The following is a 288,358-nucleotide window of genomic DNA, read 5'->3' on the forward strand; positions in this document are numbered from 1 at the left end:
GATGTGTTGGTATTCTTATACTGAGTAGATGAATACCGTTAGTGGCATGTGAATTTGCTCCTCCAGAACTCAAAGGGATTTGAAAAAACTGATATTCACTTTCTCTAAGGCACCTATGATTTTATCATACTCTGTCATATCCCCACTTATCACCTTTACTGCAGGACTGAGCATCCCAACGTGTTTATCTTCTTCCTATGAACCAATCTTAACTTTGATCATCCTCGTCATCCTTTCCTGTAACATTTATACTCTTTGGAAACAGAGGAGACACAGAGGTTAGCACAGAGAAGGAGCAGCATGTGCTTATACAGTGACATAAATGATGTTCTTTGGGGTTTGTTCTCTATTTCTTTTCATTGTCCCTAAAATAATTCCTGATATAACTGGCTTTCTTTGACTGTCATTGAGCATTCAAGTGATGTTTTTAAAGAACTTTGCGTAAAAATCTATTCTAAGTCATTATCCATTCCTGAACCAGTAATACTTAATGTAGACCTTGCCATGTATGTAAAGTTAAAGGATTTTGTCTCTGACAAATAACTTAAGCCAGGATGGAACATACCATTGGATCATGTATCTCTGTCTAACTGTAGCTGATATTCTTATTAAATGTTTCTTAATTTTCATTTGGGATGATTTCAAATCTAAAGTTGCCTTGAAACGGCATCATTCAGCTCATTTCTTAGCAACATAGCTATGAAAAAAAATTCACGGAGCTCTGGGAATTTCACTGCAGCATTTCAATGCAGTAATCATTTGTTGCCACCAAGCTGAGTGGTGCGGTTGACATGCCCAAGGGACAGGATGCCATTCAGAGGGACCTGGACAAACTTGAGAAATAGGCCAGTATGAACTTCATGAGGTTCAACAAGGCCAAGTGCAAGGTCCTGCACCTGGGTCGGTGCAACCCCCAGAATCTATACAGGCTGGGGGATGGAGATGCGAATGTCTTTTATGAAGCTAAAGTACAGAGCCCAGAAGGGCCATTGTTGTAGGACTATCTAGTTTGTATAACCGCACTACGCAAAAAGAGAAGAATCTTTCCCTTTCTTTCATCACGCTTGGGCAAGCGGCAGAAGCACCACTACAAAGCCCTTAGGCTTACGCAATTCCCCTTCAGCAAATCTTTACTCCGTGGTAGAGCTGATCCCTCTGTGGTCAGGTCTCAGCGTAACTATATCAGCTGCACAGGAGCACGAAGGATAACAGAGATGAGACGTAGCAGGCAGTAGAGCCCTCTGACACCCTGTGCTGTTCATGATAGCCACATTCACTCTGTTGTGCCAAAGAAAATGGGGGCTGCATGGGAAGGTTCCTGTCTGCACATAGAAAGAAAAATACCTGTCCTGTACAGTGGCAAATAATAGGAATTTTATGAAATTTTATTCCTGCTGTTGAAGATTAATAGGCCTTTTTTTCCCATTGTTACGTAGTGGTATTCAAGGAGCAGTGGAGTGGGAGAGAATTTAAGATAAATTGACCTCTAATTAACAGTAAAAGACACATATTACAGATTTGAAAGGGGAAAAAAAGAGCTTCTTTCACTCACTTTCTTATAATAACTGAAACCTAAATACGGCCAGAGAACAGTTAAGCAGGCAGCTAGTGCTTATGGTATAAGTCAGATCTGTGAATCATAGGAGTGAACTGTAAATCGGGGGATCTACTCATTACCTATTTGGCCTTAAGACATACCTTGTGCCACCACTGACATTTCTTTTATCTTTACAAAACTGAGACAGGAAATTTACTGAGATAGCAATGGTTTTTCTACCCGTATTGCTGATTCAAAGAGAAGTTACTATGCAGCGAGCTAAAATAATGCAGTTTCTACTACATAAAAATCAAGCTGTCTTAATGGACAAGACAGACAACTTTTCAATCGCATTATTCCACTTTTACATCAGAATCTAAGTAAATTACCATTTATATAAGCAACAACTCTGGACAATTCCTTGCACTCAGTCAGGCAATGTAATGGATGTCAGTTTGTAATGGATTTACTAAATTACGTCTGGGCAAACACCCCCTATAAACTACTTCTACTGAGGAACTCCTTAATGTGCCAATAACACGTCCTCAGCTTCTAGGCTGGTCAATGGTGCAATTCCTACAGATGCTTTGGGCCACGATGCCACTATGGGAGCTGAACTCGCCTCAGCACTCACGTGTAATTTCTAATTGAGATGATATGCTATAAAGCTACATAGCCTAATAAAAACATGTGGGTGGGGAAATTAGGAGGGGAAAAGCGGCGTGAGCAATGAACTTCGAATCCTCACACTTTTTTAGTCAGTGATAGGATCAATCAGGTACTTAAATCCATAGATGCTGGCACAACACTGTCTCATTCTAATTTTCCTCCTGCCTTCCTTTCCTTTGAACTTGCCTTACTTACAGCATTACGACTATTTTTTTTTTTTTAACTAATAACATTGTCTTCCCATGAGCAAAGATTATATTCAGGTACATTTTCAAGGCACAAACTAAAACTGTTTGTAGGCTTCCTTTAAAAAATTATTGAGTAATCAGTCTTATTTAAACCATGCATTTTAAGCTGCTGTGCCTTCAAAGGAGCCTCCTTACTACATTCTGGCAGGAGTTCTAGGGACAGATCCTAGAGCTCCTACTGCTGAAGCAAGCAGCCCTACTCAGCATTTGATTTCCTCCTTTCATTGGAAACTAGTCTATGTTTCCGAGCATATGGGGGAATTGAGGGAAGCAAGTTCACTTGCACATTAAGAAACATGGACTGGTATCATCATCTTGTGCTGTTACTGTGTCATCTCACGTTGTGTATCCTCTCATTTGAGTTACACTAACAAATAAACTTGTGACATCTGTTTCGTCACAATTAAATACGATGAAGACACATTAGCTTTGCACGAATCTCTTCATCACACTGAGCAAATACGAAAACTTTCCAACACAAAATAAAGGCATAAACTTCCATATAGATACAGCTGTACTTTTCAGGTAGCTGCCACAGTTGTTAGAGCACTAAGAATTCTTAAGACAGTTCTTAACTATTCCAACCTCAATTTTAAAATGTATGCCTCACATGAACCAAGCATGTTTTTATACTAATTTTTTACTTTGCGATTTGGCTTGGATTTATACTGGTGACATCTTTAAAATCATCTCTAGATTTTGTTCTCTTGAAGAATGAATGTTTACACTAGAAAACAGGTAAACAACTTCACACAACAGATTTTGAACCACAGCATGTTTCGGTTCATTAACACTAATGCAGCACAGTGGACTATACAGAAGCATAGTGAAACTGAGCAAGCGCCGAAGATTTGCGTAATGCTCAAAACCAATTGATTTTGAATTACAGTATGTGTTAAAATAGCTGCATTATTCTTGAGAAATAAGGAAAAAGAATCACAGCATTGTAGCTGCAAAATTCGACTCTTACTACAGATTACTATGGAGTTTTTTTGAAAGAAGAGAAAACCTCAGTAGTCTTTGCTAGCTTTCAAACAAAATCAACGAAGTATTTTGTTAATCACTACTCTGTTCTGACACCCCAAACTTGGTAAAATTTGGTGTAGCCCTCCAGCCCCCTCAGGCACATGGAAATCAATCAATTAATCAATCAATCAATCAGATGCATTACAGTTACAGTAGAAGAGATCCAATCGCCTCTTCTTCACAGGGACTAAAGTCCAGCAGACCACTTAATCTCACCAAAACATGTCGAACACCTCACCAAAGCTTGTGAGCTAACTAAGCTATGAAAAGGGAAAGGAATTTGAGTCTTCCTAAAAAGGGGTATCTGATGTTAATGGCAAGACCTACAGAGCACACCCTCAGTGCCTTGTGTTAGTCATAGCCAGCTCTCTTAAAACTGCACTTGCCCGATGAGCAGTACAACAACCCGAGTTGGAGGGATGCGTATCCACAATTTTTTTTTAAATTCAGCTGACTGCAGAATGTTCTGTGAGTTTACAAAGCAGCTGCGAATGCTACGAGCAGACAGGGACAACAGGTGATGTCTCTGTCCATCTTGATTTTAACGGATAAACTTCAACCCTCTTGGCAAAAAAGGGTGACGGGCATGAGCACGAGTTTTGTGGATACCCTTGTCTGAAGTTCTAATCACATTTTTCCGTGGGGTCATGTGGAAAGCTAGTGAAGAGATGTAAAATGCTCCGTGTTATTACTAACGTTACAGCATGGAGATTCTCTTTAGAAATAGGCACGCACATTTCACTTGTAAAACTCACCTTCAAGAGGACAGACGGACATCGTGCAGTAGTCTCTTCTCAGGATTCGGTTCAAGTAGCATCTGAAACACAACAAAAAATTCAAGTGGAGGTGTCATCTTTTAGGCTAGGCGATTCCTGTTTCCCATTCTTGCTCTGGTTCCTTAACTTCAAAGAGTCAATTCTATTGCCATTTCACTGGACAAGCTAGCGAACTGCACCCACCCTGTGCAGCGAGTACGATGACGCTGTGTTAGAGATCTACTCGTGACAGCAGGTCACCCTATTACTTCAGCATGTCCAATATGGTACTTGCCTTCAGGAATGGGTTGGGTTTTTAAAAAAACTTTTGATATTTTAATTTTAATTACTTGCCCAGTGATAACTGGTTGAGTTAGAAATTCTTCCAATCCATTACATTGTTCTTCATGTTTATCCTAATCTGTTTCTTCAGAGACCTGGTGACAAACTACTTAGTGTCTACTGAACTAGCTGAAATAAAATTGTGGATGATTTGCTACTAATATATTTAGATTAGTGGAAAAATAGTGAAAAGGATTACTGTATATCAACTACATTTGTGCTGCCACAGCTCTATTTAAATTCAATTTTTAAAAGCTTTTAGTAATTGGAAATATATACACTGTTCTAATGAAAAACCCTATAAATACAGATAATTTTTAATTTCCTATGAAACATAAAATTAATCCATGTTCTGATAAACTTTTATTATTCCACCCAGGCACTGAATCCTTTAATAATAAAATAACCCCCTTTTTGTACAAGCAAACTAATGACGCTAATTCATTTGCTTTTAAACTAAGCATATCTATGTGGCTTGACCCGAAATATTCCCTTCAAAGGCTGTATAATAATTGATTTCACTGAACTCCGTATTCCTTACTTTTCAATGAATCTGAGAATTGTAATTCCACACATTCCCAGAAGAGCACAAAGATTAATCACCGTGTCTGAAAATGTCCAAATTTCTATCAGTATCTTTGCATATTTATAAGTACATATATATGCACACAATTATACGATCAACAAAAAACAAGTGACAGTGACACTAAAAATAATGAAGTTTTAAAATCAAGGGCTCCCTACTGCTTTCTACCTGACTGCACTCATGAGGACATGCCTCTCTGCAAGTTTTGGATATGACAGAAAGAAGGGAAAAGCTTCTGAATGGCTTAGTTATTTAGTGATCTTATATTACCAGCCTTTGCCTTTATTTGTTCTACCTGCTCCTGATTTCATGCATTTCTTCAATGCTGCTGTGACTGGTATGACTGGATTAGTTTTGTATCATGAAAGCGAATCAACACCATAATATTAATCCATAGCCAAATTTACCTGTTGTTTTTAAAAAGGATGTTTTCAAAGGAAGGCTTACACTATCAAGTCTCTTACCTGGCTTTTCCTCATGAATGAGAAACGGTTCAAGTGTTTGTTGTTGCTGTTTCAGTTTTGGACCACAAAAAATTCTTGAAAATGACCCTGAATCTCCACTGTCACTGTTCTTTAGTAAATTTAGCCATATTGACTTATTTCTGACTTTATGATAGGTAACTCTGATACTCAGGGACTAAAATCCATGCATATTTCCTCCTCCTCCAGTTCAGAGGGGAATTTTCAGGGAAGAAAGAATATAAACGTCTTTCATGCTTTTCTGCATGACAGTTCATTTTAGAATGGTATTCGTTCTGTAACCCCATTAGGCTAAACACTTTATGAATTCTCTTTCAATACTTTAATTCTCCTAATATCACAAGTTTTAATGAAATCCATTTTTAGTTTGTCAACCAAGGACCATTTGTCACATCAGGAAAAAAAACCCACAACAGTACTTGCTACATCAAGCCAATAATGACAACATTTTTTCTTTAGCTTCTTTATTTAAAATCAATTTATATATCAGTTAATTTCAGCCATAAGAAATTGTTCTCTGATAAAATCCCACTATATTGGAATGGTAAACTCTTAACTACTTTTATTTAAGAAAATAATACAACTATGCCCCACAAATTATGACAGAGTTTGAAAAGAAATATCTCTTTCTTTACTATGAAGACAATGAAGACAATGTCATAAAAGTACATAACAAAGTTATAGAAAATTCAGGAAAAAATACAGAAAAATAAAAGCTCCCTATGGGTTTTGCCTTAGTCAAAAATTCTTTACTGGAAATAAAACATTAATAAATGGCTTTATACAAATAAATACATATTTTAATTGGTGAAACATATCTGAAACAAGAATTCTTTCTGTTTCAAGATTTCAAACTATGCAAAAAGTCAAAATGATGGGCTATGCTGGCCAAAGGTTGGTTACAAGAGTCTTTATTTTGCAAACTATACAGAAACAGTAAAAAAAGAAAATGCGTTATACTTTTCAATATTACATAGGATAAACATTAAATTTAGTATTTAATGTGTAGAAATTAATTCAGATAAGAAACTGATTTTCCTTTTAATTAACAATGGGAAACCAGTGATCCATTTTTGAAATTACACAGCCTGTAGTATTACAATATACAGGCCACATCAATTTTATTGTTGGCAGAAAGCAACAGATATGATATGAACAAAGATGGTGGAGTCCCAAAATGTCTACACAATTAATTAACATGCTAACATAAATACAGTGATTAAAGTAATTTTCTCTACAGTCAAATCTTAAGTGCTACTCTACACAATAATTATAATCTAGTCCACATGGTAATTACATAACAATAGGAAAAAAATTAAAATAACCCATTTTCTTCATTCCAGCAGCAGTACCTATACTGGTATTAATTTGGTAATTGGGTGTGCTTAGCTATTGCCTAACATCCTATACTGGTATGCATGCTAAAACCTCTCTATTTCTATTTTGCAAGGCACCTTTACAATACGTTCTCTAAGTTTCTGCACTAGTAACAGAAAACAACATGAATTAAGATAAAGATGCAAAACTATTTCCTGAATTAAGAAAATAAAAAATATTATACATTTATTAAAAACTACCTTGGGGCAAGTGCCAATACTCTGAAACACAGTCATGTATAAAGGTAATATAATTTTAAGCAAATTTTTTTCCCCCATGTAAAATATTTTCACTAATCTGGTTAGAGAGAAATACAGAGAAACAACAAAGGTTGAAGGAATGTTTGAGTAAATAATGATAAAGCCTATACGACCTTGACATGAAAGAAAAAAAAAATCAACGAAGGACAAGAAAACTTTAGAATTACAGAATTGGTGCTTGTCCATGCTTTTGAAAAATCCTTTCAATAACCTAGCCATTTCCTAAAAAAATCATAAGTACAAACGCAAACACAGAGGATGACTTTGCTTTATTTTTCCCTTCTTATAATTTTTCTCCATACCTTTGGTTAATTAAAGGCTGGTGAGCTGGTACTTGTGCACCAATGTTTTTCTACTGTGATACATTTTTAGGCCCCCGCAGGGCCTAAAAAACTGACAGAACTGAAATTAAGCTACAGTATGTGTTCCGAAGAGGACATGCACAGTTCTAATAAGGGCAAATATCTTTTCACCAGAATTTTAAAGAGACTAGTCGTCTTTATAGTGTGTTTTGCACGTTTATAGTTTCAGTAGCACATAACATTTCTTTCTTCAGGCTAGATCTCCAATGTGTTTTCTTCAGCACAAAGGCATTTAAAAACTCAAAAACACATAATATAATTATTCTTATTTAAACAAAAAAAAGTCTATGACTCCAGCTGCAACGTTTGAAATAATCATACAAAATATACATGTTAGAATCCTTTTGATCTTGGAGAGCAAAGGGATTTTATGAAATGTCATCTTGTGAATTTTAGAAAGGTACAATTTATGGACCCCCTAATATCATCAGATATATCCATCATGATCATCATCATCATCAACATCATCATCTCCTTCGTCTTCATCATCATCTTCAATTTCGTCTTCATCATTCATTATTTCATCTTCATCATCTTCATCATCTGTCCATTCATGGAAATCGCCAGAGGCAAAATCTCCTGAAGTCTCTAAATCAATAGCTAAAAAGGTATGATAGTTATAGAAAAGACACACAAGATACACTGTGTATTTATAGTATAATATACATAAGCATACAAAAGGCACACAGGAATACCTAATTTCAGGACAATTACCTTGTTTAAACTACACAGTGTGACATAGAAATATAACATAAATCATATGAAAATTAAGAAAACCATAGAATCATAGAATAGTTTGGGTTGAAAGGGACCTTTAAAGGCCATCTAGTCCAATCCCCCTACAATGAGCAGGGACATCTTCACCTAGATCAGGTTGCTTGGAGCCCCGTCCAACCTGACCTTGAACGTTTCCAGGGATGGGGCATCTACAACCTCTCTGGGCAACCAGTTCCAGTGTTTCACCGCCCTCATTGTGAAAAATGTCTTCCTTAGATCTAGCCTAAATCTACCCTTTTTAGTTTAAAACTGTTACCCCTTGACCACTTAAACAGGGATGCATTTCTCAACGTTAACAAAAGGAGACAATTTGTATGGATTTGTATAACTCTAATGAGTCCCAGAGAGTTATAAAACTGAAAGAGATTTAAGTCCAACTTACGGATGACAATAAGGACTATTGATAATATACACCGTCTATTGTTCAGTTCTTACATATTATCTTGAACTATCTAGAACTGCCCCTTTATCTAGAAAGGATCCTGGATTAGATGGACAATATGCCTCAGCTTGTACGTCAAATTTGTGTTACATTTACCCTTTGTCTCAGGCTATGTTCTTTTGTTGCAGAAGAAGTGGGAAGGAGTAATCTAAGACTTTTTTTTTTAAAAAGGAAAATATTTTATTGCCATTTTTAATATCTGGGACATCAAATAAAGGTGACATGGGAATTCTTGGAAGAAGTTGCACAGTGCTGCAGGGAAGGGAAAAATAAGGGAAGATTTAGTGTGGTAGGAACTTTTGGCACTTCACTCAAACATAAACTGAAAAAAAAAGTCAAATTGAATTCACTAGTACGCTGATTACCCAAAGGGATTTCATCAAGCATCTTGGGGCTTGTCTAATGCTGCTCTAGATAATTAATTTTCCCTAGATTTATATATACTATGCTGAAAACATATATGAGGTCTATTAATAGCTGACACAGTGATAGGAGTTGCAAAAATTAATGAAGCCATAACAATAACAAGTTATAATTTATTAATTTTTGTTTCAAAATCCATGTAGTTGGGTCCCACATCTGTTCTTACTGAAGAAATTTAATCTGGTTGGTAATCAAGGGGAATAACACCTCTAAACCAAATGCCACAACGGGTTCTTAACTTACCACATTCTGCTGCGCTGTTCGTTCTGGATCCCGTTACCTCATTACCGTATCTGTCAACACACCAGCACTGCCCTATGCTTCCATGGCACTGACTTGGTTTGTAATACCCATCTTCATCACATAAGGGGATGTACTGCCCTGTGATATATAAATATTAAATAAGAATATCAAAAACTGCTTCTCGGCCAGCGTAACGATTACAGCAGAAAGTAACTATCTTTTGCTGTTTCCTCATTCCAGACCCGACACTGACTGGTTTACTATTACTAAATTTGGTTAAGCAGAAAGTGACTGAATACATGAAAAGTGTGAGCGAAAATAACACATATCAGTCTTGGACTGATTTAAAGAAATAAAGTGACCAATCTTCTTTTAAATTTTGCATTGATCCTGTGATACATATTCCTTACTCCCTGAACATCTCAGTCAAGATCTTTGCTGTATTCTGGGGAAAACTCTCAAATGTAGCACCCAACCCTGAATGGGATGTTCTATAATCTGTGTAGTACAAACAAGTCTGAATAATAAGGGCCAGGCTTCCTGGACTAACAAACTATCTGCTACAAGGCTCAGGAGCTGTTTTTTTTAACATATATTTTACAATCCACTTAGTTACCTACTAATATTTAACTACCCCACCAGAGAAGACAAATGCAGGGTAACACACCAATTTTACCAACAACAAATGTAAAAAAAGAATGTTACATTTACATTTATATGCAAAATACTGCAGCAAATTAGGCTCTCAGCCAAAAGAGTTCCCCACCAAGAGAACAAGAGACACAATCAGGGACTGATTTTGTGAGGCAGTGACTTGCCTAAGGCTGAATAATCCACTGTTTTTCATTTGGAACAAATGGAGGCTTTTTGAAAGAAACATAAAATGCAGACAAACCACAATGAACAAAACATTCATATGAAAGCATTTTAAAGTGTACAATTGTTGTTAGAAACCATCCTTAGCAGAAATACAGTTTTGACTACTTTGGGCCAAGCCTTTTATTGCAGCTTTAATACAGTGGCTAACGGTAAAATGAAGATTTTACATTTCAGTAATATTGATATGGTATAAATTGACTCACAACAAAGATTTAATTTATTTAAAGAATATTACAGGTAAAGGATCAGCAGAGATACTAGTTTAGGAGTGTCTTAAGACTGTCCCCTCTATAACTGTAAAAACATACCTTCTATTAGGGTAATAAAACAGATGTAATATCTTCTGGTAGGTACGGTAATAAAACTAAGTTTAATAGCTTTCAAAAATTCCATAAATTTTGTTGCTGGAATTTACTGCAGTCTATCTTTGTTGGATTAATATTGATTTTATGTTGCTGTTTCACTAGGGTTATTTATGTAAGCAATAAAACCTTCAAAAGAATGATCTATAGCTCACCTAGGAGCTTCTTTCCTCCTTGCTGCTTCTGAATGTTGCTGAGTTCTGTCTGGCAAGGTGGGTCTAAAATGACACAAAAAATGTTAAACATATTACACTGTATGTAGGAAAGAAAGCATATGACTAAGTTTTCACAGTTTGCTATGTTCTAAAGTCACTCTAACTGCTGATTTTAAGCAACACACACATCATGCATTAGTAGTCGTGTTCTAAGCTCTGAGCTGAAAGAATTACTGCACCTTGCTAAAGCTCCAGAATTATGAATTAGAGCACCATCATGGATTTGTGCAGAAGGCCACTGCCACTTAAGCCAGCTGTAAGTGAGCATCTAGTCACTAGTCTGGAGGATCGAGGAATGCTAGACCAAAATAGTAACTCTATTTTATCAGTCTACAGAAATCAGTGTGACTGTGAAGCTTGCCTCATGTATTGGTTAGAAACAGGATGGCTCTTTTAATTCTTTCCCATTTGTCCTTGTTAGAAGTAATGTTCAAGTTTTGTATTTCACATACTACAGTAAGAAAATAAGAATTTTCTCCACTGAAGTCTGCAAGACTGTGATTCTATTGCAACAATTTAAGACTGAATGCTACGGTACAAAGTCCCATATTCAGCAAACTAAGTTAAAAACATTGGCCAAACTTCAGATAGCTGTAGGAGGCAGAATAGGTATTAAAATTCAGTTTTCCATTCTTCAGAGTTATAGCTTAGTCCAGCTCTGAATCACTTTTCTACTGTCTATAAAAGCAAGTCACAGTATGCCCCATGAATGGGAAGGAAATAAGACATGAATGTGCATACCTTACTGTTGAATAAGTGGAAAGAATCAACGACAGCAAAGTACTAATCTCTGAACACTGATACTGCATACTACATCAGACCATTAGCACAAAGGCATTCTGAATCAGCAGCAGTATTTCTGAGTTTACTCACATGTGTCTTTAGCTTATACCATTCCCAGACAATATTCTGATAACATCTCACTAAAATCTCACATTCTATGAATATTAAATGCATTTTCCATTTTTAGCAGACTCTGATTACTTAGCATACATCTTTGCCATGCAATTAACTCAAGGCTCCTTTCTGAAATATAGTGAGACTACTTTTTTCCCATGCAAACAGAAAAAAACCTTCTGAGTTGATTTAAAGACGAGTAAGCCTGGCCTAGCTTATTGATGAAGACACACACCAGAACCCAGTCACTGTGTAGAGCAATGGGTAGGCAAAAATCACTTGATTGGTAATAGTCCAAAGCAGCCTTTCCTGAATTCCTCTTAAAGGAAGACAAGGGTGCTCACCTTTTAGCCGGCTGAGAGCAGCACCAGATGCACAAAGGAGTGCAGGAACGAGAAGAATACATTACAGCACATGGAGGTGCCTTGCTTGCGGAAATGCTCAAATTCTGGTGACTAATGCCTAGATGAACTGGGGATCACAAATGTATTTCTGGTGAACCTCTTGGCTGGCATAGACTAGATATACCAACAGACCTTTGGTATCATTAATGAACTCTTATCTAACAGAGCAAATAGAAACTGGAAGACAATAATAACCCCTCACTGACAGCAGGCTGTTAATTTCTCCTGGCTTTACATTTTGAACCCTACTTACATATCCCATACATTTAAAGAAGCTTATAAAAATTTAGTGTGGCCTCAACTCTGGTGGGCTAGGTTTTCAGGCTAAATCTATAATGATTCTTTTTAGAGTGAAGGCCTTAAAAGTACCCTCTACTTTTAAAATACTGTTCACAGGAGTCAGTGCCAGAACAAATTTTCAAGAGACATCTTTCCAGGCAGCCAAGCAATTTTCTGTGTATGTGCTCTGGAAAACCACTGGAACTTGACATCGTTGGGTGGGTATTGGGTTTTAAGTATTTAATCTTCAAGTATTTGCTAAGGCTATATAAAGTTTTAAATTTCTTATTGTAAGAAGTGCTTTGATGATGTTCATGCTCACTATTATGCAAAAGATGCTCATTACCTTTCAAAACTAAGGTTGCTGTCTTTCCTGATATTTAAAGAGTTAAGTTATTAATTGTACAACATTATGAGGATCAATTATTTCTTAAACCAAAGGTATTTCAAATTAATCGGTAATCTAAAAAATGATAGTCATTTATGCACACAAGTACCACAGCCTAGAAGGATCTAGGATTGTGGTGGACTTGGCAGTGTTAGGTTAACAGTTGGACTCGATGATCTTAAAGGTCCTTTCCAGCCTAAATGATTCTATTCTATTCTATTCTATCTTTCAAAGAAGATGGGAAATATGTGCTGAAGAAGAAGAACTAGTAAAATTAGAAAAAAATACATGTATTTTTTTCTACGGAAAAAAAATTGTAAATTAGAGTTGCACACATAAACACTAACGTGGAAATGTAAAAATGATGGGTTATCCCTAAAGAAAAAAAAATCTTTATTTACAGCTTAGTGGTATACCACCATCCTTGGTGGTGTAATTACAAAAAGGAATACCACTAACCAAAAGGTAACAAGGCAATATGAGAAAGTTACTTACCCAAAACTCTCTTCTTCTCAGAAGCTAGGTCTTCAAGATTCACACTTAAGCTTTGCTTCTCAGGATAAAAGCAGCAAAAACTCTTAACAATACTAAATCACTCTGGTGCTTAAAACTGTCAAAGAGAATGGCAGGCTAGAAGTTCAACCAATTCCTTTTGGTTCATAGCATAACCTTTTTCCTCTCTCCCCAAATCATAATGCTTCCTTCTTTATTTTCCAGTTAGTTCGTGAGTTTGAAAAACCTTTCTTTCAGATTTCTGAACTTATTTCAATAAAAAAGCAGTGTCACTGGACAACTGTTGGGAGTCTTGAGCCAAGGAGAAAAAATTCTTTTACAAAAATCAGTGCGGTGGCTTCCATTGAAACAGAAACGGATCTGACATCAGCCTTTCTGATAATTTGAATATAAATAAGAGTCCTAATCATCTTCATCCTTAATCTACTTCCACAGATATGGCAGGAATTGTCTTTCTGACAATATCAATGCATTGTTACGAGTGATTCATGAACCACTTAGCAGCAGCCATCCACAGTTCTTCAGTGCTTGAAGTACTCATGTACACCAGAGTATCCTATGTTATTAATACTGGCCCTTGAGACATCAATATTCAGTTGTGTCAAGAGCTGCTGCAAGGCTAGTACGAGTAAGCTTTGATTTACCAAAAGGAGGCACATTAACAGAGCAATGGGAGTAAAACTTGTAGATTTGACAAAGACTACCTAGGAATTTTAACAGATATGTTTCAAGGAGCTCCTACCCACACAGTGAGCGTCCAGCTTTCATGGATTCTCTGTCTTACTCAATTACAAAACAGTGATTTTCCATCTCTCGAGTAGGTAATATCTGGCAGAGCCCCTAGCTTCTGGCATATGGTCCCCTGCAGATTAGGCTGCCATGTTGTGCCTTGTCTGTGCATGGGGTTAAGTATTATAATTGTTCTTGGACAACTGAGGCTTGAACTTTAGGGATTTAAAGCACCAACACTGCACTTCAAGAAATCTTTCAGGGGACTTCAACTATGTGTTAGGGCATGTTGCACCTTCTTTTAGAACCATTTATAAGCATATCTGAAGCCCTGCAAGCTGAAAAAACTGATGTAAGAAATATGAATCATGAAAATTATCATTCTTATGTAAGACAGACTAGTTTTAAAGTCATAAAGATGTCTTCCAGCCTTGACAGACAGAACATTCTGCAAGAAAAAGGGAATCTAGAGAAGTGCTGGACTAACAGCTCCATTCAGAGGCCTGCAGTAAAGAAATACTTAGGTATATAAGCATTAATATTCCCAGCAAAATTGGGTACTCTGAAGCAGTGATGCAACAAAAACAAGGCTGTAATAATGATGAAGTACTGGCAGAAAGAAATTCAACCTATAAAAAGGCCAACACTGAAAATGCCCCAGCACTTAGGTAAGGACTAAAGTGTTAAGATAGCACTAAACAACTAAGAAAATCAGTTCTGAAGATGGGCACTGAAGCACTTGCATGAATGGTAGTTGAAACTAGAGGGCAATAGCCACCAAACCATACAGGAAGACTTGCAAAGGGCACTGGCAAAGTGCAGATTTTGAAGCATTGCAGAATGCATTATAGTGTGTTGAATGTATCTCAGAAATACTGAACTATACTTAAAGCAGAATAAGGCCAGGAAAAAAGGCAATAAGCACCACTGAGCCATACATAAGTGTTAAAGTTTTAGTCAAGGCGGGACAGCTATTACAGGAAGATCTTTTTCCGAGAAAGAAAGATCTGACTTAAGTATTCATAAAAAATTGCTTATATTGACTAGAAGTTGTAAGTAATGTGCAGTAATGTGTCTAGTCTACTGCAATGCATCATGACAGACCTCAAGCAGAAAGAATGAGGAAGAGTTGCAAGTACTTGTCTGATCCTGACAGTCTTGAACTATGAAGCTAAGATCAAAGAGCAAGAGGGCTTCTCAGCTAATGACTTAAGCAAATACTATGTATTTTAAAAAAGCACAATGGAATTTCTATCCCAGTATAATACAGTTGACTAACTTTTATATTCACTTTGAACATTGTTAATCAACAGCAGTGCTGTAAAACTGTAGATCTGCACAGAAAGCACCTACTAAGCTCAATGAACACCGAGCGCTGTCTACATGGCTCGAAGCATTCTGTTGACATCAACTTCTTTTAGTAAACATCAGAAAGAAGCCACTAAATTTCTCTACCTAGCCATCTCTCTGCTATTAATAGTAAAGGTCTAGTTAAAGGTCTTATTTAGACTGTTCAATCAAGTAAAACATAACCAAACATGAACATTACTACAAGGTTTAGCATAACACTGCAAATTAGGAACAGACAATTCAGTTAGGACTCTAGACAGTTGTACATAATAAGATGTGACAAAAGAAGACTAAGTTTTTTTTCTTCTTACATCTTCAAAAAAGGAGAATACAGATTTTGTTGACAGTGTTAATTTGGAGGCATGGAGTGCATATTTAACGTGCAAGGATTGCCAAAACTAAGATTTCACCTCATTTACAATTTTGAGGATGCATCTTTTATACTATATGCTCAAACACACTATGGTACCAACACCTATCTAATTTGTTTTAAATCAGCACCTTCTCACTTCACATGGTCAAGATAGTGAGGAAACTGGTAAAAAGGGAAGAAAAGCTTAATAATGTTGGATTCTGCAATGGAGAAAATCAGTGTCACTGAAAGCTGGATCACAGATTTTTAGCCTTCGGGGGACCATTAATATAATTCAGTAGTGTTTAGATCACTCTTTATGACACAGTCCTTGGGTTCTAGCAGTACACTGAGCAAGTATGTTAGACAAACAGTATTTAGAGGCTATAGAATGCAAAACTACTTGAAACAAATCTGTGGAAGTGCTTTCTTAACGTCCTGGTTATGCTGTACATGCATTACATGAAATTAGTAGAAGAACCTTGGACCATACTAGGCCACACATTAAGTGCTGTACTTTCTCTGACAATTGAAAAGCATTATGCTGCCCTCCAAAGAGTAAGGGTGTTTATATATTAAGCTGAAATTACTGTGGTGGTGTTCTTTTATTTTAAAGACAACCAAAAAAACCATGGTATGTTCTTTACTTTAAGAACTACTTTACTTCTGGGATGTGTTATTTTTCATTTACTAATTTTGTTAGCAGTACATACATGCTTATAAAAATAAAAGCCAAAATATTGCTCTACTATAAAACAAACAAGGTGTTTTTAAAGATTAAATGTTAACTTTTTAACTACAAAGTTACCAAAGAAAAGAAGTCTGCTATTTAGTGTGTATCTATAGAACTACAGCTTTATTTTTGTTCAGATTTACAGCTGGCAATTGTGGCATGATAAAAATATTTATTTCTACAGAAATCAGAGTCAAACCATAGATGTTGAGTGCTACCGGGAATTTATCACGGGAGTTTTAAAGGCACAAGTGAGATTTAAAATCTGATATTAAAATTTTCAAAAAGGGTGAACTGACTTTGCAAACTTTCCACTAAATCAGTCTTATATCCTCTACTGGCAGTAGAAATTTGGACCCTGCTTGCTATTTTTCCCTTTGAAAATCTCCCTCATGTTAGTAAGAAAAATGAAGGGACAATTCTGTCCAGTTTCAGCCAATATTTAATGAGTAAATTATTTGATTCATTACAATTAGTTTGATTATATAGTTTATGCAATGTCTCACCTAGATCTAAAATTGTTATATGATTCTCAGGAAAATAATTCTTAGATGTTGTGTTTATTTATTTAACCAAATCACATCAGGATATTAACAAGAGATTCATCTAGGCAGTAAAAACCAATTGGTTTTAGGTCCAAATGACTGGAAATAACTTTATCCATAATGTTCATTCAATTATTTTAATAGGCTCACAAAATAGAACATTAAGATGCCCTACCTTAGCAATAAAAAAGTTTATTTTATAATGTAGGCAAAGTGGATTGGGAAAGAAATAATTTAGGTAATTTTGTTCCCTATTTTGGTCTCTTTCCTCCGCATACGTACTGGAAGTTGGCATGAGAAACAATATTGCTGTAAAAGCATTAGCTGCTGATTTGCACTTTATTTACAATCCTTGAACCTCTAGCAAGCCTTTCCATTTAACTTGAGTTGCCTGGTTGGTTGCTTGGGGCTTTTTTGGGGTTTTTTTTTTTACTTCATTTTAGGTATTCACAACAGGTCAAAAACCTTAGCATAAATTCACGGTACGGCATTTAAGAGCTTGTAGTTCACTGTAATCTTCCTAATATGGTAGAAAAAAGATAAAGCACTACATAAAGGTCAGTTGTACATATGCAGGTTGTTCTCATCTTTTACCTTGCTGTCTTTGGAAGCAGTAGCACCATTCATTGTTAGATATCAAACTGTCCTTGTATGTGTCACAAGAATTGAAGAACGCCCTGGTGCATGGCTCATTCTTGTCAAGGTAAATGCTTCCAAGTTCTGACTGGTCCAACAACAGGTCATAGTTTGTATCAAGCCTGTTAAACATCCAGCCAAGAGAGTCTTTGCAAATTGGCAAAATGCTGGTATCAAATCCTAAGAGGCAAAAATAAAATAAATAAATAAATCATATAGCCAGAAAGATACAGCAGCTGCTGAGCTCAGCCACCACAAAAGAATGCTGCATCAGTGAAATTGCTCCAGTGGTACAAAGATACAGTACACAAACAGTGTATGCTATTGAAATACTACGTATAAATGTCAGCTTCATTTAAAAAAATGATTAAATTAACCTGCTAAAAATATTAATCCCACCGTCAGTCTCAAAGCATTTAGAAATATGAGTTTTCTCGTCAAACATTATACCTATAGCACACACATTATGTACAGTAATAAATGATCTACAGTGATTTCCTGGAAAATAATTCTGTTGAGGAATTTTAGTGATATTACAACTCAGGAAAGTGAGGCTTAAGTGGTTTGCAATGTTTACAGAACTAAGACGACCATAAATTCCAGGTAACTTCTTGGGGTCCATTTTTTTCTTCCTATAACATATATTCAATTCTATGAAAAAGCAACATGATACTCAGCCTCAGCAATTCCTTGAAAGTTATGATGTTTTACCTTTACCTGATGTCCTTTACATCTTGGAGCAGGCCATGTAAAAGATGATTGCTAAGAGCAGCCGGCTGCCAGCATCAGACCTACTAATACTGCTTGCATCTTCCTAAATCGTTGCTTGGAAAAAGGGCCATCAGGAACAGGCTGAGTAAATTATTCCCGTAGCCAGAGCTCAGACCTCATGTTTGTGTTTCCTGCATCAACTGTAAAGTACACGCAGACTTGCATATGGACATGGATGGGAAATTCAGAAACCGCCAGACCTGGTGCCTATGTAGAAGATGTGAGCTGCATTTGATATACACACACGTTTCTTCCTGTTCATGCGCTATGGGTCGCACCGCGGGCTTATGATGCGTGTGGCCAGGCAGTTGAGTATACTTCCTAATACAGAAGGAGATTCAGTGCTATTAAATACTATTCTTCTAAAAACCTTAAGCTAAAACTGAGCACTGAAAAAATGAGATTGGTGAATACGGCTATAGAAAAGTTGACACAAGGGCACACAGGAATTCCCAGCTCCTGCCGCTGTTACAGTCAAGCCTGCCTGCCTTAATGTTTGTTCTGAAAACAATAGAGAGATCTGAAAAATGTTTCTATACTGCTAAAACAGGTCAACTTGGATAATTCAGTAATCAGATTTAGAAATCAGTAGTTTTTCCTTTACATACATATGTATGTGGAAGTGTCCATGCTATGGTAGAACGACCATGTTGGAAAGGAAAAGAAGAAAGCTGATAGCAACAAAAACTCCCTGTGGAAGTCAGACAACCACATAAACTCCCCTTCCCCAGAAATCCTAAATTAACTATGATGACTATCAGGACAGTCTCATTTTTTCTTGTGCCCTGTTGATCTGTTCCATTCATTATTATTTCTGCTTGGCAGAAAGAAAAGCAAAAAAGCAAAAAAAAAAAAAAAAGCTATTTGATATTTATGATATTTTTAATGAGTTTAACACAATTTAAAAACATATCCAAGCATTCAACCAACAGACTCTCTCTCCTTTCCTCTCCAGCCCCTGATAAAACGTCAAGACTAAACAACTTATTTTTTTGTGAATTAGGAAGAGAAACCGAATGAATAAGGTTATATAGTGCATGTGTTATCCAACTTTATCTGTAAAAGATATCAACATTATTTGACGGGTGTTTCTGATTTGAAAAATTCTGCAAGGTTCCTCCACCTTAAAACATTTGTCTAAGGATGAATGTTCAGTATAACATTATTTACCTCTAAGGCTCTGTTCCTGAAGGCCTGTTAACACTTCCCAGATATTTCTCTTTTCTCTGCTAGTCCTCCTTTTAGCTAGAGATCCTCCTCAAGACCTTGGATTCAGAAAGGGGTCAATGTGAAACATACTGTTTCCTATCCTGCCTTTTGTGTACCTGCATGACGAGAGGAATTATTCTTGTGCTTTCAAAATTTTTTCTGAATTTGGCATTCTGTCCAGCTCACCCAATTCTAAGACAAGTTGCAGAAAAGGAGCAACCATGAGGGGACAGATTTAAATGAATAAGATGCCAGCTAGTAGGGAATATAAGACAAAAGCCACTTTAAAGGTGTACTCAGGGATGGATCTTGTGGGCCAAAGTAGATAATTGTAGGTAATAAACCTGCATGTGGAATTTTAAGCATCAGTTTATTGAGAGAGGCATCACTTTCAAGCTTGGGACAAAGTATTTTTAAATTAGCATTTGTGGTCCATGCTGGAAAAGCTTACACCATTAAGTACTCCGTATTTTATGACACTAGAAGCTAGTGTTATGTATATAATAAACTCCACTGAGGAAAAAGGGAAAAAACCCAAGACACGTGTTTATTTTATTTTTCTCAGTCAGTTTCAAATTTTAATCTAAAAAGAAATAAATTTATCTGAAGAACAGTGAAAGACCACTGAACATTTCAAAGGCTTTATGCTAAGTTAAGTTTGGAACAATATTATATATCTGCAGAAAATTTTATCCCTATTTTTTTCTTGATTCCCTTAATTAGCATTAGGCTGTGAATTGAGTTCATCCTCTATTCCCATTCCTCAATTTTTTCTCACGTCTTTCTATATAGCTTTTAGATTTTTTTTTTTAAATTGTGTCTAATAGTGGTGCCCCACTGGATTTTTATGTATTACATTTGTCATAGTTAAGGACAGAGCTTGAAATTAAAACATTTGCACTGGAGTCAGCAGTATCATTAAAACCCAGATGATTGTACTACAGATCACTGATATCAACAGGAAAGCACCACAAACGTCATTATGTTTCAATACTTTCTACAAATCCAGTTAAAGTTGAACACAGCTATAGTTTAATATTTAAATATAGAGTTTGAAGTCTGATATTTATGATATACACTTCCTAGAAAACAGGAATATAACTGGCACATCAGAATTAATAAATCTACTTCAAACAATAACATTTCATATAAGAAACTTCTTTTGTTATTTCCAAGCCTGAAAAATAAAGTTTACTTATATTAAAGCTGTCATCTATTAAATAGCATCATATACTGGAGAAAAAGCACTGTGGGTCATGGGGTCTAGCTTTCTACTAAATAACTCTTTGATGAAAGAATTTGAAAAACTAATCATGCTTTACCTTGAAAGTAACTTATGTTTCTTTTTTCAGAGTTTTCTTCTGAAGTAGTTTGTATTTTTATTTCCAGCCCAGCTATATTTGTTATTGTTTTTACTATTTCTTTAGTTATTTCTCTTCTCTGGTATTCACAATTTTAGTGTTTTAAATAGAGAAAATTACATATCATCTTAGCTTTCATTTGACTTGTTTCACCAAGCCAAACTCTTTCATAACCATCAGTCACTGCAGTACAGTGTAGAAATGCCTGAAATCTAGGTCAAATATTAGTTTAGGTGAAATAAATAAAAATGGCTGAAGTATTTCAGAGGTAAGCCAGGCACATGTTGACAGAGAGAGAAGCAGCTTTGATCTAAAATCAAGCAGTCTACCTCTTCCAGATCTACCACGCCACATAAAGATCATCAATTCCATGTTCACATTATAAACCCTTAAGAGATTACTGTGGTAAAGTAAAATTCTCAGTTTAATTTTAAAAAACCTTTAAGGAACTGTCCAAACTTAAGATTATCAGAAGTGCTTTCTGTCTGCAATGACTTTCTTCCTCTACTATAATATTGATAAAATAATACAGGTGTCACTCTTGAAGGTGATATACTTGAGAAAGAGAGTTGGGAAAACACTTAAGTACAACCTAGAGTGTAACAACTGCTAACATGGTTTGACACATGAGGGGGTCAGGAGATACAGCACTAAGAATCACCAAATCACCAGGTGACCTAGAACTAGGAAATTAATTGCCCAAATAACAGACTACATATATTTTCACTTTGAGTGCCAACCGGAATGCTGTTCTTACACATTTTTCAGTTGTGACACAAAACAAAGAGTGGAAACTAAAGGGGGAAAATCAGTATAGTTGAAGGACAGTAATTTATTCTTGATGATTAAGTACCAGGACATTATACTGAAGAGATCAAAAACTGCTGCTCAGATGTCTAAATTACAAAAGAAGATTTTATCTTTCTGTCATTTTAACCACTTATTTGAAATCTATTTCCTTGTACTGAAATGAGGTTTTATGCAGCTATTTCTGAACACTGTCTAGAAAAATGTGAAGTACCAGCTTAAGCTCTTTTCCTCAGCCAAATCAATGCCAAGGGAAGTATTATTGAGAAATATACCCCTCCTCCATGGCGTCCACACTAGCATTCAAAACTTTTCCTCAAAAGGAACCAACAGAAATGCTCCTGTGTTTCTGATTATTTCTCAGGGGAGGATTTCAACTCTTAGTAAATATAATCTGCTTTTCAAGGTAAAACTACTGTTTGCCTGCTTATTAAGCTCATAAGTAATAAATCCTTCGATTTGAGGAAGATTGCTTTCGACGTTATGTGGAAATCAAAACAGCATACATACCTATGGCTCATATATAGCATTATATAAATATTGTTTATCTAATATGCCAAGAGAAGTAAACTGCATGATTCCTTTCAATACCAGTACACTGTCCACTACAATGAAAGACACCGGCAAAGCATACATGTGAATAAACACACACGCACTCCGCTAGAGTCCCGACTGCCACCTACACCCTGGCTTTTACTTGTTCAGCGTGCAAGCTGCAGAGCAAGAAGGTTTCCAGTTGTGATGGACTTGTCTAATATTTTGGCTACCAGAAAATCTTCAGTTAACAGCATCTCCCAGCTGAGGCCTACCGTGCAGAAGCTGGGAACAGGTTTGCCTTCCTAATGTAGTTTTATCAGGACAGACCTGAGCAGGAAGGACTAAACTAAAGAGAAGACGAAGCAGACATGAATGTTTTTGTCATATTTGCTGTTCACAAAAGTGCTGATCTCGGTGACACTCATCTGGCTTCATGCTGACCAAGAAGGAGATAGCATTAGGGATAACATTCTCTGCCACCTGTCTAAACTTGTAATGTATTCCTGCTCACTGTGGTTACGCAGCTCAAACAGATAGGACTGGAGCCTGGCTTAGGGCAAGACACCCTGAAGTGTCTCCTTTTCGAGAAAGTGCTTTAGAGAATTTTATATGGAGGTGGGGGAAAAAAAATTAATCCCATTGCTGAAAGGCCACCAATTTGCTGATAGATTGACAGTTCAGATGAAATGTATTCTGTGGAACACCAGACTACCCATTTTATTAATAGGAGTTAATAAACTTCACTGTTAAGGAAGAGCAGAAGATACCTGAGGTGGAAGAAATAAAATAAAATGCTACAATCATTGTGTATAAGAATAATTCTGTACAAAAGATTGAGTCAAAACAAACTTCAGTCAACAATACTGATTTAGTTAAAGGAAAGTTTATTTTAAGTAAAGATGGATTAATTTAAAATTCCTGCTCAGAATCACTTCTAGGCTGGATTTCTTCTTCTAGATCCTTGCTTTAAGGATGCCTGGGCTTACGCTAACCTGACACATGCAGAAAGTGAACAGATGAACCTTTTCCTTCTAGCAAACTAGAACCATGGTTCAGGCTGCCAGCCTGTACAACTTTGCAGTACAGCTTACAGGACATTTTCAGAGATAATCTCAGGAAGTAGCCAAATTCTCAGGCAGTCAGCAATTTCAAGACATCAAAAATTATGTTTAAAACTGTAATCCTTTGTATCTCTTATAACTATACAATGACTGTATGGGAGAGTACTGACAGGAGTAAGCAAAAACTTACTGTTCTGCTTACAAGTTATGTCTGTACATCAGGGTTTCCAAATATGCTTCAGCAGTGAAGATCAGGGAAATTTAATTTATCTCTGCATAATGTCAGCTGTGTCTCTTCATCAATAAGGAAGCTAGAACGAAGTAAAAACCTCCGAGCAAAAATCTGAAATCGTTAATTTTATTTACACTTTTCTATGCAAAATCGGTCTTTTCCTGCTGCAAGTTTGTAAGGGTATTTGGCAATTTTAGTGTAATAATATCTGAGCATGCTAGTTCTAGACAAGCCAATTATAAGAAATTTTCTTTCAGACTTCTTGTATTTTTCTGTTATTTTCAAAATTATTACTGTATTAGACTCCAAATAATCGTATTATTCCCAAGCCATAAGAAGATTCTCTATCAGTTTTGGCCTCTGGTCTTTCATCTTTTAACATGACAAGGCACACAAGTATTCTCAGAAATAGACTGCCTGTTAGCAGAAATATTTGTGGGACTACGGTATTTTTTCTGCTTTGCATTTGATGCATTATTCCCCTAGAATTTTATCACAAAAAATTAATACAGAAATAGAAAAATTATTTTAAAAGACTTTAAACAGGTACGTAAAATCTCACTTAATTTTTCAACTCCTTATTTCCCCATCCACAAGGGAATAATAATGAGGGTATTATTGTACTACGGGGGGGTGAAGTCATCTATTTCCCCTGTGTCATCTATTTACACCATAAATGGTCTGAGAGCAAGATTTAAGTGTTTATATAGCATTTATAGTAATGATGCTTCTAGATATATGCAATATGAATACATCTGGACACAAAAGGGATTTTGGAAATAAAACCCTATGAATTATTTGAAATATTCTCGTCTACATTACTAATAAGATTCAGCTTTGGAAAAAAATAAGTGTCAGTTAAATGAAATTATGTAACTCTCGTAAAAACAGAATAATGTAGGCACTTTACATTTTTAACTTGTTAACAGCATATTGATGGCTCTAGCAGAGCAACTTGAACACTATTGTTTGGTTTGTTTCGAAATTATATTAATGATTGTACGACTCAATGTGGACTATTTAATAGCCGGAACAATTCTGAAAAGCACCAGCAAGGCAGCATAAACTTGCATCACATCTACCTTGGTCAGAAGGATTATACCCAAGCCTTTTAATAAATCCTGTCCCAAGTGCCACCAGAGAGGCTGAAATATGAAAAATCCTAAATGCAAACAGACAACCAGAAAGGATGTCACAAATTGTTTTTTTTAAATGCAGAATGTTTTTTCACTGAGGAAGGAACTCTATGACCAGAATAAAGGACAGCCTGGGGGAAAGGGTGCCAAAACAGGTTTTTAACTCCAAAGGTAATGAACAATTCTGGAGATCTTCTAGAATAATTAGAACTCTGAAAGCAGAAGTTGCATTCAGGTGGCTTTTTGTTGTAGCTGTTCTGAACAGATCACTAAGTCTCACGTGCTAAGTATAAGGTTCTTATACCTGACTAAGAAGTTCTTTGCAAGACTTATTTCTAGGTGTAGCTCTCGGACATCCCCAAAATAGGGGCTTATTGGTATACTTAAAAATCAATGCACCTGTTGTCTTGAACTATGGCTTTGGAGACTGACTTTGAGGGATTTCATTAGGGATACTACTTGAGACCGTAGCTCTTAAAGAACAGTTTTAAGAATTTCTTAGTTATATTAGAAAGGACATTTACCATGTTGAATGATTATCATTATTTTTGTTTCTTTGTGTGTTTACAGTGACATAGTGACCTAATATTTTCTTCTAAACCACAGACATGTTAATTTCTCATAAGATGCAGTGTCTTTTGCTGCCTCAAATGAGAAATTCTGAAGTTCTGACATGTACATACCAGAAAAAGCATATAGTTACATTAATGAAACCAGTTTTTAAACTGGTTTTTGCATCCCCAAATAGACAAATGAAGGAAAGTACTGCTGATCGTATATTCATTAGATCACTTTCTGTCTATAGGTGGTCTGCCTTTTTGCAGTAGCCTGTCAAACTAATTCAGTTGAGAAAATATTTGCTATTTATAAAATAAAGTAAATATTACACAAATAGGGTCTTTCATACTTGAAAGCAATTTTTTTTCACAATTATATGTAATTTGAGTAATTGACCACAGTGCTAAAACACTAGACTCTAACCAGCTATCGTTCCAATGTTTTTGTGAAACACTGTGGGTTTTGTTGAAAAACTCTTTTTTAAAGAGAAAAAGAGAAGGAGAAAAGATAGGACAAACTGAATGTTTCACATGTAACCATTTTCTACAATTTTATTTGCTTTGTTTTAGTAAGAAGAAAATAAATTTGCCAAAGCCTATCATCAAACTTCCATTTTTACATCCTACCGTTCCTATAAGAAACAGCAACCTTTTCAACATACTCGTAACAACACTGCCTCTATTTTAAGGTTGATGAGATATAACTCCTTGAAAGAGAAAATCGAATTTAAAACTAGCATAGTAATCAATTAATATTTTGTACAACATTCTAGTTGTTTAGGATTCATTTCTGGTACCATGTTACAGGTGTAAGTCAAACACTTCTGACAGCACCATGTTCACGGGGAATTTAAAGTCAGTAGTACAATGAAGGCAGATTTTTCCACACAGATTATATTTCCTTACCTGTTGATGAAAGAGATCCCTGAAAAGACTATTCTTAACCACCCAAATCAACTCTTGGTTCTGTCTCTCAAAAAACTGTTAGAGTAGGATCCAGTCCAACTTGTGACTAAAATTTCAGATACCTCCTAAAGTCTGTGTGAATTCTTTATACTGTCAAAGAACAGAACTTCATGACTTTGAAGGTTTCCAAAAGGAAATTCTGTAAACTGGGCCAGAAACCTGTTTTTTTTCCCCCTGACTTGGAACAACTGTATTTGTAGAGAAGATTCTCATCTGAAGGCTTTTAAAGGCGAATACATCTCTCTACCAGCCTTAGAAATATTCCTTTACTAGCTCAGGTTAGGTGGGAAAGGTCCCACAGACCCTAAAACTTTGGAGGAAGCTAAGCAGAATGAGACCATAACGTTTTCTGCAGAATAGCTCCTCATGCTCACAGACTTCACAGACCAAAGTGCTTCATGCAACTGAGGAATCTGTTCTAAAAATACCCACATATCACAGAATCACTAAGATTGGAAAGGACCTTCAAGATCATCAAGTCCAACCATTAATCCAGCACCACCATGTTCCCTAAACCATGTCCCGAAGCGCCACATCCACACGTTTTTTGAACACTTCCAGAGATGGCGACTCCACCACCTCCCTGGGCAGCCTGTTCCAATGCCTGACCACCCTCTCGGTGAAGAAATTTTTCCTAATATCCAATTTAAACCTCCCCTGGTGTAACTTGAGGCCATTTCCTCTTGCCCTATCGCTGGTTACTTGGGAGAAGAGACCAAGACCCTCGTCGCCACAACCCCCTTTCAGGTAGTTGTAGAGAGTGATAAGGTCTCCCTTCGGCCTCCTCTTACAAGCAAGAGTCCTGCCAAATAACATTGAAAGTTTAAAGTGAACATTTTATCACAGAATCACAGAATCACTAGGTTGGAAAGGACCTTCAAGATCATCAAGTCCAACCATTAATGCAGCGCCACCATGTCCCCTAAACCATGTCCTGAAGCGCCACATCCACACTTTCTTTGAACACTTCCAGAGATGGCGACTCCACCACCTCCCTGGGCAGCCTGTTCCAATGCCTGACCACCCTCTCAGTGAAGAAATTTTTCCTAATATCCAATCTAAACCTCCCCTGGCGCAACTTGAGGCCATTTCCTCTTGCCCTATCGCTGGTTACTTGGGAGAAGAGACCAAGACCCTCGTCGCCACAACTCCCTTTCAGGTAGTTGTAGAGAGCGATAAGGTCTCCTCTCAGCCTCCTCTTCTCCAGACTAAACAACCCCAGTTCCCTCAGCCGCTCCTCATAAGACTTGTGCTCCAGACCCCTCACCAGCTTCGTTGCCCTTCTCTGGACAGTATGTCAGTACTAAGCCATAAATAAGAAATTAACTTTAGAAAAGCACAAAGTTATGGTTTTGTACACATGCCTATATAAACCACATGAGCATAAGGCAAGTCTTAGCAATGGAAATACGAAAGTACAGAAAAGTATCAAAGAGAACATCAAATAAGACAAGTAGAAATCTCTTACTGGTTCTTTCAGGCCTTTGAACAATCCTAGTCTTCTTATTCTGAATTCCACTTTCGTGAAGTGCCTTAAACCAGTCCCTCAATCTGTTTGCAACCTCCCTGAATTCCAGGTCACGGCACACTGTAAAATAAAATGCAGAGCTGTTCAATGTTTTTCTCCTGGGTGCTAAATAGAACTTTTTTTAGCATAGTTTGAAAAGGTAAAACACATAAAATAGTACAAACATGTATGTTCCACAGCTTGCTTCGATTCATGAAGTCAGTTTCATTACTTAGGCATGCCTTCAAAAACCAATTAAGGTCCTCAGAAAAAAAATGCCTGATGTATAAAGCAATTATGAAATTATATATATCTAGAAATTAAAAACATCCTTTGCAAACTACTATGAACAGTTCTGGCACAGATATTTTCACATCTTACTGTAGATGAGATTGTAAGGCAGAGACACCCATGACAGTCTTTTGCAGTTTCATTTCTATGTTCATTAAGGCAATAGTAACAAAAGCCCTACCAGAACAGGCTGGAGATGTGATTTAGGCATATAATGCAGGAACACTCAACTTGCTTTCCTGTGCTGAAGCATGAGAAGAGAAAATAAGGTTGACAGAAAACGTGCTTCAGGAGTGTCCCAAAAGGTTATTTGATTGAATGTAGTTTTACAAGACAATATTCGTTGACACCTAACCGCAAACAGGCAACCGTACAGGCACTTGGTGATGGAAGGATGGCAAAGGTAGAAAAAACACGCAAGACCAAAGAGAGCATCTGTAGCATCAAGAGCAGCAGATTAGCAGCAGACTGGCTGAAGTGTTGTACGGTACTGGTAGTTAGTACTGAAGGCAGAAGCAGATAATAGAGATATGCAGTGAGAAGGCCTATTCACCTTCAGTATTAACCTGCTGGAGAAAAGGTGTGCTTGGAGCAAGCAGATATCCCTACCAGAACTCTGTTTTCCGATTTCATGTGTTTGAGAGAAACTGGGAGAAGACAAGAGAAATAATAGGACCTGGAAGATGACAAAAGCAGGACGGGCACTGCATGTATGCCTCCCTAGGTAACAAAACACCTGCCACTGCCCTTGTCAACAGTTACCGCTTCCAAATCAGGATTGCTTCCCAGGCCTACCAGTAACTGACTAAGCTACAATCTGAAGAGCTCATACCTAAGTTAGAAGAGCTTCACAGTGTTGCTCTTGAACATAAATCTCAAGTTCAGCTTACTTACCCTTTATTATGTAGCAATCCATAATATTTGGTGACACAGCCTTCAGCACACTTTTTTAAACTGAACACTGTGAAACACCCATTTGTTTTTTAGAGTAAGACTGAAACACGTCATTATGTCAACAACTATCAACACCTGTACAACAGCAGCAGGCATCTAAGCATTTGTTTATTAATTTTTTGCTGAATTCTCTCTTCAGACTTTGATTCTCTCCATGAAAGACTTAGGTGCAATCTATACACACATTTGCATATATTATGAACTGACATTTTTATGAAACTGATATTGTGCTTTTCTTGTGTGTAATGGAACAATTTTTTTTTTCTGATAACTCTATCAGGAACTGGGGGACAAATTTTTTTAATGATACATGGGCACGTATGCTCAAAAATGTCATATCACAGCAACTAGATGAAAATGGTCTCCTGAGTCAAGATTACACATCATAATTCAAACTTGTGGGATTTCTACATTTGCTACACCACCACCGTCCTTTACCAATCCTTGCACCAGCTGACAGGTCAGCATAAAGAATCAGATATAACTTGGGACACCCTGCTCCTCTTTAATTTCCCTTCCCATTATGGGTGAAATAGAATAATATTGTTCCCTTCTCTGACTACCCTTCCTTGGTTTAAGAGAAAGACTTACAGAATTGAATCAAAGGTATGGAGCACAGCACAATCACTAAGGGTACATGACCTTCCATCTAACAGCTCTGATTTATCTACCCTGCACAATACTGTGTAATACTACCACAGGTCCCAGAAATAACACAGCTACATTAATGTGGTGCACCGACCTGGCAATTTTCATCTACTTCTAATGTGTCTATATACAGTGCTACTCTGATTAAACTCTGATGCTGAGGTGACCTACCCAGCATATAAACTCAGTTACAGACACACAGACACACACACACATATGAATATATTCATATGTGTGTGTATATAAAAAAGGGAGAGCATGACGAACTGCCAGTTACAAGTAAAAGCTTAGCCTGAATAACATTAACAGAAAGATGCACACGGCAGCCGCATGATGGAGAAAATGTATGAATTCCTCCTTTCTGCAGAAGCAGAAATAGACACACTGAAGCTGATCATCTCCTAAACTCATTAAGGTGCAAAAACAAAGCACCAAGAAAAGGAGATGGTGCCTCTTTGGCTATTAGGTATAAGAATAAAATAGTTTGCTGTTTCAGCATCTGGTACTAGCCACTGTAATGTACAATACGACATAAAAATGACATTTTCTGTGCTCCTGTGAATTGCACTCCTTTCGAAATGAACGGTACATATGGCACATTTTGGGCATCAGACATCCCATATCAGGTCTGAGATCAGGGGCATTCTTCCAACTTCAACTTCTTATAACCCTTTTCCCAATCTTTGCCTGACAATTTAAATTATGGTTTTTATCTCAAAACAAAGAATGAGAAAATTGTAATAATTTTTTAGTTCATTTTAATGATTTTGATAACATTACCACGGGAATAGATCACCTTCAAAAATCAAGGCAATGCAAAACAAACTGATTAAAACTGTCACTTGCCTATTTTACACCCCATAGTAAGCTGGAGTCAGCTCTCAAACATAACAGGTAATTAAATTTACTATATTATTAATTTAAACGCACAGTGAAGTTTTGGTTCATGACATTTCTAAGATGTCAAATAATAGCAGATGTCTTCTATATGTGAAATATACATGAGAGATGCAGCAGAACTATACTAATCCACACACTTAATAATTTACATGGACAAACTATTCTCAGCAAGAATCTAAAGCACGGGTTTATAACAATGGTCCATATTTCAATATTTGACTATCATAGTTTTTTTCTCAAAGAACACTTCATTCATTTACTAGCATCTTAGAAAAAGATTTAAATGGTAGAACCAGCCAGCAAATTAGAATTCTTGCCATGAAACTTTCTATCAGGATGTTTAAAATATGTTAAAATTTTGAGTTGGTTATATAATAACTAATCAATCATGTGATTTAATTTTGACTACTGAAAAGTAAAATACACTGGATATTTTTTCTGGTTCCTGCCCTCTCACCCCCACCTTTTTTTTTTCCCCTATTTCAGAATTTCCCACTGAGAAATTTAAGTTTCAGATTTCAGTATACTTACTATTTCCCAGAATGCTTTTCAAGATCTAGCTATCATAACATTAAAATAGCAGAATAAGAGTGAAAAAAAAAGAATGTATTTTTCATTTTATGGTTCCTTTTAAGTGGTTTTGGTTGGGGCTACTTAATTCCCTATCATCTGATGCCAGGATTCATTCACTTCCATGGTTACACTTGCATATGGTCCTCTCTAAACATTCTGTTACATTATGTTGTTTGAAGCATTTCAGAAACATAAAACAATCTGTTGAAAATAATTCAGGTTTTTATATTGTGATTACTGGGAAAAAAAGACAGTACTATCCTAACATGAGAATTAAAAAATATATGTGTAAAAAAGAGACTTTATTTAAATGTGGTTGTTTTATATTGGAAAATGACAAAGCAGAAAACAATTTTACGTAAGTGTGTGAGAACAGAGGGTATTAGTAGTGGCAAACACATCCTTAAAGTAGTATAGCTATTTCTATAGTTAGAGACTAGCATTTGAGCACCTTTGGGCCAAGACCTCCTATTTCCTAAGTTATTAGGTACAAGGTGCTTGGACTATTTAAGCCATGACAGTGGGAGGAAAGCTGCACTCATTACCCATCAGGTAACTCAGAGAAGCATATGAGCACTGCCTTGACAGAGAAATGTTCTCAGCAGAAAAGACCATCTTTTGACAGTTCCCAAAAGGTAAATCAGGTAGCAAACGCCCAGTTTGGTCCCATCTCAACACAGACACACGAGCCAAAACTTGACAGAAAAGAACAACCAGATACACTTCTTTCTTCACACACAATGGTGCTTACAATATATTCTATATAAGTAGCAATTCGTGTGGCATCTACAAAGTCAACTTCTTAACATTAAATTTGCGTAATATTTTCTTCATTAAAATTATATATTTAAGTGAATTAGAAAAGCTCTAAAATTATAGTATTTTCAGGTTTGGGGCTAAACAATATTTACTGCTTCAAATAGTGTACTTATAAATATCCTATGATTCCAAATAAATTTAATTATTATTAACATAGTACATGAAACAGTGCACCTTTCATGAACCTGCTTCCATGTTGTTATAAACACATAAAACCAGAAATTGTGTATTAGCTTTTTTGCATGTTCTTATATTAGGAAAATAATCTGGAAGCTGCTCTAGAGCTGTCATACGTATGCATAGCAAATTACAAAACTGAATACAACTCTAACGTCATATAGTAGAAGCCATATTTTACAAATTTCCAATAAAGCGTTTTTGTATAGTATGCATGAATAGTGAATAGCTAAAAGCAAATTCCAGGACAATTCAAGACATTATTCTTTAACAGCTTTTTGTACAATTGTGCTTTACATCTATGGTTCAAACTTATTCATAAGAATAGGGGCTACCATAACCTAATACATCATGAATAGTGCATTGTTTTAATGTTGATTCAAACCTTAACTTGTTTTAATTTGGATCAATCTGATCAGACTACTCACCATCCTGCAACAAGTAAAGCAGCACACTGAGCAGTTAATTCTCAAGTTAGGAAAACAGCATAATTTCTGGCTTACAGGGCAAGTACCATAGTCAGGTACAGTCTAGGGTAAAATTTTGTTTAAGAACTTATACGCTGCCCAGGGAGGTGGTGGAGTCACCAGCACTGGAAGTGTTCAAAAAAACATGTAGACGTGGCACTTTGGGACATGGTTTAGGGGGCATGGTGGTGTTGCATTGACGGTTGGACTTGATGATCTTAAAGGCCTTTTCCAACCTTAATGATTCTATTCTATATGTAGTGCAAACTTTAAATAGACTGTTGAATAATACATATGGCCTAAAATTATCTCTGTTTCTCTATCAATCTACTGAACAGAGCTGTCTCAAGTCTTATCATCTTGCAAAAAGTCCAATTTGTAAAAAAATCTCTTTTCAGAAAGAAAATATTTTTGGTGATAAAAAAACAAAAATTGGGGGAAGTAACTCTGGGAAGTAGCACAAGAACTTTTGGGAGGTGGTGATGGGCCTGTCAGCTTTGACGTTATGCAAGCTTAAATTAGACATGGGGAGGATTCACTGTTTTGAGACTTTTCGATAAACTCTTCTTTCATTTTCTCTCCCTTTCTAAAAAATCCCCTTGTGCTTTCTGCTTGTCCTCTCAATTTCCTATGCTTCCTGCCCTGGAAAGGGACAGGGTCAATGTCTGGATAACATGCAGCCACTGCAAGAAGTAGGTGTGGGACAGGATGTAGCAGCTTTCTGTTCTCGCTCCTGTCCCTGGCTCAGGTACACACAGATGACTGTTTGAGGAAAGTAGCTGTCACTGGCACTGCTCCTCGTTCGCTACCTTATCTCTTCCACGGGAGCTGCAGAGGCGTCTCCAGAGAAACTGTGGGATGGGCTATTCGGGCTAGGATCCTGCTCCCGCTGCAGCCTGCCGCCCCAGCCTTCCTTCTTTCACCAATACCTGGAACTGGGCTTGTACAGCAGTAGACTGATCACGGCACAATGGTGTTAAACTGTGTATCGGTTTAGGGCAAGATTACTTACTATATAAAACATCTTACAATTTCGGTGAGCCAGATAGCAGGCAATACAATTCATGTCTGAAATTATTTGAAAATTATTGGAAATTAAAATATTCTTTGCTTAAAATTTTTAAAGCAGGAAGCGTCCAACTTTCATAGCACAAAAGAAAGTCAATAAAATATATGTAGCTCAGATTACTTAACAGCCAATTCATCATCAAAAGAGTACATGTGATAAATATGTTACTGTCTTATTTAAGAAGCATAAAGCAAGCAGAGTTGATAATAAGTTAGAGGAACCTACCTCCATTTTTTCATAGTTTTTTAGTTAGTAAGTCAATTTATGAAAAAATACATAGTTAGGGGTTAGCCAGCAATAACTTCATTATACCTGAGTCACTATGGACAGGCAGTTTTTTTGGTAGCAAGAGATATTTCTGCCCACACAAAACATGAGTATAGATTAATTGCTTACACATTCAGTCCATCAAAAAAAGAATGCTACATAGACAGAAGTAATTCTAAAAAGTGCATTGATTTTTGCCACATGTATTAGTGCCCATGAACATATATGATTAAAATCGCTGGAAAATAACAGAATTTGTTGGGTCATTCAAAAAATAAAAAATGGTGGTGCTTAGATATTAGCTTTATTTGGTATCAGCTCTCTGAGCATTTCTATATCAAATTAGTACACAGATTCTGTATTACTTAATATACTATTATATTATTATAGAATTTCCCCTTCCTTTTTGTTTCATAATAAAGCCATATTTCTATACTGTGGCCAAAATGACTACGGCATTCTGAGTAAACTGAGGGCCTCAGACTAAAGAATCACATTTCATGTTCCATGTATCGGGTCTGCCATATATAAACAGACAAACTGAAGATTCTTATCACATGCGTTATTAAAAAAGTATAAAATCCTTCCTAATATCTTCCACATGTTAAAGATATGACTTTGAATGTCAAATACCTTTGACTATATAACAGTTTTTTTCTAAAAGGACTTATCACACTTCAGATTTTTGTTCCTGTTTTGACATGTAAAAAGGAAAGAAGTAGCAGAATAACCTTTAAAACAGTAAAATAAACAATTTAATTCCCATTCACACAGAAACTTATCAGTAAATTTTGGTCAACTTTCCAAGAACATTCAGCTGAACACAGAACAGATGTAAAAGACTAATCTAAAAAGTCTAAAAAGTTGCTTTCGGAAAGTAGTAAGAAGCAGAGAACAATATTCAGACATTATCACAGTTACAAACACAATTTTTTTTTGCAAAGGAGCCAGGCTGCACAACGTAACCGCAAGTTATGCTTAAGTAATATCTTTACATCACAAAAAAAAATCAGGTATATTTACTAAAAATGTTTACATTTGGCTTTGTTTCTGTTCTGTATCCAGTCGCAGTACAGTACCTGCCTCAGCACTCCACCTTAATTCACATGGATTTATGTGAATAAACCTTGTATTCTGTAACAGAGAGGATCAGCCTAACACTCCGTTCACTAGAACACTATTTGCCATTGAAACATGCTTGCTTACTGTTATGCTATATTATGAAAAATTAATTAATGAGTTAATGCATTCTAGAGTAAGTTTAGGGACTTTTTGTCCCAGTGATTGGCTTCTAAAGATACGTGCTGCTGAAATTATTGTACACGTTGATCTGTACTGATTTAAAATAGGTCGAGATGAAGTAATTCAGATCTATTCAGACTGTTATTTCACCCGATAGACTGGGAGATGAATCTTTAATGGCAAAAGACAGACAATAAAGGTTGTAGAAGGTTATACAGTAATAAAAAAATGCATACTTCTTTTTTTGTCTAATGCCAATGCAACACATTCTTGCTATTACAATCAATTCTAGTAGCCATTAAGAGAATTAGTATGGGGTAAAATGAAGTCACTAGCTCAAAGGTTACTGGAGTCTCTTGTCATTTAAAGTAATAAAAACTGACTGTCTTTTAAAACCAACATATGCAAAAAATGAAGGGATCTGAAAACTTACAGGCACCCAATCCAGAAATATCTTTATAATAAATATTATTTAAATGTTAGGTGGAACCAACTGTTCAATTTGTTTTCACATACAGTAAATGTTACAATTAGTGTTGGTATTTGAATATAATTTACTGATTGGAGGTAGAATATTTGAAAATGTTAATCAGTATGCGTTCTTTCAGTGCCTTTCAACTCAAGCTAATTGATGAAGAAGTAAAAATAGTGCTACTGAAAGCTATAAAGACATGCAGAACATATTTTGGGACTAGCATAATGGATTGAATCCCCTACATATTTAAACCAGTCTTAGCTTCCTGACATAACAGAAAATAAGTTATTTTAAAAGTGTATACTTTTTATATAAACACACTGAGACATATATATATATAAAAAATTATGTGTAGTTTAACCAGAGTGAATCATTACCATATTGTCATAATAAGCATACTGTATTAAGGAGTAGCTTTTGTTAGGTGAAGGGTCAAAAAGTGATTTAGGAAAAAAAAAAAAAAAGGCAATAAACACACCCCACACTATGCAGCATCATTGACATTAACATATGGGACCACAAGGCTGCAGACAGAACCTGTGTCCTTGTATGCGTACGGAAGAGACGCCTTCACCGACTTTTTCAGCAGCAGACCTCAGTTCAATAGTCAATTCTAAGAGCAGGAGGCCTGGGAAGTGTGAAGGAAGCTATATAAACCTAAAGGAATTATTCACACACAGTTCAAGAGTAATTTAACTGTAGAACTCACCCACTGATCTGTCATCTTTTGTGCCCCTGTGTTGGGTTTGCATGGCAAGGTTTTGGTAGCAGGGGGGCTGCAGGGGTGGCTTCTGTGAGAAGATGCCAGAAGCTTCCCCTGTGTCCAACAGAGCCCATGCCAGCTGGCTCCAAGATGGACCCGCCACTGGCCAAGGCCAAGCCCATCAGCGATGGTGGCAGTGCCTCTGGGAGAACACAGCTAGGAAGGGAAGAAAAACCTGTGCAACTGCAGCCAGAGAGAGGAGTGAGAACATGTGAGAGGAACAGCCCTGCAGACCCCCAGGTCAGAGCAGCAGGAGGGGCAGGAAGGGCTCCAGGCACCGGAGCAGAGGTTCCCCAGCAGCCCCTGGTGAAGCCCACGGTGAGGCCGGCTGTGCCCCTGCAGCCCATGGAGCTCCACGGGGGAGCAGATCTCCACCTGCAGCCCGGGGAGGACCCCAGGCTGGAGTAGGGGGGGGGGGTGCCCGAAGGAGGCTGTGACCCCGTAGGACACACACGCTGGAGCCGGCTGGCTCCTGGCAGGACCTGTGGCTTTGAGGACAGAGAGGAGCCCACGCTGGGGAGGGTTTGCCAGCAGGAATTGTGACCCTGTGGAAGGGACCCAGGCTGGAGCAGTTTGTGAAGAACTGCAGCCCGTGGGAAGGATCCACATTGGAGAAGTTTGTGGAGGACTGTCTCCCGTGGGAGTGACCCCAGGCTGGAGCAGGGGAAGAGCATGGGAAGTCCTCCCCCTGAGGAGGAAGGAGCAGCAGAGACAGTGTGGATGAACTGACCACAACCCCCATTCCCCGTCCCCCTGCGTCACGTCGGGGGAGGAGGGAGAGAATTCGAGAGTGAAGTTGAACCGGTAAGAAGGGAGGGGTGGGGGGAAGGTGTTTTAAGATTTGATTTTATTTCTTATTACCTCACTCTGATTTGATTGGCAATAAATTAAACTAATTTCCTCAAGTCGAGTCTGTTTTGCCCCTGATGGAAATTGCTGAATGATCTCTCCCTGTCCTTATCTCAACCCATGAGCCTCTCATATTTTCTCCCCCTGTCCAGCTGAGGAGGAGTGATAGAGTTGCTTTGGTGGGCACCTGGCACCACAGCTCTGCAGCCAGAATGTTAGAATATAACATGACATGGTTTGTTACAGACCACTCAACCAAGACGGAGAGACAGATGAGACATTCTATAAGCGACTGGCAGAAGTCTCACATTCGCTGGCCCTTCTTCTTGTGGGGGACTTCAACCTACCAGACATCTGCTGGAAGTATAACATGGCAGAGAGGAAACAATCTGGGAGGTTCCTGGAGTGTGTGGACAAGAACTTCCTGACACAGCTGGTGAGTGAGCCCACCAGGGGAGGTGCCTTGCTTGACCTGCTGTTTACAAACAGAGAAGGACTGGTGGGAGATGTGGTGGTCGGAGGCCGCCTTGGGCTTAGCAACCACGACATGATAGAATTCTCAGTTGTGAGCGAAGTAAGGAGAGGGGTCAGCAAAACTGCTACCATGGACTTCCGGAGGGCAGACTTTGGCCTGTTCAGGTCACTGGTTGAGAGTCCCTTGGGAGACAGTCCTGAAGCACAAAGGGGTCCAGGAAGGCTGGACAGTCTTCAAGAAGGAAATCTTAAAGGCGCAGGAGAAGGCAGTTCCCGTGTGCCATAAGAAACGCTGGTGGGGAAGGCGACCGGCCTGGCTGAACAGGGAGATTTTGCTGGGACTCAGGGAAAAGAGGAGAGTTTATCACCTCTGGAAGAAGGGGCAGGCAACTCACGAAGAGTACAGGGATCTCGTTGGGTCAAGCAGGGACAAAATCAGAAAGGCAAAAGCCCAGCTAGAGCTCAGTCTGGCCACAGTTGCAAAGGATAATAAAAAATGCTTCGACAAATATATTAACAACAAAAAGAGAGGCAAGGAGAATCTCCATCCCTTACTGGATATGGCGTCCTCCAAGGATGAGGACAAGGCTGAGGTACTTAATGCCTTATTTGCCTCAGTGTTTAATAGCCAGTCCAGGTATCCACAGGGTATTCAGCCCCCTGAGCTGGAAGATGGGGATGGAGAGCACAATAACCCACTCATAAACCAGGAGGAAGCAGTTAAGGACATGTTAAATCACCTGGACACCCACAAGTCTATGGGACCTGATGGGATCCACCCAAGAGTACTGAGGGAGCTGGCGGAGGAGCTTGCCAAGCCACTCTCCATCATTTATCAGCAGTCCTGGTTAACAGCGGAGGTCCCAGAAAACTGGAGGCTTGCCAACGTGACAGGTGTACTCTTCGCTGGGTAAAGAACTGGCTGGACAGCCGAGCCCAGAGAGTTGTGGTGAACGGCGTTAAATCCAGCTGGTGGCCGGTCACAAGCGGTGTTCCCCAAGGCTCAGTTCTGGGGCTGGTCTTATTGAATATCTTTATTGATGATCTGGATGAGGGGATCGAGTGCTCCCTCAGTAAGTTTGCAGACGACACCAAGTTGAGTGGGAGTGTTGATCTGCTGGAGGGTAGGAGGGCTCTGCAGAGGGATCTGGACAGGCTGGATCGATGGGCAGAGGCCAACTGTATGAGGTTTAATAAGGCCAAGTGCAGGGTCCTGCACTTTGGTCACAACAACCCCATGCAACGCTACAGGCTTGGGGAGGAGTGGCTGGAGAGCTGCCCAGCGGAAAGGGACCTGGGGGTGCTGGTTGACAGCCAGCTGAACATGAGCCGGCAGTGTGCCCAGGTGGCCAAGAAAGCCAGCAGCGTCCTGGCCTGAGTGTGGCCAGCAGGAGTAGGGAAGTGATCGTGCCCCTGTACTCGGCGCTGGTGAGGCCCCACCTTGAATCCTGTGTTCAGTTTTGGGCCCCTCACTACAAGAAGGATGCTGAGTAGCTGGAGCGTGTCGAGAGAAAGGCACTGAAGCTGGTGAGGGGTCTGAAGCACAAGTCTTATGAGGAGCGGCTGAGGGAACTGGGGTTGTTTAGTCTGGAGAAGAGGCGGCTGAGGGGAGACCTCATCGCTCTCTACAACTACCTGAAAGGGGGTTGCAGCGACGAGGGTGTTGGTCTCTTCTCGCAAGTAACTAGTGATAGGACGAGAGAAAACGGCCTCAAGTTGCACCAGGGGAGGTTTAGATTGGACATTTGGAAAAATTTCTTCACTGAGAGAGTGGTCAGGCATTGGAACAGGCTGCCCAGGGAGGTGGTGGAGTTACCATCTCTGGAAGTGTTCAAAGAAAGTGTGGATGTGGCGCTTCAGGACATGGTTTAGGGAACATGGTGGTGCTGGATTAATGGTTGGACTTGATGATCTTGAAGGTCCTTTCCAACCTTAGTGATTCTGTGATTCTGTGACATAGTATGACACTTCCATTTCCGAATCCACTAATGGCCAGTTAGCCTGAAAGCTATGGTTTACTGATGATATGGGCACTGGGATTATGTTGTAGGAGAAAGATTAAAGCTTTGTTTTAGAGTGAGATATGAAGTACCTCACCCTGCCATAAGGCACACTTCCAAGACACAATGTGGTACTGCACTATCACATCGTGTGGCTGTGCTTGCCACACAACTCTATCATGTCTTTCAAGATACACACCATCTACAACCAGAACCGCAGATCATCTCCAGAACATACAATCTTATGCAATGCAGCAGAATTATATTCATAAATTCATGTATATAATAAAATAACCAAAATGTAAATATACAGAGACCACATGGACTATTTGAAGAACATAGTACACATCAACCACCTCCTACAGCAAACTAGGAATTAGTCTATGTGAGATGGGTAACTTAACAATTAGTGTGTGCTAAAGCAAGACTTCTGATCATCCCAACTTCTTCTATGTGTTGGAATCACTGCATATGATCACAGAATAATTTGTGTTGGAAGGGAACTCCAGAAGTCATTCAGTCTCACTCTCTGCTAAAAGCAGGTCTAATTACATCAGGTTGTTCAGAGCAGTGTCCAGTCATTCGTGTAACTGTGATCATCGTGCCATTTGCATGAAGATTCCTCACTATATGAAAGACTGCCCCACTTTAAAAGGAACAATATACAATATACTACTATCTACTATCTTGTAACTCTGTACTGTTTTCCCTGAAAAGTACAAGAGTGCTTTCTCATGCTCTAACTTGAGGATTGCACCCATCTGTCCAGGATTCCTAAACATCCAAAAACCTGGTTGCAGCAGCAATTCTGACGCAACTGTGAGAAGGATTATTTAGTGCAGTCCACAGCTGATGCTTGTGTAGTCCAATGCCCTTTCAATGCTCTACCTACCATTCATGTACTACTGGGTGTCTGTGCAGTAAGTCTTACGCATCTGAGATGCACTCATTAACCGCACATTCAGTATGTGCATTTAAATGTATTTCTTTTCCAGAGCAACCTGTGTGAAAATATGGTAAGCCTAATACTGCCATTAGAATGCAGTGCTGCCTTTAAAGACAGTATCTGTTAAGGTGAACCAGAGCATTATATAAAGCTTACCTACTCAGCACCAGTACTCTGCAAGGCTGTCATTCTGCATCGGTTTATGAATTTAGCCCTGAGGAACCGATTGCTCGAAGTAAAAATTCCTGGCTCCAGACCAAGGGCTAGTGCCCATTTGTCTAACTCTAGATGTCTAAGAACACCAGAATTAAAATTGTATGCAAATGACCTTACAATTCCTGCAATATACGGCAGCATTTCTAGTTCTGTATCATCTCTGTCACAAATGGGAAGAATAACATATGGCAAAAAGAGATGTGGTCACAAAAATCCAATAAATTCAGCAGAAGGACAAAAAGCCCTTCAAACTTGTAACTAAAGGATAGGACAGTCATTTCAGTCATCTTTTTACAGTCCCGTATGTATAATCCAAACTTTTTTTTTTTAAAGGCTGTAAATTGAAAAACTTCATGTATATTTCCATTTTTATAAGCTCATGAAATTTATTACCCATCTGCTACCTCTAGGGCCAATGATTTTAGGAAGATACCTTGAAATTAACAAATAAGAGCATTCTGATTTCCTTACTATTTAACTAAACATAATGAATTTTCTACTTCAGTTAGTCTATGCTATGAGATAATTAATATAAATGCTGCAGATACCATATCAGGGAACTGCAGCTGCTTATTCTTACTGCCTCAAATTAATGTTCCATACAGACATTCTGCTCATGATTAATGTTTCATAAAATTTAAAATGATTTCAATTAAATTACATTTTCATAAAATAAATCTGATCTTTGTGTGTCCTCACAGTTTTAAAGACTTCACATTTAAATATAATGACCATTTCTAAGTGCAGGAAAAATACTAGTAACCACAACATACAGAATTTATGTGCTAAGATACTATTTTCAACTTAAAATATTTAAACTTACTAAAACATTGCAATTAAATAGGACAACTGTACTTCTTTAATCTGTCAGAATTATCACAGACCTATTATGGAATTTGTTATTTTCTATAGGACAGTCAATATATATGGCTTCCTTTGCTAACCGCTGTTAACCTTTATTTCTCATCGTGCTCTGTTATTCTGAACTACCAATTTCTGAGGATGAAAATGATGTTATTAATCTGTAAATTTCATACTTATGAAGCTAGACAGTCAGCAAAAACAGTCAGGTACCAAGGACATGGTCCACTGTAACGTGCTATATTCAAAGATCTTCTCATTCCCAAATATTTGTATATATGCAGTTGAATCCAGTATTTCACATAATATGAAAGTATCAAATAGGGATAGAACAGCAATTTTCTTAGTGGTGAAAGCTTTCCAGCCAAGCATACCCCAAAGGTGAGGTAGTTTTCTGAATTCAGTTTCAAGGATTCCTGATACAGCTCTGGTACAGAGTCAGGACATTTTCTTCCTTTCAAGGACAAGATTGACAGGGTCCCACAAAGACTTTTTTGCATCTGACATAAAACCCCTTGAAACCTAGTAGACAAAGATGAAAAGATCACTGAACAATGCTCTTTTTATAAAGAAAACTTAAAAAAATATGATTTCAATATTTCAACTTAGACATTTGCTGAAATCGGAAATGTTCTGTGCTGATAAGAGGCTCCAAATGTCTACCACACCAGAACGTGCAAGCGACGGATGAACCTTTCTCTCTATTGTGCGAGAAAATTACCGTTGTGCCTTGGTAGGACTGTCTGTTGGTTTGCCCCTTTTCTCTTGCAGGGAAGGACAGCAGAACTGAACATTGCGCGGAACAATCACCGACTAACAGAAATTAACTGAACTCTGTTCTGCAAGTGTCTAGCATAAAGGAATTTTATATTACACTGGATCCCACGAAAGTCTGACAGATTTAAGGAAGGCATTGCAGTAGTTTTCTTCTTTTCATATTTAGATTGTGATATGATGCTTTAAACCACTTTGTACTTACCCCGACCATTTGCTTGTGCGTCCTTCTTGAATGCTTAATCCCTAACATTGCTCTTAATCACTTCAAATTGTGGATTAAAGAGCACAGTTGCCTGTAGACCTGTCAGTGAGGACTGAGAGGGTGGAATCACTCCAATTTAGCTAATTATTTGTGTATTTGTGTATTTCCTAAAGTGAGGCCATCAGAGGTAGATAAGCTCTCTCTTTACTACTAAAGAAAACTATGTTAGTCAATGCATTATATCAGTAATACAACAGCAGGACCCACTCCCCCAGCACAGGAATCACATGCACCAAGATGCAAACTCCACTACACTGTACCACCACCTCACTGAAATCAGAACTCTAGTTAAGTAAATGTAATCTGCAGCTGTGTCTCCACATAAATTCACTAATCAAAAGTTGAAGGAGAAATGAAGAAACTAATTAGGATACAAATATCTGAAATGTTTGCAAGTGCATACATGAAATCTGTTAGCAACGTGCAGTTATGTTTTGCTAGTCTGTGCACTAAACACCAAATGATCGTTCATAAATGTCTGATGCAGATCAGAGAATTTTTATGAGATGTGTATGAATATTCATAGTTCTAAGAATTTACTTAGCCTTGGTAATATCTAATGTGATTATTCCCACACATCTTTAAAATCCAAAAAATCCTGCATTAAACACAGTGACCCTACTGAATTACAATTATTTTTGGAGAGGAAGGGAAAACTTGTTCAAAGTGCTGTTTTATAAATAAGTAAGAACGATATGGGAAGCATGCATTGGTGAGGCATGTAGGTGCGTGAAAATGTTGGAGGGTACAGTGTCTGAGAGGATACCATTTGCAAGTCAAAGGACTATAAATCTGTGGTTTTTTCATTCATATAGCCTGCAGGAAGAAGTCCATGGCGAAAACTATTCCCGAAGGTACATCTGAAAGGGGAACAGCTGCTTTACCTCAGCAGAGAGTCTGGCAGTGAACTAATGGTGTGAACAACCAAGGACAAGAGCCAAGGAGCAAACCAACGAGCCACATTATTTGGCAGTGCAAGTATACCATTATGTGCTCTCTCATATTCCTTCACCCCAAGCTGGCGGCCCAGAAAGGGAGACCATGTCATGTTCGGTACAAGAAGGAATGGCTCCAGAGCAAGGTAGTGGTCACTGAACTATTTCACAAGGCATGACAACATTCAGAAAAAGAAATACATTTTGGGTTCTCTCTTCGTTTAAGGGACAGATTTAACACCCTTCTTCAAGGGAGATATTGAACTGCAGTGCTGAAGATGAACTGACTATCTTAATAAACTGCTTCATCATAAAGCAATTATTAAATAAATGTGTAAGTTTACCCTTAGTAAAGCTTTCAGCTTTCTACAGGAGAAAACAAAATAAGACTTCCAGAGGTTGGCACCCTTCATTCAAAATAAAATTGTCAAGATAGAATTAATGAAAAAGGGAAAAATTTCCACCAGAAAGCTTTCCTTTTTTTCATCAAAATATTCAGTTTTTCCAACTTGTTCTACTGACTGATATACTGAGATAACTCAGGTTTTGTCTGCACGGACTGCATTCTAACCCCAGGATTGCTCTTTTCTTATTACAGATCAGGGTCCATGCATGTAGACACAATACAGATATCCAGTTGAACCTAGCAAGAGCATGTGATTTTTGGAAAGCTTAAACTATGCTCTTCTGCTGTAACATATCGTGTCAGTGAGTGACAAAATAAAAAGTTCCTCATCTATACAGTCTTTCCATTTGAATTGAGGGAAGAAATTCCATTGAATACAAGGGAAGAAATAGAAGACATTTGCCATTTAACCAGCTGCATTGAATAACTCTCCTGAACTTTTTTTTTTAGAAAAAGACCTCTTCTTAAACACAGTGATAAAAAATTGTGACCTGAGACACCAAAAATAAGTTATCTGAATTGGCAATAGAAGACCCTGTATAAGTTTAACAAAATCAAAGCACTCAGTGAAGTTAATGTGCAAGGCCATCAGAGACTTTGTACCTTGTGTCACTTACAATACCACCAAATACAACATTGAGGGAATCCACAGTTATAACACTGCCACTTGAGATTTCAGAAATCTGTAAACTTTCTCCAGAAGAATAGATGGCATTTCTTTCATTAAGATGAATGTTTGGTCTCCAAAATGGCTCAGTGCATTCTTCTGAATACGTATATACAATACAATCTATACACCTCCTGTAGCATCTAGGAAATGCAGAGTGTTCCTTGGGAACACTGTAGTAGCTGAACAAGAACTACAGAATGTATTACAATTTGAGCCCATCAGAGAGGAAAATCAAGCTTCAATCAGAAAATCTGCAAAAGGAAGAAAAACTAATTAAGAGACTGTAAAACTGCAAGTGAATGTACTCCATTAACCTCCTTTGCAGGGAGCACAAGCTTACCAGACGAGAAAAGGAGATAGAAGAATCTATTTGTTATCCCATACGGGTAAACTCATGAAGCACAAGTTGCAAACCCTATTAAGAAATCGCTCTGTAGCCAACACAACAGGATAGTGAAGATAAAATTTTGTATCATTTTGTTTATGAGACTCTCCTGTTTACTTGAGCCAGCTAAACAGGCAGTGTCTCCAGCAATTTTCTTTTTGTAAAATCTATATGGCCTATCAATACTGGAACCAACTTCTCAAAACTTAGCCCTTAACAAGACGTGGTCTGTGTGGCTCATAGAAGAAAGTAAGAGTGACAACAATACGTCATACCAAAGGCTCATCTAGCCCAGTGCTCAGTCTCCAAGAATGGGTAAAAGTGGATGCCTAGTGAAACCAAGCATTTGCCTGGTCTCCAACCACTTGTGCACAGAGGGTTTCTTAAAGCCAGATAGGAATCTATAAAATTAACCTGGTTTTTCTCTTGGTGGCCTCAACCCGAGGCATGTGTAATAAAAAAAATCCACAAATTTTAAAACAAAATTTCAGGTCATGCTTTTAGATACAAAACTAGAAACAAGAGTACAAATACACTGAATACAAACCACAATGTTAGTTTAGCATTAACCAGCTGTTCTTACGTCTGGAAAACATGTCCAAGTCTTCACTGAGAACCCCAACTTTCTGACTGTTTCTCTCAGCAGTGAGAGATATCAATGTTATCTGCACAGCCATCAACTCATCTGGTACAAATCACAGATAAGAAATTGTCATTCTCAGAGGGACTCAGCTCCAAGAATATGTTTGCAATCCTCATATAAGACGGGTGTATTACAGAGAATGTTTAATACACAAAGTAAACCAAGGTGCTCTGTGACATTAAACGACTCCAGACCCAAGCACCATGAGGGAACAGTCTCGGTATCATGTCATATTTTAGACAATACTTCTTTTCAAGCTGCAGACTATCTGCATGGGACTGCAGTCCACCTGCATGCAATCTATCTGCATGGCTATTTTGCAAGTACAAAAGTTTTTGAAAGGAGCTGCTTACACCGGCACAAATCAGCACCATTTGTACGCAGACCAGAACAAAGCAAATATTGCTAACAAAGCCCACTATCTCTCTAAGCAAACTTCTTATGATATTACAGTATGTTGCGGAACCTGGCATATTTTCTGACATTTAGAGAAATTCTCGTCATACTGAATTCAGTAGTAGAATTCTTGCCGACTTCAGTACCGCCAGTATTTCATCCCCACCTTGGTGCTGTCTAGACCAAATACTTGGTTCTTTGAAGAGGAAGGCAATGCTAACACTGATCAAAAGACATCTTGGTGGTTGTTTAAACAATTTTGTTGACCTTTTTTGCAATGAAAATTCAAAATTCGTAAGTTATAATCCACTGAAAGAATATAAAAAATATAAATTTTTTGCTTAAAGAAATCTGACACTGTTTTTTGAAAACCAAATCTATACAATAAAATGTATTGTCTTGTAGACAAAATCTATACAATAAGAATGTACATTGCTTTTCCATATGATGATTAATGAGCTTTTAAGACAAAAAGAGTACGGACAATTAGAGATACCAGGCAGTAATCTATTCAGTTATAACTTTGCTTGTTAATCATAAAGCATGAAAGGTATTTGAACTAACTGGATGTGTTGATTATCAGCACCATTGCCTACAGCTGAAAAGAACTGTCAAATGTCATCAACTGGGAACCTCTTCACCGCTGCATCTGAGACTTCGAAACAACTATCACCCCTAATAATGGCATCACTGTTCTGTAGCCTTTGCAAAATTCATGAAACTGTTTAAACTGTCAGTGACATCAGCACTTGGTCAGAGTCGGAAAATAATGCATCATTAGCTGAGACCTAAAAAGTAAAAAACAAAACCAGTATTTAATTATTTTAAGAAATAATCAAATGTCTACTGAGCATGGTTTTGTAGATATCCTAGTAAGAACAGTAAGAAATATTTATCGTATGAATTTATGTCAATTTTCCATAGACTTTCTGTTCTCTGTCAAAAGATTTTAAACATAATTTTCTAGTTACTATTCATAGTGCTATATTTTATGTTATTGAACTTCAATTTTTCTTCTGCCCTTTGTGGCCTGTGCTCTTAAAAGTATCTCTGAAAACACATCATTAACTACAGAGAAACATGCAGAAGTATATCAGTGATATCTGAATTTCGGTGGTCACAAAAAAGTAGTAAAAATGATACTCAGGTCTTCCTTCAACAATGATCACCATTAAGATCAACATGGCACTACAGATTCCTGAGAAACTATTATATTCTATTGGGCCAGCTGGATCGTTAGGCTATTCAGGTAGTTCTTAGATTCAGGCACTGGCAGTCACATGTAAACGAAATGCAGTCAAAAAACCATGTGGTTTTGTTATCACTGCGCTGAGCTCAGAATGACATTGTTTTCCTGTTTGCATGGCTCATTGCCTCAGTTTCAAGATGCTGATATTGCACCTCAGTGACTTGCAGACTACAGCAGAGTCCTGTTTAGCAAGGTGAAGCTGAGGCACAGAAAATGTGTGCAAAGATTACTGGATTCAATAGTAGGTACCACCATCAGGAAAATTTCCTTGCAGAGTAGCAGGTCCAAGTTTGAGAATTTCTCCATAGCTCTTATTTCATTAAAGACAAACTCTGTTTCCGTTTAATGGGAGTTTTGTCACTGATTTCAGGAAGACCACTTTTCCCTTCAGTGAGTATGAAAAAAAATCTCATTATTCTATTGCACAAAGCCTACCCTTCCTCCTGGTTTGACAGTTGTCATTTGAAGGCTATAGTAGGCTTATTGCTTGAATACCTGTGTGGACATGGCATTTTATTCAGTTGTTGCTGTCTGTATGTGTTACAAATCGACATTAACAACATATGTTTCTACTTTAAGAGCCAAAAGTGCTATTATTTCTTAATATGCAAGCTACTTTACGTTGAAAAATGCTGGTTTAGTCTCATTTTATATTGAATTCCTGTTTTAGAAACAAAAATTTTCTATGATTAATAACAGTTGGTAACTATGAGGAAGAATAAATTTAACATAATCCTACAACATACTGTACACAACACAGAGTACCTTTGTTATAATTTAAAGTCAATCCTGAAAGATTAATTTATGGATTTATTGTTTTAAGTAGAACCGGATGTAATAAGTACTTTGGAAAGGTCATCAGGTATAGAGAATAATTTTATTTAAAATAATACTATACAGTAATTACTGAATTACAGTATTAGATCAGCAGGAAATTGCTTTAAGTAACATTTGACAACTATAATGTGACCACTGTGGAGCTTTTTTGATTTAATTTGATTTAACATCTATGCAAGCTTGACTTATAAGCTTGCTGGTTTCCTATAATGTTAAGACACTTGCAGGTTTGTTTTTTTGGTGTTGTGGTGGGATTTCTTTAACAGTTCCTACGGTAGCCCCTAGAATACAAATCCAAAATGGATTAAGGATTTGATTTTAATCACAGACAGGGACAGAGAACAGCAGGCCCTATATGTGCTCTTTTGCCACAGTGCCACAGACCAGCACCTCAGCACACGTGGCAGAACAGGCTATGAGTGTTCCTGGTCCTCTTCAATGGAAAAACTAATTAGTTTACAGGTATTGATACTTGGTGTTTAAATCTTAAAGTAGAGGTATCTGTGCAGAACCAGTTGAAGAGCACAGCATTCATTCTGTTGGCTCAGCCCTGACAGCAGCAGCAGAGAACAGACACATTCAAAGCATCACCACTAATTCTGCAGTGATTATAGGACTGCAGTGTGTGCAAAAAGGTTATAGCCACTTTTTAGCTTTTGCCACAGTTGACTAAAGACCTTTTAGAAAGTCAAAGACAACCGAAAGTGTTGTCTACTGATAATCGTACATGAGTAAGTGAAAAATGAGACTCTAAGAAGACTAAATAAATTTCTTGCAGGACATGATGTAGCATGGACAGCAGTTGCCATTATGTTAATCCAGTTTAACTTTCTGTGTAAAAAAATTCAGTAAAACTTCAACTTGTAATTTCTGAAATTAGCCTGTAACTTGAGCTGTGGAAAGGTTTCTTTTTAAAAAAATTACACCGAACCCTATCATTTCCAAGTTGATATGAGGAGTTACAGTGAGAACAGACAGCCAACCGAAACCAAAGGCAGTTCCATTTGCAATTTAAAATGCTATCATAACATAACTCTTTAAGCCTCAGAACATAAAAATAAAACAGAAAAGCTCATTAAAGCTTTAAACTTTACAAAAACCTGATTTTCCTGTACAGGCTGGGAAAAAAAAAATGTTTAAAACCATGGAACAGAATTTATTTTTATTATCTTCCAGGTACTAGAAAGTAAACTTGTGAATTTTGCTGTTGATGCCTCAAGACATGTTATACCATATTTTGGGCAAATCTATTAAACAAGAAAGTGGACAGTCTCATAAATAGAATCATAACTTAGCAATCAGATTAAAATAATACCTACCGACTTAGAATAGTTGGAAGGGGCCTACAACAATCATCTAGTCCAAGTGCCCGACCAAAAGCTAAAGCATGTTGTTAAGGGCATTGTCCAAATGCCTCACACACTGACAGGCTTGGGGCATCGTCCACCTCTCTAGGAGGCCTATTCCAGTGTTTGACCACACTCTCGGTAAACAAATGCTTCCTAAAGTCCAGCCTAAACCTCCCCTGACATAGCTTTGAACCATTCCCACCCATCCTATCACTGGATACCAGGGAGAAGAGATCAGCACCTCCCTCTCCACCTCCCCTCCTCAGGAAGCTGTAGGGAGCAATGAGGTCCTCCCTCAGCCTCCTTCTCTCCCAGCTAGACAAGCCCAAAGTCCTTAGCTGCTCATAGGACAGACATTCCTCCCAGGCCTTTCACCAGCTTTGTTGCCCTCCTCTGGAGACATTCAAGGACCTTCACATCCTTCTTGACTTGTGGGGCCCAGAACTGCACGCAGTACTCGAGGTGAGCCCGCACCAACGCTGGATACAGTGGGATGATCAGCCCCGCTGACCGGCTGGTTACACTGTGTTAGGTGCACCCCAGGACGGGGTTTGCCCTCCTGGCTGCTGGGGCACACGGGTGCCTCGCACCAAGCCTGCTGTCACCAGCACCCCAGGTCCCTCCCTGCAGGGCTGCCCTCCAGCCACCCCTCTCCCAGTGTATACTGGTGCTCAGCCTTACTTAGTAATACTGTTTCTTTCAATACGAGTCAGCACGGGGGATCTGTGTCCAAATAATAGCACTGTACAATGCCTGGTCCATTAAACTCAAAGATGCTCCCCTTAGCACCATGACATTGCTGTGTCAAATATCTGACGTAAGTAAGTAGCTTACCAAAATGAAATAAATGAATACTGAGTGTCTAGTCACTGCTTTCATCCCAAATACGTTAGAGTTAGATAGGTATCTTGCTAGGAATTATTCAAGAAGGGAACAGAAACCATGACATTTTCAAAAGACATTGGCATCGATCAGCTGTGAAGAAGATGTAGGCAACAGCTCCTCTGATTACACAGTCACTCAACAGTGATGACAATCAGAAATTTCCTGAGGATACAGGCAGTGATAGGAGTCCACGGGGGAGCAATTCACACAAACTCTCCAAAACCTCTCTGAAAGGTGGTAAACTAGGTACCTTAGGTATCTAGATTTTATTTGTTTCTCATTTACCACACACCAAAAAAATTAGGTAGGCTCTTCAGCAAAAGTTAGGAACGCAAATATATGGTTGAACCTAGACATAAAACCGAGGAAGTTCCTCTCTTCTCTTTTCCTTCTACATGAGGCAGCCAAGTACCTACCTGGTGGGCACAAAACTGCACTCCCAAGCCAAAAGCATAAATCACTATCTCCTTGCTATTCACATTTTCTTTTTTTAACCTTTCTCCCCCTCCTAAGCTGTTTCTTTCTTTAGTCCCTCACATTTTGAAGTATCAAGAGATAATGAGCCACACTTTTTTTTATATTTTCTTGTACATCGTATAATACAGGTGTCCCATTTAATCACTTTGGTCTTGGAAATTTTTCTGTGAAATGAAATATTTGTCACTCTGCACATATTTCTCTATCAAAATACCTTGCAAAATTATTATACTGTTACTGAGTGACTTTTGGAGCAAAAAATATTCTTTTTTGAAAAAAAATATTAAAACGTAAAACTTTTTTTTACAGAAAGTTAAGATGCTACGCATTTTTATCTAAATTAATTGATTGACATTTATGCAATTACTACAAAGAAAGCAAATGTAGATATGCAAATTTTTTGAGTCCATGTCTTACCATTTTCCCTTATAGCATTGAAAGCAACAAGGAAATAGTCTTTAGGAAAACGTCCATTTTTGCACAACCTGATATTTCATGGGTTAAACATATTCAAAGTTCAAAAAAAAAAAAAGGCAGTTTAATACTGACAGACCAATAGCAAAATATAAGATAATCACTATTACCAAAAATAAAGACATTAAACTCTTTACTTTGGATTCTCTTTTGTCTTAGAGTATTCATTTATATGTTAGTTCCTTGTAAAGCTTACACTCAGTATTTTCTGTTTATTATACTACAAAGATCACAATGGGCAGATGCACTTTGTTTTCCTGGTTACTCTTTGGCTTTCACTGCAAAAGGAACTTCTCATCGTTCAGAATAATGTTGAAGAGCATTTGTAATGTGTGGTAAAAATTTTTAATTCACTTTTTATTTTATGTAACAGAATGACTCGTGTCTGCCTTCACATGACATACTGAAACAAACTGCTCAACTATATAGGACAAGGGTTACCATATTTCAATTTTTTAGAGTTCTGCTCAGAGTTCTCTCTCTCCCAGAACTCTGGGAATAAAAAAGGAATTTCAGACCATATGAGAGCAAGATCAGTAGCTCTGACCAGGCTGTTTCATGTTCAGTTGTCCCAGAAGAGTGTATAATTCAAGTCTTAAGTCATTAATCTGCAAGCATCTGGGATACACCAGACCCACTGCATACACTGCGTCAACTGATCTGCACATAAGCGTGGGCTATCTGCTTACTGCTTAAAAAATGCATGCCAACACCACCATTCTCTTTGCCTTCTTAATGGATATATGCATTTCTGTTTCCATTATGGAAGTCCTAAATGGCAAAAGGGGCATTCTTCCAGTCCGAAGAAATTTTGTTTAGAGGTAGAGCAAAAGTAACAAGGAATAGCAGATTCAGCGATTATCCGATGACCTCTGCAGTAATGAAGTTCAGTATAATTTTATCCTTACACTGTGCTTAGTCAATATTCTTCTACATATAAATGTAATACATCCAGGAATTGAAAAATTACTTCCAAAGCTCCTCGTGTGCTTTGTCCGAATGTCAAGAATAAATCATTACCCTATTAAAAAGCTTGTGTCAGATTAAATCAAGTATTACATCACTGTGGCTAAAACAGATGGAAAGCAAAGGCTGTTTTGCAGGCTTTATTATTTGCAAACACTTTTTATGAGCTCATGTCCTAGAAAATATGTTAGGTTTCTAGACTACTATTAATGATTTTACTTTTCTATGTATCTTGTGTGTGGTTACATTACCCTCCAAAGTAAATCACAGTCCTCAGTTCCATAGAACAGTTTCAATGTTCTAGTTGCTACTGGAAAAAGACCTACTTGTGTTTGGCATATAAAGCTGATATTTTTATATATGTGTGTGTGTGTATATATGTGAAGCATTATAGACTTTTTTTGCAGTGTGTGTGCATGTAAGCAAACAGTATTTTTTCTTCCCAAGACATTACTCATAATTAGGAACTCTAACATAAGTTAACACAAAAACCCAGAAGCACTGTAAATTGTATCAAGCCTTCTAGAAAAGTTATGGATTTACATCACCATTTTAAAATGACAACGAATTTTTTGTGATAAATATGTTTTGAGCTATAAATCACACTGTCACAATTACATTTCATGTTAGATGCTAAGCCATACATTTCTCAATTTGTTTCTCTAAAACTGTTAGATCAGACTCTATTTCTTTCTCTATGTTTTGGCTTAATGACGAATGTATGTATTTGCACACAGAAGCACAATGAGTTAGGTTTAGTATTCATTAAGTACAGATACATACTTTATAGTTCTCAGACCATTTTTTTTTAAAGCCTTTTCTCTGTCACAAGTCTTCACAGCTTACCAAAATTGTCTCAGTAATCACTGAATATGACAAAAGCAATCACGAGATTCTATTCTGATAGTGAGACAACTTTGGTTAGCTAATGATAATGTGGATTTCTTGTTTTACTTTTTGTGGATCAATACAATCTCTCATAAGAGTAAACGTTGAGAGTTACGGGATCATTCACCCTGCCGAAAAAACCTCAAGGGAACCTTATCAACGTATAAAAATACCTGAAGGACATAACAAAAACAGAGCCAGGCTCTTTTCAGTGGTGCCCTGTGACAGGACTAGAGACAATGGGCACAAACTGAAACACGGGAAGTTCCCTCTGGACATTAGGAAACAGTTTTTTGCTGCGAGAGTGACTGAGCACTTGCACAGGTTGCCCACAGAGGTTTTAGAGGCTCCATCCTCACGAGATACTCAACAGCCATCTGGACATGGTCCTGGGCAACCTGCTCTAGGTGGCCCTGATTGAGCAGGGTGGTTGGACCCGACCACCTCCAGAGGTCCCTTCCAACATCAGCCATTCTGTGACACTGTGATTCTCTAACATTGGTGTGTAGCCTGATGAAAGTATGGTAGCAAAAGCATTTTACTGGCAATTTCAAACATCTCAACAAAGATAAACTCAAGTGATGGTGTAGTTTAATTCCTCACTTACTAGATCTTTGTGCATATTCTCTGTGTTGGATGCACAGGTTATTTATTGAAAAAAGGGGTGTTCATGTCTCCTTGGTCCCCTCCCACTAAGCAAAGTTTTCCATCTCCTACCCACTTCCCTCACCCCCCAGCTTGATTTTGTACTTGTTTCTAGTTTTGAGAAGTACAGCAAATCAGAAGCCTGGACCTGATGGCAGATCAAAGTCTGTTGTTACAAAACATAACTAATTTTAAACCTCTCCCAATACTTTGGAGAAACAGAGAAATAGCTTAAATTGAAAAAAAAGAAAAAAGAAAGAAAAAAAAAGGAAACTACTTTACTTTCAATCTTTACAACACTAGGCATCACTCATTACAAATCTTTACATGAAAGACTGAAGTAACTTCAAATAACATAAACGAACTAAAATATCAGACCAAACAATTCAAGATAACTGATTAACTTAACGCTTATCATTCACCCTAACTCTCTCACCCTAACCTACAAGGACTAGTATCTTACACTTCTCACTTGCAGAGTGAAGTGTTACACAGTATGTGCAAAAATAGTAGTAAATGGCCTACAAAAAGGAAGAAGACAAGGAAAGTAGTAATGTATAGTTCTTCAACATAAGAAAATTAGGATGTTCTGAGGAAAGTGGATATACTTCAGCTAAATGTGAAGATGTACATTTTTCCTTTACTATATTTACTCAATATTGACTGTTAAATTCCTGACAATGTTGAGAACCTTTTCACCCAGCTAAAGACATCAGCCCCATACGTCAGTGAACTTCTAACAACCCCCCATGCTATACGTTAAGAACATCCTGACAATCTGGTTGAATAGGGAGGAGTGATCACTGCACCTTACACGGCAAGATTCTTGTTGCCCACAAATGAACACTACAGAGGTGCTTGCTGTATCAGGTCCAGACTGCTAATCCTTACAGTCAGTGACAGCTCTCACTAAATTAAATTACTATTTGGATCAGACATGGACATGGTAAATCAATGCTTGCATTACAAAATCTACCCTTAACCTTAGAGAATGAAATTTTAGAGACGTGAAGCAATAAACACATGTATACAATAATCTTGTGAACAACTGAATTGGTTTCTGGCTTTCTTTTTCTAAATAGCAAACTTTCACAGATGCTGGTCTCTGATAACTGCCTGCATCGTTTAGCCTTGACACACTTTATACTTTTGGCTATTTTCAGCTTTTGACTCAGAAAAAAATATTTCTATGCTATCTCTCAGTAAACTTTAGAGCTGGTGGACAATTCTTCCTGGATTCAAGGAAGCCAAATGATTACAATCTGTAGTCATTTTCTTTTTAACTTGCTCTCCTAATGTCATGTATCCTTTTTTCTATAAAGTTGAGTTCTGATCCAACAACAAATTAAGCTGTCAGAAACATCCCAACTGACTTGGATATACTTGCACCAACTCTGGTTTTTCCTCTTGGATAGATTCAAACAGGGTGCAACACAATAACTAAGATCCTGATTTTGTTACTACCCTTTTTCCCTATTACTTCATTTGACAAGTGGCAAGAGCAAGGCCTGTTGGTCTTTCTTGAATTTGCCAGTGACAAAAGTGTTAGCAGCAAGTTGTCGCTGTTTCATATTATTGAAACTTTACTCTGTTTCTTTTTTTCCTTGCTTTATCTGTTTGAAAACAAAAGAGCTGAAAGAGTAATTGTATTTTGTTTTCCTGAGTTGCAGCAGTACTCTGTTCACCTTCTTAAAACTATATACTCTTTTTCTACACCTGCTTCTTAAGTTAAACCTTTAGAAAGAAGGTAACTAAATAATGCAGCGTATTAGTGGCCTCTGACGTATCTTTTAATCCTCTTAAACTATGCATACAGAAATACTACAGAGGGTGATCACCTTCAAATACTGACCTTTAAAGAAATCTAGACAAAAAAAATCAGATTCCTATGAGACACAGTAAACTGCGTTATAAACACGCTTAAAACCTTCAGCTACACCTAAATTCAGATAAGGAGACAATCCTGCTGAAAAGACAAAACGGAACAAAAACATACTAATTACTTAGTTTCCCCTAAAGCTGGGTTTACAACTTTCTTTTTAAATGTTTCTCCTGTTATTAAGAATCTCAGGAATTTATAACAGAGCTCTATTATAAACAGGATAAGTAATGCAAACAGTTTTGACAAGAATTATTATTCAATACGTATCAATCCCGGATTACTTCTGACATGCCTTGCACTCTTATCAATGGTAAATATAAGATTGTTTTGGGGTTTTTTCCCCTATAAAACACATTTCAGTACCAGTAAATCACAATTACAAACCTGTTTTTCAGAGCCATTTAATTTTAGGGGGTAGTTATGTTTTAAAGCTGAATGCTTTTCATTTAGCATTCAGATGATTATAAAGGTGCCGCCACGCTAATGAGCCAAAGCTTACAATTCCATGCAACTGCACAACTGCTAATGCTTGCATGCAAGGTGGCTATAGCACTTGATCTTGCAGCATCAGCAGGAACAGTTAAACAGTTAAAACAGATGCCACAGTTAATTTCATGGATCTCGGTGCCTTCAGGGAAGACGTTGGGTTTTTCCATGAAGACTTTAACGTTTTATGTAGAGGATTTCTGGCATGTCAGGTAGTCTGCATCTGGGATATAAAATTAAGATATCTAGAAAAAAAATAATTGTGTTTCATGGAGCAAATAAAAAGCAACAGTTGGGTAATTATGATAATTGGAGCCACAGAGTACCTATCTAATAATTTTATTAATATATGTTTTTATAATGCCGATTCATCAAGAGTATACAAAAAAATTTGTTTTTTTAATTGACAAATAGAAAATCTGCCTTCTTGGTAGTAGTGGAGATATAAATATGTATCACCTGAAATAGATTTAGATCATGCTGATACTAGTGCATATTTATTTAACTTTTCTTACCAAGACTCTGAGTAAAGTTGTAGTAACCTATGTGAAGAGTCAAAGCTAGCAGGACTTGGAGAAAATTGTAAAATGACAATTAGTCATGAACAATAAGGCTGTTTTTTTGTTTTTTGTTTTTTTTTTTTAAGTAAGAGGAAGCTGTATTTTCAAAGACAAACTCAGAAGCATGTAAGGATTGTCTCGGAGAGGAGGCACATTGTTAAATCTCTTTTTAGCACTGCATCATCTTTCCAAACGTTTAGAAATTATCACAGCTTGAAAGCAGTAGGATAATTAGATGATGTGAACATGGCCTAAGTGTCATCATACTTTCACTGCACAAACATTTTCAGTGCATCAGTGAATACGCACTAGCCACATAAACCCTTCCACTAGTGCCTCAAAACATTACACGAACTCAACGAACAATGGTTCTCAACTGTGAAAGAAAGTTCAAATATTTACGCAAAGAACGTAAAAGTGAAATTGTGAATCATTACAGTTTCTCTATCTGTATGCTCAGGAAAGGTGAGCAAGATTTTAGTGAAAATTTTTACTTTTATGTCTATGAACTTATTATATTTTAATTACTGGAAGAAAGAAGAAATTGTGTAACCAGGCAAGAACATGCTGATACTAAGTGAAATTCTTTTCTTGCATGATAGGTTAATGGCATATTTGCTTAAAGTTAGCTTAAGTATTTTTGACAGAGGTCAGTTTCAAAAAATAAATGTTTAAATTTTTGCCTGAGATCCAACATGTACCTTAAAAAAAAGTAACAAAAACAATTTAGAAAGTGACATTATATCACCAGGATATTAACTCTGTAATTAGTATATTTTATTTCTGTCAATCTCAGTATAGCAACTACAGAAACATTAACAATAGCTGCCAAAGACAGACTTTAATCCCTGGTTTTTGAAGGACTTTCATATTTTAAAGAAAATATCAAAATTCCACCAGCTATTAAAACAGTCACTTCAGAAAAGTGATACTGCAACTATTTAACAGGGAGCATAGATCACACAGTTGAAGTTGTGAAGTAAACAGGAAATTAAACTACTAAAGATTCAATTACTGTAATTGAGAACTAGTTGCACAAAGGGCATCACATGTTCTTTAAATACCACTGGGTTTACATCCTACTTGAAGACAACTCAGTGAAGCTCACTGATCCAACACTCCTTCAGAACACTGCTGAACCGTCATCAGTTCACTCATGAATTTCCTAAGGATCTCAAGTAACTTCACTCGCCAATAATCTCTGACACAATTACAGGACGAAGTAACTCAGCAGTAGGTTATACAATTGGCACCACATGTTTTACCTTCCAAAAATAAGCAAGAGGAGCAAATAAACTAGTTTAAAATAATTACCTAATAAAATAAGTATTTTTCTAGCAGTTATCTCCCCTTGATGAGCAATGAAACACTTTTAAATATAACTCCATATTGATGGTATAAAAATAGCATCAGTAAAAAATATTGCCATCACATCAGCAATTGAGACACAAACATAGCAGCACCCTGTTAGCTTATTTGTACATTGCATGAACAGAAAGATAAGCTGATCCAGATACTTAGCATATGATCTGCATCTCTTTGTTTTTTTATTCTGAATAGAACTACCGTGACACACTTTTAAAGCCTTGAATGTATCATAAGATTGGCACGGCCCCTTCATTTACATAATTAAGGCAATAATAGCCATTATAATTGAATGCAACACTATTTTAACAGTCTGGACTGTATTTAAGCTTCCAGCTTTATAATTCATAAAAGCTGGTTGGCAAAGAGCAAAAGATGATAATGAATATATCCTAAAAAAAGCGTGCTCTCATGACTCTCTAAAATAGTTTAATAGAGTTTGTTGTGCTACACAGGCTAAACTCTCCCAACAATTCAGATATTTTGAGGACTCCAGGATTCAAATTGTTCGTGAATTGTTTCATGACCTAGGTTAAAATTAGTGATTATCAAACATAAAATTAAACAGCATTAATTACCTTCTTTCATCATAATGGCTTGTCTAACTCTCTTAAAATTGCAGCAGCACACACAAAACAACAGGATCATACACTGAAGGTAACATTTTCACCTCTAAACACACATTTGCCATGCGATTTTCTATGATTTTGGAGTTGGGTTTTTTCCCCCCTACTAAAAAACAAGAGGAAAGGAAATAAAGAAATCAAGCAAGATAATCAGAAGTTTCATAATAAATCCATTTAAAGCAATATGCTATAGAGAAGCCTTTTCCTTTGCGAAAAGTATATGGAATACTTTGTAGTAGTAAAAAACCAACTCTGAACGGCTAATTACTCATCTTGTCTATATTGATTCTTTACCTAAGAAGAACCCGAGTGCCTAAATGCCCCCAAGTGTCTGAACAGTCCCACAGAAATCAACAATTAAAAAAAAGGCAACGCATCCTAAGTCTTAAGTGTCCATCGCATGTGTGTAAGCTCACTCTCACATACCGACTTACAGCAAACCAGCTATTTTTGCTTGAGATGAACTTTGGGAAGTTCACCCTGGAATTGCTCCCTATGCACAGGATGGACAAGGCCACCGAGGAATCCCATCTGTGCTCGTGTCCTCAAACACGCACACTCGTTTTCGAAGCCGCAACATGCCCTCGGTGTCCTGTGACAAAAATACTCACACAGTGAGCAGAGATGCAGCACTCACATTATTTTAAACACTTAGAAATTTAAAACTGTATTATTCAAATACTTTTAACACAGGGCCAGATCTGCCAGTTAAATGTCCATTTAACAGAAGAAACATGAGAAGCAACTTCTCAAAGTGCAGCCCACCACAGCAAGCTAAAACTGCTTTCCTCAGCCTCCACATGCGAGGAATTTTCCATTTAATGTAAATTTGGCTACGGGATATACCTGGGTTTGACAAAGCTGTGCAGATTTAAGTATCCAAGGCTGCCAAAAGCAGCCATAGAAAGTGGAAGGACTTGGAAATAACAAAGCAACCCAAAGGAAAAGCAAAGAGGAGGAGGTTCTGGAGAAGACTGCTGTTGCAAAGACACTTGGAAGTGTGAGCAAAGAGCTGTTTCCAGCGATAGGTGTGTAATATTCCAGCTTTCCCTTTAGTGTTATAGCTTTTTGTAATACTGACAACAAGCACTTAGCTAGCAATCCTTTCTAAAGATATCATTTAATCCTGGCAACAATAAAATGTTCTTTTTCACAGCCTTCTTGAATATGTTCTGCAGTGTTATGGGGGTTACTTTTCATAAACACAGCATAAACATTTTCTTGCATTCTAGCCTTTTTTCATATAAACTACAGTATTATGGTATGGACAGCTGCCTCTTAATCCTTCACTTCTTCCTTCTAACAGTCAAGTTCAATGGAATTTTAAATTTGTTCTGCAATTATGAATTCATTGCCAAGAATTAAAAAAAATAAATCACTGTTCAAACACATACTACTTTCTTTGTTTGGTGTTTTTTTGTTTGTGGTTTGTTTTCTTTTTTTTTACACTATCAGCTCCACTCTGATTCCAATTCATAGTATACTTTTTTACTAGAATGTCTCTGCTTCATTGCTCTACTTGCATTTGTGGTATCACTTCTTTTCTGCAAAACATATTCTTTTCAGCCAAAAAAACACATTTCTTTTTAGCCAAAAGATCATCTATCGATGACTAACCAATTCTAGTCATCTTTTTTGAACTACAAAGGTGTTTCAAAATGAACACACCCTGTTTCATGCAAGAGAAGTTTGAAACTCATGCATTTGAAGCAAAAATTATGAATGGAGTCACCTCTAAAGCCTAACAGTAGGTTACAGAGGTACATCTCCATTTCCCCAGTCCTTCAAACATGGCCACAGGCCCTTCATATTTCTCATACATTTTACCAGCCATCTGACTAAAGTGTGGGGTCTTCAAAGCTTCTTATCTGCCAAGTTCAGGTGTGCTTTTCCACATCGCACATGGACAAGACCTGGCAAGTAGTCTGTAGCCCTCATCTCCACCCTTTCCCTGGGTTCCAGGGGAAGGAAGCCTGGGGATGTGGTGTCCTCTGGCTAAGCCCCAGGCTAGATGGCAAGGGGACCGGGGGACTGTGGGCATGCAGATCAGATACACCTTTTCATTCCAAACACATTCTCTGTCATTCTACACCACATTAGATCGCTACTAATCACACTACATTAGGTGACTGCTAATTATGATGGAGAACTCTCTTTTTAGAAAGTCTTAATATGGAGTTTGATTAATGAAAGAAGATGCTGCTGACAATTTTACTTGGCTCAGCATCACTCAAGCAAAAAAACAACACAACTGTTTAAAAAAATCTAAAAAAGATGCATGCAGGAAATTTATCTTAACAGTGAAGGTATAAACAATAAAATTGGCTCCATGAAGTTTCTGTTATTACACAAACACCGTAATAAATATTAAATAAATGTCTTTTACGAGTACAGTAACACAGTATTTTTGTGTTAGCAAACTTCCTTTCTATCATATCATATATATAGAAATCATTTACAGATACAAATGAATTCTTGATAAGTTTATTAGTCTGCTACCTTAGAAAAAACCTAACATTTATAAAATATAAAGATACTAAAGCAATAAAATCTGATTAAACAATAGTACCTCCTATGAAATATCAAGTAAAAAAATGGTCTATAATTCACCTTATATACAACAGAAGGAAAAGAAGACACTCTTAATGAATTAGTCTGACAATTTCAAACCATAAAAATCTACAATGCATTAATTTTCACTTTACCTTCAAAGACCTTCTATTTATATATAATGTATACTTACAGCTCAACATTACTGTAAATATATAATAAATTAAAGTGAAAATCAATATTTTAGCTTGCATACCTGGACAAATATAGGTCGAAGATGAACATCTTTGAGATTAAAAAGTGCCTACTATGTATTATGGTATAAAAAGCAATAAAAGCAAAATGAACATTTACTGGTAAGTCAATAGCCTCTAAAGAACTAAAATGGATATGCAATAATACATTTCAGTTTTGCAGCATCTTTAAAATCACAAAAGGTTTCAGAACATTAGTAAAGTAGATTTCAGAAACATTACTAGAGCAAGAAAGCTTACCTATAGATAATACCTTTTCCTCTAACAAGGAAACTGAGTCACAGTACTAGAGTCTATTTGCATTTAAAACAATGGCAAGATTAACATTGATGTCAATAGCAAAGGCAGAAGCAGAAATGCTAGCCCAGATATCCAATTTTTGTGGTCAGTCCACAGTGACATCAATCTCAAACAGTACACGCCAAAACAGATAAGACAAATTCCTCGTTTTGAATGCTTTCACTGATAGTTGTGCTTTTGTATTTCAGGGCTCATCTAAAGACTATTTTGAGAAAAATCACCAAAATTTTCTAATGAAAATTAAGCAACTGAAAAACCTAGAGGTTTTCATTTAATGTTGCATTCTATAGAATTGCAGTAGCAATTACATAACAAAATATTTTTCTGAATAATAGATATATGGCTAAGAAAAACAGTAGACTAGAAAGCTGACAATTACCTAATGCAAATTTAACTCATATGTGTAAAATATTGTTACTGTCTATACTGCCAAACTACTGAGACCACCTTCTTCCATTTACTGTACGTATTCTTCACAGAAAGTTAACAACTGAGAGTAGTTTCTCCATGGTGAAAACTAGCATGCTTCTCTTTGTATTTACCTTTATATGCAAGTCACTTATTTTCTGTAACAAGCATGGCAGCATAAAATTAGATGCTATAATTAGATCTTTTGGGAAGTGTTTTAAAACATACCAATATATCTGTAAATAAACCCTGAACAGCACTATAACATAACTCTCATTTTCTTTGGTGAGTTATTTTTGTGTTATTTGAGGTTTGAAAGTTAAATTTTATCCTTGACCAGACAGCATGAACTTCTTCATCTCATAGATGGGAGTTTTGCTCATTGTTTCATATAAATGGCTTCTCCTGGCTACCCCATAACTGATCACTGATAATATCAGGTCTAATTGGTCTAGTATATGTTGTTTTGGATACAGATTTTATTCTACTGATGTCCTGGAGTTTATCTTGCAGAACAGAAAAAGGGAATGTCAAAATTTTACTGTCTGTCCTTGAAAGGTAATAATACAAAGCAGAGATTAAGGAGTTAACATAAACGTTATTTTGGGCCCTAAATCTCTTTATTTGTGAAGTCTAGAAACCATTCAGTGTTCTCTTTGAATGCAAACACAACAAAAGCTCTTTTTTGGCGTCTATACCTGTACAATATGAACAGTGGCTGAGGTCATGCATTGAGGAGATGCTGCTATGTAAATAAAATAAGAGGATTTGGGAGACTGCTGTTTTGCTATTTGTTTAAAAGGAGTCCCTATATTTGTTTTTCAAGCACTGATGCACACAGAATGAAACAGAATCCACAGTATCTTTAATCCTACTGTTACTTATCCTCATCTCTCCATAGCAATTAACAATTTGGCAGTATTCAGTACAAAATAGGATGCAGCTGAGAAAGCAGCTATGTTCTGTGATTAAAGTCTTTCAGATATTCTAACTGAAAATACTTGCAGTATGCAGTGTTGCCTTTTCACTTCCTTCTGGAGCAAGCTTACACTCAAAGAGTATGACATTTATAGCAGCTTCCTTTGTTACCTACACAGTTGTCCTCCGATGATCAGATAAAGAGGAAGCCCTTTTTTTTTCCCATTAATATAAGTCTACTTCTGTTATTTTAGTAAAAATATCAAGTGAGCTCTTACCACAAGATTTATTAGAAATTAACTCAAAAATTGTTGAGAGAAAATTTCTTCTATTTCAGTAGCTAATGAAAATGAATATTTACTACTCTACCCACAACGTTATAGCTTTTTCCATCTAAACTACAGGACCTTCAACTGATCCTGGGCTTTCGGGTATGACTGCATGTCCCAGCTGCACCTCGACTCTATGTCAGGGCAGAATCGCAACCTTTTTTCCATGAAGAAGATATCCAAAGGCATAACCCAGGAGGATGCTGTAGCACACATCAGCCAAATCTTTGAAACAGACTATTTGGGAGACCAGGATCCTGGGCACGTCATGGCACACATTTACCACAGTGTTAGCATAGCTCGACAGGGACATAAAGCACACACACTCTGTCAAGCTTTTTGGATTTAAGGATAATTAAACTTTCCCAATGTATGTACTCTAGGGTAGAGCAAATTCAAACCAACTGACAATCGATGCTTTTCTTAGATACCTTTGGAAGGTCTTTGACCACAGTTAAGAGTGGTCAGACATACTCATCTGCTGCCCTGGCATTCAAAACATGTTTAGTGAGGATCCTCCTGTAAATGCAGAAATGCCATGTACGTCTTCATTGAGCATATTCCTTTAGACTGACATACCCAGTGGGATTTTGTTATCTGCATTGACAAATGCCTCATATTAGGTTGCTGTGACAATGAAAAGAGATGTACCTTAGGTATTTGGTCCAGGCAAAAAAAAAAACCCCAAAACAAACAAAAAAAACCCAACACCCCACCAAAAACAGTCCAGCACCACAATCTGGTCGTCTTGAAGGTTTTGTTTGCTATTAATATCTTATAATTTTTTTTTTAATTTAATGGATAAGCCTCTATATAATCTATATAACAAGTAAAGGAGAAACACAAGGAAATGTCTGCCATGATGCACTCTGCCATGAGTACAGTATCATTTGAGGCAGAGTGAATAATTTCTTTCTAGCTCAGTTTCTGAATGTATGTGAAATAATTTTATTTCAGAGACTGACATATTTCTTCCTCTGCATCATTCTGCAGCTTTTGAGAGATGTTAAATGCTACAGCTGGTCACAGAGAAGGCTGTTGTCTGGGACCTCCCCTTTTATTTTCTGAAAGTTGGGGTATAAATCTCTTCAGTCCACCAACCTCTACTTTCGTAAGAAATACTTATCAATCTAATATAATTAATTTTCGGTATCTCAACTAGCAACAGAAGTACAATGCTAGTAAAAAAGAAATCCCAAGGAAATACTAAGACTGTAAACAAGGTAAATTTCATACAGAAAGAGATTATAGATGAATCCAAATCCTGGCTCATGACAGTCCAACCCTGACTCCTCAACCAGTACGCAATATAAGCCAGAGCTGCTCTTTCAGTCAGCTATAAAATGTAATGTATTATACTGTGAAAAAAAACCAAAAAGCACCTCATATATACTACATTAAACTATATCCTTATTTCTACAGACTGCCTTATTTATTTGTGTAGAAAAAACAGACATGGGTCTTGACCTATACCATGACAATGAAATAACAGTACAAAATGACTTTCACTTGTCCATCTTTTTTTTCTTGTAATGTCTTGAACTAATATTTTTTAGCTACTAAAAACTCTGAGGATTTTGCTATCGGCATTCATTCCTCTGTCTGAATTAAAAAAACCCTCTTAATAAACCTGGCTTTCTAGACCCTGAAAAATACAAACGAAGAAGTACATATACTTTGTTACTAAAGCAAATAAATTTTTAATGGTTGCCAGGCCTAAACATGAAAACATACAAATAAGTGAATACATTTAATTCATTTAATGTAAAAATAAATTGCTTGGTAATTATGTAATATATGGATTTTCCCCCAACTATAACTTGAGCCATGCACATCAAAAATCAAATTCTGACTTTATTTGGTGAAGCATGTACTCAAGTGTTCATACCAAGCTTTTCATTAAGCTTACTGGTACATAATTTTCTCTCTAGTAGATCCTAAAGGATATTCAGGATTATTTTTCCACCTTTGCATAATAAGCTAATTATTAAACGTTTGTAGAAATTAACAGATGACTACAGTTAGTAGGTGAGGTTAATACGGTGTAAGTCTATACAGTGGATCAGACACATTTTCAGAGTAATTTCATTGTAATTGGAACAGCCAAAGTCACTGAACAAAGTTTAACTATCCCCAAAGTAGAAAGGTTTGTGTAACTTTTACAATAGCTTTTTTTTTTCCTGCTTTTTTCAATCATGCTGGAAGAGAGAGAAGAAAAACGGAACTTTCCATTATACTTCTAGAGTTTTTTGTTAAAAACATAATGCTAAGCATATTTTTATTCATTAAAGGTTTTCACCACAGCTTTTGAATTGCTTCACGTATTATGCAAGGAATGACGAAACATCTCCTATCTCCTGAATGAGGACCCTTTCAATATATACTCAAAAATATAAAAAGTAACAGGTTTCATTATGTCATGTTCAGTAAATGGACTGTAAACACTGATTTGAGAATATGAGTACACTGCTGTAGAGAGATACATTTTACATTTTGTTAAAAATTCAAAATAGCAAAAGCAACACTAAATAAACTGAAAAGCAAGAGAATGCTTCTGGGATCATGACAAGGTACTACTGAGTCTGTTAGGCAATTCCAATGTTCATTAAAGATGTTCAATAACGTCAAAAGATGCTCATGCACCTGAGTATTTTGAATATACTAGCCTAAATATTGTTGCGAAGCAGAAAGTTGAGTTGTGACTACAGTTCATTCAACGTTTGTTCTTGCTGTTTTCCACCCATTATTAACTATTAAGATTACAAAATGAAATACTTCTTTTTTCTAACAGCATAGTAAAATTCCTGTACCAAAGCCCTGAAATCAGTTTCAATCAGATTTTAAAACATAAATTTTTATTTTCTTTAAGAAATTTTGGCAATATACACTTACGTTACACAAATTTGAGTGTTTATTCATAGGTTTCAAATAAATTCAGTAGAAATCAAACATGAATCAGTAGTGGACTAGAAAACTGGAAACTAAACTGAAATAAAATTTACTGTTACTTTAATACTGACTGGGAAAAGACACAGCTGAAAAAAGAGTAAGTTAAAATTAGCAAAAAAGTGCCAAATGACAGAAGAGCACTCAATCAAACTATTTTTGTTCTAAAAACCACATTCCTTTTTTAAGGAACCAAATCACATCAAGCAAAATAAAAATTTGTTAATGTCTAAAACTGAACTTTTGAACCCTCACAAGGCTGCTACTTGCTAGCTGCAATTGGTACGGACCGGTGCAAATTTTGGTAAAATAGAAGCGGCATTTCCTGAATCCTCCATTAAATAAAGAGAAGTGGGACAGAACGAACAATTAAGAAGCTGATCACATACTGTGCCTCTGCACATATGACTATTTAATCGGGAAAATTGGGGCATGGGTGGTGTGGTGGTAGGTACTGAAAGGATGGGTCCTGGAAGCAGAATAGTTTCCCAGAAAGAAGAAGGGATCCCTGAGAGAAGACAGTTAAGATCCTGGCTGGTAGAAAGATGCTGGAAGTGAGAAGAGATCTTGGAGATGAGCAAGATGCATTGAGATGAACGCTGGGGGACTCCCAGGGACCGTGGCCACCCGACAGGAAACTGCATATAGCTGCAGAGCTGGAACCAACACGGTTTTCTGCCTGACTGCCCCAGGTCAGCAGCGACCTCCCTGCTTGGGAGGTAAGCTGAGATCTAGCGTAGGTAGCGCTGGGTGGGAGGGTGAGAGGAAATCAAAGTTGAGTAAAAGCTCTAATCTCACCAGTTCTTAGACAAATCCCAGCGTTCAGATGCACTACAGCTTGTTGTTTACTCTGTCTTGCCTGTGATAGTTACAGAACAGGCTAAACTTCACTGCAGATGGTAGGTCCACAAGTTCCTATTCACTTTAGATAGCTGAATATGGGAAGCTAAGCATGCTTCACACCCAAAAGAGAAGCAGAAAAAGGACTGATCTGGTGCTTTTTTTCTGGGCAGTTGGGGATGGGTGGGTGGGTGATCTGAATTGCCAGAAGATAAAGCAGATGAGGTGTGCAGAGGTTAAGTGTTAAAGGTTAACAAGACTTTGTACATCCTTAAAAATGAGTGCAACTTCTGCATTTGCCCCACTGACTAGTCTCATCTCCCTACCCCAGTGACGCAAGCTGGTAAGCCTATGCTTTGCATCATGCATTTTTGTCCTTATCCATCAGACTGAAGAACAGGACTAGCAAAAACACTGTCCTCTACAACAGGCGAGGGACAGGGCTCAGTACGTCTCAGAGCAAAAGGATCCTAACTACTACTTGGAGCAAAAAATGGTGCCCAGATACTGACAAGGAGACAGAAGTCTCCCCAGACTTGTCAAATGTGCAGTGTGTAGGAGCCTTCCTAGTTTCTGGTTCCATGTAAGCACTGGAAAAAGATTCGGAAGAGCTTAGGAAAAAAAAATCTGCAGATTCCAGCTCAAGGAAATCCCTACATTCACAATTGTGCAAGGCAGTATGACCGGGATGCCTCAAGTCCTGGCACATACTTGAAAAGGAGATTAGGGCTAAAATAGGACATGAGGCAAAGGCTATGCTGGAAAATAAGATGGGGTCCTATAAGTGCTTCCGCACTTGTCTCTTAATTAACACCTCTGTCTCTAGTGGTGGTGCCTCCCGTTCATTCTGGTTAACCTTTCTATCTCATTCTGCTTCTATGCAACTCCCTAAGCCATCTCTCTCTTCCCTACTGCCCATCTTCATTTATTTTTAACTTTGTGTGATCCTTCCCTCTAACACTGCTCAAGTGCTCTTCAGATTTTCCCTCTCTTTTATGGCAGTCCACTAAGTTCACTTTTCTTTTCTTTCTCCAGTTAAAAATTACTGTAGCACCTGCTGTAGTTTCTAGTTTATGTGATACCCATTGCTTTCTCTAAACTAAAACCAAACCAAAAATACTACGAAGGAAGATCTTTATTTTGTTTTGTCCTTTTCTGCTTGTTTGTTTTGTTTTGTTACCAACTTATAAATCTAGTTCTAGATGAAGTTCTTAGCCCTTTCATTTCTGGATTCAAGCTAACAGCATCGGCACATCAGTCAGGTTCAATGTTACTGAACGTATCACTAAAATGAGTCACCTTTCACAAAACCAGGATGCCCGCACCTGCCTCATGCATTCATCAGGGAGATGGATTAGATAAACTTCAGAGTTCACTTCCAGGTAAGAGTTTCCTATGATTTTGTGATGAGGTTCATATATATTTTAAGAGGCAAATCTGTTTTTCTGAATGCTGGTTTGATTTTGGCTTCCAAAGGATTATGGAGTTCCATACCCAGACTATTTTGGGAAAGTTCATAGACATGCTTTGCTCCCTAGATACACTGAAACTTCAGTAGAATTTGTCAATCTGAAACAATGAAAAATTATCTTAGATAGAGGAGGTGTTTTAGGAAACCCTCACTTAAGTTACCCCTGAAACTGGAGCACTAAACTTACTTTGCCTCTTTGGCTTCATCAACTTTCTAAGCAACTGACATGTGCATATATAGCTTAGAACAGTTAATGGAGTTCCATTTAAAGAAAATAACTGTATTCTTACAACAGAAGTTCTCATAATAAAAGTTATAATGAATTTTGTATTCTGTTACAATAATGGCTGAAGTTTCAGTAATGATACTCAGCTCACTTTCGTATTTCTCATGTCTCCTGGCCTTTGGCCTTGTAAAGAAATTATATTCAAATTTCAATGTTGCAATAAAATGTAGCAGTTGAAACAGCCCTGTATTTTGCTTGCCCTGACAATCTGTCAGGACAGGATTAGTGTTAATTCCCACACTCATACAGGATCTTTTTTCTTTCTCTTTTACATAACTAAGCACAAGTAATCTTGATCCCTTGGCAGTATAAATCTTCAAGAAGAGTTAATTCCTAGGAGTTCATTCCTAATTAAAAACAAATCCATTCTGCAAATGAAATTTGTCTATAGATTGTTTTCACTGTTTAAGTACAGGAGCACCAAAACCAGAACGCACTTGGAAGAACACACACAAAGACAAAAATAACTGCATCAGGTGAAACAGTTTCCAGCAGATAAAATGCTAATTTTATTTTGGTAAAAACTGAGGGCAATGATACCATATTAAAAAATTAACACTGGAGAATGGTAGGCCTACTACTCACAGAGAGATGATTCTCAGCTTATTACCTTAATTTCACTTCATACCTCCTGTTAAACAAATATCCCCACATGTATGCTGGAGATGCAGAAATTGTTGCTAGTGAAAACTGCAACTGCACTACTGCTATATTAATGCATATTAATGCTATGTCTTATCAAAGGGGACACATTAACCATATAAGGCTGGGTCTTCCAATGCTTTTCATTCAGGCTGGCAGTGTGAGCAGATGACAGATTTATCTATTTATTTACAGTTACTACATAAAATTGTAAATTAATGCTTTAAAAAAACCTCAAGGGTGTATCGTTTTGCAGAGGGGTTATAGCAGAGGGAATATTTAATTACACATATTCAATTAATACTTAATTACACAATCAATGACACTGCCAAAGACCAAAAAAGTGACCTAAAGGAGTGTTTCAGAGCAGTATTTTAATTGACTTGTATGCCTGTGCACAGCTTGATGTTTGCAGTGGTCATCTCTATTCATTGTTAAAAGAACATTGACTCATTTTTTAAACTAGGAAAAAAAAATAGTTTTGGCAGTAGCTACAACTTATCATGGAAACGATAAGATTCTCTTGCATAATAAATTTAGAATAGTGCATCAAACCATAAGGAAATACCAATGTTAACGTAATCCAGGAATGTACTGCTGGTTTCTTTTATCTTTATAAGGTTGTTACAGGGGGAAAAAAAAAAAAATCTTCAAAAACTAATTTAGTGTATTTCCAATGAGGATCAGGGGTATTTGTGCATAGAGATTTTCACTTACTCATTAAAAGTGTGACTATACACATAAAGAAGAAAAAAATACATGTAGCAGAGATCAGTCTAAAGAAATACAGAAAAACACAGACCCGCCAGTCATGCCATTCTTGGCAAATTCAGGTCCATGGTGGCCTAAAACCTCATCATGGGTGTCTCTCTATTCAAGAGCACCAAAGATGGTACCCCCTTTTTTTAACAACCACTTTCTAAAGTCACCTGGGAGTCACAGAAATACAAATTCACTTAGCCACAAATTTTTTTTCCAGTTGCACCAATGACTAAGAAGCACTACAAAGCAACTGCATTTTCCAGCGGCCTGATCTCATGCATGGTCCAAAAGGAAGTTGATTTATCAAACACTTTTCAAACAAAGAACTCACTTTATATAACAGCCTTTACTAACAGTTCCATAGTTTAAAGTGCAACTGCTTGCACCTACGAGCAGTAACAAGGACTTCTAAGTTTCTTTTCTCTTTTTTTTTTTCTATCATACTTCATTTTCTTGAATATTCAGCTGAAAACACTGAGGAGCAAGGAATGAATTTTTCTGTCTTAAGTACAGCCACAAGCATCTCAAGGAGTATTAAAGAGTAAAAAGCAATAAAAATAACTCATACACTACAATAGCTGCATTTGAAAAATACAGTGGTATTTTACTGTAGGCACAATTTCAAAACCCACGGCAAAGAAAACAGTCTTAAATAAAATAAAGCTGGTTTTGTTCAAGAATAATCAGTGTTTGTGATCACTGTAGTCTTCTGTGAGCAAAATCTTATTTCCTTCTAGGAATGAGCTGTTAAAGATATCATACAAATTACCATTACTCACCTCTCCTATCATTTCTGCCTGCATCTGTGGATTTGTCAGAAGGGCAAGGGCAACGTCCTTCGCATTTCACTGAGATTTGTTTTCCTGAGACACAGGCTTGATAGTCTAATTTGCACTGTAAGGAGAAAGAATGATTATCATCAACACGAACATTTTTAATAATAAAAATTATAGCTCTAAGTATTTCAAAGCAACCTTTCATGAAGTGCTTAAGTCTTTTCAGATACAGGTGCTAGGAAAAATTTTCTGCCGTATATGCTACTTTTGTACTAAGAAGTAGATTAGACAAACTTACAAATTTTTTTTTTTCCCTAACCTGGCTACAGTTTCAGGTTCAATTCAAGCATGAATGCACTTGCGGTACTGCGCTGATTTGAATATCCATACTTTTAAATGCAAGTAGACCGTATTGGTTTTATTTGTATTATATGAGCAAATAAACAAGGCAATCATATTCATTATTGATAGGAAGCAATTAACAGTGAATTATTATAGAATTTATTACTTAATTTTTACCTTTAAGATGACAGTATCCTAGTAAAATGCAGTAATAAATAAAAGGGAAAGCTGTGCCTGATGCAATTCTGCACAGTGACAGTCTCTTCCAATATAGAAACATAGTAATTTGTGTGGTTCCGATCTGTATATTTACAGCTCCGATTCAGAAACCATAGAAAAATTAACTAAATATAACCAGGAAATTAAATTGTTGTTTCAAGCGTATATAAATAACATAGTTAAATACCACATACATAGAACATAACGTTGCAAACATTGTAATTCTTACTGAAAAGCTGAACTTTTATTCCAAAAGAAAAGTCCTTGCCATACAGATCTTTCTGCAGGACATTTTGCCAATGTAATATCAGGAAAATATAAACCAAAACAAAGAAAAAAAGAAAAAGTTAAGTATCTAAAATGAACTTTTTTCAGAAAAGGAAAGGAGGAAGATGGTTATGGAGAACACTTCATCCTTGAATAAAGTATGGAAGATGTTTTATCAGTCAAGTAAGTGACATATAATTTATAAGTGTAAGAGTCAGAAAACCAGTTCAAGTAACAAAGAAAAATATGAAGTGTTTTCTATGCATCACAACACTTCAGAAGAACAACCTCACCAGAATTTGTGCCTTGTATCCCCTGACTCATCTTCTGTTTGGGTATCTAACTTCAGTTTAATGCAATTCCATTATACAATTATCAGGATTTCTGGCAAACCTTAAATTTGAAGTTTCTCTCTCTCTTCTAAAAATGAGTAAGGGGTGGGAGCACTGCAGCTGTGTAAGAATAAAGGAGCCTCCTGAAAGAGTGCACTTGAGGTTTCCACTAGGATGCAAATATAAGCGCTGTGAATTTATAGAACTTTACAACCTTGCATGCAGTCAGACTTCCGACCCTGTTACACTGTCATGCAGCAATCTCTCTTACGTAGCAGAAGCTGAACTGCATCACTGCATTGAAATAATACCTTTTTGCACCACTGCCAGTAGCAAGACGACGACACATTAGAAGAGAGAAAGGAATACCTCAAATTTTGTGTATTTACATAAAATCATCATTATAGTTCAGTTCTGCATGTGCTACCATTTGCCAAAAAGGCACGATTAAAGGACAATGAGGCTAAAAGAATCTTTTAATTCTAACAAAAAAACCCAACAGATCTGCTCCAACCGAAAGCTACACCAATAGCACTAGTGTTTCATAAAGGACCAGAAAATTGAAGCAAAGCAAACGGCTCTGCCTGTACTGACCATGAAACACCCGAATGCCTTTTGTGTCCCTGCACAATTATGCTGGCTGTACAGGAGAGTGCTTGCATTAGCCACGATGCCTGCCAGACCTCTTTCCAGACAGCGCGTGACCTAATTCGTATTTTAATACTTGAAACAATCTTCAGAGTTAGTAGAACGGATCACAGCCCAAATTTAATACATGTTTCTGTTGAAAAGAGGTATCTTCCCTTTCTTAAAATATGAGAATTTTTATTATTCTATTTTAGCAGCTTAAGGAGTCAAACCTATAAATACCTGTGCTTTAGGCTTTGATTACTCCTGTCCGCGACTGAACTTAATGAGACACCATTTAAAACTGCACATATAAACCTGTTTCAGATTAGTTTTACTGAGAATCAGAATACGAAGAGTGCATAAAAAGGAATGTTTTTTTTAAGATTTCTTTAATCCTTTCCTTGAGAGATTATTTTTTACAGATTACAGTGCTTGTATTTTGTTTCACTCCAATGTCGAAGAAACTAGTAAATACTTCAAAGCTGCTCCAGCTAGCATAATGAGTTGTGAGTTTAGTCCTTTTGATTTCTTTTTCTTTAAATTTATCTACTCGGTCTTATTTGCAAATAACATTGCCCTTTTAAATGTTAAGAAAATGCCCAACACCTGCCACAGGCACTGATACCTGAGTTAGCGAGTGCCAGGTCAGCACATAACAATTCCGAATCAGTACTCCCATTCACAGGTATGCTAGAATTTTACACTCACTGAATTCACTTTATGGACAGGCAGGCAGCAGAGAGAGATTCCTTGTCGCCAGAAACAAAGCAAAATCATGGTGCTTGCATTAAGTCAGAACCGAATCAATAGGCTGTTCTAACAATCTCATATCAGCAGCTAATGACACCAGGAATATATAACTCTGGTTCAAACGTCTCGTCCTTGTTCCCCAAATAAATAATGCTTAGGGATTATTGCAAAGGCAGCTCAGGAAAATAAAGGCAGGCCAGACTTCCCTCAACATTACTCCCAAACCCGATAGAAGAGCAAGCAACATGCCTGAAAAAGTCCATAGAAAAAGAAATCTGTGGCATACAGAATATGAGAACACAATGAGAAGCAGTGGTATAAAGGAGAGGTGGTATTGGGAACAGTGATCAAATCGTTTGCTTTGTGGGGAAAATATCTGAATAGTTTAAACAGCATAAAAATACATGAACTATTATGTTAAGTACAGCAATAAAATAATTCCAATTTATTTGGCTTTACCAGTGACTTTTGTATATGTGGAAAATAGTAATGAAATTTTCAAGAAAATCTTCTGTTGGATTTCACAATATACCTTATTTATACTGGGTTGTATTAACAATGTATATAATACATATACAATAACGTATATAATAAATACATATATTTATAAATTGATAATACATATACAATAACATAGATAATAAATACATATATTTATAAATTGATAATACATATACAATAACATATATAATAAATACATATATTTATAAACTGATAACTGCTTGTGCTACTTTCATCACCATCCCTCATATGCTTGAAAAAATACCATTTTACTTCCGAATATATCTAGCTTTTTATCTTCTGATCTTGATTCCCCTTTCCTCTTAGCATATCAGTTTTCTGCACTGGAGTTTCACCATGTCTCATTTGTATGCTTGATTCTAAGAATGCTCCAACTGTTTGAATTTTTCCACATTTTGTTTCAAGATCGAAGAATAGGTTTTTTGACTTGATAGCAATATGCTACACAGTGCTTAAAAAAATAATAATTTCAATACAGATAAAGAACATGTACCATGTCAGGGTCTCCTGGCAATATATTTCAGGATAAAAAATTCCTCATTTCTGTACTGTCAAATGTTCCATAGAAATATGCAATTTGCTTATTCATATTCTCCCTGTTTGAAAACCTGTTCAGTCTTAAACGGACCCAACACACTTCAACATTTGCCCAAAGTAGTTGTTCAGTGAACTAAAGACAAGCAATTAAAATATATGGGAAGAACATCGAAGAATACGTGTCACCTTTAGACAGGATTCATGCAGTTACTACAGTAAAGATAGGAATAGTTATATTTCTTGAACCACTGCTACAGTGTATGTTATTTTGATATACATGAGCTCTGCTCTTAGAACTACTGTTATAGAGTTGGAAAGAATAAATGACAGTAACATATTTCATTAAGCTCTGCCACCTTCCATTCCAAAGTAGCTACTTGCCAAAGGCTGCCAAACAGATGTCTGTATATAAAACTACAGACCGTGGTTTTGCCACAAAACAGAAACTACTCCACTTACTTTTCCATGGCAAAATAATTAAAAAATGAAAATACAACAAAAAAACCCCTAGAATTTCTGTGTGCATTTGATTGGCATGAATACAAGGACAAGATACACTTTATTTATTGAATTAAGTTCCAAACAATCCCAACTTCCCTTGTATTTGTAAACCAAGTTTCAGGTAAATATCATACATGTATACATATATACATGTTTACCTTTAGAAAAGAGCCAAATAATCCTCCTGTGAACAACTAACCTAATTTTTCAAGTGTCAATATCAGTATGCATGTCAGTAGTATATGGGGAGGACACTGATAAAACCTGTGACTTGGGAAAACTTTTTTTATGACTTCAAATTCACAGGAAACCTTTATAGAAAGGAGTAATGTGTCAGCACTAGTGTCATGTATACCGAGATAAAATCTCCATGTTGAGCGAAAAAGAATATTTGGAGAATATTTATACAGTCTACAAGTTTTCAAATTAGACTAATTTGATATTTACATCCTTGAACACTTGAACTCGCTGTGCAAACTTACAGCTATTGAGAAATTGTGAAGGACAGAAAATGTACTATTAGACTGGAAATGAATGAAAGATGAAGAAAATACCTAAGGAAGGAAAAGATGATCTCAGAAGTTATAGAAAAAACAGCTTTTAAGTTTGATTTCTGGGCACCTAGAAGAAGAAAGGAGATGGACCGTGCTATAGGGTTTTAACAGGCAAATCATGATAGTTCTAGTTTCACTCTAGGGAAGAGCATCTAGAAAACAGAGATACATTAGATGGCAAGTACCTCGATTTTACCAAGGCTTGTTACACTCTGTTACATTGCAACCTGGTAAGCCATACTGGGAAGTATGCTATTTATATGCTCATATTGTAAGATGAGTACAAAACTAGTTGAAAGCGATCCTCAGCGAGGCTCGCTTTAAACTTCCATTAAAATGGAACGCCGCACTGAGTGGACTTTTGCCAGGGTAAGGCACAGTATTCTGTCTTTTCATTAATGGCTTGGAAGAGAAAATAAAAGATATCCTATCAAACACGTAAGAGGCTGGAATAAGTTATAGAAATGTAATAAAAATATTAATATTATTGAAATAGGCTAAAAGTATAATGTAATTCAATATAGAAAACCGCTACGTTCTACTCTTAGGTAGACATAATAATAACGTTTAAAATACAAGCTATGGAACAACTGGCTAGACATCCATTCCAAAGGAAAAATAAAAATCTAGTAATCATTATGAACAACTGAATAGTGTTTAAAAAGATTACCATACTAGGATATATGCAACCTACAAAACATGTAAAGTAATTCCACATAGCTCTGGCAGTGCTTAAAATAGAGCACTCTGTCCAGCTTTGTGACAATGGTACAAAGACGACAGGAATTCATTGCAAAAAGTCCAAAAAAAGAATAATTGGAACGATCAGAGGCCTAGAAAATAGCCACTGAGAACAGGGCTCAAGGAGTGGAGATGGTTAGTCTTGAGAAAAGAGGATTCACATAACAGCTGTCAAATAGGTAAAAGGCATGTGAAAGATACCTGAAAAGAATACCATGATGAATGTTAATAATTAGCTTAAATTACTGCAGAAAAGTTTCAGATTAGATACCAGGAAGATTTTCTAATAATAAGGGTAGTGAAGTATTAAAATAAATTGCTGGAGAAGTTTATTGAATCTCAATGATTGTCTTTACAACCAGGATTAGATAAAATCTGTCAGGAACGACACCTGTGTGGTTTATCTTGCTTTGAGAAAATGGGTGGACCAGATGGCATCAAGCTCATTCAGTGAGGAAGTACGGGATTTACTTGCTCTGGGAATGAACCAGTGTCAAGAGACTACTGCTTGCATAAATCTTGTTCATTTGCTGGAGAGATTGAAAGATGTGTAATGAATTAACTAGGTAGACTGCATGAAAGAAAAGGAGAATAATGCCGGTGCATGGGTTTTAAGACAACTTACTTCAGCAAAATTCTGTTTGGTACCGAGTGTATTTGTGCCCTCCTGAGCTCTTGAAAACCTGACATCTCGTTTTGGGAACACGCTAAATATTTTTAGATAAACTAAAACAAAAGTGAGTTGAACATAGGGGGTGAGGGGTCTGGAGCACAAGTCTTATGGGGAGCGGCTGAGGGAACTGGGGTTGTTCAGTCTGGAGAAGAGGAGGCTGAGGGGAGACCTTATCGCTCTCTACAACTACCTGAAAGGGGCTTGTGGCGAGGTGGGTGTTGGTCTCTTCTCCCAAGTAACTAGTGAGAGGATGAGAGGAAATGGCCTCAAGTTGTGCCAGGGGAGGTTTAGATTGGATATTAGGAAAAATTTCTTCACTGAGAGAGTGGTCAAGCGTTGGAACAGGCTGCCCAGGGATGCAGTGGAGTCACCATGTCTGGAAGTGTTCAAAAAATGTGTGGATGTGGCGCTTCGGGACATGGTTTAGGGGACATGGTGGTGTTGGGTTAACGGTTGGACTTGATGATCTCGAAGATCCCTTCCAACCTTAATGATTCTGTGATTTCTGTGAACATATAAACGCTTTGCAATGTGAAATATGAGAAAAAACAATCCTTTAATTGGACATCCAAATCTCACAAATTATTTTTTTGCTTCCACCTATCTGCAGAACCATCTTCTATCTGTAAAACAACACTCTAATATCACACAGAGGGACTATGTGTGAGACAGTGTAAATTAGTTACTATTTGCAGACTTCTCAAAACCTACAGGGAATAAAGACATATTAAAGCAGATGAGGAATTCAGTTTAACTGCGTGGCTACTATATGATAAAAGACATAAGACTGTACTGAACAGTGCAGCGAAAAGAAATTACTGATTAGATACAAGAGAGGTATGTCCATTCTGTGTGTTAAGTGAGTGAAGAGCCCTGTGGAAGAAACAGCAACAGAATTAAGACTGCTTTATATGTCTACCCCAAAAGAAAGACAAACAAGTGCTTGTACAACATTAACTTTGGCATTTTGTAGCATTCTATCAATTTGCTTTTTCTCACCGACTTAATTCTGTTCCTTTTTGAGAATGCTACTACCTTAGCAGCAAGATAACATATCTTTCCACAATAGTACTGTCTTGCCAGAATACCTAGCAGCTTTCAAACAAACTAACTAAAAGCTAAGTAATGAGGATACATGCGATTTCTCTGGTAAGTAGGGAACTGGAGCTCATGCACTGCCTTCAGGCGCAGTCTGCAGGTACTCCCTCCAGTTCCTGCTTTCCTTCACCTTATACATGCTGGACAGCTGGAAGCAGATCTGATACAGCCCTACAGCACACAAGTGGGCAGATCGTGGCTGCCAGGGCATTCACCTGCATCTCCAATGTGTGTTGTGTCCTTCAAGCCCTTGATACTGAAAAACTGAAGTTAGGCCAGATACATCAACACACCCTTTTCTACCATATAAACAACTTCGCAGTATCACATGAAGTGTGAATTGAATGTGAATTTAAGTCTTTTATAAATTTTCATGGGCTGAGGTATATGACACTTACAGAAATGCCTTCTAGAACACCATCATGTTTAATGCTGAGAATTTAGTAAATTATTTATTTAAACAACGAATAACTAATACTTATGCAACTGTAAAAAGTGTTTCATCTTTGAAAGGTAACTGTCACCTTTAATTGTACCTTATCTCCATAATAAGAGCTCTGTAGAAGTCCATGAATTTTTTGTGCATTTAAAATTAAACAGGGCATGCTATCTAATGCTAAGAAAAAAATACACTGATGAATAATTAAATTCAGATTCACCTGATAATTATTAGTTCACATGCTACAAATACTTAATTTGAACATATACTCCCATATAGGGAAAAAGTTAATAGGGTTTTTTTTTTTATTATTACCACCAACTGTGGCCATGGATAAAGATTTGGACATTAACCAGTGAGAGAATAAGAGGCCCTACTTCTGATTCCTCAACTCTTCCACACCCTTGTTCACTCAGCTCTAACGAACCTTCCATTGTACGGAAGAGAATAAGTGATCTAGCGCAGATGAAGCTGGGGTTATCAGTAGGCATTGGAGAATTACAAAATCTTACCACCACAGTCTACAAGTTGTACACCACAGCCTTCTGCACTGCTACCTACCAACTGAACGTTCACAGGTCAAAGCAGAGAAACCTAGCTGGTATAGTACAAATAAATAGAATGGCTGAGAGAATTTGGAATATCCTCTCAAAATTACATGTTCCTACCAAAAAAGCTCACAGTTCTTCCTCCTCTATTTTCTAGATAACCAACAACAGGTGGTTAGGGGATTTTTGTATGATGCAATCAACAGGATCTCTGAGAAAAGAGCACTTTGCTAGAGAACCCAGAAGACGGATGCTGAAGAGAATGAAGTGTTTAATATTTCTTCCAGTATCACCACGTGTCTTACTGGTAGAAATCTCTCCTGTAGCGTTCCACATTCATTCATCAATACAGACCTCTTTTCTCTCCGTTTTTAGAACCTGGTATCTCTAGCAGTTGAACAGATAACCTCTGACTGCCAGTACTCGGTACTGTGTGCTTTCAACTTCATTTCATGCTATTTTGCTTACCCATGTTCCCCATTTCTCAATTGATCCCTGTTTCACAAAGCTTACATACATTCCCCTGCTCAAAAGTCGCCTTTACTGTATTTTGTGCAAATTGCTATGTGACGTTATGGCCTGAGATGTGAGTCTCCTGAAGTAAATTATGTAAAAAAACTACAGTATTGTTTAACTGGGTTGCTGATTCCTGTCACCAGTCATGGGGGCAGGGTGGGCAGAGTGAGCGTTGACCAGATTATGTTCCAGGTCCAGTTCAACAGTGAGCATTACTTGATACGGAACATGGAAGAGAGGTAAAGGACTGTGTGATGCAGGGCTGATTCCGGGCAACGACTGGTACTACTTCTTTGTGCAGTGGTGTCACTTCGGGTTGGCTTAAAATGGAGGTGAAAATACATCAGAGTAAGTGACAGTAATGTGGCAAACCTAATTTTGAAATTATTATGCCCTTTTATAATTCTTTACAAAAATGAGCCAAGAAGGCACAAGCAGCTGCAATATAGAATTTCAAACTAAAACCAGCTAGACATAATGCTAAGATACTACCTTTTTAACTAATTCAAGCTTTAGAAATGAAAAATTAACGTGCAAATTTATCTATGAAGTGTCATCCAGACCTATAGATACCTTTTTGTCCTGCCAGTAATCTGTTAATCATGTCTATTACTTACCTAAACAATAGGAGTTTGGGAAAAAAGTTTTTCAGCAAACAAGTACTACTATTTAAAATTAAAATAATGTTTAAAAAATATTGACCATAAAGACATGCAACTAGCATTTTGACCAGAGCACAAAAGGCAATGTGCCCATTGAACCAAGACCCTGAGCAAAGAAAATATTTTGTGGTCGAAAGAGAACTGATGATACATTGTTATAAAGCTATGAACTAGAGAAAGCAATTCACATGACAAAATGAAAATCTGTATGCACACTTTTCTTCCTGTTCACCATTATACCTCTTGCCTTGTTTTCTTCAGCACTCTGCAGTGCAATGGCATAAGAAGAAAAGCATGAGATCAGGTCAACTAGCTAGTCAAACTTTTTCAGACACCCTAGAAAACATATTAAGTCACAGGAACATGCAGATAGATGCCTACCGGGATTATTTAAATTAGGCACCTACCTGTCTTTGCTTTCATACCTAGAGGCTTTTAGAGACACATGATGCTTAGGAGCTTCTGAAAATCCTTCTAAGGACCTATCTGCTTTTTAATTCAGCTATCTGAATTTTTTAGGCACCTACTCAGTTTGGTAAATATATACCTCACCATCTTATTCTATACAGTTTGCAAACAGGGAAACTAATATTTTATAACATCAAATGAGAATGTAAAGCTTAATGAATGCTAAGTGACAAAACCCTGTGATATCCCTACTTGAAACATACTATTTCCAGTAAATTAAAAACTATTAATAATAATGCTTCTAGTAATTTTTTGTGTAAAAAAGTTATTTATTACCTCATATCCAAATTAATATTTCAATATTGCTTGAAGACAATAAATTATGTGAAAAACCAAGATATTTCAAATATAAAATAATATTTTAAAAGATTTAGAAAATGTTTTTAAAAAAACAATTAACAAAAGGGGTAAAAATATATAACCATGTTACTCCTACCTGCATTCCTCCTTCTGATCTTGGCTTATTCCAAAATCATGAAAACTGATGCAGTTTGAAAATACACTAAGAGCTTCTTGTAAGCATGCTTACTATAAAAAAAAAAAAAAAAAAATCTTTCCCACACATACTGAAGTCTATACATTCTTGCTCTTATTCAGAGCTCTTGCCCATATAGTCCAAATTTCAGCACTTCATCAGGCTCCTTGTTTCAAGCTACTTCTTCATTTTTAGCAGACTGGAGCTACCGATGCACAGAATGTCACTCAATGCTCTATGTACATGAGATCCTTGGTGTGCCTCATTTGCTGGCATTCAGAGTTTTGTAATTTGGAGAAAATTTCTTGAAAGATAGGAAAAGGAATATTGCTCAGGCAAAACTAACTTTACATTTTTCAAGTTCTCACTTCAAATTTGAAAATTAATATTCAAAGAAAGATTCAAAATTTGAGCAAAAACATTTAATTCTCCTAAACCATTAGCTTAAAAACAGAACAAACTGTTTTGGCTCAAAATCAGCCAAGAAAGATCTTCACCGATTTTCAACTGACATGCAAATTTCTGAGTAATGGCAATGGTAAATAAAAGTAATGGCAAAGCTATCAAGCCTTATAATAAGACACAAATGGCTTGTAAAAGCATGGAATTTTCTGTTAAAAGAATCTGCTTACTGCTTATTAACATGCATTATCACTGTATTTTTAATGTGACATGGCTTCCTAAACCATGCTGGCTGATTGCATTACTAATTAAACGAGTTCAATTTGTCTAATTAAATCTAAATTGAAATATTTATAAAGTTATATGTGAGCTAAAATAGTATCTAAAAAGGGCGTGCTCATTAGTCTTCAATTACAGGAAAAATAATGAAAGTAATAAAAGTAATGCACACGAACCTAGCTAGTCCATGCTGGATTATCTTGTCCAAGTTTCTAAGACATTTAAACTATACTATGTCAACTGGGGAAAAAAAAAAGAGAAAGCAAAAAAAGAAATTCTGGAAAGTTACTTACATTTAGGCGAAACGTTCATTAATGCATTATTCTTATCCCTTTGGATCAGAAGTTAGACACACCTAAATACTCTCAGTTTTCTTACCATCACATTGCCTCTACAGCTCTCTACTCTGTTTATTTGCCCACCTAAAAATGTCTGCTAAAATTCATTTGAAGTTAAATTACTAGATTTCATTTATTAAAGAGTCCAAAAGAGAAGTATACATGTGCTATCAGTGAAGGAAATGTTTATGAAATTCCATGTTCATAATGGTTTTCACACTGTCAGGGAAGAAACATGCTGTTGTGCAAGTGGGAGTTAATATTCCAAAGCATGGCTGTTGTTCACCTCTTCTTGAACCTGAGGAGATATATTTTGTGTAGAAGCACACAGAACTGTGCCTAAATCTTTCTACTTTTTGCTATTAGTACTCGATTTCTAAAATATACAAAAGAATTCCCTGTTCTATGTCAAACACACGCAGATTAAAATACGGACCACACAAAGCCAAGTCTTCATATGTACTGTTCTGAATTAAGAGCTAGAGTGGCAAATCTTGCTACACAAACTCTTATTTTTCTCTTCCAATAAGTCCACCTTGGCCTACGATGTTCTTTTTTTTCCTGAACCTTTGCTATGATGAAGAGGACCTACCTCTGATACTCAGTCATATTTTTCAGATCCCTGTCTCTCTCTCAGTTCTCATCAATGTCCAGATCTGTTCTTTCGGGACGTAAGTTATTTTACTTTCATACTGTTTTTCTCATTTACTCAAGATCTCATCCAAGAGTACATCTGTTTGTTAAGAAATACTTAGTTTCACTTTGATCTCAAGATTCATGTAGAAAAACAAGCAAGCAAAGCAAGCAGCAACATCTTAACTTATGAAAGAAATGTCTATTATTATTTGCTTCTTGTAAATTTAGCAGAAAGCAGACAGCTTAAAAGTCATTGGACATGTAAATAAACAGGTTGGAGAGTTCTCTTTGCTAGAAATGACTGAAGTTGGGATAGATCACAACCATACCCCTGAAGAAAACTGATGAAGGTAGAAAGAAGGCAGGTCTCCTGAAGGACTCCATATTCTCAGGAGCACCTTAAGGATTTTGCTTGAGAGCTGGCTAAAACATTTTGACCATTTCTGAATAACAACTATTCATTTCTTCAAGGTTTCTTCTTCTTTGGGTTTGCTTGGATTTTTGTTCCTCCCCAGAGGGAGGGTGGCAGGTGTGTGTTAATGCTTCAAAGAGTTCTGAAGCGAACAGGAACTTCACAGCAACACCCAGTGTAGTGAAATTCACACAACCCAGAAACTTACAGATGTGTCCTTCCATATGTGGCTTCGGGTATGTAAAGTGACATGAATTGGGGAGGGAAGTGAACATTGTTACCAGGCAGCCAATTAGAAAACCTGAATCCCAGACAGATTTCTGTGGTTCGATTGCAGAACTCTATTATTTTACAGCCGTAAACTTAATACGCCTGAGCTGCGATAACATGTATTTCTTTTAGTATCACAATGTTGAATGCTAAATGTGTCTTATTAAAGCCCATTAAATAAGGTTAGTATGCATATAACGGAAGACTACACAAACATCATCCCCCTTTCAATAATGATTTTAAAATTCTAAATTACAGATGTATTCTAAGCAGAGAATCTTAAGTGTAGAAAAATATAGTATACTAGTAATAGAGCATCAGAAATACTGAACACTTGAAGGAATATTCAAACAATCCTGATATAACTGAATTTGTTTTCAGTGAAATATCTACACTGGAGTAAATTGGCTCATGTTTACAGTATTTCACTGTGAGCTTTTAAAAATTTAAATAAGTAAAAGGAGTGAGACTTTGAAGACGATTCTTTAGTGTTACAGATATTTTACTTCATTGCCATCTGCTAAATTATTAGGACTGAAGCTTTTCTTTTTCTCTGGGACAGCATAATTAGTTTATAGCACTGCTGTTCTAAACTTCTGTTATGGTGTCTGATGTTACTACTTGAAACCTTACAGTGTTTATGTTTCTTGCTAAGCGCAAGTGTGACGTACATCAACAGTGTGTAAGAATAGCTTTTCAGAAGCTAAACGCTTTGTTCTGGTTCCTTACTAAATTTAATTGCAAGTTCTAAAAAATTTTAATTTGAATAATTACATTTTTTCCAGTAATTTCATTTGCAGTTGTGTAGCTTTTCAAATGCTTACTGTTCTGTTAACTGCTAAAGAAAACCAAAATGGCTAAGTAACATTAAGTACATCATCTTTTGTGCCTGCTACATGTTTATTGTCCTAAAACCCTTCTTAAAAGGAAAAACAGAATTAATTTTGAAGAAAATTAAAGATACAGAAAAAGGGAAAAAAATGAGAAGCAATATACATTTATTATCACTCACCATAATACTAACATGGAACACACTCTGTTTTAAAGCAACAAAATGATCCATGGGTTCACTACTACATGATAAGCATGTATTCAAATTTCACTATGACTAAGAGGAGGCAAGTAGAAACATTCAAGAAAAAACAAAACAAAAAACAAAAACCCAACATCCCATGGTTCTATGCACTGTGGAGTGATGTCTGGTTTAAATATGAATGTAGAAACAAATGGTGCATCAGAATTAAGAGAAAACAACAGAGACAAGAAAAGATAGCAGGCATTATTAGATTTTTTGCTGGTTTTGGGTTTTTTTTGTTTGTTTTGTTTTTAAAGGTACCATTGTGTAGCTAAATATTTTATCCTACAGGATACATTCAGGAGAATTATCCCTTTTAAGGGCCTAAACTCACTGACTTCTATGGCACACTGACATTGGGAGAAATACAGAAACTGCTTTCTGAAAAAAAAGGATAATCATCCCCTTCATATATCTACAGCAAAATGAGAAATGTCTTTTTTGTTATATTTTCTTCCATTTGCTTACATATCTGGAGTGTTGCCTTGTGTACAATGACAATTTAGGTGGCCAGGGCTCTCCCTCACCCCTGGGACACAGGAAGCAATGTTCCAAGGAGAAAGGAATGACAGAGAGGAGAAAGGCCAGGGTGGGATGTAAAGCTGTCAGAGACACAAGAACAGAAATACACCACCCACCACTAAACTTCTTCCTTTCTACTAAGTGCTCACATGCATTTTCCATACCATCTCCTACACTGGCACATTCTTCGGTGTCTTCTTTCAGAGAATTATTACTATAATATTAGAATGTCTTCACTGGGACAAGACCTGAGCCAGTTTTCTTGTTTGCCTCTTGCAACTTTCAATCTGATCTTCTTTAATCCCATTCTTATCACAGATTGTCTGCTACCAACTCTCAAAATTTGTTCCCTAGGTCAACATCATCTTGTTTCATGCCCACTGTCTCTAACCATTCTCTCTCTTCCTTTATATAAAGGTTATTTTACATTTGTTTAAAAAAAAAAAAAAAATGCCCAAACAAAAGCCTCCCAAGATCATAAAAACCCTCTCACTCCATCTAACTACCTCTTCAATTACTATCCTCTTTATCCTCCACCCCACTGAAACCACACTCACTAATGAGCTTCCGCTTGGTAGATCTTCTCTTTTGATCCCCTTCTTGCAACCGACACAGCTCATCACTATCTTCTCCACTGTTTTATCAGATGCCTTAATGTTTCAAACAGCTGCAGAAACTTAAGAACATTATTTATTGTCTCTTAATGCTCCAGACTCATCCTTCTATTGTTTTTTTTAGAACTGTTTTCTGCTCCCCACTATCACTCCATAAGCATAACCATGCCAGTGGCAGCTCCTTTGTTCAGCTCCTATAAATTTCTGCCTGCATATGATGTGTATACGTTCTCCTGGAAAAGAATTCTTCTGCCAAAGTGATGCTGATTATTTTAGCTGTAATTTTAGTGGCCACATTTTGAACACTATTTTCAAAAGATTATCTTCTGGTGGTTAAAACTACCATTCAGAGAAAGACTGTTCTCCACATAAGTATGGATGTCTCTCATGTAACATAACAGTTTAAAAAATCTGAACCTTTAATGATCTTCTCAACGTCACTTTAAGCAATTTGTTTTTTCTTGTTTTATTGGCTGTCCTGTTTGACAGTTAACATAGAAATTTAGATTTTCATGAATAGGTTCTGAATTCCAGTTATTTCTATATTGATTATTTTGTATCAGTATACTGCTGCTGTGATATGAGAGTTATTTAATAAAGACTGACATTTGTTTCACTTTCTCCTGTTTGTCCTATTCTTTTATTGGTTTGTCCTTCCAGCCTAGATTGTTTATATTCTACAGAAAACTTAATAATGTTTTAAAAAAACAATGTAAAGGCATTACATAGATGAAGGCTTAAGAAAGTATTTTCCAGTCCATAAAGTAGCAATTTTTATTTTTACTGAAGTATTAAAGTTTATGTATATTTTAATGTAAACCCAATATATAATTTTATGTTAAACAAATGTAGTATTCTGTAAATGAAAAAAGGAAACCAAATTCAATTCTTGCTAGTATAAATTTGTTATTCTTGCCTAAGAAATACTTAGCTGTTCAGATTTTCAAAATATTGAAGGTTCTATAAAGTAATTTGTCATCTAAGCTACCATCTCCATTCTCTACAGCTTTAGCAGCTATTTATTTTGAATGCAGTTGATAAAAAGAGATCAGTTATATATAATTTGGAATTTTTAGTACATCAGACTATTTGGAAAACTGGATTAAGGGAAGTGAGTCACTCTTCTGACATTTCTCTGCCTTTTTTTGCATACCACATCCTACCGAATTAAAGGTTCCAGATAAAATTTCAGGCTTTACTGGCAAAAGCCGTTGATGGAAGCTGAAAACCAGACAATCTAATTTCCTGATTTTTTATTATTAGCCTTTTTAAAGCATTTAAACAATAAACAAGGAGTTTCCAGTATTTCTGTAAAGATCACTTTATCCTGATAAAGTATACTTCATGGATCAAGCAAGCAAGCTACATTTTATTTGACTACTGGTCAGTCTCATTCAAGGAAGGTTTGTTACGGGTTTTTTGTTTGGGGCGCGGGGGAGAGCAGGCAGTGGAAGGAAGGCTGGTCATGGTTTGTGGTTTGTTGGCTGGCTCTTTTTTTTTTTTTTTTTTTCATTTGCCAACACCTTTGTTTTATTTGCCAGTGTACCTCAGCCACAAGCCCTTCATTGTAACAGTGCAATGAAGATTTGGTCTGTAGAAGGCTTTAAAGTTATCCACTTGAACAAGGTGATTTTGGTTGGGTCTTGACAGGGCGTTGCTGGTTGCTGTACTTTAGATCAGTTAGGGACTCTGTGCCTCAAACACCCTCAAACCTGCATCACAGTGGTTGTATTGTAAGCAGAGAACAATCCGTGACAGCTAAGGAGCATCCTACAAATATCTGTCCAGCTCTTACCAGCTCTGAATAATCTCCTCAATACAAAGAACAAAATATAAAACCAAAACTTGGTCATAGCATTGCCTCTACACACAGTCTGTGCCTGCAGGTGACACAGCCTACAGTCTCTGTAAACACAGAAGCTAACAACTTGCTTGGGAACTGGATAGAGACACAAATCTTAATTTTGAGAGGCCCCTTTTGACAAAACTTACTTTTATTAGAATAACAAATTGGTGCTGGCAGAGCACCTAGAAGAAGCTAGTTCTTCCAGCTGCAAAAATATGGACCAGCATGCTGTCAAATCATTTATTTCAGAGCGATTACATTCTTTTACTACTGAAGATGGCAGGCAATGATTTAACATTATTTTTGGCTACATTTGAACTGACAGTTAAGTCTACAGCAGGTAGTTTAGTAAAAATGCAGATAAAAACTGAAAGACACTAGTGGATTATCCCAATTTAAAAAGTAAGACTGACATACATTGAATCAGGTTTGTGAAAGTCACTTTAATTTAGATATCTATTTTGTAATAGTAAATCTATATTCTAACAATCTTTTCTGAATTAGAAAAGAACCGTGAACAGCTCAGGCTTGTTGAAAACTCACAATAAGCTAATAAATTTAAATCAGTTTAACTTTATAATAGGACAATGTTTAAAATAACATCAAAGATTTAAAAAGTTGATAATCTATTTTTATGTTTCCTTCAAACAAGCTGTTTTACAGCAAACACATGGCTAAAAGATACAGATTATTAAGTAAAAGTCTTGAAAACACCCGAAATGAATAAAGGCAGCAATGATTTTAGAGAGAAAAATGTTAAATATGGGATACATAAACTAAATTCCTAGACTTTTATTCTCAGGGTAAGATTATAAACATGTGGATAGACTAAGCAATCAGTACCAAACTGCCCGATCCACACGCACTGTGATTTCATACACTGGCTGTCTTTCACCCTTCTAGTGAGAAAGAAATCATAATTTCGGAGACTGAAGAAGGTATTTGAGTATTTTAAAAATCTAGATCCACATACCTATCTTTCTGTAAAGTACATCAAGAATTTATATCCTTTTTTCTGACTGTTTCATTTCCTATACCTTTTCCATCTTAGTCTGAGAAGCTAGCTTAGACCCATTATTTTTGCAAAATATCCTTTTCATTGCTATTTATACATACAGGGATGTCATCAATCACATGAAATTTTCATAGCTAGGAGAAAAAATATTTCATAAAAATTCACTGTCAATATAAAACCAACTTGAGCAAATTGTTGCTAACAATAAAACTGATCCAGGACTTACTGCCAATGCAATTCTGGAATAAAATCATGGGGCAATGGGCATATTCTAAAGATTAATTTATTTCTGTGGTGTTTTCCTTTCAAAATTCTCAAAGCATTGCTCATTGATCTTATTTAAGGCTAGATTTTGTTATGGCAGGACTACTTGTCAATCACTTTCAAGCTAAGAGAGAAAACTCCAGCCTATTATATCAAACACCAGAGCTGTAATTAAAATGTGCAAAAACCACTCAAAAGACAATTAACCTGATGTGTGACCACATTTTTTTTTTGCTTGTGGACACTTTTCAGAAGGCCCAGCTATAATATAGTACAATATGGTAGAATTGTTCCAACAGAAGCATCCAAGCCTGAGAACCATCATCTCATCCACAGTCACACCAGCTTTACTGTATGCATGCTGGACAGCAGCGAGTTGCATCCCTGGGTAAAATAACAGCAGGAGGTGAGCTGCTGCCTCAAAACACCCCATCTGAGCCGCATTCCATGTCATTTTTATTTCCTTATTAATCCCAGAAAAGATGAAGCTAGAAACAGGCTGCAAAAGCTGTCCTGGCAGCAGTGACGGTGTTTTTCCTGGAGATTGGATGGGGTGCCAAATATATAGGGGTAGCAGCGCCCTATGCTACAGCACTGCTTGAGAACTTCTAGAGTTAAAATGAATAACGCACTTTCTAATGCCAAAGCTTAGAGAAATGCACAAGGTAAAACGAGACTGATGAAGTGTAAAACACATGCAGTATTATTTAGAGGCTATTAACTAAAATTTGTAACACCACCCTAGTAAGGAAACAGCAAGATCTCTTTATACTGAATTTCTTCTCACGTAATAATTACTGTTCACTGATTACTCAATGTTTTGGCATGTAATTTTTTTTATTTCAACACTTTTGTAATGCTAATAATGAATATCTTACACCTGCTACTTCTCTTTTACACTGATTGCATGTGATTAATTGTGGGCTGAGAACACAGTAAACCTAACCTGACCTGCTAAAATGAATGGGAAACAAAACATCCTTAACTGACTCTGGATAAGCTCAATTTAGAACTTAGCATTTCTTTCTACATTGTCTACCTATTATATCATCTTCTTTTTTTTTTTCCCCAAAGCAAAAAACATGATGGAATACCTATAGTCACATAGTTTAATACAAACATTTACATGGGCTTGCCCACTACTCCCGAAGTAGTGTCCCTCTGATAACTGCCAGCTGCCTGGCTGTGTTCTACAATACTGTTACTATTTACTGACTTATTTTCACAAAATGTATTCTACGATTTGTCACAGTCGCTCTAAATCCATGCCAAACGCATTCTCAATACAAGAAAATTGCTATATAGACTTTTACTGGAGCTTGATGACACAACAAAACTAAACATTGCCTAGAGTAAAGGAACACACAAATATTCATCTTTATGTCAATTTTTAAAATGACTGCTCCTGAAATAAACTTGCAGGGACCTCTATTTGATGCAACTGCACCATAGAATATGAAATCATAACATCAATTAAAAGAAATAAAAATACATATTTATAGGCTAATACAGATCTTCTGTGGTCATTACTTTTTTTTAGCCTTTTGCTGCCATAAACTTAGATTTGTAATCATGAAGTAGTGGAAGGCAAAAGGAAAACTGTGCAAAAGATCTTTGATGCTACATTACTTCTGAATTATATGCATGTTAGGGACACGGAGGTTGGATAATATGTACTATTGCACTGACTGCAGCTCTGATAATTCACTGGAATGGAAGCAGATCGCACCTGTTTAACCTACTCATTTCTCACCATTCTGTTTGAAAAGCACACCCTCACTTTTAACACATGAACTGATGCAAAAATACCTGCATCTCATCATTATTTATGGACTTCTGTACATCTACTTCAGACCAGACCATAAGAGGCCATAACGGTCACTTCTGCCTATTGGATTATTTAGAATACAGCATTCCTATACCATGAAATAGGAAATAAGCAATAAGGTTAAAATTGGCTGTAATGCGTATATTAAATGAGGAAGAATGTAGGAAGAGATTGTAATAGATAAAGTATACAGTATTAAAAAAAATGCTCATTCAGTATTACTTATATCAAATTATCTACCTTGTCTACTTAAATTGCAAAATCGTAGAGACTACTGACTGTTTTATATCTATGTGCAGGCTAGGCTTGGGACTTAAAGACTGACTAAACCTTCACATGGCACAGCAAAAGAAATGCTAAATGACAGTATCATCTAACGTCTAGCAAGATGCAAGTCCGTCTCAGGCTCTTGATAAAACATAGACAGGAGACTACTGTGTATGAAAATAAGAATATTTTCAAATCCCTAAATTAAAACTTTAAGTCATATCGTCACTGGGAATTATTTTTCTGCTAAACCAGAGAGTCAAAAATGCATGTGTAGGGCCTCAGACACTCTGCTGTAAGAGTTAGAATTTTTAAATTTTCTTTCTAAAAAGGAAAATTAAGATTCTTAACCAGTTCCCTATAACTACATATTCAGTTTGTAAGAAAAACATTTTCAAATGTAAGATTTAGGACAATAGCATAAGAATTGTCAAGGTTGAGGTAGCACTAGTTATATTCTGAAGTTTTTATTTTATCAAGAAGAAAATATCTTTGGAGAGGATACTTAGAGTTCAATCCAATAGACAGGCACTCCTGGAAACTCTAATCCTTTTTTGTAAAATTCAGACATAGTTTGTGATTGCAGTAAAAAACAAAAGAAAATTCAATTCAGCAAATACTAACTGTAAAATCTTTAAATGCTGGGAAATATCCTAAAAATATTTTGCTTAAAATGCTATAGGGAAATTTTTTCTTTATAGTAACAAACACAGAGTTTCTCCATCCCTATGTCAATTTAATCTAGAACATTCAGTATTATTATTATTACTACTGTATTTCTCTTGAAGCACTGGACATTATCTACTATTCAAAGCATTTTGTTAGTGGAAGGACAGGGTGTCAGAACCACAGAATACAGTAACTCCTCTTGCACAACTGAATTGCATGCTGTTTCTGACAAAAAAGGGTTCGTCAAGAGCACACATTTGTCTCTCCTAGAGAGGATTCAGTTGTTAATTTTGACCAAACATTCTTCTACTCTAAGTTTTAAGAGAGAATGCTAAACAAAATGATTTGTTTTCAGCATTATGAAGCCCGTCCATCTCACAAGTTTCACCTGAGCAGTGTGCTAATGCAGTCCCACAGTTTCTGGACTTCAACATGACCAGCACAAAAATCTTTTCTTGAAAAAATTGGGTAAACTGACAGTAATGTTTTTTAATTGCTATTCTGTCTCCAAACAAGTACGACAGAAAAGAAAGGAGGGTTCAGAAATACAGAAGGAAGATCTGATTATGGTCTTAAAATACATAAAAAGCTGTTGCAGAAGGAAAGTTATGCAACAATTATTTACATTATAACTTTTTTTTTATCTGGGTACGTTACATCTATGCCTAGGTGACGGAATCCCTCAGTGGTCAAGTGGAAAATGGTCAAATGGAAAATGACTTATGATGTTTATTCCTACCTGAAACTGGGGACAAGAAACACTTTTTTCCTTACTCAAAACCCTGCCTTAGTGTCTGTGACAGATAGACTTAACCTGTGGAGCACTCTTACACTGCACTTCTTTGAATACTACTTGTTTCACGCTGCTCAGGAATTACTACCATTTTGCCTTTTTGTCTTACAATATACTAGAATCGCTGTAGGTTGCAGTCTGTAATACATGTTTTAGTCAGAACAAATGTCGATTTGTGTTACAATACAGTATTTTATTTTCCAAGAGATGGAATTGACTGAAACAATAAAAGAATAATTTAGTTCTTTATTTAAATCTTACCTGAGAAGAATATGTGTGACCATCTGATCCACAAACAGGATTGGTATAAACTACTGGACACTGCTTGCAGTTTGATGAAATGGGACCACCCCTCCACTGTTTATGGCCTAAACCAGCCTCTTTCATACTGTAAGTAAACAAAAAGTATGTAATTCTGATAAGCAGTAGTAAAAATAGAACATATTCAGGGTATTTTAATGAGCCTTTACAAACAGTAAGCCATACATAATTTCAGCCATAAAGTTTTCTCTAAGTAAAGAGCTGCCACAGTCTTTGGTATATACTCACCTTTGTACGTTACTCATTGTAATGATACTAAATATCCGCATATTATTTCACTCTCTAATACATCCTAGTAGAAAAAGATGTTTAAGATGACGATTTGGTGACTGTTACACTTATTGATCAGTGAAAGATGTCTGACTTGTGTGGTATTTACTTTTTTTTGTTGTTATTAAACAGTATGAATGGAGCTGTTGTATTAATACTGGCATTTAAGGAGGTAACATTTAAGTATTAGAGAATTATATTGTAAATACTTCTACAGAAACAGGTAGGCAGTCCTTCAGAGTACTGTTTGCCCCACTTTGACCACTGTCCTTCACAGTTTACATTTCATGAAATTCAGACTCTAGCATCCAATGTAAAGTTCAAAGGGGGGGAAAAAAAAAAAGGGTAATCCACTGGAGTACAGAATTGATCTGCATAAGCATACATGTGTGTGCTTATACAAACAGATAGATACAGCTAGCTGGATCATTTTAACCCAGAAAAAAGCTACACTGGTTCAGACTAAAAGTCTAAAATAAGTAATCGACAATTCTTCAAAATACTCTTCCAGCCTTCAGTAATTTCTGGCGTATGGCCATCCTTAGACAAATAAGTTTTCTCTCTGTAGCTTTGAATTAATTTTTATTCATTAATTTTTCCAATTGCTTTTTGAAACTATGAAAGCATTTAGCAGCCATTGTATCCTGAAACAGCTGTTTTATGAGAGCTGCCCAATTCATAGACTGACCTACAATATGCTTTATATATTAATGGCTTCCATATAAATAAGAAAATAGAACAATAATACATGATTTTTATATTGTGTTTTCTGCTTGGAGTCTTAAGAAGGAATCTAAAAATGATTATTCTTAGAATACAGCAATGGCTTATCAGGACACACTAGAGTAATAAATGTTCAAACTTATATAAAACTCAAATCAAGTCACCTTTAATGGAGCAGAACTCTTACAGCTTGGTTCACCTACAGATAAATCAAGAACTATTTTGCTAACTAGTCATGAATCACTGTTTGAGAACAATCTGTCTAAATGAGAGAAAATAAACTCCTCAATCCTCTGGTTTTATGACATGGAGAGTAAAAGTCTAAAAGCACACATCTAACAGTAAACTGGTGATGATCAAAATCAAAACCCCATTTCTCAGCTGTGCTACCTTTTTTATGCTCTTCATGATTTTGGCTGTAAATGCAGTCTTTAAGAAGAAAAAAAAGCAAACATGTAAGTTATAGAAGTTTACATTCAGATTATGCTGCATGGCAAAATTTTGAACTGCACAGATTTTTTACAGTGTAAACAGGAACCTGAAACGTTTTACGCAGAAGTTATCAGTTACTGCTGAAAAAGCCAGTAATAGCTTCAATTACATGTAGCATAATGAGTGGTAAAATATCCATACAGGAAGTTTTTATGTCCATTATGAAGTATAAAAAAGGAAACAATTCAAACACGCCACCCTAATTAATAATAAATAACAATCCTTTCTACTGAGCTGCATCATTTGAAGATTAAGTACAAACCATTTAATTTCTATACAGTTGAACTGTATTTTTTATGATGTATAATATATAGTAATAATCTGACTATCGTTGCTTTTCTCACTTGACTGAGAGTTTTTCAATCCTCCGCATGAGCTCCAGTGTAATTAGATTATTTAGATGACTGCATCTTTCTCTTACTTCTTGTTACTTTTATAGTTCACAATCTTCCAGAAGTGCCCCAGTAGCCTGAGGTTACTGTCAGGACCAGAGTCCCAACTATCAACCTGATACAATTTCTGTTTATCTGAGATACAGTAACTCTAAAACACTGCATAAATCAATTGCAAAAGTTCCAGACATCAACAGGGAGAACCTCACTGATGGCAGCAAAAAACAGAAACAGGAGAAAGGATTTGTAAGACACAGAGGGGATGTTGGGATTAGAAGCTTAAAACATATCAAAAAAAGGACTAGCAATGATTACAGGGTTTTAGCATATCTGCACCCTTTACATGCCTTCAATGAAGCTGAAAGACAAGAAAAGATGGGGGGTCTGGGGGGAAGGAAACCCTTTTAGATGGAGGAAAACGTCTAAGTAAAACCACCTAAAGGAAGGAAAAGAGAATGATGTGTGTCATCATGTTGGAAGAACCACAAAGCGGGTGGACACGAAAGCAAGCTCAGGACATGGAAATCGCAGGTCTGTGACAACCAGTGGAGAGCTATGAAGAAAATAGAAAATATTTTATGTGGTCAGATAGATCATCTTCTCCCAACTAACCTTGGCTTTGTTAGGCTTTCAAATGAAGGCTGTCCCAGAGGACTCATACAGGGTGAAGAGAATCAAGTTTCTTGTTATACATAGTACTCACCTAAGACCTTCAGTAGATCACTCTTCTCAAAATCTTGGTTTCTATATAACTAATAATAATTTTCTACAAAACAGAAATATCTGTGTTTTTCCAGACTTAGAATGGAAGGTATAATGATAAGTGAATTCCAAATAATGATACTTGGAAGGTATCAACCCAGAGATACCTGGTCATGGAAGTGCCTGGGATAGACATCTGTTCAGAAGCTTTAGTACAGTGATGCAGAAACAAAATTCTGCATTATCAGAGCTGCTGAACAGCTATTTTTTCATTGTCAGTCACTGAGATCAATATGAAAAGTCAATTAAAAACATGTTAATACTAGTTATGGTAGATACGTGCATTTCATAAAATATATTAATAACACCTTTTACTTATGTACTCATACATTTCCTTTCATCATTATTTAATTGCATCAGATTTGCCCCTGTTAACTATTTCTTTGTTATCAGGCGTTGTGTTAGTTTTTTTCACAGCTAGGCAATGAGCGTACATACAAACTATTGACATGGAAATAACTGGGAAACTACTGTGATGATATAAATCATCTTGAATTAAGATCATTGGTGTTTGTCCACAACATCATGAAGTAAGATACAGAAAGACTGCTTAACTAAAATGTAAACAATTATAATTTACTTGAGATATGCAGATAAAGCAATATATTTTTACATTTTAAAATCTTAGAGAGGAAAACAAATAGTAAACAAGGAAACCAGTTACTTCACTTTTCTTTTTCTCTTCCTTGTATTTATTATTTTTTTATTTGATATGCAGGAAGAAAACCCAGATTACTGCAACTTGCAGTTACTAAAATTCTGCCATGTAATTCTGTGATTCCACTGCAATCACTGTAAATATTCTTGCACTTGTTAGTATTTTGCCACAATAAATATATGATGCCAAGGAAAAGTTAACCTCTGCCACTGTCAAATTTTATACTTCCAAATTTCCTGAAAAGGTATTTGGGATCTGTCTAGTAATAAAATAACTATTACTGAATACACAAGCTCTGCCTTATCTGACATTGTTGACACCTAAAGGGTAAAACTAAATATATGGGTTTCATTTACCAGCAACGCTTGTGATTGCATTAATTTACATACACCAAATTGAGCATATGCTTTTAGACTGCATATGCAACTGCATGCCTAGAAACTTAATTAGCCAATCTGCCCAATTACTCTAGCCTATGTACCTGTTTGCATACATAAACTAACCTTCCTGTATACACAGTGATCGTGCCTGAAAATACTTCAGGAACGTTTAATGTAGCCAGTTGAAAATTTAGCTGCAAGCAATTCTTTGGCAACATGACTTATTTAATGATAGATACAAAAAGTATGAGTTCCTAATTCACTTGAATAAATGATATTTTATAGCTAGATTTGATAATCTTGAAACACAGGTCTTCAAATACAGACTGACAGAAACAAATCTGAGTTACTAAAAACCTAATCTTTCAAATAAACCTAACTCTTCTCTGATAACAACGTTTGCATTTTTTAAGAGATTTTAAAATTATTCCAATTTAAAGACTGTCTGGTTATGTTTTGCAATGGCCTTTGGGGGACACAATCAGGCTGTGGCAAATTAACATAATCAGAAAAAACACTTCTACTGCAAAATCTAATTTGCTTTCATCAGAGTTGACTGGATTTCCTTCAAAGTTCCCTTTTCACGTGGAAGCATCCTGAAAAACAACTATAGCTGTCAATATATTGTTGAGATGTTTCTTTCAAATGTCAAAAGAAACAAAGACATTATTGACAGTCTCTGTGTGAGTTTCTATATTATTTTAACTCGTTTCATTATTTTGCACAATTCCTAAAAAATACAAGAAAAATCTGTCTTAAAAAAATAATAATAATAATATAACAATTCTGAGACAAATAAAGCAAAGGTTAATAAAGTTAAGTATGGGAATCAAAATACAATACATTTTAGCAACTTTAACAGTGTTGGCAAGATGTTTGTATTTATTGATAGACCATCATAACGTTTAGCAGGTACATGTGATATTATGTAAATTCAGCTATTATTTTTCCCCCAGCATCTGTACCCAAGATATTAGATTAGAAAATTATGTATGATCTATCATTTTTGTCAGGATGATTAAGCATACATTCTCAGTATTATTTCAGAATTTAGAATAATATTTCTTTCTACACATTGAAAAAGAAAATGCTATTTACTCATTTGCACTGGAGAAGGAAAACAAGTAGATATCTTAAAGATACAAATTCTTACTACCTCCTTCCACCTACATGTATTATTAAAAAGATAAGTTCACACTTTAAGGTAGTTTCTTGCCTTGTTGTCATACAGCTCCATTATTTTCAGTACCATTCTGCCTACTTTTGCCAAGCAAAGAAACCACTATTTTATTTTAAATGTCTCTATAATAAAGTAAAATCTAAACAGTACAGCCTTATGTATTTTTAAAAAACAGTTTTAAGTAATGCTGCTGAAATTTCCTAGAATAGTACTTGCTTCACTGTGATTGAGTGAAGTTAGCTAGTATAGCATTTTAATAAGAATGCACCGCAACACAGAAATGAGTTTTCTCATTATTTAACTTACCTGGAGTTGCTTGAGAGATGAAAGGGACCTAATGTACAAACAGCTGAATGCAGTGCTCACGCCAACCTTCTTTTCCATTAGGTTGGCAAATGATACAGGCATTTCAAGAAGTAATTTGTTAGAAATTACTATGTAAATCACCAGGGGAGGGGAGTGGTAAAGATTTGAGATGTTAAAGTATAAAAAGTGCCTATTAGAGATACCAATACTGTATGATTTATTTTTCTAAAAGGTTATCAGTACAAAGTAGACTGAAGGTTTTTCTTAGGACCTCTCAAATTGCTACAATTGTAATTTACATAGTTAGGCACCGATTAGGACATTTTTTTAACACACTTAAAATATAACTTGCAAAGAAAGAACAACATTAAAAAAAGCTTGAGTCAAAATCATTACATGTTATCATAGTTTTCTGATCAGAACTGTTATATGGCTGGTCACATCTTTAGGAGACATACAGCTACAAAAAAATTATAAAAGACATCCAAATTACCTAAATGAAGGGGGAAAAAGAAAAAAGAAACAGAGTTGGTAATTGGCAGATAATGTGCAAATAAAGGGAAAGAAAACCTGGCTTAGTGACTTAGACTTAAAAAAAAAAAAAAAGACATTCTTATCAAAGCCCCTAACTTCCAGATGGTAGTCAATTATGTATATGTGATGTTAAAAAATCTAGTCCACGGTAAGAGAACTCTATTGAAGTCTGAAGGAAAAGCTGACTTCTGTAGAAAAGGTTCTAAATATTCTTTCAAAATTGTAAGAGACAGTAGCTCTTTGAGCTCAACAACTGAGTCCCCCCAGCCCAGCTATAGCTATTCCTTAAAAAGTTCTGATTAAAAGCTTTTGGTTTAGTTAAAGATCAAAGGCAGAAATAGGATGTTCAAATATTGCCTAGAGACAATGACAAAATATAGACTTTTTAAAGGATTAAGAAGATGGTTGCACTAGAAAAGACAGCAAGTAACTGCATCAGAATCCTTCTCTCTTCCGTCCACAAATACAAATTCCTTTCCTTCACAGCTGACACTACTCCTAAACACCCTAGGAAAATTAGTAAAAACTAAATGGCAAAAATGAGCACATTCTTCAGGCTCCTCCTGTCTTTCATTTCTCCTTCTAGCACAGATCCCAGACTACAGAGATAGCACACTCTGGAATCCCAATTCTAAAGAGCATGATTTGTCCATCATTATCTAACACAGCCATTTATAAACATTGTAAAGTCAGAAACGTAATAAATTTCCACTATTATTTATGGATATGCCTACTGCATTCCTATGAAATGATCTGATATAGTTCCATGTGTTTCCTGGATATTTAACTAGAAATGATCACATACACATATGTGAAGTGGATTTTGCTTGGCAAATACTGAAGATGGGGAAAGCATTCATGCATATCACAAACTATTTTCTGTCACAAAAAGCACTGCACTCAAACTTTTCTGAAGATAGAGACATAAATTGACCCTTAATAAGAATATCTGTAATAACTCTATTACATTCTCTGTTTAAACTAGCAGACACATAACATCAATAAAAACAAGTGAGGCATATGAGCACAAACAATATCTCAATTATGAGACTATTAAATAAATATTTACCATTTTGCACACTTCATGCTTTGAGTATAATATATATTTTTTTTTAAGAATTGGCATAAAGCATTGTTGAAAATAAGGAACAAGACCACGCCTTCCCATAGAATATCAGTAATATACAATATTTCAACACCAGAAATGTTGAATTCCTTGAAATATGCATAAGATCAAAGCCATATTCTCACCTAGTGATACTGCAGACATCCTTCATCCTTATATTTATCACTTCAGAATACATACTGAACTACTTAGTGGATAATCAGGTCAGAGGACAGCAGAGTCCAGGGAGTTTTGTTTGTTTTAATAAGAAAGCCACAGATTTAAGTCGTTTTCTGTACGACTTCTGTGAATTTTTTGATACCTTTTTGCCTTTTATTCCTGCCTATTCCACAAATCCCACTTAGAAGTCCTGAGCCACAGAAGCTGTCAAAACCTTATATTCACCCACTAAGGGTGAGAGTTGAGCATAAACCATCGTCTCACTGTCTCTGAGAAGGAAATCTGGACATGCAGGTCAATGGAGCACCAAAGCAAACTCTATCACTCCATCAGTATCTGCAGTTAGGACCATGTCCTGGTTTCAGCCAGGGTAGAGTTAGTTTTCTTCATAGAAGCTAGTGTCAGGCTATATTTTGGATTTGGGATGAGAAAATGGTCATAACGTGCTGATGTTCTGAGTTGTTGCTAAGTAAAGGACAGCCCAGCTTCTTGTGCTGGCCTGCTAGCAAGAAGGCTGGGGGTGCACGGGAAGCTGGGAGGGGACACAGCCAGGACAGCTGACCCAGGATGGCCAAAGAGATATTCCATACCATACAACGTCATGCTCAGCTGGGACAAAGAAGGAAGGAAGGGGTGGAGGAACGTTCGGAGTGATGGCATCTGTCTTCCCAAGACACCATTACGCGTGATGCAGCCCTGCTTCCCTGGAGATGGCTGAACATCTGCCTGCCCATGGGCAGTGGTGAATGGACTCCTTGTTTTGCTTTGCTTGCGTGCGCGGCTTTATTAAACTGTCTTTATCTCAACCCGTGAGTTTCCTCACTTTTACTCTTCTGATTCTCTCCCCGGTCCCACCATGGGGAAGTGAGGGAGCGGCTGCATGGTTCTTAGTTGCTGGCTGGGGGCTAAACCACGACAGACCATCAGAATAAGGAAGAATAGCACATATTTCACAGAGTTAAATAGCTAACTGTCTAGCCTTCCTCCTAAGGACAGAGGTTTTGATATGGCATAGCTGAATAACCTTGGCTCAAACTTCTGAGGAAATTACCAAATTGTAAGAAAGAACTATGAGAAATTATACAGAGTGGAACCATGCAATATGAGAGAGGTAAAACTGCACACAGAACTGAGACTGTTTAAACAAGGTCAGTCAGCGGTAGGGGGAAAACAAGCCAAGAAAAAACAAGTAAGAAAAGTTATAAGATCATAAAAGGAAAATCAGAGTCAGAAGTTTAAACAGATCCTCAGTTTAAACAACACTGAGGATCAGCCCATTTCAAAAAGCAATGAAATTCAACACCGTTATACTTGATTGAACTGTCTGGCTAGCAAGAACTCATTGGGTATGCTGCAAGGGGAGGAGAGCATCTTCACGTTTTGTCTAACACAAAATTAGTCCTAGCTACATACTGTGTCTATTTGATGATAATTTTGTACTTTTTACATAGCATGTATCCTGTTTACAGAGCCTTTATGCACTGTAAAAACTGCTTGAAGAAAGTGGTCCAGAGCAGGAAGATTATATCTATAGGTTCAGAAGTAAAGAACGCAGAGCAAGAAAAACTTGGATGAAGTTTGCACATGGCAGAGCAACTGACCTATCACAGAAATTCTGATTTGGCTCTTCAGCATAGTTATCATGAGATATCATGACTTCTTCTATAATGTATAAAACAACACTACCTCTAGAAGACAGTTAAATATGCATTGGTTGATGTCTAGTATATTCATATATTTTTCAGTTCTTCTAATGTTGACAGTTTTGTTACATCTGTAATTTGTTTCCACAAAACAATAGGAAACACCAGGTTTTTATTTTAATTTTTCTTACAGTAAAGGATCTCATTTCTCTAGAGGTTATTTTCTATGCAGGCATCCATTTGACATCACATGAATGTACGGGACATCCAAATCACTGAGAAATCCTCTTATCACTGATCCATATTTAGTAAAGATCATTACTTAATAGATATATGCAATATAAGGTGGTAAAACCCCGATATATCCTGGGAGACAAGCTAATTTCCTACATCCTTCAAAGCTGACATCATCAAATACAAACCTCATGTTTTATAACTTCTACCGTACAATGATCAGTGAATTCTCACCAAGCAAAAGTTAAGATGTAACATTTTTAATTTACCTCAGTTGTGTGTAGATTAGGATTTAAAGATTGCAGACAAAATCTTGGTCCTGTTGAATTCAGTAAGAAAACTCCTATTCACTTCCAGTGAGCAATAGCTTTAGTCTGTTGCATTAGGTTTCACGTATCACAACTACAGTTCAAGATGCTATGTTTCTATAGCAACAAGAGAATGATTTGTAAAGATTATAAAGGTCTTTAGGGCTAATTCAGCAGTATTAGACAGAGACCTTGGACCACAGAATAACACAGAACTCTGCCAATGAACACAACCGGTGTATCTACATTAGCAAACAGGTACCACATGATTACACATAAGAGTAAAAAACCTGGTGCTGAGAACCTAATGCCCATGCTGTTGGGGGAGAGGGAGGTGCTGAGGTGTTTCTCTGTTTAATTTTTTTACTTTGAACTCGCTCTAGTCTGGCATGCTGGCACACATTTGGTAGGATCCTGGAGCACATCTCAGGTTTTCTTCATTGAAAATTAATCCATTTCATACCCCCTGAGAGTCAATCCATTATTAAAACCAAAGCAAGTGAGATGATCAGATTTTCACACAGTAGTACACTCCCATTTGAACAAAACACTAATGTAGACATAATGTAGACATCTCCTCCTCCTTTTTGAAGCATAAGTTTTTTGAGGGAAAATAATAGCTAATAACCAATACTTAAATCTTTCACAAGCACAGCAGAAATTGCCAGTAATGAAGTTGAGCAGGTCTGAATAGCTCCAGTGACTGCACAGGATGCTCACGATTTTAACTGATTCCAGAATTGAGGCCTCAAACAATTTCATACATATTTTAGTTCATATAATGTATAGGCAATATTAAAAAACAAAATTGAGAGTCATACACCACCACCCCCCTTTGGTAAAGTAATAATGTATTATTTTAGAAATATTTTTAATTGTGGATGTTAGCTTATGAACTCATACTTCACCTTTTGATCACTTGCCAAGATATGCAAATGTCTTTCCTAAGTGCTTTCTATGCTAATCTAAGTGTTTGACCTTGTCATAATGTAATTTTTTTAATCATTTCTCTTAGAGTTATCATTTTTCTCAAAACTGTTTTCATTTTATAAAGCTGAAAGATTTATTAAACAGCTCTCAAACCCATCACTGTCTATTTTGCAAAGGCAGAACATTACATAGATTTTGTGTCAGCCTTGCAGTTTCCCTCTTTGAATATAAATATATTCACTATTAGTGTTAATGAAACAAACTTAGCAGACACCAATTTGTGTTCCAAAAGAAAGCAAAAAGATTCTTCAACATGTTTTCTGATACAGAAAATACAGAAGTGAAAATGATTTCTTTCTTTCAAACATTATTTAATGAGGCAGAACACTTTTTTTTTTAAAAGACAGAAACTAGTTCTCTTCAGTCAATGAAAATAATTTTAAGAACTAGATAAATAGTGTGTCTGTGTCACTTTGCAGAAAAAATAGTCTGATAAAGACTGTGTCAAGTCTTACATTCTTATAGTTTGTTGTACAGATAAAAAGTCCCTAATGATAAGTGAAGTGCAATAATCAGATTTGGTTAGTGTCATTTAAGTGTGGGTCCTATGTATCAGCATGTTTCGTATTTGCAAAAGCGCAGGGTTGAGTATTGGTTTAATTTTTCAATGATTATGTATCTATTATTGAGAGAAGTCAAAGTCATTAATTCAGAGCATGTTTTGCATAACATGATGCTTTTTGTTACCTGCCTTCAGTAGTCCAATCACAGATATAGCTCTCACCAGAAAGCACCTTAATGCTTATGATTCATAAAAAAATAACTGAGTGAAGAAAAATAACTGAAAAATAAAAAATAAATGAAAATAAATGAAACATGATCAAATAATTAATAATCATTTCTACAGCCCAAAGAAGACAAATAGTGACAATATTTTGATTAATATTACTATTAGAATGGCCACTCCTACAAGGTTTACTATTTTATGTTGAGTATAATTATAGAATAGTTTTCACTAGAAGATACCTAATTTTCCTATTGGCTTAAAACACTGGCTGCCTCAAAAATGTCTTTTCACCATCATAAAAGCAGATTGATATTCCACTCATCACATTCAGAACCCTGCAGACACAGTGATTCTCAGGGAATCTATCTTTCTCATTGCCTTGCAAGTGCAAGTTGTACTCTTGCTGACCATGCTCCCAGCTCTTTCTTTCCTCACATGGGATCAGTCACAGTGTCTGTTTGAAAATGAAGACAGAAAAGAAAACTCCATTTATAAGCATCACAGTAATCAATATCTGAAAGGATTTCCATTTTCTCCCTTTAATATTATCATCATACATATCTGCTATGTCAATCACTTGAATTTGAGAGCCAGCAGGTAGCCTAAAACTTTTATTTTTTTGAGTACTTAAAGTTATTTGCATTCTTCAAGAGTTTATATTCAACTCTTTAGGTAGGCTTATAGGTAGAAAATATCAGTTAATGATCAGTTTCAAAAGAAGATGCCTTTTTTCCTTTTGAATAGTAAGTACAGAATATAAGTAAAGAAACATGTTTTCTGCAAAGTGACTGATGTAGTGTAGGAGTTAAAAATAACATACAGCTTGACCATTTAACCTTTTCATTCATTCTGTACTTGGTCATTTTTTTCCCAAAACTCACCCAGCTGTTTACTTTTTTAAAAAGATCCATTTCATGTAGTAAACTAATCTCTTATCTACTCGAAGGCATTCTCATATTCATACACCAATGTTAAAATTACTTTAAGATGATGGTATATTCTCATGAACAGCATTTGTAACATTCTGGAAAACACATCACCCTCCCAGCAGTGACATAACAAACGCTGAGATGATGCAACTTCCCTCAAAACAAAACCAAACCAAAACAACACACCAACCAAAAAAAACCCCTTTCACACTTTCTTATATATTCATATACTGTATGTGAAAAAAATCTTCTGACTCTCTAAAAATCCAGTAGTATCCTCTATTCATTTTCCTCCAAAGAATTTAGCACTGCTTGGCAGATCTAATACCTTCTTCTTTCTTCTTATGGGTTAAATAAAGGGATTTTGTTTTTTGGGGTTTTTTCTTCACAGAAAGGTTACTTTCTTTTTCCCCCCCCCACGAACACTTCTTTGGATTTGTGTCCACTTATGTTGTTACCCTAAAGCACATGTTTCAGAATCCGTTTCCTCTGTTCTGTGAGAACTCAGAACACAAAACACAGCTAGAAGGTTCAGCTTTACATTTAAATAAAGTGACAATCAGTGATAAAATTTGTAGAAGTTCTTCTACATGATTGAAGATGCCTTTTGTCAGTGCTTTATGTACACTACACATGAACTGTATATTCAAAAAACAATAAAACATATTCTTATGAGTCTTTTCCTACGAATTTTTATGAAATTGTTATCAACACAGATTACTCTGTGGGTTTTTTTTCTTTTTATCCCACATATACCAATGACTGAAAAGCTCTCAACTAACTTTAAAGTTGTTATGAATATTGATGTGCTTTCATCATATATTATGTATTAAAACATTAATCATATCTAACTTTAGTTTAAAAATTAGATTGTATAGTCAGGGCAAGCAATATTTGGAACTGCCTACTGACAGCAACATGATCTTAGATCTGCTTTATATCCAGGTCCTGGAATAAGGAAGAGTCTAAGAACATCTTATTTAAACTCTGTAGTAAAATTCAACTTTTTACAAGAAGAAACAGAGTTCTAACTGTTGAAGGTTATGCATTATTCTGACCAAGTAATCAGTGAAAGAATAAAATGGCAAACACAAAGCAGTAATAAACACCTGGGGAAAGAATGTTTTAGACTTCTCTTAGGATTCCTATTTCACATTTGTTAATTTTCTCAGACAAATATATTGGCCATTCTTGGCTTTATGAGGCAAGACCACTCTGTTTAAAAAACTCCAATTTCATTAAAAACAGCTTCACGTGTCAGCACTGGAAGAAGTCAAATGAGTTCTGATATGACCCAGGACACTTATCAGTGAAGATATGTGTCGTGGTTTAGCCCCAGCTGGCAACTAAGCACCACGCAGCCGCTCACTCACTCCCCCTCCCGCAGTGGGACGGGGGAGAGAATTAGGAAAAAAACCTCGTGGGTTGAGATAAAAACAGCTTAATAGGACAGCAAGAGAGAAGGAAACAACAGTGATAATACCAACAAAGGAATGTACAAGAACAAGTGATGCCCAATACAGCCATTGCTCACCACCCGGCGAGCGACAGCCCGTCCCCGAGCAGCGATTTCCGCCCCACAGCCAACTCCAGTTTATGTACTGGGCATGACGTCGTATGGTAGGGAATATCTCTTTGGCCAGTCTGGGTCAGCTGTCCCGGCTGTGTCCCCTCCCAGCTCCCCGTGCACCCCCAGCCTGCTCGCTGGCAGGCCAGCACGAGAAGCTGGACTGTCCTTGACGGCTCAGCAACAACCCAAAACATCAGCACATTATCAACAGTTCCTCATCCCAAATCCAAAACACAGTCTCACACTGGCTTCTGTGAAGAAAACCAGCTCTATCCTGCCTGAAACCACGACATATGTTAAAGACATAAGGGTCTACAAAATCAAACTGATATTTTTCAGCCTGAAGTGGACCAGGGTAGGGAGAAGCTATGAACAAGCAATTTTTTTTTTTTTTAAACTTAAAATGAGCAAATATAGTTCAGAAATAGTGCCATTATGTGTCAGAATGGTTACTCATACTTTCCTACAGTACTGTGATATCAAGGCAGACAAATGAGACAGCAATGTCATAAACTTTAATAAGATCATCTTTTGTTATTTTGAATAACATTGATAATCTCTGTATCCTCACTGTTCGTCAGGAATGTGAAATGTATGTACTAATATTGTCTGAGTCCTGCAATGCCTCTTCCCACACGGCCCCATTTGTAAGAATAAGGCTGCCAGTATATTTTCCATTTACACAGAACTTATATAAAACTGTCTTCACATATTGTAATTTATATTCAGTAATGAAACTACCACCCCACCCATTTCCAAATTGTATGTTTAAAAATGCTTCTACAGCTTTTGTAACAGCTGGCCTGCAATAGCTACCAAACCAAACAACACTTTTTCCCACCTTTGTATTCATACAAACATTAGTAAATGCACTTTCTGCAAACAAGATTTATAATTCTTAACTTGGTTATTCTGGATTTGCTAAAGGAATTGAAATTATTTTCTTGAATTTTTTACCCTTAAGGAAGACTTAAAAGAACAACAGAGGCCTATGGTCTGATCAGCATTGCTGCTAAATTCATGTATATGTTACTGAACTTATTTTTACTAGCCAAGTTTGTTGTGAAAAGAACATCAACAGTACCAAAGACATATGAATCACCACCACACTCAGGGGCAAATCCTAGCTGTGAATGAAAGATACTACAGTTAATTATAATTAAATAAATCACAGCAACGTATCATCACAAGGAGCTTGCTGACCACATTCAAGGAGTTTAGCTACCATCCTCCTGTACGGTGGACCTTGCGGTCATGAATTTATTGTAAACTTCAAAGCACACTTGGACACTTCTTAAACATATCTGGACTTGAGATATCACCATCAATGTAAATCAGGTATAAACAGCTGAATACAATATACAAATATATCAGCACATCTAGTGATAAAGAATGAGGCCCTTATAAATATTTTTTGATCTTGACTTCCAGTTTACAGGGTTCTTTCCAGAAAAACTTCATTATGGTCACAGACAATAGTTTTTAAATTTTTTTCTGTTTGCAAGGCTCTTCAGAAGAGTTTGGCATCATTTGAAGTTGTGTTCAGTTCTATTAAAAAAAAAAAAAAAGCAAAACCAAACACTGTATGTCTTGCTCAGCAAAGCCTACGTAAGCAGGTATAATTACATGTTTCTTCTGATTTTACTGTTATCAAGGTGGGCTGTACATATGGTATTTGAACTACCTGTATATACACCTGCCTGAAAGAAAGCTTAAACTGAATACATACTGAATTGCCAGATGGACAAACAATCATATGGCAATATTTATTTTAGATTTCATGATTAATGTATGCATGCCTCATATCATGTATAAAAACCTGTTGATCAGTCTGGCAACATGCCCTGTTCAAAGCAAGTACAGGAAAAAATGGTATGACACCATTTACAGAAAACTACTTCATGTTTGACAATTGATACCATTTCTACTATCTTCACTTGCTTTATAAGAAGAACAGGCTTCACATAACACATTACAAAACTTGTATATTATGAAATTAGAAGAAGGTACCCTTAGACTTTCTAATTGGGATTCCTCTGTGAAATCTTAACACATCTTTGTTACTTTGGGGAGCCTGTTAAAAAATTTCTGTCTCCCAATAAGTATTCAAACAGTAACTGCACAGCATTCTTCCTCTTTTCCATTGCAAAAAAATACATATGACGTTCCTGTTGTCTTTCATGATAAGGGATGTTTTCAGCTATTCTTGTGGTTCTTTTCTGAATACTCTCTAACTCTGAATACTCTTCCTTAATTACAGGCACTGAAATGGGACAGGATTGTGGTAGCAGTTCCACTACAATAGCTACAGATATTACAACTGCTCTGTACCTAATTCAAGATTATATTGGTCTTATCTATGTGTGTGCTACACAGAGGCTGCAAGATTGCTTAGAGGACCTCTGGACATTACATTCCAAACACCTTCAGGATCCAGCCTGCTTCCTGCTCCATTCTATTAATATTACTGCCATGCTGTGTACTGGCTGTGAGGCATGGAGGAATAGAAAGCACAAAGCTTGTATGTGCCTCCTATACCACACTTTGTCATCTGGGGCTGGAGGCCGACTATTGCATCCTCCCGCTATCTAGCAATCTTTAAACTCATAGTCAACTCAACGCTGTCTGCAGCACTTTAAGCACTGTTTAGAATATAACTAGGTTATTATGCCAGTCCCAGGATTCCTCACATTCTCCACTGAGGGGAAAAAATAATAAAAATGCACAACTGCTTTCTCTCGAGCAGGAGCTCTAAAACACCCAGGTAACTGCATCACTACACGACTGCATTAAGTGTAAGAACTCTTAAAATTATTACTATAGATTTTTACAAGTACTCACAAATCCCTCTCTCATTCCAATTATGTATTTGACATTATCATTTCAGATCCAAATATCATACTACAGGTTTATTTAAGTAGTTTTTCAACACTTTTAAATGTGGTGGTTTGTCACTCATGCTTCTTTCTTATCTTCACAGTCTAATACATTTATACCAAAATGTATATTAGTATGTATTGAGATAGACGCATATGGACTCACATATATTGCAAATCCACTCAAGTTCTGTGGTCTTGATTCCTTAGTGCACAGGTCATGATAATTTTTGCAATTATCAGCAGAACATACACTCTCTCTGTTCATATACCTTGCTTAAATTATAAGTCACTGATTTGTAGTGAGCAAAGCAAAAGTTGACTCTTCTCCATCACATCTCAGGTTTAACTGACAAAAGCATGAGACTAAAAGGGAAAACAAACACAGTACGGTTGATATTAATGGATGCAGCTTGTATCAGCTTTCTCTTTCTGTTCCCTTTCCAGAAACTACCAAAAAAATTCCTCAGTTGCCTTTTTTCCCCCCCCTCCTCCATAAAGTGAAAATGAAGCATATTTTAATAATTGTTCAACTGGCTAACTGATTTGCTGTACTAGCTATCTTTGAATGTTTCACTGTATTGATACTTTTTCATATGTTTTATTTTGTTTTAAATTATATCGGCTTTAGTTTTAGCACTTCAACAGAAAAAAGGTCTGGCACAATATAACTTCTGGAAGTATCCCAATATCAACACGTTCCACTTGAGTCGCTTAGCTCTGAATTTATAACAAATTTCCACTGCATTCACTTCAGTTGCTCTTTATCTCTCCTTTTCCAACTTGTTTATATTGATGACATTTCCACCATCACCCTGTCTTTTCTCACACCAGCTGAGACATGGGGAGAAGAACAGAGAATAATCCATTCTTTAGAGGGCAAAATTTACCCAAGATTGTTTTCTAACACCACATACAGCAGCATATTTCAAGCTTTGTAGCTTATTTTCTCATAATGTATACCTAACATAGAAGTACTTTGAGCCAAAATTGTAAAATTCAAGGAGAGGCATAAGGAAGTATCTGCCTCTCAAGATTGTATTCATCAGTTCCAAGCTCCTCGTCACACCTAAAATAAGCAACTTTTACAAAGAATACATCCAAAGTATTCATGTTCAGGGCTCTGAGTATCCCTTAATTGCCAAAGTGAATCAGGGTTCCTTTGGAGTCTCCTTAGGGCACACAACCTTCAGCCATCCATTTTAACAACCGTTCTTTGCTCTGTATCACAGCTGTACAGTAAGCGTCATGGTTTTTTTCCCCTCCCCTGCCCCTTGGCTTTCATTCTACAGTACTTAACTCCATTCATCAGGGTGTTCCTCTGCGTGGCTGATGCTGCTCCCACCACCTGACAGCTCAACCTCTTAAACCTGCCAGTTTTAATTTATTATTCTCCTCACCTCCAAAAGTACCACACCTGCTTTGCTTGAACAGTAAAAAATAGGTTTTTCACATTAATCTCCTATATTACAGGTACTGTGTAATATAATTCTACCTACCCTGGACAACTGTTTTAATTACACAACTTTGAACTGTGCTCATATCAAGAATAGTTCTGCTAAACAAGATAACCACAGAATCAAGCCTCTTTACATACTATCTACTGCCTGGTGCTGTGGAGCAATAAGGCTTGAAATGGGCCAGCTGTCTTGATAATTCTAGTGCTAGTATTACTTGCCCTTTATTCTACAGCCAAAACACATTACCTTCCTAAAAATCATTTCAAAAGCATCACAATATCATGCCTGTAGTTATAGATTCTAAGGCACACACACTTGGTCAGGAAATTGTCTTATGCAATGGAGCTCAGGATTACATGTAATCTCTATACAGTATTTAAATTAAAAATGAAGCAGTATTAACTTGAACTGGTTTTGCTGTCGTGATTACATTAACACACTTGTGACAAAGGCTGTGATGCTTTTAGATGGTATTGTTAATCGGGTGTTAGAAGAGCACTTGTAAGCTGCAAATAACACTGCTTTACAGCTCATGAGTTTTTAAGAGAATGAGGTATGCCTGCATATCAGTGCGTCACAAAACTAAACTCCTGTATTCTGGCACTTGTTAATAGCTACGGCATTTCTACGAGAAACGCAATTCCTTTAGATCATCTAGCCAACTGTCAATCTATTGTACTGTCATCTTCCACGTGCTCTTTAGATAGATGGAAGAGCATGTATCAGCACCACTTTTCTCACACCCCCAGAGACAAAAAGAAGAGACAGAAAGGCTTCCAACTTGATATTATCTTTTCTGTCGGTATGTTATCTTCTGAATTTATGAATGGTGTCTGATAACATCAGAAAATGGCAAGATAAAACTGACAAGCTGACATAAAGGTCTGGTCAGAAAAAATATATAGCAACAAGTGTATAGTAAGATGATAGCTGAGCAAAAATTGGTGGTCAAACTATTCACGAAGGATCATCTGCTAGATTGTACCAAATTATTCTATTGATATTTACATTTAAAAACCCTCAAGATTTTCCTCCTTTTTTTTTTTTTTCTTTTGTGCTTACTACTGAAGACAGGATAAGTTTCTCATAGGTCAGGAGTGTTTCACCTTAAATCTCTGATAGCTACCTCATCTCAGAGTCTGCCTATGCAATGAAATTCACACATACAGATGGCAAGCCTATTTTGCAACAATACTGATGTCCTCCAAAAGCTAAATTTAATTTATAATACTCTTTTTCCTCTCTTGACCAAATCCATGGATTGTCAACAGTGAGGCTCAAACTCAGGGGGGATATGTTCCCTTCATAAGTAGGAAATAATTTGGCATTTTTAATGTACAGTATGCATGCAATTTTATAGCTTTAAAAAGTTCCATTTTAGATCAATTCATAGATGGTTTTACTTATTAGACTGCTTTTATCATAAATATTTTAAACCCACAGAAATAGATAGGGATATTGCTGTATTGGAAAAAAAAAAATCGTTTAAAACAAAACCTTGCTATTTTCATTGGCATCTACAAATGAAGCTGTTTTTAAAACATAAAGTATTATTTGTGCCATTTCTTGAGGCACAAAAATCAAATAGATAAAAAGTTTGAGGTTTTCTTGTCTGCTAAGTCACACACATAAACAAAATAGATCTTTTTAAAGATAAAATTCTAATGTAAAACAGAGCTATACATGATGAAATATCTGTGCCAAGATATGAGAGAGAAAAAAATTGTCAATAAGACTGTCAAAATAAGTATCACTAACTACTGTAATGTTGTCTCACCTTATTTAGTCTAGCATGATAGAAGTTCTCTTTTATGTATGTCGGCATTATATTCCCCATTATGTCTTTTAAAAAAAAAACTCAACTTGATGCCACAAAATAACTTGGTAGCCAAAAAGCTAGATATAAGTTGGTTTTCTGTCATTAAGAAAGTCAGTAAGATTCCTATTTTAATTTTTTTTTCCTATTAACATATGTAAGCATCCTCAGTCTAGCCTTTTCCTCCCTTTTTCTTTCTTCCTTCCTTAATTATTCTAACATGGGTTCCATAAAATGGTATCTACAGGACAATACATAATCTATCCCTTCTTCATTCGAGCCCCCATAAAGCATCTCTTACCAGGGCTTACTGGAGGTTTGCAGGCATGACTGCATGAACATTAAGCCATGCTGAGTGAAAACATGAAGTACTGTGAAAGATCAAAGTAGTACATAAAAATGGAGAAGAGTTATTTGAAGGGAGAGAAGAACAATAAAGAAAACTACAAGGAAAAAAGTCAAAGGAACAAATCCTAAAAAAACAAAAACATGTTACAGAAGGCAAAATAGCAATAATAAGTATTTATAAGATGGTAACACCAAGAGAACTGTGGTTCAGCTTTTAGGGTTTTCTTTAAACTACAACTTCTTCATTCTGCATCATGCAGAGTTTGGAAAATTCCCTAAATATTTTTAAAATTGTTTCAAACTGTTCAGAAAAAAAAAAACAAAAAATAAGATACTTCAAGCCTCAGCTTTTGCTCTGCTCAGTTGCTCCTAGAGGGACTCCATCTACATACAACTAGGGACCTTGTTGGTGCCCCAGCTGGGCACACCTGGTATTTTGCATACCAAAACACAAAATTTATCCTAATTTATCTGCCTAATTTCATCTTCAAAGTCATGACTTTACAAAACAACAAACTCAGCCTCAGAGCTGAACATGTTTCCAAATACTTTGCTTTAATCTTTTAAAGCTACACAAATCCAGCGTTAAAGTCCCAAAATTGCAAGGTAGTAAGAGTGACAAAAAGGCCGTAGCTACATGGGGGAAGGAAAAAAAAAAAAAAAAATCTACTGAGAGATGACATAAATGGAAACAGATATTTTCTGCCCCCACCATGGGGCACAAAAAGCACTTCATAATTTGCTTGGGAAAGCATCTGTTTGCACAAAAGCATGATTTTTTTGCTTTTAAAAATCCTGAGAGCAGAATGCGCTACTTTTTCCAGTGGTATTTTTCCCTCTGTAGTTCACAGTTTAGTTCAATTTTTATTTTTATTGCAGTCTTTATAGGTTCAAGTGTATATAAATAACTATTTTTTGGTATCTGAATAGCTTAGGAAAGAAAGTAAAATGTAGTATCTAATTGGACTAGTGTCCAGTGTGCTGATCAAATACAGCAACTCCTTTTAGACAGCAGCTGTACTAAAAACTTAACAGGAAAACAACCACAGGCAAAACTTACACCTCTATTGCCAAGAACAGGTTTGCCACGTCAGAAAAATTAGTTGTCTTACCCGTATGCTAGCTTAGAGGACTGTTCTAGCTCTCCACACACATTTCTAAAGCTTCCTTTCAACCACAATGCTGACCAAGAGCTCACTGCAGTAGTGTCATGTCAAAATTAAACAGGTTCCTAAAATTTGTTTTGAATCTGCTGCCTCATGTATTGTCCCTGTTCCTTCATTATGAGAGGGTAAATGAAACTAACTGAGCAACGATTCCAGAAATAAAATCCTGTCATAGTCCTTCTTACTAAGTTAGTTTTAATCTAAGTGCCCATTTTTCAGTCTTTTCACGCAGAAGTCTGTCTAGGTCTTTGATCATATTTTTAGCAGGTCTGCAGTGTTTCTGTTTCTGCTACGTGTCATTTATCAATGTGACTAGAGGTAACAGGGCTATTAACACAAATAAATTGTGAGACCTCACTCATAAAATGATTTATTAACAATTACAGACTATTTTCTTTACTGTTCTTTACAAATCTCAATGCTTTGTTTGCTTTTATAACTATTGCATCTGCAGAAGATCTTCATAATGGCACTTTGTGCTTGCATCTCGGTAGATTATACAGACAATATTCATTCTAACATAAATTACCTTGTTTCACAATTTGAAGATAGGAAAGGTGAGTTAGAGTGTGACAAAAGTCTTGCAGTGTAGGTAGAAAACCTCCAGCATTTGTACTTTGAAATATAAGGTTGTATGATGTCAGTTTACTTCTAGAACATGAAAGGAAGCTCAGTTTTCCAGAAGGCTCAAATCTGGGAAATACAGGGCTGAAGTCACCCTAGAAGTGTTGCTATTGGTTCCCTATGAAAGAGATTTTTATGGGTAGAAGGGTCAAAAGGGTCTCCAGCTTTGTCTATAATAATGACTAAGGGGACAGCAAGCCCTCACATTCTACCTCATAACATGCAAGTTTGTTTTATGATATCCAAGTGCAAGGGATTTAATTCTGATCCAGATCATCTTGGCTGTGCATTCGTACCTTTTATAGACTCCCACAGCATGCCCCAAAGATGAAAAATCAATCATTCATATCCTCAGGAAATCAGATTCCTGTAGTCATATGTTTATGGCTCTACTCCCCAGCTTACATCACCTCTCAGATAATCTTACCTCTTACTTGCCTCTTCTCGGCTCCAATGAGTTTGGGGTTGGAGACGAGATGATGTTTGGGGTTTTCTTTAAAAAGAAGGCCCAAAAGCAAAAACTTAGAACATGACTAGTGTTGAATTTAGGGATCAAAATTAACTTTCACAAGTACACAAATCTTGATAATACAAACATTCACTGGAAATTAACACGCAAGTGGCGAAGGCAAAGTCAAGCAGAATTCATTCTTCAAAACATGCAAATGTTTTCAGAAATATTTATATGCTCAGATCATCATCTGATCAAGAAATGAAGTAATCCCTGAATTATAATAAAGTTAACTATTTTGAATTTTTACATATATGGAACTCTGACAAGAAAAAGCCTATATAGATATATTCATTTGTGAAACAACTTTTCCAGAGGTGTTATTTCCAAGATTCAAGTGGTTTTAACAACAGTTTTTACTTTAGTCTCTACATTAAAATAATCCATGGTTAAGGTAGAAAGAAGAATAATTAGAAAGCAGAATAATAATTAGAAAGCAGAATAGATAAATGATGTCACCATGCATAGTCATGTTTGAAAACATGAAGAATTCAATCATCTTAAACCACAGTGAAAAAATTAAGTGTTGATTACTGCATATTCTCTAAGATGATAACTTTGGATGGTTTGCTCCATAGGTGCTATGAACACTAGTTCCTAGTGGCCAGTTACTCTCTCTATTCCTTTAGTTAGTAGAGAAATATTGTCCTGAAGAGAGGAGAGAATTGAGAATTTTACTTTTTTTTTTTTTTTTAATGTTTCACAGAACAGACTAGGAATTGCAAGTCTGTGTCTATTGGTAAAGTGTTTATATTATAAGTATTAACCTACTGCTATTATAACTTCATCTTCAGGTAACAGCCTATAAAATTATGACAGATCCTGAATTCAGTGCACTTTTGCAATCCTATAAAAAACAACGCTTTACTACTATAAAATGCTTATATAAATTTTACCCCCAAAGTTACCTGCCCTTGGATGTCCAAATGTCTCATTGGAAGTCTGTATAAGGAGTGTCCCTCAAAGGGATGGAACCAGAGCACACTGGAATCATGACTACTGTGAGTGCAGGTTTCCTCAGGTATAACCTCTTCTTTTCCTTACCCAGAAGTTTTGTCTAGACAGAATTTGAGCATTTATCTGAGATTTCCAGACACTAAAACTACAGTGCCATGCATCATGCAGATAGTCTGCACATGTGCAATAAACCCAAAGCATCCCTGAAACAACTGTACAGATACTGCCTGAATTAAGGTAGTGGACCCCACAGATTCAGGAAGCTTTAAATACAGCCTTAACTGTACTGTAACTATAAGAATTTTTTATTATTATTACTACTACTAATACAGAAGATGCATAAGGGTTTTAGGAAAAGAATTTGTATGGTATAAATGTTCTAATATTTAGGTTAAACCACAAAACGACAAAAAGATATTTTTTTAGGCAATAAGGATCCGATATAGAATATATAGTAGCCTGTGAAAGAAGCCATACCTGTAAGTATAGTGTTACTGTTCTCTCGTAGCAGACCACAGCATTTTATAAAGTGAACTTACTTTTGACAATCTAGACACATGAAAAGGATTTTGGTGTTTGATTTTAAATTAAAGGGAAATATAAAAATACTACCAAACAGACACAAAAACCCCTTATACAACTGACCATGTAACAAAGATGAACATTTAGTGACTCCTGAAATGCCTTTAGTGGCATAAGTACACTATTTGATTTCCAAAAGCCATAATACATTTTGCTGTTAAAGTACCAATACATCCACATACTTCACTCTATGAAAACAAACATCTCCAGCTGCTACAATTAATGTATTTTTCACCACTGGAAATCTTACTTGTACTGTTTTAGACAAACGGAAATTAGTAGAATCATTTCTGTTCCCTGAACACTACTCCTACTCAATTTCACACACTTAACAGTTTTCTCACCACTGGTACATAAGCAAAACAACAGATGTATTCTGAGCCTATAAACACAACTTATGAAGCAAGACCTTCACATAAAATGAAATGCATTAGACCCGATGCTAGATAGTAATAAAAGCACCTCATTATAAACAGATACAGAGCCACATGACAATTTTAAAACCTGTGAAAAACCGCTCACGTACAAGCATTCTGAAGTTTTATTCTGTTCCATTACCCAGTGTATTCACTGAAAGACAAAAAAAACCCCAAACCAAACACACAACCAACCAACAAATTCCAAATTAAGCACTAAGTGATTAAAATGTTTGCATCAGCTATTTTACAATTGGTAACGCATTCTAATAAAGTACATTGAAAACTGATACTGACAGCTAATTTTTAAAGCAGTACAAAAACAAATGGCACGCTTTGCTTTAGATAAAGAAGGGGTATTGAACTGTTCCTGAATTCATTTTGCAATTTTTTTCCCCATAAAGGAATATTCAAAGATTTTACTCTTACTATTTTGTATTATTTCAATGTTTATGTAATAGCCCACAAAGAATTTTATTGCTATGGATGACAATCACAACTTTATAGTTAAGGACAGAGAAATAATTCATAAGCAACATCTTCATCATTCTTCTTAATTTTGTTAACAAAAAGGCAATCTTTTTAAGTAGTAGATTCTCAGGAATACTGGGAGTGAAAAGACCATTTTAAAAAAACAGCAACAAAATAAAAGCTCACAAACCATTTTTTAACAGGATAGCACATTAACATCCCCCAGGGTTAGTCAAATGTTAAACAGCAATGCTTTCCTAGATCAGATGTCACATTTCCTAATTCTTTCCTGCGTTCTAGTTTTCGAACAGAAGTACTCTAACTTACTGCCTTTTAGGAGGATGGTACAACTGAGTGTGCCTTCAACCACTGTCAGCAAGACAGAAAGAAATACAGCAAGATGTATTTCCATTTTCCTGCCAAAAAAAACCAATCCTAATTTATAATCTCACTGCAGAAGTGGAAAGTAGGACACTTATGATCACTGAAAAACTCATCATGCCAACTGATTATCCAGTGCCCCCTCTCGCTCCTACAGGCCACTGAGAATCTGAACAGGATTGCTGGAGCAGGTAAAACATCAGTAGGCCTAGGACTTACTAAATTAACTGAAGTCCTTCTGCATTAGTCTAGAATAGGAATCCACCTTTTCCCTAAAAGTAGGTGTATCGTGGATATTGAATGGGAAAAGTGTAGTGGAAAACACCTGTTCTGCGAATAAATAGAATAGGGAAGTTCTGGTTATGCCTCCTTTACTTCAAGTTTGCCTTGATCTCCTACAAAACTTATATTATATACAGAGGAAAAAAAATCAACAAAAAACAATAAAAACAAAAAAATTTCTATTTTAGATTTTTACAGACACAGGTTGGGGGAATGGATAGTATTTTTTTTCCTCAAGGACAGCAATTTTTCAGTTTTGAAGTTTGGCTGCAAAAGGTATAAATACTGTGTGGCTAAGTTAATAAATAGCAAGGCTGATACGAACAACACTGGTTCTGCAATATACATTCTTGCAATCTACATATGTATCTTCTGCCAGTGTTAGCATAAATTACTTATAGAGAGAGAATTAATTCCACTAGAGGATCTTGTTTTCCTCTGGCTCTGTATCCTTAACTCCCACTAAAATTTATAGAACAAACATATGTATACCAAGGAAAGAATAGGCCCTCATACCATAAGAAAAACTTATGATGCACATATGATGCATAGTGTTAGTCACCTTTTTTCCTTCCTGATGCAATGAAACAGCTAGTAAAAAAGAAGCTTCACTTTTTCGCTTTAATAAATTAAATTCCGTAGCATATAAAAATCTCCAAAACATTCACATTTTCACCTCTCTTTTTAAGCACATTAAAGTCCAAATTATTTTCTCAACAAGTTCAGTTAAGCCATGGCTAAGCAAATTTCCTTTTCAGTACTTTGTAGAGTGTTAGCATGATCACAATGGCACAGTTACACAATAATTGGACTAATCAAAGCTATGTAATGTTAGTATTGTGAATGAAGTAGTGTTGCTCATTAGCCTATTACAAAAGCATTACTGTAAATTCAGCCTACGTGCAGCATCACTTCCTGTGCAAACACACACAGATAATGCAACAAGCTTGAAACACTGCCAAACTGGCAGACTGGCAGCACAAATTATGCAAAGAACCAGAAAGCCTTCAGTAGATTCAATAGAGCTTAGAGCATAAGAATGATTAAGTGTTTCTGTGTACAACTATAAATCACGGTAATGAATCAGACTAAAATTTCCAATAAGGGACTTAACTGCACCAGCTGGCCTTCTTCAGTAGCATTATAATGTGAAATGATGACATCCTAAATAGTGGTGTTTGCAACTTTCACACAATCTGCCCAAAGCAAATCCTTTGTTTTTCTTCAGTTTTTTGGAAGTCTTTTTTTGAAATCATAATGAAATGCTGCAGCACCTAAAGATACAGAAAAACTATAAAGTTATACTGCTCATTATTGTCTGTTTCTTTTCCTTTTTTCTAATTAAATGAGAGCAAGGCTCTATTGATTCTAACTAAATAGAGCACCTTCCATATCAGTTCGAATGGACTCGTTCAAACCTGCTCAGACTACTTAATACAACTACAGATTTGTAACTACAGCTTTTGGGTTTTTTTTGTTTTGCTTTGTTTTTAAATCAAAAACTTGGTGGTAGCAAGTCTAAATTGAAAACCCTCTTTCTTTTATGGTAAAATGAGAGTGATAATAAAATAACTCAAATGCCAAAGTATGATGTTTTGGAAATCCAGGATACATGTGTCCATACAGTATGAACAGAAAAAACACATACAGACATGTACATATTTAGTTGTACATATGTGCATGTATGTATGTACATGTGCACATGTATGTACATGTGAACATGTACGTACATGTGTGCATTTTTTCTTACTGAATGGGCCTCTTGCATACTTGGACTCGGTCACTTTTTATGCCTGCGGATATAATCTCAGCCATGCAGTACCCCAGCATGGAAACAGAAGAGGTTTTGGTTTGCTTTTGCAGTGCAATCACTGTTACAGTTCTGCAGCACCTGAAATTTACCCTCAGCTTCTGTCATATCATCCATAATAGGAAAAGGTTAACCCATCTCATGCTTCAGGCCCCAACACTCATCCCTTCAAAGCTGAGACGGAACATTTTCCTCATGTTGCAATACTAAGGTAAACACACCCAGGGAAGAACTTCTGATAATCCAGCTCCTAAAAAAGTATTTAGACTGGTTTTCCACATCCTTTGAAAACACTGTAAGAGGGCAGGAGTCCAAGGCAAGATAAGGGACTACAGGACCAATGACTTGAACCAAATCAGCACTTGGAAATGTCATTTCACTCAAAAGTCTAAAGGAAGTTGTAGTAAGATTTAAGTTCTAGCACAAAATCTATCAAACTATCCAACTACCTTACCTTAGTAAATTAGATTGTTATACATCTTTACCACTATCAGATTCTGTGAGTCTATAATAAAGTAACACTCTTCAAGTTACCACGATTTCAATACTAAAGCATGTTGAAGACCACATCCACAGGCAGAAATATTAGAAATTTTTTTTCAACTCTAAATTCAGGTCCTACTCCACACAAGCTTAGGGGCAGGGAACAATTCTCACTAAACTTAACCTCAATTCATAGAAGTCTTAAGAAACAGCAGAGGAAACATTTTACCCAGATAGTACCCACCACTCTTTCCTCAATTCTTAAAATAGTGAATTCTGTATCATTAGACCCTCTACACTGCTCGTATCTTTCCCTGACTGTCTCTTGAGGATTGTATTGGGTTTGCATGGCAAGGTTTTGGTTGTGGGAGGACTACAGGGGTGGCTTCTGTAAGAAGCTGCTAGAAGCTTCCCCTGTGTCCAACAGAGCCCATGCCAGCCGGTTCAAAGACGGACCCACCACTGGCCAAGGCCGAGCCCATCAGCGATGGTGGCAGCGCCTCTGGGAGAACAGAGTTAAGGAGAGGGGGAAAAAACACAACAGCAACTGCAACTGGAGAGAGGAGAGAGAACATGTGAGAGGAGCAGCCCTGCAGACCCCCAGGTCAGAGCAGCAGGAGGGGCAGGAGGGGCTCCAGGCACCAGAGCAGAGGTTCCCCGGCAGCCTCTGGTGAAGCCCACGGTGAGGCCGGCTGTGCCCCTGCAGCCATGGAGCTCCATGCTGGAGCAGATCTCCACCTGCAGCCCGGGAAGGACCCCACACCGGAGCCGGGGGATGTGCCCAAAGGAGGCTGTGACCCCGTGGGAAGCCCATGCTGGAGCAGGTTTGCTGGCAGGACCTGTGGGGGTCCCAGGCTGGAGCAGTCTGTTCCTGAAAGACTGCACCCCATGGAAGGGACCCAGGCTGGAGCCATTCATAAAGAACTGCAGCCTATGGAAAAGTATCATGCTGGAGAAGTTCGTGGAGGACTGTCTCCGTAACAGGGACCCCACGCTGGAGCAGGGGCAGAGCGTGAGGAGTCCTCCTCCTGAGGAGGAAGGAGCAGCAGAGACAACGTGTGATGAACTGACCACAACCTCCATTCCCCATCTCCCTGCATCACTTGGGGGGAGGAGTGAGAGAAAATTGGGAGTAGAGTTGAGCCAGGAAAGAAAGGTGGAGTGGCCGGAAGGTGTTTTAAGGTTTGGTTTTTTTCCTCATTAAACTCATTTCCCCAAGTCAAGTCTGTTTTGCCCATGATGGTAATTGCTGAATGATCTCTCCACATCCTTATCTTTTCGATAGACCTTTCTCTCCCCTGTCCAGCTGAGGAGTGGTAGAGCGGCTTTGGCGGGCACCTGATGTCAACAGTATTTGCCACTGTATCAGTTTACATGGTTAAAACTACTTTTCCTGTACAAGAGTCTTGGGAATAATCTCTGGAACATCTATGGATCTATACAGCAGATATGTCCAAATGGAAATCTGTGGGCAAGTTCTTTATGAAGAGTTCCCAATAATTCATAAAAAGATGCTTTTCCTTTAAAAATAAATAAATAAATAAATAAATAAATAATTACTCAAATTATCCAATCTTATTAAAAAAATTACTCAGTTATCCAGTTGAGTAATCTTATCCAATCCAATGTCCAGCACATACGCACACACACAGAGACAAAGTGGAACGGGAAAATTACTGTGATGAAATTTTGTAAAGATTTATTCCCAGCAGATTTAATACACACAACTGATATATCAGAAATGGATACCAGTAGATAATATAACTTGACAGTTGATAATAAAAGTTTCTCATCTAATTTTTACCAAGACTTATCAATGAGTAGACTAGCCCTTTGGGAACTTGGAAAAAACAGATGGCTCCACTGAAAATCAATACGCAAATTCTAGGTATCAGTGAAGGAGTAAAATCTTGGGCTAAAGAGCGGTAAAAAGACCAGCAGACAGGACTGCTTGGGAATATGCTATTCGTAATCTTATCCCACCATACTACAGAAAGGTCAGAGACCGCATGAAGAAAGCCTCTTTTAGAAAGAACGCACAAAGCAATTGATTTCTCCTTGAACCTGGGAAACAAGGAGATCTAGACTTGGGAAATCCCTGTCCTGGCTCAGGACAGGTAGGTAGGGAATTGGTTTATCTAGCTTACAAGACTAGACTTGCAGTGCTTATTACAATCACCAAGTTGCTGCTATCCTGAAATTTCCCATTATGAGATTGCATTTTATTCAGACAAGCTTTGCCTCTTAAAATATTACCTTTCTAAGGAGTGCCAGGGACCATGGGAGGAATAATACAGGTATGTAGGCACATGTCAATACGTTTACTAATTCAACCACTGTACGCAGCTTCATCTAGTCCACAAAAGTTTTCTGTCCTTACCTGCTGCATGTATACTTAACTTGGAGATGTCATTTTTCCACTGTTTTCAATAATGTATGTAATATCTCTCAGAAATTTCAAATGATTGTGTTGTTTTTTCACAGCTGACACTGACATGTTCCCCGACAGTTCACATGCAGTTGAAATCAGACTACCTAGCTTTGTCTGGTAATAATTCTTGCACCTTATATAATACTTCATCAAACCAAAATGTCTAGCTTTACACTGAGATTGTTTGATATAAACAGTTTAGCTCTATAAATAATGTAGAGCTTTTTTGTTAATTAACTGCAGCTGCAGATCAAGAATAGTTTAAACTTTTCCTTTCACTATGTACTATCTAGCTTGTTTGAAAAGCCTCAGATGGGTGTATTTAACATAACTAGACATTCGGAAGAACATTCTTTATATCATTCACAAAACTGTACTGGCTCTCTAAATAACTTGAAATGATCCTCTCATATCAGAGCAGTCTCTTATTTTCCTTAGCTCTTTTCAGCCCCTACCGAGTAAAGCACTTTCACACACACTTACTTCAATCAAGTTATTCAAGTTTAGCCTTTATACCATGCTCTGTTTCCCACAATGAACTGCAAAAATGAACAGTCCCAAATCAAAAATACAACTTGACTCCATCTCCTCAGCAAACAAGCTCATGACGCAACTAAGCATATGGTTCAGGCCCCTACATATTCACATTCTGCCCCAGGTAAAGCCACAGAAGTAGATTAATACTTTGCCACTCTAAAATTTTTCTCCCAAAAAAAAGGTAAGAATAAAAGTAATCTACATTTGGTTTCTGGCGTAACTTTATCATATATTTGTTCATTATATTTAACCAATGCATAGAAGAAGAGGAAAAAAAGAAGGGAAAAAAAACCAACAAAACAAAACAACTTACACTATTACAGGCCATCACCTATACTTTAACAGGCAGTTTGGAGTTCTCTAGCTTCATACAAGAAGCAATGGTCAACATAATGTACAGTAGCAGGACATTATCATATATATTCATTTGGTACCAGCACAGTAGGTATTTCCTTAAATGTATTTGTATCAGCAGCTTGCGATATTTAAATATGTACACCCTCTAGTTTACCAGCCTATCAAAAAATTAAAATATTAAACATTCTAATCAAATTATGCATACATAATTACTTATAAAATCCACGCCTACTCTGCTCATCAGCTTTTAAATAACTAAATTATCGTGTATTTATGGTTTACAGTCAGTCACGAACACTATAAAAGAAGTCCATAGGATTAACTTTTAAAGTATTTACCTGTGCGTAAGCCTTCGGTGACTAATGCAAACAGCAGTTTGTTGATCCTGTGCAACACAGACCTTATGGCGACTACATTTCATCTTTAAACATGGATCTTTAGCCGGATCTAAAGCTAAAAATAATTTTAGAAAATTGTTAACAACTATCTGGAAACATGCAATTAAGAAAAGAAACATACCACACATAAAACCCACCAAGTATGTGGAGGGGGGTTGCCTTGCTGCTGGTACAGCATACCAGACTGAAAGGCACTGATTTTCACCAGGATAAAACGCAGCACACTCAATGATAATGCAAAATGATAATGCAGCAGTGCAAAATTCCTTATCAAGGCAAACAGATCTTCACAAAACATGGATACTTCTGTATATTCTCATACCATACTACTGGTTTTTATTTATAATAATACCAATTACCCTGTCCAACTCTCTCCTGGTCAACATTTGTAACAAAGGCAGTCAAAGGCTGCTGGTTTTTACTGTACCAGAAAACACTTTTTTAATACTATAATTTGCTTAGGGCTTTTAGGAAGTTTTCATACCCATCATGTCATTCAGAGCACCAAATCCCAAAAAAAGACAATTTTGAATTGGATTCTGTTGCCTACAGTTTAGTCACGTTACCTCTAAACAGAATTAGGTTTGTGATTTTTACAGCTCAGAAGCCACTGCGTTCCTGGAATCACAATAAAACCATAAGCCAAAAAGTAATGAAAAAGAAGTCAGAAGGCAAATGACATTTGATCAGGAGTATGGAACATTTATTCATTCAGATGTTGGCTGACACAACTCCCACATACAAGATATTTTTAAAAGCTGTTAGCCAGGATGCCAAAAAAATTAAAAAATAAATAAAAAAAAAAAAAACCTTCCACCCAATCCATTACTTGTCATTCCTACTACGAAATAGTAACATCTACTAAGCTACATTGCACAGTAATGATTCAATAAGACATAAATGGTGACATGCTGGTCCATAAGCAAATTAACCCTAAGAAGAGGAAAAGCATCTATTTGCTAAATTCTGCTGTTGTGTAACTAAGAAAGTACACACCACCACATTCTTTAAACTATTACCAACTTCTCACTGTAATCCCCAAATACTGGTATTTCTACCTTGAAAGTACTTTTCCTTTCCTGCTTAAAAGACACAGCTAGGTTCTTCTGACTCAACATTTTAAGTGGTAAGCAATGACACTGTCTGAATTTACTGAGAAATAACAACTCAGATGAGATTTTTGCAAAAGAAAAAGCATAACAAAGTATGCAGATGAGTGATTTGTATTATTCTGTCCTTAAATACAAAGGAATTGTACCTGCAATATTCTAGGTCTCTTATTTCTGCCTTGTGGATTTTCTTGTAGGTGCTCCTTTAGTTGTTAATCGATACACACCTTTGAGCTACACTTCGAACTACAAATAGTAATTTCTGGCTATAATACCAGAAAAGCCAAATAATCCTGTTTCTTACTTATTATTAAATTTGTATAGCATATTTCTTGAGCATGGTTTATTACATGACAATAAAGAAAAGTTTCTGCCAATTTATGCTCTCACAAGAAACAATCAACTACTCCCTTCTCTGATCTCCATGGTGTCTTTCAGGTAGATCTAAATATTCCAAAACTAACTTTTTATTCTTATAGGTATCTTTTGTTTTGTTTTAACACCCCTCAAAAAAAGAACCAAAAAACCCCACACAACCCGCTGTAACGAGTTAAACACCAAAGCCTAGCTTAAAGAGACACCATTGAAAATCCTAAATTGCAAAATCAAGCAAGAAAGCTATGAACAACCAGAATTCAGTTTTCATGGGTTCATCTACACTTTAGCATATTACTATCCAGTCTTCAGTTAGTTTTTAGAAATGTTCTTTCCCAGTTTTTCACATTTGCTTATAAAATATATATTTGTGTACAAATTTTATAAACATAAAGTTATGTTTCTTCTGCTCTTCATGATCAAAGCTAAACTTTTCTTGTATTTGAATTGCCAGATTATATTAACAAAAGGCTGACTAACCATGTACCCAGGAAACAAGAACCAGGCTCATCATTAGTTGCAGTTTGGACACATGACTTCGTGGTGCTAAATAGGATTAAAAATAGTCTAAGCAGTGACTTTTTCAGTTTTATTTCCTTCTTAACAATATATTCAACTGTGCAAAATATATACATCATATTACCAACACAGCAGAAAAGTGATGAAGTCTTTAATATAATAATAATTTAATGCAGACAGAAAAGAAAGATTTTTATAATTACAGGTTAAGACATATGAAAAGATGCATTCGTCTTGCAGGTATTTTTATTTCTACTGCAAACCAGCCATAAAGATCACAATGAGTCATCCAGAATGTCTGATTACAACTCTAACCAAGTGGGAAGCAAATGCAGCAAAAAATGACTGAACTACAATAACAGAGTTGGAGTGAAAATTAACAAGAGCATATTCAGCATGCTTCTCCAAAATGCTTTACATTTTAGGATCCATGTCAAATACTTTCCTCTGCTTGAAGTCAAGCAGAATGTAATGTCAGCCCCTAGTAAGCATGAGCAGATTAACACTTAATGTGTTACGTTAAGAGGTTTAAGTACCCCTTTCCAGAACGTTCCCTGATGCAGACACTAAGGTAGCAATACTGGAATATGATATAGGGATATCTTCAGATAACTGTTTTGCAAAACTGAATATGTTAATGGAGTAAAAATACATGAAAAAGAGAAATTTGGAATCACATAAGGATACCGAGTTCATTATAAGGTAGAAAATATGTTTCGGGAAAAGGAGCGAATGGAGGAGATCATGTAACTTTCCATTCTCATTGGAGCTGTTATTTCTTTTCCCAAGTTCTTGGGACTCTGAAGGTGTGTTCTGACACTTCAAAAATCTGACAATATTTAGCAAGTCATAACATATTCTTTTGGCATTATTACAGGCAGAACCCAGCTGTACAACCAAGAGATAGTACTATCACACTTTGCCTTTATGACAACATAAAGATGGGTATCAAACTGGGGAAGACACCTAGTTTATTGCTGGAATGTTGTGGTTTAGCCCCAGCCAGCAACTAAGACCCACGCAGCCGCTCGCTCACTCCCCCACGGTGGGACAGGGGAGAGAATCAGAAGGGTAAAAGTGAGGAAACTCATGGGTTGAGATAAAGACAGTTTAATACAGAAAGCAAAAGCTGCACACTCAAGCAAAGCAAAACAAGGAATTCATTCACCACTCCCCATGAGCAGGCAGGGGTTCAGCCATCTCCAGGGAAGCTGGGTTCCATCACGTTACAGTTTCTTGGGAAGACAGACACTATAACCCCAAACATCCCCTCCATCTCCTCCTCCTTCATCCCCGCTTTATATACGAAGCATGACGTCATACGGTATGGAATATCCCTTTGGCCAGCCTGGGTCAGCTGTCCTGGCTGTGTCCCCTCCCAGCTCCCCGTGCACCCCCAGCAGGCCAGCATGAAAAGCCAGACAATCCTTGACTACTTGGCAACAACCCAAAACATCGGTACCTTATCAACATTTTCTTATTCCAAATCTAAAACTAGCTTCTATGAAGAAAACTTCCTTCTATGAATAAACTCATACTAGCTTCTATAAAGAAAATCAACTTTATCCCAGCTGAAATCAGGACATGGAATCAGTGTGACTTTACCCCTAGAAAAGAACACCAGGGGCCAGAGTTGAAGCTTCCATTTGGAAAAAAAAGAAAAACAAAACAAAACAAAAACCACCACCACCACCAACAGAACTGCACAAACACACACCACACAGGCCTCCAAAAAAAAAACCACACATGCAAGTAAATGAAAACATTTCAAACAAAATTTTTTTAAAAACAAAAAACAAAAAAACCCAACTAATCAGCAATGGAACTCCAAGAGCTCTAACTAGGAAATCAAATTAGAAAAAAGCTTTGAACACATACGTGATGAAAGAATGAAGTGCTGGATTTTGACAGCACTATCAGAAAGAAAACTGTTGGGAAGAAAAAGAGACTGTAAGAATTACGTTGAGTACTGGTGCTCCATTGGGTTCCTCATGTATTTAACAGGCTTTTTGCACCAAAGATAAATACGATTGTTTAGAATTCTGTCTTCAAAAATACATTTCTGTGCAGCACCCATTCACAAATCGCACCTTTTAAATGAACGGTAACGATAGGTGTTCATCGGTGAGAACCTAATGTTAGAACCCAGTTGTGCAAGACAACAGTATCTGCAAGGCAACCCCTTCCTGGCCCCATGTCGGTATCAGACTCAGCTGTGTTCCATCCATATTTCTCCTCTAAGAATTTTACTTGAAGAAAATCTAACAGCTTACAAAAAAGAAAGACTTATCCATAAATGTGGCTAACAGATAACACATTCTGTGCATAGGCACATTGTTTGTTTCACTGGCTATGAAACAGATGTCAGGGTTGATTGACTGTTCTAGGGTCAATATTTCTTTCACAAAACAAAGTGAAGTACTGAACAAGACTTGTGTTTGTGTACACACACCTGTGTACATTTAAAGCATAAGACTTTGTCTTGGCAGCTCCGTCCAGTTGCAAAGAAATTAAGAATTTTAAGGGATTTTTGACACCACCTTTATCAAATAGACATTGAAGAATAGACCAGTGAGTTGATTAACTTCTCAGAGGTGCTTATAGGTAACAGTTGACAAGAGAGTCTCAGCGAGAGAACCGTTTTGGACATTTCCAAAGTGAAACATTTCCTGTGCTAGACAGGGCCCTCCCCTACCAAAGGTTCACATATACCACTTGGACTGGAAGCCAGGACACATAATCAGTTCTAGAGTATAATCAATCCTTACAGTACCAATGCAATCTTCCAGTATTTGCTGACTCAGCGGTTATCATGCCCTGCATGAAACTCTTGATCACCTGAGCTGTGGCATACATTCCTTATACAGCAAGAATGACTATGGGACTGTGTTAGTACAGGGTGTACTATGTAAGCAGAGTGAGTAAGCCAGCAGAACCGTGGGTGCCAAAATCACAAGACCATCTTTAGATTCAAAGACATGCTCAGCACTCATGCTCTTGCCACCCACATCAACTTACATTGTCACTCAGTGACCTGCTGGACTTCTTGTTCTCTGTCAGTTGTGAACACCCTACAGAAATCTTTTTTCCTCATGTTACGTGTGACACATGGCCTCACTTTTTCCAATACTTTGTGAAAATTTCTTTGTTACTGAACCAGTTTTAGTGATGCAGAAGTCACAGAGAACGTATGTCCTTGGACACATTTTTTGAAAACATGCAGTGTCTGAAAACAGCAGGAGACACACCAAATAAATCACTGATATAAAAATACGTATTTTTGGCATGTGAAAAAGTCAACCACCTGATGGGTTAATGTCTGCCAGGACTGACACTGTAGCTTAGCAAGCCAGAGGATAAAATACAGACAAAAATGATGCTAGAAACTGTGAAAAGCAGTGCAAATATCTCTTTTTTTTTTTTCAGTATCACATGCTGTAGTAAACCCTATACTGTGAAGTACATAGGATTTAAATTTTATTAATCTGTTTTGCACAATCTCACATAACCTGCTTTTTAAAAATGGTAAACTGCTGGATCGCATTAGTGATTTCCCCAGCTTTGAAAGGACTAAAAAAAATTAGATACTTACGAAAGCATGGAAATGTCTTGTCTTTTTTTTTAATCCTGTTTTACTTGATACTTGGAATAAACAAATGGACTATTTCATGGAAAATGAAGGCTAAACCACAAGAAAATTATTTTCCAAAACCATAGTCTGAAGTTTTTCATGCTGGGGAAGAACCGGACTCCCCTTACACTGCAGGGACACATCTGACTACGTCCAGTTGCTACATGGAGTCATCCTAAATATCTTAAACTACTATGAAAATACATAAATTTATTCCAGGAAAAGTAGCATTGCTTTCATCTAAGCATGTAACTCAGTTAACTCAGAAATACATGGAATTGAATCTTTAATTCTTGACTGCATCTTCTAGCAATCCCTGACAAAACGTGCCTGCTTTACCCCAGCTCACTCAGAGTATGCAGACTTGCACTGACAACACCACATACTCCTTTCCATTTCTGCTAAAATAGGCAGCTATGAAACAGTACAATATTCACACCAAAAATATCACAAGTGTCAAAATCCCACCGTGGAACCTTTTCTGTATCCCTCAGAGCTACTTTCTTCAGCATGAAACAGACATCAATCTGAGTTTTTATCCAATTCACATTTAGTAAAAAGTCTTCATAATTATGAAGGCTAGAGGCCTTTTTTTTCTTTCATAATTGAAGTGAAAAGGTAGACTGTACAGCACAGTCTATTGCCATTAAAAATAGGTGATGGTTTCTGCTATGGTGAGAAGACTCTAGATGTAAGCAGTATGTGTTTTTAAGCCTGGCCATAAATCATCACTTTATTAGTGGCTATAATGTATATCAGCTGACTTCCTAGAAAGTCAGATACAACCAGCTTCTAAAGACACAGGTCTGATCTTAGCTTTATTAACTTGATCATATTCAGCTTTATTTAGCTCCTAATGCTTAGAAAAGTGTGCTCACTATAGGTTATTTTCCTACATGCCTACTTTACATTTGTCCATATATTTGCCTAAAGTAATATCAAATGGCATGTTAATGAAATTTCAACGAGGAGAAGAAATATAATTTTCACAAAAAAGCATTACAAAATATAAAATGCTTTGTAACATCTATTATTTCTCTAAGTGCTTAACATTATAACTGAAAAACAATTTGCTCTCTGATGAAAAATTATGGAACAGAATTAAGATCACCTGGTGACTTTTATAGATGGATATGGATTTGTTATTCTCACATGCTAAGGAAGCAATCAATATATTAAAAAATTATTAAATTATTACTAATGGATTTATTTATTTACAATTCAAATTTGGAAAAGCAATTCTGCAAAGCTTCCCATCATCTCTTCTGTAAGTTAATTTACAGCTAGCGTTCCTGGAAACTGACATTAGCTAGAACATCATTTTTATTGGAAATATAATAGGAAATCAAGATTAGCAAGACATAACATAAGAATCCTCTTAACAGGAGCTGTGTGGCAGAAACCACAGTAAATTCCCATTATTTCACAATCTGTTGAGTGCAGTCTGATATTTTCCTAATTTCCCATTCCCTATAAAATGAAAGGGGGAAAAAGACTAAGGAAAAATTTTTCCGAGTTAAATTCTATCTCCCTCCTCCAAAGTTTGTCATTCATTTCTGATGGGCAAAATAAGAATCACAAGCAAAAAGACTTTTTGCTTTACTACACTTACCAAAACTTACGCTATGTTTTGAGTATCCCATAAGTGATTTAATTCCTCTAGTTTAAAAGACAGGTCTGATTTCTTTGCCTACAAAGTTTTCACATTTGAAAAGGGGGGTAGAATATAAATTATCTAAAAGTTTTAATTAAAATATTAATAATTAGGTCAAATGCCTAGGTTACAACCCTAGGCAGACAGACACTTAGAAGGGAATGATTCTCTTTGCCTGCTTTAACAAACCACGCAATTCCTGAAGACACCTAAAGACCACCAGTGTCTTTACTTTTCCATTTTGAAAGATGGTCATTTCTCGCCTCCTAAAGCAGAATTTCCCACTGAGAAATGCGTTGAGCAGAATACCCGAACCACAATTTCCAGAAACAGCAGGGAGGAGAACAAGGCAGAGCACATAAACACAGCTAACATGGAATCCAGATAAATGTTTAATTGCAGTTAACAGTGGTTATTTTTTGCCTAAACTGTACACTGATCGGCATCCAAAATGTGCATACGTGCATACAGGCCCTCAGCCACAGGTCATTTGAATCCACACTGCTGTGATTTGCTATGCAACATACCTACCGAGAATAAAGACCTTTTAACATCAACAAGAAAATGAATCATTGTGCAGCTAACACTCTGAGATTCATGAATAAAAATGAGAGAATAAACAACGAATAGCCTACTGCAGTAACCTCATGAGGATGTTCTGAAAAAGAAGAATCTTAAATTTTTGTTTCTTCTCCCACGGACTGTATTAGCCATTTAAGATTCACTATATAACATGAAAAGCAGAATGGGTAGCTATAGCTAGACATTCAAAAGGGGAATCTTCTTGTATATTTGTTCCATCTTGCCACATGAATCTACAACTTCAGTAAGAGGATAGACAGAAGGTTTTTCTGTAAGTGGCCAAGCAAGTAATTAGGAGTTTAGATTAAAACCCCTGAACGTTATGGCCTGTCTAGAAGTCTGGTTTCTAACGTGAGCAAATGCTTCAACAATTAAGATAGCTATGTGCATGGAGGCTGCTTCTACCCAACAAATACCTACCCTCACAAGTGCTCAGAAATCTCCGTACTCATGGATCAGGGACAATTGTGTAAAGCCTCTTATCAGGCCTCTGTTCGCTTGTGTCACTGTTCCTACCATTTTATATTACTAAGTTCTGATACATTAGCACTGAGTGTCAAATTACCCTGCAACAGCTACAGTTATGCTAGATAAAATTATGATAAGCAAAGAAACATCTAATACTGAGTTAGAACCACAGAATTATACAATAGTTTGGGTTGTCCCTGCAATGAGCAGGGACATCTTCAACTAGATCAGGTTGCTCAGAGCCCCGTCCAACCTGACCTTGAAGGTTTCCAGGGATGGGGCATCTATCACCTGTCTGGGCAACCTGTGCCAATGTTTCACCACCCTCATTGAGAAAAATTTCTTCCTTAGATCTAGTCTAAATCTACCCTCTTTTAGTTTAAGACCACTACCCCTTGTCCTGTCACAACAGGCCTGCTAAGAAGTCTGTCCCCATCTTTCTTAGAGGCCTCCTTTAAGTACTGGAAGGCTGCAGTAAGGTCTCCCCAGAGCCTTCTCTTCTGCAGGCTGAACAACCCCAACTCTCTCAGCCTGTCCTCACAGGAGAGCTGTTCCATCCCTCGGATCATTTTTGTGGCCTCCTCTGGATCCTCTCCAACAGGTCCATGTCTTTCCTGTGCCGAGGGCTCCAGAGCTGGGTGCAGGACTCCGGGTGGGCTCTCACCAGAGCAGGGCAGAGGGGCAGAATCACCTCTCTCGACCTGCTGGCCACACTGCTTTCGATGCAGCCCAGGATACGATTGGCTTTTGGGCTGTGAGCACACATTGCCAGCTCATGTCCAGCTTGTCATCCATCAGTACCCATAAGTCCTTCTTGGCAGGGCTGCTCTCAACCCCTTCATCTGCTAGCCTGTGATGATTGATCCTATTGATCAACACCCCCCCCCCCCCCATTGATACCAGGGGTTGCCCTGAGACAGGTGCAGGGCCCTGCACTTGGCATTGTTGAACCTCATGATGTTCACATGCGCCCACTCCTCGAGCTTGTCCAGGTCCCTCTGGATGGCATCTCGTCCCTCAGGCGTGTCAACCACACCACTCAGCTTGGTGTCATCTGCAAAGTTGCTAAGGGTGCACTCCATCCCACTATATCATTGATGAAGACATTAAAGAGTACTGATCCCAATACAGATGCCTGAGAGACACCACTTGTCACCAATCTCCATCTGGACATTGAGCCATTGACCACTACCCTCTGGATACAACCATCCAACCAATTCCTCGTCGATCAAACAGTGCACCCACCAAATCCATACCTCTCCAATTTAGAGAGAAGGATGTTGTGGGGGACCGTGTCAAAGGCCTTACTGAAGTCCAGATAGACAACATCAGTAGCTCTTCCCTTCTCCACTGATGTGGTCACTCCATCATAGATAAAAGGCCACTACATTGGTCAGGCAGGACTTGTCCTTGGTGAAGCCATGCTGGCTGTCTTGCATCACCTCCCTGGCCTCCATATGCCTTAGCATAGCTTCTAGGAGGGGCATGAGCTCCATGAGCTTCCCAGGCACAGAGGTGAGGCTGACAGGTTGGTAGTTCCCAGGGTCCTCCTTGCTACCCTTTTTAAAAATGGTTGCAATGTTTCCCTTTTTCCAGTCTCCAGGGACTTCACCTGACTGCCAGGACTTTTCAAATATCATGGAGAGTGGCTTGTCAACTACATCAGCCAATTCCCTCAGGACTCTGGGATGCATCTCATCAGGCCCCATAGACTTGTGCATGTTCAGGTTCCTCAGGTGGTCTTGAACCTGATCTTCCCTTACAGTGGGAGCAACTTTGCTCCTCCAGTCCCCACCTTGCCATCCATACCCTCGAGAGGTGTGGGAAGAGGCACTGCCAGTGAAGACTGAGGCAAAGAAATCACTGAATACCTCAGCCTTCTCCTCTTCTGTTGATGAGCAAGACCAGCAAACTGGTAACAAGTGGGGTATGCTTTCTTCAACCTTCCTTTTCTGGCTAACATACCTATAGAAGCCCTTCTTATTATTCTTTGTACTCCTTGCCAAGTTCAGCTCCAGCCACACCTCAGCCCTCCTGACCTCATCCCTACACAACTGGGCAGCATCCTTGTACTCATCCCAGGATGCCTGTCCCTGCTTCCACTGCCTGTCCATTTCCTTCTTGCCCTTTAGTCTGCCCAGCAGGTCTCCACTCAGCCATGCTGGCCTCTTGCCTTCCTTTCCTGATTTCTTACACCTGGGGATCGAGAGCTCTTGTGCTTTATGGAAAGCATCCTTAAACATCTGCCAGCTCTGTTCTGCTCCCTTGTCCCCGAGGGCAATTTCCCAGGAGGTCCTATTGAATGACTCCCTGAAGAGCTGAAAGTTTGCCTTCCTAAAATTCACGTCCTGACTTTACTCTTTGCCTGCCCCATATCCCTCAGGACTGTGAACTCCACCAGTGCGTGATCACTGCAGCCCAGGCTGCCTCCAGTCTTGACATCACCAATTGGCTCACTTGTGTTGGTGATCAACAGGTCCAGTACGGCACCTTCTCTGTCTATTACCTGGATTAAGAAGTTATCCTCAATGCATTCCAGGAGGCTCCTGGATTGCCTACAGCTCACAATGCTACTTTTCCAGCAGATGTCAGGGTGGTTGAAGTCCCCAGCAGGACGAAAGCGTGCGAGCACAATGCCTCCTGTAACTGGAGTAAGAAGGCTTCATCAATAGACTCCCCTTGGTTGGGCGTCCTGTAGTAGACATCAACCACAAGGTTCCCTTTGTTGCCTCAGTCTCCAATTCTTAGCCATAAGCTTTCAACCTGCTCATGGCTATTCTTCAGAGACAGCTCTTCACATTCTATCCATTTCTTGACGTAGAGGGTTATGCCTCTGCCCTTCCTTCCTCGCCTGTTCTTTCTGAACAGCCTGTAGCCATTGATAGCCACATTCCAATCATGGTATTCGTCCTACCAAGTTTCATTAACAGCAACAAGGTCGTAGCTCTCTAGCAGCACAGTGGGTTCCAGCTCCTCCTGTTTGTTACCCATGCTGCATGCATGGGCATCATCTGTCTCATCTCCCAAGACTTCAGGCATGCTTCAGCGTAGACAGCACATCTCAGAGCAACAGGCTGAGTGCCCTCGCTAGCACTCCATCAGTCCTGGCATGTCATCCCAGAGCTTATCACAGGCAAGCCTGATATTATCCCCTTCTCCCTTTGAGTCTAGTGTAAAGCCCTGTCAATAAGTCCCACTAGCTTGTGAGCAAAGACCCTCATCCCCATTTGAGAAAGGTGGATCCCATCTCACACCAGCAAGTCAGGTGTTGTGTAGGCCATCCCATTATTGAAAAACTCAAAATGTAGTGGTGACACCAGCCATGGAGCCACGTGTCACTGCCCACAATTGGAAGAAGAGAGGAAAAAATAACCTGTGCTCCAGATTCCCTTACCAACTGTCCCAAGGCCCTGAAGTCTCTTTTGATTCCCCCATGGACTATGCATTGCATGGCTTCATCAACACCCACATGGAAGAGCAGTAGTGGGTAATAGTCTGAGGGCTGTACCAAGCTAGGAAGTTTCCTAGTGATGTCCTTAACCCGGGGCCCAAGGGAGGCAGCAGAATTCCCTAAGAGAAGGGTCTGTCTGGCATACTGGACCCTCTGTACCCCTCAGAAGGGAGTCACCTACAACTATAACCCATCTTTTCTTCCTTGTGGAGATGGTCATGATGCTGGGGGTAGGCCCTTCTGGCCTTAGCAATACTTCTGGTGTAAATGGACCGTCATTCACATCATCCAGGATGAGAGGAAATAGCCCCAAGTTGCGCCAGTGGAGGTTTAGACTAGATATTAGGAAAAATTTCTTTACTGAAAGAGTGGTGAGACATTGGAACAGGCTGCCCAGGGAGGTGGTAGAGTCACCATCACTAGAGGTGTTCAAAAAACATGTAGACATGGCACTTCAGGACATGGTTAAGTGGGCATGGTAGTGTTGGGTTGATGACTGGACTTGATGATCTTAAAGTTCATTTCCAACCTTAATGATTCTGTGATTCTATCATCTATGGACTGGCCTTCCACATCCAGAGCCTCATACCTGTTGTACAGAGGCACTTGGGAAGGCGAGGCTTTGCCTGCTGCCCTGAGCATGGACTTGCCTCCAGTTGCTCCTCTCCTTTAAGCCTTCAGCCTGGCAGGGGGAGGATACAGGACTCTCTTGATCCTGTTTTTTTTCTGGTGGCTATTTCTGTTTCTGTCTCTGTCTCAGGGAGGGCAGAGCGTGGTTCCACGAGTCTTATTTCTTTCTCAGATTACCTGATACTCCTTCACCTTTCTACCTCCTCTCATAGCTCTGCTACCAGGCTGAGTAGATTGTCCACCTGGTCACACCTCACACAGCTATTCTCGCTACTGCCATCCATTACCAGCGAGAGGCTCTGGCACTCTCTGCAGCCTGAGACCCGGATGGATGTATGTTTTCATGGGAGCTTTGTCTGGGTTGCCACATCCATTCCAGCATACATGGCTTTCCAGTGGGTGGATACCATAGCTAAGCTCCTTCTGAGAGGGTGATGACCACCAATTGAACTCACCTCTTGAGCTTGTAGGGACTACACCCTTCCTGCACGCCTTTCCACGCAACCTGCCACACCATGCTCCGTTTGCTTGTGCTCTCTAGGCTGCTTTTTATAGGCATGGCATGAGCCACTGTTGCTCTGGCAAGGCCCAGGCCTCATCAGCATCTCCAGGAGAGCTGCTGGCTCCTGGCAGGTCTCTCTGCTGCCCTGGTGTTTCCCTGCCTCAGGAAAACCCTCTGTGTGCCTAGATCTGCCACTGCAGACCAGGTCAGCTCCAGAGCAGCTCCCCTCGGCAACCAACCATCTGACACATGAAGTACTGCCATATTTCCCTTTTGCTCACTACTGCAATTAAAGATGTAAAAAAAGTATATAAAAATGCATTTATACTGATTCATAATATGTTTACCTGCTATTCTGGGTACTGTTAATGTAAATTAAAATAATTGCTCAAAAAAATAAAAGATGGCAGTCTCTATTCTTCCTCAGGAACAAAGCCACTAAAGCTTGATCTCTTTTTCACAGTTTCAAAATACTTCACTCACTCTTTCTACACTCCTTTTAAAACAAGCATCTTCATTGAGCCACACTTTTTTTTTTTTAGTCACTTGTGCATAAATGTAAGTCTTATTTATATGTCCTCCTTCCCCATTACAGCTCGCAGAGGAGTAGGTATTTGTGTCCTGGAGAAGGGAAACTGCACAGGACATGTTCCACTAACAGCTTCTTTTCTACTGTAGTCTCCAACTGAGAAACTTCACTCTCAGCAACGTCAACAATATGGTATGAGGGGTGAGCAAGTTTTTCAACTGGGTAGATTTCAGCTAGGAAGGAATAGCTAGGACAGATAATTCATATCATAAAAATATGTCTGTGTGGGTACATGTATGTGCATGACTAAATGTGTGTAAAACAGCTAGTAAGCATATATATATCGTTTAAGGACCTCAATTTTATTCTAAATTTCTATTTTCTAAATCTCTAGAATCATCAAAAATGCAATCTCTTGTGACAACTTTTGCACAAGTTCCACATTTCTGGCCTACTCGCTTAAATTCAAACCGTGTGCTTAAGGAATATCCACCAATGCACTCCATCTTTCAGCAGTGCGGTAACCAATGTGCATTAGATTTCTCATCTATGAAACAGAAATGTTGTAAATCTTCATATACTGATGTTTATTAAATGTTTTGATATCTTTACTATTAAGCTCTCATTTGAAATCTTTAGAAATTAACAGATACTACAGTACCATCAGCTGTAGTTTTGCTAACAGAGTTTTTACCTGAACAAAAGTTATACTTAATCATACTTATTTAATCAGGTTTTGGGTAAGGGTGCGAGTATGGCTAGGTGAGTGGTGTAAATATGAAATCTAAAACTTTCCTATAAAGATTTTAAGAACAATTACTGACTCCAAATTTCTCAAACATTGAGTGCTTACCTTCCAACTTTCAAAAGCTATTTGAGTAGTCTACTCCTAAGATTAGTAGTACCATTTAAAACTCAAAACAAAACCCCCACCACCAAAAATAAAACGAAACCAAAACAAAAACCAGACACACTCTTTTGGCCTTCAAGAGGTAAGGCACCCCAAAATCCCTAGTTACCTTTGACAAACTTTGCCCAGGCCTACAGCCTGAAGTGACTGCATTTGTCTTTTTTCGATGGTTAGCAGTAATGCTTTTATAATTTCTAAATTGTAGGAAATTCTCCCCCTCGCTAATATCTGTGAGCTCTGCTTCAAAAACATTCCCATAATTTTGTGTTCCCTCTTTTGGGTATTCCTTGAAAGTTTTCAAGAGAATAGCTTACCCATAGCTCAAAAGTTAATGAGAAAGTCCATGAAGTAAAAGTCAAAGGCCACCCTTACTTATAACTGTGCAAATTCAGAAAAGAACCTATTGCCGAAGAACAGAATTACTTTCGACTCAGACTGGTGTAACTGACAACAAATATTGAGACAATTCTACCCAGTTTCTTCTATATAAAACAAGAAATTCTCAAATATTCTGCAAAAATATTCAAAACAGCTATGACTAGTAGAAATTCACGTGCATACTTGGCTGGCATCCTTTAAGATTTCAGCAGCTTTAGGGAAGCACTTTTTTTTAAAATCACAACGTCCACTTCCTTGATTTGGCAGAAAGAAATAACACCTTAAGAGTACCTGAAAGTTCACAATATATCACTCTCAAACACTTAAGCATTATCTTTTCCTAAATACACTAAAATCGTAATTTAGAGACATGCTGGCTGCATTAGAACTGACTTCTGCGTTCTCCAACTCAGACAATCAAGGGAAAGACATCTGTATACCTATAACAGCAGAAAGGCATCTTCTTGAAACTTCTGCCACCTATTACCTCACATGCCATGATGATTACTCTTGCAAACCAACATGCTGTAAGATGTATTTTAATTATTCCAGTCTCTTGGAGAACTGGTCAATTTCTCTATTTAATTATGTATTTTTATGTTAAAGAGAGCATTTTAATTAATTTTTTTTTTACTGTAATTTATTTCAGCTTTCAAATTTTTTAAACCAACTAAAACAGAATCCAGCAGACTATTCATATGAAGTATCTAACACATCAGCAATATACATATATATGTATTTTGAAGAAGCCCAGCATAACAAAAATAATCAGGTACTGTACTTGTGGTAAAACTGAATTAAGATCTCCACATAAAATAAGTTCTGTAAAGAAGTCACAGAAGTTGAAATCACATCTTGCATCATAATATACAGAGCACATTCATTTTTGAGTCAGTTAAGCTTTTGTATACATCCTGACTTAGACAAAGCATCTATGGAAAGTCCTTTGAGCTTAAAATACTCAAGTTAAAGACAAACTTCAAATGCTTCAGTTTTCTAGTATTTAAAGGTATTTCACGGTTACAAGCTAACAACCACAAATATACCACACCTGTAAAAGTTTCAAGTAAATTTAAGTCACCATTAGAAAAAAAGAAAAACCAAAATGTAAGAATTTATCTTCTTTATTATTTTACATGTAAAGAAATTGGACGTATTCCATTAAAAATTCACTTTGCAATGTTCCTTCCAGGGTTTCTCTTGGATCACTAGATTAATATTTGCATGAAACATTGCTGGTCTCCAGATTGGGAAGACCCTGTAGTTTGGAAATACAGACAGAACTACAGGTGTTCTGCAGTTACTAGCTTGTAATAAAAAAATCTACAATTTCTGTCACATTTGAGTATGCACCTGTGTCCTGACTTATAGCTATCAGCACCTGGCATAGAACAGAAAAGGAAGAAGTTGTGTATTCTCTGTACATGGACAAGGAGGAGTGGAGAGTAGCTTGGAAGGAATGCTGGAGATAAGAAGTCAAGTGAGATGACTTCAGAGCAGCAGAGCCTGCAATACATACTTCAGACAGGACGTTCCACAGCCAAACCTGGTCTTTCTCTCCAAAAGGCACCTTGACTCAATATAACAATTTGATAGCTTAGACTTATTTTTTGTATTAGAAGATAAATACAGAAAAGTGTCTAATGAGTAAGCACTTTATTAACAACCTGGGTTTATTACTACCACAAATATTTTTTACTGACCTACAGGTATTTTTTGCGGTTTTGGCTAAGTCCTGTTTTGAAATTTTCAAGGTTGTACCTATCCATCTCACAGCATACGTTTCAATACGTGAGGCAATTCATTTGTTTCCATCCATGAACACGTTTTTTATGAATGAAATATTAGTTTAGAACCTGTGACTTGGAGATGACTTAGAAGGAGAATAGCTAAATAAAAAATAAAGCCTGAATATATTTAATTGTGTATTATGCAGCATATAAAAGAGTAGTAAATGTTCTGGAAGTATACACTTCCTTTCTCTTCTATTCTTATTTAAAGCACTTCAAGTACTCTCTCTGGGAAAAAAAATAAAATCATTAAAATATAACTTCTGAATCTGCCCTTTAGTCCATGTCACTGGTTCTCAAATCTAATATATTCAAGGTCCACATAATAAAATTGTTTTTATTTACTACCAGCTATGCAGATTCTGACATGAGAGGTCAAGTGGTTTCTCAGAGTTTCTCAGATGATAAATAATGGCACAATTTCTGTTAATTACATATGAACTTCAGGCACAATCCTGAAATCCTACTGTTCTGTCACAATCCTGTCCATCAAAATGCAAAAACACCACAGATATTACGAAGAGGAATTTTACATGCCAATACTGCAACTTATTTGTCCTGGGATGTATGTTCTTTACATATAGTACATTAAAAACTATTGAGGAGTTGTGTATATGTCAACCAGAGATAAACAGGATTACAGAAACAGACAAGAAACATCTTAGTTAAGAAAACAAATAAGAAAACAGTTTAAGTATGAGGAAGTTAAATAAAAATGGGTCAAAAAGGCAACTTTAAACACTTAAAATGTGCTTTAAGAACTGTCACTCCTCTATTTAAGTTCAAGAAAAACTATGTGCAGCGTTTTTTCTTCTTTACATTCTTTGGTTAGTTTTTTTAAAGGGACATATTAAGCGATTTCTTCTTCTCTTGCCACTAAACAGTAATGTGTATTTCAGATTTCATATTCTTAATTACAACCTCTATTAGCTATTTCACAAGCTTTCTTATTAAATTCCTGTGGCCAGGAACATAAGATGAATATTGAACATAAGAAAGTTCATTAGGCCATTAAGTGAGCCTGTAAAGAAGCAGCAGTCCTAGTACACACCAAAACATTTTCCACCACACAGTCCTCAGGGACTGATGGCACATGCGATTCAACACAAGTTAGCTAGGACATCTCAGCACAGTAGGCAGAAATACAACTTCAAAAATGAAGAGATTTGCAGGACTAAACTTTAGCAGGTTTGTGAAATGCAAAGAAACAGTTCCACATACCCTTTGCTCAGCAGGCTGCCAGCTGAAGAAGGTCTGGAGCTCTACCTCTAGCCAGTCACTGTAGCCCTGTGCAACATTTCCACTTTTCTTATGTAACTATTTGTAGGTCTGAATGGTTACCTGAATCCGTGATTTAGCCAGGTTAAAAACAAAGAAACAAAAAATAAACTTTTTCATTTATCTTATGACAACTCATGATTTGGTGACTCTACAGACCTAACATCAAGGCATAAAGCATGGGTGGCAGGGGAGCAGGAGTGAGGGGTTAAACTGCTACTGAAGGCAAGCAAAATCTCATGTTATGGGCTGGGTTTAGCCTCACTAAAAAACCTTTATATATCCTTTCTTAAAATAGCTGTAAGAATGTAGAATCCATTCAATGATTCTACAGGAATAAATACTGAAACAATTTGAGACCCAGAACTAGAAAAGTAGATGGTTACTATCCAGTGAATCCGAGTTAGGAGCCAAGATTGTGAACCATATAGGACAAGGCACTTTCGCGGTGCTACTACAGTAGAGAAATTTATAAAAGAGAAATACTAAAAGAACCACTAAAGCACAGCATCAGATAATGAAGACAAAGCACAATTAAAGCATTCCTCAGGCATCTACAAAAGATCTTTCAGGCAAGGGCTGGCTGAAAATTAAAAAAAAAAAAAAAAAAAAAAAAGGGAGTGGGAATCTGTTTAACACAGGATTTGGTGTATTTTCTCTGTGAAGAGGATTCCTAAACATACCTAAATACCTGAAACTGGAAACTGTTCACCAGATTAAAATGTTGGCTCAGAAAAATGTTGGCTCAGATAAAGAAATGGTACCTTTATAGGAAGACGCTGAATTTCAAAAAGAACAGAAATGAAAATCTGTTAAAAATATTTCATGCTTATTTACTAGTAAGACTAAACTACACTTAAAACAGTACGTGATACATTTTAATAGCAAAGTACTGCAATTTCTCTTAAAAGTGATGGATATATATTTCTAGTTTGAAAACATCAATAGTTTTGCTACAAAAACTAGATCATGAGTGCACATATCAAATGTAACTAAGGTAAATCTACATGACTGTTTTCACAGTCTTCAACTAATGGATCTTCATTAAATTCCCTTATGACTTCCCAGGGCTTGCAAATGATTTTATTCCATATGACTTTAAATGGTTTCAGTTCACAGTGCAGAAATGTATTCACAAGTTAGAGATGCACTTGCATATCCTTAGTTACCCAAATTATTACAGAACTAGGTAGATTAAACAAAAATGCTAAAAGGCAAAGACTCAACAAAAATGTGTGTTTGAAATTATTTCAAAATCTATTTCTGCTGTGAAATGGTATCTACAATATTTCTGCTGTAAATAGACATCTAATAAAACCTGATACTATAAAAGCCAAAAATAATTCAGTGGAATGGTCTACAAGAAATGTTATAAATATATCTACAAACCAACTATACCTTCAGGGTGTTCATCCTCCATGGAAATGTCATTTCATATATTTTCCATTACATGAAAATACTCCACTGTTCCTCCAAGGTATTTCTATTGAGCAAAGGAAAACATCCTTTCTGCTTTAAAAAATTACACAATGTCTTTGTGTATGCAATTTTATTCAATAGCTACACACTCCAAGCTCTACTACCATCTGTAGTCTAAAAATAAAGTGTACCAGAAGTATCCTGTATATTTTTATCTAACGTAAAAGTGGTATATGAAAAAAACATATTAGCAACTTTTTTTGGTTCTTTTGTTGGGTTTGTGTTTTTGTTTTTTTTTTTTTTAATTTGAGAAAACATACATTAAAGCTACTAAAATATGCAACTTTGGAGAGTCCAAAACACAAAATATCCGAATTGCTTGTTTCTAAAACCACTGCAAGGACAAAACCTCCCTTTTAGCACTAATTAAATACGATTAATAGAACATTCAGATTTATTCCAACAATAATACCTGTCCCACATGATTGTTTATTAAGAATTTACATTGTGATATTTACAGAAATACATAAACATTTATGTGTGTGTATGTATAACTTATACAGTCAAAACATTTATTTAAATACATTTTTCTATCTTTTATGTTTATAAGCAAACAAGAGTTCAATGGGAACAAGTACTCTTTGGACAAATGTCAGATGTTGCTTTAAGGAATGGCATTGGTGGGTTGCAATGAAAATCATAGTATTTTTCCATCTTTTAAAATAACTTAGATTTTGCAGCCCAGGAGTAAGTATGACTGTACATTTTCATAGTAAGGGCTAACCTCCTGGAATGCTTGGACATGTATTTCTATATAACCCCTCTCATTAATACCAACAGAACTACACAGATCTGTCTGTCTGACAAATTTTGACATACTTAAATCATATTAACATAATAATGCCTTTCAAAATACACCAAAAGTATAAGAGAGTGAATTAAGACACTAATAAACACTCATTATCATATGCACAACTACCGATTCCTTGAACCACAGGCTTTTCAAATAAATCTATGAAAATCTTAGAAAAGGGTTTAATAGTCATATAAATCTTAGGAAAATAATAACTATGTGTAGACCTCAAAGATATGCCTATATGGCAAGCACTGGTTCCTCAAAAACACTACCTGCAAATTAATATGGGTATTGGCTAAAAATAATTTGAAAAATATTCTCATATATTGCTGATTTTGAGGAAAATACAGATACACAAAATAATAAGTGTAAATAACAAGAACCCATTTGTCTGACTACAAGTGATATCAACAAGGAGTTACATGTGTACGAGGTACTTACACCACAGCTTAAAAGACAAAAGGGTGTAACAGAGATTGAGTATTTTTAAAATTACTACTAACAATTTGAAAACACAAACCTAAATATTCCACCACTACCTTTACTACATGTAGTCAGCTGAGTTCAAAGGTCTTCATGTTTTGTTCATATATAGATTTTAAAACTTCCAAATATCTATTTGTAATTTCATCATGTGAAGTTGCTATAACTTAGATCAGCAAAGAAAAACAATATTTCTGTAAAAGTGCTAATAATTCCTATAATCCCTCATTTTCATAGTAAATAGGAAAAAATATACTGTCTAGTAGACCTGAACGTCACATTTTTTTAATGCCAAAAAGATTCCTTGCTTATTCCATACTTTCACAGGTTTATAGGTAAGTTTCTGAAAAGACAAATATTGATAAAACAAATAAAATGAAAAGAAATAAAACACTGATAGGGATAAAATAACGATCCTTATTTCTGTCCTCAAGGAACTTATCTGCCTGTATCTTCAGCAGTATTATTACAAACTTTAAGACAACAGCCATGGGAAGTCGTTACTGCTCCTATTTAAACATCATCTTTAGTGAGCAATTTTAGTCTCTTACTGCAAGTTTATCTCTACGTTTTAAATATTTGTCCTCCACCTAGGAGTTTCATGTTTTCATTCAGGAGAATATTTTTTATGGAATGCTCTCACTTGAGAGAGTAACTGCTGCACAAACCAGAATGGTAATAACAGAAGATTGAAGAGGAAACTGTCGTAAAGATTCTCTAACACAGATTGCTTGGCTTGCAACAAGCCCCAACAGATCGCAGGACTTCACAGTCATTCGTGATGTCCCCATTTATTGTTTTGAAGAGTACACTTCAGTTAAAAAAAAAAAAAAAAAAAATTTAAAACCTGTAAGTCGACATGTATGGTTACTGAGGTGAAAAAGCTAACTAAAGTTAAACTCCACTTGTTTTAAGCTTAGTAGTGAAGTGGTACACAGCTAGAGTGGAATGGCACTGGTACAGCACTTATGGCACAGCCCTGGAACAACACTTACAGAGATTATCAGAATGTACATCTAAAACTTATTTTTTATAGCCTACTAACTCTCACTTTTTCCTATCTCATTAAATAATACGAGGAGGAAAAAAAAATGTGCTGAACTTGTCACTGCTGTATGTCTTTTACTGACAAACATAAGGAATCATAAAAGCCCTGATTTCTTCAGTAAATCATGAACATTACATTCACTCCTAAGGAACTGACATTTGCAAGGTTGCCACACTTTTACAGTATGAATGGCTCTTCCCACAAAATATCACCCATGATCACTTTTCCCATCTGATGATAGAGACTTGAATGTATGAACAAGTACATGGTACTTCCATAGTTATATTTTACTCTCAGGAATATTTTGCTACGTCTCAAAAAATAATTTCCTATTATACCCAAAAGTAAGAGGAAGCCAATTCTGACAACACAGAGACCAAGATATTGACTGGGAAATCTTCAATCTTTTAGTATATCTCCCAGATCTAGTCAGTAATGTTATTTACAGACTTTCAAAAAAATAACAACAGCATGCAAGGATGGAATTATATTTATTATTATTTATATTCTGGAATATAAAGAATATCTGTATGCCAATCAAAGTCTAGAAAACACCTAATTCTTCAGAAACTGTAAATCTTTTGACATATAGCTCAATTCAATATTACTGCTAAATTCAATAGAAAGGCTGTAGCAGTTATTGGAGGAAAACTGAAAAGCAGTGGACTGGCAGGTAAAAATACCTGATATTTTTTAAATTATAGATTGGCAAATTAAGACACTGGGAACATTTTTTAATAATAAAACTTCAGTGTACTGTTTATTATTAAAAAGAGTTCTAAGCCAGCCTTATTTGTTTTTCAGTTATAAATTACAAAGTAAAATGTAGATAAAACTACTCAGCATTTCACTCTTCAAAGTTAGTTTTCAGTTAACGAGGATATGAAAATAGAAAGTTGAACTCTGTAGGCATGTTTTTAAAAGATTTTGCGTTTTGCAAAAAGGTAGGACAGACAACCTTAATATGTCTTCTTAGTTGGGTTGTTTGCAAAGTCAGAAAAGTATTCTACAAACATTAGCATCAGGATCCCCAAGAACTCAGAGTAATGGAACAAGCCAATGAGTTAAAATGTAAATCTGGTGGAAAACATAGTATTTCAGTATACCTTCTGAAAAACTAACAGCCAACTGAAAAAAAAGAAAAACAAACATACACAAAACATATCAAGTACGTGACAACAAAAAAAGTCATGAGCAAAATCTACAGCATATTCAATTCAGTAACTTCTGATGAAAGATTTTGCTGCCATAAGTCATTAAAGTATAATCTATTCCAGTTCTCATACTAAAAACATATTTGCAGGCCATGTCCCTCTATCAAAAACCAAAGAAGAAAAGGAATAGACTAAATGTTTGTAGTGAAGCGATAAGCCTGCTTTTAAGATGAGGTACTCCACCAAAAGAAGGGAATCTTTTTCTCTGAGAAGTCAGAATACTAAAGTCAAGTACTTTTTCTTAATGTATTAGTATATAATGAGGAGATACGCATGGTCTGTTGGTCTGTGAAATTGTCAGGTTCTAAAACACTCAGGCTGTGATGGACCTAAATTAACATTTAGAAATTTCCACCAAACCAAAAGAATCACCACAATTCACAGAATAGTGATAACATAAATGTGACTTTTTTTCCCCTCCCTCTACTCCTCTCTCCCACAAACTGGCAAAACAAGCCAGGTGCATTCATTTAAGAAATTAAGGTATTTCCTTTCACAGGCTTACTACAGTAATCCTGAATTCAAATGACAAGGCATGGAACGTGGTGGAAAGTCCATCTCTAAGAGATGTGGTTGTAATAAAATATAATTAATTATAAATGTCCCCTAAAAGTCAGTATCTATTATGGAGAAAGTTCTTTAAATTGAGTAAACATTATTTTATCTCAGTCTCTTGTGTAAAAGGCCCTACACTGCTGTTTCATTGCATTTGTGCTATTGGTATAATCAGAAAAGACAAAGTCTCTGAAACGCTCCTTGTAGCAATTAAAAAAAGAAGTATCAGGATTCTCAGTAGTTTCACAACAGTAGTCATACACTTTGAAACAACATACATGAAGTGGATTATATTGACAGCAAATACTACGTTCCAGTGCCTGGGGAAGGGAATGTTTAATGTGAAAATTTGCTGTGTTTTCTCAAATTACTCTAAGGCTGAAATTGTTGTACTGTAGCATTCTCAAAGCTCCATCTGTGTTTTGCCTCAAGACAGATCACTTGAACATGACAGAGCCTTCCAAAACCGTTTTTCTAGATCATCTTTTATCGGCCAGATATATAGAGACTTTCAATGTTTTAATGAATATTTTTAACCACAAAAGACAAGTATCAGATTGTACACCTGTTTTTCTTCAAATGTCCCACTGAAAACACAACAGTGCTTAACTTAAATATATAAATAAAATAAAACAAAACTTCCCAAACCCCATGAACTTGTTTATATGAGGGAAACTTTAAGCTACTTTGGAGGTTCCTAATGCTCCGGTGTCAATCAATAGAAGTTTGCAAAAATACCAGATGTAAAAAGGTGATTGGGATGAATTTCTGACCTCTCTAAATTAATCATATGAAGAGGGAGAAAATGACACAAATCCACAGAATTCTGTAGGTATTCTAGAACAGGAGCACAATTATAAATACTTAAATTTTATCCCATATAAATAACTAGTAGTAGAATCTTACCTTGATCAAATGATTTACCCGGACTCCATGTACGAAAATAATCGTCCTGGAGAGGGAGAAACAACCTACATTTAGTAAAACATAAGGAATCGGTGTATACATGAAAAGCTCACAGAAACATGAAAGACAGAAGATATATACCAACCTCTACTTCCTAGAAAAGGCAAGCAGTAAAAAACAAATGAGAAAAAGATTACAGTCATCATAATGGGACAAATTACTCATATAGAATAAAACAGTGTAATTCAGAGGCCATTTGCACTCATTAAGTAAAAATGATATTCAAACAATGGTACTTGCAAACATTTAAAAGAGAAAAAGTATTCCTCACAGTACTTATATAGGTAATGTTTCTATCACTGCTTTTAAACTGGTACAGTAGTTTTTGTGCATTTTAAGTTCTAAGATATTGAAAACTTAATTACATTTTCCATTAATGATTTTTCAAAACCAAAGGTCCAAAGTCATCATCAATGAAACATAACTGTAATTTAAAGAATGATACATGAATTTTAGAAAAATATTCTATGTAGTTTTCAACTGCATCAGTAAGATCTGTCATTACATAAGTTAATTAGCTGAATAAAGTCTAATTAGCTCTATTTTCTAAAAATCATCTCCCTAAATATAAAATATCCTCTGAATTATGTCATAAGCTGTATTAGGCTACAATGTCAAGATGGAAAAACCTGAATTAAATAAATCGCTTTCAAGACTTCAAGAAATTTGATAATAAATTACAAATCCATACCTGAGACGTAAATAAATGGATCTGCGCACCACAGATAACAGGTGGAACAGAAAAATTGCTAGAATTATTAATTATGTCTGAATTTAACTCATTATTCTCTAGAACAAAACATTAAAAAGACTGTACCCAACATTTTAATGTCTGCATAAATTAAAGTTCACAAACTGCAGTGCATGTATTGTCACATCCCGCAGTTCCGTTCCACTTGATAAAAGATCACTAAGACCACCATAAAGAAATCTCTATTTATAAAAAACTGAGCTACTGTGAAAGTGCAAGTCTCATACTCAACGAGTATAAGACAAAGCCACATAATCACAACTTAAATATGATCAAGCACATCTTTACAAGAACAAAATATTCTTTGGGTTTTAATAGTTCAACAGTTTTACCTCAAAGGGAAAAAGTGGTTGCAGCCTAAATTGTATTTCACTGATGATTTTTTTTAGTAAGAATGTTGTTATGGGAATGCATGCTTTGAAGGTGGAAGAAAGAAATTAACAAAATCTGGAAGCGCAGAGTAGAACCATAGTTCTGTACCAATACTTATGCACTCCTTTACTCTGATGGCGCACAGATTAACAATCTATGAATCAGTATATGGTATTTGCCTTCTTAATTACTATTTTCTGAAAGTAAATACAGACAGGCATATCAATATTTTTTTTCATTCATGCAAGAGATAAGCAGAAATGACAATTATGATCGTGTTTCCCAATTATATCACTCTAGTATTAGTTACTAATAGTAACTATGGAGATGATATTCCTACGGTGGTGTTCTGAACAGGTTTGAGCCAGCTTTAATGCAATGCTGTTCCACGAATCATACCACATTGGCAAAACTTTCAATTCTTGAAAAAACAAAGTGGTAGATGCTCTTTCTACTAAATCAGTAATATTCACCCACAGTGAGCCTATTCAGACAATGTGTTTATTAAAGTGGTGAAAAATTAGAGTAACTAGAACAAAAGGCTACTAGCACAAAAGAGCAGTCATCCTGAGTGAGACCACAATCACTTCCAAGGCAAAGCAACCTGCATTACGCTTAAGAAAGAACGTAGAAGGGGCAGCCTGTATAAATTACACATTCTCAAGTTGGCCTTCAACTAACCAGAAAATAAATCAATTCTTATTCATCTCTATGCTGCAGACAGCTTCACAGATCCCAAATATAACATTCCTCAGGCATTTCTAGAAGTAAGAGTCTTATCTGACTCACTTCTGTGTACAAAACCACTCCATACCTTTCCTGTTACATTGTCTGAATCTTTTCCAAGTCTATTTTTTGACATGGTATGACTAGAATTGTGCAGAGCACTCAAGGTGAAGCAGCACTATGCATCTATACATAACACAACAATGCTATTTTTTCTGTATTCTTCTCCCAATTATGCCCTCCATTTCTTTTTAGGTTGGGAGGGGTGTTTTTGTGTTTTTGAATTGTACTATGGTCCAAATGGATTACGTTTTGCATGGAATTTTCTACCTTAAATCCAAAATATATTTACCCATATACATATATTGATATTCCTAAAGAGTTAATTTTTCAAATCACCTGTAACTTAAAGGAAGTCCACTACTGGATATGTTCAATAAAATCTTTATGTGCCTCTGAAACCAAAATGAAATAGTTAATTGATTCTCAGATTAAGTAAATTGCTTCAATAAATTGCAGTTCCACAATTTTACAAATATTCCTAAAGCTATTTAACCTATCATGTGTTTAGGAACCTGGCTTCCTATTACATTCAGACCTTCCCTGATCTTCAGTCAAGAAGAGTTTGATTACTGTAATGTTCCATATCCTCTTCAGGATACCACAAAGATGATTATATAATATGCAAAGACTAATTTTTCATGTTTTAATATGGAATTAAAAACAGAATAAACAAATACAGAGTTTACAGCGAAGGCTGAGTAGCATCACAACATCCTTGTGCAAAGTATCCAATAATAAATGCAAAAGGCAATGCCTCAGGACAGAGCCTATCACTTCTGATTTTCTTCATGGGTTTCGTTGCCTTTGTCCTCAGCATATTAAAGGGCATGTCGTAAAAGTATACAGAAGAAAGTCACAAATTTGTCACAGTAACTATATCACTTTTTCAACATTTTCTAGCTAAAGGTATCCATACATTTTAAATAGAAAATTCATCCTTACTGCTCTACTTGAAACTATGTGAAATGTCAGTAATTCTTTCCAGTCTCCCTCTGTAATAGCCATGTATGATGGACTTCAATGAGTCTAAATGTCTTAAATTTATGCATGTTTAAGCATTATGCTCAGTCAGGGTCATTGTGATGAAGTGTTTCTAAGAATTGAAGTTCATGCCACAATTACATACACACTTTGAAACTAATACATATTTTTTACTTTTCCTGAAAATGGCTTACCTTAAAAAAACATCATGTATGTAGTCTGAAAATCTGACAACTTTAAGAAAAAGACTCAAAATGACCAAAAGCAGCTTAATCAGAAAAGTTTAGAAAAAAATTGTATTTTGCCTCAAACACTTTCATTGCTTTCAATAGAGATACAAAAATATGATCCTATTAATTTCCTTTCTTGTGTACAGCATTTGTTACACCATTTTATTGATCCCTCCTCCGCAACATTTTCTGTAGGTGCTGCCACGTATTGCTGACATCATGTGAATTACTATCCAACAGAAATCTATATCACTAAAGAATATAATGATACATGGTAGATATGACGAGTGACTCAGAGAACAGCAGGTGTCCTAGAGCAAGGAGGGCAATTTCTTCACAAATATTTTCAGACCAAGGTTGACCTGAAAAAATGGATAAAGCAAATCCAGTCCTTGTTTTGTGTTCACATTTTACCTCTAGTATGGCCTATGCATTAAAAGCCTATCTATTAAAATCAAAGCTGATCTGTGTTAGAGAATCCACTGAAATTGAAGCAGTTTTCCAAATTTATAATTATCTTTGTATTTTATCCAAGTATAACTTCACTGCTAAAGCACAGGTTTTACAGCAGAGTTGTTATTAATTGTGTGAGTTACAAACTACCAATTTAGGGAAAAGTCCAATAGACAACTGTTCAATGTGGGGTATTGCTTCATACATAATGCCTTTTCAAGAAGCAATACTTCTAACAGTTACCAAAGCAGGAAAGATTTCCTGAATTTTATTCAATGTCCAACTAAATTCTGCCCATACAGAATTCCACTCAAATTTTCTCTTTGTTATTTGGTAGCTATGCAATTTTCAGACTCTATTTCAACAAACCAACTGAATTGAACCAACAGTCCCACACTGCAGTCCTCCACTTGCCTCAAGCTCACTTCTGCAGCAGACTTGAGCTCACCAAGGATCTCCCCTTCATGTCTTTGCACCATTCCAATAGCAGAGGGTTTGACTCATCTGCAACAAACCTTCCCAGTGACTCCATAACACATATTTATACTCTAAATCTCACTGAAAAAGCTGTAGTAAGGTTGTCACCTGAATACCTGTCCCAACCTCTTTCCAGTGCTAAAAAAAAAAAAGTAGTACCAACAGTGTGCAGAAATTTTTTTTCCCACTTACATCTTGCTCCAGGACCTTCAGCCTAATCTCAGCAAGGCTGCCATTACCGTGTAGATCCTTAAATTGATGGTGATATGGAGAAGTGTTACAGCAATAAAAGGATGAGACACCATCAAAGCTTCCATCATATGGGAAATCTACCACCATTAGAAATATAATTAAGTCTCCCATTAGAAATATAATTAGTTTAGCCAAAACCACCAGAAGTAGTTCAGTGCATAAAGCAGCTCACAGACAGATAAAGGCAGTGGCACTTCACATCCAGGGGGAAGGGAATCAGGTAATCTTAAAGATCAGTTGAGTAAGTCAAAGAATCAATGTGAGAAAACCTCCAGAAGAATGAACCACCACAGAGGTAGTATCAGCATCACTCCTCTGGTAGGGAAGGGCCTAAACACCCACAGGCAAGACTGAGCCTCGCTGCAAAACCCATTCCCTACTTGTTTGGCACCTCGCCTCCTTGAGTGGGGTGCTGGAGTGACAGGTGAAAGGATGCTAGCTCGCTGTTCAGTGCCAGCCTTCAGGGAGGCTGCTGTCAGCTTCCCCTGCTGCTCCAGACTCCTGGGCCATGCCACCCCCAAGGCCTGTATTCACAGGGCTGGCAAAGCACAGTTAGAACCAACTGCTGCTTCCAGCAACTCTGGCACTCAGCTACCCACATTCAATGTTTATCCCGCTCCCTTTCTTTGCCTCACGCTTCTAGTACCGTTGACGAGGCTGGGCTAAGAGCCACCACTTCTCAGCCCTCTCCATTTCACAGATCTCATTCAGCAAGATTTCTGTGGAAGCTGTCTATTTAGTACCAGCAGCGTTACTAACAGCAGGTTTGAATAGCACAGTATCAAAATCATTTGCCAAGAAATACCAAATGCTCACTAAGGCTTCTATTGAGAAATACTGAGAAAATACTGAAAAACATTTTGAAAAGGAAGGAATTAATATCAAAGCATGAACAAACACTATAAGCTTCTAAATCCCAATAAAATTTGTAACATTGTTTCTTTAAAAGTGCATCTCATATTTCTCACCATGAATAAAAAAATAATGAATCATCTTTTCACTACAAAAAGTTTTGGCCAAGCTCCTCCTATTATGCTGTCAAGATTCAACTTGTGAGGAGGGCCTTAAAATAGGTTTGTTAGAGTACAGGAGCTGCAGTCTAATAGAGTTAAGAGAAGAGTTGAAAACAGATGACACATGTGAGGTAGAAGGCCATCTGTGGGACTTTCACATGCCTCTTCGGAAGGGTCACTTCAATTTCCTCAGGTGCTTCTTCACTAGTGCACAAGCCCTTGCCTACAAGGGCAAAACTTACTCTCTGACCTCTGCATACAGTGCCACAGTCTGGAGAAGAGGACAGCCAAGCGTGTCAGAACAGTAACACACTATACAGAAAGATCAGATCACATCTATGGGGCTGGAGGGAATTTACCCAAGTGTCTTGAAAGTGATGGCCAATACGAATGTGAGGCTACAGTTTGAATCTATGAAAAATGGTGGACTGATCAGGGAGATCTCCAGGAACTGGGAAAAAAGCTGGCGTCTTAAAAAATAAAATGTAGGAAACGAGATGCAGGGAACTACAGGCTAGGCAGCCTCACCTCAGTCCCCATAAAGACCAATGGAAAATGTCCTCTTTGAGTCCTTTTCCATACATATGACAGACAAGAATACTCAGCCCAGCCCTACTACAGATTTACCGCGCTTGACCAGCCAGACTGCTTTCTACAATAAAACAACAGTTTTGTGCACAAGGAGAGAATGGTGGGTGGAGCATACCTTCACTTTACTAAGGCTTTTGATATAGTCTCCCACGGTGCATTCATTTGGAAGCTGAGGAAGTAAATGCTGGACAGCTAAGTGGGCTGAAAATTTATTACATTGGTGGTCAACAGCTTAACATCCAACTGGTATCCCACTAATGGCCAAAGCATCCCAGAGTCAGTTCTGGGGATCATAGTATTTAACATCTTCAGTAACAACCCGGATAACAACACAGACCATGCCACAAACAACGGAACTAGTGGGAGCAGATGACACAACAAATAGCAAAGGCTCAATCCAGAGCAACCTCAGTAACTTGAAGGTTTGCCCAGCAGAAAAAAAGAGGTTCAATAAGAATTGGAAAGTTCTGAACCTTGAAAGGAATAAGTAGGAAGGAATGTGGGGTACAGGCTGCAAAACATCTGACTGTTGAAAATGGCCTGGGAGTTACAGTGAACAGCAGAATTTGAGAAAGCTGGATTTATTTAGTCTGGAATGAGGAGGCTAATGGGTGGTTGCCTGCAACCATGTGAAGGGCAATTACCAGCTCTTGTCAGCAGTGCCAACGATTTAAACGAGGTACAAAGGTCATACATTGCAGCCTGGGAAGATCAGGATACCAGGGAATATTTCTTTACTAAGAGTATATTGCAGCAGTGGAACAAGCTTCTCATGAAGATCATGGTACCTTTGCTCTTGGGGCTTTTCAAGATTTGACTGATCCACAGCTGACCTGATCAACCCAACGTTGCAACAGCCCCAACTCTGAGTGGGAGACTAGATTATAGGTCCCTCAGGGGTACCTTCCAACTAAAATTTATCTGAAGCGATGACTTTTTACAGTATGTCAATACTCCTAACTCCAAACATTTGAAGAAAAGGAACAATTCTTTTCTACTATCCTTTTGCAATGTATTATTTTTTTTTTATTCACCTATGTTTCCTGCTTGGATAGTTGAACTAATACTAATTGAACTAATTCTAATACTGTAGTGCAAAAAAAAAAAAAAGTAACCGATGACTGGAGGAAACAAGGTATTAAGTAGATCAGGTGAGAAGAGCACACCAAACAAAAAGAGGGGTTTGGAATAAGGTAAGTAAACAGAGGAGTCACAAAGTAGTTTTTCGAAACCAAGATTTGGGAATATAGACATTAGGATACAAATTGGTAGAATGGGACTGATAACTGAGGAGTAGAGAAGATAAAGCCAGGAGGCAGAAATAGGGTAGAACTGCCACATGAATGAAAATAAGGAGGAGGAAGTCAACATTAGCAACCGATTTTTTGAGCAGTGAACTGGAAGAAGGTGGTATAAAAAGGAAGTGGAAATTAGGTGGAAGAAATAAAGAATTCAGATGTGCATTTCAAAGTATCTGGGTAAGACTGGTATTAAGCCTAGGCAAGTGAAGGAAGAATGAGATATCAAGAACAGTAGAGCTAGGACTGGTAGAGGAAGAGGCTTGTTAAGATGTAGAGGAAACAGAATTACAAAAAAAACATAACCAAACCCACAAATGTTCTCCTTACAATCTGGAAAGCAATCCTAAATTTCAGGGTCTGTCAACACATACTGAAGAAAAGCACTTCCAAACTGTTTCACCCATGTCTTCCACATAGAGAATGGTAGCCCCCGTAGCCTAAGTTACAGAGGTCAGCATAAAGCTGGATGAGAATTTCCATGGATTTTTTTCTCGTTTGTTTAGCTTTTTGTTAGAAAATTGATATTTGTCAAAACAGACATTTTCTAGAAACATACCAAGTTTGATGAATTTTGACTGTTAGACACTCAGGTTCTTTTTACTGAAAACAATGCCTTGCTTAACTTGATTGGCAGCTTCCCCTCATTATTTCAAAGTAGCTGTATACTACTGAAACTTCCTTCTACAGAAGATGATGCATACCTGGCACCTCAAATAACAATGGGGCTTCTACTACTCATACAGAACTTGCCCTCTGCTTAGAGTCTTCTAAAACACTATGCCACATGAAATGCTTGTTTTGGTTATACAAAATACTGAACTAAAAAGAAAGTGTTTAATATATTTCTTGTCATAGGAAATTTCAAATTTCTAGCTTAAATACAATTTTGAAACAAAAACATTTTATAAATGTCAAAAAAAATCATGTATGGAAAGTTTGTTTTTAACCAAGTCTGGGCTTTCAAATTACTTTAAGAACTACAAGTCCATTAAAATTGTGTCAGTACTCCACTAAATACTAATTCCTAGGGTTTTCTCAGCCTGCTTTTTTAAAAAATAGGAGATTTTATATGCAAATCTATGATGAATTAATATCATTAAAATCAAGCCCAGAATCCAATTAGATCAAGTGCTAAACTCAGTGCTCTAGTACTTCAACACTAATAGAGGCCATCCTTTCAGTATGTCAAATGTTATAAAAATGCTAGATAGGCTGCTAAATGCTCAGATCAAAGGCTATGACTCTGTAGAGTGTACACTCATGATCTTTATCTCATCCCTCCTACATTAATGATTACAGAGCACACATGACAGAAATTAAACCTAGGCAGTTTTAATTTTGGCATTTCCAAACTCAAGAGCAAGACCATATGATATCTATGCCCTTTCATTAATATTTTTACAGACTATGTGGTATAAAATTCATAATTTAAAATTGGGAAATAGATGTATTTACTGATTGGCTCATATACTAAATACAAAACAAAAGACACTATTTGAAACAAGAATAAGAAATATATTGAAAACAGTTTTCTGTTTTTGAAATACGGAAAACTTACAGTTTACTGAACAAAACTGATCCAAATTCTGTATGAGGGAAACAACATGTTAATCAAGAAAATACTGTTTAGTGGTTTTTTAGCATACTCCAGAACATATTTAGAAACAAAGTCAAAAGATTTTTTTTTCTGTTGTACTGCACCATATAATGACACTTCTGCCTTGCAGCAGAAAAAGCAGGATGCCACTTTTAGGGAAGGCAAACTGGATCTTTGCTCTGAGACACTTCATTAGAGGAACCCTCCAGAGCAGTATCTGATACAAAAAATATCAGCTTCAGCAGTTTATTCAGCTTACTGTATCAATTAAATCTACTGTAGCAACGCCTTACAACTTAGGAAACAGTCCTTTTCCAAATTACTAGCAAGTCAGCAACAAGCAGAAGGGGAAAAAAAAGCCACCATGAAACACCAAACCCTGGCTATAAGGGAACTCCTCAAAAATAGGGTCAGTTTGACTGATGTGGAGAACCATAGAAATAAAATTCAGAGACAAGATAGAATTTGCCATTTCTAAGTGTCTCTCATGTTAAAATCTTCACAGTGGGACACAGCAAGTGATATATCTTTCAGCAGAAGGAAGTACCTTTCCACAGCACTAAAAACATGGCTGATGTACATTGCCGTTGTACTTTATGATGTGCATGCCTTTCGGAAAAGATCAGTCATAGCTTCATTTCTTCATTTAAGACTGAGTCAGAAAAGCTCATTTTTTCCTGAAGACATCTATCATCCTTTAGAAGCATTAGTCTCATAATTCCTGATGCTGGGCTCTTGTTGAATGAAAAATAAACCAAAACATTTGAGATAAATCACCAATAAGAATCGGAACAGTCACTGGAGGTATCAATTCTGATGGTATTTGAAGCCCTGCAGGTTAAAAAAAAAGAGCGGATGGTAGGCTGGCTCAGCAGCCTACTTGGACCAAATGTGGTGAATAAAAATTTGAAGAAAAATGTCGTCCTGCTTAAAATGTTGCACTATTCTACAAATGACAGGAGCTCATGTAATTCTTCTGCCTTTACCTGCCTGCCCCCCCCCCCCCTGCTTCTTTTTTATAATGCAGCTATTGAAATTTTTGTATTGTGTCCAGGACAGAAGCCTTGAAAGACACAAAAGACACATGTAGGGCACAAAGACAGAAACAGTCCAGATATTAAGGGTCAACTTAGTGTCTAAGAAAGGTATTTCCAAAGCCTTTAGCCCTCAATTTCTAGAAAACACTTTTGCAGCCATATCTGAGGACAGCAAGAGAAAAGTGCTGCTCATCAGTCTTCTTTCAGGAAGCTGAAAGTTTTTGTATTTTTACCATGTCAAGGAGAAAAATTGGGAAACACTTATGAAACAGATACTATATTTTTGCTGCTGTTGCTTTTGTTTGTTTGGGGTTTTTTTTTCAGTCTGGAGAAAATTCATTACAAAGATAATCATGAGGTCTGCCATATCATGCCAGTCGGATGGACAAGATTTTGGTACGTTTCTCCCAACAGGTAGTGGTCTCTTATGCCACGGCTCAGAACATGTTCTAGTCTACCTCTCATTGCCATGGAGACAGAGAACACCCTAGAGTGAAAACAGTCCAAAATAGAAGACATTAAGGAATACAAAAGATTATGACAGTGGAATTACAGCATAATTATCATTACAAAGCAAATAAGAACAGATGAGGCAACAGAAAATGAGATGGAAGGAAAACCACAGGTCTACTAAGGACAATACATTTGCAATGTAATAGAAGGAAGCAGTTAAAATTATTGCTCTCAGTTTAAGAGTGCTGCACAGATTTTAATAAGTAAAACAAAGCTATGCTGAAAGAATTAGGGCCTATTTTTATATGATCTGTATGATTTTTTTTTGGTGAGAAAAATATCCCTTTTAAACAAGCTGAGGACTTCTAAAATTCAACAAATAACTGAACTTAAATTCTGTGAAGACATAAGCTGCACTTCAGAATCTGTAATTAAACGAGGGGTAAAGATATTCATTCAATGTTCTTTGTGAATATCAACACTGGATGGTTATTTTTACATATATATTTATTATTGTCAAGCCTATGTAGCTTGTACCAGATGGGGGTAAAAAAAAATACTGCAAATGGGGTAGATCCACAGATAGTAAAGACATTAAAAATAGAAAAATTTATATTGTTAAAATAATATTAAACAAATCTACATGCATATCTATCAATTTGTTCAGAAATTCAATCATTATATAACTACATCTTGGTAGATGTTATTTTTGTTAAAGCTATTCATAATGTAAGCAAACTACTCCTTAATTCAAGATGGGATTCAAGATTTCTCAAGAATTATGTCCTAAATTTGTCAATAAAAAGCATCAAGTTCAATGTACTTTTATGCCCTCTTGCTCCTAGTGGGCCTATGGCAATTACGGAATTTTAAAATACATGAATCGGCAAACCTCATGAATATATAATGCCGAGTTACTGTAGGAAAAAAAATTGCCTATGAAAAACAGTATGGACAGTTTCAACATGCACTTTTTATTGCCATTGTATTTCATTGTTTTTATACAATTAAACAATTAATAATATACAAAGAAATGCTGCATCTTCAGACACATGCCATTAACATGTTTTATTGATGCTGTTGGGCAATAGGTTTGTAAGATGTATAAGAGAACATAATTAAATGCTCATGGAAGTTCCTAGATAAAAGCTTAAGGCGGCAGTTTTTTAATCAACTGAAAAGATAAAGAAAAAAAAAAAAGCAGTATGTGCAAATGTACTGTGAATTTTAGGTAGATAACTAAACTCATTTCAACACGATCATCAAATACCTGACACTAAATTTTGGTCACTGATGTACCATAGCTGGATTTTAGTGGTTAACATACGTTTATAATCCTTAAATTATTTCATTCCAGTTATTGAGAAATGTTACCTAAGGTATCCTACAGGCCCTGGCTCTGATATATCTTGTTTAAATGACAAATACCTTCTCCAAGTTTTTAGGGAAACCAGTTTGTCTTATAGCAAATAACTAGTAAGAAATTACCCAATCAACTCTATAGATAATGAGATAACCAATACATCTCATTATAACTTTTAACTTTTGCCACTATACTTGCTCAGGTCCCAGTGCTTCCATTGTGTATAACAACTTAGAAGCAAGTAAGCATTGTTTGAAAAATTCTTATTTGGAGTGTTTAACACCTTTTCACAGAGCTTACAAAGCAAAGGCCAGTGTTTCCCCCATCGTGTCTGGCACCTGTGAAATCTGAGGTGAAACTGTGCAGCCCTGTCTGCAGACCACTGCATATCCTCAGATGCTAGGGCAGTCACATCCTTACTCAAGTGCCAAAATGAGTGAAGTCCATTTCAATATCCCAGAAGTTGATATATGCATTGAAAAGGTAACTGAGTAGTGGTTTCTCTAGACAAGTATATACTTAAAAGTAGATTGTAAGCTGTGTCCAAGACCTACATGAAATAAGGTCCTATACTTAAGGACAACTAAGTTATATTGTCATCTTTTATATTGTTTCTTCTACCTTTAATAGAGCTTAGAAATCGCAAGTCACAAATCTGATTACATAACATGAAACCAATGCAGAGTCATGTATGTGCTGCTTTACTCATTTCCAGAAAATAAACATTTCTTTCATTGTCTGCAAATGCTGCTTCTTGCTAAAGAGAGAAAGGTATGCACACTGAGAGGACTAAGTAAATAGCTGTGATTCAAAATGCAGAAGGAAACCCATTTTAATTACTTTCACTTAGGATGTTATTGTTATCTTTGCCCTCTAAGGGAAAAGCCCATTTACTTAAAATGCAACAGTTTGTATTTCATGAATTTACATAGCCTGTCACTAAGTTGTGAGGAATTTACAAATCTAGTAGTACAGTATGCAAAATTACATGTCTGGATGAATGACTTGAGTAGGTTACTACATCTGCCTTTGGTCAGTCTTTCATACAAATAGAGGTAGATGTGCAAATTTTCCTAACTACTGGCCATAGACTAAATAACAAAGCATTGTTAATGCTGAATTAACAGACTGAATTATTATTCATTCACATAAAACCATTAGATACTTTAAATGAGAAATACTACTAATAAATGGAAGTGTTCAAAAGTTTGCCACAAGACTGAGGAAAGATGTTAGGAATTACTTTTTATGCTGTCAGGATGCAAAGCATTTTTCAACATAAGCAGTTATTTCCATAACTGGAAAAAGATCCTGCAAGCTTCCTTGGGATGTGCTGGGAAAGGCTTAAACCAATTGCCTGTATCTTCTGTGACTCCCTTCTCTAGTCATTCCAAATCTTTTGCTCCATCAGTTTAGCACAAACCCAGAAGTCAGTAGCAGATACCACATGAAATAATGGGATGGGAAATGTACTTTACTTTCCTCAACTCAAAATTGATTTTATGTATATGTACATTTGCATAGGTGAGAGATATATACTTAAATATTTTTCTATATTAAATATAGGCATTTAATTATATATTGGTGCTACATATGTATTTTTCCAAACTCAGAACTAATTATACATAGCTCTGTTAGTACTGACTTTTTCAAAACAGGTTATTTACTATCATCTCATAATCCTTAATCTAGGGATTAATATTTTTACCTCTAATTTTTTGCAGTTTCTGGAAGTACTCTTTAACTGTCTCTGCATGTACACTAAACTACAGCACATAAAAGTTTGACTGTATATTTTAGAAGCGATATCTTAATTTCCAGAAAAACTACTATAGTGTAGTATTTAACAAGGCAAGATCAGACAGTTTCTGTACTAAAACTTTAGCTTATATTTCATATTTAGATAAAATAAAAATGCTGAACTGGAACATTTTTCAACTAAATTGCTTTAGCTATTTTACAAGATCAAACATGCTGCTATTCCTATGTTTTAAAAGATATTAACGAAAATTTAGAAGCTCCCTCAAAACTGTTTTATCAGAATCTATTCACAAGGAACAACCTATTTTCGTTGATGGAATCTAATCTGTGTTTCCCGTTTGGTTCACCTATGGATTTAATTATATGAAATAAAGTACTCCCAGTGACAAGAAACAGTGTTCTTTGGTTTCATTCCATAAAAGAAAAAAGATGCAACATTCTCCAATACAAAGAAAAAAAGAAAGTAATCAGTTAAACATACTGAACATATTGATAACTACAGAAGAGAATAAAAGGCCATCTCCCCAGTTCTAATAAAGTATTAGAGCCCAGACTGAGGGAAATCAAAAGAAAGACCCAATTTCGCTGAAACTGAATGTCTACAATTGCTAGTCAACTGCATCTTGTCAACAGCTCACAAGGTTGATAGTTACAGTCCAGAGAGAAACAGATTCAGAAGAACATTTAGAAGATGGACTAAAGTGTTTTAGTGTTGAGAAATTAAAATTTATTTTACTGATGCAGCACCCAAATCAAAGCTATTACCATTATATTAGATATTTCTCAAAGATCAGAAGGGCTTGGCTCTGTGTCCGAAAGTACTACCTTGAAGACTGCTGTTTGGGGTTTTTTTTTGTCTGCCTTAGCTCGACTGAGGAAAGCTGACAGACAAAAGAAAATATGCAGCAGCTTAACAAAGAAGTTACCAAAAAAATTAATACTTGGTGGCAATTGAACTCTTTTTTAAAAAAAAATAAAAAAAGAGCTCTGCAAGCAGTGAAGTCTCAGTTTTGCCGTTTTTAACTCTCAAAAACATCTTGTGTGCTTGTGCTTATAAGCAAAAACTAATCCTTCCTTTTAAGGTCCCTCCCTCACTGAGCCACTCATATAGAGTCATATGTATTTCATTAGCATAGGACTAAATTCTGAATGGTCACTGAACAACTCTTTATTTTGGGGCTGAAAAGTTATTTTTCTGAGAAGCAGAATGATGTTACCAAAAAAAAGGTCAGAAGAGGGAGGAATAGATTCCACGTAGTGAGTCATGAAATAAGGTTTAACATGGTGAGCAACCACCATACTCATTTGATAATGGCTGCTCTTCCCAGATGATCCAGAAGATTAAACACATCAAGGGGAAGGAATGTCATAAACAGACTAAAAAATAGGCTAAAGCCTGTATCTATATCAGTAAGTGGAGTCAACATTAAGATCTCCTGAAAGCCTATTCCCTCCATTTATATTATGAAATCCACCAGCTCAAATCCTAAGTTCTTTCGAATTCTCAGTAGGAAGGCAAGGCTGCCTCCAAGGCACACAACTCTCTACTGTACTTAAGAACTGACCTCGACACCTAGAGCTCAAGCATAAAGCTCCTGGGTTATTATGTATTTGTTTTGAAAAAATTCAGTGAGAGCTGGGTAGAACTGGTTTTAGAAGGAAAGTTGAATGTGCATAGAATTACCCATGATTGACACAGGCTGAGACGTCTTTTGATAGCAAGTAACAACTGGTTGCCCTGGCACCAGACTTTAGGACTGGGAATGCAAAATTGATCATGGATGTGTAGTAGTACACTGTAGAGTATTATCATTAAAAGTGAAATATATATCCCAACTGCTTATAATGGTATCCCATCCTTGAGGCTTGGTTGCAATTTGGATGCAACACATTAAAATGCTATCCAATTTCTCCTACGTATTGGATTATAGCCTTTACATGACCTCAGCATTGCGCATCCTAATTATTCAGTTATATGTTCTTACCATAATTTCTGAATTATGCATAGCAAGCTAAGAACTTGCACCATAAAATATTTAAAATAATGTACACCTGTAACACAAAATTATATCACTTTATCAAAAATAAGTCATTCAAACATCTGATATTTTTTCATCCAGAATTCTTTTACAGATAGGTCATTTACCTGCAGAAAACAGATCCTGTCTTGATTTAAAGCCCTATTTAACTGTACCACTGAAACAACAGAATTACAGTCATATCAAAAGAAAAAAAAAATCCAACTCTTAACCAGCCAAGATACTGTGATACAAAACTGTGCAAGAATTAAATAACAGCATTTGATGATGATTACACTTTTCCATATACTGGTAACTTAAAGAAAATCCAAGAGAAGTCTTACCAAGCTTATATAAAGTAAGTGTCAAATATCCCTAAGAAAACTAACAATTACGAAAGGAAAAAAATCAAAGTGGGAATGAAGGTTTTGAGTACTACTATCCCTGCTACTACAATAAGCTAATCTTCAGATGTTAGATACAAAACACTTTCAAATGATAACATAAGCACTGAAAAGCTTAAAAGTAGTAAAACATCACTGTTTATTTTAGTACCTTCTAGGCAGGATCCTAACATAATCAAAGGTATTTGCAAGGATGATATAGCTTGTCTCAAGTATTACATTGGTTGTAATTTTTCAATGTGTATTTAACTTTATATTAATTACTTCTAAAATTGTATCTCTACATGCACTACAGATATTATGCTGTTGGTTGAGGTTGCTATGGTTGAGGTATTATGACAGTTTAATTGTTCTAATTTCTAAAAACAGTAGCAGTTTTATCAGTAGATTTCAAAGTACCCTGAAAACACAATCATAATTGTACACCTACAATTAAGGAATGTAAATAAGGTGTCATACAGTTTAAACTCAGTAATAGAACAGGTATACAGACAAGAGAAAATAACGCTGATAAGAAGAAAAGAACCATGTTCTAAATAAGTCAGTCATCCCTTTTGATTTGTGGGATACAAAAAAATTCCCACACTTCTTGCCCAACATTACAAAAGTGTAAATTTAGGAAATTGCAGAACACGATAGATAAAGAACATACAGATTTCAGGGTGATATGTTACTTAGTAGAATAATTGTAATGTATCATGCGGCTTGGGAAAATAAAAAAAAAAAATATTTGAAGAAGTAATACATGCTTGAATTGGGTCCCATTATTAGATACATTTGGAAAAAATCATCTGCCTCAAGGAAATGCAACAGTTACTCTACAGATGAAAGAGGAATTTCACAGGTATGTCTTAGTCCGTTTCTTTAAAGAAAGCCAAGTCAACGTTCATTGCTTAGAAAAATACTTGCAATTCTGTCCCCTGTGCTTAACAAGAAGTTAATTAGTTAATGTCCTTAGGATATGTACTTCACAATAACAAACCTCTTTTCAAGAATGTGCCAGTCTTTGTAACAAGAACCAGTAAGGTTTGGGCTCATTCAATTTATATATAAAGTGAAAATTAGGTCTAAATTCATAATACCACTAATTACTTCACCTACTCTGAACTTTGCCTAATCAGAAGTAAAGTTTTCTTTCCAATGAAAATTCTGTGTTCATTAACAGAGATTAATATAACACTATGATACTTTTGAGATGAATCAGCAGATTTTCCTTCTCAAAAAGCTTTCTGATGTTCCAATTTCTCAAACACTAGTTCTAGCATGACCTTAAGTACTTTTTATTCATCCCTTAAGAAACACCTCTCTTGTGACATTCTTCTTTATCCTACTTGCAAATATTAAATAAAAAAAAATGTTGACAACACTGCACATTCTAATTATTTTTTCCCTTGACAAAAGCTATGCTAAAATAGTTAACAGAAGAGAGTTTCAACAGTTTCAAATAAAATGCATTATGGTGACACCACGTCTATAAACATGACCAGAAGTTTAGGTTGAATCCTACTGACACTGAAGCGACCAAAGGTTTATGAAGCCTTGATATAGCAAATAAAAGTAAATTAATTTTAAAGAAATTGCAGATTTTCTTTAAAAGAAGAATGCAGTTTTCTTCCCTAACTCCATCCACCATGTCAGTTTGTGAAAAGTTAAGGCTGTTTCGACATCTCGATTATGTGCAGAAGATTTCTCTTTATATATAACAAATGTCACTAAAAAGAAAATAAGAAATTCTCACAGGAAGTAAATATTGCCTATGATACTTTGCATCCTGAATGACTACAACTATTTTATTAAATAACTTCATAAAATACTTACCAAGAAAATCTGTATATGTTACACTGAAACATGAAGGAGTCAAAACACCTATGCATAAGCAGATGCCACAAAATAGCAGAGACACAGTGGCCTTCCTGTCTCTCGAATGGCAGCTGTAGGTTTACTAAAAGCAGTGGCAGTGGCAGAAAAGGCGGCTCAGACATGTTCAGCCTCCCCTCTCAGGTATCCAACTCTCAGGCATCCAACCTTTGTTAGATGACACAGATGCTTTCTCCTCTGCCCATTCATTTCCAGAGCAGCTGATCTAGCCCCAGTCCTAGTTCAAATGCTTGGGAAAAGTCCTAAAGAAGTTTCTGTAAGTCAGCCCTTACAGTGCCCTTCTCTTCGTTATGTAAGTGTGCTAGATATCCTTTCTGCACCTCCATTCTTATGCTTATTTATACACAACTTACCTTCATTTTCTTTTCCTAGCTTGCTCAGATCTCTTTTTCTCCTATATGTATGTATAGATCCTACCCTTGGTCCTCAACCTCTCTATTGAGAAGTGATAATATGTACAAAAACACACTTTGGTACTTCATACTTCTTACGATTTTTTTTAATCGTTAAATGTTATCTGTCATATCTGCTGCATAAGAATAGTCTTCTTCAGGGAAATTAATGAAGAGTCGTTTTCCTCCAAAATCGTTATCTTCCATTGTTTCTAAAGACAATAAAGCCATTAGTCATTTTTGTTAAGAGCAGAGACTGGCTTCAGTCTCATTGTGAATAACAGCAGCTATTCAGAAAAAGAGCAATGTAGACCTCTGTAAGAGAACATTATTTGTCAGCTCCTAAAGGAGTAACTTTTACTCATGAAGCTTAAAGAAAAAAAATAAATAAAAGTGTTCAAAGGCAGCTCAGTAAAGGAATCTAGTGAATTTTAAGCACAAAAGAAAGTTGAAATATCTGCATTTTTCTTTTATTAGACTCATCCAGGATAATGAACCAGTATGTCACCAAGTGAATCTCTCAAGGAATTATTCTTATATGCAATTTAACTTTAACTGGAACTAATTGACCCATTTCCTGCAGATCATTAGTGACTGCATTATTCTCAAATAATATATGACATCTTCATATGCAGTATAACATGAAGTTCCTGCTTTATATGGAAAACTCCAATCAACACTTCCCAGTGGTGCCATAAGATGCTTAACAATGCATCCCTTGTAGAACAGAAAAAAAGAGCAAGAAGCAGGCCATTCCTAAACTGTTCCCTGAAAGCTGATATAGATCCTCTCTGATTAGAGACATCCTGAACGTATAACAGGGCAAAGTTCTACAGTGAGAAATGTCAGCGAAGACCAAGCATGAGTGAAGAAAGTCTCCCTCCCTGTGTTGGGATAAGACTGATGGTAGAACTACCACCCTAAATTTGAGACTAGAATCCAATCTTTTGAAAAGAAAATAATCTATTCACTAGTATCCCTGCTTCAGCAGCATCCTGCCATTGTGCACTAATGGACACTATCATATTCTCAAAGTTTCATTTATTAATCACCTACTCTCTACCCTAACTTACTCTTTATCTTTTGAATTTTTCCTTGATTTTTTCAGCTTATTTTCTTTAAAAAGCACATTTTGCTTATGTCAGTCTTTTCAAATATTAACCCATTCTTCATAATCTTTCCTTATGTTTCTTCCCATATTCTTTGCTTTCCTGCTGAATTTTTACATAAGAGCTGCAACCTTATGCTGATTATCTAAAACCAGATGCTTAGGAACCATGGTGTCCCCTGAGGCAGTTCACCCAATAAGGACCACTGCAGAGTCAAAGATCCCAAAGCTTACTGTGATCAAGAAATTTTCTGAAATACCAATTTTTCTGGCATAATTTTCAGTCAGTTTAGCACAGCACTATAATGTAGCAAATTTTATCCCAATAAAATTCAATGTTGTCTACTTGGAAACTTGGCCACCACAGTAACTATTGTTGCCTAAATTATTGCCTATTAGTCTCACTTACTGCAAATCATCATCCAAAAATCTGATTTATTTAATGTTTATAATTAATTCCATAGGTCCTATATAGGAGCAGAAAACTACACACACATCCCATAATAGAACCAATGATAATTTAGGTGGAGTTGAAGAAGAGAAATGTGACAATCTTGTTCTCTTTAAATGAAGAGGCACATAGTGGAAGCAGAAATACAAGATGGGGGCTAAAGAGGGGGAGAATCCGGTGAGCCCCCTGGCCTAATCAATAAAAAGTCCCTTGGGTATTACTATGCCCAAGTCATAATAGAGTAAATCTGTTAAAAATATTGGTCCAATCCTAGAGTCTTTAAGGTTTTTCTCCATATCTCGAGGACAGCAACAGGAATATGTTCACTGACTTCAGTGAAACATGGTAAATTTTCAAATGCCTAACTCCCATTCATTGATTCTACTAAACCATTAGCTTATTCCCATGAAAATGAAAAGCTAGGTTTATCACAAAGCTTGTTCTTACCTGCAAACTGCCAATACCAAATTGCTTTTACCTTAGAACTATTCCAATAAAACACTAGAATCAGCACAAATAGTTATTCAACAGTTAAAGAAATTACGCTGTCCTACTTTCACAACCTTATTGCAACCCTAACATCATCCTCCTTTCCCATCCACAACAGCGTTCTGCTATCTCAGTCCCTCGGGTCCTATGCCAGGTTATTATTGCCTTTAATCTCCAACCGAGCAGATCTGGACCTTGCCAGGATGATGGAAAAAGGATAATCCCAGTTGCTGCAGGAAACCCTGCTGATGCTTCAGTATGTGACACACAAAGTCAGCGTTGAACTTATCGAGGAACAGTGTATTAGAAAGGACTGTGTTGCTAGAAGCATTTTTTCTTCTGTGGGTCTTAATATTGAAGACTTGACTATTTTACTTTGGCTAAATTCTTGGCAGCTGTAACTAAAACAGACACACACAAAAATAAAGAAAATTAGCCTTTTTAGTGTCCAACTAGGAAATTACATTCTGCATTCCTGAGATTTCCCTATGCTTCAAAAACAGTGAGAGCCTTCAATTTGCCTTAAAATAGAATCGTATCGCTGAGCACTAAAATCTGCTATATCCTGCCCCAGAATGAGATTAATTTCAGTGTTATCAAATGTTAATCATTTGTACAGAATGCAGTGCAATGCATTTTGAGAACTTTCCAAATAAAGGGCAATTTGTGAACTTTTGAGCCTCTTCCTACTTTTTCTTTCACTCTCCTAGTTCTGAATTAAGCTCTGATGCAATGCTCTAAATTGAGAATGAAAAAAAAAAAAATCACAACTGTCTACTTGTCCTCATAAAACAGCACTGTCTTTTCAGAAATTTTCTGTAGTACTTTACTGAAGCGTATCCTTTTTAAAAGTATAAAATGAGCTAAAAGAATATAAAATCAAATTAAATGTACTTTTTATAGTATCTATAACCCCCAGTTTATATACTCACCTCTATTCTAGTCCCATAAGAACCTCCATAGCATTGTGCTGAAAAATTCTGTCGAAAATTACCTCACCTCATTTTTAATTTTACTATATCAAGTTTCTAAGCATGGCTTTCAGGAACATTTCCCCATAGACTTGACACAAAATCCACATAAACCAATAAAAGCTTTTCCAAAGATCTTCCTCACCTTGGGACCAGGCATCATCATTAGTTTAATCACTGGGGGGGAGGGGTTAAGAATATGGATAAAGAGTCACACTTAATGTATGCAGGAAAAAAGACTTTGAAACTACAATTATAATAACTTGCTGAAATGGTGGTTTTCAAACATCCAGCATATATCTAGTTGCATTTTTCATACTATCCTGAACTAATACAAAAAAGAATTACTAATCTTTTAGTAGGAGAAACAGGGTAGGTACTATTTACTACCACTTTATTTACCACAGACCATCTGTATTCAGAGTTTACTTCATTAGGAAATACCAAGTAGCACAATCTGTCTTATTAAAAGACTGGCATGAAATTATACTTATATCACTAATTAAAAGCATTGTATTCTTTCCATTTTACAGTAATGCCACTATGAAAATGAAGTATTTTTCTAACCAAGGTTTATTAAAGATTGTAGAGTAATCACTGAGGGGCACTTTGGAAATTTACCCTCTAAGAACAGCATTGAAACCGGGTGGAACGTAGCACCAGTGTACAACGAGTCTGTGCCATGGAGATTCCCTAGACAATCCTAGATGTTGGCAACATCAGGGGCACTTGGTGTGCTGACTCTGGGAGAGATTGCATGGAGGGTGGAGCGGAGTGGAGACATCGCGGCCACACGCTGTGAACAGGGGAATTTAAGGGTACACAGCGTGTACATTAATAAGCTGCATGTGCGATGCCCTGGGTCAGTGACCTGTCAACTTTGATGAAACACTGTACTTGGAGTGAACTTTGCTTATTATAATATCATTATAATACTAAAACGCACACCCCTCTCAAAAGTTACCCACCTCCCAAGGTGCGACCACTCCTCAATGAGTGTGCGCACTGAATTTTTCCTAGTTTGTACCTTTAAACGCAAAGCAAGAGAATTTTGAACCAATCCTGATAAAGGTATGTATGACTACAGCCACTCAAGCTCCATCTGCAAAGTAAAACACTATAAAATAGTGTTTTAAGAGCTGGATGTTGGGGAAGATACCATCGTCGTGTACTACTCTAACTTCTGGGATCAGTCGACGGGCTGAGCCTCTCTTCCCCCCCATCGGGACGCCTTTGGGTAAGATTCGAACACTTGGTCATACCGAGTGCCTCCCCGGGAAACTTAGAAATCTCTATATAGAGTCACTTTACATCTTTTAACGCGTTTATAGCCAAGCAGTGTTACTCATACTTTTGGCATTTGCACGTGCTTTGTAGGCAGTGAATTTATCACCGGCAATCCAAAGAACCTGTGTATCTGTTGCTTCAATAAATCGCGCTATTGATTGACTCAGCCGTGCGTGTGTGTCTCTGAACGCGACCGTACCTCTGAGTGCGCCCATGTGAGTTCAGGAGGTGTCCGGCTGAGCAGGTACTGCGATGTTAGTAGTGCATCCGGACCCGTGATAGCCCAACGAAGGTGTTGGGCGCAACCGGACTACTAACGCTAACTTTGGGCATCATTCAGAACCTAAGCTCAGCCGTCCCCAGTCCCTCTGATATCTGAGAATCGACTGGAAAGCAAGAGGGTTTAGTTTCTGCCAAATTGCTCTGCCTCTTAATGCAACAAAGATGGCATACCAAATTCAACAAGATATCATATGTGTCTGCCAGTACAAACCTAGATTCCCTGCCCAAGTAAAGCTTGGTGCAGAGTAGATTGCTCTAATAGAAAACAGTTGTGACCTCCCATTTCCAAATAGGGAAACTGGAGATTGCAAAGAAAACATCATGGATAACTCATTATATTACTTTAATTCTACTCTGATTCTAAAAACAGTACCTTATGTAAGTGGAAGTAGAATCAGACTTTCTTGGTCTGTGTGTCATCTTTGCTTGACCTTTTCTTTAAATGTTGACATTAATATTTGATTCTGATTTATCCTGTAAAAAGCACAGGTTTTGCAGCGATCAAGTAGACTGAAAGAACATAACAAATAAAAACAGAAGGACTTTAGTAGTAAACACAGCTATACTTGTAGAGAATGATGGCTCAATGCATCAGATGTAACGCTACTGGCATTTTAGAAAATCTTGATCTACCATAAAACTAACCTCTAAAATACTGCACATATTTCCCTTCTCTGTCACTGAAGTTCCACCATAAAAAACATTTACATATCAAGACCAGGGATCAAACCCTTAGTTCTTTTACTGTGCATCTACCTACAAGCACTGTATGTCAGGTTGTCTTCATTATGGTGACAAACAAGCAGTAGCAGAATGTCACTGCTGTTGATGTGCTAGTTACAAAATGAAAGCAAAACAACATACCAAATCTTTGCAGTGAATTCCATACTAACAAGAGCCACAGTTAACATTTAAGACTAGATTCCAACTCCCTTCTTCAGTCTACTGGAAACGTTCAGTAATAATGCACTTCACATATAAATTGCAATCATAGCTGAGGACTGTCATTTATTATCTCTAATGTCCTATATGTGCCACCTTCCTTCTGCTGAAAAGAAAAACAACAGCCTGAAAGGGCACTTGAGTACATTAACATTTGAGTTCATTTCTTCTTAATGATACTTTTAAGATAGCTTGAGTTCCCATTTTCAACTACTCATAATTTTGCCAGGATCAGCTGTAGTTTGCTATGGTGATAAAAGCAAAAAACCAAAATGTTTTCCAGGTCAACAGCTATGACCTACTGCACTGGAGTAACAGTCCTCTCCGTAAAATGCTTCAGAGACCCTGTCTGCTTTGGACCAGAAGGTCAGCTGGAATCTGAAGCATTACTCCAAGCCTCTGCATCCAGATCCTGCTTTCTCTATAGACCTTAAAGTACTGCAGGAAAATCACGGTGCCTGTGAACACAACACATTCTCCCAAATTCTCTACCATAGCATCTCTCTCCGGTTGTAGAAGAAATGCTTCAAACACCACTGTTAGAGCCAGAAGTTGATAACAATTCACCAGCCTCTCTCAAAAAAAATCCTGGGCCTGCGATTGTGTATTCCTTCCCTCCCACATCACTACAAAGTAAACCTGAAAAATCAGCTGCCTCAGCAGCGGCAGAGATAAAACAGTTAAAAGGCTCAGAGGAAAAGTATATCTGTAAGCTGTCCTGCTGGAGAAATCCTAACAAAACATACTGATATAAGAAAAGTGGTAGAAGTAGTCTAATCTTTACTATTATTATCAATACACACAGATATCTTTACTCCCATGAGATAGGGAAATCACTATACCAAAACCACTGTGCATACAGCTAAAGGGAGACAGTAAGACAGGCAATAACAGATAAGGAAACTCGAGCCAAAATGCCCTGAACAAAAATTAAAATAGAAATGTAGCAGTGAAAAATAGTTTTTTTCAAGGCATTCTTGTTGGTACTCATATTTAAAAATCAAGATGAAACTGATTTCATAAAATTATAGGTTTTCCACAAAAATCTTAAATAACAATACTTACTGCTGCCAAATGACATGAGCAGAAAACCACCCTTGTAAGATATAACCATTTGACTATCCAATGCTCTATATTCTTTTTAACTAGAGACTAAAAGCAAGTTTCCTAGTTTGACAGTGACACTTAGCAATAATTTCTGTATTTGTAAACCAGTGCATGTGTCTATGTATGCGTGTGTAACATACACATGAATATACACAACTTTTTTAGAAAAGTGTTCCGCAATTTAACTTCTATAATTATGTATTATTTGTGTTGCATCTAAAAAGAAAACGGGTTATTTTTTGTATCATTCTCCCTCAAATATTTCCTATATTCTGCTGGTCAAACAAGCTAGGAAATAATTGATAACTATAACACACATTTTGAATTAGGAAAGGATGGAACATCCTGTAAATTACCTCAGCAGAACTGTATCAGATCTAGTACTTAAAGCTTCCAATTTACATTCACAAATTACACAAAATATTTTCACAAACTGTTTAGTGAACCAAGTTTTAATAGTTTCCCTGTAAATGATACTTCGTAAGTATAACGAAGTCTCTTATTTGATACTAATTTTCCTTATAATCATAAAATAATTGGAAGCAACCTCTGGAGGTCCTCTAGTCTAACCCCTGTTTAAAAAGCATCCAATTGGAACACGCTGCTTAGAGTCATGCCCAGTCAAGCTTTGAGTATCAATTTCCAAGCTTTGGAATTGAGATTCCAACTCCTGGTCTGGGTAACCCATTCCAGTGTTTGTCCACACTCATAAGCATTTTTTTCCTTTTACTTAATTAGTTTTTCCTATACTGTAGGAGCTAGAAGCTAGAAGCTTCCCGTGTCCAACAGAGCCAATGCCAGCCGGCTCCAGGACGGACCTGCTGCTGGCCAACGCCGAGCCCATCAGTGACAGTGGCAGCAACTCTGGACAGAGTCAAGGATGGGGAAAAAAACAAATGGCATGTTGCATTTTCAGCCAGAGAAGGGAGTGAGAATATGTGACAGGAGCAGCTCTACAGACCCCCAGGTCAGAGCAGAAGGAGGGGCAGGAGGGGATTCGGGCACCAGAGCAGAGGTTCCCCAGCAGCTCCTGGGGAAGCCCATGGTGAGGCCGGCTGTGCCCCTGCAGCCCATGGAGCTCCACGCTGGAGCAGATCTCCACCTGCAGCCCGGGGAGGACCCCACGCCAGAGGAGGTGGATACACCCAAAGGAGGCTGTGACCCCATGGGAAGCCTGTGCTGGAGCAGGGCTGCTGGCAGGACTTGTGACCCCATGGGGGACCCACACGGGAGCAGTCTGCTCCTGACGGACAGCACACCATGGAAGTGACCCAGGCTGGAGTAGTTCATGAAGAACTGCAGCCTGTGGGAAGGGCTCACATTGGAGAAGTTCCTGCAGGACCATATCCCATGGGAGGGACTCCATGTTGGAGCAGGGGAATAGTGTGAGGAGTCCTCCTCCCAAGGAGGAGGGAGCAGCAGAGACAACGTGTGATGAACAGACCACAATCCCCATTCCCCATCCCCCTGTACTGCTCAGGAGGAAGAGGTAGAAAACTGGGAGCGAAGATAAACCTGGGAAGAAGTGAGGGGTGAGAGGAAGGTGTTTTAAGATTTGCTTTTAGTTCTCGTTATCCTACTCTGATTTAGATTGGAAATAAATTAAATTCATTTCTCCACATTGAGTCTGTTTAGCCCACGACAGTAACTGGTGACTGATCTCTCCGCATCCTTATCTCAACCCACGAGCCTTTGGTTGTATTTTCTCTCCCCTGCCCAGCTGAGGAGGGAAGTGATAGAGTGGCTTTGGGGGGCACCAAGCATCTAGTCAAGGTCAATCCACCACACCATGCTTTTTTATTCTATTACACTGGACATTCCATATTACAACAGATTTCCAAGTTTGGGTTTAAAAAATACACACAGCGCATAAATGCTGACTGCAATCTATAAAATATGTTTGTTATCCTCTGACTATAAATTACAGATTAGTTAAAAAAAAAAAAAAATCTATTTTCTGCCTGTCAGGCCTTAGAATATACTCAAGCCAGATGTTCTTCTGCAGCATAGGTTGAATACTGAAGCTGAGCCCATGAATATCCAGTCAATTTCTGAGTTGCTACAGTATATCAGCATTGACAAGCCTGATTTCCAGCCACACATAACATTCTCAAGAAGATCATTGCCCAATAATTTTTTTTAGTAAAATACTTTCATATGTGATGTTTTTGCATGGCAGCTACTGACTTTTTCCCCATGTATGTGAATCAAATTATTGCTGTTATTCAAAAACACATATACTTAACTTCTCTAAGGACATTTCTTAAGGAACAACCTCAGGATTTCCCTCAAATTTGCAATGATTTTTTCAGCTCTTGCTGACATGGCACTTTGAGTCAAAAGCCAAGTGGAAAAGACAGCAAAGTTTCAAGAAAAGGAGACTTTTTCTCCAATAAGTATCTAAAAATAAACAGGAAATGTGTACGTGGCTCCAAATACAGCAGTAAATATTAATCTGTAGCCTGAAAGAAAATGCCTTTGTGCAAAGACTACTACCAGGAACCAGATTCATACAGTGGAGGGACATGATGTTAACAAAGCCTCACAACAGTCAATATGGTGTATAGTCCTGCAAGCTGAGTGTAGCTCTAACTGTGCAACTGCAGTGAAGCACCTCTGACATTAAGTTGTGATCACCATTTCATTGTTGGATTAGTTATCTGTAAACATGCATGAGGGTCTGCACATGTAAGGAGGTTTGGAAGAGCTGGGAAGCAGGACGATGTAAGAAAGAGGAAAACCTTGAAAAGATGTGAGCTTTTCAAGATCAAAAACTGGCATCATCAACCTGTGTACCTAAGCAGTCACTTACATGGCAAATATCCTAACTGCAAAATAGTATAAAGCATATATACCACAATAGAAAAATCTTATTCTCACTTCTGCCACATACATGGTGTCAACTGCTTCAGGGCTTAGGGCAACCTTAACATTGGAAGCAGTGCCTTTCTGAAATAACAGCATTGTGCTGTATAAATGATAGTTGAGGCTGTCAGAGCGCACCTGATTCCAAAACAATAGAAGTGGATTTCCTATAGTTTGATTCACAGACATGAATTGCTATTTCTGATGTTTCTGTTTCTAGCATTTGTGAGGTACATAGCTGATGGTTGTATTGAATGAGCTTTTAGGTCTTTTGTAAAAGCTGTGTCAAGGCTCCAGAATACAGCTTTTATTGAGGACACTTTAGGAAGAAATCAACATTTTCACGTTGAATTGAAACAGTATACTGCAGTCCAAACAGATAGTACTACGGCAGTGAAGAAAAGTGGGGGCACAAAACCCCCCCATCAACATGCTTCTTCATCGCAAGAATTCAAGAAGTTTCATCTAACACTGTGCATCCATACAGATTTGCTGCTCAGAAAGCTGCCAAAATAATGAATTACTGTGAAAAAGATTCATCACCTGCCAGCACTGAAAGACAATAGATTCAAGACATACTATCCATTGGGCATCCTGAACATTAGCAATATGGCTTCCAGTTTCAAGAATTTCAAGATTTTCTAGTCTTTCCTTGTCAAATTCAGAGTTTACAGCTAAAACTACAGATTCTGTTCAAAATCACAAGAAACAAAGCTAAATTATGTATTTGAACAGTTAGTTGGCACGTCTTTTGTGAAGTAGTGACAACACATAGTTTGACTGAGAAGAGAAATAATGCTACAAAGCAGTAATATAATGCTATTTTCATTGTCATTTTGTTACTATGCCTAATGGTAACACTGATGTTTCTTATTACACTTGTTTCAAATTCTAACTTCTGAAAGACACTACCATGAGAAATACTTCAAGTTACCTAAATCACACTACTGGAATACATACAGTATTGCTCTTTTAATAACTGCATCGGGAGTCAAAATGTTTTCCTAATTTCTGGGTCAAAATTTACAATATGTGTGAGACTATCTGAACAACTATTCATATCTAATCCAAAATACACAATGCTCAGTGTCATTCTACTAATTCTTCATAAGGATAAGAGTATTTCCTCGATCTGCTTCTGTGTCTTTCTATACGTTCAGTATTGGATGGAAACTTCCCTGTAAACCAAATAATCATCAACATGTTGTTTGGTGTGATATGAAGTGTCTTTTGGGTATTCTTCCATTCAGTCAGGATCAAAATAAGTTAAGACCGACATTGGTAATGGTATCATACTTGAGTTTTGGGCAAGTCACTTCTCTGGTCTATACCCCCCTGGACAATACCTACCAGCTCCAAGCAGCTTTTATTTATCTTGTCCAATTAGAAAAAAAAATAATTTACTGATTGAATCTTCTTGCTCCCTACGTCTATAAAAATGGTTACTAACTTGAAGCCCAATCTTTAGAATGCACCAGAACCATCATAAAACAAATTAGGAAAGCAGAAAAGGTTGACATTAATCACATCCATTGTTAATCACACTAAGAGAATACTTGAGTCATTTTATACTAGTCACTAAATCTTGCCTTGAAGTTCCTTCCTGAGTATATCAAAGTTTTTTGCACCATGGCTGAAACTCAAAACATAGGTTAAAAAAAAAAAGTTCTACGTTTTGATTGTGACTCTAATTCACCTAGAGGATCTATCATCACCAGATTTATTCCATGTAACAGTAACCAAAAGGCACAGATTTGCAGCTGAGGAAATAAAAGCCTCCCTGAACTGTCTCAGGAACAAAGCTAGATCAAACAAGAAACAAGTAAGATTCACTATTAAAAATGGTAAGAAGGCTCAGGGAAGATCTTATCAATGTCTATAAACACCTGAAGGGAGTGCACAAAGAAGACTGAGTGAGGCTTTTTTCAGTGGTGCCCAGTGCCAGGACCAGAGGCAATGGGCACAAAGTGAAACACAGGAGGTTACCTCTGAACATGAGGAAACACTTCCTTTACTGTGAGGGTGACCAAGCACTGGCACAGGTTGCTCAAAAAGGCTGTGGAGTCTCCACCCTAGAGATACTCAAAATCCATCTGGACACAGCCTTGGGTAACCAGCTCTACGTGGCCCTGCCTGAGCAAGGGGGCTGGACCAGATGGCCACCAGAGGTCCCTTCTAACCTCAACCACTCTGTGGTTCTGTGAAAAAAAGCCTTCCAAAATGAGCCTACTAAGCTAAAGCCTTCCTTCAGGATAAATCCCTACCAGTTTTTTATGTAGATGTAAAAGTATTTTCTATAACAGAAGAGGTTCCAGGACACACAGACTTCCAGAGTTTACGCAAAAATCCCCAAGGAAACAAAAAAATTCTGGATGTCACAAAATTCGGTTCCACATAACATCTTTTAAAGGCATGTATTACAGAGTCGTAATAGAGGTATAGATGTGACTGCTGGGTGCCCTACTGCATATATTCAACTCCTTGTATTTCCATTTGTATTGGATGCATAAACAACACAAAGACTGAAGTAGCTGTCAGTGTGGTTTGTGTGTGGTGAAAGGCTTCTTTCCCATTGCGAATTCGACAGGAGTTCTGTAATTCTGATTAAACTCTGGCAGTCACCTCAAATGCATGTTATTTAAGGTCAATTCAGAAAGTTCACATCTATGGGTTCCTTCTGTAATATCAAATGGGGAAAAAGAAAATGCAAATTTCACCACTACAGATATAAGAAATACCCTTACATCATATTCCTAACAGAAATTTGGGATCAGTAAGTAAATTCAGAGGCTTGTTAGGGTTAGCCTGTTAGGGTTTCCACAGTAGGTCAGCTTTGTACTGCAGTATTCTTATTTCTTAAAATACACAGTTTGTACTAGCAGAATGTCTTAGATAAGGAGAAAGGAAAAAAAAAACCCCACACAAAGCCACACAAAAACACAGGGGAAAACTCCATTATGAAAGAGAACTGCTCATTTATTCCATTTCATGAGGCTTAGTTTCGTTTTACTGATTTTTCCAAGGAACATGCATAGGAGAAACCCTTTTAGCTCTCAAAGACTTATCAGAATAAAATTTCCTTTCCACAGCAAATAACAATAAAGGAGCAAGCCACAGATTTTCCTCAGCTTTGCAGTTCAGCAAAAATGGTAATCTTGGCAATGCAAAAACTTCTGAAAAGAAGCTGTTCCAGGTTTGTTTATTTATTATGAATGCCAACAACTAATACTGTGGACTTCGATTTTTAATCTGCCTTTGATAATATGCTCTGCAATGGGACTGTAGCTTATTCACGTAGAGAACAGGAATACTTAGCTCTGTGACTTAAGTTCAAAAGTTTTCAGTATCAGACTCTCTAGATAAGATACATTTTTAAACTTATCATTGGTAATCTGAATTCCCTCATACCCTGGAGACTTGGTATCTTTTGAATTAGAAGTTGATGTCCTCATCCATTTCATGTCTCCGTCTGTATAAAATTTTTAAAACCAGTTGTCATTAAAGCCACGAACTCATTGGATGCCATCAATGAAATACATACTAGGGTCATGGATCACAACCAACAATACGAGATTTATCTCCATTTTCCAGTTTATATGTATAACTGCCAAATGAAAGCTAAAATCTTATCTCTTCTCAACACCAAATATTAGTCTTTAAATACATTTATTTCAGGTCTTCTTGCAACCTTCTTCTCCCAAGTCTCTTGACTTACAGAAACTAGATGAACCACTGTCCCAGATAAAATGGCAAATCATGTATTGTCAGGAACAGCAATAAAGCTAGTTTAGTCTCACAGAAATTAGTCACTATGAAGCCTACATATGGCATGTTTATTTCTGGTTAGGATCAGACCACAACTGGATTCTGAAATGTACTGTAGAAACTCCTTACACCTTTTTAGCTCCCCCTTTCTCTGCTCCCTAGGCTAGACCTTTTTTCAATGTAATTCCATTCCTTGGATTTGCTGCTGCCTCAGACATCATACACTGCCCCCAAGCCCCACGCAACTGAATCTGTTACACCATCCACCTTTAGACTAGGAGGCTCTGCCACAGCTTCTCTCTTCTTCAGTATTTTGATATTATGAAAACAGTTCCCAGAGGTAACAAATCCCTTAGTCTGAATTTATAGTAACTATGGTCATCGAGTGTGGCAGTGGTCTAAAACACCTAATACCATGAACTGCAAAAGCTCAGAAAGCTCTGTCCTGGGCCCCTGGCCTTGAACTGGACTATTGAGATTTTATAAATGCACAATTATTGTGTCAGTGCAATTCAGTGACTCCTAACAAAAAAATTGGTCTGCATGTGTGCTATTTATGTTAGGTTAAAAAAAACTATGTAGGTTTTTAATTATTAGAGTCGGTAAATAAATTGCATGCTCAGCAGGTCACTATTCAACTATACTATATATGCCATCTGTTTGGACGCTGTGTGCTCAAACTGGTCTCAAACAAAATGCAAATCATGGTAATATGCACAGGCACTTCCAATCATAAGAAAAACTCAAATTCAGAGGATGTAAAATACTTCTAACTCAGTACTTATAAGGTATAAGCTGTAATTGTTAATAACATGAATTACAAGACTTAAACTTTGTAAAACAGCTGGTTATAAGGATGAGTTTTAACATTAAAAAAACAAACTTTGATCTTCCTAAACAAAATTTCATGTAAAAATGAAACATGGGACAGCAAAAGGAAGCAAGTGTTCAAAAACTATTATAACAGGAATTCTGAAAAATAGAAATTAAGGCATTCAAAGGGGAAATTAAATGGATCTGCTGAGCTAATACTATGTTTAGTGGTGTGCTCCACTACAGAATGACATCTGACAGCCCCAGTAGTGATTCATATTGAATTTTTCCAGAGGCTTCTGAAAACTTTTCAATATTGCATGAAAGGCATTCAGGTACCATGTTGATGGGCAGTAAAATAAAACTCTAAAACTTGGTTATCTTCAAATCTGTCTCTTTTAATTGGTTTTCAGAGGGATTGCTCATTCTATTGAGTAGAATACAGGTGGCAGGCAGATTCCTAATGTGATTTACATGTTACAGTTCACCTTGTCCTTTCTGGCTTGACAGCACTGCATGCAGCCATGTCAGGACCAATGGCTGCATCCATTTGCGAACTTCAGTTCTCTTGTCACCTTCCAGATCCCATTTTTGTGCTTCCCCTGAAAGTTGAGAGCAACATGATACCCTGTTGAAGAAAGTCCCTTATTGCTAAAACTCCTTTGGCTTTTTACCCCAAGCCCCTTTATACCAAGTCATCTTTAAGTCTTCAGGTGACAACACAGAGAATAAGAGAGACTAGACCTTACTTGCTTTGGCTTACAGTGAAGAAGGAAGAAAAAACAATACCACCCCCTCAATGTGTATGCGTATCTGCACACCGATTTAATATCTGAGAGCTTTGGCTGATATTAAGAAATTTATCATCTCACAGCTAGAGTGTTCAGTTCCAGATTCTGAAGAAGAAAGTCCAGGGGAACAGTGCTTTCCAGTTCCTATCCTCCCACTATCATTAGCCTCATTGCAGCTTTCCTACTTAAGATCACTCCTGCAATATTTAAAGACACTGAATTTGGACAAGCACTTTTCACTGAGTTCTCCAAATTCACCCAAAAAAGTCAAATATTGAGTAATTCCTCCCTATACTATTGCCAACAGCAAGAAACAAATCACTAAAGCACTGTAGAACTTACATTACAATTAAGTAACACATTTCAGAATAATATTTTGTATCAATTTTATAATGGTACGTTTTGTTTTTTCACTAGGAAGTAAAGACTGTGTCTAAAATTGCCAATTAAAAATACTGTATTTGCTAAACAGTTTGATGGCTTAACATGTACATGCACACAAATTTAAGTAACTGTTTTTCTTATCTACCTGCTTCTAAGGTATTAAGCCAGTTATTTTCCAGAAGTATACCAAACCCACTGAAGTCCTGTTAAGAATTATGTACTGAAATCCATACACGTCTTCATTACACTTACACAAAGAAGATTTTCTTTCAATCTGTTTACTTAATTCCACAGCAAAATATTCTGATTAGGCAGTTTTGAGATACACAGATATACATACACATATGAGCAATGTTAATAATAGAAATTGAAGAAAAATATTTTTCAATGTCACTCTACGCAGATCGTGTTGTTTTATTTGCTTAAAATAAGCTGCATTTAAGTTTGTAAGCATTGTATTTAACTAGAAAATATTTTTTCTAGAAAAATTGAGGAATATGAAAATGAAGCCAAATAAACAAATTAAGGCTTACATTAAATCATAAGCAACTGTCATCATCTAAAGGAAAGTAATCTTAAGCATAAAGAGCAAATGCTGCTTTGTAGGTAAAGTTAATCATCTCTTTTCTAACTTGTCTTCAGAAGAAACCAGCACAGTTGTACTTGAAACTCAGTAAATCTTTAAACTGGTGATCGAATACATATTTCTAGTCATATAACAATGTGCCATTTAATCAAAATAGATTGTTTCATGCTATTTTTCTGAAAGTAGAAATTGCTGCTATACAGATAACAAAAGACATATCAGAAATAAACTTTGTGCTTGCCACAACCTGAATTGCATTGTTACACAACATATACAGTACATATTTTCCAGCTCTATGAAAGATTCTACTAAACACATAGAAACAGAATGGCCAGAAGAAATACACGGACAAGGCAATGAAGAAACAATATATTCAGGTCCTACTGAGGCAGAAGAACAAACTATCAGGGGAAACAAAATATCTAAATATAATCCCGGGTAAAAATGAGGATGACATTGATTCATCTTGAACAGTCTAATTCTGCAAGAAGGAAACACTGGACAGAACCCAAAAGTGTATTTCTTTACAAACAAGTACACTTGTAGTACAATACAGGCAATTTTAAAGATTTAATTTGTGTGTGTGTGTATACACACGTAACATACACTTGCACTGCTGTCACTGGAGTTGGGATAGAACACTTTGCGACCATTTCTCCTTTATTGAAAAAAAGAGTTGCATGCTATCCCTGTAGCTAGGAAATACCAAAATGCCTTTGCTAACAAAAAAAAAAAAAAAAAAAAAAACAACAACCCAAAAAAACCCAAACAAGACAAAAAAACCCACAACCGCCTCACAAACTACCAAAAACCTAAACAGAGAAGACATGTTTGTCAACAGCACACTGTAAGATGTAAACTTCAAAATAATGACTGAGAGCTTCATCTATTCATTCTATCAGAATCTGCATTTCACAGAATCAGAGAAAGAAAAGTTCAAGTTGGCAGGAACGTCTAAATACTATCTAGTTCCACCATGCTTCAAAGCTGGGTCAACCACAGCAGGTTGCTCAGGGCCATGTTCAGTTGTGTTTTTAGTTTTCTAACTCAGTATGACAACTTGCATGAAAAACTCCATTGAAACTTTATGTTTAGTCTCTGCAGTTTATTCTGCAGCAAAACATGACAGATTAATCAGTTGTCTAATATTTTAAAGAAGCATTAGGTTTAAGAATTTAAACTGATTTATACGAACACTCACTCTGGGGATATGCAATGTCTGAGTTTCACAGATACGTAGCCCATTTGGGACTTCTCTCAAAAAAATCTTTGAATGAGATCAGTCAGGCTTCTAAGTGTAACATTCTCTTCAGGTATGAGAACCAAGTGTATGTTCCATTAGTCATGACAATGCTACAATACTGACCCATCAGTTCCGTTTCACGAATCATTTCATAGCTGCTTTTGTACAAAACATTTACTTCAATTAACTTCTTAGAGTTACACTCATAACCTTCCTTCAAGTTAGAAAGCTTGAATATTCAAAAAGTAGGGCGCTTACTGAGAAATAAACACGAAAACAAGAGATTACATTTCAGTACATACGACTTGAACTACCTTCACCAGGAGTCCTTTTCTTCCTGCAGTTCTGTGCCTTATTCAGTACCTGTTCTGTACTCTGAAACATCACTAACACACAAATATAACGACTCGAAGTCCTTCAGAAAACAAGCATGGTTCATCTCCAGTTCATAGAAAAATCCCTTTCGCTTAATAGGAAAAAAGACATGAGCATGAAGTTATAGCCTGTATCATACTGCATTATCAACAAAAGGATCAGTTCAGGTTTCAGGTCGGAAGTTTAAGTATTTCATAACTTCTGAATGCTTGACTTCATAACTTTCATATTTTAAGGATCAGCTTGATATCTGTAAATCAGACTGAGTATTAAGGAATTATTTATTTTTCAGGGATTAGTTGTGAAATTACTTGGCCTATGTAACACAAGAAGTTAGAATAAGTAAATACTGATTTTTTTTTTTTTTGGCCTTAAAATTATCAATCAAGAACATTGTTTCCCATTCCTTGAACAGTTTCTGTGGGTCTCCTTGTCACATTTCAGGAACAGCATATGAAAAATCAGAGGTTGTCAAGTTTAAAAAAGTTATATTACTAGAAATACTTGACAAAGCAAAATTTCGACAGACATCCCAAAGTAAATCACACATGGCCCAAGCTCATTCAGATTAAAAAGAACAAATCAAAAGGAACAAAATTACTTTAAAAAAAAGAAATATGCATCTTTATTATTATAAAACTATAGTTTTATATATTTCATATACAATCTACCAAAAAGAAAAAAAAAACAAACCCAAAACAAAAGGCAACAAAACACTTACTTCAGAATTGTTACAGCCACAAACAGGGTTGGGATGTATTTAGTATTACTGAAATGATTGCCCGACAGAACAGTCATACACTCCACACGCTCAGCTCCTCTCTGCCAGCCAACTTGTCTTTTGTGAATTCAGCTTGCTCTAACATCTGAAAGTTTCAAGCATTTTAGGGCTTGGGTCAAACTTCCTCTGAATCTGGCGGTATAATTCCTACAAGGACAAAATGTGCATACTTTGACTGACAAAGGCAATTACTCATTCAGTTATTGCATCTATTTCAAAGAAGTGTACCAGGAAGAAATTAATTCTTTAGGCAATTTCTATGATTTATGCCAAGTACCAGTCCTTCCATCCCTCTGCAATGAACTTCAATGCTCGTCATTCAGACACAGTTTTTGACAGTGCACTCAAATTTTTTTCTCCAGGATATCCAAGTAAGAGAAAAACAGAAATATCTTGTACAATCAGTAACAGCAACAGGATTAGATGCCCCATCCCTTGAAACATTCAAGGTCAGGCTGGACAGGGCTCTGAGCAACATGGTCTAGTTAAAGTTGTCCCTGCTCATTGCAGGGGGGCTGGACTAGATCACCTTTAAAGGTCCTATCCAACCCAAACTATTCTATAACTCTATGCACTAAGAAACACATTTCAAAGGCATCACTGCTTGCCTTTCCAAAATGCAATATCCACTCCTCTGTTAGTACCTTCCCAGAAAAAAGAAAATCATCATCAGAAACTGAGAAAAATAATACAGCAAAAACAATATTTAAAAACTAGCTTTGTGAAAGAAAAAAGTTAAACCCTACTCATGCCATGTTATGCAAGTCCTGAAAGACACCGAGATCTCAATAAGGACAAAGCAATGTGAAATTACCAAGAGAGTCCTCCTTACTTGTATCAGTCCACCAGCTGATGTTTTTTTCATCAGTTCCACAAAGAAAAGCGAGTTCAATGTTGCAGCAGTGATATTACATACTTAAGATTCCACACTTTCTCAATTACTAAAACCTACCACAACAGTTCTATTCATGGAAGATACAGTGATAAATATGTGATACTGGAACTTCTCAGAACAGGGCTAATGAATTGAGATTCTTTGATGAAAGTGATGATTGCGCTTACTGACCTGCAGATTATTTTTTTTAAACTTGAACAAAAATAGGAAAACTAGAATGAGAGGAATTGAAGACAATAAAAGCTAAAGGAAAAAAGTCACAAGTGTTTTCTGTTAGTTTTGTTTGCTGGCTTTTTGTTGGGTTTTTTGTTTGTTTTTTTAATTGCCATCTTGATTTTCAGCAAGTCGCAAGGAAAATTACATTATGAACTACATGTGAATTTTGTTTTTAATACTGGAAACAGATCACGTTTCCACACCAGGTGACTGTTATTATAAAATAATGAATTTAGCAATACACTTCAAAAACATGTCATGATATCATCAGCTATTTTTCAGAATTCTTTTTGATGGCTAGTATTGGCATTAGAATTGGATTCAATATAAAATTCACATGGCTTATATGTTTGATAGGGCTGACATAAGCCATGGAAAATAAATTTTTCAGTGTCTCTGTGACCCTAAGAGTTTCTCTTGTGAAACTAAGCATGGAATCAATAAAAAGTACCTCTTTTCTATTCTCAAAATACATGGTCTCTGTCAAGACTGAGAACCCACTAATGTTTCCATTACTTGTACCACATAGACCTTTCCTATTGTCTTTGTCAAGACTATTCCACTGTCTTTGCTTTTAAATTTCAAATGAATTCATCTTGTATTCATTCCATTAGATTTTCTGTGCATTTAAATACTGCCATTAACACACGTTTCTGCTTTTAAAATATATGCCATTGTATTTAGGCAACTAAACCCTGCCCCATGGAACCATCTACCCCAGGTTCCATCTCCAACTGGAGCCAAGAACAGATAGCTACCATCTGTTATTGAACAGATAAAGACTGCAGACAAGACCTCCTTAGAGAAAAAAAAAGCAAAGCAATATGCTTTTGTCACCATTTCTTCTCCATATTGGAGAGTCCTAAAATATTAGGTGGCTTCTTATGAAAATCTGCTTTTTTTCATACTGTTTATCACTTCTATTGCTCTTTTTAGTATTTCTTCTAATTCTACTACATCTTGGGGGGTGGGCAGAGGAGAATGACAATATACACAACATGCCCCAAAGAATTATACAGGAACTTAACCATATCATCTAATTGGTTTTTCTATCGTTTTCTAATAGTTGCTAGCAAATAATTTGACTTTTTTTTTAGTCAGCTGGTTCTGTTAGTTAATGATAATATTCTGTAACACATCATCTGAATTTTGGATGTACACAAACTGGGCTACTTGCACAAAAACACTACTGAACAGAAGTAAGTGGAAACTTTATGCATAGGAACAAGTGGTTCCACTATTTTGTGCTTCCTCCTTTATTCCATGGAATTATCCCATCAGGTTAAAACCAAGAGAAAGGAGAGAGTAAATGCAAAAGAATGCTTAAATGTAACTTCAACAGCATTGTGTTGTAACAACCATTATAAACAAAAGCCTTAGGTCTCCAGTGTTTTCTGTTCTTCAGTATTGCAATCTTTAAAGGATCCTTGGCAAAGAACCAGGGTATGTAGTACAATACAGAATACAATACAGTCTCAATACAGAAATACATGGTAAGGATGAATTCCTGAACAGCTCTGCAAATTTTTATCTATTACAGGGAAAGTTTCATAGTACAATTTCTGTAATATCAACATTTATGTAAAGCAAGAATCTGCCAAGTACACCAAAAAACAAAAGTCCCCTCCTATACCCTGATATGCAGTAACAACTGTGAACATCTGATAGCACACATACTGTATGCTGATACATTTTACTTTTCAAAAACACATTAAAGAAAACTAAAACTTATTAAAATCTTCATGCATACCTTATCCAACAGCATAATTTCAAAACCGGGTGAAGAGTTAAATCAACCATTCTCAATTCTCAAGAATTCAGCAAGAAATAACATATTTCATAGGGTTTTTTAGATACTTTGGCTCATTAGGACTCTAAAATGTCTGAGTCATGCTTTGTTTTGTCTGTTTGCTAAATCAAAGTGCTTGTTGTGCATTAGGGAAAGGACAATAATAATTTTAAAAGATGAAACTATAATTAAGTTCATCAAAAACAAGTTTTACACATGTATTTAAGTACATTCAAAATGAAATAAGCTGTCTGACTTGACTCCAGCTGTTTTGGTCAAAAAGACAGAGAACATGTAGTGAAAGAAGGAAAAAACAACAGTAAAGCAAACTGAGTAGGACTAAGAAAGTACTCAACTCAGTCAACACTGATGAAGTGGGTAATTGTCCTTTTAAGAAAGGAATACATGTGGGGGAGTAATTCAGCACTAATTCACCATGTAATGCTTCTAAATTAGAAGCTAAATTAGAGTCTGGGAGAAGCAGCTACCTCTGACTTCAACCATTTATGAGCAATGTATGATTACAGCAGCAAATCAAAGTTTGAAAAATGCTCTTAGATAGAATGAAGGCAAATCATGTGCAGATCTTGTCTCTCACAGCAGGCTTCATAGCAGGATAGTAGTGGAAGCAAACATGGAAGAAGCAAGGAAGAGGCAGAACTCTGGGAAGACAGAAAGAAGTACTCAAAGCTTCAGAAATTTTATTTAGCTTTGATGGAAGCAGTACAAGATATGAACTGGCAACGTGGAGTACTGAGTGTGGCTGGGATGGAGTTCCTTTTCGTCACAGCAGCATGGCATTTAGCTTTATGACCCAAAACAGTGTTGGTAACACACCTAAGTTTTAGCTACTGCTGAACAGTGCTCACACAGCATCAGTTAGTCCCAGAACTAACCCAAAACTAAAGTCTTCTCTGTTTCTCACTCTGTTCTCACAGCAAGTGGGCTAGAGGCAGGCAAAAGGATAGGAGAGGGGACAGCTAAACCAAATTGACCAAAGCAATATTCCATGCCACATATCATGGTCAGCCATAAAAACTGGGAGAGAGTCCTACCAAGGTGGCTGCTCCTCAGAGACTGGCTGGGCATCAGGCTGCTTTGTAGGAGGTAGTCATGCAAAGGCGATCACTCACCTAGTTCTTTTTTGGTCTTTTTTTACTTCACTTACTGAACGGTCCTTATCTTTACCCCTGAGTTTTTCCTCGCTTTTACTCTTCCTATTCTATCCCAAATCTTGCTGAGAGGGAAAGGAGGGCCCACACAGGAGTGAGCAAGTAGCTGGTGGAGGCTTAGTGGCTGGCTGAGGTCAACCCACCACACATGGGCATCAGTAAAGTGGCTACTTCAAACATTTACTTTGAGGCTTAAAAATACTTTGCTTCCTTTTTGGCATTATTCAGCTTGACACTAAAGGAAAATGTTTGGAGGGTGTAAGTCTAAGTATCTGTGTATTGCTATCAGTGCACATCATGAGTCTGCCCATTTCAAATGTAGTTAATTATTGCATGAGTAGGTACAAGCTCCATTTTCTTCCTAACAATACTTATGAAGATGAATTATTTTGTTCAAACCTACTTTAGAGTATAGAATGTATCTAAATTAAAATATCCGTAATCCAGCATACATCTGAAAGGAAGAGGGGATCACAACCTGAATTCTTCCCATGTCAAATCTGGTTTTGATGTTACACTGCTATCATACACGTTATTATACCACAACCTAGTAACCTATACAGTCTCTATGATCCCTTACACAAACTCAGGGAGCTGGGTTGAGGAAAAAGACAATTCACATATGAAGACACCTTTGCCTACAATCATTTGTCTCCTATATACTGATAGGTGAAAGAAGTAGGGAGGGAAAAAGAGAAGAAAAGACGACATACCACCATAACCACACAGGTCTGCTGGAGGTAATGAATACCAACATTAACAGTTGAGAGAAAAAACAACGATCTTCAGTCTATGACCCCAAAGAAACCTTCAAATTGGAAGATGCAGTAGCTAGTTGCAACATTCAAGCAGGAAGAGAGAAAATGGTTCTTAGGGAACTTTTAGGGGTTTAAGGTTCAAGTAACAAAGAATACTTGATGCTTCCTTTAATGATTCCTCACTGACAGGAGACCCACATAAGCTCTGTAGACCTCAAAGAAACTCAAATGTGCTATCAAATTATATAACAAGTAGCAGTTCACTTCAATAACTGAATTTTAATATTACCTTACTCTTCATTATTAATGTAGCTTTATGGATCTAAATATATATATGTATACACACATATGTATACAAAATGCAAACATTTTTGCACTAGATGATAAAAATATAACAACATTATTAACCTAAAAGATGCACATACTCAGAAGTGGCAAAGCTCTTGCAAATGCCTACACATTCTGTGTTGCCATCACCAATTGCCAAATTATATGCTCTATTTTTTTCCCCTCTAAGACAGCTCCATAGTATCAACTTCAATAATCTCTACCGAAAACCTAAATGAAGTATAAATTCAAAATTCTTGAACACCACATCACAAAAATATACTTCACATACTCATCCTCTGAATTACACTGGAGTTACTGAAAGCTATACATTCCCTTTTCCCAAGACAGCAGCTACAGCCATGAAAGGCAACACAGAACATAAAACAGGAGAGCTGCTATATCACACTGCAGAAACAGAGAAAGATACCATAGCAATATGGATTTTCAGAAAATAATATCTTTAACAGGATGGAAAAGCAATTTGAGGAAGGATCTTTCACTGTTTCTCTGCTTTTATCTGCTGTTTTAGACACGTGTTATTGGCAACTATCAGACATAAACTGCTCAGGTAAATGGACATTGTGCTTGTCTTGTGTGATGTTCCCACGCATATCTCCTACAAACAAGTTATTACTATACATGTATGTATGAGATTTATTTCTTGTAAGATACTACGAGCAGTAGGTTCCTGACCATATATACATTTTTGTCTTTTCAATATTTCTATACTTTATTAAAAAAAAAAAAGACAAGAATATAGCCAAAACAAGAGCAAGAACGAACGAACGCAGAAAGCAAGCCAACTGGTAGCTTAACATCTCTGTAGCTGTGCACTATTGGCTTGCCTTCTGCAAGCAAATAGTGTATGTTTCAAACAAGGCTCACACAAAGCCATAAATCTAAGAACAAGAAGTACAGTTCAGTTCAAATAGAATAAGTATCCCCAAATATATTAAAATAGGAAATTTTAAATGGCAGGATAGGGGTCATAATACAAACTTGTTCATCTGTGATGTTGTTTAGAAAATTAGAGGAAGTAAGAAATTGATGCGGGCACGAGAACTGGGCACACTATTCTAACAGCAATCTTGACACGCAAAAGCTGATAGATAAAACAGTATAATTTTCATAGACAAGACAAAACAATAACCTACTCCATAGCATGGATACCATTTTGGTGTATAAGGAAAATTTTTGATTGCTGGCTATTAAATGCTTATGTAAATTTGGTAATTGCCCAATGAAGGTTACAAGTTGGTCCAAAGAGATACAAACACTATTTGTTACTCAACGGTGTCCTCAAATCAATCAGAATGTTTCAAGGAAAAGGTTCTAAAGGCTATGTAAGACTAACTCAATCTTTCTATTTCGTATTGCTTTCGTAAGCACAAATGATACTCAGATTTCACATTGCAAATTAAAAATTGCTTTTCATACTTCTCAGCTGTTGCTTACCTTATGAAACAGTTCATATTAGGACTTGGAGGTGGGATGCAGCTGCCTAAACATTGTGTCACCTAGAAGATTCTACACATGTGCATGGGGCCACTGTATATGACACAACATTTAAGGGAAATCTGTAATCCTGGACTGGCAGGTGGAGAGCAGATAGTAATTTATGGCATCTAAACTGAAACTAGATATCTGAGCTTAAGTATCCAGTTGTACTCTGTATGTCTCACTTTGGTCAACTGTTGTCTGCTTAACATACCTTTCCCTTGAAATATACATAGGTAAAACAGCTTTACATCATGAATATGTCACCCCAAAGCCATTTTCCAACATTGATGTCTTGTACTGCTATTGTTTCAGAACCCTTCAATATTACATACTTAAGTCATACACTTTACCTACTCTTTAAAGCTTATTTGTGTATGAGAGCAATACTGAAGGAGAGAACTGAAATACAGAAATTTGCATGCAGTCTTATCAGAATCTAAATGTTCCATATATATATATAATGTTTGATATATGGATTGAACATTCTGGTTCCAAAAAATTTATTCTTGCATAACTTAAGGAAAAATTGATCTTGTTTCTTCTCTCAATTCTTTATAGAAAATATTCCAGAGACGTTGATACAGTTACTTCAGATACTATACTGCAGAAGGATCAGGTCCAATTACGTTCTTCGGGATATGGTTGGGGGTGTTGGGTTGGTGGTTGGACTTCATGATCTTAAAGGTTGTTTCCAGCCTTAATGATTCTGTGATTAGAAGCTGAAATGGTTGCTAACTGACTCCTTGTATTGGGTTTGTGTGGCAAGGTTTTGGTAGCAGGGGGGTTACAGGGGTGGCTTCTGTGAGAAGCTGCTAGAAGCTTCCACTGTGCCCGACAGAGCCAGTGCCAGCCAGCTCCAAGATGCACCCACCACTGGCCAAGGCCAAGTCCATCAGTGACAGTGGTAGCACCTCTGGGATAATAAGAGTTAAGAAAGGAGGGAAAAAAAAAAAGCCAAAACTGTGCAATACCAACAGCAGCAGAAAGAGGACTGAAAACATGTGAGAGGAACAGCTCTGCAGACATCCAGGCCAGTGCAGAAGAAGGGGCAGGAGGGGCTCCAGGCACTGGAGCAGAGATTCCCCGGCAGCCCCTGGTGAAGACCTTGGTGACGCAGGCTGTCCCCCTGCAGCCATGGAGCAGATCTCCACCTGCAGCACGGGGAGGGCCCCACGCTGGAGCAGGTAGATGCCTGAAGGAGGCCATTGACCCCATGCGAAGCCCACGTTGGAGCAGGGTCCTGGCAGGACCTGTGGTCCCATGGACAGAGGAGCCCAGGCTGGAGCAGGTTTGCTGGCAGGACTTATGACCCTGTGGGTGACCCACACTGGAGCAGTCTGTTCCTGAAGGACTGCACCCCGTGGGAAGGACCCAGGCTGGAGCAGCTCGTGAAGAACTGCAGCCCGTGGGAAGGGCTCACGTTGGAACAGTTCATGAAGGACCGTCTCCCGTGGGAGGGACCGCATGCTGGAGCAGGGGAAGAGTGTGGGGATTCCTCCCCCTGAGGAAGAAGGAGCAGCGACATGTGATGAACTGACCACAACCCCCATTCCTTGTCCCTCTGTGCTGCTTGGGGGGAAGAGGTAGAGAATTCGGGAGTAAAGTTGCACTCAGGAAGAAGGGAGGGGTGGGGGGAGGTGTTTTAAAATTTTGGGTTTATTTCTCATTATCCTACTCTTATTTGACTGATAATAAATTAAATTCATTTTCCCCATATCGAGTCTGTTTTGCCCATGACAGTAACTGGTGACTGATCTCTCCACATCCTTATCTCAATCCATGAGTCTTTCATTACATTTTCTCTCCCCTGTCCAGCTGAGGAGGGGAGTGATAGAGCAGCTTTGGTGGGCGCCTGGCATCCAGCCACAGTCAACCCACCACACTCCTGAAGCCTCCAGATTCAATTCAAATGTGGAAGAATTACAAAACAGACTGCTAATAGCCAGCATCATAAAAAGCAATAGGTTGCCTTACACAGGTGTGAGTTTGTCTATCAATGAAGGAATTGATTTTTTTGCCCTAGAAGACCTTAAATTTTAAATCCCTACAGTATTTACAAGATCAAATAGATCAACTGGTTTATTTATAAAGCAATCCACTTAAAAGACCCTAGAGAAGAGACACAAAAAGCTGAAAGGGTGTAACTACAAATTTGATTGCACTAACCAGCAAAAGACAATTATGAAGTGGATGCAGACTCTTCTTGCCACAATAATTACTTCATTAAGGTGCAGTCTATAATTCACTAACTGCGCATTACTAAAACAATAATAAAAAACCTTGAGAGCAAGACAGTTTGTTAAACAAACAAGCAAAATTATCTTTAAAAACATGCTGTATCACATAGTTATATATGCAACATATGTTCATAATGAGAGAAGAACAAATTGGTTATGATTATCTGAAAATATCACATTTTTAAAAGAACTCTACCCCAGGGAGAAAACATGCATCCTCAGTCATTAAGGTTCAAGTTGTCAACACCATATCTGAGGCAGTTTTGACTTTATATAAACTTGAGTAGTCATAAGGAATACAATTACTGAAAAGCGATTTTTTCTTTCCAGTGTTCCATCCTTGAACCGTCACTTATCTCATGCAGAGGCAGCAAGAACTTCTATTTGGAACAGAAAAGACAGAGAATGGAAATCCATCTATGTCAGTTTTTCTGATGCATCTGGAAATCTCTCTGTTGATGTGTGAACAGAACATTTTTGGGGAATTCATTCATCTCAATAATTCAGTTGATAAGTTATGAATCGCCTCCCTTAGAGTTGTTCGCTATACTCTGTTCATGAAACACAAGTAATACACTAAGATATACATCAAGTTCCAATTTTTGCAGTTACCTTCCAAAACACTTTTCCGCTCTAGGAGTCAGTTGGAGTAGATATTCCTACATCTGTTCAAGAAGAACATGAACAGGTAGGCCAAGTCTGTTTGAGGGAAAAGAAGGGATAGGGAAAAGAAATGTGTTTTATTAATATAGATGGGAGTTCAAACAGGACAGGAGTTAGTAGTAATGCTATGAAAGCAACAATTTCTAAATGAATTCTAAAACATGTTTCAATATTCATTCAGGAAAGAATCTTGTGTAATAACACAGGTATGCCTCCTTCAGTTATACATGCCAAAATCACCATTTCAGTTTTTTAAAATGAAACAGTAATACAATAGGACTGAATATTTTTCCCTTAAAATCGCCAAATTTGTGTTGAAGGCATTATAAAATTATGTCCCACTTACTATTATAAAGTCATGAAAATTAATACAGACTTGTTCCAATTGTAACGTAGTCAATTTTTGTTTGTAATGCAAGGCTGCATGCTACAGAACAGCTCTGGGGGATTTCATGGCAATTCAGTAGAAATTCTGAAAGAATACTGCCAAAAATTCCTATTAAAATAAGATGTTTAAAGTTTTAAAAAGGTGTCTATATTGAATACAGAGTATTTTCATGTGATCATCTGCTTTGAAAAAAGGAACAAAACTGACATTGTTGTACATACAGTATGCCACACCTTTACAGCAATTTGCCAAAATAACAGACAGGTTTTTGACTCTCTTCATGCTTACTGTGTTTTAATTCAGGAAGAAATGAGAAGTCAGTCTTTCACAAACGGCAGCCATTATGCGTTACTGCATATCAGTAGCTTGGAAGGATTCACTTCCATTTCCTACTTACTTGGAAGCACTTACTAGGGGTTGTTTGGGTTTGGGTTTTTTTTTTTCACTTTTGGGTGGAGGTTTTTTTGTTGGGTTTTCTGTTGGTGGTTGGTTTTGATTTCTTTTTAAATCAGACTGGATCAGAACCTATGAATGTAAGTCAGTTAATTCTGGATTATCTTCAGGTGAACCTCCTTCAAATCCAGAGGCATTTTGTTCTAACAAACTTTTGTTGAAAAAGCAAAAGCATTGAATGTTACCAAATGAGTCTTTAAGCTGTTTGATCCACCATAGAGACAAGACACAAACAAGTATTTTACAGAAGTATTTGGAAAGTAAAAGGTAGGGAAATGTCATTATGTAGAAATTGTTTCTGAAAAGCTTATATTTCCAAGAAAAAAATTCCCTTCATTAACCTTTCTAGCTTCCAACACCACCTACTGAAAAGTGGAGCCACCACTAAAAGGAGTCATTCTGCTTACAGGCTGTTCTTTCCCTTAAGAAGAGTCATAGTCACACTTTCTCACTTACGTATGATTTGATACAAACACTTTCTCTAGAGCTGTAAGGTGGAATAAATGTAGGTGAATAATCAATATTTTTAACAGAGTAACTAAACCCTGAATAACAACGCTGGATGTTTTGATTTCCATCTTATAAGCTGAAACAATTTCTATAAAATCTGCCATTAAAATCACTTTTTCTGTGCTTGCCAACTTCAGGGTCCTCCTCTTCTACACTTTCGAGAGTGTTCCTTCCTTCAGCACTGAACCGCACTGCTCCAGAAGAGCACCCAACATCCGGAGTCACACGATAAAAAGGAAATGCAAAAAAAAAAAATGTCTGAAATAGCCTTAGGATCAATTCTGTATGTATGAAAATGTACATACTTTCTTTATGAAACAAATGCATGAAGCTTGCCATTTTTCTGTGTAAGAGAGTTTCTAATCCTTTGTTTGTTCTCATAGATTTTTTGTAATGACTCAGGGATGCACCTCCATACAATGACATGTTCATCTCACCCGCTCCTTTCAAAAGAAAAGCTTTGTGAAGTGTAATGGATATCGTCAAGATGTGGAAAAACCATCAAAGTGCCACTGAAGAAAATGGTGCTTTACTCAAACTCATTTTAGTAGGTACATGTAAAAGTTCAAAGTCTCCCTCCACCAGACAGAATTAAGACATAGAATCACAGAATCAGAGAAGTTTGGGTTGGAAAGGTCATCTAGCCCGACCCCCCTGCAATGAGCAAGATCTTCACCTAGATCAGGTTGCTCAGAGCCCCATACAACCTGACCTTGAACGTTTCCAGGGATGGGGCATCTACCACCTCTCTGGAAAACCTCTACCAGTGCTTCACCACCCTCATTGGGAAAAATTTCTTCCTTAGATCTAGTCTAAATCTACCCTCTTTTAGTTTAAAACCATTGCCTCTTGTCCTATCTGCTAAAAGGTCTGTCTCCATCTTTCCTATAGGCCCCCTTTACTGTAAGGCTGCAGTAAGGTCTCCCTGCAGCCTTCTGCTTCTCCAGGCTGAACAACCCCAACTCTCTCAGCCTTTCCTCACAGGAGAGGTGTTCCATCCCTTGGATCATTTTTGTGGCCTCCTCTGGACCCGCTCCAACAGGTCCATATCTCTCCTGTGCTAAGGGCTCCAGAGTTGGATGCAGGACTCCAGGCGGGCTCTCAGCAGAGCTGAGTAGAGGGACAAAATCACCTCCCTTGACCTGCTGGCCACGCTGCTTTGGATGCGGCCCAGGATACAGTTGGCCTTCTGGGCTGTGAGTGCATATCATCAGCTCATGTCCAGCTTTTCATCCACCAGTCCTGTCCTGGTTTCAGCCAGGATAGAGTTAATTTTCTTCACAGAAGCTAGTGTCAGGCTATGTTTTGGATTTGGGATGAGAAAATGTTTGTAACCTGCTGATGTTTTGATTGTTGCTAAGTAGTCAAAGACAGCCCAGCTTCTCATGCTGGCCTGCTAGCAAGAAGGCTGGGGGTGCACGGGGAGCTGGGGGGGACACGGCCAGGACAGCTGACCCAGGCTGGCCAAAGAGATATTCCATACCATATGATGTCATGCTCAGTCTATAAAGCTGGGATGAAGAAGAAGGAAGGGGTGGAGGGATGTTCGGAGTGACGGCATCTGTCTTCCCAAGAAACCATTACGCATGATGCAGCCCTGCTTCCCTGGAGACGGCTGAATCCCTGCCTGCCCATGGGGAGTGGTGAATGAATTCCTTGTTTTGCTTTGCTTGCATGCGTGGCTTTTGCTTTCCCTATTAAACTGTCTTTATCTCAAACTGTGAGTTTCCTCACTTTTACTCTTCTGATTCTCTCCCCTGTCCCACCATGGGAGAGTGAGCGAGCGACTGTGTGGTGTTTAGTTGCTGGCTGGGGCTAAACTACAGCAAGTACCCCCAAGTCCTTCTCGGCAGGGCTGCTCTCAATCCCTTCATCCACCAGACTATATTGATACCAGGGGGTTGCCCTGACCCAGGTGCCGGACCCTGCGCTTGGCCTTGTTGAACCTCACAACATTCACACCAGCCCATTCCTCAAGCTTGCGTTACAACATACTGCCTACAAAAAACATCCACTTAAAAGTTTTCAAATACTTAATTTAGTCTGTCAGGATCATATTCCAACTGTTAAGTGGTCTCATTATCAAATGAGCAACTCTAAATCAAACCAATCCAAAATTCCTACAAAGCCATATGAATCCCAAAGAACAAATACAGGAGATATATATATAGAAATGTTGACAAAAGAATGACAGATTTATTTTATGATAAACATACTGGCCAAGTTAATCGTTGTCTTGCAAAGCGCTAAAATTCACGAGGGTTAAAAAATCCAATATTTCTGCAAATCAAAAGTTACTCAATATAGAGCCTGCCAAAGTAGTTCTTTCTATCCTGCAATATCTCATCTACCTTCACTGTGGTTTGATCTAGGTCATATTAAAGCTTTGATGATTTAAAATTAACCACGAAGCCTGAATTAAAACAGAAACACACCAAATCATAGCTTGGTATTGCAAAACACTGTGAAGAAAGTGCACTCACTTATACGCTAAAAATCACTGTGTAAACTGACACCGAATTAAGTCACTAACATTCCATTCCAACAAGAAAGGCATTTCATTACAGATATTATTTGATCTGACAGCCGTAAGAGTATGTCAAATAGGAAAGTTATTCTTTAAAGGAAAGTCAAATTAAAATTAAACTATATCTATCAGTATACAATGACAGAAGATAATCTCAATTTAATCTACATTTAGTGATTAGAATCAATTCCCTTCTTGCTAAACTGGGTTATTCCACAGCTAATTTTTTATTTATTCGTAATACATTTTAATTTTGTACATAATTCTTTAAAGAAATATATTGTCTCTATTCCTACCAACCTAAAAATATAAAAAAAATTGAGATTTGTCATCTTTCATAGGCAAACTGATAACCAATTCAGTATATGCTTCAGCCAAAACTTTCCTAAAATTTTGTCTAGTAAACTGGTTTGATCTAAAGGGAATGCAAATAACAAAGTTCTATTCAAGTATAAAAAGGAAACTCCTAAAACCATTCTGAATTACAGAACACCAAAATTTTATCTTGTTGCCATACAGTGAGCCAAGGCAACACAATCTCTTCAGTAAAGAAGTTTTTCAAGAAAAAAATATTTACAATTACTGTAGAGAAAATGTAAATTATATTGACATGAATAATTGTAGCTGATTTTCAAGAACATATAGAAGAGGGGAGCATGTACATTTAGTTTGCCCTCTGGTGGCCAATTCCAACCTTGGTTATGTTTAGAGGAGAGAATAAGAATGCACATTGGGATCAGTAAAATTAAAAAGCAATAGGTATGCTACAACTACTTTTTCAGTTCTTCATCTAGCCCCCCCATATATGTGTATTCGCACACAACTGTAGCTTTTAACTTGGTATTCCTGCTACAGTTTCTGGCTACATACCTTGGAGTGTCTACCAAACCACTGGTAAAGATCCAGACTTTGGCCAGATTAAAGATATTTAAAAACTAAAAGAATGTAACTTCTTTAATCTCCTAGAAAGAGAAAAAGGTGCAGAAGGAGGACAGACAGTTTTGGAGGACAAAAATAACAAGCTGATTTATGCCACTAAACGTCAGCAAATCAGAGGATTGCAGAGAAAATTACTGGAGTTTTTCAAAAGCACTTGAAATTGTCTGTATAGGTAAGTGACAACTATCACTCAAAAGCAGATTGTTGCCACTATACACCTCTAAACATAGAGAATTAGATTCAGTAGAGTATTTGGGAACATTTCTTGGTAGAGTTTCATGAAGAAACTCATAGCAGGACAGAACAAACCTGAAATAAACAGTGGCTACCGAATCGTCAAATGAGAAGAGAAGCCCTTCCATATCTCTGTAGAGGATCAGGTCTGATTGTGCTGCACAGAAATACCACACCAAAAATTTCACAATTTTCAGTTCTAGATAGACAGTCAGATAAGCATTATTTGAGAATATGTGATTCTCTGTGCTGCTCTTCAGAATCACATCAAGTTGACCAGCATGCCACAGGACACCAAGTTGTTGGAAAAAAAAAATATTTTTCATTTATTCTCCCCAAATTGCACTGGTCTGAAACAAGTATTTGCATCAACTGTATAACTGTCATCAAATCCTGGAGTATTGTCACCCTTTTTGAAAATAATTAGCTCAGTAGTTTCTCAAACAGGCTTTCCTTCACACACAGAGTTTCAAGTATAGGAAAATTAAAACAGACTCAAGACCTCAAGAGTTGACAAATAAAGCCTGTATTTTCAGCAAACATTGACATCAACAGTTTATCCCAATGAAGATTCTAGGCAATCCTGCAGCCCCCTTATTGCCACAGCTAATAAAAGGATTCTGACTGCAAACATTCTATAGGCTGACAATTCTCCCTCACACACTAACTAAATGCACAGAGACAGATGCCTGAGCTTTTGGAAAGACCAAAAGCAAGATGAGAGTATCTGTTACCCTCCAATGACTGCCTACCAGCTAAAGCAACAATTCTAAATATTTGCTTCTTGTTTTATGTATAATATAGCCAAGGAAAGGGACTTATGTGCAACTAAGTGAAAAAATAACAGGATTTCCAGTGACTTATGCATAATAAAACATATTATTGCACCTGAGCCAACTACTTCATTTAAAAGAGCCTGCAAAGAGCATGGTGCCAAAATTACAAAGCCCTTCTGAGTAAGTTTTATAGATGAATTGGGGACATGAGGATGGAAGAATGAAATAATTATCTTCCTTAGTTGCAGTCATTTTAAGTATACTGGAAATGAATAGCGTCTTTTGCCTTATATCACTTTTGTCAAATACCTGATTATTTTGATTTGTATAGTAAAGGAGTTTACAGAGGAGAGAATTGATGCAATGCTGATAAAGCCTGCAATATTATTTACTGCTCTGAAGTGCCTTTGTATCATTTTGAAATGACAGCATTATGCCTTTGTGGCTTTTGCGTTTCTATCTTAAGTAGTTTTGATAGTTGAATATATGGTGGAGTAAATAGACAGCCTTTTGTCATGGAACAAATTTCTGGATACACAAGTTACACAAAGCCTTCCTTTTACCAGTAGATCTTTACTACATGCAAACAAGATTGCAAGCCAGATACTTACCAGCAATATAATCTATTCAAAAGAGGAGAAAAAAAAAAAACATCTAAGAATATTTGCCTGGTTTCTCTTCACACAATTCTGCAATATAAAGAACCCACTGGTTATCAGCGGAGAAGTCATTTTACTAGTTCTGATTCAAGGTCTCTTTATCAGTGACATCAATTCTGGCATCAGAATAACTTGTTTATTTTTTAACCTGCCTTCTGAAATAGTCCATACATTTACCTCCTTTCAGGAGAAATTCAGCATTGTTTTCCTTCCTTTCTATAGGACTTTGTGATGTCTTAAGAAAAAAAAAAAAACACACCACATTTTCTTCTTGAACAGATACACACTTTTCAAGAAAAACCTTGCACACACAGCCAAAAGCAGTCTTTTCTTTATAATTCGCATTCATCTACAATAATCTAGAATAAGAAACAGGCCACTGACATGAAACACAAAAGTAGTACTGGAGTTCATCTTAGCAATACTGATTATATTTTAAAGATGAGTGCAATTTCCTATAAATTTGCTAAAAATAAACAGAAGGCTGGTAAGTGTGGCATGTATTTAGTTCGTAAGTTTCCTTTTCTCAGAAAATTTTTCTGCAGTGTTGTAAGACAGTATAAAAAGAAATTACACATTTACCTAAAGGCAAATACTCCCATTCACCAACAAACAATGCCACTAATGCCAGCAAGCTCTTACTTCAAACAGCAAACCGCTGCCTGTATATCAGGATTATTTTCATACCATAAATGTCAATACAATGAAACGCAACTGTAAATAAGAAAGATGTGTGCATCTTAATCATTAAACTTATGATTTGTGTCGGTAAAATGGAAAGTATTTCTTGTTTCTAGATTTTAGAATGCCTTTGTCCTTTACAAGAAACAACAATGTAAAAATTTACTGAAAAGATAAATAATTTAATTCTGTACTTACTGAAGAGTAATTATGTCTAAAATAATTCGGGAATTATTCCTGTGTATAATCATTTGGAAATTTAAGGCTGTCCTGTAATAGTTTTATAACATCCCAGTCATTAGCGTACTTTCTGTATAATTATATTGTCTTAAGTTAACAAGAGAAAGGCTCTCTAGAAAGGCAAAAAGAAAGCATAACAGTATTAAGTGTCTTAATTTCAACAAAACTTTCAAGAGCAGCAAAGTAACCATACCAGACTCTCAGCTCTAAGGGCAGCCTGAGTTCTCATGAGGATACAAGATACACCTTTTTCCTCCAAACCAGTGAAGATACAAAACAGGAACTCCCAAAGACAGTTGCGTATTGTTCAGTATACAAAGAGAGACGAAGACTTCCTGTCTAAAGAAAGTAAGCTTTCTAAAGAAACTAAGCTTTCTTTCCCAAGTTACTATTAGAGGATAGGAGCATTCTAGATAAAAAGGACTGCCAGGGCTCTTCAGAACAAGATTTAATTAAATTCTTTCAAAGGGATTAGAGAATATTTAGGTTCAGTGGATAAAGTATACTTCCAGAAAGAGAAATAAAACATCTACACCAATCCATGCAGCATGGGCAGCAAACAGGAGGAGCTGGAAGCCACTGTGCAGCAGAATAGCTGTGACTTAGTCACCATCACAGAAACATGGTGGCATGACTCACATGACTGGAGCGCTGCTCCAGCAACTCCACAGAGCCACCCCACTGCCTCTCCTTCCTTGCTTATCCCTTCTGAAGAGCTTTCAGAAGGGATAAGCAAGGAAGGAGAGGCAGTGGGGTGGCTCTGTGGAGTTGCTGGAGCGTGTCCAGAGAAGGGCAGTAAAGCTGGTGAGGGGTCTGGAGAACAAGTCTTATGAGGAGCGGCTGAGGGAACTGGGGTTGCTCAGTCTGGAGAAGAGGAGGCTGAGGGGAGACCTTATCGCTCTCTACAACTACCTGAAAGGGGCTTCCAGCAACATGGGTGTTGGTCTCTTCTCCCAAGTAACTAGCAAAAGAATGAGAGGGAATGGCCTCAAGCTGCACTACTGGAGGTTTAGACTGGCTAGTAGGAACAATTTCTTCACTGAGAGAGTGGTCAAACATTGGAACAGTCTGCCCAGGGAGGTGGTGGAGTCACCATCACTGGAGGTGTTCAAAAAACACATAGACATGGCAATTCAGGACGTGATTTAGTGGGCATGGTGTTGTTGGGTTGATGGTTGGACTTGATGATCTTAGAAGTCTTTTCCAACCTTAATGATTCTGTGATTCTGTGGTGACAGTTCCATGTGACAAAACAAACTCTGAAAAAAGAACCTGGGGTTTGCCAAAAGCGAGAGAATTCATCTTTAGCCTACCCCAGTATAGATGAATACACAAGTCTAAGGCCTGAGCATACATTCAATTTGACTAAAAAGGAGTCAGTTTTAAGAGTAAAATACTTTGCAGTAAAAACTACTTTGCCATATGACATTAGAACAACGTATACATACAAGAACTGTTTTCCTGTTAGGGTCTATTACATATCCTCTGTAAGGACAACTGTAATTTCAATTTATATTACTGCTATGAAACTGCACTGGAGGCTTTAAGCAAAATACAACTTCTGAAAGAAATACCCCATATAAATACCACAATTTTTTTCCAGTTTCACTGGAGAAAATAGGAACATGGGACTACACCTACTTATATTCTCCTGCACATTTGTTTACAAGTGATGTGCCAAGAGCACCAAAAAACAAACTGGCAAGCTTATCAGCTTTAACTGAACTTCATATAGATTAAGGGATGACAATCTGGATCCTTCTATCTCAGTAAGATTTTTTTTTTAAAAGGTTGTTGTAATACTCAAAATATAGACAATATCTAGCTTATCTAAAGGAACACTAAAGAAAAAAAACAACTCTAAGATTTTATTCCAGTGTACAGTACCAGTTATCCTTTGTTTTTAAATGCAAAAGCAATGATGATCATGTCATCATTATCTTAATTCCTCTGCACAACACAGACCAGCATTTTTAATTCTCAAGGATTTTTAAAAGCATTACTCTATATTCAAAGCCAGCACTTAATTATTCCCAGCTGCTCAAAATTTCTTTTCTCAGTTTACTCCATTAAATAAAGCTTTCATTTAATGCACTCAAATGACTTTTTTAAAAGTATTTTACATAGCCCATACATATAAAACAGTCTACTTTTGATTCTTCTTTCCAGAATGTTTTCCTGAGTATATCCTGTCCCCCAAAATCACTTCAATTTTATAAGCTGAAGACAAGAGTTCTCATAGTCCATAATAAAATACTTTTTGACTAGCTAGAAAAGCAAATTCAATCAGTGACTGTTTTTAAAAGAACTACTTGCAAATATGTATTGACAGAGAGCTGCCTCATCTCTTTTGGCTGAAGGAGAAAGAATACCTTTAGTCAGGATGTTTCAGGTGTTAACGAGATGCCAAAACGCTTTCTTAGCCTGATCCCCCCGCCCCCACCCCCTTTCTAAAACAAAGTCCCTTAGGTAAGACCCTACATCCAGAATATCTTTACTTTGACTGCCTCTCAGGCTAAGGCTACGTAGGATAAGAAAATCAAGAAATATTTATAATGAAAGCTGTTCCATTTCAGAAAACACGATGAAAATAGTCATGATATCCATTTTTTCAACATTTTGCACATTTTGGTGTAATGGACGAAGCTTTTATCTCTGCATAGGTAATTTAGTATATTGTGCAAGTGTCCGGGTTTTTTTTGTTTTTCTTCAGGCTGAAAAACAAACAGTTGCAGTGCAAAGTTTACGGGTTTCACAATTTTTCTTTGGCTGTACAGTAGCAACTTCATAAATACTAAGCATCCCTAGATAACCAGAACATGACATCTAGTATACACAAAGCTGTTTTGTTCCTTCATTTCTTGTTTGCAGATTTTTCCCCTTTTTTGCTGAACATTTTTTCCTATGCATGGATATATCTGCATATTATACCTCATATGTGTGGTGTTTTCATTTCATTTATTAAGTTGTACGTTTTTGAAACATTAACCTCATCTGCTTTCATTTCCTTTTTTCTACAGAATTTACTACTCATCCTTCAATTTGTTAGCAGCTTTTGAAAGTTCTTCGGGAAACTACTGAAAATAAATAGATGTGGTTAGTTGAGAGACACAAAAGCAGTTCACAGCTATACAGCTACACTTCTTTAACAAACTATACCACACATTAAGAATATTCTTTCTACATCTCCCTGAAGAAAGCAACACCTGCTCTGCAGACTGCAGCAATACTGCAAAAACAGGATTCTTGACAAAATATATATACCTACACCTACTTCAGAGAAAGTACTGTACCACATCGCATGCAGGGCAGGGGAAAAGTGTGTTGAGACATTCATATCCACGGAGTGCATTAATCAGCATTTTGTCTTCCATGTCCAACCCATGGCACACTGAAGTACTACAAAGACTTCCAAGAATTTCAGGTCATGCTCTTTATCAGTCCTGCACCATACAGAAAATGTTTCACATTTAAACAAGCTAATCTGAAAATCAGCCACTTCTGCGAAAAACTTGAGAAATAATTAAAAGTATGTAATGCATCTTCTTTAACAAAGGTGTGCTCACAAAAGGGTATCTACTGTTCAAAGGGCATCTACTCATCAATTTTATTAAAATTAAAGGATAGAGAAGAAAAAAAAAATCCTGAAAAGTCTCTGTAAGGAATAACTCTGAAAGCCTATCTTACTCCTAAGGAATAACCTGAAACCTGATTGGAAGTGGAAGAATGCTGAGGCAAAATAATTCATTTTTATGCTTCAATAGATGTTTGGAATAACAGATTTTAGAGAAAGGTTAGATAACTACATATTAATTATATATATCAGGGCTTAATTTTATATATATTTTTAGCAGTATAATACTTCACTGGAAAAACTAAAATAGTCTATACATAAAGCAACTCTAACATGCAGGTTCTATATTCTATTACAGACTGAATTTAAAGAAGAAAAAGGAACTGTCTTTCCATTCACTTGCACAGAACACCTATAATGTGGGTCTTGGTCTAACACAGAATAACTGTATCTTATTTTAGTCATTTAAAAACTAGATGTTTCACCAGTACAGAGCATCTAGGACAACTATCCTTCCTGACAGAAAAAGGTGACCACTTTGAAAGTGTGATATATCATACATAAAATTACAACAAAACACTGTTTAAAGCAGACATTTGTCTCCACTTACTATAGAGGAATTCTACAGAAAATGAGCTTTTGCTAAGCTTCTAAACTATTACAGTTGGGGAAGATGAGCCTCAGCTATACCTTCTGAATACCTCAGTTTCACTTCTCAATAGTTACTCGGTTAAGCAAGGAAACTCTGATTATCACAAGACACACAAACCCTGTAATGCTTTACCTAGGATAATGAACAAGTTGCGTTTTGCTAAATTCACCCAAAGGCAACTGAACTTTTCCAAATGTGTCTATTTCTGGGAAGAAAAAAAAAAGCTTTTTTCTCTTCCAGATGTGGCATTTTAAATCTACATAAGCAATACATTGCTATCACAATTAATTCAACCTCCATCAGAATTAGTTTTCTACTAGCTACTAAAAACAGTTCATTTACATTTGTTCTTTTTTCCCTGAAACAAAAATTTTGAAGTATTTTTAATGCTGATATCATTGTTATAGGCAAAAGGAATCACTATCTCCACTTGTAATATGGCAATATCCCATTTACATTCTCTACTACTCCCAAGGAAAGACAATTTTAGCCTCAAGTCTTGGTGGAAATAACATTCATAATTTGGAAGACTTGAAGAAGAGAAATAGCAGAAATGTAATGACAGAAATTAGGTAAAGGAAATCTGAGAAAGAAATTTATGATTTTTTTAAGGAGCCATGGTAAAGTGTCCTGGCACTGAACGGCCTTCCTAGTCCCACATAAGCTACGGAAGCCATATTCTAATTTTATTTCTTGCCCAGGAATAATTTTAAAAGAAAAATGAATACATAAAAATATATGAACTGTACAAAGCAGGTCTCTCCTTAAAGTTTGTCCGCTACTAGATACGTAATTTTCAGGGTGATAAATGTATCTAGCCATGAGGAACTGCACAATATCCTGACATCGTTGAGAAACAGCATTCTTCTTACCAAAACTTACCATTACCTGGTTCTTTTAGTTTTCTCAGGTTCTGACAATTTGTATCCCAATTGCAAAGATACATATTATGACAAAAGTAGATTTTGTGGAGCTTAGAAGGAGGGATGATGGGTTGCAGAAAATACCAGCATTTTTCTTCACTTAAATTTCTACTACCAAAACTGCTCAGAAATAAAAATGAAAACCTCTTCTTCCCCTACTACAGGACACTTTTTCCCTCTTAGCACAGAGAAACGCAATGAAGTTTTGAGGTACTTGACCTTGGGATTAAAGCAAATTCCTCCATGAATACTGTTCATAGCTATGAAGAAAGGCAAACACTAGTAGTGCAGTAACTATCTATACTGGAACCGATCCTGAGCAGTCCTACCCAGAATTATTCAGCACTGGAAAATCTCACACATGACATTTCTGCTAACTTACTGTTGCCATATGTGATCAAGTAAATGACAATAAAAACTCAGCATGCAAGAGATGGGGAGGGAAACAGGAAAGAAATACAAAAGCAGTTAAGACAGCAATATTGGTCAAATCATTCCCTAGCAAATTTCATATCTTCGTATAGCAGAAGCAAATTAAGTATTTACTCTTTGCAGCTGCAATGATGTGAACATTTATGAGACCAGGGTTAGTGATGTACCAATACAGAGCACAGACCTTGCACACACCACACCTTCTGATTTGAGGCAGAGATGTTAACAGCCAGTCAGCAAAACCAACGTGGTAGTCTACAGAGCTTGAAGGCTTTTCATTCCTCTGATCATGATGTTAGCAATTTAACCCTGCCTGGACTGTACTCTTAATGATTAGGATGGAGGCAGAAAGAAACGTATATAAGGTTTTAAAAGGCTCATACAGGGGCGGGGGAAGGAGAAAGATTTCTTGAGAAGGAAACCCAGGCACATGGGAAGCAGAATTTTGCTGATAGCAGATTTGCCCTTTTAATCAAGTGTAGTATCCATTAAGCTCACCCCCGTTTCAAACAACTCTTGCTTTTAATTACAACTCAAATTATGTGGAAAGGGGATAACCTTTCAAGAGATGAAAACTTTTGCAAAATTTTTCCCTCTCCAACTGCCACACTAATCAAAGCTGAAAGTCCTGAAAGATAAGTTTCTTGCTAATTCCTCCATTTCCAGATAGTCTCACAATGAAAACAGAAAAGAGAGTCTAATGTATAGGAACATAGTTAAAGTAGAAAGGTTACTGTAATATTAAATAGGAAGTACTATTCTAATATCAATTCTGTCAAGAGTATTATAAACACACTTAAAGACTCTTAAGCTTGTCTTAAATACTGTCATAATCACAAAGCTGTCATGGAACAGTGGTAACAATATCCAATATCAATCACATGCTTTCCCACATGAGTATGATCTTTTATTTCAGTACTTCGGGGTCGAGCTCCTAATCTGTCCTTACAGGACACGGGAAGATGCAATAGACTAAAGTAAATTAAATTACACCTCAAAAAGGTATTTGAACACATATCTTCATTTCCCAGAGGCTGGTTTATCTTTGAGAACACTGAAGCAACACATTGATAGGAAGAGGCTTCTCTCTTTTTTTTGCTGAACAGGCAAATTAACTATTACGTGCATACATAGCAAAGGACATAAGTATCTCAAACACTGCTTTCACTCTGTTTGAAGTTTTCTTCTCTCTCCAATCACTGTCAGAAACAGACAGGGGAAAATTCACCTCTCCCTTCTAGTCTAAAATTTTCGGTGCATATGCTCTTTTATTTCCTCTCTCAATTTAATTATTCTCTTTGCCCTTACTCCCTTAGGTTAAGCGCTGGGGTTAACCATGGCTGAAAAAATGCCTAAAGAATTTCCCCCATAGATTAAGGACTCTCTCCTTCTCTCATACCTACTGCGGTTGCTACAACAAAAAAAAAAAACCCAAAAAACAGGTACTCTGATAGTCAAAAAATAGTCACTGCTAAACCTTGGGGGTCCTGAATGGAGTCTCAGCTGAAATATCAGAAATGCTACAGCAGCATAGTTTATTTATGAACAGTATTTGTAAACAGAGCCACTGACCTCCATGGGGTCTTTCTCTGATACTCACAAGCATTTGGACAGCTCTTAAGTATTATTGAAAGACAAAGCAAAATTTCAACATGCCAAATGGGTTTTAAAAAAAATAGTATTTTGTCATCTTTGTTTGAATTAAAATTTAGTTACCAGGTCAGGTAATTTGGCACACCAACAACTAAAATATTTATTTCCAAGTTTCAGGTTTAACAATTCATAAGATAAATATATTTGGAACCTTTTTGATAAGAGCAGTGACTTTCAGTTGCCTCCAAATCACCGCACATCAGCAATCTATTTTTATAACATTGCCACTGAACCAAGAAAGCAACAGTAATATACATCCTGCTAGCCACATAACATAAGTTTTTTCAGTGGCTGTTTTTCAAAAATAAGCTCAATGAATCAACTGTTGTGTACAAGCAAACCAACTAACTGTTCTGCAATAACTTTTCAACTGGAGTTAGTAAAAATTATTTTATATTAAGCTACTCCATAGAAAGGCACTAAGTACTTTGTAGTATAAACATACATTTTGTTCAAAGTACCCCACAGATATATCCAAATCATCTCTGCACACCAAATTCAAATATCAAAATGAATAAAAGCATAAGCCTATATTACTTTTAGTAGGCTTTGCTCAGAAACAGGATAAATTTGCTTGCTTAATGTCCTGCATTACTAGAGCTATACTATTTCTATATTATTGTATTACTTCCATATCGTCACTCATTACACATATCTCGAGAATATTTTGCCATGTGGATGCACCTTAAGTCTCTCCACAGGGAGATAACAGATGGAATAGCTAACGCACTGTAGTTTGCTCTCCATTCCTACTTACACTACACTAACGTTCATATACACGTATCAGTTGTTGATAGCAATTTTGCAATCAGGACACAATTCAGCAAAATAATACCTGAATCAGTAGCTTATAATTGCTCTTCAAGATAAAGTTCAAAGATGTATTTCCATCACTGATAGAAAAAGTGCTCCAGAAAAAATTAATACCCACAGGAGTGACTGATGCCCTGGTGACAAATACTTTTCTGAACAAATGACAATTATCTTCCATTTTAATTTGGGGAGAAAAGTAATTCCCAGCTTCTCTCTATGCTCACTAAAATTGAGATGGCAAAGATGACATACTATCCATTTATCTCAAACTGATTTAAGTCTTCCTAACCTTCCCAGCTTAAATGAAAAGCTTCTATATGAGACCAAAAGGTTTAATTGTACACACGAGAAATTTAACAAGTCTGTATTTTTGCAAGAGTCCTTTTAAAGTAAAATTATAACAACTTATATTGAAGTTTTACCTCAGGAAAAGAAAAAAACTAATAAAAAAAGCTTTTAGTCTTCCTACAAACTTAAATCTATGCCACACCACATATGGCAAGACTTTCAATAAAAAGAGCATAGAACATAGTTCTCTCAAGCTTTGGTCTGTAATTAGAATTAAAAAGTAAAATGAACATCTGCTCTCATCTGTTTTATCTTCTTGCAGTTTAAAAAAATAGAGAAGAATATTAATGTCTCAATCCTATATTTAATAGTCAACTGACTTCTGTGCCAAAAAATCCCACCAGGTGCATATATGTGCACACATAAAAAAAACCCTGTTCCTGCTGCAGAGCCACATATCTGCCCTGTTGTTTTGCTCCTAAATAAATCTAAATCACATAATACTGACTTCAAACATCCAGTTATGAAGAATTACCATACCATTGCTATAATTTTTTACATCAGTGAGAATATCCTTCTAGTGCTTATGGTGTATATTTATCAACATTTCATTTTGTTGTTTCCACTAGAGAACCTGTCAGCTTCCTTTGTTCCACTAGTTGTCTAATAAAGCAACAGGGAAGTAATCACAAGACACAACAATATGAAAAACATGGTAGTTCAGCAATAAAAACAAATGGGAAAGTATGTGAAAGTATGCAAAGCACATGAAATTACCCCTTCAAAACAGAAAGCAAATTTTAAGGGCACTTTGTCCCTTTAATTAGACTGTGTATGCTAAAGACAAAGAATTATTCACCAAAAAACCAAATCCATTAATACTAACTTAATAACCAGATAATTAAATTATATGCAGCAGGTTGTTCCTTATTTTGGTTTTGGTTTTTTGTTGTTGTTTGGATTGTTTGTTTTCTTTAAATACAAGCATAAGAACTACATACACCTTTACATATAATCAATCACCAAAATCCATGAAGAAATACAATGCCTATTGTGAAACCACACTGTAGTATCATGTTGTATGCTTTCATATTAAATCAGTGATACGGAGGCAGCAAGGGAAGCACACATACTGACAGAAACAAACACAAAATGCATGGACTACAAATACATTTCAGTATTGCTAAACAACTGTAAGAATTGGAAGTATACAATACCACTGGATTGTAAATAGCAATAAAACATACACCTAGTTTTCATTCAAGAGTTTTCATCATGTATTTTACAATATTTTTTCAATAGTCTGACAGCGTTCACCATTTTCATTCCTAGGTTGGAGTTCTACCTTGAATTCACCATAACCCATGAGAACCTTTCACATATAAGCAGTACGTGATTTTTTTCCAGATGGTGTCGTGTAACACTAAATGCTACAAGTCTTTGAGCATGCAACTTTCCATACCAAGTTTCTCAAGTAAACGTCACCATTTCCTACAAAAAAAGTCTTAATGAAGACAAACTGACTGTTTACAATTTCAAACATTCCAATACAAATCACCAGATTTGACAAAAACAATTAATTTCACACAAGAAGTCCAAATTGCTTTTCTTTCTTTTTAATAAAACTATCCAGAAATCACTGGATAAGGTTATTTCCCATCAAAAAAACAACTGCTTTCTACATGTCTTCAATTTAAAGTTACTTTCATCTTCTGCTGAATTCATCAATAATCCTACAGAACCTGAAACAATTTTTTCACCAACACAAAACTGTCCCAGGGCAGTAAAAAAACAATACAAAAATACAAATCTAGTTCAGAACAGTTTCTTCAGAGCAGCTGAATGAAAGAGCTCTAGCTGTAATGAAAGGACAAAAACTACGGGATTTGATTGCCAAGGGGAACCTGGGCCATAGTTCATGCTATTCATACTACAATTCACATAGTAAGTGCTCCCCTAGGATATAAAAAATTGAGGTCATGCCCTTGACTTCTGCTGTATTTGATTAGTTATTGCTTATTCTTCAGTAAGCTATTGTGAAAGACCTACAACAAAAACACGTTTACAGAAGAACAAGTAGGTTTACAAGTAAGACAAGTTCCTATAATCCATGTCCTGCAAGCCAGGGTGCAAAATAAACTAACTGACGATTTGTGTATTACAGAAATGTTTAACTTTAAAAGAGGTAAGTCATGGGCTGGGGTGGATGGGGTGTGTCCAGACATAATGAAAATACCATAGAATTTTCAGGCACAGAAAAGTATACTAAAAAGATCAGGTACATAGCTGAAGTTGTAGAAACTGAGTGACATCTTAAATTTGAACACAATGTTCCTCCACAAATTCTGTTGTGGATACTTACTCTGCGTAACAATGAGAAACGTAATTTAAAAGAAATTTACAAGTCCACAAAAGTGAGTGATATTAAAATTTTCTCAAAAAAGAACCAAAGAATTTATGTCACTGCATTTCAAGTAGTTTAACAGTTTAAAGTATTTCCTTTTTTATGTCTAAAATGTGAACTAAACCCCAGTCAAAGAAACTGGGGCTGAAATTAATCCTTCCTAAGTAGTAAAGTTTTACTTTCTGAAGTGTCAAAGTAATCTTCCTGTATCAAGATTGTTTTACACAGCAAAAAAATACTACACCTGCACACGCCAAGCAATGCAGGAAAACGAAGTTGCTGCAGAATCAGGATAAAAACTTAATTTTGAATATTGGTGTTAGTTCCATTAAATTTAATCCCATGCAACTAACACTTATGGATAAAAATTATTGGTTTTCAATACAGAAACTTCTTAAGTCAAAAGAAGAAATGCAAGCATTTCTTTCAAATGCTAGTAAAAAGCAGCTGATCTCAGAACAACGGATTCAAAGATCATGTAAATCACATCATAACAGTAGCATAATTGGACAGGTAGAGCAATACATCCATCTTTTCTCCCACCAAAATATAATGGCACAGTTGGTTTGATGACCTCAGAATTAATGCCTGCAACTTTTGTTTTCTTTCTGCTCTAAAATAAGCAGAGACTGACATTAGTGGTTTGCTATTTAAGAAATTTATCAAACAAAATATAAATAAACCAACCAAATTCCTCCATTTTTTAATATTTAAAGGAATGTAAAGCATAGAATATTTAATTCTCCACATTACTTCTTTTTGAACATAATTTATTAAGTCATTACATGTTCCAGAGAGGTCTACTAATCATTAGTCAAAGGGGTACACTTTTAATAATAATTTTCTAAAAATGGAATTTTAGTCAGAAAACAACAAAGTTTCAAAACTTTACATACCTTACTTTAAATGGTAGTGGCACCAAAACCTATTTTTGGTAGTTAGTAAAATAACAGAATAAAAGAACCATTGGTTGTGTGGCAGGTTGACCCTACCACACCAGGTGCCCAGCAATGCCGCTCTATCACTCCCCTCCTCAGCTGGACAGGGGAGAGAAAAATATAAAGAAAGGCTCGTGGATCAAGATCAGGACAGGGAGAGATCACTCACCAATTAACGTCATGGGCAAAACAAACTTAACTTGGGGAAATTAGTTTAATTTATTAGAAATCAAATCAGAGTAGGATAATGAAAAATAAGACCAATACTTAAAATGCCTTCCCCCCACCCATCCTTCCTTCCTGGGCACAACTTTAGTCCCAATTTTTTCTACTTCCTCCTATCCCAGCAGCACAGAAGGACAAGGAATGGGGGTTGTGGTCAGTTCATCACACACTGTCTCTGCCACTCCTTCCTCCTCAGGGGGAGGACTCCCCACGCTCTTCCCCTGCTCCAGCGTGTGGTCCCTCCCACGGGAGATGGTCCTCCACAAACTTCTCCAACGTTAGTCCTTCCCATGGGCTGCAGTTCTTCATGACCTACTCCAGCCCAGGTGCCTTCCACAGGGTGCAGTTCTTCAAGAAAAGACTGCTCCAGCATGAGTTCCTCATGGGGTCACAAGTCCTGCCAGCAAACCTGTTCCAGCCTGGGCTCCTTTCTCTCCATGGGGGCACAGGTCCTGCCAGGACCCTGCTCCGGCGTGGGCTTCCCACAGGGTCACAGCCTCCTTCAGGCATCCACCTGCTCCAGCATGGGGTCCTCCTCGGGCTGCAGGTGGAGATCTGCTCCAGCATGGATCTCCATGGGCTGCAGGGGCATAGCCAGCCTCACCAAGGTCTTCACCAGGGGCTGCAGGGGAATCTCTGCTCCAGTGCCTGGAGCCCCTCCTGCCCCTCCTTCTGCACTGGCCTCTGCAGAGCTGCTCCTCTCACATATTCTCGCTCCTCTCCCTGGCTGCAGTTGAGCAGTTTTTCCCCCCCACCTTCTTAACTGTGTGATCCCAGAGGCACTGCCACCATCGCTGATGGGCTCAGCCTTGGCCAGCGGTGGGTCCATCTTGGAGCCGGCTGGCATGGGTTCTGCTGGACACTTCTAGCAGCTTCTCACAGAAGCCATCCCTACAGCCCCCCTGCTACCAAAACCTTGCCACACAAACCCAGCACAGGCTGTAAGGAGAAAATACCTTCTAAAATAGGAGAAAAACAACAAAAACCTAAAATTTCATCCCTGGTAGCTATGCAATATTGTCTTTACTCCTGCTTCCAATTTCGGGTTTTACACTCGAGGTCTTACCAAAAGTGTTTCATAGGAACAAAGCCCCTAAAAATACTGTAGAATGTCTTTCTCCAGTAGGGTGTACAATGATTTGCAGAAATTCTCATACAACTTTTCCACTTGAAGAAAGTAACCATAACTTGGGTTTTTTTTCATTAAACGTCATCTATTTTAAACCAAGTTTATTTTATTAAAAAGCTTTATGGGAAAAATATTTAATAAGAAATAAATTTCAAGCCCACCAATAATAGCACTATCTATACCAAACGCAAACAATTATGTCTAAAAAAACCCTATTGGAATGATTGGAATGAACAACAGAAAAAGACACTGGCCAGATAGCAATGATTTTAACACAAACTAAGAGTCTCACTTAATTGAAAAATAGCAAGTGATTACAAAGGAAGCCTACTCATACAGCTTACATTAACCATAAGCCTAAACTCTTTACTGGATAGAGCACAGAGCATTCATGTCCTGAGAAATTCAAATTCATTGTGCAGAAATATCTACAATCCCAGTAGTGAGTAACTAAGCATGACTACCCTGTCAGTTTAGTTCATCCTAGAAACCCAGTGTCAGAATTGCTCTAAGATTGATGTCAATCATATTGATCAATGGCATGAGACTAAAAAATGAATCTTTATGTTTAAATGCTGTATTAACAGATCAGCCTACTAGACCATCTCATCCTTCATAGTTAAGGATGCAATAAAGTTGTGTGTTCAAACATTAATAATTATTGTGAAAACTAAGACTTGGCACTCAATCTTATTTTCCTCAAATTGCTAAGAGATTTTAAGCAAATAAGCACGTTATTTTTCTAGTGTAGCAAAAGACTGACTCCTAGAATTAAACTAGTAATCTGATATAGATAAAAGAATCGGATAAATTCCACTTCTCCAAATAAGCACATATAGAGAGTTGTCTAGGCAGGGTAACTACACATCAATGAGATAAGAACCCTGGGTACCCAGATGCTTTTGGATAAATATATTCTCACAAATTGTACTGTTCCATTCTTATAACAAGAAATCATGAAACAATACCATGTTCTTTTCATGTGGTCATAAAACTATGATTTTTTTTTTTTTAAGCACCCTCTAAATTGTTCTGAAGTTGTCTCCCTAGAGTCCTGATTTGATTGCTGTATTAAAAAGAGAAGCAGCAACATAAATTGAATATGGACATTAAACTAGGAGAGAAACAGTAAATCAAAGTACAACATGGAATAGTTCTTTCATATTTGTGTTACCTACTTTTAAATTTAAAGCAAAGGTTATTGGGGTGTGGTAATACTATTTTATATTTAACAAATAAAATGCTTAGAGTATTCTGTTCTTCCATAAGATTTCATGATTTCTCAAACTTTTCTTAGAAAGTTAATACATAGTGTTTGAAGAAGATTTCGGGATTCTCCCCTGTCCTAGAAACCTACTTGCCAGCAGAGATACCAGGCCAGTCATTACAACTACCTGTAAAAGCTCAAGCCAAAAACCACTCTGAGCAGCAATGCACAAATAAATTACAGTATCAGGTCCTTAACTAATTTTATGCCATTGGAGTGAAGCCCTTAACCTCCTCTTAATAACATATAACTGGATCATTTATTTAAATCCTTTTCCCAGTGAACAAGCTACACTGTCTTCAGGATATTTTCCCTGACAAATTTCCCTGGTTTGTAATAGAAATTAGGCACATTGTAACTCTTAAATGAAAAACAAAAAAATACAACAGTAACTGTATTTTCAAAAGCAGAAAGTGTTATCTAGGAGTCACAGTCAAATTCCACAGAATACACAAATTCATAGTGTGATGATAGTTTACATGGTTGGTTTACATAAGTTTACAGTTGGACTTAATCTCAAAGGTCTTTTCCAACCTAAATGATTGTAAGATCTGAAATTCTGATCTCAATTGATGCTCAAGTATTGTCACATTAGATAAGAAGTTCTGTTTCTGATACAATGTAACTGTACTGAGCAACCTTCTACCACTCTGAGTTCAAAGAGGACAAGGAATTACATGTTTACTAAACACTACCCCCCAAAGTGTTCAATGGTTGGTGCTGTTGACCTTCCGTTTTGGAGTTTACAGTCTCATGCATTTAACCGATTAAAACAGAAGAGGCCTTGAATATCTAGAACCAGATTGAAAGAGGAAAGGGGTTTCTTCTTCACCCCTGTTTTTCCAGTTCCTTCAAACCAGATACATAGAAATAGTTTACACCAGCTGAAATAAGCTGTAAAAATCACTGGTTCTTGTCTGGAACCTCTGAACAAGGACACTGCCACTGAAAAGTTTATGGGAGTGACCAGGGACTTGAACCTGCTGTTAAAGGGTGGATAGACATGGACATTTATCAGCATGACCACTATCAAACATTACTCCATACAAAGAATGTATGTGCTGCAAATCCCTACAGAGGGCATAATAGCAATAGATTTTTGATTTTCATTTCATCACGCCCTTGTTTCTAGTTTTCTGGTGAACCTCGTAAAAGGATAGTCATATAAAATGTTTTGGGTTTAGATAATAAATATTTGAACATATACAACACATAATCTCTGCGTTGCCTAGGCAGAGGAGGCAAGTAACAAACAGTTTAATAGATTTATGAATTAAGATGAAGAAAAATACAAATGCAGGAAACATCAAGTGACCCCGTAACCTTGTAAGAAAACAAAGCTGAGACAAGAATTCTGAAGTTCTGTTACACCTAAAACAAATTAAGTAAGCAGGATATACCATAATAAAAACAGAATAAAATATAGATTTCAAAAAAGTTAACTTGAATCATACTATAACTTACTTAAACCAGATTTTGATTTGCTGTAGATTCCTGGTTTCTTCGGACATTGCAGTTGGCTCATGTGAGATTTCTGACACATACACTTGTGAAATCAAGATAGAGCACTGCCTACAGACTTGCACCTTACTTTGGACATCTACGACTTACTAATACTAGATGATCACTCTAGTCCAGCATCAGATTCGGGGTGGGGGGGGAGGGGGCGCAGAATCCAGTTTCAGATAAAAGAAACAAATACTAGGTAAATCCATCCCAGTGCTTAGCTTTGCCATAAACTCTTATAATTTCCCCACAGAATTAAGCCATGCAGCAGATGCTTTAATAGCTCTCACAAAACAGGTTATTCAGCTTTAGTTTTTAGTAGTATTACTATCTATATAGATGGCCTTTCTGATACAGGATGAAAATCTTGCCTCAGTAATAATCTTGCTACGCACTGCACAGCTTTTTTATGCTTGTCTGATTTTCTCTTTTTCTACTTAATAATCGCCACCCTCCCATTTAACTGAAACTCTGCACTGTTTTGCACAGTGCAACATGGGATTCAGCTAGAGGGGAAAGCAACTTACATCATACAATATGCAATTCATTGCAGAAGCTTGGCATGTTAAAGCAGCATGGAGGCACCTACCTACCTACAACTCCATGAAGCGATGCAGCAAATGAATCAGACAATAAATACACAAACAGAAACTCTCTCACATGAATTAGCCAAAATAAAATATTTTGATTCAGGTCAGTGAAACTGAAAAATTGTTTTCTACACTCACCTCACAAATGGGGGGGGAAGGGCAGGGGGAGCAGAATAAAAAACAACAATAACTTATTCAGGAAAATAGTTCATTTCAAAAGACAAATAAAATCACCAATGAAAACCAGTAGCTTAAGGAAAGGAAGAAAGAATGTTTTCGTTGTGCTCCAAGAAGTAGCAACGAATTTAGAATTCCCTTATACATAATAAAGGAAAAAAAAAAAAAACCACACACAACTCTATATGTATTCTACTTTAAACCACTAGAGAGGAATTTCTACTGAAAAGAAGTTATCATTGCAGGGATTATTTAGTTTGTTCTCCAGTTCAAGTTTGCCTTCTTTCCATTTTTCAAAGCAGCAAAATATATTCAGAAATCTGTTTTGTAGACTTAATGTTCAAATAATGATTTTAAATAAGTAGACTGGCATAAGTAAAGATTTACTCAACCTCTCACAAACATCAGTGAACATATTCTCTGTGACCTCAATTAGACAAGGAAAGACTCCACACAAACGGGATTGAGATCCAGTCTAATACAACATCATCCCATTGAAATCCACAACGAAGGTTTGATAAAGGTGTGAAAAAAGAATACTTCAGCAGAAGTGCTTCACTTCCTACAAAACTCCTTCAAAATACACTATTTGAAAGAATTACTATAACAGTTCAGGCATTGCAGGGATAGATGACTACACATCACTGATGTTTTTCAAATTTTGTGATAGTAATTAATTCAGCATTATGATTTTTTTTTTCTTTTCTTTTTCCTTCAGTCAAGCTCTTCTCTTGATAAACGTCAAGCATAAAACGGTAAATCACAATGTCTTTTGTATCATCCCTATGCTTGATTACTCTTGGCAGTTTTTTTGGTCTATTGAGCAAGCTGTTTGGCTAAAGCTACCTAAGTTAAGCAACTGAAAAATGCAGTTGTCAAATCTGAAAATATATCTACTTGAATTTCAAGCTTAATTTTGTTTTACCACAGTATAAGTAAATGATGAACAATTATATACTTTAAATCAGTTGTGTAAATAATGAGTATAATTCTACAGTTATAGAAATTTTAGCTTCATCTAGCACATTTATTCAGTAAAAAATTTCTTCCTGATAAAATCAAGCAAGAGTAGGATCTGTGTATGTGGAAATTAAGCATGTGCAAATTATTAACTTTTATCTGCATTAGAATAAAGATTAAAAAGCAGAAATATCTGTGGAAAAATTATACAGGTATTAATAAGCTGAACTTATTATTATTATTAATGTTTGACAGTAACGTGCAACATTTTAAGAAAAAGGTTTCCTAACGTATGTGCTGTTGAATAGTCCAACTACACTCAAACCTGGCTGGAAAGTCACAGCCCAGCTCTTTGTAAAAAAAATTCTAAAGATTCCCTTACTTTCAAACTAAAGGAATATCAGTTTGACAAAAAAGACTTTTAAAATGTAAACTAGGTAAGATACTATCACATTTTACAACCAGATAAGCACGGTTAGACTCTAACTTCAGTTTTGCTTCACAGACTAATTTCACAAATTTTATTAAAATATTTTTGATACCTTCTCATACCTTTCTTGGGGAAACTGGAGTTCAGCACAAACATTGTCTTGAAAACCTCTAGATGTTTGTAGTCATACTTGTCTTGTTCTTATGTGATACTTAAAGGCATATAATAAATTAGGTATTTCTTCCAGCCAATGAACTGAAACTATTGTAGACAACTGCCTCGCATATTTGAGATATAAATTCAGAACTATTGTTTTATTCTACACACCACAAACATTGTTAAATCCATGTCACTCTCAGCATATACCCAAAAATGATCTGCAATCAATGGGGTATCAAAATCTGATGGTAAGATATGATATGCAGACATGATAAGGTTGGACCTATGAAATACTTCTAACATTCTGTGAAGCATTTTGCTACCCAGCATGAGGGATGGACAGAGTAAAATCTCTTTAAATTGTTATTGATCTGAGATACCAGTTAGCCTGTGCATGTGTGTGCATGCACTCACACATGCACGTGGCATGCGTTCATATTCCTTACAAAAAACACAAAAGCTCAACTTTTTAATGTGCTGAATATCAAATACTCCATAACATTAGTACTTTAAAACCTTCTGGGGAAAATTGTTACTCATGTTTTCAACTTACAGAAGCTATGCTACAATCCAAATGTAGAAAACTTGGAGGGAAAAAAGTTGGAGTTTCATATGCTCTAAGAAACTATCACTTTTATGTGGGAAAGGAAAAAGAGGAATTGTAATCTTTCAGCGTATGTAAAAAGTAAGCAAAAACAGAAAGGTATGGTAACTTTTGTCCAAACCATGCACAGAGGTCCCTGGAGATTAAGGCTGTGTAGAAAGTACACATTCAGTCCTAGTGAAGAACACTGAAATGTTTTCAGGTTGTATACATCGTATTAGCTTAATCTGCAATACACACCTACACAGTTAGGTCTACTTCTGTATGTTCCTCCTTCTCCATCTTTATGAGACTACACCTGCAGATCTCAGCATGAAATCCCATGATTCATCATCACATTGCACTTAACTTTGTTAAGGTGTTACTTACAGTAACTCCAGTGAAGTTTTGGCCATACACCCCTGCTCTTTGAGAGGATATTTTCCTGAGCAAAGTTAGATACATTCAATTTTAAGATAAAATAACCACATGGATGAAAAATTAAACAGCTTAACAATTTAGGAGGGAAATGCTGGATTTATTCAGATTTAGAAAAACAAGATATGCACTTAGTGTGCTTCAATCCAGTTCATGCAAGACATATTGCACACTATTTGCAGTACACTGAGCAACCCGATAGCCCTTGGCTGGCTTTGGAGTGTATAAACCTACTGAGCTCTTCACGTTCATTCCTGGGTGTTGGAAACAAGACTGCCTACCTAATCCTTAGTATGTTTAAACACTTACACTCTGGATTAAGACAACAAATATATATCTCTGAATATCTTAAAGGAAATTCAGAAGCTATTTCTCCATCTTTCTTCGTATTTTAATTTGCTTGTATTCCAACATCATTTGTGATTTTTCACATAAAAGTAATTGACCACAATTACGTACAATACACACAAGAAAATGCTATAAAGGTGGCAGACTAGAATTCGTTTTAAACAGCAAATCAGTATAAGAATGATTAATCAAGCACCAGTCCTAATCATTGTCATGTTTGGGCCAAAGGAGGAAACACTCCCAGATCAGATTAGTATGAATTTGAAAGGTATTCTTCCTTATTCTGCTGCAAAACAGCATAAACTTGCTGCCTAGATCATCGGGGAATATTGCATCTTATTAATTCCCCTCACATTGCAGGCCTTAGAGATCAAATCTGTGCCAGTAGCACGCACTACAGCCTCCTGAAACGCTTCTGCCCAACTAGAATTTTTGAGTTTAATACATCTGTCAGGATAAAAGATAATGAGCCACTATATACAAGCAAGCATACGATCAAATCCAACAGCCTATCTTGGCCCTAAACTTAAAGAAAACAAAAAGTTCCCAGAGTTTCATGTGGGCTTTCTAAATCTGACCAACTAGTTAACTTCTGCAAAAGGCTGGAAGGGCACTTTATCCAATAGATTGCTGGCACAGCTGCTTTACATACTAGCCAATTGATCCTGCTTACAAGAACCATTGTGTTTTCTGCTAAAGTGAAGTTTCAGTCACCAAACACAAGCCCCACCAAATCCTTAAAGATACATGCATCATTAAATATATATCCTCATTAAATATATATCCCACAGTCTTCATATTAATACCTTCCCTCTATTTCAATAAACAGTGTTAAAACAGGGGTCATTTTCCATACTCCGAAGCATATAGTGAGGAGTAAGTTCTGTACTTCTCATTGGTATGCCACACAGATTTAACAACTGGAATGAATTTCATCATCGATGCCAGTTCAAAATGTCAAAAGGAGTTTGTTTTCAGCTGTATGCAGGCCCCAGTGTAAGTGCACTACATAAAATTATTTGATGACTTGCAGACTTTAGAAAGATGCTGAACAATCTGCAAACTAACAGTCTCCTTTAAGCCAATGATTACACATCAGTTGAGCAAATAAAAAACTAGTTCATAAAAATTTTCTGCAGAAAAATGTCAAGCACTGGATAGTCTTTAATAACACACTACGACAATACTCTCTACAAGTGGCAAGATACCAAAAAGTTTGGATGATTTATATCTTTTAAACCCATTCTCTTAGAGCAGTCACTTGTGAAGCTAATAATAGAGCAGGGAAATCACATCCTCATGGTAATGTGAAAGCTTTGTCATGGGTTAAAATTTCATACCGGCTCTCCTTGTGTCCCGTCCAAGGTTGTTACCTTACACTGCACCACATTTCTTAGGTAAATCATTAGTTCCTACAGTAATTTTCACTACTGTAATCTATCAGTGTGAAATGAGGTGAGATGGGAAAGCAAAAGTAAAAAAATCATTAAATAAAAAAAAATATCAAACAAGAAGATCATTCACAGTAGGTGAGAAAGCTCAGTGAAGCTTTGAACATTGATATTACTAGCCACAGACTTTTCTCTTTCAGAAATTCAACTTCAAGAATTATGGAAGTTACAAGAACTTTTAATACAATGTACTATATTAGCATTTAGTACCATTGCCCCCATAATTTTTGTTTCTAAGGCAAACAAAGCAGATTTTTAGCATTTAGTATAGTCAAAGTGAGACTTAACACAAGATGCAGAAAAAGAAGCTGTTCATCTGTGGTTGCAAGTACATTCAAATATGTTAGACTAAGACAAATACACGTTAGGAAAAACACGATTGCAAAATCAATATCACAACTTTTAAAAAGGTCTACATTAGAAAAACATCCACAAAGCAAAACTGAAGCTATTTTACTAACAAATACTTTTTTATAACAACAATATAATAACAAAAACAGTACTTTTCATGTACTGATAGGAAAAAAGACAGAAATCCCTTGGTTAGAATAAAAGTTTCCTTATGTTTGAAAACAGGAGTTGCTCTAGAGCTGGGTACCAGAAAAATAACGAACTGTTCAAAGATTTTCTTATTTCATTCAGCATATCGTGGGGCAGGGTGGTGGGGGAGAGGACAGGAGGGGCCGGGCAGGAAAAAAACGCAACGAAACACAGACACACACACACCACTATTTAAACTTAAGCGCCTATTTAAAGCCGAGAGTTATGCTTGAAAACTGGCAAAGACTTGCAAACATATTAAGACTAATTACTTCTCCTTTCTGCAGCTAGTTACTTCAGATGCTTCAATGATTATGAAGTAATAGAGATGGACGAGCTACAAAAAATAAAAAAGAATTTATGGTATTAATCTAAAAACATAGATATTCTAATCCTGCTCATATTCCATTGTTTTCTACATTGTGCCTCCCCTTATAATATACCTCTTGCTCCAGACATCTTTCCTTTCTGATTGTAAAACGAAGACAGCCTATGCAGTTTCTGAGACTGTTACCCTCTATCAGTGTATTGGAAAGCTATTTATACTATTTATACTACACTATAATAAGCACAGATGGCTAGAGTCAATCCCAATAAGATTTAACGGTAAGACAAGGGAAGTCTGGGTATCCATATCCACTAAACAACCTACAGTAAATAAAATAAAGATTATTCTTTGGAGAAAGGAGATAAAGATAAGATGAAACAATGTTATCAGCTTTAGATTATGAGGGCAATCTAAGGAAAAGCACATTACAGTTTACTTAAGTCCTAAACATTAGCTATATAAAGAGCTTCCAAGCTAATGCCTTCCAAGAGACAGCTGGGAGTTCAACGTTAACAATAGTTTGCGATTAGTAGACACTGCCTTTGCAGACAAAAAAAATGCTTGTCACTAGAAACAAGCAGGAAAAACAGACCAGAGGAAAAGTAATCACGTGAAAGAAAAAAGGAATCCATACTTGAGAACAAACAAAAAGCATATATAAAAATCAGAAGCCTTTTTCTACAATAGAGAAGAAATGAAAATTTAAGATTTCCATTACTCCTTCCCATTATAATCTGCCATGTTCAGTTTAGAAGTGCTGAACAATTAAATAGTTTCTTAAATTTCCTTTAAGATTCCCTTTAAATTTTCCTTTGTGTAAGTACAAAATACTCATTCTTTCTGACAGTTCTCCTAGGTTTCAGAATTTTTCCTCCTTCACCATATTAATAAAACTAAGATCATACAAACCAAGTCACAAAAAAAGAGACAGCCTGATACCACTTTAGAAGAGCCAATAACAAGTTTCAAGTAACAAATTAGCACATGGAAAACAGATTCAATGCCCTAATTGAAAAAAAATAACTTCAATTTATTATCAAGTTCTTGCTTTAACTTGGGCCTAGGACAACATAATGAAGAAGTTCATCTTTGCTGTTCTGCAATTCCATTTTTTCCTGATGTCATAATCATAACTTTCTGTCAAGACATATGTATGTAGTAAGGCACTACTCACTAAACCGGAAAGAGGTATGTTTTATTTACTCTGAACCACAAGTAGTACAGAACAAATAAGCCTAGTGGACCTATTTTTGCCCCTAATGAGCTAACATTAGTGAAGAAAGGCTGATGAGTACTGCACTATCCAATCATAAGTGCTGACTTCCTCTAAAGTACATTCACCAGCCTCCATAAAGTAGGAGGGATTCTAGCCCAGTGCAAAAAAACTTGTTGAGCAGAAGCCCTTCTCCTCTTTAAATAAGGTTATCAGTACTCCACTCTGGAAACATGAAAACCTTCCAAATGTTTACACAGTGATCACACAATAAAGTGCAAAAAACTTGTGATGAATCCTTTTTAAAACAACCTTTTGCTTTCTTAGTTATACAGAGACGCAGCTGTGTGGATGTACAGTTGGGCAGAGATACTCTGCTCACAACAGCAAAGAAACACCAGGTGTACAGTTGGTGGGGAGCTTAGTTGGGGGGTGAGGGGGTGCTTGTTTTTGAGAAAACTTAAACCTCCACACAGACAAAAGAATAATGAATGCTGGCAATTACTGAATTGGTATGGAGACGTAGCATTTGATTCATTTTCTTTCCAAACACAGAGGTTTAGATTTCACTGATGTTGAAAAAGCATATTCTTTAAGTATCTTCAAAAGATTCATTTGGGAAGTCAACATGAGCTGACCAAACATGCCAAATGTTTTAGAAGGCAATACATTTGATGGTCAACATGAGAACACTTCGTAGTGAAGCAGAACAAAAGGTATTACCAGTGCAAACTTCCCCTTCACAGCTGATGGTTTTTTAAGGTCTGTTACTTGAATTTTGTTCTACCTTCTTCGCCTTTGGTAACTGTATGATGATAGTGATACTTGTGGTATGATGCAATTGATGACATTGATCAACTGATCATATTATTGCCTAACAATACTATGCCACAGTTGAGTTGTGCAGAGTTTATTTATATACTACAAGTATCTTTCACAACAAAGTTCCTGATGCATCTTAAATTTGCACATACAGGAACTGCTTAGTTTATGATCTCTTTGAAAAGAAAAGGTACAAATCACTAACAAGCAAATTATATCATAAATAACTCTCCTTAAGCAGCAAGTAAAATTTACTATATATTTATTATACAGTCCTTTTAATGAGCAGAAATGGACTGGATACTGTTTGCAAATATCAATTACCAAAATGAGTTACTCTAGAGAATGTTCGTTCATGGAATTTTACAGAAACAAAAATTAAAGTTTCTGAAAGGCTTTCAGGTAGCGATACAACAGAATTACAGTTGTGTTCAAATTTTGTCTGTCTGTAAAGACCACATAAAAACACAAAGTCATTATAAATGATAAAGCCATTATGTTTTGTTCTAGGATTAAAAATACCACCATTATTTGGAATCAAGTCACAAAGACAATAACGAATTATTCCTATATTTTGCTCTTCACAGATTTACAGCATTATCAGTAACGGAAGTTTGATATACAAGATTTAGGATAAGTAGGTGAGTATAAATGTAATGCCATTACCCAATTACATATTTTAAAAAGAATAATCTTCATTTTAGACGTACTGTGGTTTGTCTCCATACATTATTATGTATATATTTATGTCTATATAGATTATACACATTTCTATCAAATGTCTTGTCTCTCATGGTTGCACCAGACCATTAGCACAAACCATTATAAATACAACAAAATACAAATGAAGAAGTTTACCCTAACTTAGCATCTACTAAAGAACTTCAATTCCCAAGCACAAAATAAATACAGGATATGTACACACGGGCGAGGACATGCTAGCACTGTGACACCATCGGCTGAAGCAGCCTAATGAGGCAGCTTAAAAAACCTTTATAAACACATCAACCCTGAGACTTATTTTAGTGACAGACGCAAGAGCTGCAGCTACTCGGCAACTGGACTGCAGGAGCACTAAGGCTGGGTTTAAAAACTCTTTCTCCTCAGCTACTATAGGCAGAAAGTAAACATACCCTTGTATATAATCCAAAATGTTTGACTCGCACATACAAGTTGAGGGGGCTGGTATTTGACATATGAAGAATACACTTCCCCCCACGCCCCCATCTTTAAGATGGAAAGCCTCCTATTTCAGAAAAAGCTCATTCTCAATTTTTGCACAAGATGTGAGAAGATAGCCTCTAACATGCAGCTAGCTTCCAACTGTTCCACATTAAGGCACAGTGTCTTGCCTAGACCTATTTCATTAATTTCAACAGATTTGTACGAATGATCAAGATCTTTCAAGAGAATCAAAGTGACAGTTACAGTTTTGCCTATACAAAGTACTGAAAAAAATCTTAGCTAACATTATTCATGTTGATAATAATCTTTATTGACAAATCTGACATTTTAGAGGATGTTAAAAGAGCTAGGTTTGAGGGTTTGGGGTTTGGTTTGGGTTTTAGATTTTTTTTTTAAATAGAAAACCTAATAAATCAGGATATGATCTTTTAAGAGTTCCCTTTCTGAATGACTATGTTCTTTCTCACTGTGATCTAAAACTCTAAGAAACTGAGCCAATAAGCCAGAAGTCAGGGTCATTATCTTCCACATTAATCAGTCCTGTCAGTTAAGTCTTAAGTTAAGCCTTTAAATACTTCTTTTCACACTAGAATTCCATCTCACCCTTACATCTGTAGGGTATTTAAAGCCCACAAAAAATATACTACTTTCTGACCAGAGAGCTAAATTACAAACACAGGCCCTGCATACCCTTATTTTTATTTTAACTCTGCAAGACAGTTACCCCTACATACCTTTAAAATGCAGGTGTGCTGCTCCTTAACAGGAGGCAATGTTTGAATCACTAATTAAATTGCTAATCACAATTTCAAAACCAACAAATTAGTGTCATATAAGTAAATTTGCCAATTATATAAAACTGCAGGATGTTAATAAAACTTCTCCACCACATTACATTTAAGGATGATAACTGATCAGTTGTTCTTACATGTAAGATGTTTTTCTAATGCACTCTTGTGCAGGTAGATTAACTCATAATTTTTATTTTTTTTACAATTATATCATGAATTACTGAAAGCCACTCATGCTTTAAAGGGAGAGCCTTGTGAAGTATTAGGACCATCCATAAATATTCCAGATAGAGTACCAATCAATAGGATATAAGCATTCTGCACAAGAAATAAAAGCATATTCCTCACTGAAGTACCAGCTTTATAAAACTTAAACAGTGCAAAAATAAATAAGCCAGCATGCCTACAAATTGCCTCAGAAGAATCAGTATGTAGTAGTTCCTCAAAGCAGTTACTCTTGAAACCCTTGGGGACACCTACTTGTCACAGAATAAATTATCTGGCTAATATCCAATATTACAGTATATGTCAGTGGGTACCCAGGAGACAGGCATTAGAGAGCACTTAGCTTCTTCAGCCTTGCAGGATAGTCCTTACATAAATTACTTTGTCCAATTATAAAACATTAACTGGTATACTTCTTTTGGAGTTTTCTAGCAGCAGTCTTTCATCCTGATACATTTATAGAGCACTGCTTTTTTTTTTTCCCAAAATCACAGGTTCCAAAGTACAGTACACTGAACAGTGTTTTGTTTTTTTAACATGAAAATAAGATTTTAAGAAATTCAAAGCAAACAAAAATATCTGAATACTAATTTGAGTGTTCTCAAACACTAAAATTATGCTGTTTAATAGAAACTATTGGGAAATAAGTTCTCCCACAACTCTAAACAGTAGGTCTCCTTTCCTAGTTACTTAAATAGCCAAGTTTGCATCCCACATGCAACATATATATGAAGCTAGACGATACATGCATCACAAGTACACTACAGCTCTCAAAAAAATAAAAGAGACTTCTGGAGGCATTTACTTCAGCGTGCTATAGCGAACCACAGTCACCAGCAAGCTGTAGCACAAGCAACCTGTTGCCTCTCAAGTTGCAAACCAAACCAACGCTTTACACAAAATCAAAGAAATCCAGTAAGCAACACAGTAAAGCCAAATAGAAAACTATTGTGCATGCTTAGAATTCAGATTTTTAAAAGCCACAGCAAAGAATGCCGGATACTGGAAGATCCAGGAAAATGTTTTTCGTCGAAAGAAACGTGACGGACTTTTCAGAAGTGACTGCTTTTTACTCAACTTGCAACAACGAGAGAACGAACTTAGCGCAAAACCGAAGCACTCCGGAGGGCGAGAGCCGCCGTAGAGCCGCAGGTTTCGTAAGCGACGAGATTCGGGTCAGACTGGGTCTGGCGCTCCGGGCGCGGCACCCCGGGCGCACCGTTTGCGCAACTCGCCGCCTCATTTCGCGGACTTTTCGAAACACTGACCAGCGCCCCAACACCCCTCCCAAGGCCGCCCCCGCCCTCTCGGCCACTTCTGACAGCGACAAGGTGGGGACGGGCAGTCCTGCCGGGCGGACGCTCCCCGGCGACAGACGCTCTGCCCCCGGCGGCACTGGCAGGGTGCGCCACCCGCCCCCCCCCCCCAACCGCTCCCCGCCCGGGAAGGGGGCCCAACGGCCAGAGCGCGCGCCCTTCCCGCAGCCACCGCCGCTCCCGCGGCGGGGCGGGAAACGGGGAGGAGGAAGGACAAACCGCAACTCCCTCCGCTCCGCCGCCACCTTTTAGCGGCTGGCGACCCGCAAGGCGGGAACCAGCACCCGCGGCCCGGCCCGCTGGGCCCTAGAGGTTGCGCGCTGGGCACCCCGCACAGCCCGGGGCACACCGGGCGGTCCTCGCCACCCAGCGCGCCAGAACTGCCCGGTGGGACCTCCCTCCTCCCGCCGAGGCGCCGCCGGGAATTCATTAAAATCCGGGGAAAAGGGGGTGAGCTGAGGCTGTACTCCAGCGCTGGCTGCCCAGGGGATGCCCTCAGCGAGCGGAACCTGCCCGCCAGCCGCGGGGCTGCCGGGGGAGCGGGCCGGGCGCGGCTGACAGGGTGGAAGGGTTGAACTTACGTCTCGGAATTTGTTCCACTGCCCGACCTCCTTGTCGTACTGAGAGATGGTCGTGAGCCATTGTTTATCGTCCAGAAAATTGCCGCTGTCCGGTCTGCCCCCGGCCGCCGCCGCCAGCGCGGGGCTGCACCAGGCTGCTGCACAGACGCACACGAAGGCTGCTACCTTGAGCATCTGGGTGAGAGGAGAGACGAGGAGGGTTACCCACACCAGAGCCGAACCCCAGCCGGGGACAGCCGGCGGGGGACCGGGACAAGCGCCCGCAGCCAGCCCCCTCGCCTACCCGAAAGGAGCAAGGGGTGCGGAAGAGACAGCGGGAAAGGGAGCGCTCGGGAAAAAAAAAGAGGGGGAGCAGGGGAGGGGGAGGACGCGGAGGCTGCCCAGCCCCTCACCTTGCTGCAAGCCCCGCAACCGCGCTCCTCGCCGCGGCCGGAAAGGCGGCCCGCTCCCTCCCCGCACGCGCCGCCGTCTGCAGCCCTCCGCCCCGCGCCCAGCGCCGCGCCGCGCGCTCCGCCCGCCCCTCGCCCCTCCCCGCTCCGCCCCCGTGTCGCTCAGCGCGCCGCCGGCGACGCCGCGCTGGGGCTAACGGTCTGCGGACAGGCTAGGCGGCGGGAGGGGCTTCTCCGGCGGAGCCCCCTGTCTTGAGGCGGGCATCGCGGGGCAGTGCCGGTGCTCCCGCCTCCTCCTCCGCGGCCCGCCTGCCGTCGGGAACGCCTGCGGGACCCGCCGGTCGCACCGGCCACCTTCGTCGCGCCCCTCGTGGCGCCACAGGAGCCGCACTGTGCCGCCGGCACCTCCAGGTGGGGGTGGAAGCCGCTGGAACTTCTCCACAGCTCTGCTGGCACCGCGTACCGCAGGTTAAGTCTGCGAAAATCCTTAGGGGGATGTGATCTTTAAAAGCTCCCAGTAATTTCAAGATAAAACTTCCTGTACCCTGGTGGAAAGGAGACACACAAACCCTCATTTCGCCTCCGAATGCTGATTTAGGGACATGCTGGCATTGTAATGCCACTTGTGTTATCCCCTTTTGTAAGAATCGCGCACTCTTCCACCTATTTGTGGCCTTTTGTCTTTTAAACTGCAGCTGTACGTTAACCGAAAGCCTTCAGTGACATCCGGTTTCTTTCCTGAATTAGTTAAATTTAATTTAGAAATGAGCAAGGTGCATAAAGAGTTCAATTACCTTTCCAGCAAAGCTAACTCCGTATTTAATTTTGAATTCCATCTGCCATCCTGTTGACCTAATTCATCTAATTCTGTAATGTTAGCTTTATTCCCTAGGCTTGAGTAACATTCAGCTTTTTAGGTTTGTGTTGGCTGTATGTCGCAAGGTTGTGGTAGCAGGAGGGGGACAGGGATGGCAGGGGTGGCTTCTGTGAGAAGAGGTATGGGGCTGCCCCATATTGGGGACAGCTGGTTCCTGCCAGCTCCACAGTGCAGGCACTGTGGGCCACAGCTGAGCCCATCAGCAAAGCTGGTGGTGCCTCTGTGAAAGCAAAGCTAAGCAAGGGCAGAAAATGCTGTGTGAAAAGAGGAGGTGGGAACAAGAAGAGTAAGAAACAAGAGGGAACACCAAGGTCAGAGAGAGAGGAGGAGGAGGAGGAGATGGAGATGGAGATGCTCCATGGAAAACCCACGCCGGAGCAAATGGATATACCCAAAGGAACTGTGGTGAGCACACACCAGAGCACATTGTCCTGAAGGACTGCAGCCCATGGAGAAGCCATGACCATGCAGAGGAAAAACATGAGAAGGAAAAAGCAGTGAAGAGAAACCATTACGTACTGACTGTACGCCCCCCACCCTGCCCCACCCCCACCCCAATTCCCCCTGTGCTGTTCAGGGACAGGAGTCTGTAATGAAGTTGAGCCTAGGGAAGGGGGGAGAAAAAGTATCGTTTTAATGTGTGTCATCTTGTTTCCCACTACCCAAATTAGCAATTACATTTTTATTTTAATTGTCAATAAACTAATCTTCTCCAAGTCAAGTCTGTTTTGTCTGCAACAGTAATTGGTAAGCAGTATCCATGCTTTTATCTTAACCCATGAGCTTTCTCATTCCTGTTCTTTCCATTTTCTCCTCCTGTCCTGGGGCGGAGGCTGTGAGCAGCTGGGTGGAACTCTGGCTGCTAGCCAAGGCTAACCCACCACAAGGTTGCTAAGAAATACGTTAAGAGAACTCAACATTCCTACGGCAGTATCTGAAAGTATTTTCCATGGTAAAAATTGAGAGTTACTTTCAGACTTGAAACTAGGGCCAAGTCCATCAAGAGATTCTCAGATCTGATAAGCAGAAAAATGTTACTTCATGCAAAAAGAGAAGCAAATATGAGGTTGTGACTGATCTTAGCAAGTTTTGAGTTTGGTCATATACTGTAACTACAGGCAGGTAGTAAAGTATGAATTTGCTAACCTGCATCTTATACTACATAATGCATGCCATTTTGTTCCTAAACTTGTATCACTAAAATCAATGAGAATCTTGTTACCAGTCTGACAGATACAGAGGATGATTGCTAGATTAGGATGTGCCTGACTCTGAAAATGCTACCTATCCAGAAAGATACTATATTCTGTAATAAATGAATCATAAAATTCAAAGCAAAGGGATAGAGGGACTGCACAGAGCCTAAATAAGAATGAATAAAAGTCATGTTATTCTCAGGACAGGTTACGGAGTCAGTCAGTCCCTTACACAATCATTCTCTGACAATCCTGTTTGTGTTTGTTAGTCTTAACATTAATTTCCTACAAATAGCTTTTCTTATTGGCAAAGGAGAAATTTCTCGATAAAGCTAATGATTTTTTTTTTAAAGAGCCACTTATTTAAACTTTTTTAAAACCATCCCCATCCCCAAATTTGTGGTTTCACTTACCTATCAATCAAGGTAATCTATTTTGGTTTTGCTTCATCTGTGTTTCACATTTTCATCCAGATAATAATCCAGATTATGCAGTACTTTAACTTACGGTGTATCTTTCCATACTTAGAGAAGAGGAATAAAAGTGTCTGGGATTTGCATTCAGTAAAAATCCTTATAAAAGGGAGCTCTGGTATGATTTGGGTTTTACAAAAGTTTCACTGCAATTTGTCTAAAAAGTGATCTTCCACACCTATGACTGCAGTTTCTACTGACAACACATACTAAATGATCAATTATATGTAATTTTGCCTGAACCAAGCTATTTGAAGCTTTTAATAATTCTAAATGTATTCCTTATAATTTTAAGCACTCTGATCTCCACATAATTGGTTTAAGAGCCTCATTCTGATCAAGGACTTTACACAAGTTGGTAATTCCATTTATTCAAGCACACAAAAAATGATACTTGATTGAAATGGCATTTTGAAGATAAAAAACTAAGAAGTTTTCCTTTTTCTCAATCTTACTCTCTTCAAAAATTAAATATATGGATCTTGTAAATTATTCTTTCCCTTATTTCAAATGTACGTACATTTATCACAGAAAATATACCTGTATTGTTGCATACTGATGTGCTTAACAATAGTCTCTTTAAGACGTGACAGGGAATCCAGTACTGCAATAGTGATAACAGAATAATACTAGTGGTAACAGGTATGTAATTTTAAACTGAGAGTTTAGAAACTCTGACTAATAGCTCTTTTCATCATTGTCCAGTTAAGAAATATTGCTGCTATTAATAAAAAATTGTCTTTCTTATCCATTTCAAAATATTATATATTTTGCAAGTTTTCCATTTTCAAATATTAAGAATTACTTGTTTAAAACCATAACCATTCAGGTTGCTTTACCTCTGACTAGCTGATGGAGCCTACAAGGAGATAGCGAAGAAGGTCGTGTACACATGTAAATACATATTTTGTATACACACCTGTATGTTATATGAAAGGGTGATGGAATTATGTAGTAGATGCACCAAGAGATATATTGGAAGAAAAGTTTGTATGAGTAGGTTAATGATGAAACAGAGAGGACATGTTAAGAAATTACTAGGAAATATAAAGAAATTTATGCCCTGAACACTGTGTCTCAAAAGTGCTTTACCTGCTTTCTGCAAATGAAAAAATGTGTTCATTGAAGGCGCTAAAGCATGGAGTTAAGATTATTGAAATATAGTAACACAGTCCTTGCAGTTAACACAATTTTTTTAAATTATGCTGAAGGAAATCCCAAGGGAACATCTAGCTATTGCCCACAAGCAAAACCAGATACACCTCATCACTCCTGGCAGCTGTCGATCTATATCTATTTTTAGACCACAGAGTCACCATCGGTGGAGTCACTGTCGGTGATGGAAAATCCACACTAATCTACGTCAGTGACTTTTACTAGTCTAACCTCAGAAGAGGTTTCTAATACCTGAAACAAGTTTTTCTTGTTGCATTTTAAGCTTATAACATCTTATGGTGAATCCTATTCACCAAAAACATGAACAAATTATTCAGCAGTCTCTTCTATACTGTAAACTATTGTAACCCAATTCTGTATTTCCTCCTTGTGATATGTTTATTACCATATTTTTACCCTATTCTTTTAATCTTACACCATGGTTTTGAGACCTCTGATCACTTTCTTTGCTATCCTGTTGAGTCTTTCGAATCAGGCTACCTGGTTTTTTCATTTTCAGTGCCTAGAACACTAGAATACCCTGTTTATGCCTTCCCACTGTTGAACAGAGCAGAAGGATTACTTCATAAACATAAATAATTTTGGCTTGATGTGATTTGTTGTGTCAAATACATGCTGACTGCCATGCATCTTTTTGGTATCTTCCAGATGTTTAGAAATAGTGTACTGAATTACCTGTCCTTGTATTTTCTAGAAATTGAGAGTAGGAAAACAGGAGTTTCATTTTCTGACCTTTTTTCCAACCCACTCTTTTCACAGAATCACAGAATCACAGAATCACTAGGCTGGAAAGGACCTTCAAGATCATCAAGTCCAACCATTTTGAAGGTACCTTTTTTAAAAAACCCTTTTAATTTGCTTTTTAGAGTCATCTGGTACCCTACTTGTTCTCTACAGTTTCTCAAAATCAATTGCTAACAATTCAGAGATCCTTTCAAACAATTTTGTAAATATTCAGGGACAGAATTCATAAGATTATTATAACAATTAAATTTTTACAAAAATTACAAAATGGAGTTGTTAGCGTTGTTACAGAAAAAGTCTTATCTAAGCCTTTTCTTTGTCATTGCTGTGATAGCTGAGCTTACCACCTACATGCCATTGACTCTTGGTACATAGGTTTTGAATGATTGTTTCTTCCATTTCTCTGCTTACTACATTCTTCCTCCACAAAGGGCATTTCCCTTTTTTTTACCCTCTTTATACTAATACATACTATGTTCATAATGATTTCTCATTAACCTTGATGTCTTCTGCTTAGCTGCATCTCAGCTTCCCCTTGGCTTTTGGTACTTGTGTCTTCAACTGCTTTGAAATATTCGTCTCTCATAATTTTCATTGACTTTCATCTTAGACTTCAGGCCACTGCAGACCTCAAGATTTAATATATTTGGTCTTCTATGGCATTCCCTATTCTTCTGCTATTATTGCAATTTAATCCTTAATATTTATCCTGTGGGGTACATGCTAGAAGGTGCTTATAGTTCTTATTCTTCATGAATATGTTTAGACTGCTAAACATCTGTGCCTCTCTGCTGACACAGCTATTGCGAAAAAGCCAAAAACCACAAAGATCCAGAGAGCACGGGAGCTCAGGTGATCAGCATTAACCACACATATATCTGTGCTTATTGGCATCTTCTATAGCCTTCAGAAGAAGGCATTGATGAATGGGCGTGTCCAAGATCAGGGGCAGAAGACCATTTCAAGACAGGTCTGAGCAACGTCCTCACAAGCTTAGAACTGAAAGAGAATATCTTCTTACTGATGTGACATGTCTGCCTAACATCTCATCTAATCTTTCTACCATTCTATACAGCCCTAACTACCACAGCAGATGCAACAGGAGTTCACCTTAAATGAATTCTGGAACTGAAGCCTTCAGAAATAAGAGAATTTCAGGGGATTTGAAGAGTTCTTCATAGAATCGTAGACTCTTTGGGTGGAAGGGATCTTTAAAGGTCAACTAGTCCAACCCCCTTGCAATAAGGAGGGACATCTTCAAATAAATAAAGGTTGTTCAGAGCCCCATCCAACCTGACCTTGAAGGTTTACAGGGATGCGACGTCTACCACCTCTCTGGGCAACCTGTGCCAGTGTTTCACCACCCTCATTAGGAAAAATTTCTTCCTTAGATCTAGGTTAAATCTACCCTTTTTTAGTTTAAGACCATTACCCCTTGTCCTGTCTGCTAAAAAGCCTGACCCCATCTTTCTTAGAAGCCCCCTTTAGGTACTGGAAGGCTGCATTAAGGTCTCCCCAGAGCCTTCTCTTCTCCAGGCTGAAGAACACCAACCCCTTCAGCCTGTCCTCACAGGGGAGGTGTTCCATCCCTCGGATCATTTTTGTGGCCCTCCTCTGGACCCTCTCTAACAGGTCCATGTCTTTCCTGTGCTGAGGGCTCCAGAGCTGGATGCAGGACTCCAGGTGGGGTCTCACCAGGGCCGAGTAAAGGGGCAGAATCACCTCCCTTGACCTGCTTCTTTGGATGCGGCCCAGGATACGGTTGGCCTTCTGGGCTGTGGGCATACATTGCCGGCTCATGATCAGCTTTTCATCCACTGGTACCCCCAAGTCCTTCTCGGCAGGGCTGCTCTCCATCCCGTCATCCCCCAGCCTGTACTGATACCGGGGGTTGCCCCAACCGAGGTGTAGGGCCCTGCACTTGGCCTTGTTGAACCTCATAATGTTCACACGTGCCCACTCCTCGAGCTTGTCCAGGTCCCTCTGGATGGCATCCCGTCCCTCAGGCGTGTCAACCACACTGCTCAGCTTGGTGTCATCTGCAAAGTTGCTGAGAGTGCATTCCATCCCACTGTCTATGTCATTGATGAAGATATTAAAGAGTACTAATACAGACCTCTGAGGGACATCACTTGTCACCGATCTCCATGTGGTAATTGAGCCATTGACCACTACCCTCTGGATACGACCATCCAATCAATTCTTCATCGATCAAACAGTGCACCCACCAAATCCATACCTCTCCAATTTAGAGAGAAGGATGTTGTGGGGGACCGTGTCAAAGGCCTTACTGAAGTCCAGATAGACAACATCAGTAGCTCTTCCCTTCTCCACTGATGTGGTCACTCCATCATAGATAGAAGGCCACTACATTGGTCAGGCAGGACTTGTCCTTGGTGAAGCCATGCTGGCTGTCTTGAATTACCTCCCTGGCCTCCATATGCGTTAGCATAGCTTCTAGGAGGATCTGCTCCATGAGCTTCCCAGGCACAGAGGTGAGGCTGACAGGTTGGTAGTTCCCAGGGTCCTCCTTGCTACCCTTTTTAAAAATGGTTGCAATGTTTCCCTTTTTCCAGTCTCCAGGGACTTCACCTGACTGCCAGGACTTTTCAAATATCATGGAGAGTGGCTTGTCAACTACATCAGCCAATTCCCTCAGGACTCTGGGATGCATCTCATCAGGTCCCATAGACTTGTGCATGTTCAGGTTCATCAGATGGTCTTGAACCTGATCTTCTCTTACAGTGGGAGCAACTTTGCTCCTCCAGTCCCCACCTTGCCATCCATCCCCTCGAGAGCTGTGGGAAGAGGCACTGCCAGTGAAGACTGAGGCAAAGAAGTCGTTGAGTACCTCAGCCTTCTCCTCATCTGTTGTTACCAGTCTGCCAGCCTTGCTCATCAAGTGGGGTACGCTTTCTTCAACCTTCCTTTTCTGGCTAACATACCTATAGAAGCCCTTCTTATTATTCTTTGTACTCCTTGCCAAGTTCAGCTCCAGCCACACCTCAGCCCTCCTGACCTCATCCCTACACAACTGGGCAGCATCCTTGTACTCATCCCAGGATGCCTGTCCCTGCTTCCACTGCCTGTCCATTTCCTTCTTGCCCTTTAGTCTGCCCAGCAGGTCTCCACTCAGCCATGCTGGCCTCTTGCCTTCCTTTCCTGATTTCTTACACCTGGGGATCGAGAGCTCTTGTGCTTTATGGAAAGCATCCTTAAACATCTGCCAGCTCTGTTCTGCTCCCTTGTCCCCGAGGGAAATTTCCCAGGGGGTCCTATTGACTAATTCCCTGAAGACTTGTTCATCCAAAGTTTTTAAACACAGAAGGAACTGACTGTTTATATAATACAAGCTGCAGAACTTTAACTTCCACACCAACCTCAGCAGCTCATGTTTGACCCAGCCTATTCAAGAAAAATACCTTGTCTAGATATGAAATCTTCATTTTTCACTTTGACTACTGAATATTTTCAGTTATTGTCATTGTCAAAGTTAAGGTTATACCTCTAGGAAAGCACACAATGAAATTTTGTGTTTCCTGACGTTCAAAAATTCAAAACTCTCTTCGTATCTATTGAACAATTTAAAGTGTATGTTAAAATTTAGAACACTGTAATATGCGGCGCTTTGTTGCCAAGGTCAATCTTCTATGTCTGCTCTCAGATCTTTTAGATGCAGTTTATTCATTATAAACTGAAGAGTCTTCTCATCTGACTGTTCTCAGTAGTTCCATAAAAAATCAGAACCTTTTCCTACCCTGGAGTTTCTTGTGGCACACATAACAGCTCCCAGAAAAAGGCAAACATCTCCCTGTGACACACCCTTTCAAAACAAACTTTTTATGCAGTAGATCTTCTGTGAACAAAACAGTCATAACATGCTAAGACAGAACGACTCTTTAACTGATGACATGTTAAAGCAATGTCTGTTAAAACCTTCATGTGTTATCCACAATCTCCTTGAAAATACACCTTGCTAGTTTAGGCATCTCTAGCTATTTTGGTTATCCAGATGTGCCTTATACAGAAGTACACATCTTCCATAGCTGAGGTTGGATTTTCAGAACTGACTCCCTTTAAGCACCAAAAAATGTTGGGCAACCAGTAGTGCTTTGTGTGTTGGATGGTGTTTTAACCATCTTACACTGTAAAATCTCAATAGAAGCAATTCAGAAGTTGGGTAGAACATATGTTTCCTTTGTGAGCTTTGACTTCTCTACATTTCTTTCTTATTAATAAGAACATTTGTGAGTTAAGGTTCCCTTATCAGCAGAGTGGGCTCAACTGTCACTGCATTCCCCTGATTCTATTCTGTTACTTATCATTCAAGACATCCTTTGGAAATGCATAGTTTTGACTTTAGTGAACTTTGTCATTAGGAGTGTACATATTATGAGCTATATGATATTTTTCTTCAGTTGTGTGACCTTCAGGTCCCAAGAGGAAAAAAAATTATTTATTCACAATTTTCTTTAAGTGTCCTGGAAGTTTAAGGAGTAGGTCAGCAGTTCTCTAATTCATATCCTGTATAGTTTCTGTTTTCCAGAGTATATGTATGACTGGAGAAGGTCTTCCACACATATTTCCAATATATGTTTTTCATCCTCAAGCAAAAGTGAGAAATAAGGATAAGCAAAGAGAATTAGCTACCTCTGCTACTTTTCCCTACTGAAATTTTCCTGTTAGTCCAAATTTATTGGTCAGAAATACAGGGGTACAGTTAATGTTCAGCAAAAGGTACTGTGGATGAAACTATGTTGTGAAAAGTATATTGTTGCTGGGTGACCTTATTTCATTACAGATTTTGGGGTCTGAAATAAATTATAAGAATCATTTTGCACTTGTATAATTTATCTGACCAAGTGTTCCTGTGCATACAAAGCTAGAGAATGTATTATGTAATGAAACTGGTTTTTACAAATCCCAACCCAGATAGTTACTATACAGGTTAGGTCTACATTCTTTTGAATAAGAATGAAAATAACATGAAAAAAATGCATGCTACATATCTGCAGAAAACTTTTTTTTTTTTCCATTTTTTCTCTAAAACAAGCTCTCTTGTTTTTCTTTACTATGGAGATCACCAGCATCTCTTAAAAAATGCCTCTTCATCATACAGTTTGAAAAATCCATGAATTATCCTAATCATTGTGGTTGATTAAACAGGTAGGGGTCTTTTTTGATTCTTCATTTTCCACTTTTTCCTCTTTCCTGATAGTTCTGCACAGCTGGAGATTTTCAGCCCCATTGTAGCCTCCTCATCTTAGTAAAGTTCTTTTGGCATGCTAATTAATCTTTCTAACGTTTACTCTCCCTGACTACAAGCCATTGTCTGCTTTTACATCTTATTTTGAAGTGACAGGTTCTTAAAATCCTTGAATGTCTCTCTTCACAATACCTCTAGCCTATACATACTTTGGCAAGCAAGAAAATGATTTAATGACAAATGAAATTCTAACATTAAGGCATTTTTCATTTTTTCAACATTCTGCATGAACCTGCTTTCTTTTTTTTTTTTGTGCAAAACATAGTTTATTTTTTTCTATTTTACCAAAATCCTAATCAAAATGGCAAAGTTTACTGAAATAATTAAACTAATTTTTAATTTAATTTGCCAAGTACAGAAATATTCTGCTCTACATCAGTTCATATTTTAGGCTTATTTGAAATCTCATTTATCGAGAAATTAATGCTTTCCTGTAAAACGTTTTTTGCATGATATCCAAAGCACTGGATACAACATATTTGGTTATTGTATATTGGACACAACTATCTACCAAAATACATCTTCTGAATATAACACCTATTATGACACATTTCTAATGTAGTCATCGACATATTATCAAGACTGTTACAGAGGATTTCACAAAAATGAAAAAATTCTAATAACGTCTAAAAATGTTCATGAAAGTGTCATTTATGAAAAAGTTATTCTTTACCAAAATGTTTTACGTGAGGGAATAGAAGAAACTAGGCTTTTGGAGAGCAAAGATGGGTAGCTACAAAGTACTAATAGTTACTAATTTGGCCTAATCTCATGTTTTTGAAAGATGGAAAAGTTTCCAAATTCAGACAGCATAACTATTTAAGGGAACAAAAGTCTTCATAAAAGCAAAAACTAAGCCAATCAAACGTAAGAACCATCTTGCCCCTTTCTTCCATCAGCAACTGGACAAAGACCTTCCTCCACAAGTATCCTGTATGTTACAATGATGACAGGTTGACCTGCAATACTTCACTGACTAACTGTAGGCTGATGAATTAACCTATAGAATTAGCTAACTACAGCGATGCAATTGTTAGAGTTTGCTTGAACCCACCATGCGTCATCCACTAAAATAACTCTTTACCTTGATGTAAGCCTGGAGGACTGACTATATTCAAGAGAGTTTTGCTATGAAATTCACTGGGATTTGGGGACTATCAGCATGAAGATTTATTGATACAACCATAATTAAAAAGCAAATGACAATTTTGCTTCCTTATCGTGTTAGATTTCAGAGCAAAGTGTAAGCATTAAAGGAATCTGTATTACAACAGGAGAAGAGGAATCTCACTCACAGTCAGATCACAAACCACATCTATTCTTTGGCTCTGTTTCTATACCTACATAAGACATTTCAGAACTACGTGGTTTTACTTCACTATCATGTTTTTCTTCTTCAAAACCGCATCTTCTGCCAGAGCCAAGTCCATTTCTAATCAAATACGTAATTTGACAAGAGCATACATTTGTGCCCATTACATTAATTTGTTTCGGGCCTGTAGGCACTGTTACACATGCTTTATGTCTTACCTTGTTACCAAATCATTTAGAGGCAAAAGAAGTCTGCACAATTATGTATTATTTCTTTACAAATAACCTTGATATGCAATCTAGGTCTTTGAAACCATCTCCTTTCTTTTTTTTTATAAACTTGTGCCGTAATCATTGAACAAAGTTTAATGTTTCTCTTTTAGTTTATTTTAGTTTCTCTTTTACTTCTTTCCATCGTTTTCTTCTCTCCCGCATCCTCTCACTTTCTTCAGTTGTCTGTTTTGGCTGTATTGTTAACCTAATAAATAATCACAGATGTGGTCTATTTCAGAACTGGAAAAATGATGTGGAACAAGAAGAACACAACACAAACAACACTGCTGTAGAGTACAGTTGGCCCTCCAGATTACTGGGCTTGACAAAGCTATTGGGAGTAGATTGGTTCAAATTCATAAATTACTGCAATGTCCAGCCAAATCTCTCTATACTGAGCTGGTCATTTGCTCATTTTGAATTGGCAGCAGTGTTTCACAACTGGCAGTTTGTCTTAATCAGGACATCTAGGAACTAAATTAATATTTTACTGTATGATAATTCTTGCTACTATTTAAATTTTTTTCAGCACCTTTGACACATCAAAAATCAGAAACAAGGTTCCAAAGCAAAAAAACCCAACAACTTAAGGAACAGAGGAAAGGAACTTCGGTTCCATAGTACACAAGTTAACAGATAATCCTGTTAAAGAGTTAAAATGTGTTTCTGCAAAATATTTTTTTTCCTGTGGGATGATAATTCTGCTTATACAGTGGCCATTTTCACATATCAAAATAACAATCACTTTATTTGACCAAACTGAAAGATTTCATTTAGTCAAAAAGTAAATGAACAGTAAGTTTCAAGGTTGGTCAGAATTAATTTGCTGCAATTTGTAGTTGCTGTATTTCAAAGACTAAGTTCCTCAGAGTCCCAGACTCTGTGGGACAGATGTGTCTCTAAACCTCAAAGGAGACCATGGTGAATTGTAGAAGATGTAGTTTTGCCATAGCAGCCTGGTCAGAGACCTGGAAATTTCAAACAATCTGGCTTCTTAGGTGGACTGTAGGAGAGAATAGGAACACAAAGAGTTTAGACAATAAAGAAGCAATCAAAACACAGAAATTAAAAGAAAAAGGCATTTTTAAAGTTTGAATTCTACAGAAAGTTTTAAGACATTAACTTTTCATCTAGATTTGACATGAAAGAAAATGAGAGGAATGAAATTTTTTTACACATAGTGAGGAGTGTGGAAAGCCATTTATAAATCTGTTGGAAACTTGCGTGCCCTTTACATAATGATGATTTTCCTTTAGGATGATCTGGCTCAAAGGGTACAAGGTGCCACTGGGAAAATTACCATAAATACAATCTCAAATCTAATCCTTCTGAGATGGCAGTTTTTCCATAGCCTTAGCAAACCATTTCTGCCCAACATGTGCACTTAGAGGAAGTGGGGGGAAGAAGACATTGCTCAACCTGTTGTTTGCCCCTCCACATATGCTGATGAGCATAGACCTTTAAAAGTCTGTAATTTATCCAGACTTTAACCCAGATACATTTGACTAGATCAGTCAGGTCACAGGTTTAACATTACTACTGAAGTTTTCTGGTCTTGAATGGGGATCACATGTTTTTCTACAGCATATTTCGGTATTCTATGGTGCCTCTACAAACAGCAGTGAAAATGCTAGCATCAGGTTGATGGTAACCCACTGAGCAACACTCTAGATTCAGCAGATGGAACTCCACCAGTAGATCTCAGTTCCTCCAGAGTCTATAGATCTCTACAGAAATGCAGAAATTTATTGACCCAGTTGATGAAACTTCCTTCTTCCCTTTCTCTCTTCATGTGTCGCTGGGCTGTATACTAGATCGTAAGTTGACCTTCAAATAGTATCTCTTCAAAGAGTCCTTGTTTGGTTACTTTATCGGCTTAAAACACTAAGTGCCCAGTATTTTCCCAGTTTATTAGAGTAAAATAATAGTATGTTAATACACAACATAACACTTCCCATTTTTTAAAAAGATTTTAAAGATAATGATTTTTCTATATCTATGTCACCATAATTATTATAATATATCCTTCTATTATATTAACATACATCACACTCATATAATTATACTAACTCATGAGAGTACAACAGCAAGTAATTCTGATCTCTTATTTTGTGTTTTGGGGTTTTTTTTTTGGGGGGGGGTTGTTTTTTCCCCCCCTCTACTTCAGGCCATCAAGATAAACAGGAAGGATCTCAGACTTCCTTTTACCTTCAAACATTGTGCAGGCCACATAACTTCCCTACATCATAGATTAACATCAATAACATAGGGTGCCTCTTCCAAGTGCCAGCATGCATCTCAAGGAGGCTGCTTGTGTTTCAGAGAAACCTCTTATACCCAGCATAGTCTCTCCAAATACCAATAATAAGTTATCACTGAAATACAAGAAAGAGAGAGAAGGCTGGTCCTTCCAGGATTTTTTACTTACTTGTGTAAGCTCAGCTCTATATAAGAATTTAATTTTCACATGCCACTACAATTCATATACAAAAGGGAGAGTTAAGAACACAGGAGTTGATAATTGCCGGCATCCTTGAAAATCCAAACCCCAAACTATCAACACGTTTGAAGGAAGGATTACATTGCATTCATTAAAGTATACAAATCCAGACAAATTCTAAGAAATCAATGTCCCAGTTTTTTCAAAATATTGCACAGCATCTAGCCTCATGTTTATCAGAACTCTATCAAAGAATCATCTGTTCCTAATAACAGGGTCTCTCTCAAGTAATTTTCAATTACAGAATAGGAACAGTTTTAGCCACATGATAGAAGACCTCCTTTTAATCAAGGATGAGGAACATCTCCATTCTTCATCACTCCATAACATTTTATATTGCTGACCACATATCAGAGTCATAATGCTGGGGTGACTCAATCCTTTCTTTTTGAGAGAGACTCACAATAAACAATTACATTTTCATCTAAAGTGCTCCTGGAAGAGGGAGGGAATCATGCACCAAGAGAAGCCTGAAAGCCAACAGTGAGTGAATGACATGGGGCTTTCTGATTTTTGACATCAATTGATAACTACCTCAGTAGTATGAAAATTAGCTCCACAGTTTTTTAATAGACATTAGTTCTCAGACCAAAATGGAAGCTATGGTAATAGGTAATAGTTTAACAGACATGGCACAGACATTTTTAGATAGTGTCACAGAACTTCTGTGTATGAAGTGTTCATCTTGATGCCCCTTCTCAGAAATTGTTCTGAAAATGGTGCATAGAATTAGAATGACAGAAGCAAATTATAACTGCCCCATAGAACATTAGATGAATAGACTGCATTGATCGATATATACCAGGTCACGTTATGCATGCCAGAAGTCTGTACTAATCACTAAAGACTTGAAATTATGTTTGAATCTGATTATCCCCAATCCTAGGCCATGTACACAGAGAATATGAAAAGACAGTTATAGACCATGCAATTAATGCTTTTCTCTTAATAATAAACTTGGTAATTAAAATATAAATGTCCTTTCCATAAGTGTATTTTTCCCAACCTTAAAAAGAATGTATATATATTGATTAAAGTGCCCATTGTTCTAATCCTTTATTATATTTTGGAGTGAATATTTTTAAGAGGTTATAGCAAACTAAACTGAAAATACTGAAATGAAAGAGTTTTGACTTAAAATATTGTTTCATGTTTTATAGTGCCACTACCCCCCACCCTTTGTTTTGGAATGGCAAAACTCTCTTCTCCTCTCCTTCTCCTCTCCCTCTCCCTCTCCCTCTCCCTTTCCTTTTCCTTCTTCTTCTCCTCCATTCCTCCTCTCCTCCATTCCTCCATTTCCCAGATCCTATTCAGATCTACTCACTTACAAACTGCTTTATGCAGGTGGAAATTAAATTATTTTGTCCTATATATGATGCCGATGTAGTCACAGGGAATCAAATACACACTTGGGTTAAAGGTCTGAAGACTGCTAACAGTTAACAATTTACATACCTTGAACATTTGGAAAGCTTTTATCTTTGACCTTTAAGTCAAAAAGTATTACATTATAAATGTCTTCAAAATTATATGGATAATGAGTAGGCAAGTATTAACTAATGTTAAGCTGATGATTACAAACTGACAATGAAGATTAAGAACATGGCAGTCTTATGAGAGTATTTTTGAGTTCTAATCTAGAATAAGATACTTAATAATCATCTTCATTAACTGACACAAATGAAGGAGAATACATTAAACATCCCAGTTCCTCAAGATACAATTGTCTTTTTAAAATAGAAACGAACATTTCTAAACTCATTTTTAAATATAATTTAGTAAAAGATTCACAAATTCAAGGAATGTGACAAAAGGTTAATTACCAACATATTCTCACCTTTTAGCATTTGCTTCTAGAAACATAGAGAAGACTAAATATACCCGTGTGCATGTTCATAACACCTTACTGAGAAAAACTATAGGAATGTACTGTTTATGCGTTTTTCCTAATGTATTTAGGAGAGGAGTGCCCCCTAGTGATAACTGAAAATCTTTCTTTCTTAACATCAGTCAAGAGGTGTTTTAGAAATGCAGACTGAGTTATTAGAATTTCTGTATTTGCACATTGTCTGAGCAATAATTTTCCCATTTCTTATTTTATTTTAAACATTTTAAAGTATTTTATTTCTTTTTAATTATTTATGTAGATAAAATGGATATTACTTGACAATAAGAGTGCTTCTGTTTGTTGCCTACACTAATTATACCTATAAAAATTCTTCATCCTGGAAACTTTGCTTGCAGATGCTAGAACTCATGCCTTTACAGTTACCTTAAGCTTTTCTGGCACCCCAGTGTAATTGCACATGTGTTTTAGGGCTGCTGTTCTTTGAGAAGCTAATGCAAGAGCACCAGTAAGAGACATGCAGCCTTACAATTTTTACAGCAACTAGCATTTTTACAGAATCACAGGATCACTAAGGTTGGAAAGGACCTTCAAGATCATCAAGTCCAACCATTAACCCAACACCACCATGCTCCCTAAACCATGTTCCGAAGCACCACATCCACACGTTTTTTGAACACTCCCAGAGATGGTGATTCCACCACCTCTCTGGGCAGCCTGTTCCAATGCTTGACCACCTTCTCGGTGAAGAAATTTTTCCTAATATCCAATCTAAACCTCCCCTGGCACAACTTGAGGCATTTCCTCTCGTCCTCTCACTAGTTACTTGGGAGAAGAGACCAACAGCCACCTCGCCACAACCCCCTTTCAGGTAGTTGTAGAGAGCAATGAGGTCTCCCCTCAGCCTCCTCTTCTCCAGACTGAACAACCCCAGTTCCCTCAGCTGCTCCTCATAACACTTGTGCTCCAGACCCCTCACCAGCATCGTTGCCCTTCTTTGGACACGCTCGAGCACCTCAACATCCTTCTTGCAGTGAGGGGCCCAAAACTGAACACAGGGTTCAAGGTGCAGCCTCACCAGTGCCGAGCACAGGCGCACAATCACTTCCCTACTCCTGCTGGCCACACTCTTTCTGATACAGGCCAGGATGCTGTTGGCCTTCTTGGCCACCTGGGCACACTGCCGGCTCATGTTCAGCCGGCTGTCAACCAGCACCGCCAGGTCCTTTTCTGCTGGGCACTCTTCCCCAAGCCTGTAGCGTTGCATGGGGTTGTTGTGACCAAAGTGCAAGACCCTACACTTGGCCTTATTGAACCTCATACAGTTGACCTCTGCCCATTGATCCAGCCTGTCCAGATCCCTCTGCAGAGCCCTCCTACCCTCCAGCAGATCAACACTCCCACCCAACGTGGTGTCATCTGCAAACTTACTGAGGGAGCACTCGATTCCCTCATCCAGATCATCGATAGATACTGAACAAGACCAGCCTCAAAACTGAGCCCTGGGGAACACCGCTTGTGACCGGCCGCCAGCCGGATTTAACGCCATTCACCACAACTCTCTGGGCTTGGCCATCCAGCCAGTTCTTTACCCAGCGAAGAGTAAACCTGTCTAAGCCACGAGCCGCCAGTTCCTCCAGGAGAATGCTGTGGGAGACGCTGTCAAAGACGTTCCTAAAGTCCAGGCAGACAACATCCACAGCCTTTCCCTCATCCACTAGGTGGGTCACCGGGTCATAGGAGGAGATCAGGTTGGTCAAGCAGGACCTGCCTTTCATGTACCCATGCTGGATGGGCCTGCTCCCTTGGTTGTCCTGCAGATGCCCCGTGAGCACTCTCAAGATGACATTTTGATGTCAATAGAGGTTATTTGGGTAGATCTGTCTTCAGAATCATTTGTATTTCCTCTCAGCATGTCATTTCCCTACTACAGCACTGCAGTGAGAAGGCAAGTAGTGCTACTGCATTGCGTTAACAGTATGCCAGACACGCAAGTCCCATAGCCTTCCTTGCAAACGTATGCTTCCTTAGAAGACAACAGAAGCTGGAATTAAAGTGCTGTGACATGAGCAGCTTATCTTCTTCTTAGGGTGCTTGAAAAGCATCTGCAATTGTTCCATGGATGCCAAGGAAATCTGGCAATTTTTCAAAGTGTAAGCCTGTCACATATTAATAAATCTACGTACGTATGCATAGTAAACCAGATTACCTGGCAAGGGGAAGGCCACCTCTTGTTGATGGAGAAAGTATGTGGGTCATATAATTAGACGCTGCTACTGATGTTGTTGGCAATTTCAAGCAAAATGAATGAACGTTTTTTACTACCATTTCCTACAGATAATATTTTGTGCAAAAGATTTAAGCAAAGCCAACTTCATATTTCATCATAAATCCACTTTCAGGAAAACAAAAGGAAAATTCATGTAAAGGTCATAATTCTGACATAGCAAAGGAGGCAAGATCAAAAGAAATGCTTCCTGGAGAAAATAACCCAGCCCAGAGTTGTAATGAAAGGTGCAACAGGATTGTATGTCATTTACAGGCAGCAAACACAAGTGCTGCAAAAATAACCACAAAACCTCCACATCTGTGGAAGTGTTTACACTAAGCTGCCTAGGATGTATATTTTCAAAGCAGCAAAGCCATCCACCCAAGCCAAGAAAACAGTCATATCACCATCTCTGCCACTTAAAAAAAAAAAGCACCTAAGTTCAGATACAGTAAAAGGTAAAGCAGAAAGCTCACGTTCGACTTTTTTAAAATACAAAATTTAATTATGACTACTTTCTATAAGCTTTGAATGTTATTGTCAGTGTGCTCAGTTTTTGTTAAAATGTTCTAACATAGGTCTAATAATACACTGCATCAGAGCCATAATTTAAAATGGACTTTTGCAGATCGTTTAACTATGTGTACTTGAGCCAACTACAGCAAACAGTTACAATAATTACCCATTTTTGAGCTAGAGCTGCATCACAGTATATGATGGATGCCTGGCACTTTAAGTTCGTTCTTTTAACTCTCCCTCAGCCAAGCACACCAAATGAAACGCTTTTGTAACTTCTTCTGTCTAGCTGTTGAAGGAACAACTTGCTTCCAACTTTTTCATTCCCATTTATTCTTTCCACTAACATTTTCAAATTTTTTAAAACAGTGTCCCATTCCAAAATTGGGAAGGAGCAGATATATTCCATAAAAACAGTGATTTGCTAGTACCCCCAAAGATACTTTGTACACACAAACAGCATTAGTGAATGACATGTTGAGGCTACCTGTTAACACAGTTCTGATGTCTTGGGATGTGTTATCTCTCCGTTTTCTGCATTGTTTAGAATCACCTTTCTATAAGATTCAGCATCCCCATCTGCGTAACTATAATCCCTGTTGTAAACCACTTGCACACTGACACATACCAGTAGGGATGCATGTTTCCTTCATACTTTCAAAGCAGGTCTCATATTTTAGTGTTTCCATGCTGAGAGCCTCAGATGAGGCATGCTCGCTACCTGCAAGTTTTGCGTGTACACAGTTAATTCTGTTGTAGCTATATCATAATACAGCCAAGCTGTTTTTCAGAAATTTAGGAGCACGAGTTCACAGGGTGCAGAACTCATTGGCAAGTGTCTGACAGGTCCTGAAACAATTGTGTCTCTTCATTACCTTCAAGTTTCTCATTTCCAAGGTAACACATAGTGTTTTAGTAGCTGAAATGCTGTAGAAACCATGCATGTTATTTCTAAAACAGAGATGGGAACGGTCAGCTGCGCAGGATCCACCTTTGAGAGACGAGTGAAAGCAAAGAGCAGCCTTGGAGGACCATGGGATTGGGGAGGGAAGGCCTAGATGATATGGGATAAGATGTTAACAAGAAAAAGGGACTACTCCTCCTTGGATTTGAGTGCCCTGAATTCTCCAGGTAAAGTGTTTCTACTCTACAATGAGTTAGGTGAAGGTATGGGAGGCACAGGAGTACCCGCCCATCTGCTGACAGAATTTTTCTTGAGAAGGACATTTTTAACTGTAAATCAAATATAGCATCTTACATCAGCACATGCTGTTGTTACCCGTTTACTGGCAGAATTCCCCAATATAGACGTGGATGTAAAAAGAATTTTTAGAACCTGGGTGATCTTTCCAGGTTCCTGTTTGGTTTTCCCTGGCTGAAGGATGTAAGTTTTGGCAGAGATAACAGCAAGCTTGTATGTACTATGCTCTGTTGTACTGCATGCGTGCTTTTTAAAAAAAAATGTAGACTTTTTATGTCAATAAGCAGTTAGTATAACACAGATTTTGCTTAAATATGAAATGCCAGTCTAAAGCACTTTCTGTTCATTCTCCTTGTATTAGCACTTTACTCTGTCCTTCAGGCTGTGAAGCGTATGAGACTTTAAAAAGTGTATCATAATGGCAGAAAGAATCCTACCTGGCTGTCGTGGTTTAGCCCCAGCCGGCAACCAAGCCCCACACAGCCGCTCGCTCACTCCCCCACGGTGGGACGAGGGAGAGAATCGGAAGAGTAAAAGTGAGGAAACTCATGGTTTGAGATAAGGACAGTTTAATAGGGAAAGCAAAAGCTGCGCACGCAAGCAAAGCAAAACAAGGAATTCATTCACCACTCCCCATGGGCAGGCAGGGGTTCAGCCATCTCCAGGGAAGCAGGGCTGCATCACGCATAACGGGAAGATAAATGCCATCATTCCAAACATCCCTCCCTTCCTCCTTCTTTCCCCAGTTTTATAAGCTGAGCATTCCATACTGTATGGTATGGAACATCCCTTTGGTCAGTTGGGGTCAGCTGTCCCAGCTGTGTCCCCTCCCAACTTCTTGTGCACCCCCAGCCTTCTTGCTGGTGGGCTGGTGTGAGAAGCAGAAAAGGCCTTGACTCTGCATAAGCGCTGCTCAGCAACAACGAAAACATCTCTGTATTATCAACACTGTTTTCAGTACAAATCCAAAACATAGCCCAGTACTAGCTACTATGAAGAAAATTAACTCTATCCCAGCCAAAACCAGCACACTGTCCATCAGTTTCCTTACACTAGGTAAAGTCATACCTCTTCCAACTATTCAGTGACCTTACTATCAGGGCACACTTTTCCCAAGCGCTATTGGACAGTAGTACAGTGCAAAAAGAGGCAATGTGTCCTTTCTCTCCCACCCCATTCTTTTCCTCAAGAATAGTGTGCGTCACAGACTCTCTAAGATTGTAATAAAACAGTCAAAAAGTTTGAATGGTCCTTGAGAAAAAGCTCTTCCTTCAAAGCATTCACAAAATGCAAAACATTTACTACAAGTGTGCAATTTATTTTTGCTACATAAAGTATTCTAAATTTTGCCTTTGGAGACATATATAACATTTTCAAGAAGCTCCACTAAATTGTTTATAAAATAGACTCTGATTCTACAAACACAATACTTTTTTTAAAGTATGTATTTTTAACCCTATACATTTTTATTTCTTGCCAGTAAAAAACACCAAACAACCCAAACACAGGTGTTACAAACAGGCAATGCTAAATTTAGCTTCTGCATATTCTGGATGCCGTATTAAGCACATGAATACCAAGCCCCATCCCCCTAGAACACAGTACAGCTACTGGAAACAGTTCATAACAGACTGAGCGTATCTTGTAGAAAGCCACTTGTACTGCAATCAGATTGAGTGGACCTGGGTTTCGCCACTGAGGCACAGCAAAGTGTTGGCCTCTTGTTGAACTTCTGTCCACAGCTGTTGGTCTCAAGCAACTTCTGGAGAGTGGAAAAAATACATCAGCAGTACTAAGCTGCTATTTGTCTCCCAGAGAAGCTGTGCTATACGTGCTCCTCTCTGTTCCTTTAATCCCTTCAGTGTCCCGCCTAATGCAGTGTTTGTTCATTGGACTTTATGGCCATTCCTTGCAAATGAACATCAACAAAACTATGCAGGCCATAATAATTTGTGAGCAATAAGACCTTATCTTTCAGCTTTCTTGAAGTTAAAGTAGGTGAATTAAGGACTTTTGCAGAAATATTATGTGTGTTCGAGCCAAAGTACCAGATCTTTAAAACTTTCCATTAATCAAGACTCATGGTTTAACTGATGGTTCCAAATTTGACCTAACAGAACTGAAAATCAGCAAATCTCCAGAAGTACTCATTCACTGCAAGAGCATTTAGCCTTCTTTCCATTAGCCTTCCTGTAACATCAATTTGAGCACCCAAAGACTTGGCCTTTGGTAGTTTCTTGCCCCTGACTATCAAATAAGGTATGCCACATCAAGATTGTAAAAAAGGGGAAAAAAATACCTTGCACAACAATGTCAACTTAGAGAAAGGCCATACTATTTTATTTTTAATGATTACTCATCATTTCATCTTTCATCATTCTCTCTCTCTCTCCTTTGCTATTGGCTTGCTTACTTTTTCCTTCCTCTGAGAAACTCTCGTTTTAAGATGAAGGAATTCCAATTCTACCATCCAGTTAAGGAGGAATGATCTTTCCTTTCATAGACAGTCCCATGTATGTCATTGCTTGAGATAATGGAGTCATCTGTAAGGCATGCACAATATAAGTTATCTTCTTTAAGAGACAGTGGGGCACAGATGAGAGAAGAGAGGTCTGAAAGTTGTCAGTGGAAATAAGACATCTGATTCTTCTTTTTCTTACTGTAACTGGAAAAATTTTGCTTAGTCAAATGGTGAGAGAGATTGAAACAGCATTACACTCTACAAGGACTATTATTTAAATTTAATGATAATTTTCATGATCTCTGTTTTTCTGTACAGTGTTTGGAAATGGCTTAAAGCTAGTATAAGCATGGTTAACCAGTTTGATTTCCTAGTTTCGTTAAATTTCATCCTTCAATGTCAGTATTTCATATTTCAAAACAACTTCTATATTAACAGTATGTAAACTTACCCCATAGTCAAAGTAGGGATTTAGATGTTTCAAATTTGTAACTCACTGTAAGTCAATAATGTACATACAAAATATGTATATTATTAAAAAGATGCTTAGGTTTTCCAGATAACAACAATGCTACTGAAATCCATGCTGCATGCTTTTCCCTGTCAAAATACGCTTTTAAAAAAATAAAATAGTTTTGAGCATAAAATCAGTGGGATCTCACAATATACAAGTTAATCTTTTTATTTCCTAACACCGTAACCCTTCTTAAGCTTTTTTAATCTACTATTTGCATACCTGTTTTACAGAGAAGTTTATCACATCAGGTAGAACTAAAAAAAGTCTAACTACAGTTGAGAACTAGGTATATGTTTTCTTATTCACACACTGGTGAACACAATGTATGGTAAAAGCTGGAAAATGTAATTATATGGTTTGGGTATTCATCCAACCTGTTGTATGGTTAAAGGACACTTCATGACCACTGCTGGGTGGTCACTCTTTGGGGTTTTCTTGTTGTTCCACTTCTAGCAGGATGTTTATGTGAGCAGTTACCTTTATAAGTACAGCAGCTGGAAAACTCAGAGTTCATTGCCATGGTAACAACCACCTTTTCACTGGAAATACCAGTTAGTTTGAAAAGTCACATATATCCGTTTCCTCCTTCAGCATTTTTCCACATATATGTAATTAAGACGGAGATATGAAAGCACATAATGTTGTTTTATTAGAATTACAATAGGGTGATATTACAGTGGTATGGATTTAATATAAAACAATATTTTGAAAGACAATTGGTAGGCAAGAGTAGTGGTAACTTAAATCTAAATCCTATTACTAAGGCTATTTAATTTTGGACTGAATAAGATAATTATTACTAAAGGATGCTTTCATGGCAATAGTCTTTTTGTGATTATTATTTCTTCTGGAGACACTCGTTTATTATCCTATTTAACACTGGAAAAATGAATCAAATATTTCTCCAAATAGTGGGCATATATTGATGGATAATTCATGCATGAACTATCAAAATGGTATATTTTATTTGGTCTTTTCTTTAGTTTCTTCAGAATCTAGGTTTTAAAATTAAAAATCTCTCACAAAATACTTCTAAAAATCATATTAATCTCCAAAGGTGTATTAACCCTGGTGCAAGGCATTTGTCTTCAATAGAACATTCGATTATTTTTTCTTTGATGCCATATTTCCTTATTAGCAACAATATTTCACTTCCTTCTCTATCGTTTTATTCAAAGTTTTACACAGGCAGGAGCTGGCAGTGGGCAACACAACGTCCCTTCCCGGACAAGCAGACCGATTAAACTAAGTCATGAGTTTCAGTTCTCTATCCACTGCGTACACATCATATTTCCTATTCAAGGTACAACTTCTCATTGTCACTTTAGTGGGCATCATTTGGAAACAGATTAACTGCTAGTTAAAGGATTCTCATTCAAGGCAGTTTGTTCAGCTGATTCTTTAAATTACATTCAGTACATTTATTTTGTATTCTGCTGTTTAAGTCTTGCAATTTTTCAGTAATCTTACAATAGGTTAAAGATGTCAAGCAACATCTGGCTCAATATACTTTGTGAAGCCTATAATTTTTAAAATTGCCCTTGTGAAAAGCAAAACAGTTTTAATTTTCAATATGTCTTTTAGACTTTTTTTGGTAAAAACAGTTTAATGATTAATTTTTCCTTTAAAAAATTGTAGAAAAAATATCAGTCTCTAAAAGACAGTCTTTTCCACTGACTTCAATCATCTCTGGCTATGACCTTGCATTCTTATAAAAGATATTTGTAAAACTACTAGAGTCAGTTCCAAAGTAAAATGTTTGTTTAGCATTAATTTCACTTGTACTTTTTCAAAAGATATATGTCTTCTGATACCCCATGTATATATATACTCCATATGTATACGTAACAAAAGAGACTTATGAAAGCTCGTGAAAGGCAAAAATATTAATTATTCTCAATCATATATCAACTCAGAGGAGATGATGAAGGAGAAAGGCAGGACATAATTCAGAGATAAAACTTATTTCAGTCATTAAAATGACAGAAACCCAATTAGAATGACAAAAAACTCAACCACCACCACAAGACCAATTGAAAAGACTCCAAGCAGTCACAAGAACTACTATGAGAAAGTGAGTACTTTGTCAGTCTTAAGACATGATTTGTTAGCAAAAGTGAATCTATAAAATGCTAGTGCAAGAGAATCACCAAAGTAAGCAGGTGTCATGGTTTAGCCCCAGCCGGCAACTAAGCCCCACACCGCCGCTCACTCACTCCCCCACGGTGGGATGGGGGAGAGAATCGGAAGAGTAAAAGTGAGGAAACTCATGGGTTGAGATAAAGACAGTTTAATACAGAAAGCTACAGAAAGCAAAAGCCGCGCACACAAGCAGAGCAAAACAAGGAATCCATTCACCACTCCCCATGGGCAGGCAGGGGTTCAGCCATCTCCAGGGAAGCAGGGCTCCATCACACGTAATGGTTTCTTGGGAAGACAGATGCTGTCACTCCGAACGTCCCTCCACCCCTTCCTTCTTCTTTGTCCCAGCTTTATATACTGAGCATGATGTCATACAGTATGGAATATGCCTTTGGCCGGCCTGGGTCAGCTGTCCTGGCTGTGTCCCCTCCCAGCTCCCCGTGCACCCCCAGCCTGCTCGCTGGCAGGCCAGCACGAGAAGCTGGACTGTCCTTGACTGCTCAGCAACAACCCAAAACATCAGCACCTTATCAACATTTTCTCATCCCAAACCCAAAACATAGCCTCACGCTAGCTTCTGTGAAGAAAATTAACTCTATCCTGGCTGAAACCAGGACAGCAGGAAATGCATTACTCAGAATTCAAAAAGAAATAAACAGAAGTTTAATTAATATTTTTTCCCCTGCTATAGGCTCCTTGGAAAAGTTTATTGCATGTTAAGTATTTGAATTACTTAATGAAACGTTCAGAATGTGCACAACGTCAAAGGAGGTAGCCTTCCCTACAACAAAAAAAAACTAATCAGAGAGAGAAGTGAAAATATTTCTGTGTAAATGAATGCTTAAGATGAAAAATGGGACAGCTGCATCAAGAAATAGCACCATTTTGGAGGGAATCAGAATATTCTAAGAAAGTTTTAAAAAAAGCTTCAGCATATTGTCTCATAGTGAGAGCGTACGCTCTCAGATTTTTCCCCAAGTTGTGGCGGACATAGGTCAGATTTGAATTCATGCTGCTATGTGAACGTTCAGTTTTATTGTTATGCAGGTTGTAATGATATCCCACGGTCCAATCAGTTCTAGCGCTGCTCTGTGACATATTTCTTTCTGCAGCTGAATGGCCATTAGCTCAACTCAAAATGGATTTTTCAGTGCAGAGGCTGCCTATGGCAAACAACGAATACTGTTATTTGCTGCGCAACTGGAAAACTCATTTTGAGAGAGTTCTTGGAATATCTGGTGAGTAGGTTATAGTCCCTGAAAGTCTGAAGCAGAAAGCATGTGGAATTTTTTGCCAAGGCAAACAAATATTAAGTTTAGCCAAAGAAAACAAACTAGCAGTTAGATCAGTAAATCACTCTGAATTGGCCCACTCAAGATGTGGAGGCAGGCTAGATCCAAAGCAATTTGCTTTTCTTCTGGGAACTAGAAGACAACTAGGGAAATAACTATGATTTGCAAAGTAAATAGTCCCATCTTTCTCCATTCGTGATAGAATTTAAGCTAACAATTTGATCCTAAAGGTTTTGTTTAATAAATAGTTGTGGAATGATGTTCTATACAGGGATGTTTATCACAAGGTTTGGAAACAGAGTACTGAAAAGAGGTATTGTGTAGAACTTTGCAACATGCACAGTTACTTGGCTATGTGCACCATCTCTTTATAAGCTATGATATTCTGACTTTATTTGCTTTCTCCTTTTTTACAGCTTATTTTTCTTTGCTTAGTTCATTTCTTACAGCAGAGCAATAAGAAGATAATAGTGCATAGAGTGTTTAATATGATTTTATCTTTTATTTACTTCTTTCTTTACTCTGTCTTGCTCTACTTGTGACTTCTTTTCATTTCCTTCAGTTAAAAAATAAGAAATCCTCCCAAGAGTGTAAAAGGCAACATTTGACTCATGATTCTAATTTCCATACACTACTGTAAATCTAAGCAGAAGTGACTCCAACTGAATCAGTGAGCCTACGCTTGCTTTAGACTGATCTATGTGAAAGATAAATCACATCTACTGTTCTGTCTCATTCTGGTCCTAGCTCTCCATTTTAAGTGCCTGAAATTAGCAAACTCCTCTCTTAGCCCGTGATCTAACAGCATCTAACACACAGCACTGATGATGGTCTACAATCATAACTTACCCATACACAGTTAATAACCATGTTTTAAGCCAGTAAAACACCTTTTTCTCACAAATCTTCAATGCAAGGCTACACTGATGAGGGATAGGGAAGGTTACTTTCATGAAGAAAAAATATCTACATTTAATATGATGAAATTAAACTTCTAAATGACTATTTATAAGCTCAAGAATAGCCAATTAGATACAGCTGAACATTTAGTGTTCCTCCCTGACATAACAATTATCTATAAAAATGCTATAGCAGTGACCTCGCTTGTGAAAGCTAATGTATTATGTATTTTTAAAAGTTCTTAAGGCACTGATATTTTTAAAATTAAATTAATATAGATTTTATCTGGTCTCTAATAGCCATTCACTAACTTTATTAGATAGCCGTATACAAATGATATTGTCCTGAATTCCATGTTACATGCACACCAGTGAATCAGGACTGAAAGTGAAAATCCAAAATTCAAAGTGAAAAAATTATAGCACTCGTTAGACTTATGCAGTTTGTTCTACCCTTTTGACAGGGACATTACAGAATCACAGAATCATTAAGGTTGGAAAAGACCTTTAAGATCAAGTCCAACCATCAACCCACCACCACCAAGCCCACTAAACGTGTCCTGAAGTGCCACGTCCACATTTTTTTTGAATACTTCGAGTGATGGCGACTCCACCACCTCCCTGGGCAGCCTGTTCCAATGCTTGACCACTCTCTCAGTAGAGAAATTTTTCCTAATATCCAGTCTAAACCTCCCCTGGCACAACTTGAGGCCATTTCCTCTCGTCCTCTCACTAGTTACTTGGGAGAAGAGACCAACACCCACCTCACCACAAGCCCCTTTCAGGTAGTTGTAGAGAGCAGTTTCACGGGCTTTGCTGTTTAGGGTAATTTTTTGTCATTTTGTCTTTTTTTTAAATGGTCTTTCTCTGTTTGAAAAAAGAATACATATTCCTAATTTAACGATTGAAACACTTTTTATTTATTTTAATGATGAGCATGTCTTGAAGCAAGCATGACTATAGGAACCACAGGCAGAGCTGACATATCAGCAAAAGCAGCACAGGTCTTTCAAACACCAGGAACTGTTCCTGTGATATGCTAATATTTCCCTGTTCCAGTGTCTGATCTGATTCTTTAGTGGTTTATTTTTTCCCCTCCTTTCTGCGTGAAAAAACTAGCTTTTTCTCTTCTCTGCTGGGTTCTGTGACTAACTGGTGTTAACTGAGCCTTTGCACAGAGGAGAGTGCACATAAGACTTCGATGATCCTATTTAGTCTTCTACTCTGAGTCAGATAATTTCTTGCTATTGTGCACGTTAGAAGGAGATAAGGGACTCTTGGATGACCTGGAGACAAGATATGGAAGTTTTTACTGTTGTTAGATGTTTCTGGAGGTGGCAAGGGAATCAGAGAAAAGAGGAGGAGGTTTAAAGTCATCATGTATAACTGAATGATTCCAGAGTAGATGCCATACATTTAATTAAAAGATAATTTGAAGGGGACAAAAATGAGTGTTTTATCCATTAGACTATGCCGTGATTAGGAAAAATACCATATTTGAAACCTGAAGCCTGCAGCTTAACTAGCCTCACTGACAACATGGAAAGAAGCCTTTTCCTTTCTTCTGTGCATCTAGAAGAAACTGAAAAGAAAAAGGAGGATGCATATGGGCCTACATAAAACACCTGCTAGCTCACAGATGTTACAATGATGTTGTCACCTGGGGCACTGGCCCTTAGCACTGATCACTGCCAAAATAATGTCAAAATAATAGTCCTGACTGTTCTGATTCCCTTTATTGGAAAGGAAAACTTCTAAGAAATTTGTGTACAGCCAATAACAATTGGTAGCTTTTAAAATAAATGGGTTTATGTATTCCCATCCAAATATCAGGCTGTGTGGGGGATGGAAATATATGTACTCAATGCTAAAGGCAGAAGTCTAGTGGTACAATTTCAGAGAATTATCTGATTCCAAATAAATATTAATCAACAGCTGAAAAGACAAGTTGTTAGAGGAAAAAAAAGAATGAAAAGGAAGTCCACTCTGAAAGTGCAATTCTAAATTTTAAGTTATGCCTTTCTCAGACAGTCATCATGCTGTGGGAGAGTAATGCTGAAAAAATTTTTACTCACCTCCAACAAAACTTTCAATGCAGCACAGTTTGAGCCCAGAAATACGCTATACAGAGTAGAACACACTGTATTAGAATGGTTTGAGAAGTTTCAGAGGTATTAAATCCAGACCAACAGATCATGTGAAAAGTATCTTCCAAGTGGAAACCGTTCACAAAGCTTCTTTGTATTTGAGTCATTTCATCTTTTGTATTTGCTTTAGTAAGACTGTTGTGGAGCAAAGAGATTGCAGATCAGGGAGAGAATGCCATACAAATTACCCTGGGTTTTGACTGTTTAGATACAAATTAAATAAATCTATAAACCTATGAGCTTTCCATCAATTTAAGATAATTTCTTAGAAATTACATTATGGCTGTGGTAATGGATGGAAACTGAAAAACACTAACATGTTTAAGGATGAGGTCACAACGGACAGGTAACACATTCCTGTTTGAGTTCTTTGAAGATGTAACTGTTAATTTAGATAAGGGAAATAAGAAAAATAGGTCTTTGAAATAGTCAAGACAGCCTTTCACCACCTCCTTCTACATCAAAAGGAAAAAAAGTTGAAGTAGAGTCAGTGTGAGTAATATGTAACAGTCATTGGGAAGAGAGGACAGCCAAAGTTGCAAAGGTGACTTTCTGGTAGTTCCACACTTACAGTTGAACCCTGAAATATTTCTATGCTTATGCAAGCACCAACCAAGCTTCTTTTTTTTTTTTTTTTTTTTAATCATACTTGTAAGTGAGGATCGAAATATAACATGAAGTTTGTTAATCAGTTACTTCTCTCAAAATAGCTGAACTGGTAGACAGCGATCTTGTTGCCCTGTGTCCCAAAGAGTTGAGTATGTCATTCGATTATATCGCATTAGCAAATGGCCTATGAGAATGGGACAACTCACCATATTTGTCACAAGGACATTGGCCTTGCTTGTCCTAGGTCAGTGTAAACCTAAGAGTTCCGCTTTTCTATTCAAAGTCAATTAACATTTCACATGGTTCTGATACCAAAGCTTCTCACAGCTCTAATCAAAAGATCCCGTTCAGAGTCAGTATCTGATATTGCTAGGTACTTGTCATCCTAATATGTTAGTGTGGTAATGTTGTGCACAACTTCTGTCACTCTCTTGAGGTAGCTGGGTCATCCCACAATTTAATACTTAGAAGGCACTGATGCATTTGTTTAATTAAAATTGCATATGGATCTCCTTCATCTAGGTTTATATTATCTGCAAATAATTTATCCCAGAAGTTTCCATAAAATTTGCTTTATCTTGCTTGCACTTTTGCATCACTGAAAGGAAAGGTTCTGAAACATAATCCTGAAATATGAGTTTTCCCTCATTTCCTCAGGGGTTCTGTTTTTTATTTAATTCTCCAATTATTTTAAACTCTATTTTAAAATTCATTAATCATTTACCCAACAAGTGGTTATTCTACACAAATTTTTTTTACTTCTTTTTATTTATTTTTATGTAGAGAGTGATTTGGTGTTTACCACATGAATGAACTACATAGATTTAGAGATTCTTCTCTTTCATCAGTGATGATCAGACATTCAAGGACAGGTGAAAGTCTTAATACTAGGTTAGATTACACTGGATTAGATTCAGTTCTGAATTTCTAAATTATACAAGGATTTTTGAACCTCTGGTTTTACTCTAAACATTTGTAATTTAAAAACATGAAAGATTATCTATTCGCTATATGCAGGCTACAAAGTTTCTTTAACTAATATCCACCATCTCCCAAATGCTGGAGGAAATTCTCCTCTTTTAGAGAAAAAACTCTCCCTCATCTTCATGCGTACACACAGACCAGCTCTTGATCTTACTTACACATCTCTTACATGCTTAAAATGCTCATCTTGCTTTTTCCCCCACTTTCTCTGAAGGAGGAACTTAATACCTTTGTTCCATGGAGGGGAAAAAAAAAATCTATTTTAGTTTGTCAAATAAGTTAAAGAAACTGCATTGGCCCTCATACACAAAAACAACTAACTTCAAGTCTCCTCACTTTTCCAGCTTCCATATGCTAATCTTCCTTGTCAAGCACTACACTCCTTTTACCTACTTCTGTTCCTTGGGGAGCAGTTCATGTTATGTTATTCTCCAGAGAAAGACCCCTTTTCCTTTAATCCAGTCCACCTACTAAAGAGACTGGAAAACACTGTATAACCCTTGTGAAGGTTATACAGTGGAAAGACCTACTGTTTAATGCAACACAATATCCTGAAGTACTAAAGCAACTAAAACGTAATAGAAGGAATATAAATGGATGGAGAAGACATGAAGCTCTCCCTTATCTGCTTCCTGCAGGCGTTAAGAATGGAAAAAGATGGTGTTTCACTTTTTATTGCTGAATTTGGAAGATGTGGTTCTAAATGAGCTGCTCTTGCTCCCTGTTGCTTTATGTAATAGATGGGGAAATTTTAATGGACTTACTGATGATGTCCCAAATTCATTTAGTCCCCTAGTGATCCAGCTGAATGTATTTCCAAACTGTCAAGATAGCTTAAAAATCAATTTTGATATCTCTCTAAGCTCTAGCAGTGTTTGATGATTTCTTATTTGCTCTCCCAAACCAGCTGGGAAACAGGTAGGACAGCAACCTTTCTCCCATCTGGGTAGAGAAGGAGGAATTTCTAATCAAAATGCTTTCATTTGTGGATTTCTTCTTCTTTATTTCCTGTAGCATCTGTCTAGAATTAAGTGCCACCATTTAAAAAGCATAGGGCACGGTTCAGGGAACAAATGATGCATTCACAAATCACATACATACCCTTCTCAACTTCTTTTCTCTCAGAAACCGTTATGCCCTTGGTTTCTCCTCCCAATGTGGTGGCAGATGAACACTGCCAACAGTGTGGCAGCATCAGATGCATCACTTGCAGCTATTTCATGAGTCACCAACACTAGTAAAATGATGAAGGAAACAATAATAATCATGTTACCTATCAAACGTAAAGCAAAAGTTACTGGTACCGCAAATACTGAATATAATTGTGAAAAAAGGGATCACAGAGCAATATGGACATCTCTTTGCAAAGTGGGATCTTAAAGCAAAAATGAGTTCTTAAGAACTCAAAGAGTAATAAAATGGCAAAAGCTTAATCTTTCTACCGTTTTCCTATGTGCTTTTGCAGGACCGGAGGAGGTTTCACTTTGCCTTCCCTTAAAACTACATTCTAATATAAATTCTGTAACATTGTGAAATATATTGGTGGTAAATCAGATTGCCTGTGCCTAGTGCACAGAGGATACTGTTCTCTAGGTATATGCTCCTCAAATCAAATAGGAAATCTGGCTCTATACAAATATTAAAAAAATTATTAAAAGATATTTTCTCTTAGTCCAGATATTTCTAATCCTAAATCTGTAGCTGACTCGTTTCATGAATCACTTTACTAATACACCACGGGAACCCACAGAGAGCAAAATTACAGAGCTGTCAAACTCTTCTGATGATTAGTACTCTTACTGAGATCTAAACTCTTAGATTACATCTCCAGAGGTCTTGCTATGTGAAATTTCAGTATAAATAGCTGGTTTCTTCAAAATTGTTTCCTGGATTCTTTAGGAACATATTATCATACCAGCTCTAAGTCACTGTATACTGCTTGAGACCTTCTCTCTGAAGGAGGAAACTTACTCTGTTCTTAGAAAAGTGCCCTTGAAATATAAAACAGGGTGGGCTATTATGGTCATACTAGCATTTAAATGCACCAATCAGCAGAACTGTTTTCATGTATAACTGCCCACATTTCATGTCTGACAATAACAATGAAGGTATAAAAAGTATCCCATTCTGCATCTTCTGTGTTTTTATAGTGTTGAACCCAGCCAGGAGCTTACAGCAGAGTTTGGTAAGTCTTAACCCACAAGCCATTTTTTTTCCTTTACACATTAAAAGGTATTGAGTACAAAGAAATCTCCTGCCATGATTGTTACATTGCACCGTTGATAAGTTTCCTTGCTGAGCAAAGAAATCTCTATCAGGCTTGATGAAAAGTACGTAGTCATTATTCTGAACAGCATTTATCATCATCTTCATTTTAAACTTCCTGTTTTTCTTTGCCTTGGCCTGTTTTCTTTAAAGCCTCCTGTTGCTGCTCATTTCCTCACTCTGCTGCAGAACTCCATTTCCAGGCAGGGAACATTGCAGTTATAAAAACCTTAAGAGACTGCTGAGCTTCTAAGCTTCCCCTTTTGCAGGGCAAAAACCCCGCAATCAGTACGTATAGAGCAAAGTGGGCACAGTCTCTTCCCAGTTCCAGGCCACATGTATCCATGTAGCATTATGCATTGACCAAATTCAAAGAGATCATTCCAGGGCAAAACAACATCTTAATTTTCTGTGTATTTCTGAGAGGAACACTATGACAAACAACTTGTTGATGCTTCTCCTACGTTTAATTTGAATGGTACAATGAGAGTATTGCTTTGCAGAACACTGAGAAAAAACAAACAAACAAAAAACCCGAGAAAAAAGCAGAGCGCAAATCCTTACCCTGACTATATTCTTGCAAAGGCCGCGTATGTCCCCGAGTGATGAGTTTACATTTACGCATTCTTCCTGTACTACATGTAGTTTTTAGACTTATCTCAAGTGAATCAGCCACTCACTGTCCCTAAGGTGCCTCCAGTAAACAGAGGTACCACAAGGTACCAACATAGCTCCAGAGGAGGATGGATGACAACGACGTTCGCCGGGAGGAGCTGGCACGCAAGGCCAGGCTGCGAGCCAAAGCGCCGTGCCCAGCCCTCCCCTGGACTCCAGCCAGGCTGCCCGGGCAGTGGCCAACCCCAGGAGCTCTCTGCACTTCCCTCCAGCCAGGCTCACACATCTGAAGTCTGTCTCTACAGGTCTAGCGTCATACCATTTATCAGTTTCTCCAAACAACCTAATAAGAACACCTCTTGGTTGGTATGAAAATGCAATTAAAACTGTGAAAATGAAAAGATCTTGTGGTAGTAGTTTTTCATTGATTAGCTGATTTTTACTGGTTGACTGGTTTTGTTGGGTTTGTGATTTGGGGGTTTTTTTGTGGTTTGCTTTAAGGGCAATGGGCTGATACTGTTAAAATGTAATTTGATTGTTGTTATTGTAAATCAGATTTTTAAATCGTGGTGAATTTTAGTATACAAGATCTGTCCCAGATTCAGACTTCACTTATACGGCTATCAATAGGGAACAAATGTGATTTGACAAAGTAGCCCAGAGTTACACTAAAGACAGAGCTGAAAGGTTCTTTTATATGCTACATTATACTTGCTCCAAGCGGCATTGCGAGAAAAATCTTAAAATAGTTCCTAACTAAATCAAATTAAGTATGTTATGCAACAGTTAACTATAATCACTTTTTTTCCAACTTGTCATACGGTGCTTTTATTGTTGAAGTCTCAGGTACATTTCCATCAACAGGAAACACCAAGACATTTTAAAAGCTTTGCATATAATTGCCTTTCCATACCATTCTGCATGCTTTGCCTAAACAGTGTATTTTTTTTTTCCCGATCTACTCTAAAACCCATGAAATGAAAGAAAATGTAAAACACAATTTCCCATATGAATTATCACATTACTTATGATTAAATTTTGGGTAGTTATAATGTTATCTGTTTCTTTTGACAAGTACAATTATTGTTGGCACGCACACCCAAATTGTATTTCATTTTCTGAAGAAGCAGCTCATTATGATCAGTGAAGTCTCTAGTAAAAGGAAGGCATAGAAGAAGTGCTTTATAAATATTGACTTACTCTTAGTACCTGTCAGCAAAAATGCAAATGGCCACAAATCACAGCTGCAAAGGAAATGCAATAAAACCCAGAAACAGATACTATGTACACTGGCAAGGGTAAAGTGACTTCCAGACTCCCATATGTCTGAACTGGAACTTAGACTAAACAAAACAAAGATGCTCCAGATGGACATTTTTCGTCCATAATTAACATTATATCTATATGCATTCTGTATCATTATAGGATACAACATTTTGTGTTAATCTTCATTTTACAAGATAGCTCAAAACCAACATATGGTTCATAGCTGTCCTATTCTGTTCCTTGCCTGGCCTATGGCATATCTGACAACACATTTTAACACAGTAATGTATCTGTATTGTCTTGTGTGGTCCAGGCTTTGATCGTGGTGAAATGATAAGGACTAACCCACATCCATACTGTTCAAGTTGCATTAACTGTGTCCTTACTGCACATTGTCTGGACTACACAATGACACCATAACTATTCTGTAGCATTTGTTCCTTCAGTACGTACATAGCTGCAGCATGCAGCGTGCGCTCACATTCCCTTCTACCTTGGGCAGCTAATGCATGTTTTATTTATGTGGCCACACCATAGGAGTCAGGCTTTCTAAAATCACTCGTGACCTAAGGTTGCAGCCCGATTTCTGATCTGAACCCTCCTGCTGTTGCTGCTTGTCGAGAAGGAAAAACTGCAGGGATGGCACTGAGCAGTTAGTTAGCAAGTGGATCCCGCCCTCTTGCAGAAATATTGTTCCTGGACCTTCAGAGGACCTCCATACCAAATGTTTTTCCTTCCTGAAGCCTTATAAATGAACCTACTGTTCCAACAATAAGATTGGTAATGAGTAATAAAATTTCTCTGAGGCCACTCTAGAAGCGAGTTCTTTTTACATGCAGAATATGAGTTTATTTACAACTATAGTATCCCTACGGCCGCTACTAAAGACAGTTTGTCTACATATATATATAATATCCATTCATTGCTGCATTCCCTTCCTACAGAGTAAACCAATTTCTTGAATGTTTATTGCTATCAAAATATGTCATTAGTTGCAGTATCTTAGTACAGTTTATATAAATTTCCCCACTCTCAGCTCCATGCATGCACCCAGGACCATTAGGAATGGCTTGGGCTCCTCAGGTGAAACCCTGGCTCTCTTGAAATAAGTGAAAATTTAGCGCTTTACTAGGATCAGAATTTTTCTGTCCCTGTTGAGCCTCTACTTGACATTTTGCACTGGTGTAGCTGATCAGACAAAGCAAGCTAGAGGAAGATACATTCTGCACAACAGTGTTCTCAAGTATATACAATGCTAATTTCCATAGAAATCCCTGAATTAATTTATGACTCAAGTCTCAAGTTGATTCGTTTTGTTTTACAAAAAACATTCATTTGTTTTTGTTTTAAAAAAAACCCACACTGATACAGAATTAAGTGAATCATAGACATGTCATATGGAAACGAAAAACAATTCAAAATACTATTTGATTCCTTTGCCTGCTGCCTCTAGGTTTTTTCCCCCTCCTGAACACAGAAGCCAACTTCATACACATTACCGACACAAAACAATTTAAGTCTATTCTTCCTAGAAATGGCTTTTTGTTACAGGGCAGAAAATAAAATGGTTCAATTTTTTATTTGTTTTAGTCATGGCAGTTTCAGGCTTTTACTGTGGCCATCATTGCAGAAGCATAGTCATTAAAAACAGACTTCAGAGATTTTATTAAGTGAAGTAACTTGTGCTTTATCTACAGATATAAGCCTTGATATGCAACTGTTACACAGTTAGCAAAGACTGGCTTGCCTTTTTACCACCACAAAGACATTTAGAAAATACTGATTACTTCTTTTAAAAAATAGAAAACCCACACATACACTTCCCCACATATCCTACCCTCTCAAATATATCAAGGGTTGACTGAAGGACAAACATAACATGGAACTAAAAATACCAGAATGCATATTTTATCAAATGGATAGCAAAATGCAGTGCAGGAAGAGGGTCAATGTTAATGGTAAAGAATGATAGACGGTAAGAAATACAGGTGTTCATTTTGCCTGTTAGATACATCATGTATGCTGCTGTACATCTGTAGAACAGCAGGAAAGGTTTCATGAGACCTGTGAAGAATGCAGAGGTATTGTTTGGGAGAACTGCAGATCATGGAACATGGAGATATTTCTAGGGACATCTACAAGAAACCTTGATCCTCCTCCTCGGTAAATCAGGAGGAGTTCTACCGTTGGCTTTAAAAGAGAGTGGGATTGATTCTTTTGGTTTCCTGACAAGGCAATGTGGAAAAAGGCTATCCATGAACTTGTATGCCAAAGGAGGAGAAAGTAAAGCAGGTGAATTTGCTATTAGGGAACACTTAGCTAAAGCACTGTCATTCAACGTAAACACCCAGGAGTGCAAGTGGTATCATAAGAAACAAAGCTATTTTCTTTTAATATAAGTAGCTTTGAAAGAATGTAAAATGCTCTAAGGAAACGTGATCAAAATCCAACAGAGTAAAAGAAAGCTAGCAAAGGAAAGCACAAAAGGAATAGGAGATAACTGAAATTCATCCAGGCTGAAGCTAAAAGGAAATAGGGCAGCAGAGACCAATTTTATCAAGTAAGATTGAATAATCAAGAACAATAGAAGCAATGAGAGTATTTTTTAAAATTGAATAGTCTGAAAAATGGAAAGGAATTTGAGATCCCTAGGTGAATCGGAATCAAACTGAAGAGTAAGAAAGAGGCTGTTCCTCTGTTATAGGAGAAAAGGGAGATATACACACATGGCAAGGACATATACACTAAGATCTTTGATTATAGTTTACATATCTAGTTCTCTAAAAAACAGTAAATTAACTGGATGTGGCTATCCCACCTTTCAAGCAGCAATTCTATCATAAGTCTGGATTAAATGTCCTTGTAACTACTTTTTTAAGATCCACAGTCTTAAAATCTCTCTTTCACGTCTACAGAATACATTTCTGTCTCTTGTTGTGCTTGTTTGTCAAAATTAAAATATTTTCTTTAAGGATCCGAGGTAGCCTCCCCATTTGTATCCAGCTTGTGTTGGACCACATGCCACAGGAAGCCTGATTCGTGTGACATACTTGAAATTGGTCAATTTTCTGTCTGAAAAAAATTACGCTATGAGATTCCATGAAGAAATATTTGTTCAGCTTAACTAGGAAAGCTTTTCTTTTTTCTTTTTCCCATTATTTTGAAAATGTAAAAGTTAAAGCAGTAATTCTTCCACTGTGTATTCCCTTACGTACCTCTATTCCCCTAGAAAGAAAATCTTCTCCTAGGTTCCCTGAATGGTAAGGCTGGAGCTGTGTGTTGTATCATTGTGCTTACTTTCTCAAAATTGCTTGTTCCTCTTGCTTTGTCACTCAATCAAAAATAAATGAGGGATTTTATATCACTCCTGGATTTCGATGTAGATTGTAACAGTAGCAAGCAGCATTTTGACAGTTCTATGGAAGTCCTCCACAGGTTGCTTTTAATACTTTCTGAGTATTTATTTAAGTAAAATAACTAAATATCAGCATGTGTTTTCATTTATTAACAGTCCCTCAGGAGCACAGGCAATCAACATCTTGATTTGGTGGGTTTTCTGGTTTGCTTTTAAAAAGTTTTTTTTCTGTCTATTGCTATGTATTTTTTCCAGCAAGGGCATAGTTTAAGTAGAGGAGAAGCTTGCAAGATTTGTGTTTGTCCGAAGTCCCAGTATACTCCATGGTCTCAAGCACAGACTTAAGAGTTTTACCATCATCAGAAATGAGATTTAATCCTATACAGGAAGGTGCATTGTGCCAGTTTACCAAAGCAGGCTTTATGCTGCAATTTCTTAAGACCTTTAGATACCTGAGGACTCATGCTATGGAGTTCCCTGAAGATGAAGACAGAGATCTTGAATTCACTTTGACGTTCTCACCTAAGCCTGAGGAGTAGGAGGGGTAGGATGGGTGAAATATGGTGACAAAAGGCTGTTTTGCTGATGAGATATGCTTTAGGAGTCTGCAGCAGTTCATGCTTCCTAAATGCTGAAAATTTTCAGTATCAAATCTGAAGATCTGCTCAACAGAAACTCCAGTTCAGAAACAGATAAGCAAGACCAGCAATAAATGCTGTCTTGCAAATCCTCCCTATCATGCAACTCAGACAAGTTCAGAAGGCAACCAATGCACAGAAAATTAAACTTCAGTTAGGTATTGGAGTATTCTTAAGCTTCTTTGATGCAACACAGAAAGAGGTGTAAAACAAAAGTGTGATTGATAAACAAGCTGAAAGCCTTTGTAGTTTTCCTTTGTTTTTCTTAGCTAGAACTTTTAGGTTTCTTCATGGCAAACAATTCTTGTCAATATGTAAAAGCAACTCGAATCACTAATAGTTTTAGCTGCTTTCAGATCCTCTGCTAACATGGTATCTCTATTACTGTAGCAGAAAAGTAGGATCACAGGTGGTGGACCTGTAATTGCTTAGCAGGAAAAAAAAAAAGAAACCCCTGTACCAATAATATGCCACTAATACATCATTAAAAATATGGTAGTCCTTTTGGCAAAGGGTTGCTGAAGAATATAGGAAAAGCTGATCTTGCTGCAATTCGGCCCTGAATTTGTTGTTGAATTCTTTGTGTTAAAATTCAGGAAACTTCCTTGGGTTACAACACCAAGGCAAATGGAGGACGCTATCCATCCCAGGTGCCCAAGACAAGTTCTGCAGGGGTTTGTTGGACCTATGCATAACATTAACAATTCCATCAAGATTTAGTACCCATTAATAATAATAAAAAATATTAATTCACCATTGAATCCTATTGCTTTCTGTACTATAAAAGTTAGCTATCGCCCTGTCTTGGTTAGATGACCAGCCAGCCCTGAAGATAAAACTACTAAAAATGCAAATGGGGAATTGGAGACTGAGATAAAGAAATGGCAGATTTATTAAGCAATTACTATATATTTGCTGCCTTTAGATGAAGAAAGAGGATTGATGGACTGCTGCATACCGTATTCCATGGTATAATACAGTCAGCAATTGTAGTGCACAGATAGCAATGGAAATGGGTCTGAAAAGATTAGTCATATATTAAAATAGACGAAGTACTACGTCTAGCGATACATCGCTAAGAGACTGAAAGGAAATGAAGATGGAAATGAAGAAAGTTTTTTGTCATGCTAGTCAAAAGATTGAAAAATATTAGAACATTACAATTATTCAGAAAATAGCCATAGAAAAGACTCTTTACCCAGTCTGACGCAAAACTATCACGACAACCTCTCAATTCACAGCCAGGAAAAATAAAAAACTTTCTGGAGAATAAGCCTCGTAGCACTACCTGAAATAGCACAATAGATGTGCATTTGCAATATACCTGATAGAGGAGTGCAAAAATCAGAAGCCTCCTGTGCTACCATGGCATAGACTAACTTATCCTGCTACTCAGGCAGGTTTTGGTGTATCCACTGATCTGTAGCCTACGGCAGCAAAACCTCTGGCTTCGGAAAGTCCTATGACTACGGAGCAGATGCATTCAAACCATAGTTTGGCTTAAAGGAAAAGCAGAACAAGGAAAGCTCTGTAGCTAGATTTTCTTTTGCTTTGAGCCTTCAGTGTTGATTTCTCCATAATATTACTTTGACTGTGAAGTAAATAGAGGTTTGGGGCATTTAATAGTACAAGCTTACATCATGTATGTTAAGATTCTCTTTGTACAAAAAATAACGCCTCTCTTCCATAAATGGCAGAAGATACAGGTTTAAGAAATTGTTCTTAGAAGGATAATGTCATTTTTGCCATACTCAAACAGGTACAGTATATTTATAAAATAGCTGAACACTACTGAAGAAGGATGGACAGAATTATGGACAAGTTAATTTAATACCAGCTTTTGGCATAGAGGTTATATGACAAACATTTCACAGTGAGCAGGGGTTATGGAAAATATGTTTTGACAGGCACCCAACATTGATTTAAGAGATAAAGGTCATAACTAGCTTGCTGGAGATCTTTTAAGATCTTACCATTGTGGCAAGCACGTGGAAATATTATATACTTTGTTTTTTCAGAAATAACTGATAAGACCATTCCCTGAAGATCACCTAACAAAAATTAAGGCAAGAAGTAAGCATAACAAATGAGGCCAGCGCAGGTACAGACCTGTGGGGTAAGAGCAGAGCTGAAGCAAACAGAAGGCAGTGACTGGGTTGCAGGCTGAGCCACACGTCCTCGTGAGGAAACAAAGGAGATGTTCAGCTGATCTCCTGAACTCCCCCAAGCAGGGAATGCCGAATTCTGTATATGTGAAGCAAAGAGCTCCTGCAACAGACAGACTATCACTTCTGCTCTCAGGGAGGTGAAGGATGAGCTGACATGAATTAAGAAGAAAGGAGATACAAGACACCCCATGAATGACAGAATTTACTTCCCTCTGATGCCAAGCAATGACCGAGTTGTGACTCAGAGCCCCAGCCTGATCCCTGCTGCGTGCTGGAGCTGCGCACTGTCCTCCCAGGGCTCGATGAGTTGTCAGAGTTCTGAACAGAGCCGCACCAGACTTGCCAAAGGTGGGTTTATAGGATCAAATAAAATTTCTTGGGGACGGGGGGGCGACCCAACACAAAACCAAAACACAGCTTGATGCTTGTGCAATATTTACTTTAAAAGTACAGCACTTTTAGTTAAAATGATTGTCAACGTAGGGAAATTTGTATTTCAAAATGCATTGGAAAGGTCTAACATTTTGCATCTTTTTAGAGAAACATTCTTGGATTTGTTTTAGCCTGTTAGGAGTCTGGGCAACTAGTGGGCAAGAGACAGGATCACATAAGAAGCATACAGAGAGAAGACGATGTGAGCAAGATGGCATTGCCACGGTAAGCAGCAGGGTAAGTAGGTTTTGCTAAGAAGAGGGTTAGAATAAAAAATAAACTAGGCGAGTGGTATCAGGATTTTATGGGAGTGCATTTTCCTTCTAGAAACCCCACCGAATAAAGTCAAGCTTTTCAAATCAAGAACTTTGCACAGAAATAAAATCTTCCGATACCCTACTTTGCACTAGTTTTCCCCCCACAGTGTTAAATATACAGATGGACCTGTTTCCTGTCAGATCTTACATTGTTTCAGGGGTTAGAATAGGTGTAGTGAATAAAGACAAGGGCTTTCACAAAGACAGAAGCTACTCCTATGGTCAAGGGACTTAAACAGCATTGTGCAGAGCTGGATTCTACTGCTGCATCTGACAGGACACATCTGCGTAGCACAAGGTGGTACTGTGAGGGCTCCACTGAGGCTAAACAAAGCAGTTCCTTATCAGCCAAAGTGGGAAGGTACTACTGGCGCAGATCTGCTGGTCTCAGTATTTAAGCAAGCACAGATATAACTGTACAGCAGTGCACTAGTGTGAAATGTAGTAGAATCATAGAATTGTTTAGGTTGGAAAAGACCCTTAAGATCACTGAGTCCAACTGTTAACCTAGCACTGCCAAGTCCACCACTAAACCATGCCCCTAAGTGCCACATCTACACGTCTTTTAAATACCTCCAGGGATGGGGACTCAACCACTTCCCTGGGCAGCCTGTTCCAATGCTTGACAACCCTTTTGGTGAAGAAATTTTTCCTAATATCCAATCTAAACCTCCTCTGGTGCAACTTGAGGCTATTTCCTCTCATCCTATCACTTGTTTCTTGGGAAAAGAGACTGACACCCACCTTGCTACAACCCCCTTTCAGGTAGTTGTAGAGACCGATAAGGTCTCCCCTCAGCCTCCTCTTCTCCAAACTGAACAACCCCAGTTCCCTCAGCCGCTCCTCATAAGACTTGTGCTCCAGCCCCCTCACCAGCTTCGTTGCCCTTCTCTGGACACGCTCCAGCACCTCAACAACCTTCCTGTAGTGAGGGGCCCAAAACTGAACACAGGATTCGAGATGCGGCCTCACCAGTGCCGAGTACAGGGGCACCATATCTTCCCTGCTCCTGCTGGCCACACTGTTTCTGTAACGTTCTGAGGTGATGTTAGAATAGTCACTGAAATTTAAACTCCACAGCTGGTTACCAATATATATTCTACTTATAAACACTTACCTTGAGACTGTGGAGTTTGAATCACAGAAGAGTCAGAGCTGTTTCTAAAGCTGACTAGAATTGTGCTTCCAAAGCATGAAGTTTGCAATGCTAGCTATTGCAAAGAAGAAAGCCAGAAGCTGCTTCAGTATTGATGCTATTCAGTGTCCCAGGTCTTTTATCTGGGAAATGGAACTAGTGGAAAAACATCCTTTTTCTCGGTCTCATGAAAATTAGCTTAAGCACTTGGATAGGATAATGAAGATATCTTCCCTATGAGGAATATAATTTTATATTTGTAGTAGTGTTAGAACAATGAACAGTAGACAAAGTTGAGCTCCATATACTGAGCAATAAGATTAAAAGGTAGTAAATAATGTATGTGAGCATTGCACATTCTGCACACTGAATAAGCCAGGGGTCTGGCCGGGTGTAAGAGCAGTGTGTGACCCTGGTAAGATTATTGCCACTCACATGCTCAAAATGGCAATGTTGACGTGATCCTGGCATTAATCACTTTTGAGTATTGCAATCTTAGTCATAACATTAAATTCTTTAAGAAGGCTCCAAGTTAGGCCTTAAGTAATGCAGAGAAGCCAGTCTGCTTCCTTATACATTTTTTCCTCATCCTCTACCCTTGCATTTTCCCAAAGGGCAAAGATTTCCCCTCAAGTGCAAAATATGTAATCCAAATGCAATACTACCACCTTCCAGACGGTCAAAGGTCTAAAAAAAATGCATCACAGAGCCAATGCAGTAGCAGATCTACGGCTGACAGGAAAGAAAAATTAAGCTTATATCAGGATAAGATAGAAGCATAGGTCTTATCTCAGGGTCTCTTTTCCCTTGTCTCCATCCAATCCCAATGCAAAAATAAATAAGTAAACCTACTGCTGTTCATGGTGATAACAGAATACGTCATTAGTACTTTGCTCCCTGCTCCTCACACCACTGCTACGGGCTCCCCCTTCTAGCCAAAGGCATGAAGAAAGAGGCTCTGATGTTATGTCAGATCCAGCTTCCACATGGACTAGCCCTGAGGTGGTTTTACCACAACTGCTTGAAAAAGAACTCATATTAGTACAACCACTACTCATACATGCTTGGGAGCACGTTAAAAAGACAAATGAATTTCTATCAAACTTTCAGTCCAACAGATTCTTATTACGAACAAATAATAATGCAATTATACCATGACAATCATATGAGTTTATGACCGTTACTCAACTATAATGTCAGGCTACCCTTAGTCGCTAACGGGCGACACTGCTTTTACAATCAGTTTAATCACAAGAAAATTACAATCTCATCACCCATCAGTATCAGTTGTGCATGGTGTCAGATCAGTTTGAAGAAATAATTAGTTTATGTACTGGAATTGCCCAGGTAGAGCATGTTCGCACACATATACATAGTTTTCATTTAAACACAGTCTGTGTGAAACCATAAACATATAGGAACAGAACTAAAGTGTACAAGATCCAGAAATAATTGAGCAGCTTTATATGCCCAGATCTTTTCATTACCCTTCTGGCAACCTAACACAGAAAACACACATTTTCTCCTCATTATTTCATAGGAAGATTACCAAAAAGAAAGACACAGGCATCTTTTTCATTTTTTTTCCCAGGGAAAGTGTCTATATTATCTGCTAAACTTTATTTCAGGATATGAAATATTTGTAGATGTGTGTGTGTGTGTGCTTTGTGAGAACACAGGCAAAGCTGCAAGTTAGGCTCCTAGGCACGACTCCAAATACACAGGAAAGCCATCTTTTAATGCTGCAGATTGTTGATGGTCTTTCCAGTCCTCTGTTTCAAAGCTCAAAATGATGCCTTAGCAAATAAATAGCTTTTCAGCACACTTACATACAGTTTTGAGTCCTTAAAATTAGGATTTAGATGTGCTGTTAATGAACCTATATTTATCTCTAAACACTGCAATGTTATAGAGATGAGGCATTCAAAAACACCTAAAAATCAAAGTTCATGATCAAGTCCTTTACTGGTATAAATTAATGAAGCAGTGTAATTGATGTAAATGAATGGTTTTTCAGCGTTTTTTGATGAAGGAATATGAGAGTACAATGTAAGCAGCAAGCAACACCACCATCTTTTCAACTGCATCCTGTCACGTATGTACGGGGAAGGAGGGCCACCACAGCCAGGATTTTGAGGGGCATCCCTAGAGAAGAAGTGCCAGGAAGCTCCTTTGAAGGACTTAAGCATCAGTTTTGACCTAATTGTAATCTGCACAAAGCTTAGGCAAGAGTTAGCTGATCAGGTTGGGACAGCTGTGTGGCTACATTGAGCAAAAACCTATGGAAATGCCAGATCAGGTAAGGAGGACATACTGGTCAATTTAGGCCATTTTAGGGGAGGGTGAGTGCTGAATGGGGATTTTTGAAGAGAAGTATGGGCTTGAAGTCTCTTTACATTCCATTTTAATGTTCAATGTCCTTCTGTATGACTTGATAAGACTTTTAGATGTCTGTGTATTATTGAAAGTCAATGAAAAGGAAGTCCTGAGTCACTGAAGTATTTTTTTTCGTTATTAGTCAGTGTGATGTAACTATTTATGTCAAATACCACAGAGAGATTTTTACAGCAGAGAGATCCAAGATTTTCCTATTGACATTATGTGAGTAAAAATACAATGTTTTATAATCCCAGTAGAACTAGGAGTTAAGTATTCTTCTGGACCCTTGCAGCCAGCTAAGCTAAATGAGAATATTAAATTCAGTGACTAGTCTGCAATGTCTCTTACTTTTTCTCTGTGTACATAATTATTTTTTGAAAGCAACAAAAGTGATTTTTTAAATTATTTTTTGCTACGCATCTTTTGTTCATTATTATTTGGCTGTACTTAGGAAAAAAGGATTTGTAAAACCCAATTGCTCTTTGAAGTACATCCAAGTCAATTACACAAGCAACAATAGAAAAATAACATAATTGAAGTGATTTTTAACACACACGTTCCTTTTTTCTTTATAGAAACTTTCTTATTTGTAGCGTAAGGACATAATAGCAGTCCCTTTTCTCCTACAGACTTTCTCTTAAGTGGTATGCGAGTGTTGGTAGTACACACTTCGGAATGCAAACCAAGACGTGCACCTAGCACCTGGCAGCACACAGAGTGACTCCTGTTCTGCACGACCTCCTCCACTGGTCAGAGGTGCCACTTAAGTGCTATAGCTCTGGTATTGCTCACTGCAGGAGTGCAGACCACTAACCTTAGAGACCCTACATTTCTTTTTTTTTTTTTTTTTCTTCTTACTCCAGTTTGCTTCTGGAGAACTGCAGCTTTGAATCTTTAACTCCGAAGCAGAGGGAAAAAGTAAATACACATTGTGATAGGTATCAAACACTTTCTGGCTTTTGTGGCCAATGATACAACTTTTGGAACAAAAGAAGAATTTTCAGACCCTCTTCCCAAAACTGAATCTACAACAGAGGCAGATTTTACTCTGCAATCATCCACAGACTTTGAGAGTCAGCAAGCAAGAGGCTCAGCCGCAGGACCAGGAAACGAGCACAGTGAGATTTTTAGCATGGTGCAGAAAGAGAGTGAGGTTGCCTCAGGAAAGCTTAGTAGATATGAAGGAGTTATGGGCAGGGATAACAGGAAAGGGAGAAAGACAAAGTGGCCAGGTAACTTGCCCAATTCAAATATCTCAATCTGTCTCTCTGAACCCAGCCAGTACCTGTACAGTTTATCTCTTATTTTCCATTCTACACAGAAAAGAGATACCCTGTTTTTCCACTACATGTACTTCACAAACCACAACCTCAATTGCCTCAGACTACAGCCCCTTCTGAGGTGATGCCACCACCCTAATTTACAGGAGCACACCCACTCGGAAGCAGCTTCCTTGGAGGTGGTTTTCCCCAGGAACAACCTTCTACCTAAAACACACGAGCTGTATATAGGCTTATCGGGCACCCAGCCCAACGCATCTGCTACCTTGTTCCGGGTCCTGAAACCCAACCTGACATCAAAGCCTCCCACATGGGCATTAAGGTAAGCTGAGCGGTCTGCTAGGGACACACGTCAGTTCTCCAATGTACAGCAAAAGGCTCAGCCTAACAGCAGCAAAAACGAGCGGACGACTTGTGTGCTCACGTCTGCAGCGTGGCCAGTGCTGCTTCAAGTCATCAACACATACGCTCTCTGCTAATTTTGCTGTAGCTTGAACTGAGAAAACAGTGCCAAGTATCTCCCTTCGCCCCTATTGTCAAAATAAGAAGTAATCACAGATTAACGTACTTTCAGGTAGAGGCGATCAGGTACACGGTATTTCAGCGGGGCCAAAACGGAGACGATACAGCAGCTAGCATTTGCAAAGCACTGCGCAGAGATAAAGGTCCAGCTGGGAAATCAAGGCGGCCTGGGCGTACAGAAGGGTTCGGCAGACCCTTCACAGGCTTAAGTGGACCCCAGCGCTGACCTGCAAAAACGAAGCGATCGCAGTTGCCCCGCGGCAGCGGGGCGCGCGGGGACGACCGGCTCCGCCAGCGCTCCGCGCGCCCCGCTCCTTGCGCAGCCGCGGCGCCCCTGGCGGCGCGCAGGCGGCTCGGCAGCACGGCGGGCACGTCCGGTGCGGGAGGGAGAGCAGCGCATCCTCCGCTAAGGCGTTAAGTGTCTCCTACGGCTTAACGCACTCCATTTAGAGACTCTGCCGGTGTTCCAGCACGTACCGCAGCTGCCAGGCGATTGCAGGAATTGCCGGGCAGCTCTTCCACTCCGAGCACGCTAGATGTCACGGGGGCGGCGGGGGGGGAAGGCTCCATTTCTTCAGCTTCTATCACTCCTTTGAGCGAAGTCCGCTCTAGCTCGGAAATAAGGAAGCAATTTCACTTTCCAGTTGCAGGACGCAATTTAAACGCATGTCTAACACTAAGAATAAATTATCTTTAAAAGTGCCTGAAGGATATTAGGTTTATTCTGTTTGTAATTGCTTATTTTTGTTCTACATCACCCACTTGTAAGCTTTTTAAAAATTTATTCTGTTGAATAGATTTTTGTGTGCATCTGGTTTTGAATTTTTGCCACTATTGTCCTTGTTACATAATCTATATTCTTCAATAATTAAAGAGCCCGAAGCCAGAAGCCAAAACACTTTGAAACAGAGCAGGTTACCCTTCAATGCTGTGTATCATAGTCACACGTTCAAGTTCAAAGACTAGTGTACCCAGTTAAGCATTTAATTATGTTGATCAATGCCCTTGTCCATTTAAATACATGTGTCCAGAGTGAGGTCAGTTTTTGTTTCTACAGTCTTTTGTTTAGGTACACAATTACTGATTTTTTTTTTTTTAAAAAAAAAGCACCTTCATGACCATGAACTGCATGTGATATTTCTTTCCACTTTCCTATTTTCTTAAGTACCTCTATTCATATTTCTGCTTTCCCAATTATCTGCTATTGAAATCTTTTAAATGCAGAGAACAACTGAGTGTTCAGTTAAATTCACAAGAATACAGGCAAATATGCAGTTCCACATATCTTTTAAAAATTGTATTTCTAAGTAACATACATTATGTTTATAAATTACTGGTCTGAAAAATTTCTTTGCTGGTATACATTTACCTCTGTGTTTTCAGTCATTTGTAGCAGGCTTTTACATACAAATGGATGACAAAGTCGTGACAAATTCTGAAATGCATACATGTATATAAATCAAGAATAAAGCAAAACTGCCACTGTTGCATCCTAATTTTGTAAAAAGACAGCAAATTATGGCAAGTAACTTTTATTCCAATGAGATTTCTATGGCCTGTATTTACATTAAAGGCTTAGTTTGGTTTTTTTAAATGTGCTTTCATCTGAATCTGTAAACAATTCTTATTCCAAGAATTCATATTTGTTGGATACAAACTTCAAAACAGAACTCTATTTTATTCATTTGAAAGTACAAAAATCTGCTAAATTACATTATTCCTAAATACTTAGACCTCCTGAAGTGAGATATTTTACATATAGGGGATAACACTTAGTTATAAAATCCTAATACACCTCACCTACTACCTTTATTGCAGCTTAACAGTTTCAGAAGGCATCCATTCTCTCTGTTTTACATGTAAAAATTAAATTCTACATCACTCAAGCCAAAATATATGGACAATCCACACCATGGCTAATCTCTATTAAATTCCTCAGCAACTTTATTGTTTCCAAATAAATTACATGAACGGAAGCTGTATATTGTGATAAACACAAGCAAATATTGAGCTAGCAATATTATATTACATCATAAGCCAGTTACTTCGGAAGTATGTTCTACTACAAGCTTAATATAAATAGTCACATCACAGACTTAAGGATTCTTTTCTCATCTGATAAATCTGCATACTTTGTGGAGAGGGTGTTTCACTATGGTCAGTACATTCTGTTGCTGTGTAAAAAAAACCCTTTGCTTGGCATAGTAATCCTCAGGGGAAAATCTACATCACTAAATTCCTACAAGAAAAATGGACACAGAATCGTTAAGGTTGGAAAGGACCTTCAAGATCATCAAATCCAACCATCAACCCAACACCACCATGCCCACCAAACCATGTCCTGAAGTGCCACATCTACACATTTTTCGAACATTTCCAGCAATGGTGACTCCACCACCTCCCTGGGCAGCCTGTTTCAATGCTTGACCACCCTCTCAGTGAAGAAATTTTTCCTAATATCCAGCCTAAACCTCCCCTGGCACATCTTGAGGCCATTTCCTCTTGTCCTAGCGAGATTTAGACCAGGGTGCTCAGGGATCTGACCAGACAAGCTTTAAGCTTCTTTAAGTTCTATCACTAGTTACTTGGGAGAAATGACCAATGCCCATATTGCCACAACCCCCTTTCAGGTAGTTGTAGAGAGCAATGAGGTCTCCCCTCAGCCTCCTCTTCTCCAGGCTGAACAACCCCTGTTCCCTCAGCCACTCCTCATAAGACTTGTGCTCCAGCCCCCTCACCAGCTTCGTTGCCCTTCTCTGGACACGCTCCAGCACCTCAGCATCCTTCTTGTAGTGAGGGGCCCAAAACTGAACACAGGATTCAAGGTGCGGCCTCACCAGTGCCGAGCACAGGGGCACGATCACTTCCCTGCTCCTGCTGGCCACACTATTGCTGATACAAGCCAGGACACTGTTGGCCTTCTTGGCCACCTGGGCACACTGCCGGCTCATGTTCAGCCGGCTGTCAACCAGCACCCCCAGGTCCCTTTCCATCAGGCAGCTCTCCAGCCACTCCTCCCCAAGCCTGTAGCGTTGCATGGGGTTGTTGTGGCCGAAGTGCAGGACCCGGCACTTGGCCTTATTAAACCTCATACAGTTGACCTCTGCCCATCGATCCAGCCTGTCCAGATCCCTCTGCAGAGCCCTCCTACCCTCCAGCAGATCAACACTCCCACTCAGCTTGGTGTCATCTGCAAACTTACTGAGGGAGCACTCAATCCCCTCATCCAGAACATCTATAAAGATATTGAACCAGACTGGCCCCAGAACCGAGCCCTGGGGAACACCGCTTGTGACCAGCCGCCAGCCGGATTTAGCTCTGCTCATCACAACTCTCTGGGCTCGGCCATACAGCCAGTTCCTCACCCAGTGAAGAGTAAACCTGTCTAAGCCACGAGCCACCAGTTTCTCCAGGAGAATGCTGTGGGAGACGCTGTCAAAGACTTTCCTAAAGTCTAGGAAGACAACATCCACAGCCTTTCCCTCATCCACTAGGCGGGTCACTTGGTCATAGAAGGAAATCAGGTTGGTCAAGCAGGACCTGCCTTTCATGAACCCATGCTGGCTGGGTCTGATCCCTTGGTTGTCTTTCACATACCCTGTGAGCACTCTCAAGACGAACAGCTCCGTAATCCTTCCCGGTAGAGAGGTCAGGCTGACAGGCCTGTAGATCCCCACATCCTCCTTCTGGTCTTTCTTGTAGATGGGTGTCACACTGGCAAGCCTCCAGTCGCCTGGGAACATATGTGTGTGTGTGTATATATATATATACACACACACACGTACTAAAAGGAAGCCACATATGCATGTTGGATCTTACCCCTATGGAATACCATCTGTATGCACTAGATGATAATATACAACAGGGCAATGGATGAGAAACAAAGCCAGTCATTCATTTAAAAAGAAATAGTTCAACACAGCCTTCTCTCATGACACATTAAATATGATAGGCAGAAGTGGCAGGGTGCTAATTACTCTAGTGATGTGATCCATTTTCTAAATAGTGAGAACATCAATAATTCATCAGAAGTGGCTGTTAAAAAATTTAATGTCTGACAATCCAAGCCTGGCAAATAGGAAGATAATCTTTTGTGTCTACTAGTTGGCATTCAGAGGCTTTCTTTTCATTATAAAATATAAATGTATTGTTCCTACTTGAGGCAGTTTAGATTATGAAAGATGGCAGATGTATAATGTGTCTAGTTTTGATTGTTTCAGGTAGGAAGGCAGAACCCAGCAGACAGAAATGCAGATGTCACATATTTAATGAAAATGAGTTTTACAAATATGTTTAATAAAGTCTGAATGGTTTCTGCTAATAGTAGCAGCCCAATTACATGGAACTGAGTATAGCTACATAAACATAAAAATATGGAGTGATCAGGTGGTTCTGCTGGCTGAATATTGCATTTCCAGTAAAGAAAAATCCCCTACTTATTCAGAAGAGCTTAATTTGAGAGTTAATGTTGGCATCAACATTTCATGAAGAGAGCATTAATGACTACAAAGTCAAAGTATATTGCAAAAATGGACTGGTAAAGCGTTATCATTGCTTACGTGAATTTCTAGCTTTTGTATTTCTGCAGCAATGTAGACAAAAATAGTATGTGATAAAAGCCTTTGTGTTTAGCCTTGGCAGAGTGTAATTTACAGATATGTATTGTTTGATTAGGAAAGGTTAGAAGGGTGTTGCTGTGTCTCCCAAAATATTAGAACATAAATACCTGTATAAACTACAACTCCAAAGAAAAACACTACAGCTCAGCTATTGAAAGGTATTTAGGCACTTAATTCCCATTCTGGCGAGTACATTCAGTGACAATTAGGTGTTCAAATAAGAATTAAGTTCTCAAATGGCTTTGTGGATATGGGCCTATGTCCCACATTGAAACAGGTTAAAAGCTTCAATTAGAATGTAAGTGGATCATAATCTAATAGTCCAGCTACAAGAAAATGGGTTTAGCAATGCTATTTCTATCCTTAACTGCTCAAACAAAATTGTAATGAACAATCTCACTATAAACAAACCGCTTAAACCCTCAAATCTTTGAATCATCAATATTTCAGTCCTCTTGATTTTTCTCACCATAGACCAACAGAGAGAGCTTTATGTTGCTTTGTAAGTCCCAAATGTAATACTTCATTAAAATTTAGATTGATCCCTAAAGATGATACTTCACACATTCTTGCCTCTGAGAACTAATAATTGAATTCTATCAGTTATATGAGTAAGGTAGATCCTAAGGGTATGAACTATTTACCACGTAATGTGATGCACATGGAATTTTTGTTTTCTTCCTAAAATTTCTGTGACATTAGCTGCAACTCTTGGTTTCTGATAACTCAAGGTAACATATTTCATCTTAGCATCAGCTGAATTCCTCTCACAAGCACAAACTTCCCATAAGCAAAGAGTAGCATTAGGCCAGGACTAACTAGTATCTACAGATACCAGTGATCTAAAATGATTTGGTTTTAGGCTCTTGAAAGGGAATTTATTTTCTCTTATTTACCTACCCAGACCACTTCCAGGGTAGGTCAAGCTGAAATTCAAGACATCACACAAGTAGTCACTTCTCAAAACTTTGGAAAAAAGGGAAATTATTTGTTACTCTGAGAATGGGTCCATGCAAATCCAGAAATATTTTCTCAAAATTTATCTCAGAACAGCTTATGTGAGAAGATGGGTGATCTTGTAACTTGTATCCACTGTAGAGCCAAGTTCTAAATGGGCTGCATGCACATCAGAAAAATTGTATCTGTGAACTCTGCTGGAAGAACAGTTCTCAAGGAACTGTAAACTGATGCCAGGAAAACTGTAGAAAAGATCATTCTAAACTCAACTTGTATAATGAGTTAGCAAAAAGCTCACTAAAAAGCAAAAACTCTACTAAAATTAATCTGTCTAAATTATTCTAAGCAAGCCACTCTCAAAATCTTACAGCATATCTAAAATATTAAAAGAAATGAATCCACACTATTTGTATAGAAATGATACTTTACATGAACTCCTACCCGAAATGCCCAGCCTCTATAATTAAAAGCTGACTTCATGCTTTATCTTCTGTCTGGATCTTTCAAGGTTTATTAAGTACTGTGATTAACAGTTAACCAACTTCTAAAATTGCTTTTCTCTGGAAAAAAAAATTCCAGTCACTAAATCAATGTCTGTGAAAAATAAAGATATATTTTCATGCTTTTAGATTTATTATTTATTGTTATTCTCAACAGTTATGGGCATCCTCCACACATACTATTTTGTTGACAGTCCAGTCCCTAAGTATTAGATATAATTTTGTGAAGGCCAAATCTTTACGCCAATAGGAGAAAAAGAACAGAAACTCTCAAGGTTATTGCACCTCTTCACTAGGGAATCAGTCCCATCTGAATGGGAAATAGAGGAGAAAAAAAATAACAAGCAGCAAAGACTTCCACTGAGCCATGTGCTGTTACCCCATCACTTCTGACAACATAAGCAAGGTCATAAAAGGAGAGGTCACCTGAAAGTGCTGGTAATTCAGCATGTGGTACCTTTTGAGACTTTACTTACGGCTCATCGTATTTTCAAGGCAAAATTAATCAATGTCCCCAACTAGTGTTGGAAGAAATAAATTTCTGGGGGTACAAACTTTTTCACTGAACAAAAAACCCCATGAGTTCTGACTGCAGCTGGTTTGAGTGCTAGATTTCTAGGAAGAAGTCCAGTATTTCAGAAGTCAAAGATGAAAAAAAACCCCAAAAGTATAATTCAGTAGTAAAATAGAATTATATTTCACAATAAAATGAATAATTCCATTATGACAGATCTGTACTGCATTTTATGTGGATATATTATGTGGAATTATATTGATACGTCTGCATAATATTACCTATGTCTAATTATAAGTGGCTTTTAGTAGAAAATATATCCTCAAAATGAAATATTTTTTTTTCCCCTTGAAAAACAAGACTGATATAGAATCAATTTTGAATATTAGGAATGCCAAACTCTATTCTGCACAGTATTTTATAGAAGACTTCTGTAAACATGGCTTCCCATTTCAGCTTAACCCAGAAAGTTTTTCAGAAGACATTTTCTAGTTTACATCAGCCAAAAATCACCATCTCCTAATGTACTTCCAGCTTCTGCCCTGAGGCTACTCTAGCACAGATTCCTTTTGTCTATATTGCAGTCATTACTTTGCACTGCTTACCAAAATCTTAGTAGCTTTTTCTTTCATATTTAATAAAGTTTTCTTTAATATTGTTCTTTTCTCAATTTGCAGATGAAACACCGTTTGTGCCGTTCAAAACCCTGTATATTTGGTATTTTTGAGGTATTCTTTTGTGTTATTACCTACTGAATATGAATATAAAATATAACAAGTTAACTTCGAAGACGTTCCTAGTGCCCAATTTCCAATTATCATATCACTTGAAGACTTACCTAAAGCATTTTTTAATTATTTTTCCCTGCAGTAGTTAAAATATCTACTGTGTAAATATCTGCCTTTTATTCCTCAGCAGGTAGTTAAAGCTTTGCTTTTGTGATAACTCTAAAGGTCATCTTTGTCAGGCAGCATTAAAGGAAATCATCTTCCACAGATGATTTTTGTTTCCATAGCAGACTACAGAGAAGCCATCAGAATGTTACTGTGATTTTCTTACCTTTGGGGAGTGTTTATTATTTAGCTGTCATCGTTAAAAATTCAAAGCAGTGGATTGGCGAGGCAAGATAAACAGGGCTCTCCCCCACCCACCTTTAAGGCTAAACAATTGTGGAAAGGGGCAGGGGGAAGAGAGAGAAAGTGAAGAGAGGCTGGGTTGCCCTTAGAAACAGTGACTTTAGGCACCCTAACAGCTGCAAAATTTGATTAAAAAAAGCCACAGATTACAGTGGTTTTATTTCCAGAAACTTTACCCAACATAAACCTGGGTAATTATATGAAATGACACAGAGGCAGTGATTTGAACAGCATATTAATTTGAACAGCAGCACTGAGATTTGAGGATGACTAAACGCCCTTTTTTGTTGCTTTTCTTCTCTTTAAAAACAAGAGTTCTACATCGTGCACTATTATGCCCCCATCAAACTCTGCATTGGTGTTGCTCTTTGATTTGGTATCAGATAACGTATTTAGCATGACCAAGCCTTTTACTTCAGCTACATAAGTCCTGTAGGAACAGGTTAGGGACTTCAGAGTCATTTCATTGGTTTGAAACTGAGACCGTGTTCTGGAGAAACACAGAATCTGACCTGCTATGTCTGTTCTTTTGCCAATATCCACAGCTGCTCAAAGAGACCGGGAGGTGAGAGAACAAGGCAGCTCAGAACCGCTCTTCCATCATCACCACATTTCCAGAAGGGACTCCACAGCCCTGTGCATGAGATCCATGTAGGAAGCTTTTTAAGTTTTTTTTTTCCTGTGTTTTTTTTTTTTTTTACTCAAAACTGAATTTACAGTTTGTTTCCTATATTCTACAAATTTTTAGTAGGAAGATGTCTAAAATACCCAGTGAGAGATGCTAGAATAAGGGGTGTACCTGAAATCTTACCCTTTCTCAGGCTTAGACACTGATTTATAGCATGTAGAGAGGGCCCCTCTGTGAAATCAGGCTTGTCAGCACACATCCTTTAATTAAAGGTATCTAGCAGTATTCCTTACTAATAAAAAATAAAATAAAGCAAACAACAAAATATAAAACAAACAGCTCTATTCACCTACCTCACTGTTTTGTATTCAGGAGTTAAAGAATTCACAGCAAAAGCAAGAAATTTGAATTCAGCCAGAAGGACTGAAACCTGCTTGCTGGTGTCCTCAGCCCAACCCACCTGCTATTCAAGCACGGGGGCACTCCCCCCACCAAAGCTATGATATGGTACAGGAAAGAGTTTAAGGCCTGTAAATTTAAATTGGTCACACCTATTAACCACTTAGCATTTAACTAATAATTTCCAACCCATATCTAATTAACGCTCAAGCTGAGTGTAGCTACCTAGGTTCCCTCTGTTGTCAAAGGTGCACAGACAGCACCTGCCCCTACAGGAGTCCCTCCCCGAGGCCTCTCTCAACTTAAACATCTCCTTTAGATATCTAAAGTTTGTAGGGATGAAACTGAGTTATAGGATCAGTAAGCACAGAGCAAGACAAAGCGTTATTGGGTTGGCTGAGCCAACACCCCCACTTCTCTTCTATCGTTCAGAAATGTGCCTACGTAGCAGGCTGAGCTACTTTCCCCCCTGAGGAATTTGATGGTGTAAGTGGATTTCCCTGTGAGAAAATTCATTCATTCAGCCATCTGGTGAAAACTAGTGAATGACCTAACATATATGCATATGACATAAATCTTTCATTGACTTATTTTTGTAATGCACCTGCCAGTCATGGACAGTATATTATAAAACTCAGATATCTCAAAAACCAAATAGCATTCTTCATGTGAACAGGAAAGGACACCAGCACAATCTGTATCTGCCTCAGAGTTTATCAAGAAATGTGAAACCTATAAAACCTCTTTGCCTAAATTTGAGGATAGAATCAATTCACAGGTCATCAACAAATAAATTAAAATATTCTGCATATTCAAAGGAGAAATGTGATGTTTGAAGGCTTGATGGTTTTTTGATTCTGCCTGGTATATACTGTTGACATCGTGGAGCTGCTAATTAGCAAATACTATTGCAGAGACAGGAAATGGTCCCTCTTAGACTGTGCCAAAATAGAAGAGACTGAATGTTAATTTTTCCATTTCAAATGAATACCCAATGGTCAGCCTGATAGGTAGAAATAAGACTTCTTTTACAGACTGTGTCATGTGCTCTATTTCTAAAAAGTAATTTAATTTTTCACACCATTACTGAACGCCCCAATACATGCTCTTTCTCAATTCAGCAGTCATGAGAGAAGCACATTATTCTCAAGGGCCCTAACTAATGCTGCTTTCCACCTGTAAAGTTTGAGTCCCCTTTCATTCTGCAGTCAGCTCTGCTGAGATGCTCTGAAGTCAATCAGGTTCCATGCAGGTCTCCCAAAATGCAGGAATAATACATTACTTAGCATGTGAACATGTTTGTAGGCACGTGAGGCAATGGTGTGTGGCAATGGTGTGTTTAACATGTTCAACATTAATGACTGTCGTTACAACAGAGTCTTTAATTTCTCCTACCCAATTCTAGGCTCTTCACAACTTCATCTCAATTTGGAGACCATTCATGGCCCCTATCATCTACCGAGAGAAAGGCTGCGAAGGAAGCTACTCAGCCTAGGATCAGAAATACCCTCTGAAGGTGCATATTTTTCTCTCTCTTCTCTCTAGACGCAGAGGCTAAAGCAACTCCTAATTTAGGCAGCCCAGGCAAGTGCTTAACATTAACTCTGTGACAATCAGCCACATCAATTATCCTCTTTGTTTTTCAAGTTGTTGTGGACTATAACTATATATGTTTGCTGAGGGAGCAGTGGTCGCACCTGACAGATTGCCCCAAAACTAAAAAAAGTCCAAGGTAGTGGCTCTAGAGAGCACAGCTATTTGAGGTAATTGTATCGTTTAATTCCAGTAATGGCATTTATAAATGAATACTGAAAGACCAGTTGAAAAGTGTC

General features: G+C 37.4%; 1 protein-coding gene across 3 annotated transcripts; it reads right to left on the reverse strand.

The window, feature by feature from the left end:
* Positions 1-8,071: 8,071 nt before the first annotated feature.
* SPOCK3 (SPARC (osteonectin), cwcv and kazal like domains proteoglycan 3) lies at positions 8,072-230,487 on the reverse strand (the record flags this gene model as incomplete). 3 transcript variants are annotated; one of them, XM_081999278.1, is made up of 10 exons in its annotated part: positions 8,072-8,244; positions 9,530-9,667; positions 10,926-10,988; positions 17,770-17,991; positions 27,917-28,036; positions 71,595-71,709; positions 93,357-93,483; positions 124,646-124,760; positions 148,993-149,038; positions 230,314-230,487. In XM_081999278.1, the coding sequence occupies 10 exons, from the start codon at positions 230,485-230,487 to the stop codon at positions 8,072-8,074; spliced, it is 1,293 nt and encodes a 430-aa protein (XP_081855404.1). The 3 variants fall into 3 exon arrangements, with proteins under 3 accessions (XP_081855404.1, XP_081855405.1, XP_081855406.1); XM_081999279.1 differs by lacking the exon at positions 27,917-28,036; XM_081999280.1 differs by lacking the exons at positions 93,357-93,483; positions 124,646-124,760; positions 148,993-149,038.
* Between the last annotated feature and the right edge of the window lie 57,871 nt (positions 230,488-288,358).

Source organism: Phaethon aethereus (genome assembly GCF_964289735.1).
Source record: "Phaethon aethereus genome assembly, chromosome: 4".
Classification (NCBI taxonomy): domain Eukaryota; kingdom Metazoa; phylum Chordata; class Aves; order Phaethontiformes; family Phaethontidae; genus Phaethon; species Phaethon aethereus.